This window comes from Peromyscus maniculatus, chromosome 1 (assembly GCF_049852395.1).
Source record: "Peromyscus maniculatus bairdii isolate BWxNUB_F1_BW_parent chromosome 1, HU_Pman_BW_mat_3.1, whole genome shotgun sequence".
NCBI classification, from domain to species: Eukaryota; Metazoa; Chordata; class Mammalia; order Rodentia; family Cricetidae; genus Peromyscus; species Peromyscus maniculatus.
In genome coordinates this window covers 157401765-157638969 of record NC_134852.1, presented here as the reverse complement: position 1 = coordinate 157638969, position 237205 = coordinate 157401765, and the positions used below count along the sequence as shown (strand labels likewise).

Sequence of the window (237205 nt, the reverse complement as noted above, 5' to 3'; positions counted from 1 at the left end):
TTCAGATGCTTTCATGGAATTGGTACCTGCTTTTTTTTTTTTTTCTCCATCCAACCTCAGTTCTTAGGACACCTCCCTCATATCTTGCTTCTGTGTAGACTCCTATAAGAGAGTTCCCTTTTCTCTTATCCAGGGCTAGGCCCCATCTTCCTTTTTTTAAAAAATTTATTTTTATACTTACAGGGGAGAGCATGAATGCAGTCATCCCCCCCCCCAGCCCCGTCCCGCCCCCCCCCACCCATCTTCCTTCTTATTCTGCCCTCATTTGGTAAAGCATAGCCATGGGAAGCTTCTTTTTAAGACCGTTCTAATGTTGCTTGTCTGGACATTGCTGTATTCAGCTCACACATGTAGTATTTGGGCGGTAAATGAAAAAAGCTGGAAATCGTTTTCCTATAGACAAAGCTCCCGTGGCCTCTGGCTTCTGTGCTGTTTCTGCTGGTCCTGATTGTTGCTTTGTGAGGTGGAGATAGATGAGCATTCCGTCCCAGGGCTGTACTGTTCTCTCTGGAGCTCCAGTTAAGCCGAACACCTGATAAAGGGGTCACCCCTGATAGGACTAGATTGACCCTGATTTTGTTCTCTCTTCTTTCATGGTCATTGTGTGCTTTTTTTTCTGAGACTGAGAATTTTGTGGGCTTTTAAGTTTCAAGCTGTTTTTCTTAGTTCTCAACTCCTCTGTTCAGTCTTTATGGTATCCTTTCAAAGATGTATTTAGTCGTTACATTTATTTGTGTGTGTATAGCCTAATAACATCTAATTTAAAAAACTCATACTGAATTTATTTAATTAAACAATCCATCCCCTCTAAAGTCAGAAATGGGCTGGATGGGGGTGCAGTGATTAAGAGCACTTGCTGATCCTGCAAAGAATCTGGGCTCAGTTCCTGGCACCCATATAGTGTGGTTCACAATTCTCTAACTCCAGTGTCAGGAGACCTGACCACCACTTTTGGCACTAGGCACCCACCTGGTGCACATACATACATGTAGGCACTCGTTCACATAAAGTTTAAAATTAAAAAAGCCAGGTGGTGGTGGTGGTGGTGGTGGTGGTGGTGGTGGTGGTGGTGGTGCACGCCTTTAGTCTCAATACTCGGGAGGCAGAGGTAGGTGAATCTCTGTGAGTTCGGGGCCAGCCTGGTCTTCAGAGCGAGTTCCAGGACAGCCAGAGCTGCTACAGAGAAACCCTGTCTCAAAAAACAAACAAAAAATGAAGCCGCATTCTATATTGTATAGTGGTCTCATCCATGCAGAGAAGCAAGAACCATAAAAATGTAAAAGGAAGCCAGATGCGGTCACACCTCTAATCCCAGAATTCAGAAAGCTGAGGCAGGAATATTAAAGTTCACGGCCACCCTGGGCTACATAGTTTCAGGCCGGTCTGGGAACTGCTGTCTCCGCCAAAATAGTTTTTATTTTACTTTCTGACAGAAGCCTCCCCTCCCTCCTCTCTTGCCACTCCCTCCCCCCTGCCCCCCTTAATACACCCCTCCCCAAAGTCATTTTTTAAAGGAAGAACAAAGAAAATATGATTACAAATACAGTGAACATAAGGATCTACAGTGAGGGCCATTGGGACGGCTCAGTAAAGGCACCCCTGCCAGGCCTGCCGGCCTGAATTCAACCCCTGCTGCCATGTGGAAAGAAGATAGATGTCAGTATCCCAAAGAGCCTGGCAATGTTTTGAAACATGACAGAGACTGGGAGCTTGTTTGTCTTAGCAGAGAATTAAAAACTAAAATTACTTGTTCCTAAAGAGAGGGAGGATAAGCAAGACAGAACTTCCCCAGCACTCTGAAAGGTGAGGTGAGGCGGGGCTTTGGGCTAATCTTGGCTGGGGTGTTGACCGTTTACATCAGGAGGTGTGAACTGCTGTTCCTGAGATCTCGACTTCAGAGTTACCCTCTGACCTCCACGCACGTGCGTGGCATAAGTTATTCCTCCCATTCACAAAAAATACAAACAGATCTAGTGATCTTTATGTGTGCTCAACAATCTCTTCATAAGTCATGTATAATTAAGATATAAAATACAAAAGTGAATCCACTCAAAAGACATGTTCATCAGAAAAAAAAAGCTTTATTGAAAATATTTAAAGCTGACATGATGGTACACACCCTTAATCTCAGTGCTTCAGAGACAGAGGCAGGTAGATCTCTGAGTTTGAGGCCAGCCTGATCTACTTAGTAAATTCTAGGCCAGCCAGAGCTACAAAGTGAGACCCTGTCTCAAGAACTAAGAAAATAGTGAGGAGATAAACCAAGTTCATGACCTGGACAGTTAAATTTCACAGAGACGCCAGTTTTCACCAAGCTGTGCCAGTGTTAGGTTCCACTGATTACTTCAGTGGAATTACACTGGAGAATGCATTTTATTGGTCAAATCTGAAGAACTGGTTCTTAGATGGGTATGGAAGAGTAAGGGCTCCTAGTGGGTGATTCCCACTAAGTGGGAGTAGAAAAAAATGACCAGTGGGGGGAAGAAAAAAAGGTTTGGTTGTGGTGTATTCAGAGCTCCATGTGGAAGAGTACCATACCACGACATGCAGTAATTCGAGCACATCTCATATGAGTGAAAAGGCGAGCCACAGAAGGATAAACTTGGTGTGAGTTCATTCATATACAACCAAAGCATACAGAGTCAACACAAGCACATGTAACATGCCACTCATCTCCTACCAGGGAGGGCGCAGCGGGGACTTCAGGTTGTTTTCCCAGACAAGCTGTGGTGAGGGTTCCGAGGAACCTTTCATATCTCAAATAAAAACACATGAAAATTCAATAATCTGCAGGCTGAAGGGGAACACAGAAGAGGATACCAGATCTGCCGAGGCCACACACAGCACCAAGTGTTCCTAATGTCTTTCTAAAGCAACAGAGCATGTTGAGGGACAAAAAAAAATGACTTCTAGGAGTACAGGCCAAGCCTGTCAGGAGGGTAGGCTCCTGAGGACTCGGCATATGACTGTCTGCAGACGACGGCCAACATTTTCTTGCTTAGCTCTATTTCTGATCCAGCCCCCCAGTCCTACCTTGGCTGTTGCCCCTGAGATCCAGAGCTTCCCTGGTCCAGTTTGTCCTCATCACCACATCCCAGATACCACCACATCCCGGAAGGGTGGCTGCAGGGGTGGATGAGATCTCAGGAACAGCAGTTCACACCTCCTGACATAAACTGCCAACACCCCAGCCAAGATTAGCCCAAATCCTCGCCTCGCCTCACCTTTCAGAGTGCTGGGGAAGTTCTGTCTTGCTTATCCTCCCTCTCTTTAGGAACCAGTAATTTTAGTTTTTAATTCTCTGCTAAGACAAACAAGCTCCCAGTCTCTGTCATGTTTCAAAACATTGTCAGGCTCTTTGGGATACTGACATCTATCTTCTTTCCCCTTATAAATTTATGTTACTTTTACTTCTCTATTTTAGAGAGTCTAAAGGCAAACAGAGATAACTGGGGTGCTGAAGCCTGCCATGTTTAGTTTTTTACTATATTTACATCAGATGCTGAAAGCTGGGTGTGTTGATTCCCCACACCTGCATTCCCAGGGATTGGAAGTCGGAGGCAGGCGGTTTGCTGTTGAGTTCCAGGGAAGCCTGGGTTACATAGTAAGTTCCAGGCCAGCCTGGAATACCAAATGAGACCCTGTCTCAATAATAATAATAATAGATTTTTAAAGCAAAAAAGGGGCAGGAGAGATGGCTTAGTGGTTAAGAGTGTATATTACTCTTGCAGAGGACCCAAGTTTAGTTTCCAGTACCCACATCAGGTGGCTCACAACAGCCTATAAGTCTAGCTACAGAGGATTCAATGCCCTCTTATGGTCTCCATGGGCACCCCCATATACATGACCGTGCATGCGTTAAAGCACACTCATGTGCCCAGACAGACATACACAAAAATAAATATTAAAACCATCTTTCACAGGCTCTGGAACACCTGGAAGCTGGTTGGTTTTACCTACTCACTTCAGCCGTGAAAAGTAAAGCAGATTAAAAGACCTGGGTTTAACTCTAACCTCTTGGGCCGGGCATGGTGGTGAATGTTTTAATTGTAGCACTCAGAAAGCAGGAGCAAGGGGCTGGAGAGATGGCTCAACGGTTAAGAGCACAGGTTGCTCTTTCAGAGGTCCTGAGTTCAATTCCCAGCAACCACATGGTGGCTCACAACCATCACTAGGGGGATCTGATGCCCTCTTCTGGCATAAATGCATACAGGCAATTAGAGCACTCATCCATAAAATAAATAAATAAAAGATCTTAAAGAAAGAAAGAAAGAAAGAAAGAAAGAAAGAAAGAAAGAAAGAAAGAAAGAAAGAAAGAAAGAAAGAAAGAAAGAAAGCAGGAGCAAGTCAGTTGTGGTGACGCATGCCTTTAATCCCAGCACTTGGGAGGCAGAGGCAGAGGCAGGATCATCTCTGAGTTTGAAGCCAGCTTAGTCTACAAAGTGAGTTCTAGGACAGCCAAGGCTACAAAGAGAAACCCTGTCTTGAAATTAAAAAAAAAAAAAAAAAAAAAAAAAAAAAAAAAAAAAGGTAAAAGCAGAAGCAGGTGGATTCCCTTGAGCAAGGTCTACATTTCTACCCCACAATCTTGTCACACGGTCTAGCAGGGCTTTATGTTTCTTACAGAACAAAGATCCCAACCCTGGCCCGACATACAGGTGAGCTACAAGAGCTTCCCTGAAATCCCTGCTGCAGAGATGTGTCTACGGAGTGCTATCCTCTAGGGCAGAGATGTGTCTACGGAGTGCTATCCTCGAGGGCACACTTGGCTTCTCCCTGCCTGGATCCCACCACACCCTTCCAAGGCCCGTTAGGATCTCATGCCTTCAGTGGTCTCCAGGCCTGACAACCATGGGAACTGGAAAACAACAAGCAAGACAACGTGAGGGACAGGAACCCAGCAAAGATGGGGGAGGCCAAGAAGCAGCTGGGCACGGTAGAGGGGCAGACAGGCAAGCCAAGTAGACCCCTTGCCAAACCCCACCACCACCACCAAAAGGGGCAGAGTTGCAGTGTCTGAACTCTCCATATGGAAGAGCCCACATTGGGCAGGTCCAAGGAGGGAGCTAGAGCTGCCCACTAGAGGCATGAAAGGCCAACCTGGCCTTCCTCCTGTGGCGGGCATGAAGTTGAAAGCAAGTTCCCAGTGCTCTCCTCTGCTCCCTTCCTCCCTATTCAGTTCTGGCTCTACCTGGACTCAGGAAGCCACAAGACCCATATCAGCTGGTGTCTGGAAAGTGATCCCATCTCCAGGCAAAGGGGAAGCCAGGAAAGGCCAGAACCAGACTAGGGCCCAGCGCGGACCCAGGGCTGCCTGCAGGTTGTGACAGGTGCCCAGGTCATAGGAGTGCTGACCCCGGGCCCACTCCCAGGTGGTCTGGCCCCGCAGCAGGAGCATCCCATGGAAAAGCAGTCCAGCACCACACAGAAGTGCACCTGCCACACATGTGTCCACCACGAAAGCTAAGGCGAACTGGGCCAGAGACACTTTGCCTGTGGAGAGAAAACAGAAAGGGTCTCAGGGCTTTTCGCTGGCCTTCCCAAACCCGAATCCTGCCTTCCTCCCACCCAAGAAGTGGGACTCATTCCTCCATTCTGTAAATTCCGTTACTCAGTTACACCTGGGATCTGTGTTACATGCGAAAGTATAGCATCTTTTACCATCTTGGCCTCAGCAGGCAGCTAGTTCCTGCTGAATTGACCACCAGAGGCCATGAAACATTGTGCTAAGTGAAAGAAGCCAGGCATAAAGGGCTTGTGGGATGTGCTTTCTGTGAGCTGCCTTAAATGGGCAAACACATGCACAGAAAGTAGACTAATGATTGTCAGGGCTTGAGGGGATTTAGGAAGTCACACGAGGGCTGTTTACTGGTCACAGCATTGCTCTATGGAGTGAAAATGTTCTGAAATATGTGGTAATGATTGCACTACACTATATACTAAATACAGATATTTAGTATGTTTAGAATACTAAAATCTACTGAATTGTAGACTTCCAAATGACTTAAGTGATGTGTTTTGTATCAGTAAAAGAGTACTTGGTCTGAGGAAATGGCTCATTCAATGAACTGCTTGCCTTGCAAGCATGAGACCCTGAGTTCAGATCCTCAGGACCCCCATAAAAATCTGGATGTGGTGCCATATGCCTGTAATTCCAGCGATGATAGGATGGCCTTCCTCCTGTGGCTGGCATGAAGTTGAAAGCAAGTTCCCAGCGCTCTCCTCTGCTCCCTTCCTCCCTATTCAGTTCAGCTAAGGCGAACACACACACACACACACACACACACACACACACACACACACACACACACACCAAACCATGGCAGAAGTGCTGTGCAAAAAATACTAAGGGTAGAGGAAATAGACTTAATCTATTTTGATAAAAGGAGAAGAGAACATCTTGTCCAGGAGAGACTCTTAGGAGACAGTGTCAATGGCCTGGCAGTTTAAGAAATCCTGTTGCCCAGCAGATCTGTGTGCAGAAGAAACCTGAAGGGGGCGGACAGTGCAGATGGCGCAGGGAAGATGAACAGAACCGGGGAGAAAGGGCAGAGGGTGGAGGGCACAAAGAGGGACCCCAATGGGGTGACACGTTCTGGGTTCTGACGGGAGGCGGGAGTGAGCACATGCCTGCAGCCTCATCAGTGCTTGTGAAGCTGAGGAAGAGGATTGTGAGTTCGAAGCCAGCCTGGGCTACACAGCAAGATCGTGTAGAAAAGAAAGAAGGGAGGGAGGGAGGGAGGAACAGCAAAGTAAGCCATCTGGGCATGGATAGGGCATGGATTGGTGCTTTTGGTTTCAACAGGTCCCAGGTTTGACAGGCTGGGAGCCCGAGTCAGTGAGAGGGAACTGTGAGGTAGGCTATAATGGCTGCAGAAAGGCACCTAGCCTGGGAAAGCACAGAACCATGGAGAAATGTATAGAAGAGCCTGTAAAGAAAACCAGCATGAGCACCTCAGTGGCTTCCAGAGGCTGGGGGACAGAGGACTTAGGGCCATCTCCCCTAACATAACCTTCTAGCACCCCAACAACCCGTGGACTCTCATACTAGCCTTTCCTCCTCTGTAGCAAGCTCTGGGACCCTTGATTCTGGGGGCTAGAACTCTGTCTTGGAGCCCCATGCAAATCACTTCACACTCAGCTACGCAGGCGGCTTCCCTCTCTCCTTAACTGACAGGGACTCCAGAATATTGCCCAAGAGAACCAGCTGGACACGCCCCCTCCCAGGGGCGAGGGCTTGCTCCCCAGCACAGTGCAAGGTTCAGAAAGCTCCCCACCTGTGAGTAGCATGAGCCAGGGCAACAGGAGCAGAGCCACCGTGTAGAGGGCCGAGTGGGCCCGCAGCAGGGCTGACAGAGCAGGGCTTAGCAGCGCCGAGACGTGGAGCAGGACCCCAGCCGCGTGAAGCAGCAGGCACAGGAAGGGCCGGTAGTTGTGGAAGCCCACACAGCGGCCCAGGAGGCGGCAGTGGTGGTCACGACGCAGGATGCACACGCGGCAGGCTGAGCAGTGCCCACTGCGCGGCGGCACCTGGCTTTGGCACTGGTAACAGTAACTGCAGAGGCAGGGGACGGGGAATAACCGCGTGTTAGTGCCCCCAACAACTCTCAGTGCCCCAGGCCATGCCCAACCTCAGCCCCAGAGACCATCTTGGGGAAGCAGGAACAGCCACTGTCCTTGCCAGGCACCTCCAGCTCTAGCCTTGCAGGTCTGGGTGGCTACCTCCTGTGACATTCCCACTGAAAAACACAGTTTTCAATGGCTTGGAAGTGCTTCCGCCCCTAACACCTCTTTCCCTCTCTCCACTCCAGCCACAGCCACTGGTGGTTCTGGAGTAATCTGGACACACAGTGGCTTCTGCCTTTTTGTGGTCCTGCTTCCTCCTTCCAGAAACCAGTTCAAAAGTTCCCAAGTGGCTAACTTCACTACTTCTCTGTACAAATGTCTCAGTGAGCTCCACCTTGACCACTTATTTATTTTAATGTTTTAGTTTTTATTTGCAAATGGATGTGTTAGTCTTAATATATTTGCAGATGCTGTGGCTTTTTGGTAAAATGTGAATGAATTAAATCAAGCTAATTAGCAAATCCACCACCTAAAATTCTTGTGCTGAAAATTGACCACATGTTTAAAACTGAAACTTTGGGCTGGGGAGATGGTTCAGTGGTTAAGGCATTTGCTACACAGGCCTCACGACCTGTTCAGTTCCCAGAACCCACATGCCAGGAGAGAACTCCTGAAAGTTGTCCTCCGACCTCCACATGCGCGCCTGGACTAGGACACACGTCATAAATACAAACAAAAATAACTGAAACTTATGCTCCTCGCCTTTTTTACACTGACCTATTTTTTTCACGCCATCTTTTATCGTCCATCTTATGCAATTTGCTTATTCATTGAGCTTGTAATTTATTATCTGCCCCTTCGGCCTCTGAAATCAACTCCAGGAGGTCGGACACTGTTTTTACTTGAGTCCCTGGAACAGAGCCTGATCAGTATCTGAATGGGTAAGGAGCTGGCGGATGGCAGGTTCTAAAGGAGTTCTTTGGCTCTAACAACCCGAATACTAACGTCATCTGGTTTCTGACAACTCAAGTCCTGGGGCCTCTCTTGGTCCCAGGCCCCCCACCCCCACCCCGCTTCTGCCCGCAGACCCCGGTGCCCGACACTCACGCCCAACCCTGGCCCAGGCCGCGGCCAGCCAGCATCACGCCCCGAATGCTGGGATCGGAGCGCAGGAAGAGTCCCACGTTGCCCAACAGGTTAAGAAGCTGATAAGCAGCCAGCGCCAGTTGCAAAGCCCGGGCCAGGGGTCCCAGCGGGGGCGGCCCGGGTCCCAGCACCATCACGTAAGCCAGCTCCAATACCACGGCTGCAGCCCACAGCGCGGTGAGCACCAGTGGCAACCGCGCGGGCGCTCCTTCTGCACCCCGAGCCGCCCAGGGCTCCCCCATGGTTCCGACCCACCCGCTGTCGGACCCCTGGGATCCCACCGCTTCCGTATTGGGGAGGGCATAGCAGCGGACGGACGTCTGTCACGACCAATGGGAGCTCTGCGGGGTGCGTTGCGCGTTAGAGTCACAGGGCGGAGCCACAGATACAGAGAAGTGATTGGCTAACAGATCAGATTTCGAAATCCGGTTGGTGCTGCCTCCCAGTGTCGGAGTGAAGTGTACGCCCAGCGTACCGCAGGGACCACGCCCCCTGGTGTGGCTGGTTGCCACGACCAAGGGATTGAGTTGCAACCCCTGTGGCGTCGGGGTTTCCCGGCTCAGCACATTCTCCCCACACTCCTCTACAGCCGCCCCGGTATTAATAGACCTGGCTGGCCCTATCATCTGGCCGCGAGCCTTTCCCCATGCTCGGGTGTCTCCATCACCCTAGAAAATTCCCCAAACAACTTGTTGCCTCAGTGTTACTGACTGTGAAACAGAAATAAGGGTCTGTTTCCTTGCGCGCAGTGCTGGAAGCGGGGCAGACTCGGGTCCAAAGGGCAGCCTTTAGGATGGCCTGTAGCCACCACCTGGACTCCAGTTTACAGATGTGGAAACAGACAAGGTTCATGGCTCTCCCGAGATCACACAGCAAGCTAACCACAGAGCTGAAACGCGAACCCGCTGTCAGGATCAGTAGTCAGTCCAGCATCCCCCCGCGATTCCGCAATCTTTGACTCCAGCGCAATCTCTTCTCTGGTCCAGACCCAAGCTCCCTCGCCCCCTATCTGGCCCCACCCACCTCCCCCATATTTAGTACGAATCTGATCTGGGGCTGGGATGGGCCCTACTTAACCCGGCCTGAGCGTTCAAGAGCTCGCCCAGCAGAGCGGAGCAGAGCCAAGATCCTGAGCAAGATGATGATGGTTATGCAGCCTGAGGGTCTAGGGGCCGGGGAGGGGCCCTTCTCGGGCGGCGGGGGCGGCGAGTACATGGAACAGGAGGAAGACTGGGACCGCGACTTGCTGTTGGACCCGGCCTGGGAGAAACAGCAGCGGAAAGTGAGTGCTCACCCATTTCCCAAAGGCAAAACTGAGGCTGAGAGGCCAGGCAGTTCTTCCTGGGCATCTGGGCAGTTCAAGGGCAGAGCTTTTCTGTAATCTAGACTGCCACTCCCCAATCCAGGTTCTGCCTATCAGTCATCTGCTGTCCCCGAGGGCTAGAAAAAAGGCTGGGAGTCCTCATGCGGGTTTTAGAATTTCAAGGAGTTCCTGGAGTCCTAACGACACCTGCCCCCCAACTCCCTTGAGCCCACTGCCCCATTTCTGCCGGTGAGAGTAGATTTTGGACAAGGTCCAGAAGATCCAATTTGTTGGGGGGGGGGAGGTGAGGAAGTTTCAAGAAGTTATGTCCCTCTATACACCCACCCCACTCTCCAAGTTAAGTATCCCCAGACCCCATTCTGAAAACATGCCAGGCACACAACCAGTGTGTGGTGTCAGGGAGAAGAGCCATCGAGTACTCTTTCCATCCTCTACTATGTATTCTGCTGAGGGTGGTGTCCACAGTGCCTCTATTGGCTTGACAATGGAAGAAACTGAGGCGCAGAAACAGGCAGCCTATTATATACTATGAGAAAAAAAAGGATCCCCCCCAAATCTGAGGGTCTTTGTCCCTTGCCCCACCTCACTTTCTCCCAAGTTACTCCTCCCTGCCTTAGAAGCCCTGAGTCTGCTGAAAAGGCCAGAAGGTCGGGAGGAGGGGAGCCCCGGGTCCCCTTACCAGTAACTTAACCCGGGGGCCCAGATGGACACTTGTGCTGAGGCAGCGCCTTTGGGGGAGGCTCAAGAGGGCCATGTGGGCAGCTGCTGCCCAGGCCCAACCTTGTAGGGCACTGCCCCCTCCCTCCCTGAACTATTTTCACTCCTAGCTCCCCTGCGGAGGGAGCAAGACACCTGGGTTCCCTAAAGAGAAAATGATTCCAGCTGGACTGAGAAAATGTCGGGGAGCTGCAGGCCAGGCACAGGGAAGGCACATGTGGCCATTGGACATGCCTTTGCCAACTACGTGTGATTCCAGGAAAGGGCAAGGCGCTGGTGTGCCCAGTGGGATTTGTAGGACCCTAAGAACCCCAGAATTTCTGCCGGGTTAGATGACAGAAGTTGACTGCAGGGGTGGGGAGATTGAGCTGACTGGGCTGAGGTGCCTGGGGTGATCCACCCTCTACCCTGCCCCCCCCCCCTGCACCTGTCTCCAAGCATGGCTGTGGTCCCTGAGTTCGGCAATCCCCGGGTGATGTCATCCCTGCCCCTGGCTCCAGCTGCCATTTGCTCCTCAACAACTCTTGTCTCTACCCCCAGCCACCCAGCCTTCTCCCAGGTCCAAGTCTATGTGTCCCTACCGGTCTCTTTCTTGCCTTTGTCATTTAAAATATCAGAACCATCCTTTCATTCCAATTTATAGCCACCCATGTCCATCAACAAGGTCCACCAACAACCCCAGTCCACCAGAACAGGGTTGATGCTCTGAAAACCAGGCAGCATTCCCTGTAGATGCACATGTGGCTATTTCTTCCTCATTCCACATTGTTTAATTGATAAATAAATTAATTAGTAAGACTGTAACATCCTTGTGGTCAGACACCGCTCTGCCCCATCCATCCCTGCTCCTACACGCCTCTTAGTGACTGCTTCATTGCTTACTAGTGGCTGCAGTAGCCAGGGTCTCCAGCTTTGGAGCACTCCTGCTCTCCCCTGATACCTGAGTCCTCTTCAGTTGACCACATTAAAAAAACAATCAGCTTGGGCTGGAGAGATGGCTCAGTGGTTAAGAGCACTGACTTCTTTTCCAAAGGTCCTGAGTTCAATTCCCAGCAACCACATGGTGGCTCATAACCATCTGCAATGAGATTTGATGCCTTCTTCTGACATGCAGGCAGAACAATGTATACATAATAAATAAATGTTTTAAAAAAAACCAATCAGCTCATAAATATTTCTTGGCTTTTTTTAAGGTCTCATGTAGCCAAGGATGACCTTGAACTGATGATCCTCTGCCTCCTGTTTCTTTCTTTTTAGACCTTTTATGAGATTTACTCATTCTATTTTATGAGGAGTGTTCTGCCTGTGTATATGTATGGGCATCACATCCATGCTTGGTGCTTGAGGAGGTCAGAATAGCGCATCAGATTCTCTGGCCCTGGAGTTATGGGTGGGAAATGAACCACAAACTGGGTGCTGGGAATCAAACCCTGGTCTTCTGCAAAAGCAACAAAGCAACAAGTGAGCATCTATCCAGCACTTCCTCCATCTCTTCTTCCTTTTCTTTCCCTTCTTTTTCTTTCTTTCTTTCTTTCTTTTTTTTTTTTTTTTTTTTTTTTGAGACAAGGTTTCTCTGTGTAGCCCTGGCTGTCCTGGAACTCGCTCTGTAGACCAGGTTGGCCTCGAACTCAAACTCATAGAGATGGAGTGCCTCTGCCTCCCTAGTGCCGGGCTCCTTCCTCCACTTTCTGATTGGGGGTTGCAGGCACGCACTACCACGCCAGGTCTGAAGGGTGCTAGGAGTCAAACTCAGGGCATCTTAAGCGCAAGGCAATCACTCTACTGAGCGACATCCCACATGTTCCATAAATATATCTTTTCTAAAAATTCTTTTCTTTAAATCTGGGCAATGGTGCTCATGCCTTTCATCCCAGCACTTGGAAGGCTGGTGGATCTCTGTGAGTTCAAGGCCAGCTTGGGCTACAGAGTGAGTTCCTGACAGGGTCCAAAACTACACGGAGAAAACCCATCTCAAAAAAACAAAAAAAAATATTTTTTTCTTTAATGATTTATTTTTATTATGTGTATGTACATGGGTGTCCATGGAGACCAGAAGAGGGTGTCCGATTCCTGGAGTTGGAGTTACAGGCAGTTATAAACCTCCTGACATGGGTGCTGGGAATCCAATCTGGGTCCTTTGGAAGAACAACCAGTGCCCTTAATCATTGGGCCATGATTCCAAACCCATAAATAGGTCATAAGCAGATCCGGATTCAGAATAAAACAAAGCACAGCTACACCCACACCTCCTCATACCCACTCTCATGTCTTTCCGTCCCTTGTCCCATTCTCACCTCCTCATTTTCCCTTCTCTTCTGACAGCCATTGTCCCTGCTCTGCAACCAGAGTGAGCTTTTAAATTTACAGCCCCGGGCTGCCTTTGGGAGACGGAGGCAGGCAGATCTCTCTCAGATGGTCTGTTCCATATAATGAGTGTCAGGATAGCCAGGGCTGCATAGAGAGGCTTGTCTCAAACATAATCAATCAAGTTCTGATGCCTCCTCCCTTTTGCACGAAGCTTCGCCAACTCTCTGCGGCTCTCAGGATCAAGTTCAAACTCCCTGGCTTAGCACCCAGAATCATGCATGACCTGGCCCCTGCCACCCCTCCGGTCTGTCTCTCCCCACCGATACCCCAACACCTCCAGCTTCATTCCAGCAGAGCCCACAATGCTGCAGCCCCACAAACAGAACAAGTGTTTCTCACTACACATTTTCCCTGTGCCTGCCCCTGCCTGGCATGCCCTTGTCTGCCCTTCCTGGGCCTGCACAAGCTCCTGCTCTTCCATCACAGCTCTGATGCAATGTGAGCCTCCATCAAGAAGCCCCTACCTAATTTGGACAGTTCCTCTCCACCCCAGATTCCTCTGCATGTCTCTGCGGGTATACCTCAGAGACCAACATGACTCTGATTGGCTGTGAACTCCTTCAGGGCAGGGCTACAACTTATTAAAACTCATATTTGGGGCTGGGAGTGTAGCTCAGTTGATTAAGTTCTGACTCAGCTTAGCATGAATCCCCAGCTTGGATCCCCAGCATCAAATAAACAGGGTATGGTAGGGCATGCCTATAACCCCAGGACTCAGGAGATGGAGGCAGGAGGCTCAGAAGTTCATTGTCACTATTGGCTACATAGTAAGTTCAAAAATACACGAAACCTTGGAATACATAAGACTTGGTCTCAAAAAAACAAAAAACTCTCGTGTTTGCCTCCCCCCATCCTTCAATTCCTCCCATCCCAACCCTCAGCCAAGTTGTCTGGCCTCCTGCCATTTGTAGACCAAGAGCATCTAGACTCCCATGGTAGAAGCAGCTGTAGAAAATGTGAACGCAATCTCCTGTGCGTGGGTCCCTATTGCCTAAGGACCCACTTATAGACCCCCCTGTAACAGAAGCTCACTCCCTTAGCAATGACAGCTGTCCAGATTTATAGCATTCTCTTTTACTCCAGCTCCTAGCACTCCTGGAAATCTGGCTGAGGAGAGAATTCTAAATGGCTTCCAGGGCCACCTCTCAGGATCATCTGTTTTATGGTGGGAGGAATGATGTTTTTCGGTCAGCTTAGTGGCTGCACATGAATCTACTGATATTTTAATTATTATCTGTGGCCCTACAGCCCCACGGTCAGTGCCCTGCCAGCCACTCAGGCCAAGGCCTGATGGGTCTTCCAGTCCCTTGGCCCTGGTTTTGCCACAGCCATGATACGTAGGTTTAAATTAAGTCCCTCTTGTTCCATTTATCAATAAGACTTGGGAATCAAAGGCTGGAGTGAAAACCTGCTAGCTCAGAGAAGCTGAGTAGCAACTAGCTGACCTTGCTTATTGGCCAAAGACATCGCAAGAGATGCATCTCTTTCCTCATCCCAGGAGCAAAAAGAAGTGCCAAACTCAAGTCCCTGTCCTTACCTCCCTGCATGTCTTCTCTATCCAAATTGCTGACTTCTCTATGGCCAGTTCTGATCAGCTGGTTGCTGGCTTTGCCCTCCGATTCAAGGTATAACTTTATTGGCAAGTCTGGGGAGTGTCAGAATGTGATCAAAATATCCCACAACAGAGGAATGTTCTGAATTCCCGGATCCTGCCAGGTTAAAGGAAGAATGACCAGAGACATAATAGAGTCTGACCACCACCCTTACTTGGACAAATACAGAAAACAAACCACAGAGAGGTCAAGGGCTGGCCCCAGATCACAAAGAGGGATGCCATTTGGGGTTGGAGCTCAGCTGTGGACTCCATCAAGGATCCAGAGGCAGTGGTACCACTCAGGGTCTGAAGGCCTGGTTGGATGGCAAGTATATGCACACTCATAGGTCAACCCCATTCCCAATAGATACAGCCATATCCCAGTCCTCTGATCTCAGGTGGAAGCTGAGACTGGTTGTAGGGAAGGAGGTCATCGGTGCTGGGAAAGAGGTCATGTAGATTGCAGTACCTGGTCAACTGGTCACTTCTATAAGACCCAGTGGGGATAAGTGGGGGGTTAATAAATCATTCTGAATTAACAATAGACTGTTGATCACCTGTGTAATGTTTTTATGTCCAGGGTCTCCCTGGCAGCTGATTCCCACCTCTCATCTAGATATGATTCCCTTGAGGAGCTCTCAGTTTAGAGACCATATCTCTGGGTTATCTGGACCCTCAGGGAACTCCACACTTTGAAGTATGTTAATGTTTTCTAATTCTATCTCTGGTGATGAAGATTAGACAAAGCTGTGTATCGGGTTTTTTCTTTGGGCCACCAGCTCACAAAAAAAAAGATACAAACAAACAAACAAACAAACAATAAATAAATAAATAAATAAATAAATAAATAAAATAAATGATATAGAGACTTATTATTATGAAATCTCAGCCTTAGCTTAGATTTGTTCCTAACTAGTTCTTACAACTTAAATTAACCCATATTTTTAATCTACGTCCTTTTACGTGGCTCGGTTACTTTTTCTCTGTACTGCCCATCCTGCCTCCTTAACATCTGGCTGGCGAATCTGCCTTCTTCCTCCCCGAGTCCTCCCTGTGCCCAGAAGCCCTGCCTAACCTCTTTCTGCCTAGCTATTGGCCATTCAGCTCTTTATTAAACCAATCACATCTTCATACAGTGTAAAGAAATATTTCACAACTAAGCTGGAGTGCTGACCACAGGGAGACCCCAAGTCCAAACTGGCACCTACAGAGGCTCCAGTGCCGTTTCTCGTCTCTCAGTAGAACTAAAACTCCAAGATGGAGAGAGGCTGAAGAAAGATACATAGCAAGACAGCGGCTGAACCAGGACCTACATCCAGGGCCTTAGGTTCTAAGACCTATCTTAATGGAGCTAGGTCTGTGTGCACCAGACTCGGTTCCAGATCTATTCCCTCTGTGCAATCACTGTCTTCTGTCCCTAGACCTTCACTGCATGGTGCAACTCACATCTGCGCAAGGCAGGCACCCAGATCGAGAACATTGAAGAGGACTTCCGCAATGGCCTGAAGCTCATGCTGCTCCTGGAGGTCATTTCCGGTGAGGGCACACATCTGTAGCCAGGGAAATCTGGAGAGCTGTGGGAATGGTGGCGGCAGAGTGCTGGAAGAAGGGGAAGCTTGCGAGCAGCACCTTTAAATTAAAAATTTTCAGTGCTGGGAATCAAATCCAGGGCTTAAGTCAGGCTAGACAACATTCTACTACTGAGGTACATCCCCGCCCCCTCCAATAATTTCTGACCCTTACCCTCTCCTCTTATACTCAGGAGAGAGGCTGCCCAGGCCAGACAAAGGCAAGATGCGCTTCCACAAAATCGCCAACGTCAATAAGGCCCTGGACTTCATTGCTAGCAAAGGAGTGAAGCTTGTGTCCATTGGTGCTGAAGGTGAGAAGGGGCAGGACCCGCATGGCAAGGACCCAGGGGAGTCAACAGGTTTCTTCTGTAAGACCCAGTGGAGATCCTGTCTGTCAGAAGTAACTGCACCCAGCAGGTGTTCAACAAATCATTCTATTTTTTTTTTTTTTTTAATTTTTTTTTTTGGTTTTTCGAGACAGGGTTTCTCTGTGTAGCTTTGCGCCTTTCCTGGGACTCACTTGGTAGTCCAGGCTGGCCTCGAACTCACAGAGATCCACCTGGCTCTGCCTCCCGAGTGCTGGGATTAAAGGCGTGCGCCACCACCGCCCGGCTCAACAAATCATTCTAAAATAACACTAGATGACTATTGAATGCTTGTTAGGTGTTTACTAGGTACCAGGCCTTGGGTGGGACATAGGGCCAGGAGGCCGAGCTGGAGGGCCATGCACTGAGGCCTGGACACAATGGCCTGGAGTCCAACCCTGACCCCTGTCCATGGCAGAAATTGTTGATGGGAACCTGAAGATGACCCTGGGCATGATTTGGACCATCATTCTCCGCTTTGCCATCCAGGACATCTCTGTAGAGGGTGAGCAGAGGAGGAGGCAAGTGGAGAGGACCTGCTCAGACTCTGTCCCAGCTAACACTTCTGTCCCTTTGTCCCCCAGAGACCTCGGCCAAAGAAGGCTTGCTTCTCTGGTGTCAGCGGAAAACAGCACCATACCGCAATGTCAATGTGCAGAACTTCCATACCAGGTCTGTTTGATAGCGTCAAGGTGGCCCAGTGATCAGCTCTGGTCCATGAAGGTGTAGACTGGCCCCATCCCAAACCTCAGCAGTTCTGGAACAGCCTCTGAAAGGAGGACTCAGGCTATAATGAAGCGAACGGGCCAGAACGAGGAGGGCTGCAGAGTGCTCCCGGGCAGGGAGCAGCTGTGACAGCTGTAGAAGCCTGTTTCAGCCAGAGAAGACCTGGATACCCCACACATCTAGAAATTGGTCTGGTCCGAGCCTAGGAATAGGAAGGGATTATGAGGAGCTTTGAGGAGAGATGGTCTGGCAACAGGGGGGCAAAGGAATTTGTACTTGACTGCATTTCACAGAAAAGGTGGTCCTGCTTGGGAGCTTCTAGGCTGAGGGTGGGACATGGCCTCAGCCTGAACCCAAGCCTGACAACCCTTTCTGTCTGTCCAGCTGGAAGGATGGCCTGGCCCTCTGTGCTCTCATCCATCGCCACCGGCCAGACCTCATTGACTATGCCAAGCTGCGCAAGGTGGGCCTCTATAAGTTGCAGACCCAATTCTGCAGTCTCTGCCGTCAGCTGACCTTTCACCTTTCCCCTTCATGCCTCTCTAGGATGACCCAATTGGAAACCTGAACACTGCCTTCGAGGTGGCCGAGAAATACCTGGACATCCCTAAGATGCTGGATGCAGAAGGTGAGATCAGTGGATGAGAACAGTATTAAGTATACACATGACCCCGTCCAACCTCCACATAGTGCCCCGCTATCCCCTCCTCCAGTGATATTTTACTCCTGCCCCATACTCTATCCCTACCCTTCTTCCTTTTCAAAATCTTATGGTTTTTGAGACAGAGACTCATGTAGCCCAGGCTGGCTTCAAACTCAGTATGTATCTGAACTCCTAATTTTCCTGCCTCGACCACTCAAGTGCTGGGATTATTGGCATATGCTACCACTCCCAGCTCTTTTCACAAAGTTTCATACCATCATTTCTCTCTCCAGGAGCTTTCCATTACACACCCCTGCCCTCCAACTCCCGGCTTTCCTCTATGGAATGGCTCTGCCCTCGGTCACATATCCCAGACTCTTGGCTATCCAGGATAATATTGGTCCCCAAGACTGGAAGCTTCTCTGGGGCACATTCTGCCTGTGGTCCCTGAGCCCAAGCAATGTTCAGTCAAGGAAGCAGCAAATATTTTCTGAGCAACTGCTGCTTGGTACCCTGGATGTCTGTGCACCGAGGAGAACTGCTTCTGGCCCCAGAGGGAATCACAGGACTTAGAGAAAAGGCAGACAGACTGACTTACAGACTGCCTGGGGGCACCAGGCAGAGTTCAGAGACCCCTCATGAGGGCCTCAGTAGCTGCACACTCATGCATGGCCTCATACCAGGCCCTGGGGTGATCATAGAGGGCTTCCTGATGGAGGAAAACACTGTACTCGGGGTAGCTGGCTGCCAGTGACTAGAGTCCCGTTTGTCATCCTGAGGGTGTTCTCGGCATGGGGAGGAGAGTCTTGAGTTCATTCTCCACCCTGGCTTTGGTCAACATACACTTTATAAGACAAGAACTGAGTTTGTTGCTGAGTGGTGGAACACTTACCTATTGTGAGAAAAGCCCTGGATTTCATTCCTATACAAAAAACAAAACAACCCCCCCCAAAAAAAACCAAAAAACCGTACCCCTTGCTGTCCTCCCCCAGACATTGTGAACACCCCCAAACCAGACGAGAAAGCCATCATGACCTATGTCTCCTGTTTCTACCATGCGTTTGCTGGGGCTGAGCAGGTAAAGGACAACCTCATTGCTGCCCTACTGAGGGCACTGCCGCCTAGGTAAGGTCCAAGGGCCCAGCTTTGGTGTTAGCCTGGCATTTGGAGGTGCCAAGGCATACAAACGCCGTCTCAGTTGTACACAATGGGTCTCCAGGGAGCTCGGGGACAGAGGCCTCTGTCCTGAAGGCTCCCTCCCACCTTAGGGATGTGGTCACCCCTCCTTCTCGATTGGAACACAGGCCGAGTTTTTGAGGGCTTTACATGGGAGGCTAGGTTGGGGTGTCTGGAGTAGCTTGTCCTAAGCCCTCTTGCTGTCCCCATTCCAGGCAGAGACCGCTGCCAACAGGATCTGCAAAGTGTTAGCTGTGAACCAAGAAAACGAGAAACTGATGGAGGAGTATGAGAAATTAGCCAGTGAGGTACGGCTAGAGCCAGAACCCCTTCCCACCGTGCTCCTTACCCTGTCCCCGCTGACCTCCAACCCCAACCTCTGGCATGGTCTGCAGAGCTCCTTCCAGGGTCTCTCTGCCCTTGCCGCCCCACCATCTCCTGCCCGGCTGCAAACCAAAACTCCTGGTCATTCCCGATGCACTTGTTGTTCATACATTCACTGATCCTGTCCTTTCCTTATATTAGGCAGCCATATGTCCTTTTTATACATGCCAACCTATTTTGGCCCCTGGACTCAGAGACTGTTCTGGAACTGGGATGTGGCTCAGTGGTAGAGTGCTTGTCTAGGCTATGGGAAATCCTAGATTCAAGTGCCCCCCACCACCACCACCACACACACATACATACTTAAGCATCCTATTCCTTCTCTGACCAGTGAGGACAGACTACCCCATTCTGTTCTCCATGGTTTTGAAAATCCCCTCCATGTATTTGAGGCCTGGCCCTCTGGCCGCAGCCTATGGGTGGGTGAGGTATGAAGGTCAGCTCGGAACTCCGCCTTGCTCTGGTCCTGGCAGCTGCTGGAGTGGATCCGCCGCACTGTCCCATGGCTGGAGAACCGCGCAGGTGAACCCAGCATGAGTGCAATGCAGCGCAAGCTGGAAGACTTCCGGGACTACAGACGCCTGCACAAACCTCCCCGTGTGCAGGAGAAGTGCCAGCTGGAGATCAACTTCAACACACTGCAGACCAAGCTGCGCCTGAGCCACCGCCCTGCTTTCATGCCCTCTGAGGGCAAGCTGGTTTCGGTGAGCTAGTGCCCTGGGTGACCCCGGGTTCTCGATCCCCATCTGCACGATGGGTGAGCTGTGATGGAGGCCATCTTTGTTTCCCACGCAGGACATAGCCAATGCGTGGCGGGGACTGGAGCAGGTGGAAAAGGGCTATGAGGACTGGCTGCTCTCAGAGATCAGGCGTCTGCAGCGGCTTCAGCACCTGGCTGAGAAGTTCCAACAGAAGGCTTCCCTGCATGAAGCTTGGACCCGGGGTAGGTATATGTCACGGGGCTGGACTCCTTCCTGCACAGAATAGTGGCAGATGCTCTGCAGGGAGCCAGAGACCAAGGCCACACCCTCCCTCCCTCAAACCCCCCCACCCCTACACACACACACACACACACACACACACACACACACACACACACACACCGCCACTGCCACTGAAATTGTCTTACTATATAGTGCCTATGTAGACCAGGCAGAGATCTACCTACCTTTGCCTCCTACTGGGGGTGCTGGGATTAAAGACATGAGCTACCAAACCTGGCTGGAGACCAGATTTTTCATTCCATCCTGACTTGCCGCAGGGCAATCTGGGCTTCTCTTGGGACTAGTTTTCTTATCTATAAACTTAATCTCCCTCCTCTCAGGCTCTGGCCCTCTGTAGTCATCTCTGATTAAGTTGTCACTTAGCTTTTGTATATGGAACAGGTGTCCAAAGATAAGTCCCTAATCTCAACATCACTATGTCATATTCAAAGTATACTGATGTAGAATACTGCACAAATCAGATATATCACTCTCCATAAATAATGCCATCCATTCAGGATTATATCAGAGATTTCATTCCTACAAAAGAATGAGTCCTTGGAGAGGGAGAGGTGGCTCAGTGGTTAAGAGCATTGACTGCTCTTACAGAGGACCTGGATTCAATTCTCAGTACCCACACTGTGGTTCACAGCCATCTGTAACTCCAATTCCAGGGCATCCAACACACTCCTCTGGCCTCCTTGTGCACCAGGCATGTACATGCTGTACATATATATGTGTATATATATATACACATAAAAATAAATATTAACTAGAATAGCTCCTTAAAAACCAATCTGTTAAACCAGGCGGTGGTGGTGCATACCTTTAATCCCAGCACTAGGGAGGCAGAGGCAGGTGGATCTCTGAATTCAAGGCCAGCCTGGACTACAGGACAGCCAAGTCTGTTACACAGAGAAACCCTATCTCAAAAAAACAAAAAACAAACAAAAACAACCCCAATTTGTTTTGTTAGAAGAAATGAACAAACATTAATGATGGATTATGGCATAGTGAATAACAATAGTTTGGATATTTTTATAAGAATTCCTGAAGTTGCCAGGTAGGGTAGGTAGTACACCCCTTTAATCCCAGCACTCTGGAGGCAGAAGCAGGCAGATCTCTGAGTTTGAGGCTGGTCTACATAGTGAGTTCCAGGACAACCAGGACTACATAGGAAAATCTTGTCTCAAAAACAACAAATTCTTGAAATTTACAGTTTAGGTGACCCTGAAGCAGTCTCTGAACCTTTATACCCATCACCTGCAAATGCAGGGGCCCTCAAATGAAGAGTCCCCACCACTACTGTGATGATGGTGGTGGTCTTTATTTGTAAAATTATAGTAATTATTACCTATAAAACACTTTCACCAAAGACACTTTTACATTTATTATTCATTCATGCAGTAATTATTCACGGAGGCTCTGCCATCCACCAAGTATCAGGCACTGTGCCAGGTGCTGGGAAAGCAGATGAGCAAATGAAGCCAGGTCAAAGGACGGAGGAATTCACAGGAGCATTGACAAGTAGTTCCAAGGCTGGGCGCGGTGGTGCATGCCTTCAATCCCAGCACTTGAGAGGCAGAGGTGGTAGATCTCTGAGTTTGAGGCCAGCCTGGTCAACATACCAGGACTACATAGAGACTTTGTCTTAGAATAAAACAGAGGGACCGGGGTGGGGTTTGATTATCAAGCAATTCCAAAATTGTAGCAAAGGTCATCCTGGACAATGCTGGGTCAGAGGACACTGACTTCATTGGCAAACAATGCTAAAGTTGCGGCTGGCATCTCAAGGTATGTTGGGAAACCTCACACTCCAGCCGTGGCGGCCTCTAGGGTGATAGGACCCTGTTCTCTTTCTGAGCAGGCAAAGAGGAGATGCTGGCATCTCAGGGTATGTTGGGAAACTTCACACTCCAGCCGTGGCGGCCTCTAGGGTGATAGGACCCTGTTCTCTTTCTGAGCAGGCAAAGAGGAGATGCTGAACCAGCACGACTACGACTCAGCTTCGCTGCAGGAGGTCCGTGCGCTGTTGCGGCGCCACGAGGCCTTTGAGAGCGACCTGGCTGCGCACCAAGACCGGGTGGAGCACATTGCCGCACTGGCCCAAGAACTCAAGTAGGCGTGACCAGAGACTCAGCCCCGCCCCTCCTCGTTGAGCCCCGCCCCTCTACTCAGTCACACCGTTGGTAACCAAGCAGTGGCACCCTGCTTCTTCTCACACCATTACACTGTTTCCAACCCCTGCATTTATCACTGGCATTCATCAGTCCCACCGCACGGGGAAATCTGTCCCCCACGACATGGAGACCCCCTTCACCTCAGAATATTAGCCCACCACCCCATCAGCCTTGGCCTTACCCACCACCTCCTCCAGTTCTCCTTCTCCCACAACTCTGCTTCTGAAACCCAGGCTCCACATCAGGACACCTCCAGACACTGAGACCCCTGGAAGAAAAGCTCCTCTCTGCTCCACACCTGCTTTGGCCGCCTAACAGTCACTCCTGCACCCTCACCCTGCCTTGGGTTCCACCAGGGGTCAAGTTAGGCCAGGGTCTGCCTCTACACTCATTCCCCTTTTACTCCATCAGTGAGCTGGACTACCATGAGGCAGCCTCAGTGAATAGCCGCTGCCAAGCCATCTGTGACCAGTGGGATAACTTGGGTACACTGACCCAGAAGAGGAGAGATGCGCTAGAGGTGGGCAGGTGGGCCAGGGAACCAAGGGCAAGGCGGTGAGGCCGGCAAGCTGCAAAGGTCTGACCCATGGTCCCCCTGACCCCTAGAGGATGGAGAAGCTCCTGGAAACCATTGACCAGCTGCAGCTGGAGTTTGCTCGGCGGGCAGCACCCTTCAACAACTGGCTGGATGGGGCTATTGAGGACCTGCAGGATGCGTGGCTAGTGCACTCTGTGGAAGAGACTCAGGTGAGTGCAGGCATTCCGGGAGACGTTCGGGAGGCACTGGATGTAATGAGAGGTAAACTGGTCTCACATCCCATCAGCCATACCTTTGGGTTCCCGGGTAACAGGAATAGGAAGCAGGAAAAACCCCCAGTTATGGAGCGGTAGGCTGGCAGGCAAGGGGCCTAGGTTCTTAAACCAGGCCTGCACCAACCACTAGATGGCCTGGTTCCCTGTTCTGCCTCCTCTGTTGCTTGCTGGTAAGTGGGTGTGCTGTCTGGTCCTTCCCGTTTTTCCCCAGAGCCTGCTCACAGCGCATGAACAATTCAAGGCAACACTGCCAGAGGCTGATCGAGAGCGAGGGGCCATCCTGGGTATCCAAGGAGAGATCCAGAAGATCTGTCAAACGTACGGGCTGCGGCCAAAGTCCACCAACCCCTACATCAACCTCAGCTCGCAGGACATCAACACTAAGTGGGACACGGTCAGTGCCACCGGCGACCCACACGGTCCCCACTTGCTCTTGCACGTCCGAACCAATGAAACCTCTGGTGTCCCAAGGTATGGGGAATAACGCTCACCGCTACCCAGATCTGGGCTCTGCCACAGGTTACTCATGGCCTTGGGTAAGCCTCCAACCCTATCAGGATTGTGTGCATACCATCCACAAGCCCACCTACCTACACTAGTTACGTCACTGGGCCCATTTTACAGAGGAGGAACCTGGAGCCTATAAACATGAAGTCATCGGCTTCATGAGGACAAGAGCTGAGGTCTGAGGGCCTGAAGGGCCACCTCGCCTCAGGACCATCTCCGGGCCCCCAGACTTGGCCATGGTACAACCGCTCTCCTCCCCAGGTCCGAAAGCTGGTGCCCAGCCGTGACCAGACCCTGCAGGAGGAACTGGCACGGCAGCAGGTGAACGAGCGGCTCCGGCGACAGTTTGCAGCCCAGGCCAATGCCATAGGACCCTGGATCCAGGGAAAGGTGGAGGTGAGGCCTTGGAGAGTGGGGCCAATGCGGGGGACGGGACTGAGGGCTGGCCCACAGGGAGTTGAGAGCCCTTGTTCTGCCTGGGTGCCCCTGCAGGAGGTAGGGCGGCTGGCGGCTGGGTTGGCCGGCTCTCTGGAGGAGCAGATGGCTGGTCTGCGGCAGCAGGAGCAGAACATCATCAATTACAAGAGCAACATCGACCGGCTGGAGGGCGACCACCAGCTGCTGCAGGAGAGCCTGGTCTTTGACAACAAGCACACGGTCTACAGCATGGAGGTGAGGGGCTCACCCCTGGGAGGAAGGGAAGGGAAAAGCCTGAGGTGATCACAGCTGGATAGAGCATGTCTGTCCCAGGAGGGTCACCAATTCAGCCTGGCAAGCTTTTCCAATGCCCCATGGTAATATGGCTCTCCAGCTATCCAGCAATGGAAAGTGACTTGTCCAGGCTAGGTGTGATGCAAAAACCTATAATGCCACCACTTGAGAGGGGAGGCATGAGGATCAGGAGTTCAAAGCTATTCTCAGTCATATAGCAAGTTCAAGGTCAGTCTGGGCTTCATGAGGCAAGGGAGGGGTAGGAAAAGAAAGGAAAAGTGACCTGTTCAGAGTCATAAAGCATCCTAAAGCTAGACCCCAGAATTGTCCACGGCTGGTTGATCAAAACTTAATACACAATAAGCCATCAAACTTTAAGATCGAAAGGGCTGCTTAGAGTCACTTAGGGGAACTTCGAGATGGGGACAGAGGCCCAATAAGGGGGAGGGCTTGCCCAATGCTATATAACAGATTAAGAATATAACTAACTAGATAGCCAGGCGTGGTGGTGCATGTCTTTAATCCTAGCACTTGGGAGGCAGAGGCAGGTGGATCTGTAGGTTTGAGGTCAACCTGATCTACAGAGAGAGTTCCAGGACAGCCAGGGCTACATAGAAAAGACCTTGACTCCAAATGAGCACACACATTAAAAAAAAAAAAAAAGAGTAAAACTGGACTAAGGACAAAGAGCTGGCCACCCACTGACTGCCTTGTCTCTTGCTCTCTAGCACATTCGTGTGGGCTGGGAGCAGCTGCTCACCTCCATTGCCCGCACCATCAATGAGGTAGAGAACCAGGTACTGACCCGAGATGCCAAGGGCCTGAGCCAGGAGCAGCTCAACGAGTTCCGGGCATCCTTCAACCACTTTGACCGGGTCAGCAGCGCCCACGTCCTGTAGGCTGAGGGGAGCTGGTGGGATTTGGAGAGCAAGCCTGATACCCTTTTGCCCTCTACAGAAGCGGAATGGGATGATGGAGCCTGATGACTTCCGAGCTTGCCTCATCTCCATGGGTTATGACCTGGTGAGATCCCTAACCACTTCTACAAGTACCATCAGTTCCCCTCCCTCTGCCTGGCTCCCTCTTCACACAGAACATCTCTGCTCATCACACCCACACAGAGGCTATCTAAAACACAAAGGAAAATCCACTGGTTCTATGTGACTCCCTAAAGCCAAGCTGATTAATTAATGTCTGGGGAAGAAGAGAGTATGCTGTCACTGGGGTGATACAAGCCCAGTATGGAAAATCCCCAGGAGGGGACATGAGCCCTCTTGGCTTTAGCACTTATGGACACAGTGCCTGCTCTCTATCTCTGCAGGGCGAAGTGGAGTTTGCTCGAATCATGACTATGGTGGACCCTAATGCAGCCGGGGTTGTGACCTTCCAAGCCTTCATTGACTTCATGACCCGAGAGACTGCAGAGACAGACACGGCTGAACAAGTTGTAGCCTCCTTCAAAATCCTGGCAGGAGACAAGGTGAGCATCGTGTGGAGGAGGGGCTGGCAGGCTAGGGCATGACTCAAGACCTGTGGACCAATGTCTCCTCTTTCCTAGAACTACATTACCCCAGAAGAGCTGCGGCGAGAGCTCCCAGCTGAGCAGGCTGAGTACTGCATCCGGCGGATGGCGCCCTACAAAGGATCTGGGGCTCCGCCCGGGGCCCTGGACTATGTGGCTTTCTCCAGTGCCCTCTATGGAGAGAGTGACCTCTGACATTCTTAGCAGAGAAGGAAAGAGGGCGCTTCCTGTGGCGGATTCCACGGTCCCTCAGAGCAAGGGCCTTAAGATCATCCAGCACTGTGTTCTGAATAAAGACCAGGCCGTGGGCCTCTCCCATCTCCTCTTGGTTCCTGACCCCACCTGACCCACTAGGGATCCCTGGGACACTAAGCACTTACACCACACTGGAGATCAGGAGACCTCTTTATTGCTCTTAGAGAAGGCTGGTTACAAGTTTCCTAGATGTGGGAGGGAACCAGAAAATTGACAGTATGAGACAGAGGGAAACAAAGGCAGGAAGCCAGGGCCTGCTGAAGACAACGCTGGGTTTACGATGAGAACGGTTTCATTCTGCACCTTACCCGAGCCTGGGGTCCTTGCCCCAGCGCTGGCTTCCATGAAAGCCTCCTTCACCTCAGGATCCTCCTAGCTACCACAATTCAATAAAGATGCAGCTAAGAAACTTCAGGTGGACATGAGAGGGAGAGAGGGAGGAAAGAAGGGGCCCAGGGCCCACTGCTCACCCTGAGGTACCAAGTGCCTGTCCCTCAGCCAGCTGTGCCTCCTGAGGAGGGGCCTGGGGGATGAGTCAGGCTAAGGAAGGGGCCACTGTGGTCAGCATCAGGTCCTGTGCCAGCAAGTCCCTCAGTTCACCACTGCTGAGCTGGCCATGGTGTTCACACCACAGGCTCCAGAGCCACGGTACAAGTAGTAGTAACCCTGAGGGACAGTGGGACTTGGTGAGGGTGCTTAGGTAGAGTGAGGCTGGAGGGTCAGGGGCCAACCAGGCAAAACTCACCTCCTCTCCCCAGTTACTGCCCCAGCTGTTCTTGATGGCCCAATAAGGAGTGTTGGAGCCTGGGGAGCAACACAGAATACAAGGAGTCAGAGCCCCAATTCTCCACTCAGAGACCCGTGCACTGCACCCTTCATGTATCTGCAGTGGGACCTACAGTGCAATAGGAACTAAGAAACAGCAAAGAGCCAAGAGGGCCCCTACCGTCCTCATAGAGACCCCGTGCATCTGTAAGACTTGGAGAGAACACTTGTCCAGTTGCCTCTAGAATAACCTCCCACAGCCCCAGCTTTCCTGTCTACAAAAGGCATGGGTGTTTCTCTGAGGCTGGGATCCGGGTTCCCAGGCATTACTCCGAGGTTCCCCTCAGAAGGCCTAAGAAGCTGCTATCTATCCCCCAACTATGGCCTGGGGTGGATGGAAGGATAAGCAGGAGACCGGTGGAACTCACGGTTGCCATAGCCCACCAGCAACACAGCGTGGTCGATGAGCCAGGGGCTGCAGAGGGGCCGGAGAGGGTGGGCAATCCCATGGCGATAGAACTGACAAGAAAACGGGGGGTAGAATGCCAGCCTGAAAGGGCGAGTGTGGGAGGCGGAGACAAGAGAGGGGTAGGAGCTCAGAGACCAGGGCCTCACCTGCATGCCAAAGGCATTGATGGCGACTGAGATCGGTCCTTTCTGGGCCAGCCAAGCTGCCATCTCTGAGAGGGGAAGGCAGCGTCAGTGGTTACTTGGGCCCAGCAGCATCAACCTGGACCCACCCCGGCCCCCACTCACTGTTCTCATTCTTGCTCAGCTCCACTGAATCATTGATGTAGACTTTGGCTCTCTGTGCCGAGAAGCTGCAGGCCTGAACATGGCCCTGGTAGCTGTAGTCATCCTCTGTCTCCAGCCCTCCTGGAAAATGAGGAGACTCCTGCTTACCACTCATTCGTGTTCTCCCAGACAGAGGAGTGCCAAGCATCCCACAGACATGAAGCCACATGTTCCTTACAAACTCCCAGGGCCCCAGGCCTCTGAGGACTCTCCTCAGACTAGAGATGACTAGCTCAAGATGAAAGGATGAGGAAGGAGCTACATTAGCCAGCATGGACAGGACTCCGCTCCCATCTCTGCCTCCTTGCTGAGGCCTCATCCCAGGCTTCCTGGCACCTTGTCCTTTGCTGCTTGTCCTGCGCTGACAGTCTACTGCTAACGTAGCTCAGACCCTTGCTGGGCTCCTGGACCAGTTCCTTTGTAAGCTACCTCAGTTCCTTAGCTCACTGTCCTCTACTACTGCAGCCCATGGCTGAATTGATGCCTCTCCTCGGCAGAGAGATGTGTTACTGTCCAGGTTAGCATCGTAAGAACACAGACTTCCAGGAAGTGAAAACATCAAGATCCACTGGGTCCTTGTCATGCAACAGAATCCTGACATCTATTTTCTCACTTGACACTGGAGACAATCACACAAAGTAGACACTGTATATCCCATTTCACAGTTGAGATAACTAAGGCTCTGACAAAACTGACTTGCTGTAGACCTTCGGCCAAAAAGGGTCAACTTAAGGACCAGGGCCCAATCCTGTGTGACTCCCACGCTCATCTCTCCCTCTTGCAAAGAGGTGGCACCTGCTGCCCCGCCTGACCAAAATAATGCATACCCAAATTCTTTATGGCTGTGTAGGCATTGGAGGGCAATCCACCCAAGCAGGCCTTGTCCGTCTTGTCACAATCCAAGAGCTCTAGGAGACAGAAGGCTGGTTCCAAGGGGCCCTCTGGGGAGGCTGGCCTTAATGTCAGGGGGCTGGAGCAGGATGCTCACCCTGCTCTGACAGGGAGAGCAGAGTCCCCTGGTTCAGGAACCACTGGCCCTCCACATTGCCTGTGACAGAGAAGGCCCAGCAGGAGCCACACATGCCCTGCAAGACAACGGACATGGTCAAGGGTCTCCCTTTCTCCAGGGCCCCATGCACTTTGCCTTCTCATCCCCACTTCCGGGACTCCAACCTGGTCCTTCACTTCAGTGACCGCCCCTTTCTTCCTCCAGTCCCATTCGGGCGGGGCGAGATCATCTACGGGCTTGGCTAGACTCATCTTCCTGCCAGGCTCCTTTTGTAAAAGGGGATTCAAGTAGATGGTGTAGAATTCCTCCTCTGTAGGTAGAGGTGGGCAGGGCAGAGAGGGGGTAAATATTTTATGCTAGCCCAAACGAGGAGCTTCCAGAGCAGGGCCCAGTCTCTTCCAAGTTCTGCGAGGGCTCTGCTCACCATCCCCACCTGTGAGGTCACTGAACTTGGTGATCCCATACTGAGCTGTGCCACGGTCCAGGGCCTGAATCTTCTGTGCTCGTACCATGTTTCTGGTAAAGACAGTCAAGCGCCACTGGGCTTCTGAGGATCAAAGAGAAGGAGAGAGGCTTGAAACCAACCAGATCACAAAAGAACAGAAACGGGGTCAGCAAGCCACGTTTTCCCCAGGTGAGAGAGAGACTCTGGGTTGAGCTTGAAACTTCTGAGTGTGTTAGAGTGAGTGTGGTGAGCATTGTGTGTAGGTCGAAGGACAACTTCTGATATCACTCCTCAGGGTCTTCCACTTTTGTTTCACAAATGGTCTCTTACTGGCTTAGAACTTAATCAAGTAGGCTAGGCTAGCTGGTCGGTCATGAGTCGGTTTCTGCCTCCCATTCACTGCCGCCCAGGCCACCTTGTTGGGCTTCTTTGGTGGGATCTGGGAATTGAACTCATGTCTTCACACTTTCAAGGCAAGGGCTTTATTAACCGAGTCACTGCCTTAGTCCCTGAAACTGTCTGTAAGGACAGATCCCTGGGGCAGGTAGAATACGAGATGGAGAAGCAGACCACAAAGTGACAAGGTGGGAGGTGTGGTCCACTGTGGGAGCCTAAACCGGAGCACTGACCAAAATGAGACCGAAGGGTGTCACCCAGAAGAGGTTATGGGAAAGGCCACGATGACAAAGGAAATCCAACAGAGAAAATCTGGTCTCCGCCTTACCCGACCCTGCCTGGAGGGACGGAAGCCCATGGTTTCTGGCCAGGAAGATAAGATGGAAGGAGGGGACAGTCCACTCTTCCTTGACAGGATGGCTGCCTAGAAAGCTGGATAAGAACTCAGGGATTGGGGGTCCTTGAGAGACACAAGGTCCTTGTGTCCTTTCCTTCCTCAATATCAAAGTGCCATGACAGGAGAAGGCCCAAGTCTGACTGGGACAGGTACAGACAAGGCTGGGTCCTACCTTCCTTTGATTCGTAAGTGCGGTTATAGGTATTCATGAAGTCCTCGAAGACTGTGGCCATCTTTACAGAAAAGTCCTGGGAAGGCAAAAGGGTGTTTGTTTACAAGGCGTTCAGCCTGACCCCGGGGACACGAACTGAGGGTAAAGGGAAGAGAAATAAGGGGGCATTTGGCTCTCCCAGATGCAGGCTCCTCACCTGGGGGAGGGGATCCTTGTTCAGCATCGGAAGGAATGAGCTGAACGTCTCATTTCCATACTCTGGATAGGGTTGGAACAGAGAAGCAATCAAGGCTGAATTCTGAGTCAAGTATGGTCTGGGCTATCCCAGTCTCCTTGAGCTATCCCAGCACCTGTAGCCTTCGTATTCACTGGGCCACAGTCCCTCCTCAGCAGCATGTGTTTTCCTAGCTCATCCAGGACTTCGAAGCTGCAGAGCTGGTGGGAGAGAAGGAACAGTCTGGGGACAGGCTGGAACAAGCTCCTGGCAAGAGCAGCTAGATGCTCCTCAAAGCAGGGCCACATAGAAGGCAATCACGGCTTGGTGGAAGGAGGCCCTGGCCAGCAGCAGACACCAGCACCCAAATACCCACCCTTTCAGAGCATCTTGATCTCTAACCAGTAACTCAGAGCGGGGTAACCTCTGCTTCCTCACAGGACCCATCATTCCAATTGCTTGCCGGCCTAGGGCCAACAATAGCTGGAACCACATCACTCACCATGGTTTTCTTGGTCACGGGGAGCAGGCACACCAGCGGATCATTGCAAGGTGGCTCCTCCATTGTGGCTTCCAGGGAGAACAGAGAGCCCCGACCCACCTGGATGGAGAAGGAGGTGAGGCTGGCACAGCCATCCCCCCACTCTGCTCCTCTTAGGAGCCTGTAGTCCACCTGTGCTTCCCTATCCAGTCTTAGCCTGCACCTGCCCTTTCCTCCACCGTCCAGGACAACAGCCAAAATTTCAGTCAAACTCCACCTTGCATGATTCCTGGGCCCAGGCCCCGCGCCTGCTCCCCACGCATCCTCACCCGGCGGACGCGCCCGCGTACGGCCCCCAGCACGGCTCTCATCCCCGCAGCACGGCCGTAATTGTACATGTCCAGCGCGAAGCGGGCGGGCGCCAGCAGCTCCGGGGGCGACAGATCCCAGGCCTGCTCGTCGTCGGCCCGGGGCTTGGCGGGGACCGGGACCAGGGCCACGGCCCGGAGCAGCGCCAGCAGCCACAGCAGCTGCAGCAGCGGCGCCATGACGAGGGCGAAGCCGCTGGCCCGGACTTAGCGACCCACAGACGCGCGGATCAACCGACCCGGGGCGGAGCCCGCGGTCAGAGGCCACAGAGTGTCTCCCCACGGCCCTGGACAGCGCCGGGGCGGCCAATGGGCACCGATTCCTGGCGCCTGCGCGCTCGCTTATTTACGCGAGGCACGTGGAGCACGTGGGGATGGTGGGGCGGGGTATGGGGTGGGGAGAAGGACACAAGGCTGGGATTAAAACTCGAACCCACCACTTACTCCATCGTTATCTTAAGCAATGAAAGCCAGATCCCTTTAGTCATGGCAGACCTGTGAAGTTAGGTGGTGTCCCGTTTCACAAGTAAGGAGAGAAGTTTACAGAGGGCTCTGTTAGAGAGTTGAACTTGAACCCAGGCAATTGGCTCCAGAGCCTGGTTTGGCGGCTTGATCTCTTCTTTGAGGCTCCTATTGTCATTCGGGAGATGGTCAGTAATGTTACAGGTCCTGGGACCCGAGGATGTAGTTCAGTTGATAGAGTGCTTGTCTAGCATGCACAAAGCTGGGTTCCACCCCCAGCACAGAATAAACCTAGCATGGTTGAGGCTCGGCTGTTATCCCTGCATTCAGGAGGAAGAGACAAGAGCTGAAGTTCAAGGTCATTCTTGGATACATAGTGAATTTGAGCCTAGACTACATGGGTCTGAGTCCCACTCCCAACCCCCATGCATCTGGCTGTTAGGAAGCAATCATACAAGTAATCAACAAAGCAATGTGCACAAGGTGGGATCCTGCCTTAAGCACCGTGTTCCAGGGCTGCCAAGGGACAGCATCAAAACCTAAAACAGGGGAGAAATAAAAAATCCAAAGTGTAGAAAAGCATGTGGGAATAAACAAAAAGACCATAACCCAAGATGCATGCTATGTAAGCCTCAGGTGCACTTGAAGAGGGATTGGAATGGAGGGCTTTTATTACTAGAAGGGAATTTTCCACAAACTGCTTGGATACAAAAATCTACTGGTTTTGGAGCAGGGAAGCAGGCATTACTCTCAGCTCATAGGTGAGGGAGCTGTTGGCCAGAGCATCTTGTCTGAATCCTTGCCGTTAAAGCAGTTAAAAATAAACCTGGGTGGTGGTGGCACACGCCTTTAATCCCAGCACTTGGAAGGCAGAAGCAGGTGGATCTCTGAGTTTGAAGCCAGCCTGGTCTACAGAGCAAGTTTCAGAATAGCCAGGGCTACACAGAAACCCTGTCTCAACCCCACCCACCCCCAAAGAAGAAAGAATAAAAATACAGCCTAATGCTATCGACCTTGGTTGGCCCCCAGAGGCGGAAGGTGAGTTCCTGTTGTTGCTGAAGACACCATACTCTTCAGAAACAGGGCCCAGAGGCCACTGAGCTGGAAATGACCTGAATGCCTCCTTCCTGAGGACCAGCTTTCATGTCATATCAGGAGGATCCACGCAAGGTTCCATGGAAGGAAGGAGGGAAGCAACCAGCAGTCCTAAGACATGGTGCGCCACATCAGCAACCAGCACGGCACGATAACCCCGAAGGTGCGGTGGTGACATGTGTACCTCAGTGGTAACCAGCCGCTCTCTAGTTCCACTTCAGACCACTGAACAAGAGGGGAACAGTGCCTGGTGCTGGGAACATAGTCAGCTAGCTACTCAGGACTAGGGAGGTCAAGGATCTTGGAGGAGAACCTACAACCACTACTTTACTACACCAGCATCATCCCTGACCACAGTCTAAACATTTGTCCTTGTACCCAGACAAGTGTCCTCACCTCTCATCAAGGAAACTTCTCTTTCAAACAGAGAGTAATATAGAAAGTCACAACCAGTTAAAATGTAGAGTTGTGTAGAGATGTGTCCCAAATGGCTACATTTACAAAAACACTCCCCAACCTAAGGCTCAGGGAACATTTTGGAAGAGGGGGTGAAAATATTGCTCTTACAATCTTACAGAGACTCAGAGAGTTTTCTGTGAGGTTGTCTTCTAGTATCCTCAGAAACTATACCCATAAAGTCTTACCAACATGACTCCCTAAACATGAGCTGAACAAGGACAACATTAATAGACAGACATGTTAAAGTGAACGGGGTGGGGGGTCAGGGGGAGCCCACAAGGCCTCAGATCTACAGGCAACCCAGGAATGCTGAGAGTGGGAGAAACAGTCTTCTCCAGGGAGGAGCACACCAATTGATTATCTAATACCAAATTGTCAGCCCTGAAAACATACTCATAAATAATGTTCCTCAGGTGTGGTGTTTAGTCCCAACACTTGGGAGGCAGAGGCAGGTGGTTCTCTGTGAATTTGAGGTCAGCCTGGTTTACACAGCCAGTTCTGGGACAGCCAGAGCTGTATAATAGGGAGACCCTGTCTCAAAAATAAACAACAAAACAATCAAAAAACAAATAACGTAATGTAGACTAAGCAAGTTATATTTAGGAATATATATGTATATGCATATATGCATGTAATAATTAGTGATAAAAGATGCTATGAGTTTGAAAGAAAGCAAGGAGGGGTATATGGGAGGGTGTGGCAGGAGGAAAGGGAAGGGGGAAATGTTGTAATTATAATCTTGAAAATGTAAGAAATAAAAAGTAAGTACAATAAAGGTTTCATTATGACATCCTCAAAAAAGGTAGGAAGCGGGGTGTGATAGTACGCACCTTTGATTCCAGTACTCACGAGGCAGAGGCAGGCTGATCTCTCTAAGTCTGAGGCTAGCCTGGTCTACATAGTGAGTTCTCGGCAAGCCAGGGCAACATTGTGAGACACTGCCAAAAAAAAAAAAAAAAAAGAGGTAAGGAGAAAGATACTGATATTTTACAGAAATGGAAAGCTTTTAAACACATGAAATGTGAAGTTTCAGGGCTGGGGGATGGCTCAGTTGGTAAAGTGTCTCCATGTAAGCATGAAGACCGAAGTTTGATCCCCAGTTCTTGTCTAAAAAGCTAGGCATGGGGGGGGGGGAAGAGGTAGGTGGGTCACTGGCCCTAAGCCTGGCTTACTGGCTGAGCTGCAGGCCAAGGAGAGACCCTGTCCAAAAAAATAAAGTGGAGGACTCCTAAACAGTTACACCTAAAATTGACCTCCAGTCTAAACATACACCCACAACATACCTGCATGTGTGCATACACAAAGGAGTGCGTGCGTGCGTGCGTGCATGTGTGTGTGTGTGCACTGTGCTCATGGAGGCCAGAGAACAATTTGTGGAAGCCGGTTCTCCTCTTCCACTCATGTAGGTCTTGGGGATTCAACTTACGTCGTCAGACTTGACAGCAAATGCCTTAACTTGCTCAGCCATCTTACCAGCCCACAAGGAAGAAATTTCATGTATAGTTTGTTTGTTTGTTTGGCATTTTTTGTTTGTCTTTGTTTTAGACAAGTTCTGGCTTTGCAGTCCAGACTGACCTCAGATTCATTATATAACCCAAACTGGTATTGAACTTGTGGCAACCCTCCTGCCTCATCTTCTTGAGTGCTCTAATTACAGGTGTGTGCCACCATGTTTGGCTGACAAAGTAGCTATTTTTCATCTCCTAGATAATAAAGTTTTAAAAATTAAAATTAAAAAATTATCCTTAGATTGAGCATGGTTCTGTAAGCCTTTCATTCCAGTACTTGGGAAACAGAGGCAGGTGGACCTCTGTGAGTTGGAAGCCAGTCTGATCTATGTAGTAAGTTCTAGGCCATCCAGAACTACATAATGAACCCTGTCTCAAAAATAATTACACATGCCACCTCTGGGAACTAGAGACTTGCACATGTTAAATGCATGTATATGATTTTCAGAGCATTCTTTTTGGCTGAAAATGTACAGTAACAAGGGACTCATTAAATGAAATATATGCACAGAATACTGTATGGTTGTCCAAAGAATGAAACAGTGGGCTATGGATCGAGTTCTAGGCAAGCCTGGGCCCCACAGTAAAAATTAAAATGAAGCAGCTATATTATATATTGCATACATTCTTATTTATATGTCCGTATATATACCTATATATAGGGAGACGAAACTATAAATATAGAACCTGAGGCACTTTATAAAAAAAAGCAAGGGGAAGGGGAGCCAGGGAGAAAATAGTATACCACTCTCCAACTGGTGTAACTGTAAATACTTGAACAAATAATGCGTGTATGTAGGCTTTGAAACAGTGCCTACGATGGCCTATCAGACCTCACGTAGTCTAGCTTGCCTTTTGGTATCTTTGTTTTTTAAAGACTTTGTGTGTGTGTGTGTGTGTGTGTGTGTGTGTGTGTGTGTGTGTGTTTCATGAGTTTATGTGCATCATGTGTATGCCTGGGGCCTGATAAAGTCAGAAGTCATTGGATCCCCAAGTACTGGAATTACAGGTGGTTGTGGGCCACCTGATGTGGGTGCTAGGACCTGAACTTGGGTCCTGTGGAAGAGCAGTGAGCACTCTTAACTGCTGAGTCATCTCCCGGGCCCTGCCTTTTAGTATCTTGCAACAACCTTGTCTGGTCCACCTCTTCCTCTTATTCCCCTCCTCTGGCTCAGGACATCTTGCTGTCCCTGGAGCAGCCTGAGCATTGCTGTTTTGGAGCTAGTTCCTCAATGGCTGTCAGGAATGTTCTCCCAGGTGTCTACAGGCTTTATTTTTCACCTTCTGCCTTTGCTCGGATTTTGTCTTCTCAGTGAGGCTTGCACTGATCACCTTAATTAAAATATTACTCACCCTTAATTTCCCCTTCCCTTACTATTTTTTCTCTTTTTCCCCACAGTACTCACCACCATCGAACATTGTATTATTTCATGTGCTTAGTGCCATGTTTATGGTCTGTTTATTGCCAGTGCATTGTAAGCAAAGAGAAGAGATCTTGTCTACAGAGTGAATTCCAGGACAGCCAGAGCTACACACAGAGAAACCCCATCTCAAAAACCAGAGAGAGAGACAGAGAGAGGAAGAGAGACACAGAGGGAAGAGCTCTTTAATTCACTTACTGATGGCATCATCATTAATACAGTTAACTTTATAGAATCTAAGATCACCAAAGAGACAGGTCTCTGGACATGTCTGATAGATTATATAGATTATCTAGACTGAGTGGGTGGGGGCAATGATAAATGAGGTAGCATCATTCCAAGGACAAGGGTCCTGGGCTGCATAAAAAGAAGAAAGATAGGCGCTGTGGATATGGTTCTGTATGCTGTGAATGTGCTGCTCTGATTAGTTCATAAATAAAGTACTGATTGGCCCGTAGCCAGGCAGGAAGTACAGGCAGGACAAAGAGAGAAGAATTCTGGGAACAGGAAGGCTGAGTCAGGAGTCACCAGCCAGATACAGAGGAAGCAAGATGTGAAGGCAGAACTGGGGAAAGGTACCAAGCCACATGGCTAAATATAAATAAGAATTATAGGTTAATTTAAGATGTAAGAGCTAGCTAGCAAGAAGCCTGAGCCATTAAGCCATACAGTTTTAATTAATATAAGCCTCTGTGTGTTTATTTGGGTCTGAGTGGCTAAGGGCCTGGGCGGGACTGGAGAAAACTCCAGCTATAGATAGATCAGCCATGGTGGTGCACGCCTTTAATCCCAGCACTCAGGAGGCAGGAACAAGTGGATCCCTGTGAATTTAAGTTCAGTCTGAACTATATAATAAGTTCCAGGACAGCCAGGGCTACATAGTGAGACCCTATCTCAAAAAAACCAAAGAAGGAGGAGAAGAAAGAGGAGGAGGGAAAGACTAAAAGAAAAAGAAAAAGAAGGAGGAGGAGGAGACAGAGGAGAAGAGGGAGAGGAAGGAGGAGGAGGAAGAGGAGGAGGAGGAGGAAGAGGAGAAGCAGCAGCAGCAGCAGCTTGTACAGATTTAGCCTTCCTCTTTCTCTGTAGATGTAATGTGACCAACCACACCCTGTGCCTGTCATCATACCTTCCCTCCATGATTATTGTATTCCCTGGAACTTAGTGCAAAACAAACAAAAATCAAAAAGAACAAAGAGGAAAGCAACATACAGATTATGAATTTAACACCTTGTGGATGCTCAACAAATATTTGCTAAATACAGAATATGATAACAATTGTTATCTGCAAGGAAGGAAATTGAGTATTGGAGATAGAAAAGAAACTTACTTTTTGTTTTTTATTGTTGTTGCTATTATTATTGGGTTTTCAAGATAGGGTTTCTCTGTGTAACAGTCTTGGCTGTCTTGAAACTTGCTTTGTAGACCAGGCTGGCCTTGAACTCCCAGAGATTTGACTGCTTCTGCCTCCCAAGTCCTTGAGATTAAAGGCATGCACCACCACCACCTAGCTAATTTTTATTATTTTTAATTGTGTATGTATGAGTGTGTGTGTATGTCTGTGTGCATATGTGCAGGTGTCAGATGATGCCTGGAGTGTCAGATGCTGGAATTAGAGGTGGTTGCAAGCTACCTGATGTAGGTGCTGGGAATCGAACTTCAGTCCTCTGGAAGAGCAGCACATGTTCTTAACCACTAGGCTGTCTCTCCAGCCCCAGAAACTTACTTTTCAGTACACACTTTGATATACCAAGTGCTTTTATTAACAAGTAAAAATCTAATTAAGGATGTTTTAAGCTGGTGGTTGTGCCACATGCCTTTAATCCCAGGACTTGGGAAGTAGAGGCAGGCAGATCTCTGAGTTTGAGCCCAGCCTGGTCTACAGAGTGAATTCCAGCCAGGGATACACACAGAGAAATCCTGTCTCAAAAAAAAAAAAAAAAGAAAGAAAGAAAAGAAAAAAGAAAAAAATGTTTTAGCCCTGCCAACAATGTGTGAGCACTGGAAGTGACAGTGACAACTGGGACCTAACTCCTTATTTGACAAGTACCAAGAAGTTTAGCAACTTGACCTAAGCCATACAGACAGGATTTAAATACATCTGATAATATCAGAGCTGTAGCACTTAAGTATTATGCTATTGAGCCTAAACACGAGTGCCTTGGAGCTCTAATCAGCCAATTTAATATAGTGAGATAGTGACACTAAACTGGATGGTCTTCAAGATCATGACTCGCTCTGTCTGACCTTCTCTGTGATAATGAACTCCAAGGGACCATCTGATAAGGGATTCTGGTTGTATTGTGCAGCACTGTTGACATACATGGAATACCGGGTTTGGGGAATCCTTTTATCTAGAATGCCAAGACAAAGAATCTCAGTCCCTTGTAGAAATATCCGTAGTTGTTCTAAAGCCATTGAGAGTTCTATGTGAGTGTCTGGGTGTTTGGGGGTGAGGAAGGGCTTTGAGGACATTTGGTCTCCTTAGCGGGCAATAGGACTATTCCCAGGAGCTATTAAAGCCCGGCTGCGGGTCCTTGTGAGTATGGACGGTTGTTGGAAGGCTCTCTGGGCCCGGAGCAGATTGCGAACCCGCCGCTGCTGCTGGAGCCAATAGAGCATCTCCACTTTGTCCTGCTTCATCTTCTCTAGATAAGGCCTCCCTTTGAAGGTCACTGGCTCCCCAAACACTAACTCTATCTTTTCCAGCAAGGAAATCAAAGAAGTCTCCATTAGACTGAGCTTCCTTCGGATATGGCTCCGGATCTGATTCTCCTCCAGGAGTCGACTCAGCATCAAATCAGGCTTTTGGAAGAACCGGTTGGGGTCGGAGGCTTGTCGTTCAAACCACTCCAGTCTCCCTAGCAACAACTCCCGTGTCTGAATGGGCTTCAGGACCCGCTCCCAGGCCCTGATCAATGCTGGTAGCTGCTGCAGGCGTGCGTTGGAGCTGTACTTAATGACCATGTCCAGCCGGCTCTGGTCAGGGACTTCCAACACGACCCACAGTCGTTCTAGACGCTGCTGCAGATTTAGGATGTGGGCTTTCGCAGGTCCTGAGCTGTCCTCTATCACTGAGCTCCAATCCCACTTTCCTGGCACAAAGTCTGGCTCTTCATCTTCCAGCAGGGGAGGCGGGTGCTGAATCTCCAGGGACTCTTTGGCAGGGACCGGTATCTCCACAGAAGCCTCTTCTTCATACATTTGGAAGATGACATGGAGGAAATCTGTCTCCTGAGTGAGAAGGTACTTTAAGTAATCTTCCGAAGACACAGCGGTTTTCCACCAGTTCATCCATACAGTCTTGTTTGGCCACTTGTCCCAGCTTCTGCCCTTTTGGAGTAATGTGGGAGAAGGCGTCTTCTCAGGGCACAACAGCTGAATGCTTGATCTCTTGGAATAAAGCCCAACCAGATCATGGTTGATGACAGGGGTATGTTTATCTTGGTATATAAAAGCAGAGGACAGGTAGTTGGACCAATCTTTATCTGCCGAGGGCTCAATCTGGGGTCCTTCATCAAAAGAGAGGTGACTAGTAGAGACTCGGCTCATCAATTCCTTGTACACCTCTTTGGTGCTATTGCCAACAAGACGATCAGAATCCATTTCTTCGATGGCTTTGCAATCCAGTTCCCCTGCCAGATGGTTGTATAGGACTCCAGCCCCCTCCACGTGGAAAGTGTCAGAAAAGTATCTGTCAGAGAGTTGCACAGTAGCTACTTGGACTACTACCTGATTTTGTAGCTTCAAAGTAATAGTCACTGGCTGTGGGTGAAGTGGAGCGATTCTTGGGGGGCGGAGATCCCACTGTCCAGAGGCTTCTTCTTCCTCCAGGCTCTTCAGCATTTGCTGCAGATTCTCTATGTGCTGCTGGGCAGTTAGGCGCCTGGTAAGGACCCCGAGGAGTGGGGGCAGGCCGGATTCCAGTGGTGAGTAGTGGGCCCACTCCATCGCCATGACCTTTGTCTTCTGCTTCAGATCCTCCGCCGCCAGGTCCCCAAATGGCAGTGGTTTACTCTCTGGAGCCAAGATCAGTGGGGTGAGAGGATGAGGGGAGAGAGGAGGGAGGCCCAACTCATCTGCCAGACTCCACCCTTCACGAAGACAGGGCATGGACTGGCCCCTCAGGAGCCTGGGGTAGATTGGGGAAGTGGGGAAGTGGGAAATCTCACTGCTAGGAGGGGAATGGCTAGGCAGTGGTACCATCTGTGCGGAACCCACTTCAACTTCCTTTTCCTTTTTTGCAGAGGGCACCCAGAGGAGCCGCTTTTTACCCTTCAGCTCGGGGATAGATTTCAGCTCCTTCACTGGATCAGGTTCAGGCTCACTGGGGAAATCATATGGGCGGCTGAGTTGGACAAGGTAGTTCAGGTTGAGGCTAGAGCATGGCACTTGGTCCAAGCCGGTGCTGTGGGGCCAGGGGATTGGACAGAGTTTGAAAGTCCCAGGGGGACAGACTGGGGGGCGCAGCTTGGATATGCCTCTCTGGGTCTGCTCTAAATTCAGCAAGGTCTGAAAATCAGCCAGCAGGCAGCGGTAGACATCGGGACTGGTGAGGAAGATTGTGCAATCCCTGGCAAGGTTGGCTGCCAACCGGCTGAGGGTGGCCGATTCAGTGAAGACCCTTCTAGTGGCCGGCAGGGTCACCAGCAGGTGCAGGTAGCGTATGAAGAGCTGCTCACTACAGATCAGCACGTAGGACTCCAACCGCTTCCGCAGCTTCTGGTTGTTCTCGTAGTTCAAAATAGGTTCTGTAGGAGGTTCCTGCCAGCTGCACTTCAGCTCATCTAGGATAACCTGGGTGAGTCGGAGTCGATCCTTAGGAGTCACCCGCGCCGCCCGCCCGCTGCCTGCTAGTCGCTTGGATACCTGGCGGCACAGCGGCCCCACTTTTAGCTTCGCGAGAGGGACAGATTGCAAAGTCGAGCCCTCCTGAGAGAGTTTCTTCGGAGGCTCTGGAGGCGTCGCCTTGCGGGGGAAGAGAGACAGCGGACTCAGCAACCGGTGGTAGACCGGCTTGAGGTCGGGCTCCTGATTCTGTGGCTCCATCTTTACGCAGGTGGCGCCGCTGAGCCGGTAGAGGACGCCAAATGGTTACTAAGGAAACCAGGGCCAATGGCATCAATGCGCCTGCGCAGCCGGTAGGCCTAGGCCTAGCAAGCGCACGCGCCAAGGAGGTGGAGCAAAGGGTGGCTCCTGAGGCTCCGCCCACCCCGCAAGACTGAGTAGTGTTGGTCTCTGGACCCTAGTTGTTTTGCTGCCCAGGCAGTTGACTACATCCCAGATGGCGTCGGATTCCGGGGACGGTGGGACCATGTGCGCGGTGAGTAGAAGCTTCGTGTGAAGCCTCGCATAACTTCAGCCCTTGGGGTGCTCGTTATCTTGGGAAGCCAGGAAAGAGCAGGCTCCTGGGGAGGGATGAAATCCCGGGGTGAGAATAGGTTTGCCTCTCGCATTGTGGGTGTGGGACGGTGAGACCACCATCCTGGAATGCTCATAAGATAATGAAGAAGGAATTTGAACAGAAGTCATGTTTGACGTGTGCCCAGAGTCCTCCTAGGGAAGGTGGTGAATCAGGATAATGCCTGACATGTACTTAGCCCTGCTGCCCTTACAGCTGGAGTTTGCAGTGCAGATGACCTGTCAGAGCTGTGTGGACGCGGTGCACAAGACCCTGCAAGGGGTGACAGGTAAGAGCAGAATAAAAGCTTTCTGGGATCAGCCCAAAGGTTTATGTTTAGCCTTACTCCCGTTATATTCAGAAAGATACTTAGAGAAGGAAAAGAAACTTCTCAGAGTTACACAGAGACCCAGAGGCAGAGCCTAGAGGCCTAGAGTGCAGGCCTCAAACTTGGCTCGCCAGAGTTCTCTACTAACCCTGCCTGTCCCGCCCGCTGAGCCGCAGTTGCTAGCAAGAGTGTATAGCTCCTCCTATCGAGGGCGGGCTGAGGGACACCTGAGGTCTTGCTGTTCTGATAAAGCAAACAGCAGTCTTGGCCCAACTTAGGGAGCTTAAGCCAGGAAGTTTGCAGCCTGGCACAACTAGAAAGATAAAAGGCAGAGTCATCTTCAGGACACTGGAAACTGGCTTTCTTTTTCTTATTGGGTTTTTTTTCCCCCCGAGACAGGGTTTCTCTGTGTAGTTTTGGTGCCTGTCCTGGATCTCACTCACAAGGCAGGCCTCGAACTTACAGAGATCCGCCTGGCTCTGCCTCCCGAGTACTGGCTTTTAATTGCAGCACTCAGGAGGCAGAGGCAGGTGGATCTCTGTGAGTTCGAGACCAGCCTGGGCTACCAAGTGAGTCCCAGGAAAGGCGCAAAGCTACACAGAGAAACCCTGTCTCGAAAAAGCCAAAAACAAACAAACAAACAAAAAAAGGCGTGTGCCACCGCTCCCTGGCTCGTGCTTCCTTCCTATGCCCCTGTTTCTGCAGTGTTTGAATGGTGCTCATAACTCAGGATTGTCATGAAGAATGAATTCGTTGATGCAAGTCTCGAGCATGTAGTGAGCGCCCAGTTACTCTCAGGGAATTGTGAGAGGAAAGGCCTAGAGGCAAAGGTGGTGTGCTAGAAGGAGACTGGGGAGCTGATTCTCTCTCTCTCTCTCTCTTTTTTGAGACAAGGTCTCTATACATAGCCCAGGCTGTCCTGACCAAGTTGGCCTTCAACTCACAGAGATCTGCTTGCCTCTGCCTCCCTAGTGCTGAGATGAAAGGTGTGTGCCACCACGCCCAGCCTGGAACTGATTTTTAAAAATTTATTATTAGTGAATTTGTACATGATGTGTTTGTGGGAGGGGGGCTATGCATGTGGAGGTCACAGGACAACTTTGTGGTGTTGTTTCTCTGCTTCCAGCTGTCAGTCTTGTGCCAAAAATAGTTTACCTGCTGGGGCTAGGGAGCTGGCTGAGCTGGTAAAAGTGCTAGCTGCATCAGTATGAGATTCCCCGCACCTGCATAAATGCCAGACAGGGGTGGCAGCCCATCTGCAGTCCCAGCACTCAGAAGATAGAGACGGGGATCCCAGGACAAGCTTGCTAGCTAGACTAGCTAAATCAGTGTACTCTGGGTTCAAGTGACAGAACCTGCCTCAACAGAAAAGGTAAGAGAGCAATCAAGGAAGACATATGGCCTCCATATGCACCAACCTAGTATATGCCCCCAGACTTTGGAACATGCATACACACATGCGTGCATACTACACATGTATACACACACACACATTGGAACATGCATACACACATGCGTGCATACTACACACACACACACACACACACACAAAGAAAAAGAAAGAAAAAAAGAAAAAACCACCTTGGCAAGATCCTAAAGCAATGGTTCTCAACCTGTGGATTGTGACCCCCTTGGGGGCTGAAGGACTCTTTCACAGGGGTCACATATCAGATATTTACATTACAATTCATAACAGTACCAGAATTACAGTTATGAAGTAGCAACAAAAATAATTTTATAATTATTTTTAATTATTTTAATATTATTAATACTTATTTATAACATGAGGAACTATATTAAAAGGTTGCAGCATTAGGAAGGTTGAGAACCACTGTGCTAAGTAAGGCGTCAACAAAGAAAACAGGGAGCCCATAGATGGGGTTCTTGAGCAGGCTAAGGAGAAGTGACGTGTCTAGGAGAAGTGCTGAGGCCTGAATGTGTTTTTCACAAACAGCAGATAAGATTTTCTGATAGCCTGGCCTGGGCATAGGGTGGATTCCCAGACCCAAGAACTCCCCGGAGGAGCTGACACTGTGCTCTTGATGTAGGAAGGACAGAGCAGAGTGCTTTGTGACTATTCCTCTTAAATTCCCGCCTCGGTCTGCACCAGAAGAAGGTAGTGTTCCCAGCAGAGCGGAGGTTCCGTCTGACGGGTGGCTCTTGGCGTATGGCCAAGCCGTGCTTTGGTAGGGCTCGGTGAGGAGGAAAGAGAGGCCACAGTTACTGTGGGGCAGATGTGAAGTTGGAGCGCCTCCCATTTGCCCCAGGGAGGAGAGTAAGGCTCTCTTTCCCAAGGCCTTGGGCAACTCTCTCGCTCAGTGTATTCTGTATACTGGAACTCGCCTGCCCAGCTGTGAGAAAGCCAAACTGGTTCACTTACTCAGACCAGAAAACATGGTTATCAGAAGTCTCTTTTTGATGCCTAAGAAACCCGCTGAAGCCTTGAAATTGCTCTGTGTCCAGCTCAAGTCCTGCTTGTCTGTTTTTCCAGTAAGAATGCTTTACAGGAAGTAGCAGGCCCTACTGTATCTTGGGAAAGCTTTGGCCAGAATGCGCTATTTTAGTGGAATGGCGCCTCCATTAGATTTTCTCTCACCATTCCAAAACATACAAAGGATTGTAGTCAGTGCAGGTGGACTGCTCAGCGGAGGTGGTAATGACAGTAGAATATGGGGGGGGGGGGGTTGGGGGAGTCCTAGGAAGCCTGGGCTAGGGGCTCTTCTTAGGGTGAGTAGAAGGCTTGGGTTCATTGTTTTTGTCTGTCGCTAGGCTCCCTGGACTGAGTTGCAGTTCTGCAATCTACCTACTTCCAATAAATTGCTTCATTGTTCTGTGCCTTGATATCCTTATCTGTAAAACAGAGATAAATTCCCAGGGTTACTGTGAATATGAAATGAAGCCATGTAGGTAAAACGCATCAAAAAGGGCTTAATGGGCTGGAGGGATGACACAGTGGTAAGAACACGGGCTGCTCTTGCAGAAGACCTGGGTTCCGTTTCTAGCACCCACATGGTGGCTCACAGTGGTCTGTAACTCCACTTCCAGGGGATCCAATGTCCTCTCAGGGCCACCACAGGCACTACATGCAAATGGTGCATATATATACATATAGGCAAAGCACTCATACACATAATAAATAAATCTTAAATAAAAAAGAGACCTAGTTCGTGGTACATGCTCATTGTCAGCTCTCAGGATGGAGCAGTGGTCCCCTCTTTCTTAATGTGTACAACAGCTTTGTTGAGCTAAAATTCACATGCTGCAAAATTCACCCATTTGAAGTATGCAGTCCAGTTAATTCATTCAGTGAGCAATGCAGCCAGCATTTCTTTTTTTTTAATTTATTTATTTTTATTTTCATTGGTGTTTTGCTGCATGTATGACTATGTGAGGATATCAGATCTTGTGTTACAGACAGTTGTGAGCTGCCATGTGGGTGCTGGGACTTGAACCCAGGTCCTCTGGAAGAGCAGTCAGTACTCTTAACCACTGAGCCATCTCTCCAGCCCCGCAGCCAGCATCTCTATTGGTTGTATACTCATTACTTTCTAAAGAAATCCTGTATCCTCTATCACCTTCCTATTACGCACGCACGCACGCACGCATGCACACACGCACACACACACCCCGTCCTCTAATCTAGTTCCTATGATATCACATACTACATGTGGCCATTGGTGACTGCTTTGCATGTAGCAGAATGATACCCTCATCTATGCTGCACCATGCCTTTGTGCTTCATATCCTGTCATGCAGTTGATGGACATTTGGGTAATGTTCAGCTTTCACCCGTTATTAATAATGCTGAAAATGTTAGTCCACTTTTAAGATTTATTTATTTACTTGCTTAGTGGGGGACACCCATGCCACAGCGTGTATATGGAGGGCAAAGGACAACTTTGAGAAGTCAGTTCTCTTCTTCCACCTTTATATATAGGTTCCAGGTTAGTCCATGTTTAATAAAAATTTTTTATAAAGAATTTTTGCCAAGCAGTGGTGGCGTATGCCTTTAATCCCAGCACTCGGGAAGCAGAGCCAGGTGGATCTCTGTGAGTCTGAAGCCAGCCTGGTCTACAGAGCAAGATCCAGGACAGGCTACATAGAGAATCCCTATCTCAAAAAACGAAAAAAAGCCGGGCGTTGGTGGCGCACGCCTTTAATCCCAGCACTCGGGAGGCAGAGCCAGGCGGATCTCTGTGAGTTCGAGGCCAGCCTGGGCTACCAAGTGAGCTCCAGGAAAGGCGCAAAGCTACACAGAGAAACCCTGTCTCGAAAAACCAAAAAAAAAAAAAAAAAAAAAAAAAAAAACGAAAAAAAAAAAAAGAATTTTCTATGTTTCCAAAGTTATAAGCCAGGTATGGTAGGACATGCCTGTAATCCTAGAATTTAGAAAGTTGAGGCAGAGGAATCACCTCACCTCAAGTTCAAAGCCAAGCTGGGCTAAATATTGAATTCCAGACCAGCCTAGGCTACCTAGTGATACCCTGCTTCAATAAACCAAAAAGTAAGATAATATCTGACATGTAATAAGAACTCAAAAAATGGGCTGGAGTGTAGCTCAATGAGTGATAGGGCGCTTGCCTAGTGTGTGAGAGGCCTTTGAATTCCACTCCTCACATTACACACACACACACACACACACATACACACACACACACACACACACACACACACACACACACACACACACACGGGACTAACAAAAATACCACACCTAAGTTCTTAATAATAGAAGGAAGCTCCCAGGCTTACCTCTGGCCATGTGAAGCTTTGTAAAAATGAGGATGGGTAAATGTTGTGCTACCATGTGATGCCAGCCCTCTTCTGACCTCTCCCTCTGTCTCTACCAGGTGTCCAGAGTGTGGAGGTGCAGCTGGAGAACCAAATGGTGTTGGTGCAGACCACTCTTCCCAGCCAGGAGGTGCAAGCACTCCTGGAAAGCACAGGGAGACAGGCTGTACTCAAGGGCATGGGCAGCAGCCAGTTGCGTGAGTGACTGCTTATAGTATTGGCCTTGTCCTCTGGGGCTGGAGGGCTGGAGCAAGAACTGGTATAAATCTAACCCCAGGAGTCTCAGGATGGGGCGGGATTGACTTTGGGGAGTTATGAAAGTCATGTGAGATTCCTTCCCTGCCCGTCCAAGCTGCTGAAAGGACAGGGTGTTAATCCTATGGAACGAGAGTAAAGACCATTACCCAAATTCTTTAGTTGAATTAAGCAAGCTTTATTTTCCATTAGATAGGGCTATCTCCCTAAAGCGAGGTTCTCAAATAGCTTTGAACATAAGAAAAAGTGGGGCTTATATAGCCTCCCCTCAAAAAAAACAAAACAAAACAAAACAACTGCAAGACTAGGAGGGCTCCAAGGCTTTTGGTAACTTGGCAGAACAAATAAAAATTATTTGGCAGAACATTTTATCTTATCAAGGTGAAGGTCAGGGTGGAGGGTGTAGAACATGTCATATTCCAGAAACTGGGTCAATACATGGTCAAACCCAAGTTTTACAGAAAACAGGAATGAACTCATTTTGACCTTGTAACCAGATGACTTTTATTCTTAAAATGGAGTTAGGCTGGTCCATCAGCGGCTGGGTGAGATGGAAAGACAGTGAGCATTTCATACCTTGCAGAGAACCTAGGAGCAGCAGTAGCCATTCTGGAGGGCCGTAATGCCATACAAGGCGTGGTCCGCTTCCTACAGCTCACCTCTGAGCTCTGCCTGATTGAGGGAACCATTGATGGCCTGGAGCCTGGGCTGCATGGATTCCATGTCCATCAGTATGGGGATCTCACAAAGGATTGCAATAGGTAAGTCATCTGTAATATCCCCGTAGCTACACACTTTCACTTTCTATCCTCAAAAGTACTCTACTGGGGGCATATAGACACAGGCCCAGTGAACAGATGAGGAAACTGAGGCTTAAAGAGTGGCATATGAAAAGCCTCAGAGGATTGGAATCAAGATCTGAGGTAGAGGGTGACTCCAAAATACAGGGAAGGAAGAGGCCCTGTGTCTATTGGTGTCTTCTGTAAGATGATTGGTTGTTTACCCTTCTGTGTCTCAAAGAAGGCATAATCCATGTGCTAGTTTCTATGTTCTTTGCCCAAATCCTGGCATATAATAGGTCTGTTTGTTGAATGAATGAATGAGTGACTGAATAAAAGTAGTCAGAGAAGAGGGCCTAGACACTATTATTTGGATACCTATTTGCTAATTTTCATCCTTAGCTGTGGGGACCATTTTAACCCTGATGGAACATCTCATGGGGGCCCTCAGGACGCTGATCGGGTAAGTGTAGGTTTGGGCTGGGTTTGGGCATAGAGAAAATCCAGGACTCAGAGGTAGGCAGGCAGTTCTTGGGTCTTGGACTGTGATTGCTTTGGTGTGTGGGTCTCTCCTTCTCATCTGATTGATTAGCTTAGTAACTTTACTTGCTACTTCTTGTGATCAAGGTCCTAGGGGTACAATACAGTACAGCCCAGTGCCTGCCCGGAGGAAGTTCACAGTCTAGCGGGGAATTCTGTGGTTGCGTAGAAAGATACTCTTGGCAGGAACCTTTGGGGCTTCTTTCTTTTCCTTTCTTCTTCCTTCCTTGCCCCCTTTATCCCCTCTTCTGTCAGCCCTTTCCTTTCTTCTAGTGCTAGGCATGGAGCCTAAGGCCACACACGTGCTAGCTAAGTGCTCTGCCATTGAGCTGCATTCCCAGTAACTCTGGGGGTTCATTTTCCACCGTAGGATTCTCCTTCTGTCTTCAGGGAGTTTCCTGCCACCTTAGTGATCTTTGTCTTAACTGACCGTATCTGTACTGTAATTATTCCATTGTTTGATTGAGCAGGAAGGTCATGGTGGAGAGAACAGTTCACATCATGGTAGCCAGAAAACAGAGAAAAGGCTCACAGGAAGAGGACAGGCAAGATACTGCCCCAAAGGACATTTCCCTAGGGATCTATTTCCTCCAATCAAGCCCCATCTCCTACCCTTCACCATCTCCCAGTAATGCCAACCTATCATGAATGTATCAAGGGATTAATCCATTGATTATGTCAAAGCCTTCATGGTTTGTACATCCAGAAGTGTGCTTTACGTATCTCTTAGGTATTTGTCAATCCAATCAAATTTACAATCAAAATTAGCCAACACAAGAACATTGCTTTTTTTGCTCAGAGATTTCATGTTCCTTAGTGCTCTGTTACATATCTCTTAGAGTCTCCTTTCTCAAGGGGGTGTGTCTCCACCCTGTACTTGGAGATAAAGGCCTAAAGTGAGTTCTGGTTCCAGGAGCTGGAAAACCCCAAGTTCCTTCTTAGATCCTCTCAAGATTCAAGAGTTTGTTTTAATTTTCTATCATTTTATTATTTTGTTTGAGATAGGGTCTCAAGTAGTCCAGGCTGTAACCCAGGATGACCTTGAAGTTTTGATCTTCCTTCCTCTACCTCTTAAGTGCTGAGATGATGGATGGCATGAGTCCCTGTGCCCTGCTTTTTGTCTTGATGTCAATGCACAGCTTCCTGGCACAAAAATCAGTGGCACCATGGTACAAGCTGGGCATCCCAATCCCATGGAACTGTGGTATAAGTTGAGCATCCCTGTTACAGATCCCACATCTAGATGTTACAAATTCTAAGACTGATAAGAGTTTAGGTTATTTTTAATTAGGAGTGTTCAACCAGTCAAGTATGACAATGTTTTAGAATTGTGGGGCTAGAGAGATGGCTCAGTGGTTAAGGGTGCTTGCTTTTCTTTCAGAAGATCCTAGTTCAGTTCCCAGCACCCATGTTGGGTGGCTCACAGTTGCCTGTAATTGAAGCGCCAGGGGATCCAATACCCTCTTCTGGCTCCCACAGGCACCCATACACAATGTGCTACACACACACACACACACACACACACACACACACACACACACACACACACACATATATATAGAGAGAGAGAGACATATATACATATGAGTAAAATAAAAATAAATCTTTAGAGCTGGCCATCATGGTGCACACTTTAATCCTAGCATTTGGGAGGCAAAGGAAGGCAGAGCACTGTGAGTCTGAATCTAGCCTAGTCTACCCAGTGAGGACCGGGCCAATTAGGGATACATAGTGTTTCCGGATATTTGATCTCACTGTGAAACTACGAGACTGTGTTAATAAAATTAACCTTGGGTCAGAGGGCAGAGCCAGTGACTAGAATTGGCCATAGAAAGTACAGAGGACCCAGGGAAATGGACGGAGAAGATGCTCAGGAAGGAGGAGGGAGGGACTTAGAGATTCCTGGTCTTTTTGGTCGGGGGCATGTGGAGAGACAAGCTTGCTGGGTCTCTGGTCAAAACGGAAGATCAGCAGGCTACTCCTCCGTTGTTTCTCTGATCTGGCAGGGTTTTTACCCCAATATCTGACTCCTGAGTCTTTATTGGTAGTAGAACAACTTAGATAAAACCAGAATTTGGCATCCAGTGAGTGGTACAGAATCACACAGCGGCTTCTGAAGCTGCCACTTCTCCCATACTCCTGCAGCAGCCAGTTCTCAGGCAGCTTCCCCTGCCACTGCGCCCCCTCCTCCCAGTGAGCCCTCCCCAGGCTTGAGGGCATCTCCCACTGCAAGCACTGGAAGTTTGAATCTAGCCTGGTCTACACAGTGAGTTCTGGGCCAAACAGGGGTACATAGTAAGACTTGTCTCAAAAAAATTTTTTTTAAAGAAAATATTCTAGAATAAAACAAAATGAAACACCACCACCACTACCAAATCCACAGACATAATAATAAGACATGCTGGTTTAAAGCATTTCACAGCCTCTGTCTGTCTGTCTTGTCTTTCTTCTTCTTTTTTTGGGGGGGGGGGCGTTGAGACAGAGTTTCTCTGTATAACAGCCCTGGCTGTCCTGGAACTCCACTCTGTAGACCAGGCTGGCCTCGAACTCACAGAGATCCACCTGCCTCTACCTCCCCAGTGCTGGGATTAAAGGTGTGCACCACCACCGCCCAGCTTGCCTGTGTGTTTCTTAATGCGTGTAACTCATGGTTGGACTTTGGACAGCTCCATACTTTTCTAATGATCAAAGTTCTTCCTCCATGCTCTGAGGTGGGATAGAACTGTTCTTTTGTCTGGTCCATTTCACAATGCCATGCTTCTGCTCAGTTTGTAAGTTAGGTTGCCTTCAATTCAATGCCATTAATATTGTCATAAAGTGACAAGCATTTATCATCTCCCAGTTTCTCTGGGCTGGGGCAGAAACCTGGGTGCCTCTGGCTCAAAGTCTCTTGGAGCTCAGTCAAGGAGTTCAACATGGGAAAATCCACTTCCCCATGGCTGTTGGCCACTTGCAGTCAGTGTTGCTGTTGGCAGGCCTTGGCTGTTGGCCAGACATCAGTCTTTTGCCACAGGAGCTTCTCTGTGGAGCAGCTCACCACACAGCAGCTGGCGTTTCTCAGGACACATGAGTGAGAGGATGAGAGGGCATCCAACATGGAAGTCAGATTCATGCTGTAATCTAATCCAGGAAATGGTACTTGATCCAGTCCACACCAAAGTGAGTAATTCATAAAGAATGTGAAGGGGCATCTGTAGGGTCTCTGCCTCCTTGGGTTTTGAAGGATGAGGATGAGGAGCTCTCCGTGTGGATGAGGTGAGACTAGAGTGGCAGATCCAGCAGAGGAAACCAGCTAAGTCACGACAGAGCAGACATGTTCCTAAAAGGCAAAGATTGCCATGGTACTTGTGTCCTTGCCCTTCGGCCCCACTTGGGATGGGATCAGAAGGGACCAAGGAAATAAAACTAAAGAGAATTGTCCTAGGTATAGTAGCACATGCCTGTAATCCCAGTATTGGGGAGGTTGAGTTAGGAAGATTGGGAATTTAAGGCCAGCCTTGGCTACATAGCAAGTTCAAGGCTACTCAGGGTTACATGTGACCCCATCTCTAAAACAAAAACAAAATGGCATAAAGACATTTGTTGCTGATCCTGACAACTGAGGTTGACCCAGAAACCCACATGATGGAGAAAACTGTCTCCTGTAAGTTGTCTCACTTCAATATGCATACAGACAGACAGACAGACACACACACACACTCACACGTACATAGAAATAAAGGTAAAAGTAAACCCCCAAAAGTTATGGGCGTAGCCTGTTTGTAGAGCATATACGTAGCATATATAAGACTCTAAAATTATTTGAATTTTAAACTAGTTGAGCCATCTCTCCCGAAAATGGACTAAAATCAGCAGGAATGGAGTGGTGGAGACAGCCCGGTGTTCAGCAAGTTCCTCTGGGTGTCAGCACCTGGCCTGTCCAGATGGAATTAAAATCAGCTGGGAAATGACATCCAAGCCTGGCTGTCCCCTACATACCTAACAGTCTCTCTCTCGGGTTTCTTCCCCTCTCACTCTCTCTAGTCCTTTCTACTATACTATGGGATTCCTCTGACATATAAAGGAGCCTTGCCATGCACCATGTGGAAACCCTTCTTGGTTCTTTAGGACCTAAAAGTACAGGCTGGGCCCAGCATCCTGGGGTGGCATTGAAGGCCTCTCTGACCAGTTCTTAGGGGAGGGATTGAAAAGGCTGTTTTCCCTGACCCCCTTGCAAGGTCATGCCTTCAGTCATTCTGCCCAGCTTATTCTTCAACCCCGGAAGCAGTTGGCAAGGTCCTCCTCATCCTCCCCACCTTGAACTCTCTTTAGCATATGGCAGTGTGACAAAAAAAATGTCAGGTGCCTGCCAACTGTTCCTCTAGATCAGATAAAATAGAAACCAAATTGCTGTGGGATGTTCTGTATGTCCTGTTGGAGCCTTTTCTTGGGTTCCTCGTGGCTTTACCCAGCAGGTCCACATAGAGGATGATTAGGACCACAAGCCTGAGTGCAGGTGTCTGAGATGGTCTGCACTTGGCTGTGCTGTGGGATGGTCTGTATGTCAAGTTGCTCTGATTGGTCAATAAATAAAACACTGATTGGCCCGTGGCTAGGCAGGAAGTATAGGCGGGACTAACAGAGAGGAGAAATAAAAGAACAGGAAGGCAGGAAGGAGTCACTGCCAGCCGCCACCCTGACAAGCAGCATGTATAGATTTGTGGAAATGGATTAATTTAAGCTATAAGAACAGTTAGCAAGAAGCCTGCCACGGCCATACAGTTTGTAAGCAATATAAGTCTCTGTTTACTTGGTTGGGTCTGAGCAGCTGTGGGACTGGTGGGTGACAAAGATTTGTCCTGACTGTGGGCAAGGCAGGAAAACTCTAGCTACACCAAATGTCTTTTTTGTTTTGTTTTTTTTGAGTGTGTGTGGGGGTTTATTTGTTCATTTTTTGTTTGTCTGTTTTTTGTAATTTTTAGATGTAGTTTCTCTATGTAGCCCTGGCTGTCTTGGAACTCTCTGTGTAGACCAGCCTGACTTCAAACTCACAGAGCTCTGTCTGCCTCGGCCTCCTGAGTGCTGGGGTTAAAGGTGTGTGCCACTATGACCAGAGAAGCCACTGACATCCTTCATTGCTCAGCTGTGAGACTATGAGAACCAGCTCACTCTAACCTAGACATTTGTGTCTGCTCATGAATCAGTTTGTAAATGATTTTTTTTTTTCCCCACAGATGTAGGTTTCTGTGGCTCACCACTTGGGTCCTGTCACCTCAAAACTTAGTGTCTGTTGTCCTCACTCTGTTCCATATTGGACACTTTTAAAAGTGGGGAGTGTGTACACTGCTCATTATACCTGGCAGAATGTCTTCACTGGGGAGTACACACACATTGTGTGTGTGTCCTGTGTCTGGGGAGGCCTGTCCCTGTGTGTGTGTGTGTGGAGGCCAGAGGTTGACTTCTGTTTCTTTCTTTATTGCTCTCCATTTTATTCGTTTGAGACAGAGTCTCTTCATAGAAACTGATGCTTGCTGTTTTCACTAGATTGGCTGACTGGTGGGCTCCCAGGACCCACCTATTTCCGCACCCCTAGCACTGGGATTATGGTCATGTGCTAAGCTTTCACGTGGCTGCTGGGAATCTGAGCTCTGGTCCCGTACTTGCATAACAACCATTGAGCCATTTCCCTAGCCTCTGTGACCTTTTTGTTACCTTCAAGGGAGAAGTGGGCAAGGCCATCTCTTTGCCCACTCATATTTCTTCCCTCTTGTTCCTTGAGGCTGGGAGTCAGGAAAGTAATGCTGGTCACTGTGATGGTCAGAAAAGCCAACTTAAGCCTTGGGGAATGGAGGCTTGCTTGGGCTTCCAGAGCAACTGGACATTTGGGCTTAGGAAGGAACAGGAACTTAGCTAATTGGGAATGGAAGCCAGGGAGACAATGGGTTCGTAGGGAAAGAAGTTGAGTCTAACAGAGAATGCTGGTTCTTTTCAGCATGGTGGCTTTCTGCCCAGGATTTCACTCCCAGGGAAGGGAGTGTCCAGGATCTTCTTTGAGTCCTTCCAGATGACACCTGCAGGAGGAAATTAGAAGCTTGGGGAGATGGGATGAGGAATCAGGTGCTGGGAAGGCAGAAGATACCAGCTGTGACTGTGTAACTTTCTTTTCCCTGTGGGGTCTCATTCCAGCACCGGGGAGATCTGGGCAACATCCTGGCTGAGGCTGATGGCCGATCTACCTTCCGGATAGAGGATAAACAGCTGAAGGTAAGATGGGAAGAATGTGGGGACCCTCCTCGAAGAACAGTGGAGTCAAGACTGTTGTTTCCCTTCAAAGGTGTGGGATGTGATTGGCCGCAGCCTGGTTATTGATGAGGGAGAAGATGACCTGGGCCGGGGAAACCATCCCTTATCCAAGATCACAGGGAACTCTGGCAAGAGGTGAGTCTTGCCACCCCCAGCAGGAGGCATTGATGTGCCAGTAGGGCACATGGAACCCTGAGGAGGCCTAGAGAAGGCCCATGCTGACCATACATCCTTCCACAGGTTGGCCTGTGGCATCATCGCACGCTCTGCTGGCCTTTTCCAGAACCCCAAGCAGATCTGTTCTTGTGATGGCCTCACTATCTGGGAGGAGCGAGGCAGGCCCATTGCTGGTGAAGGCCGAAAAGACTCCTCACCCCAGCCCCCTGCTCACCTCTGATCAGGGCCTCATCTCGGGTTATTTTGTCCCCCTGGCTGAACATCTACCTGCAGAGGGAACAGGGTAGAGTTTGCTGTATTCTTAGCAAATTAAATTGTTATTTTCCTATAGCACTTTGTGTTTCTGTGTCTCTGTGTCCTTGAATGGGCGTGGTGAGTAGAGTCTCTCTGCTGTCTGCATCCAGAGCTACCCATTGAATTTGGTACCAAATACCTTTAAGTCCATATATATATCCTGAGTATTCCTTGTACTCCTTGGAGTCATGATAAAGGGCCATAGCAGTTACATGTTTGTGTGTGATCTCCCTAAGTCCCTCACTACTACTGAATTGAACTAAAAGAACTCTAGAGCCAACCTGGGCCTGTGTCTCCAAGAAATCTGGGATCTAGCATTAGGTCTCTTTTCTCTATGGATGGGGACAGTGAAACAGTGGCCCTTTTCTCTTCCTCGTCAACTGAGTATCAGAAAAAAAAAAAAAAAAAAAAAAAAAAAAGCCAGGCCAAAAAGCCAGAGGGATGAGGCAGATGCCTAGAGAAAGCCTGAGAGCTGCTGGAGAGTCTGGCCACCCTGCAGTTCCCAACTCGGGTCATGGTGCGGCCAGCTGCCTCCTGTCCTGGGATTCGAGGTATGCTTGTGTCCTGTGATGCATGTCCCTTCCCCTTTAAACACTTAACCTCTTGCGTTGTTTTCTTTTACTCTTTGTGTATGTATGTGTGTGTGGTATGCATGGCTGTGTGCATGCATGTGGAGAGGAGAAGCTGACATCCTGTTGGTGTTCTGTTTTGCATGGGCCCATGGAAGAATTAGGGTCACTCCAAGATGAAGTTTGGCTTAGCAGAGCAGCAGGGGAGCCAGCTTCCGGTGAACTGACTCCTCATTGCTTCACAAAAACCTTCTTTTCTTGTTACACACTTTACACCTCCTAGCAAGTCAATTTCCACACACCAAAACCTCTTATCTGGAGTTGTTTGAAGGAACCATTTACCCAAGCAGTTTTCAGCTATGAGACATCTGGGTTTTCTAAGTCATCTCATAACTAAGTTTTGCAAAGGCTCTGAATTCTTCAGGAAGAACTCAGACAGTAATCAAACACTTCAAACAAAAGTAACAATCACAAAAGACAATTACAAAAGGCAGTTCAAAGCCTAGGTGCTAACATTCTGGAATTCAAGCCAGGTGCAATGCTCTTTGAGATCTCTTGCTACAACATCCATTGTCTTCCATAGTTATTTTCTACCTTAAATATTGAAACAGTTTGCTTATTTGGTTATGCCAATTTGCTCCACAAACCTCCTATCTCCATCTCCCGAGCATTTATATGGATCCTGGGGATCCGAACCCAGGTCTTTAAGCTTGTGTGGCACAAGATTTACTTATTTTTTTACTTATGTATTTTATGTATATGAGTGCTCTGTATGCATGTATGTCTGCAGAGCAGAAGAGAGCACTGGATTCCATTATAGATGGTTGTGAGCCACCATGTGGTTGTTGGGAATTGAACTCAGGACCTCTGGAAGAGCAGCCAGTGTTCTTAACTGCTGAGCCATCTCTCCAGCCCCCATTTTTACTCTCAGTTAATCTAATATTTTTTTCATGAAACTTACGCCTTTTTTACTTGGTTATAAAGAGGATCATGCATAAATGTCTGGTTATATTTTTATACATAATATATATTGTGTATCATAATTACATATTATAATATACTATGCATTATTGCATGTGGCTATTTTTATTACTGTGTGCATACACTTGTGACAAGGCAGGCATGTGGAGGTCAGAGGACAATTTAGTGGAATTGGTTCTCTCCTGTCTTTATGTAACTCTAACTCAACTTGCCAGATTCTCATGGCAAGTTCCTTTACCCACTGAGCCATATCATTGGCCCTTTTATTACACATTATCTTATATTATAGATCATTATCTGTATTATACATATTGGTTAGATTACTAAAATATATTTCTATTTCTTTCTCCCAGAATATATTGTTTGTTTTGGGACAGAATCTCTCTATATAGCCCTGGATGTCCTGGAGCTCACTATGTAGACCAGGCTAGCCTCAAACTCAGAGGGATTCACCTGCCTTTGCCTCCCAAATGCTAGGATTAAAGAATGTGCCACAATGCCTCGCTCTCTTAAAGTTTTAAATTTTTTCTTGTTTGTTTTTTGAGACAGCCCTAGCTGTCCTTTGTAGACCTGGCTAGCCTCGAACTCTTGTAGTCAAGGCTAGCATCTGACTCCCTCTATAGCTGAGGATGACCTTAAACTCTTGATCCTCCTGCCTTCTCCTCCCAAATGCTAAAATGATCATGCCCTGCTTTCCACCTAATTAAGAAATAATGCATGGCACAGAACCTGAGATGTACAGATTAAGGAAGCTGTGGCTATGAGCCTGAGAGTCCATGGAGTACTTGAGGGAATCCCAACGAAGGTCTCTTCTTGGCAGATGGCTGCTAACTGGGAAATGGCTGTGGGTCCTAGATTCAGGTTCCCTACTATCTATTCCGTGGGCCACATCAGGCTTGCTCATCCTGACAAAGCTGTTTTCATGATTGGGTGAGCTGTCAGACCACAAACTTTGTCCCCTCTGCCACCTGCTTAGAACCAGGCAGTGGTTTTTATAGCTGGCCTTGACTTTGAGCCTCCTGGCTCCACTCCCAATTCCCAGGCCTTACCTCTTTCCTGCTTCAAGGTTACTGCAGCGGCAGGCCCTGGACCCTGTTCCTTCTGGCTGTTCTGCTGGTTTTATTTCTCCCCTTGGGTCCAGGGCACCAGTCTTTTGAAGCTTGGGGCCTAGGACCCCTCTCCCTACTTCCTGGTCATTTGCATGCACTCTTGTGTATGGTACTCTTGGAGGTAAAGTGAGTCACTAAATGTAGCTGAAAAACACATTTCATTTACATTAATGATTAATTTAAAGTATCCACATGGTTTGGATTCTGGGCCCTCATAGATTATCAAAATTCATGAATGCTCAAGTGCCATAAAATGGGAAGGTATTTGTAATGAACCTATGCATGCCCCTCCTCCCAAATACTTTCTTTGACAGGATCTCACTGTGTAGCTCACTGTGTAGCCCTCTACTTGCTCTGTAGACCAGGCTGGACTCGAACTCACAGAGATCTACCTGCCCCTGTCTCCTGAGTGCTGAGATTAAAGACATGTGCCACCAGGCTTGGCTTTCCCATATACTTTAAAAGATTTGAAAAAATGTGTTTGCCTGTGTGCCACATGCATACCTGATGTCTATGGAGGCTAGAAGAGATCGTTTGACCTCTGGAACTGGAGTTACAGATGGTTGTGAACTACCACATGGGTACTAGGAACTGAATATGGATCTCCTGTAAGAGCAACAAGTACTCTTAACCACTAATCTATTTCTCTAGCACCTCTCCAATATGCCTTAATTCATCTTAATTTTTTTTTCATGAGGCCCCTTGTATAAAGGTACATAAAATAAGTATTCAAATCAAACACTACTAATAATGAATTATAATTAAATTTATTTTAAAATAATTTTAGTATGCAAATAATTTGATTGTTTTATGTATGAATGTTGTGTGTGTCTGGTGCTTAAAGAGCTCAGATGAAGTTATCTGATCCCTTGTCAGAACTGGAGTTAGGGATGGTTGTGAGCTACCATGTGGGTGCTAGGAACTGAACCAGGGTCCTCTGGAAGAACAGTGAATGCTCTTAACTTTGAATCATCTCTCCAGTCCCACCTCCTACCCACCCCCAACACACACACACACACACACACACACACACACACACACACACACACACACACACACTTTTTAAAATTGGGTCTCAGTGTATAGCCCAGTTAGCTTGAAACTTGCTATATATACCAGGCTGTCCTCAGATTTACAAGATCCACTTGTTGCTGCTCCTGAGTACCGGGGGTAAAGGTGTGTGCCACCACTCACAACCCGACTCATGATTTTGAGTTGATTTTTTTATCATTGTTGCGTGACACCATATAACGTTTGACACAGTTTAGGAGGCTTTTCTTTAAATCATTATCACACCCAATCAAATGAATGGCTTTGCACATAAACATTAGCAAGCGTGGCTTAGGGAACAATATAAAGGACTGAGGCTATAGGACACATTTTTTCCTCAAGATTTTTTTACATTTATTTTTTAAGAAGTTCATGCTTGCTGGGCATCAGTGGCACACACCTCTAATCCCAGCACTCGGGAGGCAGAGCCAGGTGGATCTCTGTGAGTTCAAGGCCAGCCTGGGCTACCAAATGAGTTCCAGGACAGGCGCAAAGCTACATAGAGAAACCCTGTCTCGAAAACCCAAAAAAAAAAAAAAAAAAGAAAAAGAAAGAAAGAACTACCAGCGGTAAAATGGCAATAATAACCATTTGATTAGCATTTGAGGCTGACCAGAAAACGTATTTCATCAAAAGCACTTCACATGAAGTATGTATTATTAGAAATGCCTTTCATGGACTAGGGGAATGGCTCAGTGGTAGAGCACTTGCTTAGAAATATCTTTGAGCTTAGTTCTCCCATTTAATACTGGTTAGGGTGTTTGTACAGACCAGGATAGGCCCACTGAAGTCATTCTGGACCACAGAAGCCCTAGCTCATTATGTCCACTATTAGCAGAAGGAAGAGTCCTTGGTCAAATACGTCCTGGCTCTTAACATTTATGACTGACAGGACAAACAGCACTTCTAACTTTTCATTGGCCAGAGTGAGTCACATGGCCATGCCTAACGTGGGTGAAATCTTTGATGTACCTTTGATCCCAGCATTCAGGAGGCAAGGGCTTAAACGCTGTATATATATATTTTAACTTTTATTTATAACTGTGTTGGGGAGTAGGATGTGTGTGCAGAAGTCCAAGCACAACATGAGGGAATCAGTCCTCTCCTTCCACCATGCTGTCTTGGGGAGCAAACTCAGATCACTGGACTGGTTGCAAGTACCCTTATCAACTGAGACATTTCACTGACCCTCAAAGGCTATTTAAATCAGGGCTTATTTTTTTTCCATGAGGCTCCTGGTATAAAGATATATAAAATAAGTACTAAACATTTACTAATAGTAATTATAAAATGTATTTTAAAACAATTTGACTATGCAAATAATTTACTTAATTTTTTTTTTTTTGGGGGGGGACAAGGTTTCTCTGTGTAACAGCCCTGGCTGTTCTTGGAACTCTCTTTGTAGACCAGGCTGGCCTCGAACTTACAGATTTGCCTGTCTCTGCCTCCTGAATGCTGAGATTAAAAGTGTGTGCCCACCATGCCCAGCTCTACTTAAATTTTTTGATTGATTATTTCATGTATATGAGCAAAATCAGGTCATCAGATTGGTAGTAAGTACCTTTACCAACTGAGACTTTTTCATTGGCCCTCAAATGTATTTGTACATGCATGTTCTTAGCAACATTATCCATAATAGCCAAAATTCAACACAAAGTGTCCACTGATGGAGCAATGGATAAAGAAAATGTGGTATGCATGCAATAGAATATTATTCAGCCTTAAAGGGGAATTTTGATACACTATAATATGAAGCTTGGATACATTATGCTAAGTACAATAAATCTGTCACAGTAGGATAAATATTTGTATAATTTACTTCTTTGAAGTACTCAAAATATGCAAATTTACAAAGAGAAAATCAAATGGTGGTTTCAAGGATGGAGAGAGGATGAATGGGTTCGTGTTGATAGGACAGAGGTTCAGCCGAGGAAGGTAAGAATGTCCTGGAGGTAGATGGTGGTGGTATCTGTACAACAATGTAAATGTACTTGAGACCACAGAGCTGTGTACTTGAATATGGCTAAAATGGTCTATTTCTGTTATACTTTGTTGTGGAGCTGTTTCCTCTAGATTGAAACATGATTTCCTGGAAGGAAAGGGGAGCTCTCAAGAATAAGAAACCCACAAGGGGCTGGAGAGATGGCTCAGCAATTAGGAGTACAGGGAGAGCTTCCAGAGGACGAGGGTTTGACTTCCAGCATCCACACAGCAGCTCACAAACATCTGTGACTCCAGTTCCAGTGGACATGATGTCTGTCCTGGTTTGGCTTCCACCGGCACGCCATGCAGGTGGTGCATGGACATATACAGGCAAATATCCATACATATAAAAAAGTAAAAGAAATCCACAAGGCTCCAGAGGCCCCCCCCCAAGGTTATTTACTTATTTATTTGACACAGGGTCTCATGTATCCCAGGTTATCTACAACTTGGGATGACCTTCAACTTCTGATCCTCCTGCCTCCTCCCCGAGTGCTGGTATTACAGGGTAGACCACTATGCCCAATTCATATAGTGCTGGGGATGAAACACGGGGCCCTTTGCATGTTAGGTAAGCACGCTACCAACTGAGCTACATGCCCAGCACTTCTCAACCCAAGGCAATTTAAGTGGTAAGCAACTGCTGGGGAGGGGAAACCATTTGTGATACAGCTGCCTGCCAGCTGGGCAAGGGACCACCTTGATGCCAATTTATGAGTCGGCACTCATTTGAGGGAGGGCTTTTCAGGATTACAAACTGCCCAAGGGTCACCTCTGTTCCTGTAACAAATAAACTTATGGGCTCACCAAGCAGGACATGGATGGATTGTTTCTTTGCTCTGTCTGGGGTGAACAGCAGTCTTTCCAGCTGGGAGTAATGAATATTTCTCTAGAAGGAGGTAAAATCCACACTATCAACAGAATGTATGTATGCCTTCTTCCTCCTTTTCAGCAGTAGATAGTATAACTCTTTAAATATATATCCTGGCTATGATGATCTCTTTTCCCTTATCAACTAGTAAAAGAATGTGTTAAATATCATAACACTGGTGATTAGGTTTCAATTTAGGCCAAACATTAGGTGACTGTCCAGGCTGCCAGCTGTCTCAGTCTACTCTTGCAAGATTCCCGAAAGTTGCTTGCAACCATCTACCATTTCTCAGGTACCATTATATTCCTTCTCAGGTCTTTGATGGGATTGAAGACTACCAGTTATAGTTACAACTTAATATATATATATATATATATATATATATATATATATATATATAATCTTAGATAAAAAACATATTAAGTATTAGATTCAGGTTCTTTAGGATAGGACACCCTTTGGAATGATCTTTGTAACATACCATTTACCTACACTCTAGACTTCTCTGGATTTTAGTATGTGTTTCTTGCTTGATATTGTTCGCATTGATTGTAGTTCCATCTTATTTAGGTCATTATCCCTTTACTCCCGGATAATATTTGATAACCATTCCTTTCTATATAATCTTGTATTAAGTTAGAACCTTCTTATTTAGACAAAAAGGGGGAGATGAAGTGGGTAGCCATTCCAGCTTTGGTCTGGAAGTTCCAATCCCCACTGATGCTTCGGGAACTATCACGCCTACAAGGCGGGCCCAAGGGAGGGCCCTGAAGACCCGAGATCTGGACGTGGTGTGTGCTCTTGCGGCTGGGAACCCGGATGCTAGAAGTGGACCTACAGAGCTCTCCAGAGAACACTGCCGCTGGACTATGCTGTGTCTTTGCCAGAACCCTCAACTTACCTATCCCTTCATTTGTAAGTTATGCCATTAAATAAATCTCCTTTTAAATACATGGAGTGGCCTTAATAATTTCACCAATATTGAGTGTGGTAGAGCAAGCCTTTTTTTTTTTTAATGCATAATGCTGTTTATTGAAGGAGGGAGGAGGTCTTAAATACAGGCTTACAGCACAATGGGAGAACCCCAGAGGGCAGAAGTTCCCTACTGATGTTTTACAATCTTGCATCTAAGCTGTTAATGGCCATTATGCAGGAAACACAGACCAGGAACTTCCCTTAAGCATTCAGGAGGATGGAACCCGGCAGGGAATTAGCATAGGGAGGATATCAAGGTCAAGGTCAGCAAGCAAGGCAACACTTACCCAAAACCGGGGCCAGGGTCCTACAGGTCTCCCTTTTACTAAAAAATGAGCTTCTGACTTAAGTTGCTTGGGACATCAGCAGGTCAACTTATCCTTCATGGAGATGCCTGCCCAGGCCACACAGGAGCTCTGTCTTAGGTTGGTGAGCACCCCTAGGCATTACCTGTTTCTCATTATCATACAGGCTCAATCGTGTGTGAGCTGCAGAGTTAACTGCTGCCACAGATCTCAAAGTGGCGCTGGGCTTGCAATCTGTGTGTTCGACACAGAAAAGACCAACAGAAATCCTAATCCACCCACAGCCAGTAGGCTAAAGGCAACTGAGCCATTCCCTTCCTTAATAAGCCTTACTGCAAATTGGAGTCCTTGTAAGATGGTATCCCAAAAGCAAATGGAACTTGAGTTTATAATTTATAATTTTCAAAGCCAATTGAAATGTATATAACTATTGAATTAAATTTATCATGCCCAATAGAATGAAAGATTAACTAACTGTGCTAACTACTTTTGCTGCCAGGGTCTCCACTGTGCTAGCTGTAGTAACCAATTATAAAATGGTAATCCCAGAAACAGTAGCAGCGGTGGCCCCCCACTGCTATAACAGCAACAATGGCAGCAGCAATGTCAAATTCTCTTCTGGAGTGTGTGGGCATCCACTGGCATGGATACAACTCCAGGAACACGAACTGCCAAGGCCCATTTTTCTTGATCCCAGCACGACTTAAGCTGAGCAAGCCTTTTGATCCTAGCACTCAGCAGGCAGAGACAGGTGGATCTCTGAGTTCAAGGCCAGCCTGAGCTACACATAATGAAACCTTGTCTTCGGAAAGACAAACAAACAAAACAATGACAACAACAACAAAGTTTCAACACATGAATTTGGGGGGAATTCAAACATTCAGACCATAATGAGTGAGAATTGACTTTCTGATCATTTATAAAAAACCTGTTTCTCTCACAATGTTCTCTATCTCAGCTAACTCCACGCTTCCATGTGCTCCATGTCACCTTTGACTCCTTTCACAACGGACATCTAATCATGTATGGCAAGGGCTCTAAAGAACCCCAGATCTGACCACTTTTTTTTTTTTTTTTTTTTTTGACAGGGTTTCTCTGTGTAGCCTTGGCTGTCCTGGAACTCTATAGACCAGGTTGGCCTTGAACTCAGAGACCTGACTGCTTCTCCCCTCCCTCCCAGTGCTGAGATTAAAGGGGGGAGCCACCACGGTCTAGCTTCTGATTGCATTTTATTCTGCCACGGCAACATTCATCACATCACCATGTCCTGGACTTTGGCAGTAGGAATTATTATCCTGTGCAAACAATTGTTCTCTATTCGTTTTTGCCCATCTCGAGAGCGGTCAGAACACTTATAACCATGCAGCCTATGCTATCACATCGCTTCTGTCTGATGCCCTCTATAAAGGCCCACTTTCAGGGTAGAAGGTAATCATTCCAATGACCCACAGGGCACCACACAGCTCTTCTCCTTTCTGCTCTGTAGTCACTGTGCCTAACTCCAGGCCCATCGGCTTTTGGCTCTTCCTTGAACCAGCCAGACTTGCTCCCGTTCCCAGGGTTTTTAGGCTTGTGCTTTCTGACTGGTATTATTCCTTGGCTATTTCAAGTCTTTATCACCATCTAACATGCTGTGTTTATTTATTATTTATTGAATTATTGAGACAGGGTCTTACTCTATAGACCATGTTGGCCTCAGACTCCGAAGTGCTCGGCTTACAAGGGTGAGCTACCACCATTGGCACTATTTCCCTTATTGCCTGTCTTTCTCTCACTATAATATATATATAATATATATAATATATAGGCACAAAAGTTTAGGTTGTCATTCTGTTCAGTGATTGTTCTTAGCCTTCTCCATATGGAAGATGTGTAATATGGTGGGCAAGTAGTTAATGAGTTTATGCTATTGGCAATTTGTTTAAATTTGTTTTGTTTTTTTTTTTTTTGAGACGGGGTTTCTCTGTGTAGTTTTGGTGCCTGTCCTGGATCCCCCTCTGTAGACCAGACTGGCCTCGAACTCACAGAGATCTGCCTGGCTCTGGCTCCGGAGTGTGCCACCAGCGCCCGGCAATAAATAGGTAGCTGGAGAGTCGTGGGTGCTGGGACCCGAACTCTTATATTTTTGGTTGTGAGCCTATCCTTTAATGGCTGAGCCATCTCTCCAGCCCTTTGTTAAAATTTTAAAATCTCACTCTGAGGCTTGGCCTGAAATTCGCACTGATCTTTTTTTGCCTCAGCCTCCGGAAAGATTACAGCAGTGAGCCACTTCGTCTAGCTCTGCTTGTTTTTTAAAATTGTTTTAGGTTTTAATTTTTAAAATTTTATTGGTTTATGTGTGTGGGTGTTTTGCCTGCCTGTATGTCTGTGCACCACATACGTGCAGTGGACAGAAGAGGGCATCGGATCCCTTGGAACTGGAGTTAGCTGGAGCCACATTGTGAGTGCTGGGAATTGAACTCAAGTCCTCTGGAAAAGCAGCAAGTGCTAGTAACCAGTGAGCAGCCCCTCTAAGGTTTTGTTGTCTTTTTTTTTTTTTTTTTTGTTTTGTTTTGACACAGGGTTTCTCTGTGTAGCTTTGGAGCCTGTCCTGGAACTCACTCTGTAGACCAGACTGGCCTCGAACTCAGAGAGATCCGCCTGCCTCTGCCTCCCGAGTGCTGGGATTAAAGGCATGAGCCACCACCGCCCGGCCAGGGTTTCTACATAGCTCTGGCTGTCTTGGAACTCACTATGTAGACTAGGCTGGCCTCAAACAGTCCACCAGTCTCCAGAGTGCTGTAGTTAAAGGTGTGCCATCACGCATGGCTCCCTCCGTATTTTTTTAAGCCCCAACTTTTGGCCTCCTTAGGATGACTGCTCTTCTATTTTATGAAACATTATATTGTGAAAAATCTTCATGCAAACAATAAACAGTCACCTCTGTATTTCTCGATTGGAAATCCCATCAGGTTTGTACAGACGCTCAGTTTTCACTGTCTGCAAAATCCTCCAGAGCCTCAGCAACCCCAAGTAATGTGCTAGCAAACAACAAACTACTCAGGGGAGGCGCCTCTCTGGTCCTGATCCTGAAATCGGTTCCCGATCCCAGACCGAAGGCGTTTGTCCTGGTTTCTCCCGCCAGGCCTGGCCTTCCGGCAGACACACTGCCACTACACTCGGGGGTTGGCCGAGGCAGCTGGAATGCAGGAGCCCTGACTTCCCCGAGAGAACAAAGTTTTCCTCGGGCCCTGCCGGTGTGCCACACCCCGGCCAGAGGCCGCTTTGCAGACTAGGCCTCTGCCGACTCAGCCTGAGCGCGCTCCCTCGCCGCGGGCCCTCCTTCCCCCTCCCCCCGGCGGCGGCGGTTGGTCGCGCGCCTCCGTGCCTTTGCCGCCCCCTCCGATAACAAGCGGGCTGCAGGCCCTCTGGGATTGGCTGCGTCAAAGGGCATCTTCTCTCCACCTCTTTGATTGGCTGCCGTAGGCGCGGGATGCAGTCTCCCATTGGCTAGGTTAGAGCGCCTGCGCGGCGGGGTTCTCGGTCGCCAGCCATTCCTGTGGAGGACTGCGGGTCGTTCGGACGTTTTGCCTGTCGCTGTAGGAGAGATCCCGTCTCTCCGGGAAGGCGGCTGCGGCGGCAAAATGAAGATCTTTGTGGGCAATGTCGATGGGGCGGATACGACGCCGGAGGAGCTGGCAGCCCTCTTCGCGCCCTACGGCACGGTCATGAGCTGCGCCGTCATGAAACAGTTTGCCTTCGTGCACATGCGCGAGAGCGCTGGCGCGGTGCGCGCCATCGAGGCCCTGCATGGCCACGAGCTGCGTCCAGGTCGCGCGCTCGTGGTGGAGATGTCGCGCCCAAGGCCCTTGAACACTTGGAAGATTTTCGTGGGCAATGTGTCGGCTGCATGCACAAGCCAGGAATTGCGCAGCCTCTTCGAGCGCCGTGGACGCGTCATCGAGTGTGACGTGGTAAAAGGTAATGCGGGAGCGCGCTCGGGGGAGGGGACGCGCGGTGCACCCAGCCTATTAGCCACGCCCCTTACCCGGGGGTTGGTCCTTGCGGTTGGGAATGGTGGGGACGTGCGCGGGAGCGGGGCCTGAGGTGTTGGGGGCGAGCCGGGTAGAGCCACCCTCCCCTGCGGTCCAGGCAGCATTCATCAAGTGGGAGGAGTCGGCTTGGGCGGGTGCAGTGGCCACTGCAAGCCGAAGCCACGGGGGCCGGGGACGCGCCAGAGATTTGCGAATGTACCGGGTTGGGGCGGGGGTGCATTTTCCTGGTTGCAAGGGCTTGGTACCAAACTGAAATTGGGAAGTGACGGGCACCAACCGGACCATGGAGCGGGGAAGATTTCGCCACTTCCCCACTTACTGTGCACACATCGGTCAGATCAAGGGAAGAGGGAAAAAACGTGGGGGTTAAAGCCCCAGGGCCTTCCTGGGGTTCCCTCCCGACGAATGCTCCTAAGCGGAAGGTAACGGGGCCCTTGGTCGTTTCCGGGGTTGCAGTCTTGATTAGCATTGTCTGTCATGGATCTGCTTGTACCAGAAGGGCCTTTTCCAAACCCATTTGGCCTTTCAGTATTTGGTGGGTTAGCCTTGGCAGTTTGGTGCTTTCCAATTCTCGGGTGTCCCCCCCCGCCCCCCCTCCGCTTTGTGTTCAGTTTTACGTCTTATCTGCTGGAAAGCTCTAATTTTGTTTATTTTTGCATGTGGAAGTGGGCTTGTGTTGTGAAGTCTTCGCCCCAGATAGCCTTTACTTGCCAAGTTGGTGCCTCGGGGCACATCTGTTTTATAAGCTTGGTGAGATTGCAAAGGGGTATGTATACTCTCGCTTTGGGGGACGTCCAGAGGCGTGTGGGGTCTCTTGTTAAACTTGAACTAAATATCATTTACCAAGTAGTCTTGCTTGAATAATACTTAGGATAGCTCCCTAGTTTTCATTTTCTCTGAGGAAATGTGTCTTTTTGAGACACATTTTAGGGTCTTATTACCGCTTATCTCCTAAATGCTATTCTTTTTTGGTTGGCAAGATTTGATGGGACAACCCAGGCCAGTGTCTATTTCACTGATGCGAGTTAACTTTGCCCTGTCGTTTTCAACAGTGCAACCTGGGAGTCATGTCCTGTTCATGCCTTACTTCTGTTGGATTCATATCTGCTCATGCCCTGTGGGAAATTTTGAGGACAGGAAATAAATGCGGGTGTAGATGCTTGCTCATTCTCATCAAATAGTTCATTTGCTATCCAGGAAAGTCACACGTTTTGGGTCATTCCTTGTCTTTTCTGTAATGGGCGCGTGTTTAAAGGGGTGTGCATTACTAGGAACACAATTTTTATTCTGCATTGATACTGCATTCTATTTCTCAACTCAGGTTATATCTGGAATGAGACTTGCTCGCAGACTAAAGACTTAAAAGCGGACTGTGGTGCATGGAGTTTTGCTTCTTTTTAGAGTAAAAGAGTGGAGAAGATCTCGCTTTGGGTACTTGGCCAGCAAAAGGATGGGATATATGAGTTTTTGTGAGTTTTGTGTTTAATTTACCTGTCCAGTTTCTTCTGTGGTTTTTAGGTAGGCTGGCTACTGGAGTGGAAATCTAGAATTCAGTACCTCAAGGGATAGTCTCCATTGGAATTCATATGGATCAGTAAACTTCCTCAGATGGTAGGCCAGCAGTTGGCCTGACTTTGGGGCTGACAGTAAGCAGCAGTGAGGGTGGTGGTTGGTAATAACTTCACACATGATGTGAACTCTAGGTGGATTCCCTGTGAGAGTTAGAAAGTTTTGTGCATTTTTTTCTTTTGGAAACAAATATTTATAGCAGAACTACTCTCTAGGCTGATATAACACAGACTCTATATTTTGATAAAAAAGATTTGGTGAGGAGCTGAACATACTTCCACTGATGCCATTCTCTTTTGGGATAAAAGCTTTTTAAAGTTGGGAATGTACTAGAAGAGACTGGCTCTGTAAATACCTTACTCAGTTTTGGGAGGGGTGGTTGAGAATGGACATGTGATTGAGCTGTCAAGTCTTTGAAAAGTACAAAAGCTTGATCTTACACAGAATGGCCAACTCTGTTTTATTTCACAGGAAAAAAACAGTTGCTTGGTTACTTGAGCTTAGGTATGATTTGTAAAACAAAAATCCCCATAGCAACAATAACTATTCTCCACAGCTATATACTCTTGAATATTCAAAGATGAACAGTTTCAGGAAGCATATAGGTTTCAAGGGAGGTCTGAATATCAGAAATACTTTTTTTTTTTTTGGGTCAGGCATTCTTTCTGTACACACCTTTGTAAATTCAGTTAAAAGTGTTTAGTTTTTGGGGAAAACTCGGTTTCTAGTATTCTCTTAGCTTTGTTGCTAGACAGATTATGGTGCCATCACACCGTAGAAGGGCCTAAAAACATCACTTGCTAGTCACACCCATTCCCCCCGATCCTCTTGCACACCGCCCCAGGGATTCTCTGTGTAGCCCTGGCTGCCCTGAAACTGGCTCTGTAGACCAGACTGGCCTCAAACTCAGAGATCTGCCTGCCTCTGCTTCCAAGTGCTAGGACTAAAGGCATGCGCCACTACTGCCTTGCCCTACTTGCTAATCTTAATGCAGTGGTTTCTTTGAAGTAGTTCACCAGGCAAGTGGCTCTTTGTCGTCCTAGTGGTGGTTGGGTTCTGAGAGTCTTTGACAGATCTGAGTTTGGCTGCGTACTGTGATGATGAAACTTAGCCCTGTGTAGTCTCATAAACTAGGTAACAGACTTCCTGGGCTTCTGCTAACTGAGGCACATCTTTAGCATGCACATAGACACTCTTTTAGGTCTATTTTATGTCTATAAATGCCTGCATGTATGTAAGTGTGCTACATGCTTGCCTGATGCTCACAGAAGTCAGAAGAGGTTATCTGATCCCATGGAATTGGAGTTAGGGATGGTTGTGAGCTACAATGTGAATGCTGGATACGGATTCTGGATTCTCTCCAAGAACTACTGGTCTTGTAGAGAATTCAGAATTCATCTCTCCAGTCCCTGTCCCTTTTTTGAGACAGTGTTTTAATGCAGCCCAAGCTGGTTTTGAATTTGCTGTGTAGCTGAGAATGGCCTTGAAGTCCTGATCTCAATTACCTCTACCTCCTACAAGCTATTATTGTAGGTATGTACTGCGATGCCCACCTCACACTTCCTTCTAAGATTAGACTTAGACATTTCCTGATAAAAGTTGACTGTATTTGTATCAGAGGGCTTCCTTCATTATGGCTCATTTGAAAGATCTGTTCCTTTTTCCTTCCTTTCGCCTCCTTTTCTGTCCTCCTCCCCTTGCCTTCCCTTTTTTGTGGTATTAGGGGGCGGGTCAAGCTAAGGTCCTTATACTTGCTATGCATACACCATTACTCTGCTACATCCCAGTTCTTAAGTCTTTTTTTGTTGTGTTGTTTTCAAGACAGGGTGTCACTCTGTAGCACTGGCTGTCCTGGAATTCACTATGTATACCAGGCTGGCCTTGAACTCACAGAGATCCACCGAAGTGCTGGGACTAAAGGTGTTCACCCCTACCACTCCGCTCCTCCTTGCCAGTTCTTAAACCTCAATTTTCTGATTTGCCACTTAATTTAAGCTTTTTTTGTTTGTTTAAGACAGGGCCTCACTGAGTAATCTAGGTTGGCCTCCAACCTCTGGTCCTCCTTACCCTTCCTCCTAATTGCTAGGATTATAGGGCTGCTGTCACATGCTGGGTGGCACTTTTTTTTTTTTTAAACTCAAAACCATGTGTAAGGTGTAGATGATGGGAGATCTAATTTCCCTTGTAAACCCATTGAAATTTTTGTTACATGTTTTTCCTAGCTCATTTTTGAATAGAATGATAAGAAAATAGGTAGGTGGTCATGGTGGTGCATGCCTTTATTCATTTACTTATTTAACATTTATTTTTTGGGTGCTGGAGAGATGGCTCAGAGGTTAAGAGCCCTGGCAGCTCTTCTAGAAGTTCTGAGTTCAATTCCCAGCAACCACATGGTAGCTCACAACCATCTGTAATGAGATCTGGTGCCCTCTTATGGCCTGCAGGCATATATGCAGGCAGAAAACTATATATATAATAAATAAAAAGATTTATTATTATTTTTTTTAAATTATGTGTATACATGGAGTCTAGAACTAGAGGACATTGGCTCCCCTGGAGCTGAAGTTACAGGGAGTTGTGAACCACTTGCTAGAGATAACAGAACATGCTCTTAACCACTGAGCCATCTCTTTGGCCTCCATTGTGTGCCTTTAATTCCAACAGGCAGGCAGGTCTCTTATGAGTTGGAGGCTAGTCTGGTCTAGCCAGCCAGGGTTTCATAGTGAGGGAACAAAGTTCAAGAAAACAGCAAGGTTCCTTTGTCATTCAGGGTGTTTGATTATCTGTTTCCACCTCACCTTCCTGCTCCATCTCCCTTTAAGCTCCAGCTAATCTTGATGTTTTCATTTGGAGTGGGTGTTTCTGCTTGTCATTGCAATTTCCTGGTACCCTTGTCATTCCTGAGGTGAGTTCAACCCCCCCCCCCTTTGGCAGTGTCTTTGTAGCTTTTGTTGGCCTCTTAATTCATCTGTGTGTCTCACCTCCTGAGTGCTGGGGTTGTAGGCAAGCTTTACCATACCTGATCTCTCTGTTTTTAAAAGATCTCTTAGACCACAACTGCTTTTTTTTTTTGGTTTTTCAAGACAGGGTTTCTCTCTGTAGTTTTGGCGCCTGGCCTGGATCTCGCTCTGTAGACCAGGCTGGCCTGGAAACTCACAGAGATCTACCTGGCTCTGCCTTCCAGTGCTGGGATTAAAGGCGTGTGCTATCACTATCGGTCACAACTGCTATTTTTAGTTGATTCATCCCAAAATGGAGATCAGGAATCAAAGGACAAATCAAATACCCTGTGGCTAGGTGCAAAGGAACATTTAGCGTTTCATAATTGTTAAAAAAGAAGTCGGTTTTTGACTATGGGGTCATTGAAGACTAGCATTTGTTGAACTAGGAGCATCAAGCTTGGTGTTCATGTTGTTCTTAAAAATTAAGCTTGGTGGGGTTGAGGATTTAGCTCAATGGTAGAGCACTTGCCTAGCAAGTCCAAGGCCCTGGGTTTGGTCCTCAGCTCTGACAAAAATTAAGCCTGGCATAATGGTGCACACCTTTAATCTCAGTACTCAGGAGGCAGAGCGGGGGAATCTCTGAGTTAGAGACAGCCTGGTCTGCATAGTGTGTTCCAAGACAGCCAGAGCTACACAGTGAGACCCTATCTTGAACCCCCTCCACAAAAAAGTATTATTTTATGTGTATGAATGTTTTGCCTTCATATATGTGTCTGCGCAGCTCAGAAGAGGGTGTGGGATTCTTTGGAGCTGGAGTTACAGACAGGTGGTTGTGGCCACCCATGTGGGTGCTGGGAACCAAACCTGGATCCTCTAACAAGTGCTCTTTACTGCAGATCCAGCTCTCTAGCCTCATTTTGTTCTTTTATTGTATAAAACAATTTTCAAGTTTATGTGGCATTATGTTTTATTATAGATGAAAAATAATATTTTCTAGGGAAATAAACCCCTGGTTGGTTAGTTTAGGTTTGAAGAATTGTCATAATTCTCCATTATCTACATCCATTTGCACCTCGTAAGGCATTTCTGTCTTCTTACTTGAACCTCTAACTTGAGGTTGGTAGGGTAATTTTTCTAATGGGGAATAAATGGTAAGCTCTCTAGGATCACCTTACAAGTCAGTGATGAATGGATCTAAGGCTGGGCCTTGTAGTACAGTCCAGGATCCTTTACATTGTACTGCACTTGGCTTTTGCCTTTTGTTTCTTGGGAGATGACTTGTTCTATAGGAACAATAGCTTAGATAAGGCATCTCAGAATGAAAGTCCTAAAAGTAGGACACTTGTTTGGAGGCCATTCACAATAATTTGTTTTATAAAAATAGAGCCTTAGTAATTCCATCCAGATAACTCTTCATTTCTTGAACTGCTATGACAGAGATTGGGTCCTGGCTCTTGCGTTAATTAAAAGTAGCCACAGGTCCAAAATGGAGTTAGGGGCAGAACCTTATTTTTCAAGGACAGGTTTCTTTCATTGTTCTTTATATTCTGCTGATGGCATTATTATGGTTTGTGGTATGGTATGTGATACTATTGAGAATTTCTTCCCCTTTCAAGTTTTTCCCTGTGTTGTAGATGATTAGAGTTCTCAGATCAGTATCCTGCCTTAGAATTTCTCCCAACACAGCTTACTCAGTTCTTTAATGAGAGAGCCTAGGTTGGTGATATTGTTCAGTCATGAACTGGCATGGGAGAGGCCCTTCCTATGTTCAGCCCCTGGCCCTGCTGTACTTTCCCCCGACCCCCATAAAAGCAAGTGCCCCTTAAGGGTAAACCTGAAAAATCAGTAAACAGTTTTTTAAGGGGAAGGTATTCTTCTGTCCCTTAAAGAGGAAATAGCAGATGAAGCAACGTGACATTCATAAGGTCTAGCTTTTGTCCAAGTTAATATTTTTAGTCCTACTACATAGTCCTGTCCATGGACTTCTCAGGGATGGAACAAAGGGGCGTGGAAGAGCTAGCTGGGGCTTTGGTCCTGGCATTAATACATTGGCTTACAGCAAGCCACATAGGAACTTTGAGCATGTTTACCTAAAAGGGAAGACGATGGGCCTTTTCCCTGTTGCCTTACAGGTTTGTTGAGAGGTCGTCCTGTATGCGAAAGTGGATGTGAAAACTGGAAAGTAATGTGAAAATGTTTCATAGGAGGAATTTTGTGAGTGTTTGCTTCTTGCAGTCACTCTGTGTTTCCTGATTGGACCTACACTGAGAATTGAGACATGCCCAAGTGTGAGTGGTGGTTTCTAGTGTTTGAAGCTCTCAGCTTCAGATGTGAGTGGTGAGAGGTTATTAGATGTGCTTGAATTGAGAACACTGAGAAATTGAGTGATCTGGAAATGCTTTCTGTGTTTACTTGCTGGTTTATGTTTATAGAGGCTGTGAAGACTTTTATCCTGGACTGGAGTTCATCTTTGCTTTTCCTTTTGTCACAGAAAGTTAGTTGATTGAGGTGGCAGGGGGACAGGGAAGAAGGTCATAGTCAAAGGTGACTGCTTGATACAGTCGAAAGCTTTGTTACACATCAGCCACATTTCATGGCATACTCACGTAGAGGAGGGTTTGGAGGCCTGGTTGTAGCTGGCAACAGCTGGGTGCTGTTGTGTGTCCAGTTTGGGACCCAACAGGTAGCATGCCCTGCCCCCCTAATCGCTAACCCTCTGTCTGCTGCTTTATCAGACTACGCGTTTGTTCACATGGAGAAGGAAGCAGATGCCAAAGCCGCCATCGCGCAGCTCAACGGCAAAGAAGTGAAGGGCAAGCGCATCAACGTGGAACTCTCAACCAAGGGGCAGAAGAAGGGGCCTGCCCTGGCTGTCCAGTCTGGGGACAAGACCAAGAAACCAGGGGCTGGGGATACAGCATTCCCTGGAACTGGTGGCTTCTCTGCCACCTTCGACTACCAACAGGCTTTTGGCAACAGCACTGGTGGCTTTGATGGGCAAGCCCGTCAGCCCACACCGCCATTCTTTGGTCGCGACCGCAGCCCCCTGCGCCGTTCACCTCCTCGAGCCTCTTATGTGGCTCCTCTGACGGCCCAACCAGCCACCTACCGGGCCCAGCCCTCAGTGTCGTTGGGAGCTGCCTATAGGGCCCAGCCTTCTGCCTCTTTGGGTGTTGGTTATCGGACTCAGCCCATGGCAGCCCAGGCAGCCTCTTACCGTGCTCAGCCCTCTGTCTCCCTTGGGGCCCCATACAGGGGTCAGCTGGCTAGCCCTAGTTCCCAGTCTGCTGCAGCTTCCTCACTTGGCCCCTATGCTGGAGCCCAGCCCTCAGCCTCAGCCCTTTCCACTTACGGGGGTCAGGCAGCCGCAGCTTCTTCGCTTAACACCTATGGGGCTCAGGGATCCTCCCTCGCCTCCTATGGTAACCAGCCATCCTCTTATGGCGCCCAGGCTGCCTCTTCCTATGGGGTTCGTGCAGCAGCTTCTTCCTACAACACACAGGGAGCAGCTTCTTCCCTAGGCTCCTATGGGGCTCAGGCAGCCTCCTATGGTGCCCAGTCTGCAGCCACCTCACTAGCTTATGGAGCCCAGGCAGCCTCGTACAGTGCCCAGCCCTCAGCCTCTTACAGTGCCCAGTCTGCCCCATATGCTGCACAACAGGCTGCTTCCTATTCTTCCCAGCCTGCTGCTTATGTGGCACAGCCAGCCACAGCTGCTGCCTATGCTAGCCAGCCAGCTGCCTATGCTGCACAAGCCACTACCCCAATGGCTGGTTCCTACGGGGCTCAACCAGTTGTTCAGACCCAGCTGAATAGTTACGGGGCTCAAGCATCGATGGGCCTGTCAGGCTCATACGGAGCTCAGTCTGCTGCTGCGGCTACTGGTTCCTATGGTGCAGCAGCTGCCTATGGGGCTCAGCCTTCTGCCACCCTGGCAGCTCCTTACCGCACTCAGTCGTCAGCCTCATTGGCTGCTTCCTATGCTGCTCAGCAGCATCCCCAGGCTGCTGCCTCCTACCGTGGCCAGCCGGGCAGTGCCTACGATGGGACAGGCCAGCCGTCAGCAGCCTACCTGTCTATGTCCCAGGGGGCCGTTGCCAACGCCAACAGCACCCCACCGCCCTATGAGCGTACCCGCCTCTCCCCACCCCGGGCCAGCTACGACGATCCCTACAAAAAGGCTGTCGCCATGTCGAAAAGGTACTGTATGCCCCCCCGCCGCAGCCCCCAGCTGGGGCTTAGGGCAAGGGGCTGAGGTTGGCATGGGAGGGAAACAGGAGCCATTGGCCCCTCCCTTGGTCTTACTTCTGTGGGCTGTCCTAAGGTCATGAGGGTGAGTGTCTGAACATTTCTGGCCATCAGGGTTCAGGTGGAGCATAGTGCTCAGTCTGGGTTGATATTAACAACCTAGGGCCAGGAAACGTCACCATTCTAGGATAGCCTGTTGTGCCATATAGCCACTTTCTGCAGGATTGGCTCACAGCTTTTCCCACTGTCTGAAGGATCGTTAAGCCCATTCCCTTGTTGTCCTGGTTTTGGTGGGGTAGATATGAAAGAGTAGTCATTTTGCCACTCACTGGCTGAAGGCAAGCTTATGAGGTGTGTTCACCCTGGGAAGTTGGGGACCCTGCTTTTCGTCCGTCGTTCTGTTGATGAACCAAGGTCTTTTTGTGCAGGGCCTATGAATGGGGATAGTTTGTTTGGGAATGTAGACCAAAATTCACCTTGACCAGTTTGGAAGGGAGAGCTTCAGCAGAGGGCTTGGTTTCCCGCTGACTTGAACCCAGGTTTGATTTCTTGGCCTGGATAGGATGATGAGCCTTCTGACAAGGAAACCAAACGGTTGGAGACAAATCTGATAACACCCTCCCTGTCCCCAGTGGCATCTCCCCTAGGCCCACCTGGAGCCCTCCCTCAACTGTCTCATTCACCAACTGTCTTCTTCTCTCGACTAGGTATGGTTCCGACCGGCGTTTAGCCGAGCTCTCTGATTACCGCCGTTTATCAGAGTCGCAGCTTTCGTTCCGCCGCTCGCCGACAAAGTCCTCGCTGGATTACCGTCGCCTGCCCGATGCCCATTCCGATTACGCACGCTATTCGGGCTCCTATAATGATTACCTGCGGGCAGCTCAGATGCACTCTGGCTACCAGCGCCGCATGTAGGGCCATCCTGGGGATGGGGCGCCACAGGAAGGGAGAGAGAGGAAGAGGTAGGGTAGGGTGCAGACCCAGGTTATCCCCACCCGTCTCATCCCTCTCCCGATGGTGGTTTTTCATCCCCTCCCTCTATCACGTGGGCCTTCCCCAGGAGAGGACCCTTTTGTGTTGGCAGTGACCTGCTTTGTTCCTTTGCCTCAGCAACACATCTTGCTATGGCTTTAGATCTGCGGTTTTCCCTCTACCCTGCCATCTCCCCAGAATGGATATTTCTTTTATATTTTTATTTTTTTCCTGGCTCCCTTTTATTTTTCTGCGCGATACTTAAGGTTGTCTGGAGGGTGATACAACCTGCAGCTGAGGTCAGGTGGTGCGTTTTTCTTTTTAGATGTGAGGGAGGCCAGGAAAGGGTTACTTTAACCATTTCCTATGCGCCAAGCTATGCCAGCAGTCCAGGGGGCTGTGAGTGTCCTCTGTAGAGACTATTGAGACTGAGATCCTGTTGGGACAGTCAGTTGGTATGTGTCCAAATCCCTGCTTATTACCATTGAAGTTTTAGCTGATGGTGACTGGCATAGTCCCAATTCCCTATCTCCCCAAGTAGGTGGTGTTAGAAACCTTAATTTTTTTCTCTTTTGTATGGACTACAAATAAAACTTGGGGCGATTTGTGGTTTGGAAACCTGGTTGTCATTGTCTTGATTGCACTCAGTGTCAGGTGAGCCAGTTTGACATCCAGGAAGACATGGCAGCTAGAAGAAAGGCAGCCTGAAGACCCAGAGTGGGCATGGAAATGTGCTTGAATGGGGGGGATTAGAATGGTTCCCTAGTATCCAGTGGGAGTAAGCTCATTATTGTCTTAAATAGCATGCCATCCATCTTTAGAACTGGAGAGTTCAGACCAAGTGGTTGGACTTTCTAACCATCAGTTTCAGTTGATCACATCAAAATTTAGTAAACCATGCCCATTTTCCTCTGCTTATGTTTGACTAATGTCCATGACTTTTTCCCAGCTCAGGAAAAAACAAAAAGCAAAAACTACGGTCCAGCAGGGTGGTTCTGGTTGAGATCTGACTGGGCTTGGGTAATGGGTTGCTGCAATGTTGACAAAGCTAATGAATCCAGGCAGTAGGCTTGAGTGAGTGTTGAGGCTGGGACCAGGGACAGGAGCCATAGTGGGGTGGGGTGATGTCACTATCCGGTACTGCCCTGTGGTTGGAGAAATGAGGGGCAAGGAATATTTGAAGTATACGGGGCGTTCTGGCCAATCCTGGTACTTCACCTGTTGAACTTCACCACGGAGCATCCTTCCTGTGTCCTGCCAACCTCGGTCATCACAACACCTGAGACTCCTTTTCCCTATCTGCATCTATTATGGTTTTTAGATGTCTTCTTGCTGGGTTTATGTTTGAAGGTGTTATATTCCTGAGAAGGGGCTGGAGTGCAGACAAATCAAGTAGGAATTCTTGGGGGAAGAATGGAAAATTCTTACACTTTTACTCTAAGAGCTTGTCTGGGAAGATCTGAGCAGTTAGAACCAGGGGTGAGGTGGAGGCTTGAACTTGATGGGTAGATGAAAGAAGACTGGTGAAGTGGAGTGATAACAGAAACCTAATACTCCTTGGGAAAGGATGCTTTGGAGATATTGGGGGCCTGCTGGATCAAGATGACTTAGCAGAAGGAGGATGTGTGCGTGCGTGCGTGCGTGAGTGCGTGCATGCATGTGTGTGCATGTGTGTGACTGCAGCTGCCAAATAGATTGGGTGGGTTGTCTCTGCCTCCTTCATTGGCTTCATAGGAACTTGGCTGTGACAGTAGCTTGCCCCAAATGTCTTCTTCCTTCTGCCCATCATGTAAAAATGCCTCAAAAATCACAAGTTCTTATTTGTGCTAACTGAGAACTCTCAGGAAGTATTGGGGTCATAGCTCTTTTATTTGCTTCTCTTTCTGCTCATTGCCTTGCCTTCAGATGCTTTGCTGCTCATTTTCATTCCTCTGCAGAACTGGGATAGAATGGGAAGATGGGTTTCTTAATACTTTTCTCTGTGATGGTAGAATGATCTGAGGGCTAAGTTACAAGCTCGGCGTGACTACTGTGGGGGATAGAGGGTCTGAATATAGGGTTGGGATTGTGGCCTATGTATTTGCAGTATTTCTTTGTCATTTTTCTTTTTCTCCAGTTCTTCTGCCACAGTCACAATTCCATGGTTCCTGCAAAAAACAAAAACAAATCCCAAACCCCTAAAACACCCAGCTTAATGTGTTCCCAGGGCCAGTGTTAATGATCTTTATTGCAGTCCAGACTCGTCAAAGTGATCTGGCGTATTGGATCAGTATAACTGTCAGCTATCTTTAGATCCTGATGCCTTGTTGCCTCAGCCCTCAGGGTTCTCATTCAAGCCAGAAGGAGCTACAGAGCTAAATCATTTGTCATTTTCCTTTCTCTTGCAGATGGTTTAAAAACGTTTTCTTTTTATTTAAAATATTCATTTGTGTTAATTCTATAACCCACTCATACTTTGCTTTTTATATATTTCTGAGTTTTAAGTTCTTATAACTTGGGGAAAAGTTAGGTTTGGTGAATGGGAGGACAGAACTGTAATGAGTGTTTGGGGGAAATGGATTTTCCTTAAATCTTCAGAACATTCACCTTCTACACATATCGATCGCCTCTAGACCTTGGCCATTGGAGAAGTTGCGGCAAGACTACATAGATAGAGGCTTCTAGCCTTGTCAGCCTGTCCTCTTCTGAGGTTTGGCTTTTGATTTCAACTCCGTTGGGTGGCCTGAGACTATTTCTTGAAATAGAGGTAATGAGAGACTGTCAATGAGGAGTGTACTACGTTTCTGATCATATCTCTACACACAACCCTCCTGGCCCTTGCATCCCCAATTAAGCTGTGTCAGAGTCCTTTCACAGTCTGTTGATTTCCCACGCGTTTTGTCTATCAAGCCAAGTCAGTGGAAATAGAGTAGCATGAATGGGTAAAGTCATAATGAAAATACATTTACTAGATTTATGGACTAGTGTTATTTAATAGAAGTTTGGGTAATAGAGAAGATAAGATAGCACACAGAAAGCTAATATTTAAATTCTATTTTGAAAACATGCTAAATTAAGACTTTCTTTTGAAAACCTAAAGTTGATTACAGGTCTACCTCTGAGTCATCTGAAATCTGTATTTAAAGCTTGAGATAGTAGTGCTTGGGAGCTTAGTCTTGGGTTGACTAGAGAGATCTCCACACTGGGAAGTGAACTGGGTACAGTTAATGAGCAAAGGGTAGATGGGAGAGGAGAAGAGGATGTGTCAGTGGCTAGAGAATACTTTTTTTTAGAAATGGGGTTTGATTTGAAAACTTGCTACTGAGAATTCTCCAGTAAGACTTGCCTCAGGTTTGAGTTTGAATCCTAGTTCTACCTCTTTGTGTGATAATTGGACATGTCAGGAAGTACTTATGCCTCAAATTTGTCACCCAGCATTTTTTTTTCCCCTTTTTAATTTTGAGACGGTGTCACTTGTAGCCCTGGCTGGCCAGCAACTCAATGTGTAGATGAGGCTGCCCTCGGTTCAGACTCAGCTGTTGGCCTGCCTCTGTTTCATGAGTGCTGTAATTAAAGCTGTAATGGAAGCACAACCATACTCAGCCTTTTCTTTCCTTTTTTTCTCTTGATTTTTTTTTTTTTTTTTTTTGGTTTTTCGAGACAGGGTTTCTCTGTGTAGCTTTGCGCCTTTCCTGGAGCTCACTTGGTAGCCCAGGCTGGCCTCGAACTCACAGAGATCCGCCTGGCTCTGCCTCCTGAGTGCTGGGATTAAAGGCGTGCGCCACCACCGCCCGGCAATCTCTTGATTTTTTTTGAGACAGGCTTTTACATGCCTGAGGTTGGTCTCCCAACTCCATATGTAGCTGAGGATGGCCTTGAATTCATATCTTTCTGTCTTCACATTCCAAGTGCTACAGTTACTGACATGTACCACTGTGCCCAGTGAATATGGTGCTTGGGATTTGAATGACTCCAGGGACTCATTCATGCTAGGAAGCATTGTACCAACTGAGCTATGTCCTTAGTTCCTCATCTGACAATGATCACAGTTCTAAGTATTGCTTAAAAGTCATTTTTTTTATTAACCAACTCAGAAATATAAATGAAAATTTTAGTACCAAAAAAGTGATTTATATATTAATGTTCATCGAAACAAAATGCATTAGCTCTCGTAATTATTCCCTATTAGTATTAGAAGGGGCGAGTGAACATAGGACAAATGACAAGTGTTATAGTCAGCTACTAAGTTTTATCTCTTAGGGCTACAGAGATGGCTCATTGGTTAAGAGTGCTTTCTGCTCTTGCAAAGGGGACTGACTGGGTTTGGTTCTCAGAACCTACTTGGCAGCTCACAACAACCCTTAACTCTAGTTCTAGAGCATCCAATGCCCTCTGCGGGTCCTGTACATGGTGCACATAAATACTCACACACATACCCATAAAACGAAATTCATTTTAGTAATGAGACATTAGAATTTGGGGTCACTGAAATGACCTAGTGTAGCCCTTAGTTGTGCAAAGGACTTGGATATAGGTGTGAATGCAGCACATACAAGTCATACTGAAATCTGAATTTTTGCTGAGTGGTAAATAATAGTGACTTAAGTGGTAGACCACACCAATTTTGGTTACCTTTCCCCAGCCTCTGATGACACTATTTTGTGCCCTAGGATCACGTTCTTTTGTTTGTGGAAAACGAAGTTTGTGGACAAGGAGAGAAGTCTGAATGTCAGGGGTAGTATAGTCTAACTAGCAGAGGGCCTGGAGCAGGCCCGCTTGGGGGGGGAGGGTTTGCCTGTTGGCTCCCTGTGAACATCCTGGAAGGAGTTAATTTGAACTTCGGTTAAACTTGTAACTCATTTTTGCGTTAGAGGCCAGTTACTTATTAAAAGTGTAAATTATTAGATGGATGAGTTGGCTTATGGCTATATTTCTAGCACTAGAAAGGCTGAGGCAGGAGGATCATGACTTTGAGTTCAGACAAAAGGCATCTAAGAATTTTTTGTTATGTTGCTGCAGAATGAACCCAGGTCCTTGCTAGGCAGGCATTTTGTGACTGGGTAACATCCCTAGCCCTGACAGACAAGATGATTTAAAAACAGTATTCCAGGACAGTGAGATGGCTCAGGCAGCAAAAGCGCTTCTGTAGGTGGGGTTATAGATAAGGTAGAGAGGGATTGAATTAGGTGCCTGATTTTTTTTATTTAGGGAAAATTATACACCAAGTTCCTATAGCAGTGAGTAACCTGTGAGTAAGCTGTGGGTAAATAGACATCAATATGAAGACACTTGATCTATAGTTAACCTCTTTACCCAAGGCTTCAATCTGCTTTTATCAAAGTTATGATGAAAAGCCACCTCGGACTTGATTACCAGATTTTGTTTCGGAAGAAATTGGAGTGTTGTTCTGGGTGATGGTAAGAGTAAGGGTGTATGCTTACAGTACTGGTGACTTGTTCCTTGAAGTTCCTCACGTGTTAGGCTCTTATCATTGAGCATATACCTCTCCAGCCAGCATACCTATGTCCCAAGATCTTTTTTTTTTTTTTTTTTTTCTAGACAGGGTTTCTCTGTGTAGCTTTGAACCTTTCCTGGAACTCACTTGGTAGTCCAGGCTGGCCTCAAACTCACAGAGATCCTCCTGGCTCTGTCTCCCGAGTGCTGGGATTAAAGGAGTGCGCCACCACCCCCCGGCTGTCTCAAGGTCTTACATGATACTGAAAATTCAGTCACTTACTTCCTCATGGTTATCAAAAAGTTTTCTCATGCATTAGTTTCTTAGCAAATATTTGAGTGTCTTTCAATGTTACCAGAGTAGTTCTAATATTGAGGGCATATAATATGGAAAATGAACAAGATAGAATTTCAAGTGATAGTAATTATTTGCAAAAGTAGCATGAAATCATGAGTTACAAGTCAGGGTCCATGCCTTTAGATGGGGTTGCCAGTAAAAGATCTGAAGAAAGAATTTTCTATTTTGAGTAGGTAGGGACGATAAAAACCAGTCTTTATCTGGAGGGCTGGTAGTGGTCAAGCAGACTGAGAATGTAGCAAGAAATTGGTTGGGTAGAGATTGTTAGTCCATGAAGAAGTTTGAACACCCCACCCCCACCCCCATTTTTCTTTTAGACAGAGTAAAACTATGTAGGCTTGGCTAGCTTGGAACTTGCTATGTAGACCAGGCTGGCATTGAACTCTCAGAGACTCAACTGTCCCTGCCTCTCATGTGCCTCTCATGGTATTGCCTGGTCAACTGTAATAAATTTTAAAAACGGAGATGATTTCGATTTGGGGGTTGGTCATAGGGTGAGGTCTGGTGGTCTTGATGTCTGCACAGTGGTGTGAATTGTGATCCCTTGAATTGTTGCCAGTTTCTACCTTTGAATCTGTCGAGATTCTAGTTTAGGGAATGAATTGGTCCTGTATGCTATTGCAGGTTTTTTTTTTTTTGTTTTTTTGTTTTTATTTTTCAGGGATTTCAGCTTAAGAAAACTTTGAAGATTAAACTGAGAGAAAAGGATTTCTATACCATATGCATTTCTGGATGCATATTGAGTTGTGGTAATGTAGTGTTAGACATCCTCAGAAAGATCCTGTGCAGGACAGTAGAACTGGTTGTTTTGATTACTGATATCAGGTGGCCTTTAATCAGTCTCAGGTGCATCAGAGTGAAATGAACCATGGCCATATTTAGTGTTATATTTTGAATTTTTTCCTTTTCTTTTTTTTTTTTTCTTTTCAAGACAGAGTTTTCTGTGTAGCCCTAGTTGTCATGGAACTTGCCATGTAGACTAGGCTGTCCTAGAACTCAGATCCGACTGCTTCTGCCTCCCAAGTGCTGGGGGTAAAGGCCTGTGCCACCACCGCCTGGCTCGTTCTCTCTCTCTCTCTCTGTCTCTGTCTTTCTCTCTCTGTCTCTGTCTCTGTCTCTCTGTCTCTGTCTGTCTGTATGTATATATGTATATGTATGTGTTTGTTGTTTTTCGTTTGTTTTGTTTTGTTTTTTTGAGTTTTTTTGATGACAGAGTTTCTCTGTGTAGCTTTGGTGCCTGGTGCCTGTCCTGGATCTCGCTCTGTAGACTACACTGACCTTGATTGAACTCACAGAGATCGCCTGGCTCTGCCTCCCGAGTGCTGGGATTAAAGGTGTGCACCACCACCGCCCAGCTATATTTTAACTTTTTTTTTTTTTTTTTTTTTTTGGTTTTTCGAGACAGGGTTTCTCTGCGTAGTTTTGAGCCTTTCCTGGAGCTCACTTGGTAGCCCAGGCTGGCCTTGAACTCACAGAGATCCGCCTGGCTCTGCCTCCCGAGTGCTGGGATTAAAGGCGTGCACCACCACCGCCCGGCAATATATTTTAACTTTTTAAAGATACCTTTTCTCATACTTAAATTGACTAATTTTCTGCTACTGAGTTAGGCTTGTTTTCTGTCTTGTACTTTTTGTTTTAAGCTCTCTTTCTCCCTCTCCCTCCCCCTCCCTCCTCTCCTCTCCTCTCCCTCACTCTCTCCCTCTCCCCCCTTCCCCCCCTCGCCCTCACTCTCACTCTCGGTGTGTGTGTCAGTTTTGGATGGAAGTATGCTATTTGTGTTATTTCACTCCTGATCATCCTGTTCTCATGAAGTTCCCCTGCTTTCTGCTTGTTCATGTTTAAGTTACCATTCAGCACATTTCCTTTTATCCCCATCCTCAAAAGCTGCTTTGCAAAGGGTCATGACTAAAGTTGCTTGCTCCCTGAGTATGGGATTATATGAAGCAGCCAATGGGTGAGAAAAATGTGAGGGAATTGGACCCTGTGAAGAATGTTCGTTTGTATTTGTTTACAGCTGAATTGTGACAAAGCCTTTTCTTCTAAGGTCAGTTCTAGGGAGTTTAAACTTTTGCAGCTCTGGTTAATGGCACCCAATAAAATCAAACAAAATCAAACTTTTGCTGTTCCCGTTTTTTGCTTTTGCTTTTTGTTTTTTGTTTTTTTCTCTTGGCGGGGTGAGGTTGGGTTGGGGGTCAGTTTCATGTTTACACACCATTTGGGGCGGTGGGAGGCGTTGCCTAGAGGGTTCTTTAACCCCAGTGCCTTCTAGGTCTCTGGCTGGCTCATTTCGGCCATTACACCGTAATTGAAGCTGGATCCATGGACTGTTGTAGAATTTCTCAACTACCTAGTTTTAATTTCTGGGTAGCTATGGGGCTCCCGGAGGGCCAAAGTGGAAATTGCCCAGGGTGGAGATTGATTTTAAGTAGGGGCGGGCGCTTGGCTCTTTATTGCCGGAGGTCTGTGTGGGCTGCACGGAGGTCTGTGTAAACTGCTCGGATGCAGTATCCATGCTGCGGGGTGTAGTGGCGTTCAGTTGAACGGGGATGTGAAATCTTGGATTAGAGGACTGAGTACTCTCAGGGTGTGCAAGTGGAAGTGATGGAATGTGAAAGCTTAACAAAGTTGGGGCCATGAAGCTACTAACTGCCACACTCAGGGTCTTGCTTGTTCTGCCTAATGGCGGGCCGCACTTCGAAGAAATCCACGTTTGTAGCTCCTCCCGCACATGGACCTCTTGCCCAATCAGTGGCTTCGGTTTCACTAGGCTGGGTACTCATTGGCTTTCGTATAAAAGCTCCGTATTACTGACGTTTCCACCTCTTCCTGGCCTCTCAGGTAATTGGCGTTCGCGGTAACCAATCAGGAAGAGGATCTCCGAGAACGCCCGCCTATTACTTTACCGAACGTCCAATCCGGTGGTAGGTTCACGCCCCCTTTCTACCCAGAGTCACTGCTGTGGCCGCCGCCATTTTAGCATTTTATCAGAACCACCCGCGCTGCGAGGAGGACGACCTGCAGATTTCCATGTGGTGAGAGACTCCAAGTCCTGCTGTGTTCTTCGCTCTGTTAAAACTTACCTGACTCCCTTGGGCGTCAGGGTTGTCCTAGTGGGCTCGCGGCCCGCGCACCCGCCACTGAGAGCCGACCTCGGTCCTCGACTTCGTGCGGTAAGCCTGAAGCAGCCCTCCCCCAAGTCTCCACCCCCCACCCCTTGGTCCCTGGAATACCTTCCTTTTGTCCACTTCATCCTCTCCTTTGTTCGCTTTCCTATTTTGGGGTTTCTCCCCAGATAACGCTTAGATTTAGACAGAATTTCTCATGCCCCAGGGCATTGTCATTAACCAGTCTGTAACTCCAATCTTTCACCAGGCAGTTTTTCTTTCTGTAGAAACTACTTTGTAATGTGTGTTCCCCCAAAAGGTTTCCCCTACTCGGGTGCTTTCTGTTTTTCCCATGCTTTTTATCTGGTTGAGCCCAGTGTTCACTATTCAAAGGAAACTTCTGAACGAAGCTACTGCAAGGCCCACGTTTCCGGAAACGGTTGCTAAGAGAGGAAGAGCTAATTAATTATCAAGTCTAGTAGTTCGAATCTTGTTGGTCATCACAGTGGGCTGAAATGCTCAGTATATGTAGTTTTTCATTTATACTCAAAACTCCTCTTTGTCTAAGGGCAGGAGATGTACACTCAGTGGCAGAGCACTTGCCTATAATGTATTGCGCTGTAGGTTTGATGTCCAGAACCACAAAATCCCTTTGTCTACAAAAGACTGCCCTGTTAGAGACCTACCAATAGAAGTTCTTGTGGGGAATATAGCAGGTTCTCTTGTTGAACTAACTCCCCGTGGGTTATTGTTTGGAGATGTGTGGGCATACCGGGAAGAGAAGTTGTTTTATATATATATTTTAAATGTGTTTATTATGTATACAGAAGAGGGTGCCAGATCTCATTGCAGATGGTTGTGAGCCACCGTGTGGGTGCTGGGAATTGAACCTCTGGACCTCTGGAAGAACAGTTGGGCTCTTAACCTCTGAGCCATCTCTCCAGCCCCCCCCCCTTTTTTTTAACTGTATGCTAGAGTGAAAGGAGGTGATAGTAATTTAATTAATTTTTTGAATAGTTGCTGTGAACTTAGGTCTCCCCTTAAAAATTTTGTCTTTTTACTTGCAGGCTGTGTGGAGATGGTGAAGCTATTCATTGGAAATCTGCCCCGGGAGGCCACAGAGCAAGAGATCCGCTCACTCTTTGAGCAGTACGGGAAGGTGCTGGAATGTGACATCATTAAGAACTATGGTTTTGTGCACATAGAGGACAAGACGGCCGCTGAGGATGCCATACGCAACCTGCACCACTACAAGCTGCACGGAGTGAACATCAATGTGGAAGCCAGCAAGAATAAGAGCAAAGCTTCAACCAAGTTACATGTGGGCAACATCAGCCCCACTTGTACCAACCAAGAGCTTCGGGCCAAGTTTGAGGAGTATGGCCCAGTCATCGAATGTGACATCGTGAAAGATTATGCCTTTGTACACATGGAGCGGGCAGAGGATGCAGTGGAGGCCATCAGGGGCCTTGACAACACAGAGTTTCAAGGTGAATCACTCTCTTTTGGTGGGAGAGAGCTCAACACAAGGCTATTAGGAAGAAATTGGATGAGTAAAGGGTTTGGGATATCCATTTCTTCAGCAAAATTTTTTGTTTATTCATTTATTTTGTGTGCGTGTGCGCACGCTGCAACGTGCGAATGGAGATCAGAGGACAACTTGGGGGAGTCTTTTCTCTCCTAGCATGTGGGTCCCAGGTATGGAACTTAGGTGGTCAGGCCTGACAAGTCAGGTGACAAGGGCTTCTTTCCATTACTCCCTGAGTCAGGTCGGGTCCACTGAGCCTCAACCTCTTTCTTATGAAGCCTTCAGAAACAAGGAAGGAAGTAGGTGATGAATTTCTTAAAATGGAGACTGGTGGTTTGGATTGGGGGCGAAAAGTTGGTTTTCATTTGTAGCCTTTAAGGCTTTTGAGCCTGTTGTGAAATCCTTTCTCTCTGCCTGGCAGTGGTGATGTATGCCTTTAATCCCAGCACTCTGGAGGCAGAGGCAGGCACATCTCTTTAAGTTTGAGGCCAGCCTGGTCTACAGAGTGAGTTCCAGGATAGCCAGGGCTGTTACACAGAGAAAAACAAAAACGGAAAAAAAAGGGGGGAGGGGAACAAGTCATTTCTCTGAAGACTTTTTCTTTTACCCCCCCGTTTTTGTAGAACAAAAAGCTTCACTCGATGGTTTATTGGCTCAACACAGCATCACCATTGTGTTGCACTTGATAGAGGAAAATCCAGAGAAAGCAACATGTCAGGGACAATTTGGGTTAAGCTTCCCCTCTGGTCCCAGTTCTTTTCAGTAAAGATAATGAGCTTTAAAAGGTTCTGGCTCTAACTAATTTTGCTTTACATCTGTGCCAAGGAGTTACATTTTCAAAACCACTTAGCATTAAGAAGACTGATTTTAAGGGTCTAGGGAGGAAGCATTGGGATTTGGAGCAATAATGGCATGTCTTCTAGTTGATTTCAGGTGCATGTATGAGTACATTAGTTTAGACATTTGGGGGATAGTTTGGGTGTTACCATGAAGCCCTGGTTAGGTGAATTGTTTTGTGCCCAAAGGGCATCTTGGGTATTGATGTGGATTATCAATTGATTTGGAAGGTATTTAGTTTTATTTTAAGATCAAAACTTTCTTGTCAAGAGTGGCATTTAAATGGCTGTCGAACATTTAAATTGCCAGCTGAACTTTGAACTCCTCCCATGCTTCCAGGTTCCAAGAGTCAGAAAAAGTTTTTCCTAAGGTTCTGATGAATTTCCAAACTCCCCCCGGATCTATGTTTCAGATCTGGGTTCTGGCTATATTAACACAAAGTAGTGGCTGGTTCTTTTCTTCAGTGCTCCTTTTGTTGAACAGTGCTTTACTGTCATCTTTGTTCATTTCCCTTCAATTGAACCTTTCTGAGAGTCTGATGACACCCCCCCCCCCCATGTGACAAGTGCCCAGTGTCATGGGCATTGCTGTGCATTATTAAAAATGTCACACATTTCTCAGGAGGTCTAGTTTGCTTCCCTTTTTTAATTGGAAAGCTGAGAGTTATTTTGTCAACAACTTAATTGGAAGCAAAGACTGCTTTTGTGGAGGGTTCTGGCATGATACCTGATTTTTGGAGACTTTCCAGCACTTTAATCACAAAAGAGGTGGTGTCGACTAGTGGCAGTTACGTGTGTAAGGGGAGGACGGTGTGGTTCATTTGAGGGCAAGATGCTAACCTGTTGAGTTAATTTTACAGTATTTACTGTAATGCCATCTTTCTTAAAAATACGGTGCTTTCCACATGCTAATAAGTGTTCTGCTCCTGAGCAACAACTGGAGGCCATCTCTTCCCTCCTTTCTTCATTACCAGCCTCCTCTAGGTGTTCCCCAAGCCCCCAGTGTGTGTGTGTGTGTGTGGTATTTTGAGACAGGGTGTCTCTCTGTAACAACTGCCTTGGCTGTCCTGGAACTTGCTCTGCAGAGCAGGCTGTCCTCAAACTCAGAGGTCTGCCTGCTTCTGCCTCCTGAGTGGATTAAAGGCGTGCTCTACCATGCCTGCCTCTGTTTAAATTCTTAATTGATTAAAGGTTTTTTGTGTGTGTTGAGTAATGATAATTTACCTGACTGATCCTTTCCCTTTCAGTTTATCACAATTGGGTATATTCTCTTTTTTGCTTGCCTACTTGAAGAAAACTGATTTTAAATTTAAAAGGTTTAGTTCCTTTTTTGGACACCAGAATCAACAAAATCATACATCAGGGCATTTATCAATGAATGACTGTCTTAAATGTGTTTGTTTCTTTCTTGATTTTTTTTTTTTTTTTTTTTTTTTTTTTTTGTAATTTGTTATGTCCTAAAGTCCTGTGACGTCGTAGTCTTCCCCCACCCCCAAATGTCATGGTAGTCTGTTACAACCTGTAAATACCTAATTGCCTGTCTTTGTTCTTTTGATGATTTGCAGCATAGTAGATTTATTAAGCTTTACCTCTTTTTGTATTTTGTCTCTCCACTCCTTTTCTATTTTCTGGGATCTAATTTTGATTTTTCAGGTGAGATTATTTACCACTTTCGCTGGTGCTAGAGAACCTATCCTTCTAGTCACTTTTTAAAAAGTTATTTTTTTTAGTCTTATTTTTATTATTTTATGTATATGTGTTTTGCCTGCATGTATTTCTGTGTACCTCATGTGTGCCTAGTACTGCAGGAGGCCAGAAGAGGGCTTCAGTTCCCCTGGAACTGGATTTGTAGTAGATGGTTGTGAGATGCCCTGTGGGTACTGGGAATCGAACCCAGGTCATCTGGAAGAGCAGACAGTGCCCTTAACCTCTGAGCCATCTCTCCTCACATTTTTTTTTTTTTAAATGATTTTGTCTGCATGTATGTGTGTGTGTGTACCACATGTGTACCTGGCACCTTGGAGGCCAGAAGAGGGGATCAGATCCCCTGGAAACTGGAGTTACAGGTAATTATGATGTCATGTGAATGTTGGGAATAGAACCTGACTTCTCTGGAAAAGCAGCCAGTGATCTTAACCACTGTGCCATCCTTCCAGCCCCCTTCTCTGTTACCTCTTTAACATATGTGTTTGGGTGCATTGGAGTCATTGCATTGTGAAGATTTTGCTGGGTTTAGATCACTTTTGAATTCATTTGCCAGTAAACTTGTTGACATTGTTAGTAGAAATTTCTTAGGTGAAAGATTGAGATTTTAATTTTAACCTTTATTCTAAAAGTTGGTGCTTTTCTTTTATTAGGGCTTTTAGAGCTATTTTGTATTTTCAAAATACCAATTGGGATTTTCAAAGAAAGGTGTTTGGAGCATGTTCTTAGAATTACACATTCTTACTTGATATTTGAGACAGGCTGTATGTAACTCATTGAGCTCCAGTTTAACTATTCTCTAGCCTCACTCTTCAGAGTGCTAGGATTAAGGACAGTGCCACCATGCTCAGCTTTTTTCATCTTCTCTCTTAAAGAAGAAAGCATTATAATTCTTCTCTGAGCAGTTTGTTTCACTGACATTGTTGGTTATTCTTGTAACTTTCTTGTTCTTTTTTATTAAAATGTATTTCCTCTGTGTGTATGTTTGTTGACAGCTTGCCCAATTTTCTTTTGACTTTTACTGGAGAGTCAAATTGTGGCTAATCCCTATTAGGATGATTATTAAATGAGAAAGAACAGTTAGAGAAGACCTTCATCTTGTGTCCCCAGACTTCCTTAATTCATGACTAGTCGGGAGATCTAGCTTGAAACTTGGCTGCCAGGCTCAGCTTTGGAACAAATCCTGATCATTCTTAAGTGTTGGTAACTTTAGAATCTCTTTGATTTGGGGTATCTATGCATAAAATTGGCTCAACATTTTTTTCCTACTTAATGCAATCTTGATAGAAAAGATGGGAATGCTAGGTTTTTGGAGCACTCTCAGTTTGAGTTTCTTTTGTATTGGGCCATTGGGGTAGCTATTTTTCCAGTTACTTGGCAGTGGATGAAATCTCTCCTTTTTTGAGTAAGAGTAGAATTCTTAAACAGAAAGCTGGTGTTGATAGCTATAATATTTCTTATTCATCTGGTTATCCTTTGCTTGAAATCAGGCCATTTTTACTAAATCTATATGTTGAGTTTCCCCCTCCCCCAAAAAAAGTCTTTTTGACACACACACATCAAGAGTTGTTTAGGAAAAGCCATTGCTGTGACCAGTGGCTGGGGTAGGGGCTTGGGCTATTACTTTGTGATAGCAACCCTTCTTGCGTCTGTTTCTTCAAGGCAAACGAATGCACGTGCAGTTGTCCACCAGCCGGCTTAGGACTGCGCCCGGGATGGGAGACCAGAGCGGCTGCTATCGGTGCGGGAAAGAGGGGCACTGGTCCAAAGAGTGTCCAGTAGATCGTTCGGGCCGCGTGGCAGACTTGACTGAGCAGTATAATGAGCAGTATGGAGCAGTGCGCACGCCTTACACCATGAGTTATGGGGATTCATTGTATTACAACAACGCATACGGAGCGCTAGATGCCTACTACAAGCGCTGCCGTGCTGCCCGGTCCTATGAGGCAGTGGCAGCTGCAGCTGCCTCTGCATATAACTATGCAGAGCAGACTCTGTCCCAGCTGCCACAAGTCCAGAACACAGCCATGGCCAGTCACCTCACCTCCACCTCTCTCGATCCCTACAATAGACATCTGTTGCCGCCTTCAGGAGCTGCTGCTGCAGCAGCTGCTGCAGCCTCTTGTACTGCAGCTTCTGCTTCATATTACGGGCGGGATCGGAGCCCCCTGCGTCGCGCTACAGGCCCAGTCCCCACTGTTGGAGAGGGCTACGGTTACGGGCATGGCAGTGAGTTGTCCCAAGCTTCAGCAGTCATGCGGAATTCCCTGTACGACATGGCCCGGTATGAGCGGGAGCAGTATGCGGATCGGGCGCGGTACTCAGCCTTTTAAAGTTTGAGGTGAGAGTGGGGGGTGTCCCCTGTTGGTTTTGTCATCCCTCTGTGGCCTCCAATTAGGCTGCCCTCCTTGCTTTGCCTTCTGCAGGGCTAGTGTGAGGTTACTAGCATGGTTCAGTTTACAGACAAATCCTTAAATGCTGAATTTGAAGTAAATATCCTTTGCTCTTGTGCCTATTTTTCCAGGGCTTCTAATAGTAGGCATTCTCATTGTATTTGTGTCTGGAGCACAATGGTGCACTGGTGAATTTTGGGTCAAGTCTGTGTGCTTCTGTAATTGACCTGAGATCCAGACATTCAGACTTAGGTGTGCAGCTTCTCAGAGTCTGCTGAATTTCTTAGCTGTGCGACACTAGTTTTTGTTTTTTTTTTTTCCTTTCTTGAGTTTGCTGTATTGCATTATGTTGTGAAAGGGTCTGATAGGACCACTAATGATAAAGTTCGTAACTAGTTAGCTGATTATTATTGTTCAAATCCTATGAAGACCTACAAAATGGCATCATCTTAATCTTGAAGAATATTTCTCACACTCTCAAAGGTCTGTCTTAGGCACTTTTAAAGAATTTAACTAGTGATTTGAGGCAGAGAATGGTAGCAAACATTTCTCAGAGTAAGGAAGTCTGACATGAACTTCAAAGTCCAACTTAGCTGCTCATGTCCGTAAGAGTCCAGTTTTGTTATCCTTTATTCTGTTGTGTTGTAGCCTTTGATTTTATTCAGTTTTCATTTTTGACCCTGGGTTTGACATCTTTCACTTAGGTAACATAGCAGTATAAGTTTACATGCATACTTGTGTTTATTCCTGGGTAATATTGAAATCTAGGCTTAGGAACTTCATCATGACCACATCACTTCCTCATCTTTCCATTAGTTAAGGACCTTTACTACCAACTTGACCTGAGTCCATTTGACAATGACAGAGTTTCACTTTGTAGCCTAATGCTGGCCTTACCTGTGGCAATTGTGCTTCAACCCTGAGTGCTGAAATAGGTGCTTATCACCATGGTGGTGCTTCTGTTTGGAATACATTCTCTTTTGATGCTTCTTGTCAGCTTTGGGCTCTAGGCTTTTAGAATTGCTGTTGTACTTGGGGTACTTTTCAGTTCTTTTAGTTTTGAGGAGCCCTACTGTGTCCCTGACATTGTCACAGATTCTTAATCTTGTAGTACAGGTACTTTGTCATCTTTCATAATTAAGGCCGAAGGTATGTGGCTTGCCCGGGTCCATTGACTGGTCCAAATGACTGACTGGGTTCATTGACTAGAATTGTGCTGGAAGAGAAACTTGAGTGACTTGATGTAGCTTACACATTCTCCAGTGCCTTCTTTTAAAAATTATATATATAAACCTTCAAACTTGTTCAGTTGATACAACTTTTTTGTAGTTCTTGATTGATACTGTGTCCTTGGCAGTAATTTTTAGGTTGAAACATACTGTTGACTTTTAATCTCAGAGGCTAATTGGATCTTTCCCTTTTTTTTTTTTTTTTTTTTTCTGTTCTGAGTTTGTGGAATTACCTTCTCTTGAGAATGCTAATAATGTTAGCATTGGAAGTAATAGAATGTCTTTTCCTGTTAGGAAAAATTTGCTGTTTAATTTAGAGAAAGGCCTTTCTTTATTTACTAGGGGACTGTTTAGCTTTCCCAACAATTCTCTGACCTTCAAGCTGTTCTCATTTTTAGAAATTATGTTGATACTAAGGAAGGGTACAAGTAAACTTAAAAGTGAGTATTAAGGTATGACTTTGTAAGATGTTCTTTGAAGTTTCTCAGTGGGAAAGCCCTTTTGAGCTTTGCTGTAAAGCCCCTGTACTGTGCTCTCTTTCAGGTGGGATGTGTGTGGGCTGAAGTCCCGAGCTGCGGTTGTGCATGAGAATACACCCTTCGTGGTGCCCATCTCCGGGACGTTCTCGGCCCTGTGCATTCAGTCCCTCAGGAACCACGGACCTTATTTTACCTTGTTAAGTTCAGACTTGCTCTCCTATTCTCTCTCCTGCTCAATTTCCCGTTCTCCTGTTTATTCTTCTGTAGCTTCCCATTCATGTTCTGTTCTGTTCTGTTCTCCCAGCATGCCTCCTGTGCAGAAACTGGTGGGGGCTCTGCTGTCTGTTCCCTGCCTCCTGACTGTAGCAGGTATTTGATTTGGGAATGACCTTGCTGAGAATCACTGCTCTGGGTTTTCATTTTTGGCCCAAAGGCTAGTCCTAGAGATTGGGATCACTTTCCAGTGAAATAAATGGTTTTTCAAATTAGGGAATGTGTGCTTTGAGAAAGTTCTTGTTTGGACTTGTTTCTGGGTTGTTTATTTGTACCCTGAACAGAAGGTGGGGAATGTTTAAGCTATTTAGCTTTGGGTGAATAACACTGTAGAGGTTTTTAATTTTTTATTATTATTTTTTTAAAGACCTTTAGGTACTAAAGGGAAAAGAGGTTATACAGAAGAATTGAACTAGGCATCCTTGTTTCAATGAAGACATTTCCTACTGGTCCACTTTTTGTTATAAAGCCAACTAACTAGTGGTCTAGAGCTGTAGATCTTTACTTGCCTTGAAAATAATCATTATGTATACTTACAACTGCTGTTAACACTCAGTCAACATATCTCCCTTGACTTATGTCCAGGAAAGAGGTGAAGGTTTCAGGGAAAAGATGTAGCTTTCATCTTTGGGAAAAATGAAGGTATGGCTCCCACCAGAGTGCATTTTGCTACCCATTGACCAGTACTACTTTATGGTGCATTTCACCGTTCATATATATGATTCTGCCAAAATCAAGACTCTACATGAGTTCCACAAGCATCTCATAGCTTATACTTAATGACTTTAGATGAGAGGTATAAAGGGTCCGGCAGCTCCTTTATAAGTCATTAAACTTAGTTAATCAACAGTTAGGACAGTGTTTGAATGCAGTGAGGAACCACTGCTTTAGTATCATGTTTTTATTAAAAGTTTGTCTTCCATGTTTCAGCATATATAGAGCTTTGTCTCAGAATCATTTACTTGGTACTGAGTACCTACTGTTATGCCGGGCATGCTTTTAATAAATAATAAATAAAAGGGTCATAATGATGAGGAAATAAAGATGATAAAGGAGCCACTTTTGACTTGGGTGACTTCAAAATTGTCTACTAACTGCTTCTATTCCATTGATTCATTTTAATTTATAGATGACTGGGATTGTGACAGCACTCTGTGGACAAAGGTAATTTTTTTGTGATGTGAGACCCTGTGCTAGGTGATGTATGTGTTGCTCCTCAGTCTTTCCTGGAAAAAGTTTTTCTTAGCAAGTTTTTCCTTCCGGGCTGAATTGTTTTCTTTGCCACTGCTGCCTGTCTTAGAAAGGTTCATACCTATTTTGGTCCCTTTTTCTTAGATCCAATTACTCTTGTGCACATACGAGTTTTAGCACAATTTCTTGATGTGAGTTGAAAGTTGGGAATGGCAAGTCTCAAGATGGAGACTTATATTTGTTGATTCAAAAGATTTGAGGATACTTTGACAGATGATGACCCAAGTGTTAGGAATTTTAGAGCTTTTTTTGTAGGATGGGGTGGGAGGCAGAAATAAAAGATACATCAAATCTGGCTTTGGCATGTTCCTTTGATGTTAGCTCTTAGCACTTGGAGCTGGCCATGGTGGCACACACCTTTTATCCCAGCACTTGGGAGGCAGAGTCAGGCGGATCTTGGAGTTCAAGGCCAGCCTGGTCTATATAGTGAGTTCCAGGAGAATGAGACCCTGCCTCAAATGAGTAAAATTGAGTATCAAGTGAAGGTTCTTGCCTAAATAGTTTCTTTGTTTTTATTGACTTGTCAAAGTATACCTGGGTGATTTTTTTTTTTTTTTTTAACCATGTTGCTCAAGTGGTTCACCTGCCTTACCTTCGGAGTAGTTGGGGCTAAAGGTATACATACTACACTGTAATATACTTTTACATTATTAGAACATAAAACATGCAGAACGATTAAGATTTACCTGACTCATCTTTTTGTTTTAAGAGACTGGATCCTGTAACAGCCTAGCAATGTTTTCATCAGTCTATGCTGGCTCAGAGCTTTTTTTTTTTTAAATAAAAGATGTGCTTTTGCTATGTATACAACCAGACTGGCATCTATGTATACAACCAGACAGGTATCTATTGCCAAGTCTAATGACCTGGAACCCACATGATGGAGAACTAACTCATCCATGTTTTCCTCTGACATCCACGTGTATTGTGGTACACATGCATGTACACACACGGGAAGAAAGTACTAGCTGAGTGTGATGGCATACTGTGTAATCTTAGTAGCATGTAATCTCTTGAAAGCTGAAGGGATTCAGAGTTCCAGGACTAACCACACTACATAATGTGATTCAGACAAAAAAATCTATTCATTAACTTGTTGGAAAACTTTTATGAAGTGTAATGGGAAAATAGTGAGTTGAAAATTACGATGATGTAGCTCTGTTGATAACATGCTCTCTTAGTATGCTTGAAGCCCTGGGCCTGAGCTCTAGCACTGCAGAACACTATGTGATGTGCATTTATGTAGTCTAGCACTGGGGAGGTGGAGGCAGGAGGACCAGGAGTTGCAGGTCATTGTAGCTACATAACCAGTTAGAGCAGTGGTTCTCAAACCTTCTAATGCCATACAGTTCTTGCTGTGGTGACCCCAACCATAAAAATATTTTTGTTGCTACTTCATAACTAATGTTTCTACTGTTATGAATTGTAGTACAAATATCTGATATGCAACCCCCGTGAAAGGGCCATTCTAACCCCAGGGGTTGCAACCTACAGGTTGAGAACCACTGAGTTAGAGGTTAACACAAACTGTCTCAACAGTTTGCAGACACTGAATATAACTGGTTTCCAATATTAGAGTGGTTTGAAATTATTTTGTTCTGAAGTTTCCAGTCAAGTGAGTGAGTATTATTCCATGAGGCTATGTTGTTGTATAAGTAGACAAGATAGTACTGGCATCACTTACCTCCTCTGTTTCAAGGAAAATGCTTCAATTTAAGTTAAACACATTTTCCTCAGCACTCTGCCCATTCATTTGTTCACTGACATGACTAGCGTCTGTGAGCTGGCCTTGACCTCACTGATGACTCATTGTTTACCAGGTGTGGGGTATATGGAGAATGCATCTCAGTAGGGTGTCAAGCCTACTCACTTGGCCTCCTTTAGCTGTTGTGCACCCCTCCACCCCACGTTTCCAATCTTGGGTATGCAGATACTTGGCCTATCCTTGGGGGGAGGGAAAAGGGTGATTGGAGTGATTAAACTTATTTTGTATTGAAGGATGATCCCTTCTGGTTCTTAGTGGATCATAGGTCCTACAGGTGTGGTCAGGGAGTTCTCAAGTAGTAATAGACATTTTGTTTTTGGCACTAAGGCCTCTTCATGGGGCCTCATGAAAACTCAAGAATGTGCTCTTTCTTTGAGCTATATCTTGTACATTAGACCAAAAGATTGATGCTGAAAATTTTCAGGACTCTTCAGAAGCCAGGTTGACTTGGGTAATGCCAAGTTCAGTCCTCTTTACCTTAGTGCATTAATACTAATGTAGACTTTAGGAGGAAGGAATAGTGAGAGGTGTAGATCATGTGTGCTGTGGGAATTAAGTGCTGTTTCCAATTGTTGGAATCATTTTTTTCTCTTAATATATGAGGTCATGATGAGATAAAGATTGATTTCCCAGAATGATGGCAGTGCAGTCCCAGGACTATTCTCTGGTTTGTTTAGAGAATAAGTAGGCAGGATTGGAGCAGGAGGAAATTTCTCACAGACAGAGTATTTAAACATTTTGAAAATGGGAGGTTCCTTTGGAGATTTAGAAACTGAATTACCAGCTTTTTTAATTAGAGAAAAAATTTGCAAGGAAGTTCTATGTAAAAGTATAATCTTGGCATTTAGGGTGCTGAAGGAGGATGACTGTGTGAATTCTAGCCAGTTTGGACTTTGTAGTACATACAAATTAAGTTTGAGGCCAGTGTAGACTATATAGAGTGACAGCTGTAATAGTGGTTTGTCTTAGTTTGAAGTAATATAGCAAAGTACCATAAATAGACTGGTACACACACAATAGAAATTAGTTATAGTTTTCGAAACTGAAAAGTCAAAAGTTTCTAAGTCCAGCAGATAGCAAGCTGGGTGGTAGTGGTGTACACCTTTAATCCCAGTGCTTGGGAGGCAGAGGCAGGAGGATATTGTTATATAGAAAAACCCTATCTCGGAAAACAAACAAAAAAACCAAGAAACAAAGCCAGCAGATAGCTAACTTAACTAGCTTCTATTCTGTTGGTTTCAATGTGGCTGAAAGATCCCTGTTTTTTTTTTTTTTTTTTAATTTGTTTGGTTTTTTTTTTTTTTTTTCTTCTTCAAGACAAGATTTCTCTGTGTAGCTCTGCCTGCCCTGGAATACCTTCTGTAGACCAGGCTGGCCTTGAACTCAGATCTGCCTCCTGAGTGCTGGGATTAAAGGCGTGCACCACCAGCTATCTCTGGTTTCTTTCTTTCCTTTTTTTTTTTTTTTTTTTTAATTTTTTAAATTACACTTATGATATTCATTACTTACACTCATGATATTAATCACATTTGTGGTATTTATAGATTACATTCGAAGTATTCAATTTTTATATATATATATATTTTTTTAAATTTCAAATGTTGAATGTCATTTCTTGAAAGGGGTAGGAGGTCTTAAATACAGGCTTACAGCACAATGGGAGGACCCCGAAGGGCAGAAGTTCGCTACTGATGTTTTACAATCTTGCATTTAAGCTGTTAACGCCCATTATTCAGGATACACAGACAAGGAACTTCCCATAAGCATTCAGGAGGGTGGAACCTGGCAGGGAATTAGCATAGGGATGATATCAAGGTCAAGGTCTGCAAGCAAGGCAACAGTTACCCAAAACGGGGGCCAGGGCCCTACAGGTCCCCCTTTTATTAAAAAATGAGCTTCTGACTTGGGTTGCATGGGATGTCAGCAGGTCACCTTACCTGTCATGGAGACGCCTGCCCAGGCCCCACAAGTCCTCTGTCTTAGGTTGGTGAATGTCCCCCAGGCATTACCCGTCTCTGAATACTCATTATCATACAGGCTCAATCATCATACAGGCTCAATCGTGTGTGAGCTGCATAGTTAATTGCTGCCAAAGATCTCATAGTGGCACTGGGCTTGCAATCTGTGTGTTCGATACAGAAAAGACCAACAGAGGTCATATCTCACCCATAGCCAGTAGGCTAAAGGCAACTGAGCTTTAATGAGCCATACTGTACATTGGAGTCCTTATAAGATAGTATCTCAAAAGCAACTGGAACTTGAGTTTATAAATTTATAATTTTCAAAGCCAATGGAGATATATATAACTACTGAATTAAATTTATCATGCCCAATAGAATGAAAGATTAACTAACTCTGTGGTAGCTACTTTTGTTGCCAGGGTCTCCACTGTGCTAGCTGTAGTAAGCAATTATAAAATGGTAATCCCAGAAACAGTAGCAGTTGTGTGTGCCATTGCTATAACAGCAACAGCGGCAGCAGCATTGTCAAAGTCTCTTCTGGATTGTGTGGACATCCACTGGCATGGATACAATTCCAGTAATATGAACAGCCAAGGTCCATTTTTCTTGATCCCAGCATGACTTTAGCTGGCAGCTCTTCTGGAGAATCCAATCTCATGGCTACAGTTCTAATCTTACATTAATGCTTGCCAAAGCTGGCCATATTGGGCACTCAGTCTCCATTGGCATCAGAAGGGTAGGTTTTTTTTCATGAAGACCCATTAGGTCTCTGTCGTGTTGGGCTTCAGCAGCAGCCACAGGGCGCATTCAGTGCTCAGGAATCCAAAGAGGAACCTCATTGTCCTGAGGAAAGACATAAACCAAACACAGGGGCCACCCCAACACTAGATCGGGTCTCCTCCACATGCTAGTAAAAAGATTCTTCCATCGCTCCAGAGGGTGATTTACAACAGGAGCCCTCCAGTGCTTATCTGCATCGCATCCTCCAGCAGAATCCACTGATAAACTCCAGCAGAATCTACCAATAAAATTTAAAATATATAAAACAAGGGAAAGAATAGAATGTGGAGAGGAATGATGAGTCCCTAGTTCTCCCTTTTTTTAACTTTAGTAAACTGTTTGTTTAATATTTCAAATTTTTCTTTTACTTTTATTTGTTGTTTAAAATTAATTTATTTTTCTATTGTCAGCTTGATAGAATATGTATTCTTAATAGTGAGATGTTTCATTGAGGCTTGCTCAGTAATTGAGTAAAACCGAAATTTACTATAAGCCACAGTCATCCTAGGGGCCTCCATGCTATATATATATATATAGCCTCCATGGTCCTGTGGATTGTAGTCTGATTGTTCTTTAGTTTATATCTAGAATCCACTTATGAGTGAGTACATACCATGATTGTCTTTTTGGGTTTGGGTTACCTCACTCGGGATGATTTTTTTCTAGTTCCATCCATTTGCCTGCAAATTTCATGCTTTCATTGTTTTTCTCTGCTGAGGAGTACTCCATTGTGTATATGTACCACATTTTTTTCATCCATTCTTCAGTTGACGGGCATCTAGGTTGTTTCCAGGTTCTGGCTATTACTGGTTTCTTATAGATGGTAGTTCATTTGTGAAGGCTTTGCCCTCATGATCAACTTCTACTAAGGTTTCTACTTTGATTGGCATTTCAATGTATATAGATGATAGAACACATTGAATCCATAGCAGTGTCCTGCTGTTTATCATGGTGGCAGCAAATGAAGCATGGATTGGGTAGTGTGTATAAGAGCAATATTTGCTGGGCGGTGGTTGCTCACGCCTTTAATCCCAGTGCTCGGGAGGCAGAGGCAGGCGGATCTCTGTGAGTTCAAGGCCAGCCTGGTCTCCAAAGCGAGTTCCAGGAAAGGCACCAAAGCTACACAGAGAAACCCTGTCTCAAAAAACCAAAAAAAGAAAAAAAAAGAAAAGAAAAAAAAAGAAAAGAAAAAAAAAGAGCAATACTCTGTTCATTTTACATACTAGAAATTGAGAGGTAAACTGGGTAAGACTGTGCATGACTTTGATCCCAGCACTTGGGAGGCAAAGGCAGGTGGATTTCGTTGAGTTTAGATAGTCTAAATAGTGAGTTCCAGGACAGCCAGCTATGGAGACAGACCATAAAGAAATTGGAAGGTGATTTTAAAAGTGCCAAATGGTAAATTAGGAACATCTTATTCAGAAACAAGAAAGGAACAGCTAAAAATACAGAAGCAGTTGGTTCTGGAGAGGGAAGAGAGGGATTTTCAGTATCTCAGATACATGTTTGTCAAACCATGTTTTGCTAATTGATAAGAATAAAAGGTTTAGTTAAGCTTATACCATATCCTTAGGGTGGCTGATCATGCCTTTAAGAACATGAACATCTTGTGTCAAGAATGACTTACAGCAGGAAAATAGCATGCCCAAGAAGTAAAGTAGTGATGAGCTAAGACAATTCTTTGGAATAAGTATACTCACTTGGGTTCTTCTGTATAGGACTTAGTGGTAAGTGAACTTCAAAAGCTGAATTGAGCATTTTACTACTGTTCTAGTTTTGTCTAAGTTGTCAAGTCAAATAAGTGCTAAGAGTGTGTCTGAATTTTCCTTTAGTTCTTCTACATCTTACATGCTTAATATTAAGCCTTTGGGTATACAACAAAGCGGGACCACACAATTTTACAGTGTAAGGACCATTGACACCAAAGCAATAGTACAGAATTTAGTACAGAGCTGTGGTATAGAACTTCTAGTCTAAACTCTTCTCCATGGTGTGGAAAAGGGAAGGAAGATGGCTTTTACTTATTGACTTCAACTAAACCAGAGCATTGTGAGGTACTTACGTAAAAGTTTAAAGAAACAGACATAGTGTACAACAAGAAGTTTTTGCTGGAGGCTAGAGGCACGGCGATGGCTGCAAGTTTGAAACTAGCCTGGTTCTCCACAGCAAGCTTAAGGGCTATCAGGGCTACATATCAAGAAACAAAATCACCAAAGGTTTTTAACTTGAAAGCCAGAGGGGCAGTGTGAGAGCTAGAATTCCAGCATGGCACATCTCTGGAGTATGCGTGGCCCAGAGGGAAAAGGAGAAATCAGCTGGACATGGTACATACACAGCTGTAATCTTAGCTAGTCAGAAGGATGAAGTAGGAGAATTATATTTGATGACAGGCTGTACAACTTTGTAAAACCCTTTCTCACAGAGCCTAGGATTTTTAACACCATAGTGAAGGGTTCTCACAATATGTGAAAGGTTCTGTGTTCAAGCCCCAATACTGCCAAAACAAAAACTGACATTTGCCTGTTAGCTACTTAGAAGGATGAAACTTGGAGTCCGTCAATTCAAGGATAGCCTGGGTAACATAATGAGAGCTTGTCTCAGAGGGAAAAAAGATTTATGGAATTAAGTGAATTACTGGATGTATTTTCAGTCCTTAGAATATGATTTTGACAGTGTGTCTAGAATTTGAATATACATATATATATCATAGTTTTGACAGTTTTATATTCTAGTAGCATGAGATGGTGTGCCTTAAAATTAATGTTGTTTGCCAGGTATAGTGGACATATGCTTATAATCCAGCATTGCAGCATGAAGGCTGGAGGATCAAGTTTTCAAGATTATTCTCAAGGAATAATGAATTCCAGGACAGCCCAAGATCCTGTCTCCAAGGGAGAATAAAAAAAGGCAAAGTGGTATTTTGTATTAAAAAGGATGACAGGGAGACAGGCAGTGGCACACACCTTTAATACCAGCACTTGGGAGTTAGAGGCAGGCTCTGAGTTCAAGGTCAGCCTGGTCTACAGAGCAGTTCCAGCCAGGCTATGCACAGAAACCCTATCTTGAAAAACCAAAAAGAGGAGTCAGGGGGTGCGCTGACAGGAATGCAGATTTACAGTATGTTTTGTTTTTGTTGTTGAAATTCTGGCCATCAGCAGATCACAGTAAACTATTCCAAGATCTGAGTTTGCATGTTATGGTTTTCTGTAGGTCTTGCTTTTCCCTTGAAGTCAATCCAGTTTATAGGCTCATCTGCTGGGTTAGTAAGTGTTCTGTTATGAAAACCCCCACCCCCACATTTAAATCTTTTTTGACCTGATAGATTATAAATGGGGTTTGGGATAGCTCAGTAGTAGAGTATTCAGGAGGCCCTTGGCTCAATTTCCAGTGCTAGAGCTGGGTGTTAGGGAAAGTGGGCATGTGGTTTAAGATAGGGCCCTCTGTAGTCCTGACTCGCCTGAAACTTGCCAAGTAGACCAGGCCTCAAACTAAGATCCACCTGCCTTTGCATCTGCTTTTATAACAGGTGAAGTGAATCACTTTTCAAGAGCCTGTTGAATTTCAAGTTTTGCTTCTTGCTATGTAGCCCAGTCAGGCCTGAAACTGGAGTCCTGCTTCTGCCAGTGAAGTGCTGGGATTGTAGGAATATGTCACCCACTTTTTCCCCCTTTTCAATTTTTTGAGATATGATCTCCCTCTGTAGCCCTGCCTAACCTTGAACTTGTAATCCTGCTTCTTCAGCCTGTCAAGTGCTGGGGACCACAGACCTGTGTGGTCATGCTTAGCTTTTTTTTTTAATCTTTTTATGTCTAACTTCCACCTTGTTTTTAAATTGGTATATATGAATTGGGTATCAATGATAGCTTTTTGATATTTCACTTAATGATTTTGTCAGGTAAGAAAGTTTAATTACATATCCATAGTATCTGAGCTTTGAGCGTTTTCAGATAACTAGTGTTTTGTCTTAGACTGGGAGTTTTTTTGTACTTGACCATAAGAATATTGTTCCTTTTTACAAAAAAGATTTATTTTTGTTTCATGTATGTGTTTTGCCTACGTGAATGTCTGTGTGCTATGTTCATGCCTAGTGCCTTCAGAGGTCAGAAGAAGAGCATGAGATTCCTTAGATCTGGGAGTTATAGATGGTTGTAAGTCACTATGTCCCCTGCAAGAGCAGTAAGTGCTTCTAATCACTAAGTAATCTCACTAACTCCACTTTTTACACTTTTGTACCATTTACATTTTAAATTTTTGCTTATTTTGTGTACACACACACACACACACACACACACACACACACACACACACACACACACACACACACAATGCACCATGTGCATGCTGTTATCCTCGAGGCCTGAAGAGAGGCATCATATCTCCTTAAACTGTAGTTACCAGCCATTGTAAACTGCCATAGGGATGTTGGGAATGAAACCCAGGTCCTTGGCTAGAGCAGCAATTGTTTAACTCCTGAGCTTTCATTCTAGTCCCATATTTTAAATTTATTTGATAAACAGTGTGAAGTGAGTGACTGACTTTGCTATTTTAATGACCACTTAGTTAAAAAGGGCTAGTGAGCTGTTTCAGTGAGTTAAAGATGATTAACTTAAGTTCAATCCCCAGACCCTTTGGAAAGAGAGACCCAACTGGTGAAAGTTGTCCTCTGGCTTTCACATGTGTACATTTTGATATAAGTATCATAATAATAAAGTTTCAGCTACAGCAAGGCTAGGGAATTGTGGCTTTTTATTTTGGGTGGTGTTGAGGTAGGGTCTCTATATAGTTCTGTCCTGAAGCTTGCTCTATAGACTATGCTGACCTTGTACTCTCACATCTTCCTGTCTCTGCCTCCTAAATGCTGGGACTAAAGGCCTGCACTACTGTGCCTGTGTTTTTTAGTTTTGTTTTGTTTGGAATGAAGGATGCCTCCTACCCTGTAATTAACACCTTCATCTCCAGGGAAGCTATTGCTCTAGACCAATTTAACGTACAACCTCTGGGGGACAGAATCAGGCATGGAATAAATTGGGCTGCAGTGTTTTGATTGTTAATAGACTTGCTGTAATTCAGGATGCTTTATCTTTTTGGAGGAACTTGGTTAAGGATTTTACTGTCAGAACCTGTAGTTTTTCCTAGGTCAGTTATCATATAATGCCCAGAGTCTGCTCTTCAGAATTGAATCCATAGAGCCTGTTAGTCGTAATGGGTAACAATTCCTCTCCTCACCTGTTCCTTCTTAGTCTAGTAATAGTTTACATTTTGGGTGGGCAACATGTAAAACTAGTTTGTATCAGGAACACAGTTTTTACATTTAGTTTTGTACTAGGGACTGAACCTAGGGTTTCATGAATGCTAGCAAATGCTTCAAGCCACATTTCTGTTGTGTGTGTTGAGGAAGGGGTTCATGCAAAAGCTTGTATGTGTGTGAGGTCAGAGTTTGAAACAGATCCACTTTTTTTTTTTTTTTTTTGGGAGAGGGTCTCTGTAGCCTTAGCTGTCCTGGAAATTGGTATGTAGACCACACTGTTCTGCAACTCATGAGAGATTCGTCTGCCTCGGCCCCTCTCTACCCTGCTGGTATTAAAACTGTATACCACCATGTTTGGCCTCTTTATCCTTTAAAAAAAAAAAAAGTTTTAAGTTTTGTGGTGGTGGTGCACACCTTAAATCCCAGCACTTGGGCGGCAGAGGCAGGCCGATCTCTGTGAGTTCGAGGTCAGTCTGGATTACAGAGTGAGTTCCAGGATGGCCAGGGCTGTTAAACAGAGAAACCCTGACTTTGCTACTTTTTCACTCCTGTTTGTAGCAAAACCTTTTCTGTTGTTTGCTTTCCAGTTACTACTTCAGTTGTTTTGTTCTTTTTTCACATTAGTTTTTGTATGTGTGGGGTGCTTGTATGCTGTGGCATGTATGTGGCGGCCAGCAGACAGCTTGTACGAGTTGGTTCTTCAGTGTGGGTCCTAGGGATGGAACTCAGGTTGTCAGGATAAATGGCAGAGCCCCTTCATTTGTTTTTCTCTTAAACCTATTTTAACCCAGCTTTTCTCTCTACCACTCCAGAGTTAGTTCTGCACTAAGCCATGCCATTTTTCATTTTAAAAGACTGTTCTGTTTGTCCTACATGATGTCTTCGCCACTGAGGCTTAATGGAAGCTCCGTCATCCAAATAAGCTTTATATTAAGGACAGTAAATGCAGAGAATTAGGATGTATAGCATTGTAGTGCAGAGTAGTGTGAGAGGATGTGGAGAACTTAAGCAGTGAATATATGTCTATGATTTTATAGTAAGTGAGGTCTAACTTTTTTAAGAGAGAAATATAGCTAAAATTTAATTTAAAATGAGAGGCAAACAGATACCTGGGGAGAGTTGTAGGTAAGAGCTTTAGCAGAGACTCAATATACCTGGCCCGTTATAACAACAGTAAGGAGGGAGGTAACAAGAATGGTCAAGAAGGCAGAGATGGGACTGATCATTTCAGGTCTCTTTTAAAAATGGGATGAATTTGTGTTGCAGGGTTTTGAGTAGAGTAGTAATGTGATGTAAATTTAAAGAAAAATTAGGATCTTCCTGCCTCAGCTTTCTGGATTGCTGAGGCTAATGCCACTAAACCCAGTCCTGCTTTTTTTTTTTTTTTTGTATTAAATTTTTTATTCATCAGGTAGTGGTAGAACACACCTTTAATTCTAGCACAGAGGCAGGCATGTCTCTTGAGTTTGAAGCCAGCCTGGTCTACAGAGTGAGTTCTAGGACAGCCAAGGCTACACTAAGAAACTGTCTCAAAAAAAATTTTTTTTTTCCAATGATTTTCTAAGATACAGAATCTTAAAAGTTTTCCTCAAGGGGTTGGAGAGATGGTTTGACATACCCACATTAGGCAGCTCACAACTGCCCATAATTCCAGTTCCAGGACCTCTGCCTCCTAAGGCACACACATACACATACACACAAATTAAAAGTGTTTATTTGTCCTCCCTTCAGGATTCCAATACTACTACATCTACATGTTTTACATTGTTCCATCACTTCCTGATACTTGTTCATTTAAAAGCAAGGGTTGTCAAGATGGCTCAGTGATTAAAGGCGCAAAGCTTATTAGTCTATACTAACTGTACAATTTTGGATTTCTGTGTCTGTATGGGTGTGTGTTATGTGCACATGAATGCAGTCTCATCAGAGGCCAGCAGAGGGTATCAGATCCCTTGGAGCTGGACTTAAAAGGTTGTGAGCTGCCCAGTGTAAGTGTGGAAAACCTAACTCTGGAAGAGCAGTAAGCAGCTCTTCATTTCTGAGTCTACTCTTCAGCCCCTTATTTATCTTCTCTTGTTTTACTCTTCAACTTTCATTGATCCTTTTCTTCCCATCTAATTCACTACCCTTCTACTTGGTTTTCTTTTTGGTCCCAGGAAGTTTATTTAGGACTGCTTACAGCAGCATGGGTAACTTAGCAGTGGCTCTACTACTGAAGAAAGTGTCTCCCTCCCCTAGCAATCTTACTGATGAGGATCTATAATATAATGGAATTTTGTGCAGGCTTTAATGAAGTAATCAGTGCTGTTGTGAGTTCATTAGTTTAACAACCAAGTCAGGAAGACAGCATTTTCCAATGCCATCTCCCTCATTCTTACATTCTTTTTTTTGTTTGTTTTGAGACAAAGTTTCTCTGTATGACTGCTCTGGCTATCTTGGAACTCTTTGTAGACTAGGCTGGCCTCAAATTCACAGAGATCCTCCTACCTCTGACTCCTGAGAGTACTGGGATTAAGGCATGCACCACCACCACCCAGCTCTTACATTCTTTTATGTGCCCTCTTCATTGATATTTCCTTAATTCTGGATGGTAAGTGTAACAGATGTCCCATTTAGGGCTGAATATTCAACACAGTTAATTCTTCATACTTGACTAGTTAACAAGTCTCAACCACAATTGCTGTCATCTGCAAAAAGAAGTTTCTTTGACCAAAGCTGACAGTAGCACTATTGGGCACAAACATGAGTGCTTCTTTATAAGGGCACAAAATGTTTGTTTAAAACAACAGTAGTAGCTTTCTCTCTAGGGCCTATGACTTCCCTAGTCATAGGGCTCTTTAGTAGGTGAGAATTCTCTTCTGTGTAGTGGGGCTCTGATCCAATTAGAAAATGGTTGGTTGTCCTCATCAGGGCAGTCATGCTGTTATTGTATCAGTAGGCATATTTTGGCTGGCAAATAAGTGTAACACACTGCTGAATAAGCCTGCTGATTACTTTTCTCCCCAAATTGGTTTTGAACTTCTAATCCTCTTGCCTGTACCTTTTCAGTGCTGAGATTACAGGTGTATTGTCTTAAACTTGGTTTAATTCACTTAATTTCATACAATGCACTGGTTTTGAGTGCAGGTCAATACATTTTGACAAACACATTAACAAGTGGTGGTGATAATCACCACAATCAAAATGAAGGTCATTTTTTCTACAAAAACTCTTGTGCTTTGCAGTTAATCTCAACCCCTGATCAGTTCTTAGCTTTAACATAGTTGTATAGTCTTCCAGGGCCTTCCAGCCTCTTCTGAGTTTTCTCTTTCTCTCTCTGACATCTTGATATAGGAGACTCAAGAGAGCTCTTAGATTTTGTTCCTTGTCATCTTCCTGTCTCCAGTACACTTAAGTGAGCCAGTGAATTCAAGGGCTTCCTATATTCAGAAATTCCCCATTTTGTATCTTCAGCTCAGATTCTGCTGGAAAAGTTTCATATTTATGTCTTATTGCTCATTTCACCTTGTGTGATGTTTCAAATTAACTAATTTCTACAACTCGTCATGTAACTCAATTTCTAGGCTCCCTCCACTATACATCCTTCTGTAGCCTTCCATCTCAGTCTGTTGTGTTCTACTGTTTCAGGCACACTACACTGATGTTTTGAAACATGTTAGATCCCCTTTTCCCTTTGCATTTGGATCTGTCAGTGCCCTTTGCAATGTTATACCACTCCATGTCACAACCCCACAGTTCAAGGGACTAATCTGCATTCTCAAGTATGTATTTCCTGGGGCTGGTGAGCTGGTAAAAGCCCTGCCTGGTACTTGAGTTAGTGCCAAGACATCCTGAATATGTTTGTAATTTCTCTTTGCAGACAGTAGTCCTTAGTAAATCTTACTGGTTGTTGGGAAGGAAGAATAATATGTACTTACTGTTACATATCTGTAATCTTTAATTACTCATGAGACTAAGGTAGGAGGATCAGAAGTTCAAGGGTTGTCTGAGCTATATGGAGTTCAAGGCCAGCTTAGGAACTTAGAAGTTTCAAGCAGAAGATTCTCTCTCAACATGTAGAAGAGTACTTGGCATATGGCATACTAAAACACTAGATTTAGTACCTATATTTTACTAAGGGGGTGGGGGTGGTGAGCTATGGCTATATTTGCCTGTTCTTCAGTCTTCCTTGGCTATTTTACAATCTCCCTCTAAATCAGTATTTTTCTGTATAGCTCCATCTCTGCTGTGACATTTGGCAATGGCTAAAGGCTACGTGTGCCTAGAGTGTGTATTTTGTGGTACTTGTCCAATTTCTTTGCTTATTCATTGACCATTTATATAAAACTGTGAGACAAATAGGAAATTTTCTGCCCCAGTATAAATATATATAATGTATAAATATATAAAAATAAAAATATATGCCCCAGTTTCTACTGCTGAGCTCCAACCACTACAAGCCCAATTTACTTCCTGCAACACATAAAATGGGCAGTTGGTAGTAAACGTTTTATGGAAACTATCTCTTGAATATACCACCTCTGCCTTCTCTACCTCAACTGGTTTATTTCTTTTTTAAACTATGTTTTGCAGGCATGTACATGTGTGCTGTGTGTGTGTGTGTGTGTGTGTGTGTGTGTGTGTGTGTGTGTATGTGTGTGAGAGAGAGAGAGACAGACAGACAGACAGACAGACAGACACACACTAAGGTCCTCTGCAAAAGCAGCCAATGTTCTTTTAATTTATTTTTGTTGTTGGTGGTGGTGACAGCATCTCTTTGTAGGTCCTGGCTGTCGTTATGCTCACTATGTAGATCAGGCTTGCCTTGAACTCACAGAGATTCTCCTACCTCTGCCTCCAGCATATGGGATTAAAGGTATGTACCATTTCCCCTGGCTAAAAAGCAGCCAGTGCTTTTAACTGCCTTAGCATCCATTTGTATGCAAAAAACAAAAAACAAAACAAACAAACAAAACCTGAGTGACATTCAAGGACCAGATTCTAACTACAGGACTGGATTCTAACTACAGGACTCAAGAATGGTCACTTGTAGGCTAGAATTATCCCAGCCAATGAGTTTAAGAGTTTAGCAATCTAAAGCCCCGTGTAATGGCTTGCCCCTTGAATTTAGTACTTGGGAGATTGGAGGATTGCTAGAAATTTGATCGCATCTAAGTTTACATACTAAGTTCCTGAGATAGAATAATAAATACCCTGTCCCAAAAAACCAAACAGCACTGTAGAAAGGTAGAAAGGCAAATATATGGATGTATCTTAGGCCCCAGGAGTGCCCTGTCTCTTGGAGAGCAAATAGGGGAAGTATGGTATGTCCCAGGAGTGCCCTGTTACTTGGAGATGTAAGCCCTAAGGGCAGAGCTGCTTCTCTCAGCCTGACCTAGGCCCTGCTTGCAGCTTCATTTCCTATTTTATTTTTTTCAAGACCTTTTTTTTTTTTTTTTTTTGGTGCCTGTTCTGGATCTCGCTCTGTAGACCAGGCTGGCCTTGAACTCAGAGATCTACCTGGCTCGGCCTCCCAAGTGCTGGGATTAAAGGCATGCGCCACCATCGCCCGGCAAGACTATGTAGCTCTGGCTGTCCTGGAACTCACTATGTAAACCAGGATGGGTTCATACTCACAGATATCCACTTGCTCCTGCTTCCCAAGTTCTGGAATTAAAGGCATGTGCTGCTACACCTGGTTCATGTCTCCATCTTGATAGTTCCATCCTGGCCAGTTTGGGCCACTGCCAGCTGCCCAGTTGGCCTTGCTATATGAAGAACGAGAACTTCTCTTTCTGATGTGTGTATGGGGGCAGGACTCTGGCTTTTCAGGACCTTTGCCAGTTGTTGATTTGTGTTTCAGTTTTTTGTCCTTCAGTTTCCTAAGGTAAACAAGCATCAAGAATTGGGGTGGGGCTTTTTCTTTACTGGAGATATAGTAAATCATTTAGCATTTCTAAACTTTAGTTCCTTTAATTACTGGGAGAGCCAAATATAATCATTTGGTCTTATGGATTAGCAGAGATGATGATGGATATGTGAATTCTATTTGGTCTGGATCCCTAAAGGTCCATTAAACTGAAGCACTCTTTAGAATTCACCTTGCCAGTCTTTTGTTCATCCTGTGAGTTCTTGGAGCGTATTCTATTTCCTGCACTTGAGTTCCCTTGACATAGGCCTACTCTAACGAAAGCATCCCAGGCACAGATTCTTTTGACAAATAAGTGATTCTTCCCTGGGATATGTATTTTTTCCCCCTTTTTTCTCTCAAATTTACAAGGACAAAAACTCCCTAAGGTCCTACTGAGTGAAATTCTGAAAAGCCACAAACCTAGGCAGACTGGTTCCCTTTGGGGGTGGTGGTGGTGGTGGCATTTTGCAGACAACCAACCTCTTTCTGTCCTTGGGAAAAGCTCCTTGCAGTACATTGCATTCTTCTGTGCCTGTCTTCACTGTGTGGCTGGAAGTCAGAGGAAAGGAGTAGGTCAAAGGCTGTCTCAGGCAGACCTAAAAGGTGAAGCAAGGCTTTGTTATAAGAGCTGTGCCAAGCAGAGCAGAGCCTTAGTACTTCGTAGTTGTGTGCCTCTCTCCCAACCCCACAAAGGCACTGCACTAACACCAGGAAGTTTTCAAGGAACCTGGCTGCTTTTCTCCCAGGCAGTGAAAATATTTAAGTCAGCATTTACTTTCCCTTGCATGAGTGTTTCCCAGAATGCTGTGCTATGGCTGAGCCTTGCTTGGGTCAGTACCGGGGGCTCTGCCTCACCTAGCCAGCTGCACAGGAAGAAAACCATGGAAACAAAAGGCCTCTCTCTCACTCCCTCTCCCCCCAAACTGGGCCAGCAACTTCCCTCAGTTCTCATCATCCCTCACATTCACACTCTGTAGCAACTGATGTGTAGTTTTTTTTTTTTTTTTTTTTTTTTGAGAGAGAGAGAGAGAGTATCTCATTGTGTATCTAGTTAGCCTGGAACTCATCTTGTAGACCAAGCTGGCCTTGAACTCTCATGGATTCACCTGCCACCACTGATATTAAAGGTATGTGCTACCATACCTGGCTAGTGTAGTTCTGCTTAAAAAAAAAAAAAAAAAAAAAAAAATATTTTTTTTGTATTAGTGTTTTGCCTATGTGTATGTGGACCACATTTGTGCCTGGTACCTAGGGTATTGGATCCCTTGGGACATGAGCCACAATGTGGGTGCTGGCAATGGAACTTGGGTCCTCAGTCCTTTGAGGGGTACTCATGTAACTCAGACTATTCTTGAGTTCTCTGTGTAGTAGAGGATAACTTGAAATTCTGATCCTGCTACCTTTACCTCTCAAGTCCTAGGATTGCAAGTGTGTTTCATATCATCAGGATTTCCATTCTTAATCTTTAAGTGCAAGTAAGTGGCGGCGGCAATGCAGTATTAACCCCAGAACTTTGATTTCAGACCTGTTCCTAACCTACCTTTCATATTCATCTCAGTAGTCTCTTTAAGATCTCCAAGTGACTCTGTCATCCCGTGTTCTGTACTATTTCATTCAGACATGGCCTGGCCCACCGCAGGTGCTCAGCCACTGTTGAATAGAAAAGTCAGCTTGATCGATTTCAGAGATTGAAGCCCTCCCTCCAGACTGCCACTTGATAATCTTTATCTGTGAACCATTTCCTATCTACAGGGTATTGTTTTAGACCTCATCTACGATCTGTTCTTTCTTTTCTTTTCCATCAGTGATCTCTAAAGAGAAATTAATGAGCTTATGATAAGTCTGTGTCTTCTAAAAAATTCCTTCACAGTCTTCTACAAGGCTCAGCATGAGTGGCTACCATCACTTACTCTTTTGGTTTCCTCCACAACTTTGCTCAATCCTCAGAGCTGCCTTTTTGGCTAATGGGTGTGTCTCCCTTTCCCTCCATTTGGGATAGCCATCCTCTCTCTATAGTATTCTGATGTTTGTACATTATACATTTGGCCTTTCATAGTGCTTAGCACAACTGAATTAAGGTTCACTTCTTCAGTAGGAACACATTGATCACCACCATATCCTGGTACAGCGCAGGAGTTCAAATAGCAGATAAAGTTCAGGAGCATTTAGAGTGACTTGGGAAGTCTGTGTTGAGAAACTTCATCTTGGTGAATGAAAGGAATTTTGTACCTACAGTATGCAGCTTCTCATGGAAGAACTGAAGTTTAGAAATAAAAAACATCTGTTTACTTCTTGGCAGTTCTAAATTTCACTATCACGTTGTAGTAGTCATTAGCCACTTAGATTATATAAAGTTTCATGGAGCTGGAAAGATGGCTTAGCATGCTGCCCTTCCAGAGGACTTGAGTTTGGTTCACATCTCCTCCCTGCCCCCGTGGTGGCTCACAACCTGTAACTCCAGCTCCAGGGTATCCAATGCTGTCTTTTGGCATTCATGGGCACCTGCCTAGACATGGCATATAGTCACACAGATACACATATACACATAAAGAATGTAATTTTCAAGGCAGGGTTTCTCTGTGTAGTTTTGGTGCCTGTCCTGGATCTTACTCTAGACCAGGCTGGCTTCGAACTCAGAGAGATCCGCCTGGCTCTGCCTCCCGAGTGCTGGGATTAAAGGCATGCACAAATGGAAATTTTTTAAAAATTGAATTTCTGAGTACTACTAGGTGTAGTTTAAATACTTAAGATTTACATGTGGCTGCAGACTGAACAATTCAATACAAGTTTTGCCAAGTTTTATCTGGCCATGACTCTAGAGAACTATTTGTATAGGTTTTTTTCCTTGCATGTTTTGCGAATGATTTGAGGGTGTTCAGGATCAAGATACATTAAACTATCATGTTAAGTTTGTCAAAACCTAACGCAGAATACCACTTGATTCTGGTGAGGTCAATACCTGCCCATTTTTTTGTTGTTTTCTGTTTTGCTTTTTGAGACAGTTCTGGAGCTTTGTATTTAGACCAGGCTGGCCTCAAACTTAGAGAGATCCTCCTGCCTCTGCCTCCCGAGTCCTGGGACTAACAGTGTGCACCACCATGACTGGCTTGATAGCTACACATCTTTATTGTTTTGCCTGGTAGTGTGCATATCAATCACAAAGAAGTCCCAGTGGCTTTGTCTTAATTTCTTTAGTGTGATAACAAGGATAGTCTTACCTTTCTGTGAAATGTTAGAATTAACACGAGCTTTTTGTACTTCATTTGCTAATTGGAGTGTGGGCATGGACTTTTAAACATTGTCATTCTGGCCTCTACTCAAAAAGTCAGAAAATTGTTAAGCATCAGATATGTGGAGTCAGAAGTGGTATACTCTGTAATCAAAGCATGAGAGAGGATGGTGAAGGGTGATAGTTTGAGGACAGCCTGGATAACAAAGCAAGCAAGACCCTATCTCAAAAGAGTAAAAGGGGCTGGAGAGATGGCTCAGCTGTTAGGAGCACTGGCTGCTCTTGCAGACGATTTGGGGTTTGTTTGATTCCCAGCACCCATGTGGTAGAATTGTCTGTAATGCCTTTATAGGTGATCCAGTGCCCTCTTCTGGCCTCCACAGATACTAGGCACATGCATGCAAAAGAACCATTCATGTAAAACAAAAACCTTTTAAAAAGTAGAATGTGTGGGGTGGGGTGGGGTTAACTTAGGGGCAAGTACATTAGGCACACACAAGGTTCTGTATTTGATCTCTGACACCCTCACCTAAAAGAGGAAAATTTCACATGTAATCAGAATGTTCATGCTACCATTTCTGTATAGGTGACAGTAAAGCTTAAGCAAGGTTTGTTCATCATTCAGTTTTAATATATAGGAGCTAAAGACCTTCAAAGGATTGATTAGAAAATTTTCTTGGGCCAAGTGGTGGTGGTGTACACATTTCATCCCAGCACTGGAGAGGCAGAGGCAGGAGAATCTCTGAGTTCCAGGCCAGCCTGGTCTACAGAGCGAGTTCAGGACAGCCAGGGCTACACAGAGAAACCCTGTATCACGGAAGAAGAAAAAACCAAAAAAACAACTCGGGATTGGTTTTAGAGGCTTATGCCTTTACTTCTACCACTTGGGAGATTAGAAGCAGGAGAATCAGGAGTTCAAGGCCAGCCTTAGCCATATTGCAAGTTAAGTGGCCACTCTGGGGTAAATTGGGGATGTAGCTCAGTTGGTAGGGTACTTGCACACTACACATGAAGCCCTTGGTTTGATCCCCAGGACTGCATAGAACTAGGTGCAGTGGTACATGCATATAATTGCAGCACTGAGGAGGCAGGATGATCAGGAGATGAAGGTCCTCTAAAGCTAAATAGTGAAGCTAGTCTACCCTGTCTCAAAAATTAAAGTGCTTATTGCTCAGCCGTAAGACCAGAGGTCAGATCCCTAGGACTCTTGGAAAAACTGGGGGCTGAGGTGAACACCAGAGTTGGGAGATATAGAAAGGGGAGACAAGAGGATCCCAGGACTGGATGGCCAGCTAATTTAGCTAAATAACCTGTATTGACCTCTTATTTCAGCCTGTGTGTATACATATACAGACACCCCCCCCCCCAAAAAAAAAAAGCATTATTTATTTTTGCTTTTTTGAGACAGTTTGTGTGTGACGCTCTGGCTATCTTGTAACTCAAGTTTGTGGACCAGGCTGGCCTCAAATTCAGATGCACCTGCCTTCGCCCAACTTTGCTTTTTTCAATTTAAAAATTTTTAGAAGGGCCATTGAGATAGGCATTTGCTGCAAAAGCCTGATCCCTAGAACCTGTGGTGGAAGGGACAGAACAACCCCTAAAAGTTTTCTTCTGACCTGAGTGCTCCTGCACTGGCACTCAGGTACCCACACTCATTCTCTCTTCTCTCTCTCTCCCCTTCCCCCCCCCCCCCAATAAATAGATAAAACTTAAAAAATTACGAGAGACTGGAGAAATGGTTGAGTTTTTCTGAGATTGGTCTCAAAAGCTCAGGCTAGCTTTTGCTACCAATTTACTATGTAACTAAAGCTGACCTCCAGCTTCTGATAATCTTAACTCTTACATTGAGTGCTGGAATTACAGGTGTATGTCCTGGACTCAGCCTGTTTCTTTCTCTGTTCAAAGTATATTTTCTGATCCAGCAAAACTGCCTTACTGACCCAGGTGTAGTGGGGCATACCTGTAATCCTAGCACATTAGAGGTTAAAGGGGTAGGATTAGGAGTTCAGAATGTCAGCTACATGTGATTTCAAGACCAGTGTGAACTACAGATCCTGTCTTAAAAACTAATCCTCCCATGCCCATCCCCCACCAAAATCAATCTTATACTCATTTTAGCTAAAGCATGATCCCAGCAGAAATATTAATACTTTGAGAAGAAGTCATTTTTAAGAGCTCTTAAGTCAATTTACATGAATAACCCTCTCCCTCCGCTTTTGTTGGTGGGGAGAAACGGAAACTGACCCTGGGCTTTGTGCTTTACCACGGAGGTATATGCCTAGCTTTTTTTTTTTTTTTTTTTAAATAAGTTTTTGAGATTTTTAAGTGTATGGACGTTTTGCCACATGCATGCAGTACCCTTGGAGGTCAGAAGAGGACATCAGATTCCCTGGAACTGAAGTTACAGACAGTTGTGAGCCACCAATGTGGGTGCCGGGAATCAAACCCAGATCCTCTAGGAGAGCACCCAGTGCTCATGCTGCTGAGCCATCTTTCCAGCCCCCCTCCTTCCCCCAGTAAACATAGGATAAAACATCCAGGAATGATGACTTACGTCTAATCCCAAGACTGCAGAGGCAGAGGCATGAGGATCACCACAAGTATGAGACTGGTCTGTTCTATATGGCACATGCCAGGGCCACATAGGGACAATTTGTCTCAAAACACAGGAGTGGTGAAAGGGAGAGGGACCATGTGTGGGGGTAGGGCAAGGAGAGTGTTTATCAAGCCTACCGGGGAGGGTGTTCATCCAAGCCTAAAATGTTCTCTAAAAAATATTAAAAAAAATTTTTTTTTTTGTGAGTGTGTAAGTGGCTGTATGTATATATGTAGGATGCCTCATGTATATATGCCTGATGAGGTCAGAAGAGGGCATCACAGATCCCCTGGAACTGGAGGTATATAGAGATGATTGTAAGCCACTATGTGGGTGCTGGGAACTGAATTGCTTGCTTCTAAACTGAGCTACCTGTCCAGCACACTATGATGTTAAATTAAGTCCACTTGATAGGATTTACTAGATACTTTAGCTTAGCCGCCTTATGATACAGGATTTCCTGTGGGGCTTCTATCACTAGTGCGCTGGGTCCTCTGTAGAATAGCTGTAGTTATTTGGAGAAAGGAGCCTGACCACCAGCTATATGAAAGTGACCAGTGTCTCAAGACACAAGCTAACTTTGCTCAGCTGTCTATTTCTGAAACCATATTGTTCCACTCAACTTCCTTCTACATTTTAGGCATTCACTTATTTGAATTCTATAGCTCAAGCACAACTGGGAAAGAATCAGAAGACACTAGTGGTAAATAACAGTCACTCAATTAGGAAAAGATTAAGTGTTAGAAACATTTATTTGTCAAAAAAAAAAAATGGGAGGAGTGGAATAAAACAAGGCTAAATTTCAGCTAATGCTATACCACGATCACAGGTCAGACAAAACCGGTAAAACAAAATAAACAAAACAAACAAAAAATCAAACCAAAACAACAACAAAACCCCAATGGTCCTAGCAACTTCAGAAGTTTAGCTTCAGTGTTAGAGTCCAGAGCTAACAGAAGAGTTAAAGGCTGCTTGCCACTACATGGTCATTTTAAAGGGAACGGAGATGCTGCAGGAAGGCAGGGACAAAGGGCTCAACTCTTAGGGGCTCCACTGTACAGGAAAAAGGGGGATGCCAGCAGAATCCTTACCTAGGGCTGTTCAGAGGCTGAGAATATAAGGAACAGTGAAAGGCTACAGACAACTAGCATCGAGGAAAGAAGTTAACTTAGAATTAAATTAAGAAAAAAAAACATAGTTGGTCACAAATTCCTTTGTTTACTGAAACATGAAGCAATGGAAACATCCCGGCAAAGGGGACCGCGAGGACCAAGTTCTCATATATGACCGCAGCCCGAGGGTTCAGTCCGCAATTATCCTACCTGAAAGAAAGCACAACACAAGAGGCTTACACAATGCCTGGAGAGCAGCCTGGTTCCGAGTACAAGGGCCCTGGTCCCGTCCTGTATTCCAGGGGGGGAGAGGGAGAAACAAAGAACAAAACAAAATCAAGTCAGACTGGGTTGGATGTGTATCCCACAAAATCACCCAGGAGTCTAATAGCTACATCTAGGAACCTGCTTATAGCTGTATGCTGCACAAGATGCAAACTCATCTTTCTCCTGTCTTAACTTATGTAACCCATGTAGTGGAAGGCTACCACTGCTTCAAAAAAGGTATAAATTTTCAATAACTACAGGTTAATTTTGTAGGAATTTTGTTCAGGAAAGAAAGCAAAAGATGGTAAGATATCAGATATAGTCAGTTTCTCTCTTTTCCTTTTTAAGAGATGGGATTTAATTATGTTGCCCACGATGACCATGAACTTCTGTTCTAAAGCTATCCTAAGTAGGTGGGACTACAGGCATCCACCACCCATGCCCAGCCCAATTTTACTATTACAAATGTTCCAAAGAAAACATTCAAGAAAACTTAGTAACAAAGACTAGATAGAGTCTCAAAGAACAGTTGGTCATTCACCCTTTAAGTTGTCTACATGTCACACTGTCAGTTGAGAACCATAGTTGCAGTAGTTTTCTAATTGACCAAATATCCCTTGACAAATCAAAAGAAGAAACCACTGCTAGGACTGTCTAATTCTTCCATTGATGATGGGAACTCCAGACACCAATGGCTGGGGGAAAAAAAAAGTTAACTCACACCAAGCTCCTCTACTTAATACAGACACAGGGCCAAATCTTGGTCTTGATCTGTGCCAATCGACTTCAAAAGCTGTGATGTTCTTGGATCAGTTCTGTTAGGGTGAGACCCGAATTTGGATCCCCAACAGTTGTAGAGTATTTCATCCTGGCAGCCTCATTAACATCAGGCTCCTGGGACTGCAACCAACTCAGGGTTATTCAGTCCATTTGAGGTTCACACCTGGAAGGTAAGTTTCTTTAAAAGTCATCACTAAAAAGAGGTTAGTTGAACAGCTACTGACTGAAGTTAAAATTCACTTTTAAGATGTCCTAACAATACCCTTAAAGGCTATATTATACTAATTTAATATTTAACTTTTAAACATACTTTAGAAACAAAGTTATCTTAACAGATTAATTACTAACTCTATCAGAGGTATCTCAGAGTAGATCCAGCTGTAGAAATTAATAGCAAACTCCATTCACATGCTGAACATGACTGAATGATCTTAAGAAATCCCAAGTCTTACTGACACAACTGTACAGCATATAACTTAACAAACATACATGCCATTGTTTTCTTAACATACAAAATCGGGATAAGTTGGGAACACTGGTGTCTCAGTGGTAATTTGTTTAACCGCACTGAAGGGGCTCTAACTCAAGTGATGCTCAACTTCAAAGGACAAGGAAAATCATGAGAAAATTGTATGTTGTTAATGCCATTTCCATTCTAATGAAGTTTACTTGTCTCTGAATATCCCCAATTCTTGCCATTCCAACACTCTTTGTACACACTTCCTGAAATAGGGAAACATTAAATTTCTAATGTCACCACTTACAAGATTTTATGTATATCAGAAATTATCAATTTATCTAATTACTTGAGTGTTCCCTTAAAAAAAAAAAAACTTGCTGAAAGAAACAGGAATTCTATCATAGGCTACAAAGAAATAGGGCTTAAGTGCCCACAAAAACATGCTGTGGGCTAGAATAAGGACTTGGAACAACACATCATGAAAACTTTGAGAACTGAAGTGTCTTAAAACATTAAGGCTTTATCTGATTTAAACAGTAACACGCCTAAGAACTTCATTTGATAAATGCTAATGACCCAAGAAATAGTTGGGTTTTGTTTTTTGTGACAGGAGTCTTCTGTGTTTCCTAGACTTTGCTAGAACTTGCCATTAAGTAACCTAGTCTATCCTCTTACAATCCTTTTGCCTCATCCTCTCTGGCACTGGGATTACAGGTATGAACCACCATGTGCTACTCCAAGCAGTGTTTTACTAGGTAGGAAACTGGAAACCCTTGAAGTTAAGAGTTAAAATTCTCACTGTGCTGTCCATTACTAGCTCCCTAATGTACCCTTTACCACCACCATAGCAGTTTAGTAGTGGGAAGAGTATTGATTTTATTATTTATTTTGGTTTTTCAAGATAGGGTTTCTCTGCAGCCCTGGCTGTCCTATAACTCACTCTTTAGACCTGGCTGGCTTCAAACTTAGATCTACCAGCCTCTGTCTCCCAAGTGCTGGGATTAAAGGTGTGTGCCAAAATTGCCTGGCTGGAAAAAGCATGAATTTAAGAGGTCTGAGTCTGAATTTTGGCTCTACCTCTCATTTACCAGATGATCATATGCAAAGTACTGATGCTCTCTTACTAAAGAACTAAAGACTTAGTTCTTTCCTAAATGAGGAAATAACTGTTTATACAACAAAGGGCCAATGTATGTTAGCTTCCTCACACCTCACTCCAACCCCCTACCCCATACCATTTTTCTGTTCACAACTTTTTTTTTCCTTTTTGTTTTTTTTTTCTCGAGACAGGGTTTCTCTTTGTAACTCTGGCTGTCCTGGAACTCACTATGTAGACCAGGCTGGACTCAAACTCTGAGATCCACCTGCCTGTCTCTCCAGTACCAGGATTAAAGGCATGTGCCACCACTGCCTGGCTTGCTTACAACTTTAAAATAATATTCTCATTAACTGAGCTTGTTACTATTTGAGAAGTAACACACTGGAATCATACTAACTCCTCAACAGGCTAATTTAAATAAACCTGTGGTTGAAACTACAGAAAATACTGAAACATGTAATTTGTGCATTTTGGGTAGGGTCTTGTTTGGTGTTCTGGCTCCTCAGTGAAGCAAAGGTCTCTTGTAGGTAACTAAATGCGAATTTCAACCACATCCACCCAACTCTCACCTCCAGTTTTTAAAAGGCTGAGTACCGTGCTCGGTCCACATACTGCTCCCGCTCATACCGGGCCATGTCATACAGAGAATTCCGTGTCGCTGCTGAAGCCTGAGACATCTCACTCTCTGGCCCATAACCGTAGCCCTCTCCAACTGCAGGGAGCACAGCTGCATTCCGACGTAGTGGGCTCCTGTCCCTGCCATAATAGGAGGAAGAGGCGGCGGCGGCGGCCATGGCTGCTGAGGTGGCCGCTGAGCCGGAGTTCTGCAATAGGTGTCTGTCATAGGGATCAACAGAAGTGGAGTTGAGGTGACTGGGTACAGCTGAGCTCTGGACTTGCGGAAGATGAGACATGGTCTGCTCTGCATAATTGTACGCAGAAGCTGCAGCGGCTGCTGCCACAGCTTCATAAGATCGGACCCGGTAGCGCTTATAGTAGTCAAGTGCTCCGTAGGCATCGTTGTAATACATGGATTCCCCATAACCCATGGGGTAGGGCGTGCGCACCGCTCCATACTGCTCATTGTACTGCTCAGTCAAGTCTGCCACACGCCCTGTACGGTCTACTGGGCACTCTTTGGACCAGTGTCCTTCTTTCCCACACCGATAGCAACCACTCTGGTCTCCCATCCCAGGGGCAGTCCGAAGTCGACTAGTTGACAACTGCACATGCATTCGTTTGCCTTGAGGAAACAGATTAAAATTATTATTACTCATTAACATGCTTTTTCCTCACTCAGATAAAAGTAAACATAAAATACATATCCATACACACTCCTGTGAACCTACTTCATTCAGCAACCCCTTCCAAAAGTAAGTTTCAACAGAGGTGAGAGCTAGAATATCAGAGTTCTTCGAGACCAGTCATATACTGTTTAATGCCAGTAGCATATCAGACTCTCCCCTACTTCCATCTCCACAATCTGTTTCCTTCCCCCATGCAAAGATTGTTTTTTTCACTAAGACTGCTAGGTTACTACTTCCAAATCAAACTAGATAGATACCTAACAAAACCTCACTTAACAGTGGTGTTAGAAGTCATCTTTTCCACCTCTAAACAATTCATGTTAGGTCTAAGCTCAATGGAAAAAGCACGTGCCTTTTAGCATGTATGACACCCTGGGCTCAACCTCCAGCACTGCATCACCCCAAACCCTACAACAATCCCAGTTCAACAGCAATCTTCCATCCACTATGTTTCCTCCAGGAATGTGTGCAGGTGCTATGTTGGGTACCCAAGTCTTACTTGGCTTCATCTGTACCTGTGCGAATTAAAAGGACCTCTGTATATTTCAACCCCACCCCTAGTTTTTTCCTCAGGATCAGAACTATTTGAGCAAAGCCTCTTACAAGAGTTAGGTATTAAAACTTTAAAGCTTTTGGGGCTGGACATGTATCTCAATGGTTGAGCACTTGGCTCCTGTGTGCAAAGCCAAATTCCATCCCCAGAACCACACAAAAATAAAGTAAAAATAGTACTAATTTTTTTATTTTTCAAGACAGGGTTTCTCTGTAGTTTTGGTGCCTACCCAGGATCTCACTCTGTAGCCCAGGCTGGCCTCCAACTCACAGAGATCCGCCTGGCTCGCTGGGATTAAAGGCATGCGCCACCACCGCCAGGTCCAGTAAGTACTAGCTTTTTAGCTTTTTAGAGACTCTTCCCATGTAAAAAAAGATCAGCGTTTTTTGGACTTGGTATAGTGATCCACACCTTTAATCACAGCCCTCAGGAGGCAGAGGCAGGTGGATCTCCGAGTTTGAGGCCACCCTGGTCTATAGTGAGTTCCAAGACAGCCAGGACTACACAGAGAAACCTGTCTTGGGTGGAAGGGGAGTACTTCTGACCCCAGCTGCTAGTAGATAGTCTTCACAAGACCACTGATGATGATGCAGTAGACAGATAGCAAGCAGATGGCATTAATTCTCTGAAAGCATGTGGCCATCTGAGATTTTAAGTATTCCCAATAATATAGTTATTAAGGGCTACAGTGCTATATACTTATCAGAAACATTTGTGTCCCCATTAATACTTCATATGTAGAGTTCTCTATAATTTAAAGGATTAAAAGCCATTTGGCTTTCAACAGACACAGTGACAAATACAGTGATTTTTCCTTAAGTCTCAGCCCTGTTCCTACTTTTAACTTAAAAGAGGATGAGAGTGCTTTACTTCATCAACATTTGTGGCAAAATCTATTTGTAGTTGTGGAAAGGATGCCAGTAAGTTGTTTTTTCTGACCTAGAGCTTAAAAACACCTATAATATAAATGATAGGTGGCTCCATTGTCTTACACCTATTCTTTCCAAAGGTTACAGGGGCTTTCAATTTAAAACCTCAAATTCTTAAGATTTATTTATTTATTATGTACACAGAAGAGGGCACCAGATCTCATTACAGAAGGTTGTGAGCCACCATGTGGGTGCTGGGAATTGAACTCAGGACCTCTGGAAGGGCAGTGGGTGCTCTTAACCTCTGAGCCATCTCTCCAGCCCCAAAACCTCAAATTCTTAAACAGTACTATATTTCTCTGTTATCTTTAGAAACAGAAGTTTTGCAGCTCTACTAAACAGATGAAACTCGTAAAATTTCTCAAACCTCCAAGTTACTGAAATTTGCCAATATCTTCCAGAAAAACAGCCCACTAAAAGTATTTTCCCTTGAAAGCTGGAACAAAAGAGAGTATTAAAATGCTAAAAGGTGGGAAACTTAATTATAAATTCTAATTCTATCTTGGGTCAGAGTCCAAAGAAGACTGGAGATGTAGCTGACATAATAATGATCAACCGATGCTGAAATGACACCCCTAAATTCTTACATATCCTTCCCAATTCAGCTGCCCGGATGGTTACTTGGGAACAGCATCGTTATGGTTTCCAATTCAAACTGCATTCACTGCTGCCTGTGGAGAGGAAACATCTTGAAAGACCCAGGTAAACTCACATTCTGTCTTTAGAAGTTATACAATGCAAGATATAAATTATAGACAACCATTAATACATAGAAATAAAGGTTCAAAAGATGCTCAAAGTGGCACTTTTTAGACCAAAAAGACTTTAAATTGAACAAAATGTCAAATTGGCATCTAGATTGTATTTTCTGTAAGATATGTGACAGAATTATACATAAAACCCCAGCACTCAGAAGTCTGAAGTAGGAGGATTTTGAGTTTGAGAGCCAGCCTAGGCCATGTCAAGACCCTGTCTCAACAAACAATTCATATCCAATACTAAACTTGCTGTTGCCACCTGGAAAAAAAAATAGCCAATTACAAAAATATCTGCATGTATAACTTGAACTTCATAAGTGTATAAACCACTCTTCATAAGAGCCAGAAAGAGAACGTGAAACCAAATAAATGATTCTTCTTTTTCAACTCAGTTTATTGTCTGTACTTTCTATGGAAGTGATTATATATGTACATATATAATAAAATACCTTCATTGCATTATTCAGATCCCCATTTCTTATGTAATTATATTTGTTACTAAACAAATATAATGGTCAAGGAGCATAGTTCAGGGGTACTGTGTATATAACATACTCAAGACCCTGGGTTCAATATTTAGCACCCCACAACCAAACAAGAAAACCACATGACTCATCCTTCTAAGTTAACTCCTATTTCCCCATTTCCTTTAGAACTTAAAAGGGCATACTATGAGAATTTATCTGCAAAGTTAGTACTTGGTTTTAAGTTTTTCCCATTTATTTTGTTACCTGATAAGTGAACCCTTCTTCAGAGATGGGAATATACAGGCCATTGGTAGAGCACTTGCCCAGCATTTGTGGGGCCCTCAGATTATACCAGAACCAAGGGGGTGGGGCAAGAAAACGCCTTCCTTCCATTCCCCTGTCCATCCATGACCACCTTCCATAGCAAGTGAGAATAATTAGGAATTTTTCAGTTGAAGTGTAGTAGCATTGTTCCAAAGTAAAAATATAAATTAAAAAAAGTTTAAGCCAAGTGGTGGTGGCCTGGTCTACAAAGTGAGTTCCAGGACATCCAGGACTTACGCAGAGAAACCCTGTCTAGGAGTGGGGTGGGGGTGGGAGAGTTTAACTATCACATTTTGAATATTTTTCTAACCAGAGTAGGAAAAAATTCACGGTTGCCAATTGCGCTCACCTTTCATTATATATTGCCTTTATTGGCAAAATGCACTTATCACCTCATTCTAATCTCACTGTCATTTTTCTTTGAGTTCTAAAACTTTCCCTTTTCCCCATAATTTCATTGTTTTCTAGGTTTAGCTTTGTATATTGAACTTTTTTAGTGGTATTTATGTCAAAAAAAAAAAAGGGTGTTGACTTAGGAACTAGATGACACTCAATAAAAGCCTTGTAGACTGTGCTAACCAGTGAACTTCCTGCAATGTGGGTCTGTTAATATGTTCCCAATACAGGAGCCATTTCCCTCATATGACTCTGGTATTCTTGAAATATGCCCACACTGGAGACTTCAATTAATTTAAATTTACTAGCTATATGTAGATTGTGGCTACTATAGTAACACAATTCCAGGGTTTTCAGACAACATTCTGTGTTATTAATGATAACACATAGTTACTTATTGTCAATGTAAGCAATACAGTAAGCTCTATGATGCCCTCACTAGAATTTCCCCAGAAGCAAGACTATCATTCCCATTCAACCTTGAATTTCTACGGAAAGATTTTTTAACCTACTAGAGGTAAGTAATGATAAGTGGATCACAAGAACCTATGGCATCTTTCCTGGCTTTGCTTGTAGCACACAGACTCAACATTTGTGGACACCCCAAAGATACCCCCGCCAACTGAACACATCACAGACTTTTCACACAGGGCTTCCTCTAGATAGTCTTTTTTCTCTGTGCTACCATCATCCATCATTCAAAGCATCAGAATATAAAAATCTAAGGCTTCTGGGTCACAACAAGAGCAGCAACTAAGTCTCTAGGCCTTTCCTCACTCCCTGCCTAGGCAGCTCAAAGAAAGTAAGCCACAGTTTGTGACCCCACAGTTATGGAGAAATATCTTTGTAAACTTAATGGGAAATGTTTACTTCCCTAAGAGTAAGTTATACTTAAGAATAGTAAACATCTATTCATTTCAATTAAAAGAGAATGGAAGAAGCCGCTCTCACAGCCCCATGGTCTTATGTTGCTGCCCCTGCCTTGAGCTAGCTCCACGAAGCTCTGCCACCCAAGCCCCAGAACAGTTCACCTTGAAACTCTGTGTTGTCAAGGCCCCTGATGGCCTCCACTGCATCCTCTGCCCGCTCCATGTGTACAAAGGCATAATCTTTCACGATGTCACATTCGATGACTGGGCCATACTCCTCAAACTTGGCCCGAAGCTCTTGGTTGGTACAAGTGGGGCTGATGTTGCCCACATGTAACTTGGTTGAAGCTTTGCTCTTATTCTTGCTGGCTTCCACATTGATGTTCACTCCGTGCAGCTTGTAGTGGTGCAGGTTGCGTATGGCATCCTCAGCGGCCGTCTTGTCCTCTATGTGCACAAAACCATAGTTCTTAATGATGTCACATTCCAGCACCTTCCCGTACTGCTCGAAGAGTGAGCGGATCTCTTGCTCTGTGGCCTCCCGGGGCAGATTTCCAATGAACAGCTTCACCATCCTGACAAGAGCCTGGCAGATTACAAACAAGATTTCAAAAGTCAGGCGTGAAGTGAGACATGGCATAGCGCTGCAGCATTTCTGTTTAATGGCCCAACGATTAATACCTTCCCGACCCTCACATAGTTCATTATTCCTTTTGAGAGAGGAACAGCAGTTTGTTCCTCAGTAGTGTGCAAGCCGTGTGACAATGCCAACAGAAGGTCGGGGGTCAGGATGCACAAGGTCCAACATCTCCGTGGGGTCAGGCACCCCTAATCTACAGGGTTGGCTGCTGCAAGGCTTAGCACAGGGAAGAAAACACCAAGCAGAAAGCAAGAAACACCGAATGTCCCTGGTTACAAGGTTTTGGAGGGAAATCCGTGTGCCTGTCCACAGCGCAGCATCACCTCCTCCTGTACTCAGAACGAAAAGCCCTCTTCGCCCACACCTGAACCCCTCTCCTCGGCTGCCCAACCTTCAGCTCCTTCATCCCAACAAAGACTCTGCCGACCCCTGCCCCGCCCCCTCCGGAGACCGGGCCCCGCCTCCTTTCCTTGTCTCCCCGGGACCTTCCTCAGAAGACGAGCAGCCCCGACCCGGGGCGTTCCCGGCCCTCCCGAGGCCCGGCCCGGCCGGCTCCCGGCTCCCCACACACCCACAGCGTCTCTCCTACCTCCGGGTGGTGCCGGCGGTGGCGGCGGGTCCCGCGTCAGAGAGAACCCTACAAAATGGCGACGGCCGCTCGAGCCTCGGCGCGACCGAGCGCTTTCTCGCGCGCCAGCTCACGCACGCGCGAGTGCGCGCTGCCCGCCTCCCCTCCCCCTCGTAGGCGCGGGGCGACCAATCCTGCTGCCGCACACAAATGGCCGCCCCCGTGCGGGGGCGGGGTCACGTGGTGACGGCACTGCGGAGCGGAGGTCAGCCCCGGCTGGCCAATCACCACCCTGGGAGAGGGTCGCGGCTTGCGCGTCAAAAGGGCTCAGGAAGCAACCACTGCCTCGGCGAAACCGTAAGCCCGGGGGAGTCTCTAACCATCACAATGGAGCGTGCTATCAGGTCCACTGGCGAGGGAGGCTGATGACAAAGGGTTGTCTCACTGGTCCCGCTAGAAGGGGGTTTTCTCAACCTCTGTGGCGTCTGAGAGCGATGCCTCAGAAGTCTAGGCACCCCATCTTTACCTAATCTCTCCCTTAATTGGGGGGAGGGAGCGAGAACTCCCTTAAGACAACTTAATTTCCACTGCAATTGTGTTGTTCTTTGGCGAGGAAATTGAGACCGAGAGTCGAGGGGCGGAAAGATGATCTGTGCAGGTTCGGTCTGAGGGAGGCATTTCTCTATCCAAACTATACTTTGTCATGTTTATTCATGAATATACGTGGACTGGGCTTTCCCTCTCTCGTCTGTCTGTCTGTCTGTCTGTCTATCTATCTATCTATCTATCTCTATCATGATTCCTGAAATGTGGTGAGCACTCCCGAAAAATACGTGGTGCAGAAGTCCAGAGAGATCCCCAGTTTGGGAATGAGTGGGACGAGGGGCTCCACGTCCAGTCCAAGCTGCCAGAGGTGCAGGCAATTGTCAGGTTCCTGACTTTCAGATGCGGTGCAAGGGCACCTCCTGGCGGCAGCAGGTGCTGACGAGGTGGATGACTCACTATCTCATTCAACAAAGCGTAGCCATTTAGAGATTGGTGAGTTGTGTTTATCTCCTCGTAGAGGCACTAGGATGGTTGTTAGACACCATTCCCCATTGTGGTAGTTTCAACACTAGCTCCTCCAATACAAAAAGACCAGTTCCCCAAGCTACTTGGAAACATTTCTTGCACCAAATCCATGTTTCCCAGTCATTTCAGAAGCCATTGTCTTTCCAATTGTAATAAGAGACACACATTTTTAAAATTAAATTTTTTTTATTTTGTTTTTCAAAACAGTTTCCCTGTGTACCCTTGGCTGTCCTGAAATTCACTTTGCGATCACACAACTTTGCATTCTGTCCTTCTCAAATTTCCTGCGGTCTCCACAACTAATGTTCTGTTAACAGTTACCATCTTTCTCTAAAATTTTCATTTCACTCCCTTTTTTAATTTTTGAGATGGCTTTACTGTTTAGCCAAAGCCTGGCCAGGAACTGGCTGTGTAACCCAGACCAGGCTTGAACTCACAGCCCTCCTACCTCAGACTCCCGAGTGCTGGGAATTACAGGTTTGTACCATCATTTCCAGTCTCTGGTTTTCTTGTCTTTCTTTTTTTTAATATTGAAAAAAATCATGTGAGCTGGGTGGTGGCGGTGCATGCCTTTAATTCCAGCACTCAGGAGGTGGAGGCAGGTAGAGCTCTGGGTTTGAGGCCAGCCTAGTCTACAGAATTCCAGGACAGCCAGGGCTACACAGAGAAATCCTGTTGAGAAAAAGAAAGTTATATATATATATATATATGTTTGTGTCTGTGTAAATGTATGCTTTGTGTGTGCAGGTGCCCACAGAGACCAGAAGAGGGTGGCAGATCCCCTGGAGCTTGAGTTACTGGCAACTGTGAGCTTCACAATGTGAGTGTTGAGAACCATTTTTGGGTCCTCTACAATTGTTTGAACTGCTGAGCCATCTCTCCAGCCTCTGAGACATGCCTTTTTCCTGACTTTTTTTTTTTTTTTTGGTTTTTCGAGACAGGGTTTCTCTGTGTAGCTTTGCGCCTTTCTTGGAACTCTTTGTAGCCCAAGCTGGCCTTAAACTCACAGAGATTTGCCTGGCTCTGCCTCCCAAGTGCTGGGATTAAAGGTGTGCACCACCACCACCACCACCACCACCACCACCACCACCACCACCACCACCACCACCCGGCAGAGACATGCCTTTTAATGCGTGTATTTTTTCCAATTCATTTAAAACTCTTCATTGTGGAAATTTCAAAACAAAAGAAAAACTCACAAATGTAGACTTGTGATTAATTCCTCTGGACCTCTTGTCTAGCTTCAACATTTCCCCCAGACTTTTATACACACAATGTAATTTTGTCTCTCAGTACCTCACAATCTGTTATTATTATTCATAGTACTGGGGACCAAGCCCTGGGACCTTCTCTAAACTATACTGCCACCCTATGTGTTATGTCAGTATCATCTACTATTTATGTTCAAACTTTCCCTACATTGTCACAAATCCATTTTATAGGTGGCTTCTTGGCTGGTCCTAAACAAGGTTCACCCATTGTACATTTGTATAAATAATGTAAATGGTATGTTGTGTAGCTAATTATTTCTTGTTTTTCCCCTCTAAGTGTGATGTGTTAAGTCTAATTTCTGTGATATTCTTTGCTTCAGCCATGCATTTCACCTTCCCTTTGTTGTAGATAAGCTGCCAAAATTGCCTCAGTTCCTCAGCATCATAAACTAGGTTGTGAATAGCAGTCTGTGTGTGCTCTAGTTATGTGGAGGAATATAAATCCAGGGGTAAAACTGCTGAGCCTTTGGGTCATAGGGGTACATAAAACTAGCGTGTCTAAGTGTACCGAGTCTCCAGAAAAGCTCTGCTAGCACATCCTACTTGCAACACAGAAGGGCACTGTTTTATCCTCTTTATCATGGTTTAACATCCAGTTCCCTAATTTCTGTCAAAGAGGTGTAGGGTATCATTCCCAACTTGCTTTGATTTGTTTTTGTCTCATGACTAATGATTTTGGAAATACCTTCTTGTTCTTAAAGTCTTGGAATTTGTGCTCATATAAATTTCCTGCTCCTCTCTTCTGCCTGTATTTCAGGTTGAAATGTAGGACTTTGCTGCATATTGTAAATATTTTTTTTAAGATTTATTTTATTATGTATACAGTATTTTGCCTGCATGTGTCCTTGCAGGCCAGAAGAGGGCACCAGATCTTATTACAGATGGTTGTGAGCCACCATGTGGTTGCTGGGAATTGAACTCAGGACCTCTGGCAGAGCAGTCAGTGCTCTTAACCTGAGCCATCTCTCCAGCCTGTAAATATTTCTTATTGGCTTCAAATATCTTGTATTTCCACCAATATCTTTGTCTCTGGAAGTAAATTTTTTTTTTGAGACAGGGTGTGAATCTTTTTTTTTTTTTACATGTAACCAAATTAATTTTTGTTTCATAAAAATTGCTCTTTTTTTTTTTTTTTTTTTTTTTTTTCTTTTTTCGAGACAGGGTTTCTCTGTGTAGCTTTGCACCTTTCCTGGAGCTCACTTGGTAGCCCAGGCTGGCCTCGAACTCACGGAGATCCACCTGGCTCTGCCTCCCGAGTGCTGGGATTAAAGGCGTGCGCCACCACCGCCCGGCAAAAATTGCTCTTTTATGTTCCCTTTAAGATACCCCCTCCTACCACAAGTCATGTAGATAGTATGTGTTCTCTTCCATTCCCATTATCTTTCATGTTTAGGGCTGTGGTCCATTTTGAACAGTGCTAGCCAATAGAGATATAATGAACTATATTAATAATTCAAAATGAACTGGGGAAATGGTCTATGGGTGAAACTCAATGGTAAAGCATTTATCTAACATGCACAAGGCCCTGGGTTTCATACCTAGCACCACAATAAATGAATACAAATTTTCAGTAAACATCCAAATATAAAAATTTGAAATCTATTTTAATAATTTTGACATTTCAACATGTATTCAATATAAAAATTGAGATATTAGAACTCCTCCTAAAGCCCTGGAAATCTGTTATTTCATACCTTCAGCACATCAAAGTTTAGATTTGCCACATTTTGGGTACTCTGTAGTCCCATGTGGCCAGTGGCTACCATGTGGGTCAACATAAGTTAAATCCACCCTTGTCAGTGGTATTCAGTAAAAATGCAAACAAGTTCACTCCTATATAGCTTATCCATTTCTGTTTGTTTCTGTTTCCCACCAGTATGCAGGGCCAACACTAACACTGTTTTTGTGCCCTAACCTTTTTTGTATCCCTCGGGCCCCATTCCATCTACCATCTTTTCCTCTCTTCCACCAACATTCAAAAGTTTCTCTTCTGAAGACTGGCTTCCTAGCCCTTTGCTTACCCTCTTCTCCATTCTGCCTATATGGAATCATACCATGAAGTAGCTTCAGTAGCTGCCACATGTGTAGATGATTCTCACCTAATTCTTGTCTTTCCTTTTCACTCACATGACTGTTCTGCAGGAACACATCAGTTGGTGGCGCTACTTATTATCCTTTAGATAGAGGTCATCATTTCTCCATTAATCTCTCTCTCCCACACATACCACATTTGCTTCTAAACTTGTCAATTATTGTTTTTCCCCAAGCCACATAATCTGAGCCCTCCATAAGGACTCTCCCGTGTCTAACAGGGCGGTTTCACAGCTGTCCTTGAATTATGAAAACAGGTGTCTGAGTTCTCTTGATGACTGTTTTTTTTTTTTTTTTTGTGGAGGGGCTATTACTGTTATACTGATGCATGTTTACTGTGGGGTATTGAATCCACTTATCGTAAGAGAAAGGATAATTACCCTGTGAATGATCAGCTGTACCAGATCTGATACATGGAGCCCACTCTGGGCTATGTGATGCTAGTCCCTAGCCTGCATACACCTGACTCTGCTTGTCATTGTTTTGACTGATAGTAGTCAGTCCGGGCTGCTTAGGGCCCTTGGGCAGTTATGCTGAAGACAGGCTAGTTTTTCTGAGTCAAAGAGACCCAAAACTTCCAACTTTAATACCTCCTTTTTAAATACTGCAAACTTTAAGAAAAAATACTTCTCTCCATTTCTAGAATATACTGTGTATTTATTTACATGCTCAGGATGTACCTTATGTATTCCTAGGGTGACATTGTTCTAGAGTTCAGGAAGTGGGGACCTGCCACTCTTGTGATTCTGTGTGAGCTCCCTTGATGCTATGGGAAAGACAGAAAGTAGGGTGCTCATCTTCCACTGCTGCCTCAGCAGCAGCTAAGACTAGGTTGTGGTAACATTCCTCACCACCCGTTAGTGAAAACAACTGAGAGACTTGAGAGTGAAGAACTGTGTCCGGGCTCTTCAGTGGTAGAGTGTTTGCCTAGCATGCATGAGGCCCAGGGTTCCATCCCCAGCACTGCAAGAAATTAAACAGCTTTTTTAAAGGAAAAAGAAAAGTGCACCAAGGAGAGGAATTTCCTGCCTTTTAACATAAATACTATTAATTAACAACAACCCAAACCATAGTGAATGTCTTTGGTCTAAACAGAGGCTTAGCATAGGCCAATCCAGTGAAACAGATCACTATCATGGGGGGACTGAGATAGGGAGGCTCTCAGGATCACATGATTCTTTGAGGCTCAGAAGGTGGGGGTAGAGTGGATATCTGACACACAGGAGACCAGAACCAGAGAGGCTATGGTCAGAAAAGTAACAACACCAAGAGGCAGTGAGAGAAGCTGAGCTGTTTAATCACCTCCTTGGATAGACTCAAGGATGTGGCTACTCCTGAACAACTCACACTTGGGAGCCACCTCGAGTGGCTGGAGGAGCAGCCACCCGAGTCAGAGGGTGAGGCAGGACAGGCAGGGAAGGCTTCCACGCCTCCGACTCCAGCCTCTGGTGCTCCTGCCCTCGGGTCCTGCTTCAGCTCTGAGAGGGTCCTGGCTGACCCCAGAGGCAAAGAACTGGATGGTGGATGGCACACCCTAGCTATGGTGGCACAATGACCCTGAGGCAGGGACAATGGTTTCCACATAGCCCACACTGAGGGTGACACGATCTGCACCATGGTGGGGGTGGAGGCATAAGGCTTGGGAAGAGGTGACAAGGTGGGGAAGAGTGATATTGGGGGTTGCCTGGGTCCCACCACCAGTTGAATTAAATAGCAGAAGAGAAGGTTGTTTGTGGGAACACTCGTTTATCCCCAGTGACAGTTCCTGGTGATGGGCTGACCTTAGCAGCAGACCCTAGCAGCAGGCCCTTGTCCTGACAAGAGGGCGGTCTCTGTCGATAGTCCCTGGCGGTTTCCTTAATGGAAGGAGGGAGCTGGCCTGGGAGTCTCGCCCCCGACTACTTGTTCTTCTTAAAGAAGCTGAACCGTTTTTCTCGCTCTCTTTCTCTGCTGTCCTTGCTGCGAAGCACGATGGAGCCCTCGGGCTGGGACACCGGGGGCATGGTCATGGCCCGGGTCAGGCCTCGGCTGGCGCTGGGCACCACTGGCTCTTCTGGCTCTCCAGAGGCAGAGGATGCAGTGGCAATGGCCGCATTCACCACCCTCAGCCACGAGCTCATCTCTGCCTGTAAGGGACAGGGAGACATCAGCTCATGCTCAAGGACTCTGACCTGGGGCCGCATGGAGCAGACAGAAGGAAAGCATGATAGAAGGAAGTAGGAAAAAGATCGATGTTTTCGTTTTAGAAGGAGAAAAAAGATCCCTTTAGGATAGGGAGCCTCAGCTGGTCATGGTGGCAATACACCTGCGAACACAGACTCAGGAGGCTGAGCTAGGACTGTTGCTATGAGTTCGAGGCCATTCTGGAATAGGAACCAAGCCTTCAGATGAGACCCTGTCTCATAAAACAAAATGTTGGCAGAGAGAGAGAACAGGACAGGGGAAGGCTCACCTCATCCTTGGCCTGGAATAAGTATTCTTTGCCATCCTGTAAGCTGTTGGGAGAGAAGGCACAGGGCAGAGCTAAGAACCTGTATTTGGCATGTCAGTGCTTCTGTGAGCTCAGTATTCTCCCATGACTGGATTGACTGGGAGGGCGCAGCCCTCAAGGCCAGATCATGTTTACACATTCTTCATAGTTTTAGGGTTTTGCAGACGTGCCAAAACAGACTCTTTCTGGTAGAGCGCAGAGGGCAATGTTAAGGCAGGCTCTTGCTGGCAGTGGGCAGGCCCCTGGAAGCCAGGGTGAGCTAGCATCCTGCCACCACAGTTTCCATCCAAGGTAACTTTTCAGCCTGTGTTTTATAGCTCCTCCATTCTAGTGTGAGTCGGGACCCAGAGTTTCTACTCTTTCCACCTACAAATGTACCCAAGCACCTAGCATAGCAGCTCCATTCATGTGCTCTCTTCAGGTAACTTCCTTCCCTCTGGGCCTTGTTCATGGTTCATCTACCTTGCCTTATTTCTGACTCTCCATCCCAACCTGAGAGCAGCCCTGGTTCCTACCCCAGCTTGAAGACATGCTTGCGTTTCCGGTAGTCAAAGGCCACACTGCCCTGGGCCCTGGCCAGACTGACAGGCACTTCTCCATGGTATGGCACCCCTGCACCAGCTGCCCTGGCATCCTTGTAAAAGCCGAGGCTCCCACGCCGGAGGACACAGTACACGTTCTGCCAGGACCTGGGGAGAGATGGCAGGGTCAGAAACCCGGTAGATAGGTAGACTGGTGGCCTTTGTGGGACCTGTAACATGTAAGTTCCACAACACAGTCTTTAGGTCACTTGTGGCCCTCCTCTGAGCCTATGAGAGTCCTGAGTTCCAGCCCTTTCCCAAAGGACAAACTCCTATAAAGTGTTCCCCTGTCTGTCTAGGAAGTTTCCAGGAAACTCTCCTCAGAAGCAGAAACCTGAGAGGCTACCAGCTCTGCACAGCTAGGCCTGGTACCTGTTGGCGGCTTTCTTATTGAAGGCCTCCATCTCCTGTTTGCGGCACAGCATCCCTTCCATCTGTTCCTGAGCAGAGAGCTCAGGGCCTCGTGTGGGCAAGGTGGCAACGTGGGTTGATTCAGATGATCTGCTCTGGGGCATTGGAGATGGGGCAGGGCCCCGGGGCCGGGTCTGCCTCTCTCCCCGGGGCCCACTGGACTCGTCCCCTGTGCCAGATCCCTGTGGGGGGAAAACAATTTCATTGCTAATAGGTGATATGGATGGTACCTTGCCTTGGAATCAGGAAGCTTACGGCTAAGAGCTGGTCTCCCAGCCCAAGCTTCTGTTGAGCTTCATACCCAGGATCCCTACCCACTTCTTTTGTCCCTTCATCCCCCAGGTACCAAAATCCACCCCTCCAGAGAGACTCACAGGCCCTTCTGGGACACTGCTCTGTTCAAGTCTTTGCTGTTCGAACAGGGGCTGCAAAGAGAAGAAGCTGTGAGGATGTGGGAGCTGGAAAGGCCAAAAGGAATGTTCACGGACATGAAATTACCTGTGAAGACTCTGTGTCTGTGCAGACCCCGTTAATACTGGGTGCTTGTGTGGATGGTGGCAGTTGTGACTGGGTTCTAGAATGATCAAATGTGACACCGAATGGTTATCTGTGGCTTGCTTAGGCTGAGCCTCAACCTCCTGGCCCAGGTGTCTAGTTCTTACCCATCCCAGGCAGTGTCAGGAGCTGTCTGGCCATCTACCAGACTCCCTTCAGGCCGACTAGCCATGGGCTCTGGAGTAGAGGGCTGTTTCCTCCGTTCCTCCTCCTCCCTTTTTCTCTTCCGCTCCTTCTCCCGCTCTTCCAGCTGTCAAGAAATGCTGAGGTCAGCAAGTCTCATGGTGAGGAGAAAAGCTGAAATGTCTCAGCTCTAGCCCAATAAAACAGGAAAGACGGAGATGAGAATCTAAAAGAGGATAGGGCAAGAAGCAGAGTGATCTCAGTAGCACCCAGGCTAACTGACATCTGTGGTCATGTGACAGAAGAGCACTCTCAGTTCACACACAGAGAAGCAGTGCATGGGGAAGAGAAGAAATTCTGGACAGTAACAAGAACAGGCCGGGCTGCAGTGGGGTCGGGGACCTCTGAGGTCCCACAGTCCTCACCGCAGTCAGCTTCTCCAGTGCACTAAAACGTTCCTCCCAGGCCACTGCTGACTTCTGGAAGGCTTCATGTCGCTTGATGAGGCTCTCTACTTCATCCACGGTGCAACCCAGCTCTGCACTTCGAACTAATGGCTCCTGGCTGCATAGCCAGGCCTCTGCCATCCCTGCATCTCTCCCAAACACAAGCACCTCCAAAACTGCCATGGTTGGGGCGGGACATAGAGAGATAGAAAATTAGAGTTTGTAGTGGCAGGAAATGGTAGCAGTGGCAACTTCAAGTACAGGGACAGAGAAAGCATTGTCCCAGAGCACTGTCAGTACCAAGTATAGGATCCTGGAATTCCACACCCAAGTTCCTGATATCATGCACTGTGGCCACTACAGATAGGCAATGCCCAGGCCTTTCTCACAAGCCCCCTTCCTCCAGCTGACACTCCCACAGTGGCTCACCAAGCTGCAGCCAGTCCATCTTCTCCTGCCACTTGTCAGCTGTCTCCTGGCGCCTGGACTGTAGCTGGGAGAGCTTCTCTGAGATCTGGGGGGTAGGGGAAGGAGGCATGGCTTAGGAACTAATGGGGCCTTTCCAAGGTCTCTGGAAGCCACTCAAGTACAGCAATGATTTCTAATGTCAAGAGGAGAGGAAAGTAGTTCTGGGAGGAGAAGTGGGATTTTAGAAATCCCTGGACAGCATTGAGAGGACAGTGAAAATTCTTGCTAAGAAAGAACGACAAGAAGCAGAAGACAGGAAAAATCAAAGCTGGGTGTGGTGGTGCACACCTGTAGCCCAGCACTTGGGAGGGTGCAGCAAGAGAACTGTGGCCAGCCTGAGCTACATGGTGATACCCTGTCTCCAAACAAAACAAAACAAAACACCCCAAAGAACAACAACCAAAAAAAAAAAAAAACCACAAAATGAACAGAAAGAGAAATTTCAGGAATGATCCATTTTCGGTGTGGCTGGCCAGGTTCTTTCCGGGTCTCACCCACCTCCTCAGCAGCATAGTGGCTCCGGGCCAGCAGCTCCTGCCCCATGTCAATGCAGGAGGAGAACCGGTCTGCTCTGGCCTCTATCTCTGCTTTGATGCCTTGTTGGTTCTTGATGACTAAATCTGCAGAGGACACATCCCTAGGCCAATACAAAGATGGCATTACCAGCTGCTCCAGTCCCACCACAGCCACCAGTAGTATCACATAACCTGTGGAGGATGCCAGGCACTGTGGGTCTTACCGGGGCCGCTCCTGGGCATCCATCTGCAGGTTAATCCCATCCATCCAAAGCATCAACTCCCGGACAGCCTTGAAGAATCGGAACTTATCCGTAGTGTCCAGTAAGAGCTGACGACGGGCAGCGGAACTTCCCTGGAGCTGGGCCCAGGCCTCAGCCACTGCCTGCATGTGACGGCCAATCTCCTCGGCCTTGTCTCCAGCATAGGCCTTCTGTAGCCTTTGGCCATCGTCCTGAACCTGCTGGACCTGTGGGAACCCAGCTCTGAGTCAGGCAGAGCTGGGAGACAGGAGCTGAAGCCGCTCTCATTCCCACACTGCTTTCTGCCTCCTGTTTGGTCCACCAGCCAAAGACGTGGTAGAAGAACCAAGGTTTGGAGCTCTACCCACCACCCTCTGTCCTACTGGACCTCCCCTGGGGCCCAGGCTACCCCAGGGGAGAGGGCTCTGAAATCAAGTTGAGATATCCTATCCAGGGTGTAAGGAACATTGAAGTCACTAGAAGAAGAGGTGCAGCCTGCAGAGTAGACTTAGGCTGAGGGCTGACTGGTCATATGGGCTTGAAGGAATGATCTGTGTTAATTTCGTAAATCCAGAAGTCTGGCCTGAGTGGCATCAACAGGTGGGTTTGGGCATAGCATGAAGGATTTTGCAGCCATTGGAACCACTGGAAAAAGTCATGGGTCTTTACTACAACTGTGAACTTAGCCAGCGAGATGCCTCAATGACTTTAAGCGCTTGCCCAAGCCTGATTATTGGAACCTAAAGTGCAAGGATAGAACCAAAGCTGTCCCCTGACCTCCATACATACATTAAAGTATGTGTGCTGATGCATGTGCATGCACATACATGTCATAAAACAAGCCTGAATATGGTAGCTGATATCCATTCCTCGAGTGATTTTAACCTTATCTTCAAATGCCCCTCCATGGTTGCCAGCCTCCCAGCCTCTCCAAAGCACACGAACCTCCCTCCCTCCCATTTCCCACCAGTTTCCTCTCAGCCTTCCCTTCCCCACCTGTCCAGCTAGGGTCAGACCTGGGTGCTGAGGGCTTGGATGTCATGCTCATAGGCACAGTGCCGGCGCTGCAGGGCCTCGGCAGCATTGAGGTCACGGCCAGTCCCATCTGGGAGCTGCTGTTGCTTGTGCTGTACCCGTGCCAGGGCTTGACGGGCCCCATGCAGGAAGCGCTGCAGCTCATAAGCAGCAGCCAGCACCTGACCTCTTGTGTCCAGCAGCTCCAGCAAGTCAGCCCAGGCCTCGTTGAGACTGTCCTTCCACTCAGCCACAGTGGCCCGTGCAGCATGGCCCCCAGAAATGAGCCCGTTGGCCAGTGCATTGGCACTGTCTACGCGCTCCTGGCCAATGGTGCTGGTGTCCCGGGAGAACTCTCGGAATTTGTCCCGGAGCATCTGATGGAGGAAGCATTTGTAGAGACAGGGATGAGACCTAGTGTGTGAGGTCACTGCCTCATGGAGCAATCACTTCTCTCCCCCAAGCTGAGAACCCATTGTTCCTAAAGGCACCTAGAGGCACTTCAAACTTTTAGCCCCTAACAAGGATGCCCTAACTATGGTCTAGATTTCTGTACCAGAGGGCCCAAACCTCTAACCACAGCAAAGAATCTGAAGTTCACCCTGTTTTGCTGAGGTCTGTTGGAAAGAGTAGCAATTTCATTTTTGTCCTCACCTATGGTCACCCCCATAACCCTCTTTCTGCACAATAGTTCAAGTTTTATAACTCAAAACCCTTAAGAACAGTGCCTTCTCTGTCTGGCTCAATGTCCCCACCCTCAGCACTCTGCCTGGACCAAGGCTTTGGTCTCCCTGTGGGCCCTGATGCCGATCTGTGTGGCACTCACAGTCACATGCTCATAGTCCTGGCCCAGCTCATGGGAGGCTGCCACAACTTCACGCTCCTGTATCCACTGTTCCAGGTCATCCAGCTCTCTGCGGAGCTGGCACAGCCGGAGGTGCTCCTGCAGGCGCTCACGCCGCTCTCCTGCCAGCTCCTTCAGGCTGGCATACAACTTGTCCACCTGGGCTTGGCGGATTGTTAGCCTTGTGCTGCAGGGGTGGAGAGAATGGCTTGTTCCATGGAGCTTTGTCTCATGTCCCTAACTGCTTGCCAAGCCCTTTGCTTTCTAGTCTGTTCTGTATGCACATGGTTCAAAGATGCCACAATTCCTGTGCTTTTCCAGAACCAGCTCTCTTCCTCTCCTCCAGAGTCTAGGCCCTTTGATACTCACACACTCACCTCTCTGGGTGTTCATGGTCAATCATATCTTGGCTGCTAGCTGCTAGTTGTTTGATGGTCTGAGCATAGTCGGCAAGGGCTTGTTCCAATACCTGATGCTTCTTCACTTCTGCCTGGGCACTCAGTTCGTCCTGGGAGAAGGAAAAGGAGACATCAGACAGCAGGGTCCTGGGCAGGAAGAACTGGCCAAACAAACCACCCATTGCTCTGGTTCTCACCTTGGCTTTCTCCTGGCCCATCATGTGTAACTCCTGCTCACCCATCCAAGCCTCGGCCTCTGCAGCATCACGATAGAATTGCTGGGCTCGAAGGGCTTCTTCTAGTCGCTTACCCCGAAGCTCTAGCTCATGGCTCAGGCGTTTCCACATTTCCTGGAGCTCAGCCAGCTCTGGACCTGCTGCTGCTGCTCCCAAAGCACGCTGCCTCTCTTTGAGGTCTGCAATCCGGGGCTCATGGCCCTGGATCTCCTTCTGCAGGGTCTGTCCCAGCCAGAAAATATACTGAAAAGCTTGCAGAAAGAACCCCAAGCCTCTATCCCTTTAGACCTCCTCTACCTGGAGCCCTTCCTATATTCTTTTCCTTCCTGAATCCTCTTGCAGACTCTTTCCAGGTCAGGGTCAGAATGTGATATCCCTTCAAACCTCATGCTTTCCTACCAACAGAGGCCACACTCCTGAGCTAGGAGAAGTTAAATCGCCAGGTCTAGGACTACATAGCAACAAGAAAATGCCATAGAAACCCTGTCATATGAGAAAACAAAGGAGATGGACATGGCAGCATACATACATCTTTAATCTCAGCAGACAAAAGGGGATCTCTGTGAGTTCAAGGCCAGCCAAGGATACATAGTAAGACCTTGTCTTAAAACAATAGCACCCATCCTCCACCTCCCATCCTCACCCCCAAAAAAGGACAAAACAACGCTCTGAAGGGGCTCTTGGGAACTTTGTTTTCACCCTTGCCCTCTGCCTCACCTGGTTTTTCTTCATGAGAAGCTGGACGCTGGGCAAGTCCTTGCCATGTTCCATAGAGCTGGCCATGGGTAGCCGCTCAGTCACCCACAACTGGAGAGAAAGGAAGAGTTAATAGAGGTGCAAAGAGGAGCCACCTACAGTTACAGCTGTGTATGCAGGAGCAGCCATCTCAGTCTAGTGTAGAGGGCCTTGCAGAACATCCATGAACATCCTTAGGGGGAACACTCTCAACACAGAAGAGGGAACAGAGCACTGTGGGCATCTCCCCGGTGCCCAGAAAGAGGCTAGAGAGCTATATGGTACCAGGGAACTCCTATAGCTGATAGACTCCTTCGGTAAAGTGGCAGGATACAAGATCAACTCAAAAAAATCAGTAGCCCTCCTATACACAAATGATAAAAGGGATGAGAAAGAAGTCAGAGAAACATCACCCTTTACAATAGCCACAAATAACATAAAATACCTTGGGATAACACTAACTAAACAAGTGAAAGACCTTTTTGACAAGAACTTTAAATCTCTGAAGAAAGAAATTGAAGAAGATATCAGAAAATGGAAGGATATCCCATGCTCATGGATAGGTAAGATTAACATAGTAAAAATGGCAATCTTACCAAAAGCAATCTACAGATTCAATGCAATCCCCATCAAAATCCCAACACTTCTTCACAGACTTGGAAAGAAAAATACTCAACTTCATATGGAAAAAGACCCAGGATAGCTAAAAGAATTCTATATGATAAAGCAACCTCTGGAGGCATCACCATCCCTGACCTCAAGCTCTACTATAGAGCTATAGTAATAAAAACAGCTTGGTACTGGTATTAAAAACCGAAATATGGACCAATGGAATCAAATTGAAGACCCTGACATTAATCCATGCACATATGAACACCTGATTTTTTTTTTTTTTAACAAAGAAGCCAAAACTATACAATGGAAAAAAAGAAAGTATCTTCAACAAATGGTGCTGGCATAACTGGATGTCAATATGTAAAAGATTACAAATAGATCCATATCTGTCACCATGCACAAAACTCAAGTCCAAGTGGATCAAAGACCTCAACATAAATCCAGTTACACTAAACTTAGTAGAAGAGAAAGTAGGAAGTACTCTTGAATGCATTGGCACCGGAGATCACTTCCTAAATATAACACCAACAGCACAGACACTGAGCACAATTAATAAATGGGACCTCTTGAAACTGAGAAGCTTTTGCAGGGCAAAAGACACGGTCAATAAGACAAAAAGACAGCCTAAAGAATGGGAAAAGATCTTCACCAACCCCACATCTGACAGAGCTACATGGCTGGGAGTAGCTTGCTGTTCCATGCCCAGCCTGGTTACTCACTATCTCATCCTCCACATCCCGGTGGAACTGATGCTGCTCTCGGGAGGCTTGCAAGCGCCGGCAGCGTTCCTTCATGGGTTGGCACAGGGCCCTGAACTTCTCCTCCACAGCCCTTGAGGTCCTTTCTACCTCCCCTGCACTCTGGTCTTCCTGGGCCAGGGCCTTTGCCTGGGCTTGGATCGCCTCCACCTCCTTCTCTCTCACAGCCATCTCTCGTTCCAGCATCTGCAAACACAGCGGAGAAAAGATGTCAGTGCCACATTTCCACATTCACATTCAGAAGACCTAGCCTCTATCAAGCCAGTCATGATTCCTGATCACCTGGGGAGAACAACCTCTTTCGGTCTGGATAGGTCAGTCCCAAACTTTAATACACACACACACACACACACACACACACACACACACACACACACACACACACACACACACACGAATTACGAATTCCAGGACTGTGTGACAACTATGCATATTATGAATTCATTGTCAAATCCACTTCTGCCTTACTTTCAGATGCTGAAACTAGACCAAGTGCATTTTTTTTTTTGCCAACTGGTACAATGCCAGCCTTGTCAGAAGAGGGCGCTAAAGGCATAGCACAATGCACTGGAGGAGGCATGCTTTGCTTTTTCCTTGGGCTTCAAAACTGCCCACAGAGAAAACAAGGGGTCTCTTTCCCCTCCAGAGCCAGGGCTCTACACTCGCTGTTTTGGGATTCTTAGGGTCAGGCAATCAGCAAATATAGTCTACTTAGTAAATAAAGTGTATTGGAGCTGAGCTCCATTCCTCTTATGTATTGTGTGTATGGCTTTTAATTTTCTCTTACATGATAAAGACAAAGTTGAATTGCTATGATAGAGATCGTATGACCTACAAAATGCAAAGTATTTATCATTTGGCTCCATTGAAAATACTTGTTTTTTGTTGTGGTGGTGGTGGTGGTTTTTACATTTGATATATTTGTGGGTGTTTAGGGGCAGTTTCTCTCCTACCATTTAGGTTCTAGGGAGGGAATTCAAATAGTCAGGCTTGGTGATAAGCATTTTTATCCACACAGCCATTGCTGGCCCTACCGTCTCTTTACAGAGAAAAGGTCTTCCGACACTTGCTGCAGAAGTCTGTTTAAGACTTGCTACAACTTAGATGTGGTTTGTTTCCTCCAAGACTGAGGCTGAAATCTGCTCCTCAAGATAAAGTGTTGACAGACAGTAGAGGGGCCTTTAAGAGGTGAGTAGGCTGTTAAAGGGATTTATGTAGTTCCCATGGGACTGGATTAGTTAAAGGGCAGGTTGTAAAGTGAGGCTGCCTCTTGTGTTTCGTCTCTTTCACACGACCTAATTTCCATCATGTTCACCTGTCATCTTACGACACAGTACGAGACTCTCCAGAAACTGAGCAGATACTGGTGCTGTGCCCTTGAACCTCTAGAACTGCAAGCCAGAATCAACTTCAAAAAATAAATGACCCAGGCTCATGTATTTTATTGTAGCAACAGAAAACAGATTGAGATAACACCTTTAGTACTAACACCTTTTACTAACGAATACCTTTGTTAAACTCAAGTTTCTCTGTCCAAGGCATTGATGTGACCTGTCTCCTGACTTTGCCCTGACTGACACACAGCCCTGTACACTGTAATGCAATCTTTAGTTGAAATCACTGTTAGAAATGCTAAAAGATGTCATCTACCAGGCCTCCCTCTTGAATTGCAAGAGCTAGGCACCCTCTTCCATTCTCCTCGGTTCCCTCTCCCCAAAGGCCCCCTGCATACCTGTTGCTTCTTTAGTAGGATGTTGACGCTGGTGAGGTCCTTGCCATAGTCATCTGAGTGCAGCTGGGCCTGCAGACTCTCCAGCCAGCTTTCCAGAGCAGAACAGCTTTGGGCAAATAGCTCTGCCCGGTTGGCATCAAAAAGGCTTCGGGCCTTGGCTTGGGTGGTGGTCTCCAGTTCATCCCAGCGCCTGTGCAGGTCTCCCAGCTTCTCTGACACTAGGATTTTGAGTTCTGGCTTTTCAAGAGTCAGCTCCCGCCCTTCCTGAGTGACAAGACAAAGGAGTCTAAGTGCCAGGGTTAGGACACCACTGAAGGTTGCAGGTTGATCACAGGACAGGGATCTCAACAGTAGAGAACTGAGTGTATCAAGTAGTTCTAATTTCTCGTGTGAGGCGGGCTTATTAGTAGACTCTTCCTAGAGGTTTCTAAAGCCTTCTGGACTTCCCTTCTTTGTTGATCATACTCCACTCCTTTTTCAAGATCCAACTTGACTCTCACTTAGGAAGCCATTGTGAGCTGGGCCTGGAATTTTGGCACTTGGGAGGCTGAGACAGGAAGGTTGCTGTGAATTTAATGCCAGCCTGGTCTACATAGCAAGATCCTGTCTAAAAAAAATTCTTAAAAGCCACTTGCAATCTTTTCTTATTTTGGGTTCCCTACTGCTCATAGCTTCTAGCATTCCACTGTACATGGACTTCAGTTATCTGTTGTCATTTCATGTTTCTTAGCTCATGTCTTCTCACTTGCACTACACCAAACAAATCTCACATGGTCTCCCCATGTTTAGTCCTTCAGCTTGAAGACTTTTGTTCCTGTGGAAGTACAGGAAGCATGTGTGGTGAATGAAGTGCCCTCACGCAATGGCAGACTGGGAGGTGACTAATCAGCAACCTCATGCTGTGGTGGGATAATGCTGCTTCAGGGTCTGTCTTGTCTCCCAGGGTGCCCCAGTAGCTCTGAGCCCCAACAACCTGGTGGCAAGCCTGCCATGGTGATACTCTCCTCTCCTTCTCTCCCTCCCTTCCTCTGTGGTACAGGGGATAGAACCCGGGCCTCACACATGCCATGTACATGTTCTACTGCCGAGGTACACGTCTACCCCAACATATCCTGTCTGGACTGCTCTCTTCTGTCTCCTCTTTCCACTCCCTCCTGGGTTTTGTGGCACCACCTCTCCTGAACTTGGGCTGCTCCACAACTCTGGTTTCAGGGTCGGCTTCTGAGGCCATAAAGTCAGATGCTTTCAGGTGTTTTATGTGGCTGTCGGGATGAAGAGGGTCAAAGGGCAGCTTGGCTTATGTGGCTTCACAGCTTTGGCACACGCCTTGCATAGTAATCCAGGCTTGTTCTGACCTTGCCCAGGACACTTGTCCACCTTTGCTTCCAGGAGCCTTGTCATACATTCCGTGCTCCTGACAGACTGACTTCCTCCTCGTTCCTCCTCACACTTCTGGGTTTCAGCTCATCACTCACTCTACCTAGAACCTAATACTGCTGCTTGCTCACGATTCTCCTTACCTTCCACAGACGGCCTGATGTGTTCCTACTCGTCTCTACTCAGCTTAGTGTCAGGGCTTTAATGGACTCTACCTTTTGGCACCCACTGTATTCTACTCTGGATCTTTTCACTTATTTTTGCAATCCTGGGCATTGAACAAAGGACCTTGTACATGCTAGGCAAAGCTCCAGCTCCAGGCCTTTTTACTTTTCATTTTGAGAGAGAGAGAGTCTTACTAAGTTGTCCAGGATGGCTTTGAACTTGGGATCCTTCCATCTCAGCTTCCCAAGTAGCTAGTAGTTAGTATTACAGGCCTGTGTCAGCAGACTGGCCTTCTGCTCTGGATCTGATTAGTTGTCTACATATGTCTCGCATCCTGGCTGCAGTGCTTTCCCTTGAAGTCTGAACTAGTGGTAGCATCACCTCCTTTCCCTCTCAGTGCTTGCATATGGTGCTAAGTGTGTGTCTGCTGAACAAATGCAAACATTGCTTTCCTCTCCCCAGTTACTATGCTCTTGAGGGAGGAAAAATGTCTTTTGATATGCCATGTACCACCTAGCAACATGCTAGCTCACATTATCATCTCTAGGAATATTTGCTGAGTAGAAGCAAATATTCACTTATCCTCAGCAGTTGAGGCAGAGCTGTATGGGAGACAAAGTCCTAGGAATGATAAGATTCAAAAACAAGGATCGTCAAACTATGGCAGATGGACAAAATCTGCCCCCTTGCCTGTTTTTATAAAGTTTTATTGGAGGACAGCCATGCCCATTAGCTTCTATGACTGCTTTTGTGCCGTGACAGCAGATAGAAGGAGCTGTACACAAGCTGTATGGCCTACAAAGCCTGAAGTATTTCCTGTCAGCCCTTTGTAGATGTTTGCAGACCACACAGCAGAAGAGGCTGTGATGCAGATCCAGAAGCAGTTATGACACTCAACCCAAGCCACAACTTGGCTAATACACTGTATTTTCTTGAGGTTCCGTCTGACAGAACTTCATCCCCAAGCCCTAACTTCCCATTTTATCAACGTTGGCCTCTGGAAAGAACTATGTTCTGGGGTTAGGCCCACTCAGGCTAGAATGTGTCCAGGATATGTCCAGAAGCAGCTTCAGAGGCTCATCATCTTGCGGCTCTGGCCACACTAGTTACCTTGTCCACTTTGTCCAGCCAGTCCTTGTTGGCTGCCAGCTCAGCCATGAATGCCTGGTGCTTTTGCCACTTGGTGTGCAGGTTGCGGGCCTCATCATAGGACACATCCTGAGCCGTCAGCATCTTCTCATCAATCCAGAGTTTCAGCTGGTGCAAACATAAAGCAGGAATGAAGGAGATCTTTTAGAGGGAAGGAGTGGTGGGGACAGATGAGCCAGGAGATGCAGAAGACTCCACAGGAAGCCATGAAGGGTGTGTGTGTGTGTGTGTGTGTGTGTGTGTGTGTGATGTATAGCTAGGAAATGCTACAGGATACCAGGGGACTGAGAGTCTCACCTCTTGACAGTCTTGCAAGAAGTGCTGCTGCTCTCGGTTGTCCCGAAGGCGGCCCAAAAGCTGCTGCACTGCCTCCTGATTCTTTCTGTGTCTGCAATGACAACCCAGGATGAAACCATGACCCTTAACTCACCTGGGAGACCCAGTCTTCCTCTTATGTGAATAATGTCCCCCAAGGGTCCCGAAAGACACCCAAGGAATTTGATTTCTAGGCCTGCCATCCTAGTAGGCTCGAATTTGGCTCAATGTGGCAAGACCCTCGTGGATCCTGGTCCAGCCTGTCCAACCACTCTGATCTTCTCTTATTTGGTCATCTGCCTCCAACTCCCTTCTGTCTGCCAGTTCACTTGGACACAGATGAACTCAGTTCTCTGGTGTATCAAGCTTTAGACCACCCTCTTTTCCACTATTTTCCCCCAAGTTCCTCATTTGTCCATCATCCTCATCATACCTCTTCTCGATGGAGTCTGCCTTCTCTTGAATCTTCTCAGCATGGATGTTGCCTTTGGACACCAGCTGGCGTCCAGCCTCCAGGAGTCCACGGATGCGCTCTCCATTGGCGTCCATGGTGCTCATGAAGTCTTCCAGCTTTTTAATGGCCACATCTGCAGCCTGGAGTGTCCCTGGCATCTCCGTGTGAGACAAAACATATTCCTGTGTGGAAGAGACAGTAGCAAGCTCACTTCCCATAGCATGTAGATTCTACTCCTCTGAGAAGACTCGCCCAGAGGGGCCAGCCTGGTGAGGAACAAAGTGGCCCAGATGGCTCTGTAGACAGGGCAGAGGCCACTAATGTGGGCACCTTACAATGTTACAAGGCAACTAACTGGGCTGGAAGACTTTTACCAGTCCAAATCCGTTCCATCTTATTTGTAACTATTGATTTATTTAATCAGGACTAGCCAGGCTTTTCATTTCCTTTAAAGTCAGTTTGGTTATGTTTACATTTAAATTTTGTTAGAATTATTATATTCTAGTAACACAGCATTTCTCAACCTGTGTGTTGTGACCCTTTGTGGGTCACATATAGATATCTTGCGTATCAGATATTTACATTATGATTCCTAACAGTAGCAAAATTACAGCTATGAAGTAACAATGAAATAATTTTATGGTGGTGGGGGGTCACGACAATATGAGGAACTGTATCAAAGGGTTCCAGAATTAGGAAGGTTAAGAACCACTGTAATAACATATAAAATATGTTATTAGAACATATTTCTAGGGGCTGGAGAGAAGGCTCAGTGGTTAAGAGCACTGACTGCTCTTCCAGAGGTCCTGAGTTCAAGTCCCAGCAACCACATGGTGGCTCACAACCACCTGTAATGAGATCTGGTGCCCTCTTCTAGCTGACAGGGACACATGCAGGCAGAATGCTGTATATATATTAAATAAATCTTTTAAAAAACGTATTTCTAATATGTACTTCCTGCCTGTATTGCTTGCTCAACCGTTCCAACCACTAGTACTGCCTACCCCTTCTGCTGCCACTTTCTTTGTCCTTCCCCTGACCCTATCTTCCTCTTCCTCCTAACTGGGACTGTGCTCCCTGGGCTCTTACCTGGCTGCTGAGCACGCCCTCCGCCTGGCGAGCATCTCTCAAAAACCCTTGGAAGCCATGGGCCTGAGCCAAGCGGCCTTGCCGACTCTCCCACATGCGGCCCAGCTCCTCCCAGCCGGTTCCAAGGGCTTCCAGCCTCTGCCTGAGGAAGAGGCATTGGGGATCAGCCTGGTCTCTGGTCACCTCCTCGCCCAAGGTCCTGAGGCGGCTGTACTCGCTCTGGGCTCGCTCCACCTCTCCCCGCAGGGCTGCGTGCTGGGCTAAGAGGGCTTCTGCCTCGGGCAGGGTAGCTGGCCCTTCTTCAGAGGCTACGGCAGTCTGAGTGCGGCCTAGCCAGGCCTGGAAGTCATCCAAGCTGCGCAGGAAGTCCTGCAGCCTCCGAGCCTCACCCAGGGACTCTTCTCTGCGCCGCATGGTGGCCCGAAGATCCTCCCAGCCAGCTTGTACCTCTCCAAGCCGGGTGTTGATGGCAGGGGCTTGGGCCGGGTGACCCGCAGCCAAGGCATTTGCCTCTTGGGTTAGCTCACCCACCCGAGCAGAGATGGCTTCCAGATCTCTCTCAGTGCCTGCCAGTTTCCGCTGCAGGGCTAGCACACCAGCCAGGTCATTGCCCAGGCCTTGGGTGGACTCGATGACCTTGGTCTTCTCTCTCATCCAGGCCTGGGTCTCTGTGCACTCTAGGTGGTAATTCTGGATGCTCAGGGCTGATGTCAGAGCTGCCTTCTTGCCATCCGCCAGCGACCGAAACTGTTGCCACCTGTGAGTAGGGAAAGGTCTACATGTGGAAGGGGCTTAGTGTCCTTGCCCTGGCCAGGTACCTGGAGACCTCTTCCTACTGCTCTGTGCACACACCTCCTATTTCCACTGTCAGAAGGGTTACTCACCCCTGCTCTTTGCTTCCTTTTCTGGTAGTTCCCAGCTTCTCCGGACTGCCTTGACCTCTTCTATTTCTCTTTCCTTCCTTCCTTCCTTCCTTCCTTCCTTCCTTCCTTCCTTCCTTCCTTCCTTCCTTCCTTCCTTCCTTCCTTCCTCCTTTCTTTTTTTTAAAGATTTATTTATTTATTACACATACAGTGTTCTGTCTACATGCCAGAAGAGGGCACCAGATCTCATTATAGATGGTTGTGAGCCACCACATGGTTGCTGGGGATTGAACTCGGGACCTCTGCAAGAACAGCCAGTGCTCTTAACCTCTGAGCCACCTCTCCAGCCCCCTCTTCTATTTCTTTTATGATTTCTCTTCTCTCCACATATTCCAATTAGCTTTCTTTCCTCATTTTCAGCCACCCTTCCAGGCCCTACCACATTCTTCTTCCAACTGCCATCTGCACTGCCTAGTAAGTAAATTTGCTTTGTTTTCCCCCTTTTTTCTTTTTAGTATTATTCCTTGGGGCTGCCTCCCCACCTCAAGCCCACCTGTGGTTGAGCTGCTGCTGGGTGCCGATGATGCGGTCCTTGCCTGGTGGATTGGCCTTCAGCAACTGCTCAGCAATGTCATTTACAGCAGTAACCCGTGCAGCCAGGGCATTCATTTCAGGCTCCAAAGTCTCAAACCTGAGGCCAGGAAAGAGTAGGTCCTGAATGATATGAGGCAGCAAGGTACCCAGGTAGTTTCCCTTAGATGCCCACAGAAACACTGTCCCTTAAATGTTGTGGAATAAACTTTCTTGTACACTGTGAAGATGTGTCACTCTGGTTGGTTTAATGAAAAGCTGAACAGCCAATAGCGAGGCAGGATTTCCAGGCCAGAGGACCCAGGGAAGAAGGGTGGAGACTCCCCGAGATGGATGGAGAAGAAGCAGGATGGGAGTACAGAGTAAAGGTGACCGAGCCACATAAAGAAGTTCTAAGAACTAGTTAGGGACCAGCCTCAGCCAAGGCCGAGCTTTCACAATTAATAACAAGTCCGTGTCGTGATTTGGGAGCTGGCTGTGGGACAGAGAAAGACTGGCTACACTTAAACGTGAGGCTCCTGTCCCAGCACTGCTGTGCCTCTTAGCCTACAAGGTCCACAGTACCTGCAGGTCAGAGCCCCCAGCTCCCTCAAAACAAGGAGAAAAACTAACCACTGTAGGGCTGCTCAAAAACACAGTGAAGATCCAAAGTCAGGAATACCTGTACAGCAAGTCAAACTCAACAGCCTTAGTGTTCCTCTTGGGGCTCTTACCCCCAAACACCTACCCATGCCACATCCTGCTACTATGAGCTAAAAAGATCCAAAAACAAATGTCTAAGCATAACGATGTGAACTCCAGTGTCTTTGGGGGCAGGGAACACCTGACGTTTCTGTAAAAGGCCAGGTGAGTAAATACCTTTGCTCTGTGAGTCACAGTCTGAGCCACAGTCCTCAACTCTACTAGGTGGGATGACATAGCCACGAAGATCCATAAATGAGAGGGCAGGCTCTGCTCCAATAAAACTTTTATTTACAAAACAAAACAACTCAGGCAGCAGGCTGGATTTAGCCCAAGGGTTATAGTTTGTCAAGCCCACACTGTAATAGGAGATCTTAAAAACTTAAAAACATTTACTTACATTTCAAAACAGCCAGGAAATTTGATTATAGATTGACAGTGGGTGATATCTAAGAGTTTCTAATTTTGTTTTATGTGATAATGGTATTGAAGTTCAATAAAAATGTTCTTTCGGCTGTTCATGGTAGCATATGCCTTTAATCCCAGCACTAAGGAGATAGAGGAAGGCAAATCTCTGTGATTCAAGGGCAGCCTGGCTTATATTGCAAATTTCAGGATAGTCAGGGCTACATAGTGAGAATCTTTCTCAAAAAAAAGAAAGATAGAAAAAAGAGGGGGGGGAAGATGCCCTTTCTAAATGACTGTAAGGTTTACTGCTCTTTGGATACAACTCAGGTTGTGTGTGTATGCACCAGCAGAAACAAGATAAGGTGGTGTCAGATCCCCTGGAACTGGATTCACAGGCAGTTGTGAAACACCTGATGTGAGTGCAGGGAAGCAAACTCAGAAAAAGCATTGCTCCCAACCACTGAGCCACCACTCCAGCCCAGCTATTTTGTGTTTTAACTTGTTCTTTTAAGTCAGGGTCTTACAATGTAGCCCAGGCTGCCCTGGAACTTGCTACACAGCTCACATTAGTCTCAGACTTATAGAGGCTGTCATAATTTCTTGGATGCTGGCATCACAGGCATACTCCATAGCTAGCTTCCAATTGCACTATTTTAAGTCCACACATAATTTAAAATTATTATTATTATATATAAGGATACTTCCTCATCTTTTTTTTTTTTAAAGATTTATTTATTTATCATGTTTACAGTGTTCTGCCTGCATGCCAGAAGAGGGCATTAGATCCCATTACAGATGGTTGTGAGCCACCATGTGGTTGCTGGGAATTGAACTCAGGACCTTTAGAAGAGCAGCCAGTGTTCTTAATCGCTGAGCCATCTCTCCAGCGCCCCCCATCTTTCTTAAAGGGGCTATCTTGAGGAATCATATTAGAGACTTGCTTTTTAAAAGGGAAATCAATCAAAAAGAGCAACAGATTGACAATAATGAAATCTGGGAGACGGACACACAAGGGTTTGTTGTGACATGTTCTCTACTTTTGAGTATGGTTGGGCGTGGTGGCACATGTTGGTAATCACAGCACTCAGGAAGCTAAGACAGGAGGATTGTTACATGCTCACCGAGCCTGGGCTCTAGAGCAAGACCTTGTCTCAATATATTAAACACGAGGACGGGAGAGATGGCTCACTGCTTGAGAGCAATGGCTGCGCTTGCAGAGGACATAGGTTTGGTCCCCGGTATGCACACGGTGGCTCATGTAACCATCAGTAACTCCAGTTTCAGAGGACACACTGAGAGAAGTCATAAAAGGAGTAGAAGAGGCTGGGGCAGTCCAGAGAGGCTGGGGACTATCAGAAAGGAAGCAAAGAGCAGGGGTGAGGAACTCTCAGTACTTCTGACCTCTGCAGGCACCAGGCACACAGGTGGTGCACAGACAGACAGACCGACAGGCAAAACACTCAAGCACAAAGGACACATCTTTAAAAATACACATACTAAAACTAGAAAAGAAACAACAGAACCCTATAAAAAGATGGTAGTTAAGACTCAAAGACTACAGTTAAGGCTCAGAGGGGTGTTGCTGGCAGTTTATAGGGGTACTTACACCCCTGTCCCCGGCCCCCAGCTCACAGGTGATGCCTCTCGCGGGGAATGGCAGGCCTTACCTCTGCTGTACCACCTCCAGGTCCTCCAGGCGCTCAGGCAGGGCCAGCCCGTTGAGCCACTGCTCCTTCTCCTCTATCCAGAGCCCACAGGCCCCCGCCTCGCTGAGCATGGTATAGAATGCCAGGGCTGCCTCCAAGGCTCGCGCACGCTCACCCGCCCGGGCCTGCAGCTCCTCATAGTGCCGCTCCAGAGCGGGCACCCTGCCCTGAACTTCAGGTGTATGGCTCAGCGCAGGCGGCAGGGCTGCAGCCTGCTCCCTCAAGGCATCCAGCGTGGGCCGGTGGGCTCGGATCTCCTCCTCAAGGGCCCGGTGCTGCCTGGCCAGGGCCTGTGTGGAGAACTCGTCATGCCCTACCTCAGGGCTGGATACCAGGCGTAGTGCATCCACCAACCAGGCATCCATGTCGTTCGCATCTGCCTGGAACTGGCAGAGGCTGGCAGCCTGCGCTAGCCGCTGGGCTCGCTCCTCGGCCAGAGCCTCCAGCCGCTCCCACTGGGCCTGGAGCTCGGCGGCACGGGTCGAGGCCTGGTTGGCTCCAGGGTGGCCCTCAGCAACCAGCTGCTGGCCTTGTTCCAGGGTGAGCTTCAGGGGCCCCAGACGGCCACTCATCTCACCCCGGAGGGCTGTGTGCTTGTTGAGCAGGCGGAGGACACCGGTCAGGTCCCGGCCTGTCTCAGCTGAGGCCAGGAGGTGCTGCTGCTCCCGCACCCAGGCCTCGGCCTCACCCACTTCCCAGAGGAACCTCCAGAGACGACGCGACTCTTCCAGACGGGCCCTTCGAGTTGCTGCCAACTCACACAGGGCCTCATAGCTCTGCTCCAGAGTGGTCACCCTCTCTGACACCAGCTGTGGGTCACACGGTCTATACTCTGAAAAGAAAAAAAGCAAGCCAGAGGTCCAGCGCTTCCGTTGCTCCCTAGCCACCCTCGTCATGAATCACCAGAGCTTACTCTGGTAGGTCTCCCTTTGGGAGCCAGCTACCACCATTACCCGCCCATCAGTGACCCTGCCCCCACGTTTTTCCCAAGTGACAAGCCTCTTCCTTGTTTCCCAGCCCTTCCACACCCAGCTCCCCCTCCCCAGTTTTCACCTTTCTCTGGGTCACAGAAGCGCAGGGCGGAGGCGCTGACTGCTCGCACCCTCTCAGCCTGCACTGCAATGTCTGCTTCCACCAGCTCGTGTAGCTGCAGCAAGTCCTCCACTCCAGCCAGGTGCTTGCCCAGGTCCTGAGACTGCAGCCGGCCCTGCCAGACACACACGGCATGCCAGTGCCCGGCTGAGAACTGTCTAGCACCCTACCATGGCATGCCAAGCTCACTGCATCTCCCTTCCACCCTCTTTAGATAGCTCCATGTTACACCCGGGCGAGCATACCTGCTCACTCTCACACACAGGGACACCCGAGTTCGGTCCCCACACTTGGTTCTTTATCCTCAGTTGCCCTCTCATGGAACAGTTTTCTTATTAAATTCTGCTCTGGAATTTTTATTGTGAGTCATCTCAGCTCCAGAATCGTAAATACCCACTAGTGTCACGGTTCTGTGCCAGCAGCCTTCGGTATCTTCCCCAGACCCACCCTCAAGCACACCTCTCGCCTAGAAGATGGCAGCCTGTTTCTCCGCTCCCACTCTTGCAGCCCACAGACCTTCTGCACATAGTCGCCCAAAGGACCTTTTTAAAATACGAGGTGGAATCACACCTCTTCCTTTCTTTGAAATCCTTTAAACATTCTGTCTGAATAAAATCCGAATTCCTTGACCAAGCCTGTGGGGCTCTAGAGGAGTCAGCCATAGCCCCCCTTTATAGCCACTGGTCTACCTTTGCGACCCCCATGTGCCCCACTTGCACAGCCCAGAGCTGGAGCCTCGTCACCCCTTCTGACCAGAACCTGCTCTCCTCAAGAGTGCTCTGGGCTTGCTCTTTGCCTCAGTTCAAATGTCCTTCTCTTAGGAAGGTGTTTGCTCCAGTGGCCCCAGGCCTTAGAACCACCTGCCATGGTGTCTATGGTTTTTATCAGCCTCTTTGCCCCTAGGCTGGGAGCCCCACACGGGCCATCTGTCAGTTTTGCTCATCAGAACTGGGAGGGGCCGGCTCTGCATTAGTACATGCTATAGAGAGATGGGCTGGGTGGGTGAGTGAGGTCGACAGCCACACCTCAGCCCCGCCCCTCCCCAGTCATGCACAAGTGGCTACTACCTTCATCTCTGCCATCCAGTCCATGAGGTAGAGCAGGTCCTGAAAGACTTTCTGCAGCTCCAGGTTTAGGAGCAGTCGCTCCCGGCGGGCCGCCACCATCTGCCGTAGGAAGTCCCAGAGCCTGGCTACGTTGTGCTGCCGGGCTGCGATGCGTTTGATGTCATGGTAGTGCTCAGCAGCCAGTTCCGCAGCCACGGCATCCACTGCCTGGACCCGGCCACTGTAGGCCACGATGTCTGTCTCGATGGCTTCGTGCTTCCGCACGGCGGCCTCCACTGCGGCCAGCTCCAGCCCAAAGTTGTCCTGTGGCAGAGGCCAGGAGGGCAGGGTTGGGAACCCAGGGGCAGTACCTCTGCTTGCTCTGTCTGTTCCGCAGAGCATGCTGGCTGCCAGATGCCAACTTTAGGTAGTGGCTCTCTGTTCCCTCTGGATCACCTCATCTGCCTCACTGTCTCTTCTCCTGGGCAAGCCTTGGGCCCCCAGATCCTGAGTCTCTTTCATGACAGATACTGTGTTTTATCCTCTTCCTGCCCTGTAGGAACCCCTACTGGTACTGTCTCTCTCCCATTTCTCCCCACCAGCCTGGATGCGCCTGGAACATGAGTCCTACCTGGGACACGAGGCGCTGGTTCTCGCTGAGCCAGGTTTCCCGCATGGCAGCCTTGCGGTCGAAGCGAGCGGCCAGTTGCTCCAGCTTCTCCTGGCGGATCAGCTCTGTGCGCAGGGCCAGCTCTCGCTCATGTTCGGCTTTCTCCAGCCGCTCCCAGGCCTGCGAGGTAGAGACTGGATTAGGACAATGGGTCACGGTAGAGGTCAGCAGGGCCGGGGCCCAAGTGAGTGCCACAGAAACTTGCTCCAGTGGATTCATGGATTGGGATCAGTGAGGCACCTGTGCCTGAAAATTCGAGAAAAAGGGAGAGGTGCCAGGCACACCGTGAACCCACATAATAACTGTTTGCTTCTGGACAAGATATGAGGTCATCTGTGGAAAATGCCTGCTTTGTCTGCTGTGGTGGGACTGTGGGTAAGTTTACCTGAGTTAGTCTAACTCGTTTGTGAAAACACAAAGCAGGAGTAGAGATGGGGACATGCGGACATGTTGAAGAAGACAAAGGACTTGAGGTCTGACTTATTGACAGAGACCACGATCATGAGAGGCTCCCAGAGTCAGGTCTGAGAGTGTGGGTAGTGGGTGTCAGGGCCTGGTGGAGTCAAGAAGGCCCTGGGTAACGAGAAGCATGAAGTGCCCAGGCCAGGGATGACCAAGGATGGCCATCTGTGGATGTTAAGGGGGAAGCATGGACCTTGTTGATGTCAGAGATGAGCCGGCCTTCACGGGGCGTGTAGACCTTCTGGTTGTTGGCCCGCAGCTTGCTCTGGATGGTGAAGAGCAACACCTCCAAGTTCCCTTTCTCTGTGAACCTGAAGCAGAAACCAAGGCAAGATTAGAGGCAAAGACCAAAGGGGACCCAAAACCTTGACTCTACACCACAGAATACTCATGCTGCTTTTCTTCTTGCAAAAAGTTACAGTGTTTTGTGTGAAAGCCAAAAAATACTAGCAAGTAAACCAAAAGAACATACTTTGGTTTTCTCCTTTTTTTCTAGGGAACTCAGTGTGTATGTATGTATATTATATATATACTATATATATAATATTTTAATAAATAAATTTTAAAGATTTATTTATTATGCATATAAGTGTTCTACCTGCATGTATGCAGGCCAGAAGATGGCACCAGATCTAACTACAGATGGTTGTGAGCCACCATGTGGTTACTGGGAATTGAATTCAGGACCTCTGGAAGAACAGCCACTGCTCTTAACCTCTGAGCTATTTCTCCAGTCCCCAGGAACTCAGTATATTGACTGGGTTAGCCTTGAACTCACAGATCCGCTTGCCTCTGCCTCCTGGGGGCTGGGATTAAAGGTGTATGCCACCATGCCAAACCCTCATCTTGTTTTTCCTTTTCCTTTCCTTTTTTTTTTTTTTGAGACTGGGTCTTGCTATGTAGCTCAGGCTAGCCTTGAGCTCATAATCTTCCTGCCTTAGCTTTTAGAGACCTGGGGTTACAGGTGTGCATCACTATGCTTGGCCCAAGAACATTTTTTATTTTTCTTACTATCTATTTATTTATTTACTGACTGCAGCACTGGGGGTGGGACCCAGGGCCTCACACATGCTAAGCAAATTCTCTACCACTGAACTACATCTTCACCTCTTCAAGAAAACTTTCTGCCAGCACCCGGGAGGCAGAAGCAGGTGGATCTCTGTGAGTTCCAGGCCAGCTTGGTCTACAGAGTGAATTCTAGGACAGCCAGGGCTACAGAGAAACCCTCTCTCAAAAGAAAAAAGAAAGAAAGAAAGAAAGAAAGAAAGAAAGAAAGAAAGAAAGAAAGAAAGAAAGAAAGAAAGAAAAGAAAAGAAAAGAAAAGAAAAGAAAAGAAAAGAAAAGAAAAGAAAAGAAAAAAGAAAAGAAAAGAAAAGAAAAGAAAAAACCTTTCTGTTTTATCACAGGTCTCATCGAGTTACCTAGGCTAGCTTTGAACTTGAGCTTGTGATTATCCATCCTGTCTCAGCTTCCTAAATTGCCTGGATTATAAACCTGCAACTCCAAGACCAGCAGAAACATCATTTTAAAGTAACCAAAAGCTCCACAGAAGGGGTGACTGTTGTTACCCATGGAAGTGCTGGTTTCTTCCTTGCACCATGGGGAGCTAGTGTAAACAGAGCTCAGTGATCAACTCAGCAGTTGTAATCAAGACCTTGGCTCTCAGGACTTCCCAGCATTAGCACATGGTAACTTCTCATTGTCTACATTCTCTCATCCCTGTTTTCCAGATAAGAATACTTAACACAAATAAGCTATATAAGTTGTCCAACACAGCTGCTGAGTGGAAGAGCCAGGATTTGAACCAGGCACCTTAAACTTGGGTGCTTACCACTTTGTTTGCTGTGGCTTACAATGAACTCTTGTAGTCATCTTCTTCAACTATGACAATCTTTTCATGTCAAACTCATTTGGAGGGATACTATTTTCAGTGGTTGCTTCATGACTTACTATTATTATTTTACAAAGGTCATGTTGAGGAGTGTCCTTGAGATTACATCTTTGTTGAATGCCCAGAAAAGGATTTTCCAGGTAAAGGGTACCTCACACCATTCCCTGGGCTGTACAGAATAGTTGCTTTTTAGATAAATATTAGTTTTGGAGTTAACATATTAACTCCAAAAGAGTTTGATGATGATTCTCTCCCCCTCCCCCCACCAGTATGTGCCACAGAGAATTGTTAACAGCAATCCTATACGGGAAGAAATGAATGCTAATTACCTCTGTGATGCTCATTCTACATCAGCCACGTCATACCGCCAGCTGCTGACTTGTCTGTCAGGTCCAGTCCTGTCTGTTCCTACACTGAGACTACAGTGCTGCATGACTGACCCCAACCAGTATTTTTCCTTTTTTCAGGCAGGGTCTTACTCTGATACTCAGGTTGGAACTCAATATGGCTGCCCTTAGAACTCATGGCATTCTTCCTGCCTCAGATGCCCAAAAGCTGGGATTTGCAGGTGCGAGCCACCACAGCTGGCTTGCAACCAGTAATTTTATCTGATGGACTGCACTGACTTGACATGCCATGGCAATCATTCTTCCATGGCATGCGTTTTAAAAATGGCTAGTCATTAGAAAATGTGTTTTGGAACAACTGCACTGTTTGGATGCTTCCAGCACGTTGAGCTGAGGGAAATGAGCCTTGGCAAATGTCCCTCCCAAAAGGCCGCCCTCATTTAGGCTTTCTCTCAAGTGAGCACAGCTCTGGGCAGGCATGCTCTGGCAGGGTGGGGCCCAGGGGACACCTACTTGGGTGGCTTCTCCACAGTGCGGTAGGAGTTGAAAGACTGCAGCTGGTTCTGGACTCCGTTCAGGGAGTTGGCCAGCTGCCTGTCATTGAGGGTCACAATCGTTTGTTCAATCCACTGCAGCAGCTCAGAGGCCAGGGACTCATATTTCTCTACCAGGTGTTCCGCCTCCATGGCATGGTCCAGGACCTGTGGGACAGGAGATAGGTAAGTGGGTGTCCTACCCAGTGCTATAGCTCCACCCTGCCCCGTTTTAGGGGAGTGAAACCGACGCAGGCCTCCTCCCGCCCGCCCCCCTCTGGCCCTTAAGCCTGCTGCCTCTCAGGAAGGGTACCTTGCCAATCCTTTTGCCTTCCACAGCCAGGGCCTTCATCTTGGAGAAGTAGTGGTAGTAAGTGGCCACGTAGGTGATGATTGACTTCTCATCGGGTTGATCCACATTCACATCTGAGGAAAAGGACCATCTTAGGTGAGGCAGACATAGAACCTGCCTCCCTTCCAGAAGTAGGCCTAAAACCTAACCGATTCACCTCATGCTAGGGGTCCCCAGCCCTCCAATGCTAACACATCTTTTCCAGATCCTTTTAGAGCAGCGGTTCTCAGCTGGTGTGGTGACCCCCAGCCATTCAGTTATGCTTATATATACGTTACAGTTATACGGTAGCAGTTATGATTTTGCTGTTATGAATCATTATGTGGATATGTGATGTGCAACCCCTCTGAAGGGATTGTTCAACCCCCCTCCCCAAAGGAGTCGTGACCCACAGGTTGAGAACCACGGCTTTAGAGCCAAGTAACAACTCAATTATGCCAACTTCCTCTTAGATATGGGAAGGGCCTGCCAAGCAGAGGGCGAGAAATCCAGAAGCCCAGGAAACTTTTTACTTAGTATATGTGATACACATTAAAGCAAGCAAATAAATAGCATTCCCATCTGGTGGCTCATGGTCCCCAGAGGCTAGAAAAATGTCTAAAGTGTCAATGGACTGAGGGCAGAGACTAGAAGCTAAGCCTCTCGAAGCTGGGTGCACCATAACGAGGACAGACACCAGCTCTAGTGTCATCTGGGGCACGGTCACTGCTGTTGTCTCCAGTCTGCTTTCCAAAGTTCAGCCGTGGGTAGACCCAAGGAGGTAAGTACCCCTCAGACAAGCAAGCATTCTCCACACAACCATAGCTGACAATGACTTGTGGGTCCCTGGGCCGTCTGACTTAGGCCACACCACTCCTCTCAAAGGCTAGACCAGGAGACGGGAAGCCCCTCAGAACCTTCAGAAGACACCAAGGCAGGCTGGAACTCCTGAGGTCGTCTCAGTCAAGCCCACAGGAGCCTTCACTTTACTCCCGTGCCCTGCAGAATTGTCATGCTTTGCAAATGTTCTCCAAGGAACTTTGCACTTAGCCTGCTTCTGTCTCTAAGAAGCCCAGATACTCTGAATGACAGCTGAATGACATGCTTGTCATTCTCAACTAAGAGGGCTACCAGCGGGATGAAAGTCAGGGAGAAAGAATCAAACCAGCCAGGCAGGCTAAGAAGGAATGCTTCCAATGGGGGCTCTTGGTCTGGCTCTCCTCCCTTTTCTGGCTGCACCCAGATTACTCTGCCCTGCAGAGGCACAGGAGGAAACGAGCTCTAGAGCTGGGCTGAACCTGACTCACAGCTGTACCAGGTCTATGACCTCCAGCAGGTCACCTGATCTTTAAAGGTCCCATCTCTTCCGTAAACTGAGGATAATAATGGCAAAGGGATGTTGTTAGGACAAGTAAGGTATGTCGAGTGTAGTGCAGCACCAGGTACAAAGAGCCCAGTGGCCCTAACTGACCATAGCACCATGGGAGGCGGTCAGCAGGGACAACTGACCATGGGCTAGTTCTTGGTGAGAACCAAAGGTCGTACAGCTTAACTAAAACCCTAGAATTTTAGAACAAATCAGAGCTCATGTGAACCAGAGTTCTCTCATTTTATTTTTAAATGTTTATTTTTGTGGTGCTAGAATGTGCACAATTGAGTTTCATTCCCAGCTCTGGTCTTCCCATTTTGGAGATGAGGAAACTAAGCCAGGCTAAGTGATCGGCTCTAAATCATACAGGTGCTCTGGGCTGAGAAAGAACCTACAGCCTGGAGCTCTCTCTGAGGCAGGGCTCCCCTTATTCATACAAACTTGGTTTGTTCTGAGGTAGTCTGTGTAGCACAGGTTATCCTCAAACTTGCCATATAGGAAGGCTGGCCTTAAATTCCTAACCCTAGCCGAGCGGTGGTGGCACACGCCTTTAATCCCAGCACTTGGGAGGAAGAGGCAGGTGGATCTCTGTAAATTCGAGGCCAGCCTGGTCTACAGAGCGAGATCCAGGACAGGCTCCAAAACTACACAGTGAAAGCCTGTCTTGAAAAAAAAAAAAACAAAAAACAAAAAACAAAAAAACCTTAACCCTTCTACCTTTGGCTGCCGAGTATTGGGATTGTAGGCATAAGCCAACTCACAGGCACCTTCTTTCTTCTTCCGAGACACAACTTTTCTTACCATAAAAGTTATCCTTTAAAAGTATACAGTTCAGCAGCTTGGAGTGTATTCACAAGGTTGTGGAAATCATTGCTACCACCTAATTCCAGAACATTTGCATCCCTCCACTGCTGCTGGTTCTCCCTGGCAACCACCAATTTGCCTCTGTCTTCCCTACACCTGTTTTGCAGAGCTCTGGCCCACCTTCAGGATCCAGGAGCTTGGTCAGGCCGAGTTCCTTTTCAGCCAGATTGAAAGCATTCTGCAGATTGTAGTGTGCATTACACTTCTTCAGGGACTCAAAATCCAGCAGGTCTGGCCTGGGGGTGGGGGAGGGAGGGACACAGAACACATCAAAAGCATGTCAGAGCCTAAAGAAAAAAATGTAAATTCATTCCTGGTTGGAAATATTCCAAGCCCACTCCCAGTATACCACCCTACTTCCTGGCTCCTCTCCCACAGTCTTTTTTCCTTCCCTCTTTTTGAGACAGGGTCTCTTCTTATGTAGCCTTGACTGGCTTGGAACTCACTTTGAGACCAGACTGGCCTTGAATTTGCTATTCTGCTTCTGCCTCCCAAGCCTGGGATCCCCTTCATTTCCCCTCTATAGCTACGCTCTAGCTCAGCCACTCTCCTGGGTCATCCACTCCTGTGTCCATCCAACCGTCTTCTCACCGGTGTTTGTGAACAATGGCGTTAAAGGCCAGCCCATCTCTCCAACTGGTGGTAAAGTTGTGCACGTTGACATTGGGATACCTGTACAGAAAGACCAGGAAAACCGGTGAGCACTTCAGAGCCCTGGTCTGCGGTACAAGGACAATGGGCAGGTTGTAGACCCGAGAGTCCATCCCAGTGCGGCCGACCCCGACAGCCATGCTCCCGGCCTCCTCACCCTGCGGTCTTCATCTGGCACCACAGCAGCAGAGCGTCCTTGGCTGACTTCTTCTCCTTGTTGTCCTCTGTCTCCACACTGATGTCTTGGATCTGAGAAAGGAGCAAACAGAGTGCAACTCCCCAGTGGTGTCTTGGTGATACCAGAGACACTCAGAGAAAATCACAGAAAATTGATTTTTAGGAATGTTGTGTGATGGGACAGAACCTGAGTGAGCTCTTCTTTCCTAGGCTAGTGACACACATTATCAGGTTCGGGGGATTGGACAAAGGACGTCAGTGGAGGGGAAGTGCCTACGAGGGACGGGGCTGGTTCTTCCGTGTGGAGAGTACGAGCAGGGGAATGAATGTTTTCTGAGAGCTGGCTTTCAAAGATAGAGCTGAAAGAGGGAGAGGTGAACTGGAGAATGACAGGCACAATTAGAGGAGCTGAGATGACACCGAGATAGAGTACAACAGGGAAAGTGACAAGACACCCCCGTCACCTGCACGGATACGCTTCAATGGCAAGCTGCTCTAGAAAGTTCTATATGCTCTGTTTGTAAACTTACTTATTATTTTGTTATGTGTGTGGGTGTTTTGCCTGTGTGTCTGTCTGTGCACCATGTGTGTGCCTGGTGCTCTCAGAGGCCAAAAGAGGGCATCAAATCCCCTAGAACTCGAGTCATAAGTGATTGGGAGCTGCATGTGGGTGCTGGGAATTGAACCCAGGTCCTCTGGAAAAACATCCATTACAGTGCTTTTAACTCCTGGACCATCTCTCCAACCCCTCAATTTTTTGTATTTATCTTGTCACAGACCATCAGTAACAGTGTGAGGGTCTAGTCTGGTTGGTGTACAGCTAACACCTGGAGGATACCTGGAATCGAAGGATGATGGTCCACACCAGCCCAAGGGTCAGACGGTGGTTTCCATCCACAATGTCATGGGAGCCCATGTTTTCCAGGTGTACTTTCTGCTCCTTCAGGAACTGCAGGGCTTTATCCACATTCTCCAGGCAGTGGATCCGCATCCGGCCCTTTGTGGGCTTTGGCTATGGGTGGATGAAGGGTACAGTGACATGGGACCACAGCTTGCTTTCTTCCTAGCTTTCTTAGCAACCTGCCCCATAACCTCCCATGATCTCCTTTGGGAACACAGGGACAGCCCTAGGGCCAGGCCAGAGGTCATGGAGCCCAAGCAAGGTTACAGATGCGGCTTGTGCAGATTAAGATTCCCAAGGGAATTAACTGCACCCAGAGTGGATGGGAGAAGAAACGTTTTCAATGGGGCCACTGTTCCTGTCTCTGCAAAGCATGGCTCCCATGTAATCCATGTAGCAAAGCCCCTGGGAATGAGACCATCCTCCAGGCAGAGGAGCCATGGTATTTTGCTCAGCTCTTTATGGCACCCCCTGTGGTTTGTCCCCTTGGCCAGTCTCTGAGGCTCCCTCCTCTGCCCACTGTCCCAACTCACCAGGGTCTCTCCCGAGAGCACCTCCAGGAGCCTCAGGAGGTTGCGCCCGTCCCGCAGGTCGCTATACAGGTCTCCCACCCGGCATGTCACCCGGGCCAGGTGGGAGTTCACCCACTTGGTGAAGGTTTTCTTCTGCACGGCTTCTCGCTCATCTGCAGTGGTGACAAGGAGTCATTCCTGTCCCGCAAGGACAGTGTGCTTGCTTCTAAGCACTAACAGGCATGTGTGGGATGGGATGCCTGAGAGAGTCTAAGTGACAGCTGGGATCGGGCAGGGTTAGGGATGACCAACAGAACAAACAATAATCTAAACAGCTAAGAAATGAAGAGGCTGGGATGAGCTCGTGAGCCAAGGAAAGGATAAGAAGAGCAAGATAAAGCCGGGCACAGTGGCTCACACCTTTAATCTCAGGTTCGAGACCAGCCTGGTCTACAGAGAGTTCCAGGACAGCCAGGCTACACAAAGAAACCCTGTGTGTGTGTGTGTGGGGGGGGGGGGGAACCAAACAAACAAAAAAAAAAGAAAAGCAAGACAGACAAAAAAGGTCTCAAGAAGAAAGGAGAGAAGAAGCTGCCCAGAGAGGGGCTGGGGTTAGGCTTCATGCTCTAACAGTGATGAAATACCGGACAACTTACTCAATGCCTCAGTTTCTCCACTTGTAGGACGAGCATATTCCTATTTTATTGGGTCACTATAGCAATTAAATGAGATACTGGGTATGATACATCTAGTGGTTGTCCAGTAGGATGTGGCTCCCTGTTGGGGAGCTTTGATAAAGGCAGGCCCTCCTTCTCCTTCAGATGTGGACAAGGGAGAAGGTGTGGCCTCTAAATAGGGCAGACCTCCCAGATGGTCAGCACCTGGACTCCCAGTGGAGAGGCTGTGTGGGCTTTTAAGGCAGCTCCCTGCTCCGGGTCATGTACGGAAAAGGTAGGCTACTCTACTCTGAGGCAGGCCTGCACAGTTGGCTGTAGAGGGTCCAGACCTAGGACACTATTGCCTCAAGACTCAGAAATAATTTATAAGAAATTAATTATAAGAATAAATCGGGCATGGTGGTGCAGGCCTTTAATCTTGGGAGGCAGAGGCAGGCCAATCTCTGTGAATTCCAGACCAGCCAGGGTGGATCTCACCAGACAGTGAGACCCTGTCTCAAACACAAACAAACAAAACTAAGAACTTGCAAGTTCAAGGGAGCAATGCAGGTGGAGTTGAGCGCCGACCTTTCAAGTGAGGCAGGCAAGGCCTGGCAGCCCAGTCCCCAGGGGGAGCTCCTGACAAGGGATGCTGTCAGGCTGCACAGGAAGCTGATGATTACAGACTTTGTAAATGGAAAGGGACGGAGTAAGCTCTGTCCTGTCAACTACTTTGGAGGTCAGGGTTCCTGCCAGTTGCCCTTAGAAAGCCCCTGTGGGGACCCAGCCCAAGTGGTAAGTGTGCAGTGTCATATTTACCTCCATCTCAGCACCAGCACCTCAGAAATTTAGACTCATCCCTTAATTTCACATTCCTATGCCCCTCCCCGATAAAACAGCCACACACCCAAGGCTATTCCCGACTTTCTCACCTCCAATTCCTGTGCCTATGCCAAACCCGGGGTCCTAATCACCAAACCGGGGGTCCTAATCACCATGTGGGATACCCCTTAGCACTTGTGCTGCCTATGGCGACTCTGGGCCTCTTTTAGGGTTCCAGGCCCTATGTGAGTTGAGGACAGATTAAGTCATCTGGCAATTACTGAATCCAGGGAGACCTCCCTGATACCAGGCATGCTGGCGTGGGGCACACAGGCCGACTAAAAGTGGAAACAGTACCTAGAAAGATCTGGTAAAGCCAGGCACCAAAGTGTAGCATCACAAGACACCCACAACATCCCTAAACACACATGCCATGAAATAAACTTATTTGTGCCAAGACGAACATTCCAGTTCAGAGGTCTGAGACCTGTGTGTACAAACCCCCTTTGACACATGCTCTCCACTTTCTACATAGCCTCCCTTCACAGCCACTCAGGAAAACACATAAAAGCTCTAGGTCCCTAGGCCTCTAGCCCACGCTTCTCTCCTTCCTTAACAAGGCCAGCATGGCCAAACCACGGGGGTGAGCCATGGGCCACCAGGGGAGACTGCTATGGCCTCTCTAGCTGATGACAAGAACCCAAAAGCTCCTCCATCCTCAGCGCCTTTGCACCCATCAGGGCACCTCAAGGTCACACCCCTCGTGCCACCCCCCACCTCCCACCCACTTCATTCCCTACCCCCAAACCCCCACCCCCTCCACCCCCGTCTCATTCAGTGGGATTCCAGTTGTCCTCATGCCTGGATTCTCTGGCTATTTGCAATGATTTCCCCTAAGTTTCACCACGTTGTCCCTCAACATAAACACTGAGTCACAGGAAGTGTTAGGCATGGGGCATGCCAGCTCTTCCTATCCCAGGTCCCCTTTGGCACAGCAGGCTCCCCTGTGCCCAGGGAAACTCACCTTGAAGCTGTTTGAAGCGTCCTTCCAGCACACTGGCATACTGAGCAGGATTGATGAAGGCAGCTGGTGAGAGCAGGACGCCCCCAGGGTTCTGGGACCCCTCCAGAGCCTCATAGTAAAACTCACCAGCCCCGTTCAGGCCATTTCCATGTACCCTGCCCACTCCGTTCGCACTCATGGTGCCTGCTGCCTCCTACTCAGCCTGGGGCCCAGAGTCCATGCTCCCTGCCAGGGCAGGGCCAAGAGTGTGTGTCCCCCGAGCCTGTGCTGGGGGAGTCCAAAAAAAGGCTTCTGTACCTGGTTGGGTGGAGTTGTTTCCAGGATGCTGGGAGTTTCAAGGAGTGGGGAGAAAGTTGTGGGATGCCTGAGCTTGAGACAGTGACTAGGGCACACCTGGTTGTGGGAGAGGAGGCAGAGGCAACTCCAGACAAACAGGTCGGACAGTGGCGGGGGAGGGGCAGGCTGCTCAGGAGGCGGAGCCAGTTGGGGCTTGGCCAGGCCCTGCAGGGGCGGAGGAGGGTGTTGCCAGCACCCAGAGACTTGCTCGGCAGGCCACTAGTTGCCCAAGACTAGGGAAAGCCTGCCAGAGGGGCCCCAAAGCAAACCCCGGCTTTCAGAAGGTCTGCGGGGAGCAGACCTCTCTGGGCGTCCCTGGGTGGGCTTGTTTCAGGACATCTGAACTTTGATCTCAGCCCTGAGAGCAGAGAAGCACTGGAGATCCTGGAAGAGAAGCCAGGTGTGCTGACTTCTGTGGCCTCCTCTGGGGAGTAAGTATTGTGACTGCCCTCCAGTACCAGCCCGTTTCCTTTGCCCACCAGGCTCCTCAGTCACCTCGCCAGCCCCCAACCCCAGGACTGGGCACAGCTATCGACGCCCCTCCTACCTCTTCCTGGCCCTCGGCTTTTGTCACTGGCGCCTACACTTGTTCCTCCTCATCTCTAATCATTCAGGATTTCTTTGGCACCTACTGAGTGAGTGGCACTGTCAAAGCAAAGCCCATTCAGAGATGCCGCCTCAGGGGAGCCCAGCCTCGAGCGGGGGGGGGGGACAAACACTCCAGGAGAGCACTGGGTGCTGTGTGCGTGCGTGCACACGGTGACTGTCCTGATCGGCACAGGTCTTGTGTGCAGAGTTTGATATTGGGAGTATATGTCAAATGCTCAGACATGGTAGCAGTACTATGTATCATGCTTACAGACACGATGAGAACTCTGAGTAGCACCTGTCATGTGAGCTAGGCCTGGAAAATGGACTGGGTAGCATGTAGCATGTGTACATAGATAGAATGATCAGTCACATTGGTTGGCATGTGACCTGTACAGACACAGTGGCAGTTCTGGGAGGTATGTATAATTGCAGGTATCAGGAGAGTTTTGGGTAGCATGTGCACAAAAGACATCAATGATAGTACCAGAGGATTCACAAATCTAAAACCAGGGAACCAGGCCTGCTTCCCCAAAGAGGTGACGTTTTCCATACCCCACATTTCCTGTCTTCCCTGAACTACTGAAGTATCAATATGAGTATTTCATCAGCCAATTCTTCAGTCCCAGCCAGTAAGATGCCAGGAGAAAGTGACCCATGGACCCCACGAGCTGTAGCCCTTATCTGGTGCTGGACTGGCCGAGTCTAATTTCCTGGGCAAGCTTTTAAAGGTCCTGAGTTCTGAACTATATGTGTAAAGGTTCTGAACTTCATCTTTCTTGAGAACCTGTGTTTGTAAAACTCAGGAAGGCCTCCAGATCTCTTCCAGCCCACCGGGCGGGTGATCACTCCTTAAGTGGAAGTAATCTCTCATACTGGAACTGGCTAGGCCATGGGCAGGTCAGTAGCTATGAAGAGGGTGGGATGAACGTGGAAGGCAGATTGGGTGGGCGGCCTTAGGGTGTGTGGGTGACTCAATCCCCAAACAGCCACTGGCTGGTGGTGTCAGGTGGCAGCTGCCCTCCTGTTGCCATGACCACCACCACCCCACAAACGCAGGAGGCCTGTCAGACTGGTTTGTTTGTGCCCAGCACAGCCAAGGGGAGAGCCCTGGCCATAGGGGAAGGCAGGGGCGGAGGTGGGGTGGGTGGAGAGCAAACCCCGGGAGCATGGGAGGGCTGCTGAGAGAACTGCTTCGGGGAACAGGTAACTAAAATAATAGGAGTAACAGGCAGCAGGAAGGACAGGTGGAGAGAGTGCCGGGAAGATAATAGGGCTGGACGGAACGGAACGGGTGTGGGAAATGACAGTAGAAAAGGGATGGCACTTTGGAGGGAAGGTGGGGAGAGGCGGGTGGGGACAGAATGTAAAGTAGAAAGGCAAAGTACGGTAGGGACGGACACCTGACTCGGTCAGTCGGGGCTTAGGTCATGAAAGTAAGCTCATCCACGCAGCTGGGCACGTTCAGGGTAATGTGGGTGGCATCTCTAGGCCAGGGGAGAAGGAAGCTGAGGGATGCTCTACAGTGCAGGGAGTTTGACCTTGAAGTTGGATTTGGGGACCAGGGGGTCTGTATCAGAGCAGCAGCTTAGAAAATGAAGTCAGTCTTCCCATGAAGACAGAAGATTCTCCCTTCGAAGCTCATAGACCCACTCCACCAATCTCATCACCTCCCTGCCCCTCCCCCCTCCTTACCTGCCAGGGCCTTAATTCTGGACCTCTCAAAGAGGCGGGCTGAGCTGCTGTCATTGTCCCAATCTGAGTCGGGCAGGTCCCAGCGGTTGTTGATGTCACTATACTGGCCCTGGATCTCCAAGCTGTCGAAGTCTGTGGGTGACAGAGTGCTGCTCATGGTGGTGGGTGGCTTCCTGTTCCTACAAGAAGACGTGGCTTGTGAAAGGCGCCTTGAGGATGCTGAGCCTGTCACTCATCATACCTTTCTTCTTTTAGTTTGTGTTTTTCTTTCCCTTTTTCTTTTTCTTTTTTCTTTTTTTTTTTTCCAGGCAAGGTTTCTCTGTGTAACAGTCCTGGCTGTCCTGGAACTCACTTGGTAGCCCAGGCTGGCCTCGAACTCACAGAGATCCACCTGGCTCTGCCTCCCGAGTGCTGGGATCAAAGGTGTGCGCCACCACTGCCAGGCAAGTACTAGCTTTTGAAGCAAGGTTCTTTCTTACTTTTTAAAAAGAGGATCTTAGTCGGGCAGTGGTGGTGCACACCTTTGATCCCAGTACTCGGGAGGCAGAGCCAGGCGGATCTCTGTGAGTTCAAAACCAGCCTGGTCTACAGAGCAAGATCCAGGACAGGCACCAAAACTACACAGAGTAACTCTCTCTTGAAAAACAAAAACAAAAACAAAAAAAAGAGGATCTTGCCCCCTACTCAAAAAACAACAACAAAAATGCCAGGCCCAGCACTTAGGAGGCAGAGGCAGGAGGATCTCTGTGAGTTAAAGGCCAGCCTGGTCTACAGAGCAAGTTCCAGGACAGCCAAGGCTACTCGGAGAAACTCTGTCTTGAAAAAGGCTTTTAAAATTTTGTTTTATGGCTATGGATGTTTTGATGCCTGTATATATGGGCACCATATGTTTGCCTGGTACGCAGAGAGGGCAGAAAAGGATTCTGAATTCCCTGGAATTGGAGTTACAGATAGTTGTAAGCCGTGTGGTTGCTGGGAATTGAACCTGGGTCCTCTGAAAGAAATACCACTGCTTTTTAACCACTGAGCCATTTTTCCAGCCCCCTATCTCTTCATCACAGCTTCTGGTACAGCGAACATTAACATCTCCTGACCATCCTGGGGCCCTTCAGCAGTGCCCTGAGGGATCATCACTCATCCCAGCCTTCCATGGCCTAGACTATGGTATCTGGACCATGTACACTTGCCAATACTATTTATGACCTTAACTTAAGCAAACACACTCTGTCCTCAAATGAGCTTCAGATTAGCTGCTGGGAATTTTTTTTTGAAAGTCTGTAAGGTCCAAAGTTCTGATGGAAAACAACATTTACTAGCCACTCAAGGGAATAGGTGGTAGAGAATTATAACTTTAACAGAACACTAAATTCCAGTTTTTCATTTTCCTGATATCTCTTCAACACAAGACAGTTTAAAGTCATGAACTACTCCATCTGGGTGGTGGTAGCACAAGCCTTTAATCCCAATACTCAGAAGGCTAAAACAGGTGGATCTCTGTGAGTTCGAGGCCAGCCTGGTCTACAAAGTGAGTTCCAGGACAGCCAAGGCTGTTACACAGAGAAACCTTGTCTCAGAAAAAAAAAAAAAAAAAAAAACCTGATCTGGGAAGGAAGGAGGTAAGGTTTGGGGAAGGCTAGGTGGTGAAAGGTGGGAAGGATCGTGTGTTCACATGGGCACACAAAGGCAGAATGTAGCTACTATCTTTAGCTGGTTCCAAAGAGCTGAACATGGCCCTCTTCAAGGGCAGGGCGGCACCAGTATTTTCCTGGGAGTAACATGAAGAAGGTGTGTTCTACTTTCCTTTAAGTTACTGTTATAGAACGCTCTGAGGATTTATTTGGCTTATACTTTCAAGTCGCACACAGTCCATCACTGAGGGAAGTCAGGGCAGCAACCCAAGCAGAAGAAGCAGAAATACAGAAGAACGCCCTGCTCGCTGGCTTCCTTTCAGGAACATGCTTAGTCGGCTTTTTTTTTTTTTTTTTAATAAATACATCCCAGGACCACCTGCTCAGGGAATGGTGCCGCCCTTAGTGGACTGGAGCCTCTTACATCAATGAACAATCCAGACAGTCCCCCACAGACATGCCCACAGGCCAATCTCCTCTAGACAATTCATTAGAGGAGACTTGGCGCTCAGACGGCTCTAGGCTTTATCACATTGACAGTTAAAGCTAACTAGGCCAAGTTGTGAAGAATAGAGGTCTCCAGTTCCTAGATTTGGCCCTTCATTACCCTATAGATGGGCAAGGAGTTTTGCTTTCCACTAGGCCTAGGACTTCTTTCCCATCATTTCCCACCAACAGAGTCTCTGGATTTGCTCTGTAAATATTTATATAAAACTAAATTGTAGGGCAGAGTTGAATCACCCTGAGCAAAGGACACAGTAAACCAGGCACGACCTGATCCAGTCCCCTAACACTTTTGGTTCTGAACAAGAAAACAGAGTCTGACTCAGAAGCATTGGCCTTGGCCCTACTCTGTGTTTGGAATTAAAATCTCCTAACCAGCAGCTGCTCTCAGTTCAGCTGAAGGAAGGGTGTTAGAACCCAAACAATCTCTCCACAGGCCATCCAGCAAAAGCACCCCCGTATGACTCCCAGTTTCCCCCTCATGAGTTTGTTATAATAAAAGGAACACCATTTCCTTTTACCGGAACAAACCCCACTAGAGTCCCATCTCTGTGCCTTGACAGTCATTTCCAAGCATTCTAGCTCTGGACCCCCCATCGTCTTGTACAATATGTTTTCTGTGTTCCAACAGCTGCCAGCTCCAGAGCCTTACGGTTTCTGCTTGAGATTCCCCTACCCAGGTCATCCCTTACATATGACCCGGGTCTCCATGCTCAGACCTTCTAGCAAACCCCCAGCCATGCGACTGTCTTTCTCCTTCAATGGAGAATTCTCAATTTTATTCTCCTCCAAGGATTCCCGAACTCTGGCAGAAGGGAGGTGCCCCCATCCATCCAGATTACAGTCCTGCACTCCCTCAGCCTTAGCCACTGGCCTCAGCCAGGCCCAAGAGGCTTCCGTGGTGGTTAGCGTCAGAACAGTGTTACCTCCCACTAGCTTCAGGCTAGAGGTCTTGCTAGAACCCCTGCCCACCCAAGTACTGCAGGACAGACTCTGCTTAGCCATGGTTGGTCCTGCAGGCAGCTGGGCCCTCCCTCACTTTCCTCCACTGGCACTGGTTGGAAAAACTAGAAACCCTATTTCCTGCCTTGCCTTGTCCTCTAGTTCCCCCCTCATGACATCCTGCTCCAGATTAATTCTTTACCTCCCTTAGAGCGTGATCCTTCCTCCTCCTGCTTCATTCAGCACTCTGAATGCAGCTTTAGTGTGCTTATCACATTTATGACTGTTAGTTGTTATGTTCTCTGCTTGTTCCACTTTTAACTCCTTGAGAAAAGGGGTCTCTCTCTCTCTCTCTCTCTCTCTCTCTCTCTCTCTCTCTCTCTCTCTCCTTTCTTTCTGGGCCCAGCAGAATAGGTAGTTAATAAAGAGATACCACATCGATTCACTGTCGTTCTTATTTTGGTCATTGGATCAAAGTCTTGGGGATGAAGAAAACGCTCGTGGGAAGAGTGGCAATGGGAGGAGAGCCCTGTTCTCTGCCGGGGGGGGGGGGGGAGGCGGGGGGGGGGGACTTTCAGGGCTAAGCATCGGACAGAGGAGTCGCAAACACAAGTCACATGACCTGAGTGCTGGGCCACGGAAACAGATCACTGCTTCCCTCCACACCCCATTTCTGGTTTGGCAGATCTGGAATGAGCCTGGGATTTTGCATATTTAACTCATTCCCAGGTGGCTCAAAAGATGCTCATGAAAGGCGCATACTCAGAGGGCCACTGTCCAAGCAAGCAGCTGGAACTACTTAGGGAAGCTCTGAGGACTGAGAAGGCAGAAAGTTCCAGGGGTGAGTGTGACTGCAGATGACTTCTAACCATGTGCAGGCCTTTTCCGAGGCTAAACTAAATACCTCCTCCCTCTCAGAACAGGAGCCAGAGCCCCAGGCCATGACAGCAAAAATGGAGATGAAGTGGGTTCTAGAGCTAATCAAACCGAATTGATACTGAGAGGAAGGAGGGCAGGGCTGAAGAGCCATGACCAGAGGGTGAATAACACATTAGGACAGACAGGGAGGGACTGAGCGAAGTAAAAATCCCATCGACTCAAAGTATGAAGGGATTGATTGGCAGGGAGAGAAAAGGGAAAGAGTCACGGTGAAATTCAGGTGCTCAAGAAAGCCAGAGAAAGATGCTCCAGGGCAGAGACGAGGAGAAGGAAAAATAAGGCCCAACCTGTCTCCTAGGCCGTGTTCCTGATAAAGCTCGGGACTCTGCTGTGACAGATTTAGGGAAGATGCATGGATTTTTCATTTTCTCCTTCAGAATCTGCTGTTTATGCTGAGCATGGTGCTGCACACCTGTGACCCCTGTACCCAAGAAACTGCCAGGAAGATCACCTGGTCTAAAACCTAAATAAACAAAAAATCCTCCACCCGGGGCACAATTATTCAGCCTCATTTCCCCTCCCTTACCACCCCGCCCCTAAGCTTGAGCTTACATCAGTTTCTTTACCAGAAAAGCCTAAGCTCCGTCTTAGCTCCTCCTTAACCATTGATCCTGGGCTCTTCTCAACATGCCAAGAGGTTGGCTGCCCCAGGCTCAAGCTGAGATACACACGTCCACATATGGAACTCACTCTGCTCTCTTCACCCTCAAGAGAAACCGGGCTGTGGATACTGACTGACAATGCCTACAAACCCAGGCTCTCAAAACTGGAATTGTAATGGGGGGCGGCAGCTGAGAAACAGCCCACGGAGAAATCTTGTTAGGACAGGGCAACCCTGCATCTCAGACAAGCATGCAGTGTCATGGGGATACTGGGGTGCAGTAGGCTGGAGCCAGAGTGGATGGGTGGAAATGGATGGTGGAACTGGAGCCCCAGCCAGGCAGCCTTGCTGGGTAGTTGTATGATAGGCAGACTCCACAGCCCTGTAAATGTACAGAGCCCCAGAAACACCTTACACAAGGCTTCCTCGCAAACTGAAGAGGTTTCATCCTCTCTAGCAGCTACAGTCATCTCCACCAAACCGTGTCCACCTCTCATACCAATGCGAGACCTAAAGGGCAGCATGGAGCTAGCTATCACAGAGGTGAGGAGAAGCCCCATAACCAGCTGCCAACAAGCTGCGGAGCTGGAGAAAGCTGTGTATTCACAGGCCCCGGACAGACCCTAGCGCGTCCCCAGTCCCACGACCGGCGCCGGCCGGTCCACCGCAGGAACCGCCGCACCACGAAACGCCTGCGCTGCCAGACGCGCTCCGAGCCCAGGCGACCCCGATCCATCAGCGCGTCTGTCAGCCCAACTCTTCCAGACTCTTCTCTGCGCTCCATAGAGGTCTGCGTACCCCAAGCCTCGTCCCCCACGGTCTTCAGTGATACCTGGCTGGCCCGCACAGAACCCGGGTACTCGGCGTCGCATCCTCCCTCCTGGGGTCCCCAGGACCGACCCCACCGCCTGCATGCGGCCGCACAAAGCGCGCCTCCTTGCCGGCCGGGACAAAGCGGGCCGGGGCGCCGGCTGCACCTACCTGGGTGCAGAGCGCTTGCCGGGTAGCGGGAGCTCGGCTGGCCGGGGCGCACTGGTCGTCGCCGCGCCTACAGCCGGGTCGCGGGGGGTGGTTGCGGGCGGTCACAGGCGGCGGCGGCAGGGCGGCCGCGGGGCGCACGGCAGGCGGGCGCTGTCACAGGGCGCGAGCGGCGCGGGGGGCGCGCGGGGCCGGCGGCCGCCGGGCGCGTGGCGGCTGCGCGCGGGCGCGAGCGGCGGGACTGCGGCGCGGCGGAAGGAGGACAATAGCCTCCCCCTGCCGCAGGCCGCCGGCTCCCGCGGGAGGCCCGGGACCATCTGGAGCTCGCGGACCCCGCGGGGCTAGGGGCGGGGCACGAGGCACCCCCTCCCCGCCCGGCGTCATGGCAACCGCGGCCCCTCTCGGTTCTTACAGTGGTTGCCCGGCCGGGGGTCGCTGACCTTCCCCGGGGCAAATTCAGAACGGCCGCTCCTCCGCCGGCTCCCGACCCCCCACGGTCTTCCGCGTGGATGCCCTGCTTGACCCCCACCTTCCGGTCCTCGGGTACCACCCACAGTTAACGGGGCTCATTCTTCCCAGTTTGGACACTCCACCTTTGTCTCTGATGCGCCTTTGCCGGGATGCGCAGGGCAGCCCTTTTTAATGTCACTCACCTCCGAGGTTTCCCCGAGATGCGGCCTCCGTTTCCTTTTCAGATGTCCCTTTTTGAGCACCTCCAGGCCATCTCGCTTAAGCGTTTCTTTCTGCCTTGCCCCCTTTCTCTCGTCCTCCTTCCGGCAGGTAGGCTGGCCCGCTTTCCAAAAGCATCTCCATGGTGCTCCTGGAGGTTCGCCTTCTCACAAATCAGATTCTCGGAACCGTCATCACAGCGGCTCCTCAGCTCCTCTCATTTATCAACCAGGAGCATTCTGGCCTAGTCACTGTCTTAAGGGGGTTGGGGGCAGGGATGGACATTTCTAGGCCTGGCACGGCTGGGTTTCTTCTTGGTTTATTAGCAGCTGAGTGGTCTACGGTTTAATGGCATTAACCAAGGTGAGCTGCTATCTGCTTAGGAGAGGAAGGAAATATGCCCAAATCAGAGCAAATGCACAGAGTGGGTGCTCGCAGTGGGTGCTAAAAGTGCGTTCTGTCATGTGACACTCCCACCCCCACTCCAGCTCTGAAATTACTGTTCTTCCAGATTGGAGAGCTAAGCTCAGGGAGGAACCAGAAGGAAAAAAAAAAACTGAAAAACAGGATGGATTTTGTAGAGACGTTGGGTTACATACTCCAGAAAAGAGGTAGCCCCCTTCAAACCTGGGGAATGTCTGAAATGGACAAGCAAGGCCAACAAAACGGATGCTCTTTCTGTGAATTATTGGGCTTAAGGTTTTATAATGGTTTTATTGGTAGCCAAATGTTAGCATTTTGCTTTTTTTTTTTTCTGGAAAGGTATGCATAACCAAGACAGCTACATGTATGATTTTCACAAAGTGAAATCATTGTGCTAAATGTACTTTTAAAAATCTGCAAGGTAAAACACAATCTTGCTACCACCACTCAACAATTTTTGCTTCATCTACCTGGCCTTGATTTTCCTCATACATAAAGTGAGTTGGGGGAGGGGTTGGGAGTTTTGTTAAAGACTGCTAATCTGACCTGAGATTCTACCATTACCCCGGAACTTAGCCAACTCTGGTACCGCTCACTGTAAACTGTAATTCAGGGTATTTATGATTTTTTTTAAAGTCACTTGTGTTGGATGTGCTACTCCTTTAATCCCAGCACTTCAGGAGGCAGAGGCAGGCAAAACCTGTGTGAGTTCAAAGCCAGCCTCGCCCGTTCAGCAAGGGAGTTCCAGGCCAGCCAGGACTGCAAAGAAAACAAAACAAAAACCACATCGCTCTTCTTCAGGCAATGGAATCAGGAGAGGACGTAAGCGTCTGCTGTCCCCAGAGGCCAGAGTATTCTGGATGTTCAGGAAGAAAGAGGCCACGGTGCACACAATGGTCACTGTGGAAACTTGGCCAGGGACATTAAAATTGATCATGGGATGGGAATTAGCTGACCACCAAACAAACTGAAAGCCATTTATTGTTGCTACTCATGATTTTGGGAATGGAGGGTCTCAGTGACAGCCTGTTAGATTGTAGCCATTAGGAGGCAAGGGTGGTTGACATAAATAGTAGCTTTTGTAGATTAATCTCCCACTTTCAGCATTGCACATCTTTCAAAAGCCTTGTAATAATAAGCATTCTAATTTTCATCCTTAATTTATTGATGAACAAAATGCTATTTAGACACCTAAGTGGAAGTCCACGTTAATAGAATTAACTCATGGTAGAGACTCCTTGTCTTCTAATTCCTGGTCTGTTCGGAGGAAGAGTATGGCAGAATAATCAAAAGTATAAATTTGGGGTCCGGGTAGCTCAGTGATAGTTCAGCTCCCTACAGCACAAAGCCTTGAATTTAATCCCTAGCACCAGAGGGGTGAGGGAAGGAAGGAAGCAGGGTTTGGAGTTGGACTCCCCGAGATGAAGATCTAGCCAGGAGCTGTGCGTGGTGCCTCACACAGGTCATCCAGGTGCTCAGGAGGCTGCAGTGTGAAGGTCACCAGAATAACTTGCACTACAGAGTGGGAGACTGTCTCAGACAGATAAATAAAATCGCGTTTTGTTGTACGACCTTAGATATGTACTTACCTGGACCTGTAAGATGTGAGGGTCGAGTGAATTATTGCAGGTAAAGTAATGGAATAGCATTCTGCCCATAGTAAGCACTCAATCCATGGCAGCCATTATTTTATCACAGTCCTACTTCACTGTACTGTTTCCCAATTTGGAAAGGAAGCATGCTCAGTGAAGGGAATGCTGAGATCACTCGCCTCAGCTCTGCGACTGGGTTGCTCTGGAAACTTGTTATTTTGCACTGTAGTGAATCAGTACAGTCAATGACAAGGAGAACCTCTGCTTCCTTTTCCTGTGAGGTGCAAAAGTGAATGGAATGATATCCACCAAGCATGCTGAGCTGCTCAGAGGATTCAAGTTTCCTGCTTAGGTTAAGCACGATCATTCACGGGAAGGTCTGGGCTGTACTGTCACACCTAGATCTGGAGCTGAATTTTCTGCACTTTCTGTACCGCGGAAGAGGTGTCTCTCTCTTCTTCCATCCAAGACTGATTCTTCTGGTTCCTGTTCTAAGTCTCAACCCTCCCAACTGTCAGGGCCCTCACCCCTCCTGGTGACCATTTAAACACGCTTAATTACCTGCCAGCTTAGAAAGCAGGGAATCTTGATGCCCTCTACTGTTCCCATCCCCAGTCCTTCCTTTTGTTGCCACTGAACCCACGGCCTTGTGCTGGCTTGGCTAGTGTCATACCCCGAGACAGAGCTGCCCTGAGTCACCTGCACCCATCGGCTCCACTTCCTCAGCCCTATCAAGCATTCATAAAAAGATGTTATGACTTCGTATGTACCAGGTACTGTGCCAGGATCTTGGAAGACCCCCTGGTGGGTGGGGATCACAGACAGTAATAAAATGATCGCTTAGTTACAGCCACAAAGTACAGTCTGTTATGAATGAAGACTTCAGATGTTATAGGAGAGTTGAAGAGAGAGCCGTAACCTGGGTAAAGAGGATGGAAGGAGACCCGCTCAGAAGATGCCACCTGAGATTGGAAGTGAGAAGGGCTGACAAGTCGGGGAATGGGGAGCAGTCACAACGGTCACTGACACTAACTGGAGACTGTTTCTTGCAGTTTACACCTTACTTCTCTCCCTTCTTTCTTTCTTCCCCTTTCTCTCAGAGTCTCACTACGTAGCCATGGCCAGCCTGGAACTAACTAGTTCACTATGTAGACCAAGCCGCCCTCCCCCACTCCCAACTTGCTATGATTCTCCTGCCTCTGCCTCCCGAATACCAGCCTATCTCATTTAATTTTTTAAAAAGGTATTTTTTTTTTATTTTACATGTATGAGTGTTTTGCCTGCATGTATGTATATTTGTACCTGGTGCTCACAGAGGCCAGAAGGTATTGGATTCCCCTGGAACTGGAGATATGGATAGTTCTGCGTTACCAGGTGGGGGCTGGGAACCAAATCTTTATCCTCTGCAGGAGTAACAAGTGCTCTTAAGCTCTGAGCCATCCACTCTAGCCCCCTTATTTAACTCCTTTAGGAACATGAAGAGATAAACATTAAGCCCATTTCACAGATAAGACAGTAGAGACATTGATAGAACATCTTACCTAAGATCACTGAAATGGGAAGGCATAGAGCTGGGGTTTTAACAGAGATTATCTATAGTGTTTAAAGAATTTTGATTTTTTTTTTTTACCTTTAGTGTCCTGGAGGCTACTGAAGGATTGAAAAAAGGAAGTCAAATGGGTGCCTTTGTTTTTCAAAAAGGCTAGCTGGTGTGTGGGGAGGTGGTGGAAAGGAGGTCTGTTTGGAAGAGAAGCCAGTCGGGACATGACACTGGTGTTGGACAGAGAGAGGATGGTAGATAGAACTCAGGGGGTGGTAGTTAGGAAAAACTGGTAAGATGTGGGTAGAAATGGATTTCACACAGCTCTGTGGGAGAGGGAGAGGGTTGTGAAGGATATAATGAGCAAACAGAAGGAGAGAGGGATGACCAGGTTTAAAAGTGGGAGACTATTGGTTTTGGAACCTCGGGTTTAAAGTATCTTTGAGTCAAGTGGTTAGGCAGTTAGTTATACATGGGTTTGGAGTCATCTGCATTTAGGAAATCCATTTGAAAGACATCAGTGTAGAGATTGAAGGTGAAAGATGTTTTGATGTGATTGATTTAATGTACACATGGGCACATACATATACCACAGTCTCCTCCACACAAACCTGGTCATACTGCGTATCAGAAAATGGCACCCCCCTCCTTCCACTTGCTCAATCCATCTTCAACAGGCCCCCTTTCCTCTCTAACATACCCACATCAAAATCAATCTACGTATGTGTGGGGGCCACAAGTTAACATTGCGTTTCCTCCTCCATCTCTCTCCACCTTACTTTTTGAGAAAATCTATTCTTGAACCTGGAGTTCTCAGTTTTGGTTGAGTGGGGCAGTGTGGGGGGATCTGCCTGTCTCTGCAGTACCCCAGTTCTGGGGTTACAGGCACTTTGCCACCAGGCCTGGCATTCACACAGTTGCTGGGGATCTGAACTCAGGTCCTCATGCGTGTACATGAGCCATCACCCACTGAGCGATCTCCCCACTCCCTGAGACTGATTTCATGCAACCCAGACATATCTTTTACTCCTCTTGGCTGCTTACAAAATGGTCATCAATGATTCTATTCTTCTTCTAGTTGCTAGTTATTGTCCCTCTTGGCATGATAACAACTCTTCTCCTTGCTTATGGTGTCCATGCTCTCTTGTATGTTGTTGGTTATTTTTTACTCTTTTGGGGGAACCCACCACCCTGCTCCCAAAATAAATAACATACAGAGGCTTTTTCTTAATTATAAATGCCTGGCCTTAGCTTGGCTTATTTCTTGACAGCTTTTCTTAGCTTAAATTATCCCATCTACCTTTTGCCTCTGGGCTGTTTCCTTTTCTTACTCCTGCATATCTTACTTTCACTCTTACTCCATGGCTGGCTGTGTGGCTGGCCCCTAGCATCCTCCTCTCCTTGTTCTCTTTCTCTTTCTTCTTTTCCTCCCAGATTTCTCCTTTTGTTTATCTCTCTGCCTGTCAGCCCCTCCTATCCTTTCTCCTGCCTCGCTATTGACCATTCAACTCTTTATTAGACCATCAGGTGTTTTAGACAGGCAAAGAAACACAGCTTCATAGAGTTAAACAAATACAACATAAAAGAATGCAACACATCATTGTATCATTAAACAAATGTTCCACAGCATAAACAAATGTAACAGATCTTAAAAGAATATTCCATAACCCTTGTGAGTATTGTTGTAGTTGGTTTTGTTTTGTTTTGTTTTGTTTTTCAATTTCTGTGGTCCTTTCTTCTCTGTTTCTTTTCTGCTCATCACTTGTTTCTGATGGTGGTGATGTTTTGTCTAGGCTTGTCCTTATTCTGTGTCTCTTTCCTGGACCACCTTACTCACTGGGTAGCTTGAATGGCATTGTTAATCCATCAGTTTGACAGAGAACATTCACCCACTGAACTCCTTAGGGGCTTCATAGCAGAGTTTGGATGCCTCGTGTACTTCCCCGGCCTTACCTCATCTCTCCTTAATTTATATCAGAACCATAGGAAACTCTAGATATTTTCCCAACGTGTGTGAGATTTTTCAGGCCTGTGATCTCACCACTCAATGGCAGAGGCAGGAGGAGGTACAGCAAGTAATTTGAGGCCAACTAGACTACACAAGGAGTTCGAAGCTGGTCTGGGTTACAGATTCTGTCAAAAACATGGGGAAAAAAAACATTTGGACATGGTATTTCTTTTTTTTTTTTTTTCCTTTTTTCTTTTTGGAGGCAGGGTTTCTCTGTATAGCCCTGGCTGTCCTGGAACTAGCTCTGTAGATCAGGTTAGCTTTGAACTCACAGAAATTTGCCTGCCTCTGCCTCCCAAGTGCTGGGATTAAAGGTGTGTGCTACCACCACCCAGCTTGGACATGCTCTTCCTTCTAGATCATTCTTCATTCTTTCAATGTTTACTCATTCTTTAGGTTTCAAATAATATATCACATTTTGTTTTGTTTGAGACGAGATGTGCCGCAAGCCACAGGATTAGTACAGACTGGCCTGAAACTCAATGTGTAGACTATGGTGGGATTTGAAGTTATGATCCTCATGCCTCTGCCTCAATTCTGGAATTACAGTGTTGTATCATCCAAAACTCCATACTGGATCATCATTGCCCAATGGTCATGTTCCCTTTCAAGCTGTGAGCATCACAAGAGAAGATAACACACTCATTTCATAGGCCTGTAGATATCTGTGTAACAAACTGATGCTTGACAGAGAAGACATTGGAAGGGAAGATAATTCTGTATTGGAACTAAATTGAACTGAATGTTTTCATATTAAATAGTATGGCCTTGTTAGTGTACAGGGGATGGAACTCATGCATGCTAGGCAGATGTTCTACCACTGAGCCATATCCCCAGTGTCTTTCCCAATTATTTTATCTCCAATCTGTGTTCCATCATTTAAACAGCAGAAAGAACTTTATACATGGACTGCTCTCTGCATAGGTTCACTGCCAAGATACCTGAATATCTGAGTTAAATTCCTAGTTTTTGTGATCTCTTTCTCTCCTTCCCTCCCTCCCTCCTTCCTCCTAACCCCTCTTCTTCCTCCTCCTTCTCTCCCCAGCTTCCTGTGTGAACACCTGTGCAAACACAGGTATTTGTGTGTGTATGTGTACAGAGGCCAGAGGACAAATTTTGGGGTCATTCATCAAGTGCCATCCGCCTTTGGTTGGTTTGTTTGTGTTTACCACTCTAGCAGCTGGGGGGACCTACTGATAAATGAGGCGGACTGAAGTCTCATGCAATAGCCAACTTTATTCAGAGCACCAGACAGTTGATACTCTGAAGGTTATGAGGAGTCACATGAGTAAAGTGTGCAAACCTAAGGGCAAGCTGCACAGAGCCATGCTTTTGTCTGTTTGTTTTTGTTTGTTTGTTTTTTTTGTTGTTGTTGTTGGTTTTTTGGGGGGAGGGTTGAGACAGGGTGTAGCCCTGGCTGTCTGGGAACTCCCTCTGTAGAACAGGCTAGCCTCAAACTCAGAAATCTGCCCGCCCCTCCCTCCCAAGTTCTGGGTTTAAAGGTGTGCACCAATGTAAACCAATTCTGTGCTTTGAAGAAATGAGGTCACAAAACTCTTGTCTTGTTTTCTTGGAGTTTTCTCATAAGCACTCAGAATTCTTCCCACGTGACTCCATTCTTGGATCGTGCTCGACAGTTTTTTTTAAGACAGAGTCTCTCACTGGCCTAGACAGAACTCACCAAGTAGGCTAGGCTAGGCAGTCAGAGAGCCCCCCCCCCCATCCTCCCAGGGATCTGTCTGTCTCCACCTTCCCCAGTGCTGGGATTGTAAGAAGATACCACCATGATGAGCTTTATTTGTCTATCTATTTTTAAGATATGTTCTGGGGATTGAACTCAGAACTCAGGTCATTCTGCTTGCAAGGCAAGCACTTTCCTGGCTGAGATATCTCCTCATCTTTGCCTTTTAAACTCCAAGAGTCATGCTAGTGGTGCATTTCTATAGTTCCAGCTACTCAGGAGGCCGAGACAGAAATATTGCTGAAGCATAGAGTTTCTCTCAAAATCAGATCTACAGCAGGATACTATTCTTAAGACTTTTGCTCTTCAGCTGTAAGAGCCAGGTGCTTGAGAGGGATTTCAAGTTTTTCTCCAGAAGCTTCTTCTAAATACCAAGAGACAGACAGATCCGGTAAGCCTAAAGTTCAGAGATTATGCCATCATCTGTTGGATTGAAAAGACATGTGGATTTTCACATAGGAAATACAATTTCTGGGATTGGAGCAGCATGGAAAAGGCTGAGGGCATGACAGCAAGAGCGTCTGGTTCCCTTGGCCCAGCCTAGCAGTAGTGGACAGAAGAGGCCAGGACTCTATTTCATTCTTGGAACTCTAAGAAGAAACAGTCTCTCAAAATACCCGATGCCAGTAGCAGGCAAGTGCCTCCGAGTGTTAGTCAAACTGTCCGTGTAGACCAGCACTGTCCGTGTAGACCTGTGCAGGCAAAGGAAGTCCTGTGTAACCCTCCCTCCTCACTCCGCCCTGCGCTTCCATCTCATCCCCTCACCCTGGATTTCCCTGGCTCCTCCATATTTGGAGGAAAATCTGAGAAGTTCCTTGATACCCATCCCCTTAGACATATATATGGGTGTGTGGTAGGTGTGGGGGGCATGATGGGACCTAAAAGCCAGGATGCTTGTGGGGTTGGTGTGGAGTAAGGGCCAGAACCCCAGAGAGATAGTGTGTGAATGGCCCAGGCCAGGCTCCAGATGGAAGTTCAGCAGCAGCAGGAAGAGCCATGGTGGTGCTAAAAATCATTACTGTGCTTCTGCTGGACCAAGACTACAGAAGCCTCCTGGGAGGGATCGCTGCTGCAGAGTCAGTGGTCTCAGGACCCGATGGCCATGATCAAATGAAGGCAGACACACTTTGATCAGGCAAGAAAGACAGAAAAGTGATAGTCAGCCTTGATGCTCCTTCCTTGGCGTACAGTGATATATGACCCCTCAAGTAGCAAACCACAAGAATGGGCAGGTAGGAGAATTCTCAGAGACAGAGCTTAAAGCTTAGGACTGATTGAGTTGTCTTGACTTGGTCAGGTTCATTCTTCTTCTGTCATTCATAGAAATAAAGAAAATTGCATTCTTTCCCACATGAGTCCTTGCTTTGTGATTGTAAGTAAGCCTGCTGCCCAAGGAAAGGTTAGAAAGGTGAGCTCCGAGGAGAGCACGCACCTTCAGAGCACAGGCTTAATTAACTAACTAGCATAGACCAGGACACCAGCTTGACAGCTTTGGGCATGATGTGCAAAGGATCGACATGCGTTCGAAAGCAAGTCTGCACATGAGGCTGCAGGTAATGTTTGAGTCCAGTGGGCCCTTTTGATGGGCAGGGGCAGCTGCTGTAGGGCATAGAGGCCTGAAAAAGAGCCCCACCTTAAGCTTCCTTATACAATGTAGGCAAGTCTGGGGTCCTAGGAACCCCAAGGGCTGTGTTCTGCTCTAAGTGATGCTCTGACTGCAGGCTGGTATTGACTAAATGGAGGACACTGAGATATCACATCCATTTATCTCTGCCCAGTCTGGATTCGAAACAGCACTTACTTATGTTCCATCCCTGCCAAACTATTTTTAACTCAAAAACCTAATGCCATTAAAAACTGGGCTCATCTGAATGATCTTGACCCATCTAGGAGTGAGCTGGGATCAACCATGATATCCAGTAACTTTTTACCAGTCAATAGTGAGCCATTTCTTCCTTCGAAAAAGCTCATGCCATTAACCCCTGGAAAAAAGTGTCTGCTCTCAACCATATCCCAGAAATAAAATTCGGCAGCATCTCTTTAATACTAATAGCGGAAGGGAAGTTGTTGAGGGCTCATCAGTTAAGCTGTATTGGAATATGTGAGTTGTTCTGAGAAACCCACAGTGCCCATATCCAAGAAGAGTCAGTTTTATGTATATCTTTGAAGTTGTAGACATTTAGGTCAGTTTTCAGTATCTTTGCCCAGTCTACTCATATTGTGGTTTACCTAGTTGTTCCAACTGTTACTGGCATCTGAAGCCTCCTGATGGTAAAGACAATAGACTCTGGACTCTGTGGCCTTGTTTGAACTCTGGTCTGTCACTTTCTAACTGAGTGACCTTAGAAAAGGCATGCAACTTCTCTAAGCCCGAATTTCCTCATGTATAAATAATTAATATAATTTTACAGAAGGAAGTTGTGGTGAGAAATTAAATAATGCATGTCAGGTGTGAGGCACCAGGTGCCAGATAAGCGCTCGGCAGTGTTTGCTACGCCTATGATCATTATTTTGTATGTTTTGCATGTAGGCAAATTTCCCATAAGGAAAACGTAATGCATGAAAATTTAGATTTGTATGAAAGTCGAATAGGGGAGATTTCTGCATTAGATAATGATTGTCCAGGTCTGGCCTGGTGGACCTCAAGACTGTACTACCAGCTGCTTGGGAGGCTGAGGTGAAGATGGCAAGTTCATGGCCTGCCTGGCTTAGAAAGTGACCTCAAGGCCAACCTGGACAACTCAGACTGCACTTGTTTCAAAACTAAAAAGTGAAATGAGGAGGAGTTCGATGTAGCCCAGTGGCAGAGTGCTCGCCCAGCACGTCTAAAGCCCCAGGTTCAGTGCCCCGCCCCCACTTCCGTGTGTGAAAGAACTGATAACAGGATTTTAAAGCCGTCAACTTCCCCGTGTGTCCAAAATGATTTGATTCACACAAAACTGGTTTATACAATGTTTTGGGGATACAACATGTGTGCCACGCTCAGGTCATCTATAATACAATCATTCAGGCCAGGTCTGAGCCACTATGACAGGTTAACAATAGCCATCCCGACTATTCCCCAGGGCCCTTTGTAAGGGGATTATATGGATTCTCTGTGGTTTCAAAGGACAGACTTGTGACTAATGAGTGGAAGACACAGGGCTGGGGAAATGGGGGGAGATGGTGGCCCCTGTGATGGAAAACTCTTCCAAACCACTGCTTTCCAAAGTGCAGTGGTTTGTGGTGGCAAACTTCCTAACACAAGACATTCAAGTAAACGCTAGATATCAGCTTAAGTGAGGGATGGTTTAACCACTGAACAAAACCAGGAGGGGAAGTAGGTCAACTGTTTCCCACTGTCAGTACACCATGCCAACTGGCTTGACTCTCTACCTTGGACACCAGGAGAAGACAAAGGGAAGAGAGCGCTCTTCAGAGGTGGGGTGGGGTGAAGGGAAGGAATTGGAACAAATATTGCTTCTCTGGCTGGGAAATACTGGATTAAATGACCTCTAAAATTTCTTGTAATTTAAAGATCCTAACTCAAATTATTTCATAGATGTTATTTTAACTATATTCCTTGGAGAATTTTCCTATTTTAGTTGTGGAAAATTAGAACATAACACCTAGTAAGTGGTAAAATGGGAAGGCATTAGACACGTGGACCCTTTTAGACGTTTGATCCCACAGCCTCTTTTCAACCCGTGAAAATGGAAGCTGGAGAAGAAGCAGGCAGCCGTTCAAGCCTGAATGCATAAAATCAAGTCCCCTTCAGCGAGGAGGGAAAGCCCAGATGAGTTCCAGCGGTGGCTTTAAGATGTGTCGGCCTGCATTCCTGGTACAGTGCTGAAAGACTGGCCCAAGACTGAGCTTTTGGCACCAATGTCTTCTGAACGGGGCTCCTACAAGATGAAGCTTCCTCCCAATTAGCCTCCTTGTCTTCAAATCCAGTTGTTGTCCGACCTTCCTATCAATAGGCTTCCTTGGCCACATGTGACCAGGTTACTCCGTTGCTTCCAGACTCTCGGCCACAAAGCCAACTTCTCTTCTAGTGTGTATCAGCTGGCGGGACAAATCCAGCCCTGTTTACAGAGAGGGAAAAAGGCAACTATGGAGGGATGAGCCAGTGTGTGATACAGATTTTGTAGGTTTTTTTTTCCCTCCAGCACAGGAGAATTGATACAAAAAGGGAAGGAATGAAATCTCCTGCTGGCCCAGCACCTGATACTGGTGGATGAGAAATCAGCCTGTGTGAAGGGTGACTCAGCTGGGAAAAACAGGAAGCCACTTTGTACCAGAGCCAGTCATTTTAAGAAGGAGAGGAAGAAAAGCACAGGGAAGGGGGCGAAGAGGAAAGTAGTTATGTAAACCTTGGTGCTGCCCTTTGCCTGCGAGTCTTCGTACAGATGCCATAACCATGACCTGGTATGGACGTCAGCACCACTGTGACCTCTGGTGCTCCCTAACTTCCCTCTGTGAGAGCATGTCTATCTGACCCCTGATGGGAAGTCAGTGGTGAGGCTGCCCCAGATTCTGTGCTCCAGGTGGAGAAGGCCTCAAGAAGGTGAAGGGATGAGCTAATCTGAGCTCATGGCCCCATTTGCAAGGATGTGATTAGTGGAGAGGCACCTGGGACCTGCTCCATTTCAGGAAACCCGGTTATGGGAGCTGGTGGGGGACAGACTTCTCTCAGGACTTGAGAGAAGCAGTTAACCCTTTCTCATTGTCTATGTGGGAAATGGCCTCTTGTAATAGTTGCTTGTTTCCTAGGGGAGAAAGTCCTCAAATGAACCTTTTTTCACAATAGTTTAGCAAGGGGGCCCCAGGGATATTTTCCATCTAAATTCCTAAGGTTGACTTCTTTCAGGACACGTGATCTGGAAGAACTTGAGAATAAGGTACAACCTAAGAAGTGTCTGTAATATGTTTAGAGAACACATTGAAAAGGGAAAGGCAGCTTACCAGTCCCTAAAATGTCACTGTTTGTCTGGCAGCATTGCTTATGATGTTCTAGTTCCATTCAAGCCCCCCTTTTTGTCTTTGGGGGGCTTCAGAGTCAATCTGGGGCTCTCAAGGTAGTGTTTTACTGGCCAGGCAGGGTTTTTGTCTCAGAACAATCACTATCCAAAGAAGACATGAAACCTGAGTCTAATCTCTGAGTGGGTAGAGGGATCACAACACAACCATCAGGCCATACCAACCAACTAGGAATCAGTGAGGACACTTCAGGTAAGGTTCCAAATAGCCAAGTTCAGGCTGGAAATACTACAAAGGCTTCTTGGTTGACCCCATGGACTAAGTGGCCTTACCTTAGTCAGGCCATTTAATTTCCTGGGCCTCACACCTCTTAATCTATTGAAGACAAGTGGTCACCTCAGCAGTCCCTTCTGACTGTAGCATTTACTGGCCTGAGGAAAGAATTTGAGTAAACACGGTTTCATAAAGTGGTATCCAACAGCATATTACTTACTAGATCCAAACAGGGTAGAGATACAGGCTGACGAGTAAGAAAAGTGAGTGGAAGCTGTGGCTGAGTCAAGTCCTGGTTTGTGGGAGAAGAGGGTATCACGGCCTTGGTTCGTTGGATCTTGCGGGGGGGGGGGGGGGGGGGGGTCCTCATTTTATGGTAACATCAATAATGTCACACTGCAGAACTTCCAGACAGCTCGGCAGGCTGCATCCAGGCGGGAGAAACACTGAGTAGATGTAGAGAAGTCCAAAGAGAACTTACGAGGTGTTTCTGTTTTAAGCGTCTGGTTCTGACATTCACAAACTGAGTGTTAGACAACCTCTCCTTGGAGCCTCCTTTTCGTCGTTTATACCTGTTACACAGAAGGATTACTTTTAACAAGTGGAGCTAAACAGAAGTAGAGTGGATAGCACAGAGTCTGGGCTCAGCAAGTGTCAAGTCTGTATCAAACCTTGCCTGGTTATGAGAATAAACACTATGGGAGTCCTAAAGGTAGAGCTTCATATCAAAGGCCCGCCCCCTCACTTTGGTCTAGAGTCACTGGGAGGGCACTCTCCCAGGATCCTTTGTTAGGTGTATGCCTACACATAGGATAGTGTTGGGTGTTCCCCTGCACCTTTATCCCTGAGGCTCATTCCAAGGAGGAGGGCTGCTAGCCAAGACGACCAGCTCACCTCAAGTACTTTGCCATTAGCTCTTGTTCCTCCACCCTTCCTCTCCAGTGGTATTTTCAAGGCGGAGCTTTTCTGCTGAGCTGACATTTTCAATGGGAAACATTTTTAAAGGGACGTGGAAAGGAGGGAAAGACTCCAGTGACTCCCCAAATGTCAGTTTTTTATTAATTCTGATGATTAAAATGAATATTCCAGAAATAAAAGCCACCTCTCCAGTATGTCTAGGTGTGAACACCCGAGATGGGGAATCGGGCAAGAGCGCTGAGCACTGGAAAGGGGTATGATTCAGGTCACCAAGGTTGTGTGCTGGGCAGACACTGCCAGCTCCACAGCTTGCTCTGTCCAATCCCAGCTTCTAGAGTGGAAGAATTTCCTCCAAAGGAAAGCAGCCAACACCCCGTCCCACCCTTTTCCTTGGGTAACTCGTTGCCAGGCAAGAATCTCTCATACCAGTGTCTTCTCTTGGCAGCCCAAGGAACAATCTGTCAGATTCTCGGTGGTTGTGAGCCTAAGTCCATCTCACGAAGCCCGTTCTGCAGCCTCTAGGACTTCCAGCTGGGGACACTCAGAGCTGCTCGTCAGCCATACAAAACTTGTCAGTTTTGTGAAGTCAAAGGAGGGGGAGGAAGGGTCTGGTGGAGAGTGGGAAGCTCCCAGATTCCTCCTGGAATAGACTGGGGAGAGATTTGGGGACAGATTGCCAGATACAATACAGAGCCCCCAGCTCCCAGCTTTGAATTTCAAAATAATTTTCTTATTTATCCCAAATCTTATTGCATGACATACATAATACGGGGTAAAAAGATCGTTTACCTAAAAATTCAGATTTAATTAGCCACCCCATATTTCCCTCTGTTAGATGTGGGAAGCAGAGTCTGGTCCCGGGCACCGCCCTCAGAACAGAAGGCGAAGCCGTCTGGGGTCTAGAGCCAGCTTGGGAATCCTGCACTGCGCAGCCGCCGCTTTCCAGGGACCGGCCCTGGAAGACGCCGAGGGCGGTCAAAGCGCTTTGAAAAGGGCCGAGGGCCGCGTCTGGTCGAGACCGTGGGAAAGTCTCCCCAGGAGGAGTCACCGCCCGGCCTCTTCCCGGCTCGCCTCCAACCTTGGCAGCTCTGCCACCACCTGTCCTCCCACCCATCCGCCCACGGGTGCGGGCGGCCCCGGGCGGCTCCCGCAGTGCGCAGGCGCGCGGGCTGGGGGCGTGGCGGCCGCGCTGTCGGGCGGGAAGGGACCGGGCTGGCGGCGGTCGGTGGCGGAGCGCTAGCCCCGCTTGACGCCAGAGCTGAGGAAGAGGTTGTGGCCAGTTAGCTCTCCCTCCAGAATGGAGAGGACGGCTTTGGCTGTCTGCGAGGTGATGCTGGGAAGGGAGAGAAGGATACTTTTCTGAGGACAGGGCGTTGCGAGGAGACCCCAACGTTGGGGCGGAGGGATCTGGCATTGCCTGAGGTGGAGGAGAAAATGCCGTGAAAATTGTGGCTAGAAAAATTGAAGTCCCTCCTTCTTTGGGATTGTGGGGAGGGCGTGAGGCCCGAGGTATGGAGGTGCTGGACTGTCCGTCACCCTCGTGGGGCCTTTGCGAAGAGCCAGTGTATTCCGGGCTTGCCTTGGCGCGAGCTAACACCACCGCCGAAAGCTGAGAAGGCGAAGGCTCGCCAAGCCTGAGACGATTCTGAGAGGGAAGTCGGCGGCCGACTCGATTCCCAGCGTTTTCTGTGTAGAGAGGGGGCTTGGGAGGGCGGGAAGGAAATGTGCAGCCATGAAAGGGTGGACAAGGGAGTCAGATGGTAGGCAAGGAGGCACCAGTCCGTGTAAAATGGGAACACGAGGACAAGGTGTGATGTGACTTCCGGGGCAGCCACCGTGAGGTGCAGAGTCCTGGGCTGAATGACGAAAGGTTGAATCCAAGGGCTCATCCTAGATTCCTCTTACCTGTGGACTGAGAACTGTTTCGTTCTGGAAGATGGCACTGAATGAACACCTGGTGCCCGCTAGCAACGTGTGTTCACTTCATGGCTGAACTTTGCAACCATTACCTAATGGGGCACTTAGCCCAGATCTAAAGACACTGCACAGGTGACAATAGACAGAGTCACAGGCTCTGAGATAACTTAGAATATTCGTGGTCCTCCTGTCTTCTTTGTCATCGTCAAAGGAAGTTGGGGGATTAGATTTTACTGATGACAGAACCTGGGATGGAACCCAGGGCTCTGACTCACCAGCCAGCATTCTTTTCCCAACTGCTATCATTATACATAAAGACGCTGGAAAAATCTGAACAGAGGGCGCACAGGAAATCAGAAGATAATGTGAAGGAAGCTGTTACATTGTAGAAGTGCCTGGAAACTGTCTTCACGAACTCTGGTACAAATCAGGATCTTAGTTCCCTAATTTATTTACTCCAACTCCCTGTCTTAAAAAAAAGAAAAAAGGGGTGGCGAGTGCTTGTTGCCCTTGCAGCGGCCTGGATTTCGATTGGGAGCACCCTTGTGGTAATGCTGCTGCCTTCTGGCCTCTGTGGGCAGCGAGCATGTGGTACACTTACGTGTATACAGACAAAACACTCATGCACATAAAAATAAATCTTTTCAGCCTGGTGTGGTGGTGCACACCTTTAATCCCAGTCTTTAGGAGGCAGAGGCAGGTGGATCTGTGAGTTCAAGCCATCCTTGTCTGCAAAGCAAACAGAAGTTGTGAGGTGCCTTGTGGGTGCTGGGAACCGAACCCTGGTCTTTTGTAAGAACAGCAAGTGATCTTAACCTTAGAACTATTTCTCCAGCCCTTCTCCGGTATTTTTTGTTTGTTTGCTTGCTTGTTTGTTTTTGTTTTGTGTTTTGAGACAGGGTTTCTCTTTGTAGCCCTGGCTGTCCTGGAACTCATTCTGGACCAGGCTGGCCTCAAACTCATAGAGATCCACCTGCCTCTGCCTCCAAAGTGCTGGTGTCAAAGGTGTGCACCACCACCTCCCTCCCGGCTCTCTCCAGCATGGCTAAGTAGTTCTCTCATTCTGGCAGTCAAAAATGTTCATTAGAATGGCAAAGATGATTCATAATTAGATGCCACTCTTCTTCATAGTTGGCTTCTGTTTGGGGAGAAAATAAAAACAAAAACTGTTGTTTAATTTTTCTTTAGTTCATTTCCAGATGAACTTACCCACAAGCTAACCTTAATTTCTGTCTTGGTGTGCATTATGTTGAATTAGACCGTCTACTCATGTCACTTCCCAGCTATTTTTTTTGTGTGTTTAGATACAATGCTGTGCTCTGAACAAATGTAAATCTGACATTTCATAAGCAGGAATACAGTATTTTATATTAGAGTTTTAACTGTGTCATACAAATTCGTTAGGACCATGATTTTAAAGATGGTGTTTTATTTGAATTGTGTTCTTTCTTTTCAGATTTTGAGATACTTACTAATTCGCTGGAAGTCTGAAACAGGACTGTCAAAGGATGCATTGCTAGAAGGGCAGCTAACAATTTCCATAGAAGCACTGAGCTCTAGGCACTTGCCGAATTCTCTTCATTGTGCAATAACTAGTAAGTAGAGGAAGACAGTCACCGGCTCTCGGTTGCTTTGTCCTGATGCATGCCGTAGTTTATGTAAAGTTTCCAATTTGTCACAGTCTTTTCTAGTGTAGCTATAAAGCCAAAGTGATTTGTAGCAAGTATTTGGTAGTGGACTTGTAAATGTTCGATATAGGGAAGATAAAAAGAATTATTCTTATTATGAGACTCGATAGCCGGCTTAAATTAAAATTGCTCAAAATTTGCTTTTGCTCTTTCAGTTACTCTTTCACAAAATTATAGAGCTTTACAGTTTTCCGTGTATGGACTTTGGCAATTGCAAAGGAGGCAAAAATAAAGGGAAGGGGAAAGAAAAGAAATGATGAATGGTGTGAGCTCTTATCACGAAACCCAGTTCTATAGGCGTGTTGAACATAATGGACTTCCTCAGCGTGTCTGGCACAGATAGTTCTACTTCGTTATCTCTGATCTTCATGCAGTTTATAGGCTGTCAAGAAAAATAGTGCGTCATTACAGAAACATATTATGGAGTGTGAGACTTTCTAGTTATCTGACTCCCTGAAATAATTATTAACATCCAGTATATATTCTAGATTTTTCTGTGTATGTGTGCAGTTACTGATTTTTTTTTTTCCAAGACAGGATTTCTCTGTGTAACAGTCCTGGCTGTCCTGGAACTCTCTTTGTAGACCAGGCTGCCCTTGAATTCTCAGAGATCCGCCTGCCTCTGCCTCCTAAGTGCTGGGATCAAAGGCAAGCGCCACCCCCCCACCCCACCCTCGGCTACTAAATTTTTTTAATGAATTTAGTATATTATAGTCTCATGTGCTTTTTAGTAAAAGTGGGCAGTGTTTTGTGTTAACATATAGAGATCTACCTCATTAATTTTTGGAAATGCTCTTTGTTTTAGGTTTTATAGGTTATAGAGGCACACAATTTTAGTAGTGAGATAGTTCAGGCCAGGCATGGTGAGTCACAACACTTGCAAGGCTGAGGCAGGAGGGTTGCTGTGAATTTGAGTTCAGCCTGGCATATATATAATGAGTTCCAGGTCAGCTTAGGCTGAGAGTGCAGATATCCAGAACTTATGTAGATGTGGTGTGGTGAACTGCTTATAATTTGAGCCTTGGAAGGCAGAGAGACTAGGGATGCCAGGAGCAAACTGGTTAGTGAGACTAGCCATGTATGGTGAGCTCAGGGTTCTAAAGACAGCACCTCATAGAATATGGAAGAGCAATTGAAGATTCCCATCAGTCTTGGTCCTTCAAATGCCTGCACACACACATACTCAAATACCACATACACATGAAAAGAAGGAGAAAAATAAGGTAAAGAAATAATTAAGGAAGAAACACAATATCAACTTCTCGCCTTCACAGGAATGCGCGCACACAATTTCTTGCACATACACCCAGATGGTACACACACACACACACACACACACACACACACACACACACACACACACACACCAAGAGAGCTATGAGATAGCCCAGCCCTCTGACTTTTTCCCTCCTAAAGACTAATACTTTTAACTATATTTATTGTTTTAATATTACCTGTTTCTAAACATATTTGTATTGTAATATCTTTTTCATTAGAAAAGGTTTATTTTTAATTGTATGTGTGTTTCTGTGTGTAGGTATGTGCATGTGAATGCCAGTGCCCAAGGAGGCTAGAGGTGTGAATCCCTCTGAGCTGGAATTATAGAAGTTGTGAGCTGTCCAATTGGGAACTGACCTCTGGTTCTCTGTAAGAGAACTAAGCTCTGTTAGTTGCTGAGCCATTTCTCTAGGCCCTTAAAATTTTTTAAAGGCATTGTTATTACTGACTTTCAACGGAATCTCATGTGGCCCAGGTTGGCCTATGACTCAACATGTAGCTAAGGGTGACCCTAAGCTTGGGCTTCTCCTTCCTCTACTTCCAGAGTGCTAGAATTACAGGTGTATGCTGGCACACCTGGGTTATGTGCTGCTGGGGACCCACAACACGAGGCAGGCACTCTACGGAGCTACAGCTCCAATCTCTTGTTTTGATTTTCTGAGAAAGGGTCTCACTCGGTAGCCCAGGCTGGCCTTGAACTCATAGCAGTCCTCTTGTCTTCGCCTTCTGAGTGGTAGGATTGCAGGTATAAGCCTCCATGATGGCCTCCAACCTGCTCTAGTTTTGATACCTTCTGTTTCTGGTGTATAGAGCTATTTATTTTGGGGGTTTCTCTAGGTGGCTCTTGCTTTACTTCCTCTTGTGTTGGATTTTGTTTTCTGAATTCCAGCCTCTCTATTTCTTGGCTTACTCACTGTTTTGATGGCTCTTAGGCTGTAGTGGCTTCCTGACAAAGAGTGTTGGGTAGGTAAATTTCTCGAGACCTTGTATTTCTAAAAATGTCTTCACTCCATACCTGATTGATAGTTGTCAGAGAATAGGATTCTAAGTCAGAATTAATATCTCTTCAGAATTTTGATGATGTTGCAGTGTTTGTTTAGTAACTCTACTGTAGCTATTAAAAATTCTGGTCTTTACGATTATTCTGTATATGGCTTATTTTTCTTTTTCTCCCTGTAAGCTTATGTAATACTTTATTTTTGCATTATTAGATATAATAGATAAAATTTTGAAATTTCAGTTATTTAGCACATGAGATGTTTGTTTTTCCTTTATTTTACCACCAGGTGATGTATATGTACAGGAATGTATTTGTTTTAAGGTAGAATCCAAGATATTTCAGTCTTGTGGCTTCATGCTCCCCTAGGCCATCTATATTTATCCATTCAGCTAAGGATGGAGAATGAGAACAAGGCTTATAATATTTTTAAGACTAGGCTTGGAAATTACATGAATTACTTCTGTTCCCATTCTTTTGGCCTGGACTTAGTCTTATTGTCATAATTGTTCTGCACTTGCAAAGGAACCTATAAAATGTAGTCTAATTGTGCTTAGGAAGAGAAGAGTAAGCAGCAATTGCTGATCTTCATGCTTCTGAAAATTCACAGTCCTGTGGCTTGCTGGGGTCAGTTTTCTTTCAATGTGCCTGATGCTCAGCCTTTATTTTTATTTTATGTGCATTAGTGTTTTGTCTGCTTGTATGTCTAGTGAGGGTGTTGGGTCCCCTGGAACTGGAGTTACAGACAGTTGTGAGCTGCCATGTGGGTGCTGGGAATTTGAACCCAGGTCCTCTTAGAGAGCAGTCAGTGCACTTAACCACTTAACCATCTCTCCAGCCCCTGGGTGTAGGAAATTTTGTTTGTGGTTCTTCTACAGCAGTTTCTATTATTTAGATAGTGGCTTTTAAAGTTTTCTCCCTTATTTTCATGGTAAATTCCTCATTTTTGTTTTTTGTTTTTTTATTGAAGGAGGGAAGAGGTCTTAAAGATTTATTTATTTATTATGTATACAGTGTTCTGTTTGTATGTATGTCTGCACACCAGAAGAGGGCACCAGATCTCATTACATATTAATGGCTGTGAGCCACCATGTGATTGCTGGGACTTGAACTCAGGACCTCTGGAAGAGCAGTCAGTGCTCTTAACCTCTGAGCCATCTCTCCAGAGAGGAAGAGGTCTTAAATACAGGCTTACAGCACAATAGGAGAACCCCGGAGGGCAGAAGTTTGCTACCAATGTTTTACAATCTTGCATCTCCCTTAAGCATTCAGGAGGGTGGAACCCAGCAGAAACTTCATTTTTGTTCAATATCAACATCATTATGTCTTTGCTCTTAGAGTGGTCAAATCTTGCACCTTAAAGGGTAAAGGCCTAACAGCTAGCATGTCTGACGCAAGGGAAAGAGGAGTGTTAGTTGTCTCATTGCTCTGTGTTTAGATTCACTACACCCATTTTTTAAAAGACAGTTTTGGTTTTTGTCACAGAGGCTCATACTTCAGCATATTCAGAGACCAGCTTCTCCTGCATCAGGGTTAGGGAGGGCCAGCCTCTAGGATGCTGAAAAGAGGAGGTAAAGTTCTAATTAAATTCAGTTTAAAAAGAGGACAAAAAACCTTAGCTCTTTGAAATCTAGTTATCTAGGTACAAATAATTCTTAACCCAATTGACTGGCAAAATATCTTCTATTTCAGAGTAAAATTGGTTCAAAAGGGCCAATGTTTTAATTGTGTCTTACACTCAAATGTTAGTTACTGGCATCATGTACGCTGATCAATAGTTGCAGTTTAGAGTTTTTCATAATCCTGTTCTTTCAAGAATAACAGCATCTAAACGGAACAGTCCTGGTATTGGTTATAGGTGCTAAATATAGGTGAAAAGAATTGCCATTGGTTATCATCAACCCCCACGTGTTCATTGTACCTTAGAGTACTTCTTCTGCCCTCTGTTTATAGTGAACTCATTAATAAGGTCCTTGTAATATTCCAGCCTAGAAGCAGCATTTTCAGAGTTCCATTGATATATATATATATATATATATATATATATATATATATATATATATATATTTTTTTTTTTTTTTTCCCGAGACAGGGTTTCTCTGTGTAGCTTTGCGCCTTTCCTGGAACTCGCTTTGGAGACCAGGCTGGCCTTGAACTCATAGAGATCTGTCTGCCTTTGCCTCCCCAGTGCTGGGATTAAAGGTGTGCGCCCATTGATATTTTAAAGTCAAATCTACTTACTTGTAGATTTTTACTTTTTTTTTTTTGTATTTTTTTTCTTACAGTTGCTTCTACAGGAAGTATTCATGGTGGCTTGGTCTTCAAGAAGTTTCTACAAGGTAAACAATTACCTAATTTCCAAGAGACTAAATCTCTTTCTGTCAATGAGTTTGGTGTTTTCTGAAATATATTTATTCTGAAAGATAGAATTCCTTGGTTTAGTAAATAAAAATATAGGCTACCCACTTAAATTCGACTTTCAGATAAATATTAGGATTTTTTTAAAGATACACTTTATTTTTCAATTATGTGTATGTTTCTGTAAGTGTACCTCATGTGTGTGGGTGCCTGCAGGGTTCAGAGAGGAAGTCAGATCTCCTGATGCTAGTGGTGGTGAGGTGCCCAACAGGGGTGCCAAGAACGGAACTCAGGTCCTCTGGCAGAACAGTGCATGTTCTTAACCCCTGAGCCATCTCTTCAGCCCAGGCACTCATTTTCAGTGTAAGTATGTCTCATGTAAAACTTTATCCTACTCTTTATCTGACCATTCCACTGGAACAATAAAACTGAATAGTTGCAGAAATGGACATGATATCCAGGTAATTGTAGCTTTTCTGACTACTCTCTGGACAACTTAGGCAGAAGTTTCCCAGACATAAAAGAGGATTTGTTCCTGTATAATTCAAATAAGAAATGTACCATAAAACGTTTTTCCTGGTAGTAATATAGTAATATTATTCTTTATATGTAGAAAATATATGTCAACATTGGTATGGTTTAGGAACAAAATTTATTTATTTATTTTGTGTTTGTTTGTTTTCCAAGATAGGGTTTCTCTGTGTAGCTCTGGCTTTCCTGGAACTCGATCACAACTGTCTATTACTTCTGTTCTAGGGACCCAACTCCCTCTTCTATCCTCTGTGAGCACTAGGCATGCTTATGATGCACATAACACTCATTAAAATTAAACAAAACACTCATTAAAATTAATTTTTTTAAATTTAAAAATTAAGAATTTTACTTTTAATACTCTATGTGCATGCTACAGGTTCTTATACCTAGACACATACATCTTATTCTGCTAGTTATATTTTCATAATTTGAACAGGGGGTTAGAGTGACATTAATCATCAATGTTTTTTTTTTTTTTTTTTTTTTTTGGTTTTTTGAGACAGGGTTTCTCTGTGTAGCTTTGCGCCTTTCCTGGAACTCACTTGGTAGCCCAGGCTGGCCTCGAACTCACAGAGATCCGCCTGGCTCTGCCTCCTGAGTGCTGGGATTAAAGGCATGCGCCACCACCGCCCGGCAATCAATGTTTATTTAAATTACAAATTAAATTAAAATGAGTTTTTATTTAAAGTTTTCATAGGAACTGATCTGAAACTTTATGAAGAAAATATCCAGATCTTTTTGCGGTTTCTAGTAGTTATTTACTAGTTTGTTATCAAGCATCTAATTTTTGCCTTTCTTCTTCTCCTTCATACCAACATTATTGAGATTTGAGTTTCTTAGTACCTGTAGTGAATAGGCTTTGGGACAACTGACCACACCCACGGAGGCAGACCATGTTTGGGGAAGCAGCAGATCCCACTTTTCCGAGAGAGCAGCGTGCCTACCTATCACTCAAGGTTGCATAGTAGCTAAACTTGGGTATAAACTGCTCTTAGAACTGGAGTGTTTTCCCTGGAAAGGAAACCTTCTGTTTACACAACCCAAGTTCTAATTTTTAAAGAGACAATGAGGATAAAACCATTCTTGTTATGTTAATGTGTTATAACTTTTTTTTTTTTTTTTTTTTTTTGTTTTTTGAGACAGGGTTTCTCTGTGCAGTTTTGCGCCATTCCTGGAACTCGCTTTGGAGACCAGGCTGGCCTCGAACTCACAGAGATCCGCCTGGCTCTGCCTCCCGAGTGCTGGGATTAAAGGCGTGCACCACCACCGCCAGGCTGTGTTATAACATTTTTATGGAGACACAGTCTCAGGTAGAAGTTGGCCTTAAAGGACTTTTTTTTTCTTTTAGCTCCTGAACAGATATTCTGTGAAAATTTGAATAGAATGTTCTTCCCTTAGTGATAATCACAGTGATTATTCTAGTGAAAATTTATTACATTTTAGGCCTGTGCTCATACAGAAGAGTTTTGTCTGTTTGTTTTTGGTTTCTTGAGGTAGTCTCTCTATTATGTAGCCTTGACTGTCCTGGGAACTCGCTTTGTAGACCAAGCTGTCATCCAACTCACAGAGATCCACCTGCCTCTGCTTCCTGAATTCTGGGATTAAAGGCATGTGCCATTATGCCCAGCCCATATACTTATATTTTTTCATTGTTGTTTTTGAGAAACCATGCCCAGTTTATGAGGTGCTAGGATGGGACCCATGGCCTCTTTCATGCTAAGCAAGTCACTACCAACTGAGCTGTATTCCCAGCTCAATTCATACTTATATTTTAATCTCTCTGCCCTACTGCCTCCTAAGCAATCCTGGAAGAAAGGAGGCATCAACTTACTGTCTTGAAGAGTTGCTCTGATTCCAAAACTTTTGGGGAGATCTGAATCCAAGTTCAAGAGTCATGGGTTATGACTGGACATGGTGGTAAATGCCTATGATCACAGCACTTGAGAAGTGGAGACAGGAGAATCAGAAGTTTAAAGACATCCTTGTTTACCTAGTGAATTTGACACTAACCTGGGCTACACGAAACCCTGTCTCAAAAAACCCAATCTCCTCTCCTCCTAAAAAAGAATCATGGATCAGTTGCCGCAAAATCATTTCTCTTACTTATTGTTAGCTGCTCTTCCTTTTGGGATTGTTTCCATGGGATGATACAAAGAGTGGAAAGGTCATTTCTAATGCCACTGCTCCAGTTGATATGTGTGAAAATGCTTTGAAAGAAGTAGAGATTCCATGCAGACAGAGGGACTATGTTATGAGCAGTGGCAAAGTAATAATAGGATTTTCTGTTACATCAACTCATGCTTAATGTGCTTGTGCAAGGAGTGGACAGATTATAGGTAAGGCTGCTTCATCTAATATTTGTGAAAGTGCTTTGAAAAATGAAAACCCCATAACAACAAAGGAGTCAGTTTATTGCCATTGTAACTAGTAGGGAGGAGGCATCAAGTATCATTTATTGAACAATCACATTTTTTAAACTAATACAAAATTTAGATAGTGTCATAGTGGCTTATATTTAACTATCAATTTTTAAAGCTCAAACAATTTTGATAAAGAGTGAGTGGCTCTTTGTACAAATATGAAATATTATAGATCAAGTACACTACAAAAATTGAATCATTTGTTCATTGTCAGTCATATTTGGTAGCCAACTCCAGCTTAATTCTTCAGTTGTTAGGGCTTATAATACTAACCTCCACTCCATAATGCTATTTATTCATACTAATTAGTAGCAAAAATTGCTCAGTGAAGCTCACAAAGGAAATTGGCCAAGACTAAGACTCAAATCCCTTAGCTCCTTGGCTTATGCATCATTAATTATGCCTTTATTACTATTATTATTTATTTAACGTTCCTGTAACACTGTTAGCAAACTGCTTTAAATTGGTCCACTGTCTTTACACTGTTTAATTAGCTTCATCAGGGAGTTTCTGGCAGCTGATTCATTAATCATTTGGGTCCAAATGCTAAAGGGTTGTATATCTTTCAGAATTGGTGGTATACTTCTGAATTCAGTGTGACCACACTGTCCTCTGCATCCCTTCCTTGATTTCTGTCAGTGCTTGAATAAGGTTCCTCTCTTCTCTAAGGAAGCTGAACTGCTGGAACAGCCCAGCTTCTGTGTCTTCACCCCCTCGCCTTCTTCTCTCCAGGCATTCCAGATCACTTTCTACAGCTAGGCTCGTACTTCACACTGAGGTCATAAACAGTGGACCAAGGCAACTCCCAAGTGTCGTACCTCTGTAGGCTTGTTTTCTTTTATCCTTCTCCAGTTTCTGACGATTCATGCTTTTATTCTGTAAACTTGCCATGAAGTGATAGAAAGGAGAGACAGCCCCAAAAATAAAATATTGTGTGACAGGATTCTGGAGCTTCGTTCACAGAGCTCTTGTGGTAACCCAGAAGATAGTCCTCGAAGTTCCATCACAAGTATGCCTTTCTTCCTCTAGTTATGTTCATTTCAGACAGCTTTCCTGCTTTTTTTCTTTTTTTCTTTTTTTTTTTTTTCGAGACAGGGTTTCTCTGTGTAGCTTTGCGCCTTTCCTGGAACTCACTTGGTAGCCCAGGCTGGCCTTGAACTCACAGAGATCCGCCTGGCTCTGCCTCCCGAGTGCTGGGATTAAAGGCGTGCGCCGCCGCCGCCGCCGCCGCCGCCGCCGCCGCCGCCGCCGCCGCCGCCGCCGCCGCCGCCGCCGCCGCCGCCGCCGCCGCCACCACCACCACCACCGCCCGGCCTCCTGCTTTTTTTTCTTAAGAGAGAGAGAGAGAGAGAGAGAGAGAGGAGGGGAGGGTGTAGGACAGGGAAGAGATGCACATGCCATGGCATACATGTGGAAGTTAGAAGATAACTTACAGGAGTTCTTTCCTTCCAGCATGTAGGCCCCAGGAATTAATCTCAGGGCTTCAGACTTAACAGCAGACACCTACCCATTGAGCTGACTCACCAGTTTTTTCCTCTTTTAAACTTTATTGTTTTTATACTGAAAACACTTTTTTTTCTTTTTCCATCACTGTCATGTCTGCTAACCACCAATGGAATAGCTTGTCAAATAAACTATTTGGGAGTTACTCTGAAATGTGTGTAACATATGTTCCTAAATTGCTATTTGATGTAGTCATTCCTTTTTATTTATTTGGTTTTTCGAGATTCTTTTTGTTGTTGTTGTTTTTTATTTGGTTTTTTGTTTGTTTGTTTTTTTGTTTTGTTTTGTGTTTTCAAGACAGGGTTTCTCAGTGTAACAGCCCTGGCTGTCCTGGAACTCAATTTGTGCACCAGGCTTGCCTCAAACTCACAAAGATCCACCTGCTTCTACCTCCTGAGTGCTGGATTAAAGGCATGGGCCACCACTGCCCTGCTTTAAGATTCCATTTTAATAATGTCAACATTCTTATAATTCTCCAGGATTAGAAATCTTGCCTTCTTAAAAGAGGCATGAATTTCTCAGTTTTTTCTTCATTATTTAACAAACTCATTTTTTGTTAATTATGCCTTTGTAATATATAACTTTATTAAGTTAATTTAAAAGTGCTTTTAGGGGTTGGGGACTTAGCTCAGTGGTAGAGCACTTGCCTAGCAAGCACAAGGCACTGGGTTCGGTCTTCAGCTCAGGGAAAAAAAAATGTAAAAAGTGCTTTTAGGCCGGGTGGTGGTGGTGCATGCCTTTAATCCCAGCAGTCAGGAGGCAGAGGCAGGCGGATCTCTGAGTTCGAGGCCAGCCTGGTCTACAAAGTGAGTTCCAGGACAGCCAGGGATACACAGAGAAACCCTATCTTGAAAAACAAACAAACAAAAAGTACTTTTAGGGCTAGAGAGATGGCTCAGTGGTTAAGAGCACTGGCTGCTCTTTCAGAGGATCCGGGTTCATGGCAGCTCACAACTGTCTATAACCCCCATTACAGGGGATCCGACATCCTCACACAGACATATATGCAGGCAAAACACTAATGCACATAAAGTAAAAATAAATAAATTTTAAAAATATTTTAAGTGCTTTTAGGTTCTTCCCTGAATGATTTCCCATTTGCTTATTAAAAACAAAACAAACTGAGCATGGTGGCACACTCCTTTAATCCCAGCATTCAGGAGGCAGAGGCAGGCAGATCTCTGTGAGTTTGAAGCCAGCCTAGTCTACAGAGTGAGTTCCAGGACAGCCAGGGCTGTTACACAGATAAACTCTGTCTCAACAAACAACAACAACAAAACCCACAAAGATTTAATGCCACCTATCAATTAGAATAATCCTCTTGACTTTCAGGAGCAATGGCCACTGTACTGGCTAGTTTTATGTTACCTTGCTACAAGCTAGAGTCATCAGAGAGACAGGTGTTTCTATTGAGAAAATGCCTCCATAAGATCAGGCTGTAGGCAAGCCTGTAGGGCATTTTCTTAATTACTGACTGATGTGGGAGAGCCAAGCCCATTGTGGGTAGGGTCACCCCTGGGTTGGTGGTACTGGGTTCTATAAGAAAGCAGACCGGGCGGTGGTGGCGCACACCTTTAATCCCAACACTCGGGAGGCAGAGCCAGGTGGATCTCTGTGAGTTCGAGGCCAGCCTGGACTACCAAGTGAGTTCCAGGAAAGGCGCAAAGCTACACAGAGAAACCCTGTCTCAAAAAACCAAAAACCAAAAAAAAAAAAAAAAAAAGCAGACTGAGCATGCCAGAAGGAGCAGCAAGCCAGTAAGCAGCAACCCTCCTCCTCCCAGGCAAACAATTTGGTTAAGCTGCCTTGACTTTCTTCAATAAATGGTGACTCGAGTTATCTAAGCCAAATAAACCCTTTCCTGCTCAAGTTGCTTTTGTCATGGTGTTTCATCATAGCAATAGGAACCCTAAGACAGTCACTAAGATAGATAATTAGATGTTTAGAGTTTTTTATAACTACATTTAAATGTGTAAATTCTGTTCAACATTTATGCTTATTCATTTGTGTGTAATTCTATTTATCATTTACTTTATATATACATTATCTGCTGAATTGCTTCCATAATGTATGTCTATTTAATAAAATATGATATTTTTCACTTTGTCGAAATTGCTTGGCTCTAGAAAGAAACTGCTTCCTATCATGTCTTTACTTGGGTAGAAAAAAAGGAGTGGTGAACTGAATAAGAGAAGAAAACCACATTCATAGGCCTGTACTTACTGTCTGTCTCTTCATATTATATTTGCTTCTCTATTTACCTCTTTGTAAGGGCTTGTTTGAGGTTCTAGCAGGAAAGAGCAGCTATTCAAATAACGTTGGCGGAAGAACAGTCCTGCTATATTAGGGACACCCATGCAGTGGGTGATGGACAGCTGCCTAGCCAGCCAGACCAGCCAAATGAATCCTGCTGGTTAACAGGGTGACAGATAGCAAAGACGTTCTTACCTATATTTTGAAAATACCTTCTCCTGTTCCCATGTTTATAATTAGCTTCATTTAAATTATTTATTGCAGTTCTGGGGATAGATGGCAAGACCTTGAACACACCAGGTTAAGAGCAACACTCCTGGGCTACATCACCAGTCCTCCATTTTTTATTGACATAATTTAACTCTATCCAGTTTGCCTGGGCATTTTAAAAATAGTTACTTCTTTCTAAGTCAGAAAAGTTTATCTTTTAAATTTTTTTCAAGAAAACAAATAAGAATACTAGCCTTTGTAAGTAAAGACTGCTTTGCTGCACCATCAGTGAAACCTTTTCTTCTATTTTTGGGATGCTCAGGGTTAAATCCAGGGCCTCTCATGAATGCTAACGAAGAGCTCTTCTAATGAGCTACTACAGTCCCAGATTTCTTTCTCCCCATTAAATGTTTCATTTTGCCCTCTTCATTAGCTTATTTGGAAAGTCAACGAGAAATGATTGGAAGAGCTAAGCATGTTCAACATTGAGAGATCATCTCATAATGGCCAACCTTTGAATTTTTAAATCTGGAATTCTTATATCCAGAGAATAAAATTCTATTACAATTTAACACTTTAGAGGGTCAACAACTCTAAGGCTGAGAAATTACCTAACACCTGCCCCCAGGCTCTGTCTTACAGCCTTAATCTCTCTTTGTAACAGAAGCTCATAACTTAGAGTCTTTGATAGAATTTTAAATTTTTGCAGTTTTGTGGATGTCTTCATTTTTCTCATGGAAAGATGCATAATTCAATTCAATCAGATTTTAACCAGGTCTGTTATGGAAATGATTAACTTTCTCCTGTTCCTTTTTTGTTGTTGTTGAGGATCTCACTGTGAAGCCTTGCCTGACATGGAACATACTATGTACTATGTAGACCAGGCTGGCCTCAAATTTACAGAACTCTGCGTTCTTTTCTGCCTCCCTAGTGCTGGGGTTAAAGGCATGAGCCACCATGCCCAGCTCTCCTATTCTTTAAACAAGACATGACATCATTCATTTTTTAAGAGGTAGGTCAGACGTGTTATCTGTTTCAGAGATGAGGAAATCCAGACTTACATCAGCTTGTTATCCTAAGTTTAAAGAGAAGAATTTTGTGGTTTCATAAATCACTAGTTATCCATTAAACCAGATGAGACCAAGTTTTTGATACCTTCTAAAGAGTTTCTGGCTGCCAAATTTGCCTTACACTAGAGAAGATTTTATAAAGGTTGACTGAAGACCAAAGAAACTAAAATAAGTGAGGTTTCTGTCCTTTTTTTTTTTTTTTTTTTTTTTTTTTTTTTGGGTTTATCTCTTGAGACAAGGTTTCTCTGAATAGCTTTGGCTGCCCTGGAACTTGCTCTGTAGACCAGGCTGGCCTTGAACTCAGAGATCTGGCTGCCTCTGCCATGCTTGGATTAAAGGTGTGCACCACCACTTCCTGGCAATATTTCTTTTTTTTTTAATCTAAATTTTTATGTGTATGGATATTTTGCCTGCATACATGTCTGTGTACCATGTGTGTGCTTAGTACCCAGGGAGGCTAGAAAAGGGTATTAGATTCATTGAGAGTTACAGACAGTTATGAGCCTCCATATGGTTGCTGAGAATTGAACTCAGGGCCTCTGGAAGAGCAGCCGGTGCTCTTAATTGCTGAGCTATCTCTCCGCACCCTCCTTAATATTTCTTACTATGTTTTAATTTATTTTTACAAGTATGTTTGTGCACCTCATGCCTAGTGCATGTGTGGATTGCAGAGGATAGCTTGCAGGAGTCTGTTTTCTCTTTTGAACCAGGTAGGGCTTAAGATTGAACACAGGTCCTCAGGCTTGGCTCCCAGTTGCTAGCAAAGTATAATGGAACTTTCATCTAAATTACAAATGCTGCTATTACATGACACACCTTTTTAAAAAGCAATTTCAAGAACCATAAAAATATATATGGAGTTTGATAAACTTAACTCTACTTTAGTTAGTCCCAAAACTTTCAATGGAATAAAAAGCTGTATGCATTAAGATATTAATTCCAGAGTCGTTAATGTTAATTAGCATGTATTGAGAACCATATGCTCAGAATAACCACTGTGCCGCATGCATTATGTGTTATGTATTTCACCTATTCCCAAAACGACTTTATGAGGTACGTGTCTTTAAAAGATCAAACAACTTGCTCAAGGACACAGTATGAAGTGTTCTACTGTTCATGCTAACAGAAGTGGTGGGGCAAGTATGAACAGAGCTAAATGCCTGTTAATAGAACATGGCCAATTTATGTACTATCTTCTTTCTTAGTGCTAGGGATTAAATACTGAGCATGATGTTCTATTATTGAACTAGGCCATGCGATACATCTGGATAAACAGTTTAGCCATTAAAAATAATGACTAGATGACTATGCCATAACATGAAAAATGCATATAACATTAAATAAAAAAGCAATAGGATATATTGTAAATGTTATTGTTGTTCAAATCTGGATGGTCTTTTAATAAAAAACCCATAGCCAGATATCAGGGTGAAAGCTGAAAGATCAGAGAAGCAGAGCAGCCAGCCACTAACTAGTTCTTACTTTTATGAAATCCTCAGTCTAAAGAGAGTATGTTCCTGTTTCCTCACACCTTATATACCTTTCTCTGCCCAGACATCACTTCCTGGGATTAAAGGTGTGTGTGTGTGTGTGTGTGTGTGTGTGTGTGTGTGTGTGTGTGTGTGTGTGTGTGTGTTTCCCAGTACTAGGATTAAAGGTGTGTGCCACCACTGCCTGGCTCTGTTTCCAGTGTGGCCTTGAACTCACAGAGATCCAGATGGATCTCTGCCTCCTGAGTGATAGAATTAAGGGTGTGTGCTACCACTGCCTGATTTCTATGTCTAATCTGGTGGCTGACTCTGTTCTCTGATCCTCAGACAAGTTTATTAGGGTGGACAGTATATCACCACATGTTATAAATACAACTGTATCAAAATACATATGGGGATTCTAAAAAATATAGTAAAGGCTCACACCTTTAATCCCAGCACTTGGGAGGCAGGGGCAGGTGGATCTCAGTGAGTTTGAGGCCAGCCTGGTCTACAAAGTGAGTTCCAGGACTGTTACAAAGGAGTTTCAGGACTGTTACACAGAGAAACCCTGTCTCAGAAAAAGAAATACAGTAAGATGCTAACATTTATTATTGTGTACATTTTTAAATTATTTTTGTTAATGTCTGTATATGTTTGTAAGTATGAGCACATGCATATCACAGCCCACATCCTGGACACCTTCCAGGAGTTGACTTTATCTTTTTCACCATAGATCCTGGAGATTGAATGCAGGTCTGAATTCGAGACTGTGGCGATTAAGTTTACCCAATGGGCAATTTTGCTAGTCCCAAGAAGCTTTATTGTTGTTTTCCCCTTTTCTCTATTTTCACCGTTTCCTTCAGTTTTGTGCTGAGACAGAGTCTTGCTATGTAGTCTAGGCAAGCCCTGAACACACAATCCTACCTCAGCCTCCTGACTGGGATTGCAGGTGTGAGCCACCATACCTAGCATCCTTTTCTTAATTTTCTAAAATGAGCAATATTACTTTTTTAATAAAAGGATTTAAAGCTGGGTCTGGTGGTGCATACCTTTAATCCCAACACTTGGAAGGCAGAGGCTGGTGGATCTCTATGAGTTCAAGGCCAACCTGGCCTACTTAGGAAGTCTCAGGCTAGCTAGGGCTACATAGTGAATGAAACCTGTGATGGTAGCAAAAATTGTAATCCATTTGCTATTTTGTTTTCCTTCAAGAGACTCAACAAACTCATGGTTCGCTGGGCCTGACTCCTGTACTTTAGCATACCATAATAATGCTTGCAAAGAATGCACCAGTAAATAAAGTGGCGGCAGTACTACTGCATTTCTAGAAAGAGGCTAATTAAGACAACACAGGTACACTCTTTAGGGGACTGTGGTTTGATGTCATTATTTATACTGGCTATTATTCTATGTTATAAAACAACCCTAGACATACTTTAGAGAAGGAAAATCAGCAAGATAACCTATCTTTCAGAAATGTTGCATCAAATCTTCATTCACTACTTTAAAATTCAGAGGGATCAGTGATCATGACTGTATGTTCACAGAGCTCACCCACCCAAGAAGCTCATCAACCATGATGTAGTCACTCACTGAGGTCTTGGACAAAAAAAAAAAAAAAAGGACCTGAACTACTTACTACCACACAAAAGGAATATGGAGTGAGAATGGGATGGGTACAAATTCAATTATCTTTTTAAGCTTACATCTGCCTCTATCCAACCTCAACAGTCAGATTAACCAAATGTGACTTTTATGATACAATTGAGCAGAGAGGCAAGGTTATTGCATGCAGATGAGTAAGGAGGCAGGGTTATTTTATATACAGGTGAACAAGGAGGCAGGTTTAACTAAGCTCAGGAATAGTCTTCAGGGGAGCAGTCTTCAAGCTGAAAGTATGGTGGGGGAGAGCTATGGTGGACATTTTCTACACCCACTATCAATATTTGCACTTAGACTAGAAAGGAAGGCTTGCCATTTCTTTATCTTTACCTCACCCTGGGGAAAAGCTTTGACATTTTCCCATGGGTCTGAGGATGTGTCATGTCAACAACACACATTCACTCAGGGCCTCCTCTGCCTCCTGTAGCACTTTACACTTAAATAATTTTTTGTGTTTTTAAACACTGAGCACTCACTCTTACTGGTAGATTGTGAAGGCCAGAGGTCAAAGTCTGGTGTCTTCTTCAGTCCCTCCACTGAACTTGGAGCTCACCAACAATTGGCTGCATGAGCTGGCTAGCAGGTCCAGGGATCCCCTGTCTCAGCCTCCCGAGCCATCTCAACAGCCTGCCTGCCTGTAGCCCTGACAGTGCTCACCTGAATGTGAATTCCTTTGCTTTTATCCTGGTTAGGGTTTGCTGAGATTTTCACATTTTAAGTTTTAGGAAATTTTGTCTATGCTCTTAAAGTATTTTTCCTGTTTGGTTCTAATTTTCTTCTCCTTCTGAGACTTCTATTATATATATTTTAGATATTTTCCTACAGATCCTTAAGACTATTTTTTTTCTTCAAAAATTTTAGACCTCTGTTCTCTATGTGAGATAATATTGCTTTAGGGAAAGGGAAATGGTGTCTTACTGTGTTGCTCAGGCTGGCCTCCAACTCTTGGATTCAAATACTCTTCCTACCTCAACCTTCTGGGTAGCTGGGTTTACAGATGCATTACACTGTGCCCTGTTTGGGATATTTTTTTTTTACTGGTCCTTAATGATTTCAGTGATTCATTTTTCTTGTCTACATTGCTGATAAATCTACCCAGTGAATTGTGTAGTAGTATCCAACTTTTCAGTTACAGAATTTCCATGTGATTTTTCTTTGTTTTTTTTCCCTGTGAATGATACTTAGTTATCACTAAATTTTTATTACATTTATTTATTTATTTATTTGCATATGCATCCATGTGTATGTTTGGTGTGAGAGCAAGTGTATGGGTATGTGTGTACTATAGTGTGCATGGAGACCAGAGGACAACTTGAAGGAGTCAGGTCTCTTCCTACTGTGTGAGTTCTGGGGATCTAAGACAAGTTGTCAGGCTTAGCAGTCAGCACCTTTATCTACTGAGCCATCTTGTCAGCTTTCACATTATAATCAAAGCTCTGGGGAATTCTTAAAGACACACACACACCAAAACTAAACAAGTTTTAGCCTTGTGTTCTATGTTGCTCTTCTGTCCTTTGTCTCAGTGAACCTTTATGAGCTGGCAGTCTTCAGTCACACCAGGAATCCACAAGTAGCTCAAACCAGCAGCTGCCGCTCATTTGAGAGAGACAATTAGGAAGCTGTTTTTAGCTCCATTTTAGAATTTTTTCTCAGGTTTTAGGTGGAAACTCTTGCCCCACGTTGGGCGCAGTTGTAGCTAGAGTTTTCCTGCCTTGCCCACAGTCAAGACAAATCTTTGTCACCCGCCAGTCCCACAGCCGCTCAGACCCAAACAAGTAAACACAGAGACTTATATTGCTTACAAATTGTATGGCTGTGGCAGGCTTTTTGCTAACTGTTGTTACATCTTATATCGTGGCTTACCGACATCTTTACATGCTGCTTGTCCTGGCGGTGGCTAGCAGTGTCTCCTGCCTTCCTGTTCTTTCTTTTCTCCTCTCTGTTAGTCCCGCCTATACTTCCTGCCTAGCCACTGGCCAATCAGTATTTTATTTATTGACCAATCAGAGCAACACATTTGCCATACAGAACATCCCACAGCACCTTCCTGCCCCTAGTTTCACTTGGGAAGGCAACACCTTGAGTATTGACTCATGCACAGTAGTCAGGATGCAGCTTCGTGGCACTTTTTGTTTATTTTTCATACAACTTTTTAAGCTGACTTAGGCAGAATTCTCTGAGCAGAAAGACTACATGCTTCCCACTGAATGTTCCCTCTGATTCATGCACTAGTTTGACTTAGGTTTTCTGGGAAGATTTCTGCTGAGGAACTGTCACAAAAATTATGATAGCTTTCTGACCACTCCCAGCTGCGATATCCTTGACTGCTGTGATGTTGAGCTCCTTCAGTGGGACCTTGAGGTCCAAATCTGTCTGTGGTTTGATTGTCATCTGGGGAATACCCATCTCAAACTTGTCTATTTTCTCACTTGGTAGGGCTCATGGTCTTGGCACTTGGAACCGAACATGACCTCATGAGTGCTGGCTTAGGAAAAGGCCCATTTGATTTTCTATAATGTTCATTTCTCTGCTGACATTCCCTATCAGTTTATTCCTCACTTTGAGCATTTGAACATGTTTATGCTTCTTTATGCTGATGTAATGTGACGAAGGAACCAAAAGAAAAAGTGGGAAATCATGACTTGGTATCTTTTTGGTGGAAGTTTCTCCACTGCCAGAATAAACCAGGATCACCATGCAGTGGTGGTGCATATCTTTAATCCCAGCACTCTGGAGCAGGGTAGCTGGATCTCTGGGTTTGAGGCCAGCCTGGTCTACAGAGCGAGTTCCAGTTCCAAGGCTGCACAGAGAAACCCTGTCTGGAAAAAACAAAAAGAATGGTGCCAGAAACTGCCATCCTTTGCTCTTGTTCCTGAGTCCATGCATTAGTTTCAGCTAATATTTCACTGGAACTATCTTCTTATAAATGAACACATTCATAATGTAAGCTTTAAAGTCACCCCTCAATTTCGCATCTGCTGTGCATGACTATCTTCTGAGCCAAGAACTGCCATCTTGGAGAGTTCACCTGTGCCCCCTGCAAAAGGATTATCTATCACAGATGGGCTTGTTGACTGTTTGCACCTCCTCGTAGAGGGGCCAAGAGGGTCACTAGCCCCTCACCTGAGTACTCAGCTGCTCCCTCCCACTCACTATACACAACTTGGCTTTAATTGCAGGAGGCCATAGGGAGGGGCTAGAGTACTTAGGCTAGGGAAGACTGGAGTGGAGGAACCTCCATTTATGTGGCTATAGGGAAGCCTTCATTCCTGCTGGATAAAGGCTTTCCAGGAACACCCACACGCCTGTAACTCCTCATCTGTGCTCTGTAAAGAAACCCATGGTTCCCCAGAATGAAGTTTGGTAGAATCATGCTTCTGTTTGTTGTTGGGACCTTAGGAGAAAGGGTAAATGCTATGTATGTTTGTACCCCCTGGGAAGGAATTTTAGTAACACTTGGGGCATAGCTGGCAGGATAAGACAAAACTGAGGATGGGTTTGGAAAGAACAGTGGTGTTGTCTCTGATATGGAGAATGAGATAAATACCTGAAGTGAATTGTGTGTGTGTGTGTGTGTGTGTGTGTGTGTGTGTGTGTGTGTGTACTGGGAGTTGAAGAAATTAATTTTTTTATTTTTTGGTGTTTTGAAACAGGGTTTCTCTGTGTAGCCATGGCTATCCTGGAACTCACTCTGTAGACCAGGCTGGCCTAGAATTCAGAGATTCAACTGCCATCACCTACAAGTGCAGGGATTAAAGGCATGCGCCAACCTGCAGAGAAAATTTCAACATGGTTTGTCCCTATAAAGCTTGTGGCAGGGGCATGGACAGTGCAGAGATTAGTGAGACGTGTAACCAGGATAAGGCCACCAAAGAAAGGATTTGGGGTGAGAGGAATCCCAGGATGGCAGTCTTCTTACAGGTGGGATAGGTTGGAGTGCTTGCTTGATATTTGGGTCCTCCATGGGATCGTGGAGATGGTTTGAGAACTGCCAAAGGTCTAGAGCAAGCATTGGATGCCCTGGGCGTAGCACATCAGGAGCAGAGGCAGCTTGGCCACTGATAGAGGTACTAGACCTATCTGAGGCTGAGGGGGCAGCGTGGAGGAAGATTGCAGAGATAAGGAGGGACTGCAGCAAGAAAGGGATTGAGTGGTAGCTGCAATGGTGGCCTTAGATTTGTTGGGTAAATTGGTTCAAAGAAATGAACATGTTGGTCTGCATTTTTTTTTTAAGGCTAGAAGGCCCAGATTAGACTAGTAACACAAAGCCCCTCCTGGGACCCTAGAACCTAGACCATGCCATGGCAAGGAGTCAGATAGTGATGAGGAAGTGAGTGAGTTAGAAGTGACCACAGACTCCCCTTGGGTCTGACCTTTCACACAGAATTAATACAGAAAAAGAGGAGGTCTGTGATTCAGCATGCTAATGGATTCTTAACAATGGGCTGGTGCAGGCTGTGATAATCAGAGGATATTCAGCCCCAGAGCTGTTGAAGCTGGAGAAGACTTTCAGACAAGCAGTGGAGGAGCTCCTCACCTGACGTGAGGCTGTAGGACCTGGGGGCAGATCAGATCAGTTCAAGTTCTGCAGAGCAGAAAAGCTGAGCAACATAATTACCCATCCCTCCTTGTGACAAAGGTTTCACAATCTAAGGCAATATGAGGGGAATCAGTCCCTGGCAATGGCTCATCCCTGCTTATCTCCAGCTGAGGTCCCTATGAATATTAGGGACTGGAAAACAATAGATAGAGGGCAGACCCCACTAAGGAAACTGGGGATGAGGGAATGATGCTCAGTTCTAAGGCTCAGCTGGACTGTGTTTATGGAATTAAGAAGGAAACTGATTCAGCAAGGATCATGTGACTGGTGTCCAGCATTGGTAGCAATGCTGCGCCCTTGGTAGGTATAAAGCAGGAGAGGCTTTGGCTGATCTGTACCATTTTTTACAATTATTTATTTTTCTTAGATAGGGTCCCACTCTATAGTCCCGGATGACTGGTATTCACCAAGTATGCCAGAATGGCCTCAAACTTAAGAAATCCTCTGACCTCACCCTCTTAAGTGCTAGGATTACATCAGTGGTTCTCAACCTTATTAATGCTGTGACCCTTCAATATAGTTCCTCATGTTGTGATGACCCTAAGCCATAAAATTATTTGTGTTGCTACTTCATAATTATAATTTTGCTACTGTTATGACTCCTAATGTAAATATCTGATATGCAACCTGAAGTTGTTGTGACCCACAGATTGATAACCACTGAATTACAGGCATATGCCACCACATCTGGCTTGTACAATTTTATAGCAGGCAATGTATAGTCGTAGTCTATATCCTATTACCTTCCTCTGATACTAATTTTATTTATTTTTTATATTATTTATTATTTTATTGATGTTGATTTTTATTTTATCAGACCAGTCACCTTCACCTTGTTAAGTCTTGCTTTTATACATTTTAAGTGGTAGGTTCAAGGAAAACCAAGACATTTTTCAAATTCCTCTGACTTAATGTCATTCAGTCTCCAAATTTTGTACCTTCATTGCTGGAGAGGTTCCAATAAATGGTCTTGGTAGGTGTTTACACTGTCACACAATTAAAAATTTCCATCAACTTTAATCATTAGAGGGCTGTAGGAAGAGGTAGTTTGATAGTGATAATGTCTCATTTTCTCCCTTTGTAGTACCTGCCAAAATGTCAATTCTTTTTAAAATGGTTGTGCTGGTTGGTTTAGTGGTACCTGACATCAGGGCTTGTTAATAGTAAACATTGTTTTTGCACTTATTTTGTGTGTGATGCACATGCGGAGGTCAGAAGATAAGTTACCAGAGTGTATTCTCTCCATCTACCCATGGGTTCCAGGGGTGGAGCTTGAGTCACCAGGCTTGGCCACAAGACCCTTTTCCAGCTGAGCCACCTCTTTGACCCCAATAAATGTTTAAAATCAATCAACCTCTCTTCTTCCCTCTCTTCCTCCCTGCCTTTCCTTTTCTCTGCATGGGGTATGAATTTAACCAAAGGCCTCATACATGGTAAGCAAGTGTTCTACTGAGCTCTTGTTGCCAGAAGAGGTTTTTGTTGTTTGTTTGTTTATTGTATTTTTGGTTGTGAGCCTAGCCTTTGATGGCTGACCCATATCTCTAGCCCACAGTTTCTTGATTTTTAATGGTAGTTTACTTGTTTTAAAAGTCCATATGCAGCTGGGTGGTGGTGGCTTTGATCTCAGCACTCCAGAGAAGGAACCAGGCAGATCTCTGAATTCAAGGCCAGCCTGGTCTACAGAGGGAGTTCTAAGACAGCCAGGGCTACACAAAGAAACCCTGTCTTAAAAACAAACAAACAAACAAAAAAAAAAAACAAGAGGGAGAGGGGGGGAGAAAGTCTGTATGAAGCTGTCGAGGTGACTCAATGAGAACCTGAGGTCAAATCTCCAGCACCCATGTAAAAAGTTATTCTTCATAACCATCGGGGCTTGCTGGCTGCTGAGCTAGCTCCAGATTCAGAGTAAGAACCTGCTGCATTAGAGTAAGTTGGAAAGTAACAGAGCAGGACACCTGTCACCCTAATCTGGCCTATGGGCACACTAATAAAAAATTTTAAAGTTCATATAAAGAAGTTGAAGGTGTTGTCCAGTGTCCATTTGCACAGCATCTGTGAGATCCTGAGTTCCAACCCCAACACTTTAAAAAAAGAAGTGGGGGAGGGAAGAAGGTCCAGAATCAAAGGGAGTTTTCTTATCTTTGAAGGTGTAAGTACCAGATCATCTTTTCGCACTAAGTTTTGCTGATGAGAAGTCCAACTTCCCTCTCTGTCTCCTCTTCTGTCTGTCATATTCCTGTGACAGTTGCCAGAGTGGGGTGAGGCGGCAGAGGTAGTGCACGCAGTGGCATACAGAGGTCCAAGGATGCCCTGAAGTTGGCTCTCTCCTTCCACCTTTAAGTAGTGCTGGGGCTCAAACTCAGGTCACCTGGCTTGCACAGCAAGTGCCTTATCCTCTGAGCCATCCTCCTGGACCTAGCTTGTGTTTCTTTTGACTCATTGATTCCCTTAGCTTCTAGGGTTCTTTATCTTTTAGAGTTTCATTGGGATATGTTTATGTGGCTTTTATAGTCATTTTACTGTATTATTATTGTATTTTTTGTATGTGTATATTGTAACTGTCCTCCAAGTCAACCAACTCCCTTGGAGATTTCAGCTGTGTCCCTTGCAAAAGGATTATCCCAGCTGGGCTTGTTGACTATTTACACCCCCCACAGAGTGGCAGCTAGGGCTCGCCTGAGTATTCAGCTGCTCCTGCCACCTGTTGTAAGGAACTCTACTTTAATTGCACTCAGCCTAGGGAGGGGCTCGAGTATGTAGCTTGGGGAAGACTAGGGGGAAAGGGACTCCATCTATGTGGATGCAAGAAAACCATCATCCCTCCTGGGTAAAGGCTTTCGCCTGTTGGTGGGGGAGCACTCACACCCTCCACTTATGCTCTGTAAGGAAGCCCAATAAACTTGTTGGGTCCCCAGAGTGAACTTGAGAGGAATCATGCCTCTGTTTGTTGTTGGGACCTTACGAGAAGGGATAGATGTTGCATACTTTGCCCCTGGAAAGGAATTTTAGCTGCCGCGTCTATTGTGTGATGTTGGGAAATATTATTTTAAGGTGTGTTACTTTTGTTTATGTTGCATTTGTTTAACTGTGAAGCTGTGTTATGGTGGCTGTCTAAAACACCTGATGGTCTGATAAAGAGCCGAATGGCAGGAGAAAGGATAGGTAAATAGAAGGAGAACTCTGGGAGAAAAAAGGGAAGAATGAGCGAGAGAAGTAGTAGGACTCCAGGGGCCAGCCACCCAGCCACCCAGCCACCCAGCCACCCAGCCAGCCATGGAGTAAGAGTAAGATTTACAGAAGTAAGAGAACAGAAAAAGCCCAGAAGCAAAAGATAGATGGGATAAGCAAAGTTAAGGAAAGTTGGCTAGAAATTAAGCCAAGCTAAGGCCAGGCATTCATAAGTAATAATAAGCCTCTGTGTGTGATTTATTTGGGACCTGGGTGGTGGGCCCCCCAAAAGAGCAAAGAGAGTAAAATAAAAATAACAACAGTGTGAGAATGTGAGAGCATATGTGCTACGGTATGCATGAGGTCAGAGGACAACTTTCTGAAGTCAGTATCTCCTTCCAGTGTGGAATCCAGGATATAACTCATGTGGTCAGGCTTGCAAGACAAGCATCTTTAGCTTGTGGAGCCACCGGCCAGCCCTGTTTTGTTTCTTAGAAAACTAGACTTCTTTGTACCTGACTTGCTTATTCAAATAGTTCTTATATCTGTCTTTGTTTTATTATAATTCTATTAGTATTTTTCTTGGATCTATCTTAATGTCCTTTATCTTTTTTTTCTCTTAATTGATGTTATACCATTTTGATGCTTATAATTTACCTGTTTTTCATATATTCTCAATAATTATCTAATCATAAGTATTATCTAATTACAGTATTTACATCACTTAAAAAAAAACAAACAACAAAAATCCCTGACTCACAGTAACCACTCTACTTGCCCTCAATCCCTGTGCCTTGGCAACATTAATCTGTTTTTCTTTTTTCTCTATTGATTTGCCTATTTTGAACATTATGGAATTGTATGATACATAGCCTTTTATGTCTGATACTTTGCCTAAGCTTGGTTTTTCAGGATTTCCCCATGTTACAGTGTGTCTTTGCTAGGATTTCTATTGCTTTGACGAAACATCATGACCAAAAAGCAAGCTGGGGAGGAAAGGTTGGCTTGCACTTTCATGTCACTGTTCATCAACAAAAGAAGTTAGGACAGGAACTCAAACAGGGCAGGAACCTGGAGGCAGGAGCTGATTCAGAGGCCATGGAGGTGTGGTCTTATTGTTTTGCTCCCTGTGGCTTACTCAGCCTGCTTTCTTATAGAACCCAGGGCCACCAGCCCAGAGATGGCACCACCCACAGTGGGCTGGGTCCCCCCCCCCATCAATCACTAATTAAGAAAATGCCTTAGATGCAAGATTGTAAAACATCCGTAGCGAACTTCTGCCCTCCGAGGTTCTCTCATTGTGCTGTAAGCCTGTATTTAAGACCTCCTCCCTCCTTTAATAAACGGCATTCGGCATTTAAAAAAAAAAAAAAGAAAGAAAGAAAGAAAGAAAGAAAATGCCTTACAGCTAGATTTTATGGAGGCCTTTTCTCAATTAAGGTTCTCTCCTTTCAGATAACTATAGTTTGTGTGTCAAGCTGATGTAAGACTAGCCAGGACACAGTGTAATTTTATTTCTTTTTACAGTTGAAGTGATATATTACATTGTGTTAAGCCAGCATTCATCATTTGGTAAATATTTGAGTTGTTTCCATTTTCGGCTATTGTGAATAATATTGCTAAAAACATATCCTAACTTGTTTTTGGTTTATTCTCATCCAGTTGAACCACTTATAAGGTTTTTTAAAAAGGATTTATTTTTATTTTTTTATTTATTCATTTTATATGTGAGTGTTTTGTCTGCATGTATGTATGTATATCTCATAAGTGCTTGATGCCTGTGGAGGTCAGAAGAGAATATTTAGATCCCCTGGAACTGGAGTTACAGATAGTTGTGAATCACCATGTGGGTGCTGGGAATCAAACCTGGGTCCTCTGCAAGAGCAGTGAGTGCTCTTAACCACTTATATATCTCTCCAGACCCCCATTTATAAGGTTTTGATTTCAAACATCATATCTTTAAATTCTAAGCTTTCTAATAAGGTTTCTCCCATTACTTTTGGTTTATTTATTACAGTGAGTTCTTGTTTCATGGCTTCTTTTTCTTTGTTGAAGGTATAGATACTTATTTTAAAATGTCTCATTACTAACTCCTCAGGTACAAGTGTTGTTGTTTGCTATGTTGTAGTTTGATGGTATCAAGCTTCGTTGCTTGGTAATTTAGAATTAATCGTCTATGATCTTTTTAGCTTGAATACATCCCATGTTGACAACTGGTAGGCCAAAAGTTCTCAGGGTTGCTGAGCCCTAGCCTTGCACGTTGTATGTCTTAGATTGTAATGACAAATTATAGACATGGGTAATGACATGCAAAGCTCCTGATGGTAATAAATTGTATAGTTCTGAGTCCTGTGACTGTTTATATCACATGGTTAAGGCCTTTGTCACACATCAGTGATGTGGCTATCAGCTTTCCTTTGCTCTAGCCATCCCTCAAGTGAGTAGGCAGTGTTTATTCATGCCTGGTACAGGTGTGGAGGTCAGAGGACACCTTGTAGGAGTCAGTTTTCTTTCCATCACGTGGGACCTGGGAATTGAACACAGGTTGTCAGGCTTAGTAGCAAGTAGCTCTCTTGCTTTTTGCTTTCCATTTCTGGTCTATTACATTTTCCTTTTCCTTTTTTCCCCATCATGACTGTGTCTTTATTAAATTTAAAAATATTTGTTCTATAATATATGTTTGAACAGGAACATGAGATTTCAACATAGGCTCAATTTATCTTGAAATAATATTCTTTGGATTCTTTCACCTTTTTCTATTTAATTCATAACTTGTTTGCTTGCTCATTTCTTTTTTGGTATGCAGGATAAGATGGTTGGAATAGACATTTTTAAAGTATACAACTTATTTTTATTTATTTTTTAAACACAATTTCTTTTAAATGTATAAGATTATTCTAAAGAATTCAGAGATACTTAACAACACTTTTTCTTCTACATTGACATTTCCCTCATCTCTATACTATCTTACTAATTTAAAGAGACACAGAATTCAGGAACAGTTGATCCTTATTTCACAGAAAAGTAATTGAATCAGAAAGGGAGGTTTCTCTAAGTCAGGCAATTAGTCAATGGTAAACTGAAGACTGACGCAGAGTATCCGGGTTCAATAGCAAGGTCACTGAGCTTCAGTGTAGCATAACCTTGTTGTCATTTTATCCAGGGCTTTGTAATTGTATTAGATTTTAAGAACACAATGACAAGAAAAATGTTACCCATGAAGATGGGTGTCTAGATTTTTATCTTGGGAAAACCTATACTTTTTTTTAATAGTTAAAGCACTGTTCTTATGAATATGAATACTTGTACTATTATTTCAAGGTGTTTTCATTGCTATTATGCTTTTAAAGTTGAATTAACTTGTTACAGTGGCTTAATTCTTTACTGTTCCTGCACTAAGCAGTAGGGGTGTTTTATAAAATGGGAGGGATTTTTGTTCGTGTTTTTTTTTTTTTTTGTAATTCAAGTTCAGGAAATAGAGAAGAAAGATGGTACTACGTTGGTGTTCTCTTTGTTGTGGATAATCCATGGCTCACAGATGCTTTGTGGAAAGCTAGCTCTGAGTCAACACATACAAAACATCAAGTAGTTAATTCTTAAAATTGGTGAGAATTTGAGTTTGTTAAGTACTGCAATCTTTTAAAAAGCACATGCCTGAAACAGTCATTCTCGAATTTTTCAGTTTTCATCTCTAAATTAGTTCCTTTAATGGACTTGTATTTATAAAGTAATGAACTGATTTGTTGAAAAAATGCAGGACTATCAGCCAGAATGTCTGTCACTGGACATGACTTTGTGGAAACTGAAATTTCAGATTGGTTTAACAAATCTAAAATATTAAAAATATGAGATTAGGTATCTTTCCTCTAGAAAGTAATTCTAAATATTGAAACAATTTGCTGATATGTGACCAGTTCCCATACTTTACATTTTGCAGGTAATCTTTCATCAGGGGAAGGCCTTCTTGGCTCATCAGTTTAATAAATATACCACAGATTCTGTTGCTTACCCAAACTTCTATTCTGATTTGTTGACATTTCTTCTCATATAGAAATACAACCTGTGCTGCCCCGATTCTCTGCACAGCTGACTTGGGCTTCAGAGGAGGGTGACCATTCTCAAGATACATCAGACAGAACATCATTCCAGATGATTTTTAAGGCAAGTTTTGTTGTGGTTCTATACACTCTGATAATTTGACTTATTTTTTTTTTTTTACACAATTACAATTACAGGAAAGAAAGCCTGGTTCCATCATAGTTTGAAGGTAAAGTAAAATAAAGATGATGTGCAGACATTAGATGACCTAAGAGCTTCCAAAATGCTGATGTCTGTGTCCTTCTGAGAGGCTGATAGTTAATTGACTTTGGGAGCTGCATTAGTCTGAGCTTCCATACAAAATACCACAGACTAGGTGGCTTAAGCAACAAAGATCTATTTTCTCACAGTTCCGGAGGCTGAAAATTCCAAGACCAAGATGCCATCTGGGTCAGGTATGATGTTTGCATCTGTAATCCCTGTACACTGGAGACTAAGGCACCAGGATCAACTGAGCTCTGGAGACAGGGTGATGGGAGGGGGTAGGGTACCTTCAGGATTGCTTTCTGGTGAGGCCTCTTCCTGGCTTGCAGACTGGTATCTTGTCACTCAGTCCTTACATGGCCTTTCCTTAGTGTGTGTAAAAGAGAGATCTCTCTATTTGCATGTGAAAAAATACCTTCACTAACTCTTTAAGGTGCTATGTCTGAAAAGAGTCACCTTGGCAATTAGGGCCTTGAAAGGTGGAGGCAGGAAGAAATCAGTTCAAAGGCATCCTCAGCAGCATAGGAAATTCTAGGCTGGCTTGATCTATATAAGAACTGGTTTCAAAAGCCAACTAAAAGCGAGGTCTTCCAGGAAGCACTGGGAAGCATCTCTTCATGATTGAATAACTGCATATTCCTTCTGGAAGGAACAGGCACAACATCGGCATACCCTGACCGTGCCTTATCTTCTTTAGGGGAATGAAAAGTAAACAATCTGGAGCAATTAATGGTTAGTCAGCTCTGAAACTGCTGATGTCAAGAAGCAATAAAAAGGTGATTCCAGTGAACCAAGGAAAGCAATGCTAAGAAATGAGAGCATGTGATTCAGTCAATTTGAACAAATAAGAACTCACATGACTAACATTTACAAATATTTAAACCTCTGACACCTCTATGAAATGGATAGGATAAGGATTATCACCCCACTTTACAGATGAAAAAAATTGAGATTTGAAGAATTGGGATGACTTTCCTAGTGTCATATGAAAGTGGAAGAATTAGAACTTAAACTATCTGATTCATGTAGGTCAATGCTAGTTCAGTATTTATTCGTTTTGAAGCCCGTGTCTGTTCAAATTAGTCACACTGAGCTAGATCTTATTGGTACACATTCTCTGGATGTGTTATTTGATCTTAAGGAACTTGGAATATAAAGGAAGTCCCACATGTCAACAAACATTACCAAACATTGTGATATATGCCATAATGAGGTAAGCACTGAGTGCTGTCCTAACACAGAGGAAGGACACCTAACCCAATCAAAAGAGGTTCAGGTCTAGAGGTCTTAATGATATTGAAAAGTAGATTTGAATTTAGATCAGATAAACTCTACACATAAGAGGTTATAACACGGGGTTGGAGAGATGACTCAGAGGTTAAGAGCACTGGCTGTTCTTCCAGAGGTACTGAGTTCAATTCCCAGCAACCACATGGTGGCTCACAACCATCTATAATAAGATCTAGTGCCCTCTTCTGGCATGCAGGTATACACGGAGGCAGAACACTGTATACATAAAAAATAAATATTTTTAAAAAAAGAGGTTATAACACTTGAAAGAATTAGTTAATAAAGTTTCTCTTTTATTCCTATTGCAAAACCGTTTCCCTAAGAAAATATAAGTATGATTAAGTCAAATATTTAGAGTACATACATAATATTTAGATTATATGTAATTTGCCTTATCAAGGAAGCCACTGGTAATACATTGGTGTATATCTTTTCCAGTTAGAGTGAGGCATTTCGGTTTAAAGCAGTGGTTCTCAACCTGTGGGTCATGATCCCTTCGCGTCAAATGACCCTTTCACAGGGGTTGCATACCAGATATTTACAATTCATAACAGTAGAAAAATTATAGTTATAAAGTAGCAACAAAATAATTTTATGGTTTGTGGTCACTATAACATGAGGAAATATATTGCACTAATAGGAAGTTTTAGAACTGGTTTAAAGTTCATAGAATAAGTTCTAAGATATAACTATGGAAATAGCTAAAAGTGAGTGGAAATCAAGGCCATGGTCATTGAAGAGGTCAGGGAATTAAGAAAGAATTGTTGTTTAGTGTGATCATCGGGACAGGCAAATAAAACCTTTTTGCTATGCTGGGGATAGAACACAGGGCCTCAAGCATGTTGGATGAGCAGTCTGTCACTACACTCGTAACTCTTGGCCATGTACTTGTATGTGAAAGTTGGATTTCGAAGTACAAAGGGGATCTGTGAGCTTATTGACCAGGAAAAAGATGGTGCTGGAGATGAGAGGTAAAAGAATAGTGTAGCCAGGTAGTATTAGATTCCAAGGAGTAAGGATTTCCTTAAAGCATCATTTCCATTGCATCTCTGTCTCTACTATCATATAGCTATTTAAAAGGTATTTAAATTAAGAGAGTGATAAGAGAGTGCCTAAGATTTCAATGAGAATTTTAGGTGGTGTGTGTGTGTGTGTGTGTAGGGTCGAGTAACAAGATTTACAGCAAACACTAGTTGAGACATCCGTGAAAAGACTATACTAAATTATCTATTTAACTTGGTCATATGAGGAAAATTAATCTCTGGGAAATGTCTTATGTAAAGAGATAGCGACTTTGGTGTTTATATGACTCCCTGCATGAGTCTGGGTAATGTGGGAGGCCTGCTCCCACCTTTTAAAGTGTTCCTATGAGGAGGAGAGAGGAATAAGAAACTTTTAGATAGAAAGATAGCAGAGAGGACAGACAGAAACACAGGATAGCTTCAGGAGGGCCTGGATCAAAATCCACTGGCCCCTTCTGTCTCTTCAAAAGGGCTTTTTATAACAATGCCAAGGGGTGGGGCAAAAGACCTCCTCCTTGCTAGATCAAAGCATACTGCACAGCCAACTATAGACCCTTCCAAACACCTGTAATGTGGGGATTTATCAAGGCAACTCCATGTAGTTAAAAAAAGGAGGTTTATTTTGGGGTAACTTACAGCTAGTAAAGGGGTTGGTTATAGGATCTGGGAGAGGTGAGGTACAGTTCAACAGGGTTCTCTGGAGAACTCTGACTCAGTCTGCCTTCCAGCATCCTGGATTTCAAGGAACCAAGAGGCCTGGCACTACTGGATCTCGGGGCTTAAGGGCTCCCAACTCAGCCCTGCCCCCAGAGGAAGGTCATAGGTAGGCGTGGCAGTTACCAGAAGCCTCACTGGGGGTAGTACTTCCAGGTCAAAGCTGGAACGGCTACCTACTACACACCTGGTAACCACTCCCATGGTCAAATCATCCCCTTATGCACTCCTGCTGTGTTAAAGCAAGCTCAGATTCTTGGATCCTGAGTAAGTTCTCACTAGGAAACCTCTGTGGGTCTCTACAGCTCCCCTTTCTTAATATAATAAAGATCCCCTCAGACCCCTCAGATAGACTGTGCCTGCTTTAGGTCATTCTTCCCTAGTCAACCCTACCTATCCTTGAGATACACTTTCCATCAAGTGTACTCTGTCTTAGGTTGGAAGCTAACAAGAAGAACGTTGCCTGTGCCTGACTACCAGCCTCTGGCAGGGGGAAGTACAGCGCTTAACTCGGCTCTGACTGAGGTCCCTACTAAGAGCTTGCAAGTAGTTGGAACAACCACAGCAATACCTATGCTGCCACACCTCCCATTAAAGGAGTAGAAGATGACCAAGATGGAATGTCCTTTTTGGATGGGTCTAAGATGTCTATAACAGCCTTAGATGTGCCAAGCCCTTTTTTAATTCAATAAACTCTTGATGAAAATGCATCAAATAAATCAATAAACTCCTGATGCAACTGCATCAAACTTAGATTCCCTTAGCTTCACCAAACCATGGTTAATAAATATCAACAGATTAACATAATTCTAGTATGAATATTACTAGACATATTTATAACTAGCATGAATATTACTAGACATATTTATAATTCTTACATTAAAAAGCAAACTCTCTATAGGACTACTTTACAAACTTTAGCAAACATCTAAAAGAGATCTCTTAACAGAAAATTTACATTTTCTTCAAACAAGACAGAGAGTACATGAATCATGAGTCACCACAGTTAAAATTGTAGGCAAACTCAAAACTGTTTCATTTCTGAGATTTGCAAAAGCTCAGAAAAGTCAGTTCTAATAACAGTCTTATAGTTCCCCTGAAAGTTTGAAATCAGAGCCTAATTCATCAGTGGCTCTAGAGTCTTTGTATCCAGCTCCCTTGATTCCAGGATTTGGTAAGTGCTGCAGCCAGGGGGTTGTAACACTTGGGATGATGTTGTACCCCACCAAGCCACCTTCCCCACCAGGTCTTTCTAGCCATTCTGGAGCTGGTGGAAGTGTGCCCAGTGGAAGATGGTCACCAGCCGGGGGGCAGTCCCTTTACCCAAATTCATTGCAGTTCCCCTGAATCAACTAAGTTCAAACAAACGTTACTGAAACTTCACTCTCAATTACAGCAGCACTTTCAGTTAGCTTTCCCTAGGAGAGCTTCCCTAGGGCGAAGGTGGTTGTCATAGTAACTAAGGTGCTACAGAGCTACTTTCAGAAAGCTTTCTGCACAGCCAGCAAACAGAAACTGCTTGAGTTGGGCTGTTAGCTTGGTCTGTTGGGCTGTTAGTTGGTCAGGTGTTTACAATCCCAGTCCTGAGGCCCAAGCACTCTCAACTGCCTCTCACCCCAGGGGCTCAAGGTTCCTCCTGCTTCTATGAGCCACAGCTCTCAAGCAGCCCTGGCTCCAGGAGGAAACCCAGCTGCAATGAGCTGTGGTTTCTCTCACACTATATTACCCTGGGTGTCAGGCTGTTCAATTACGGGGAATATTTGAAGGCTTTGTACCGCTTTCTCTCTGCTAGCTGCCTCCTGAATACTGGCTTGAAGAGAGACGCAGCGCTGGCAGCCAGGGTTTATCATGTTATGGGAGGTTTTTAAACTAGGGAAATTATGTGAGGCTTTCCTATTCTGATAGATGACTCGTCAGGTGAGTCTAATTCCGCCCCTACAGAAGGAAGAGAGACCTGGGCAGGAGAGACCTGAAGGGCTTCCAGTTGTTGAGAAAGAGAAGTTATTAAGTTTTTCAAGCCCTTTAGTTCCTCTCTTGCCTCATCCCAAGACTTCTGTTCCTTAAACTCTGCCTCATGGCCCAAAGGGAGCTGACCCTGATTGAATGATGTAAAAGTATTCTCATCTAGCAGCACTGTCAGTGGAATGGAGGGTTTTGTTTTACCTGTGTCTGCCTCAGGGAAAAATTCCCACCACCACTCAAGGCTTAGATCTAAGCTGTCCTGAATTAATGCCCACAGGCCAAAAGCTTCCATGGGAATCTTTTCTGGCCCATATTCCTAATCATATTTTTGCAATTCAACTCTGATTCTCCCCAAGGAGTCTGTGTCCAGAGTCCCATAGTTGGAAAACCAAGGACACAGTTCCTCTACAAACTCCCAAGAACCTCTGTACTTGTTGCAATTCTACCTTAACTCCCCCAGTTTTCAGGCTTTCTACAAGTGAATATACAAACATCTGCTTACTATTTCCCTGCCCCATTTCGGCTTTTCTTTCTCAGACTGCTAACTCCATAGTAGCTGCTTGTTCCTGGATGCTGTTTTCAGGTCCAGCACTAGGGAAATTCTACTCTTACCCTAAATTTCTTCCTACACAATATTACTATGCCTAAGCCCTATATTTTTCCTAATTTAATAGATAGAAATTGAGAGACAGAGAGACAGAGAGAGAAACCTAGATGGATACTTGCTACAGCCTTATTTTTCTATGTGCAGTTTTTGCTCCTGAAGAATAAAATACCACCACCTTAACCTTTTCATACAAAACCGGACATGTCCAACTGCTTCCGTAGGGTTTTCCTACTCTCACTTACTTCCTCTGCACCCAAGTAAGTCCCTAGTTCTGGTGCCATCTGTGGGAGGCCAGCTCCCACCTTTTAAAGGGTTTCTATGAGGAGGAGAGAGGAATAAGAAACTTTTAGATAGAAATATAGCAGAGAGGAGACAGACAGAAACACAGGATAGCTTCAGGAGGGCCTGGATCAAAATCCACTTGTTCCTTCTGTCTCTTCAAAAGGGCTTCTTATAACAATGCCAAGGGGTGGGGCAAAAGACCTCCTCCTTGCTAGATCAAAGCATACTGCACAGCAAGTGAAGATCCTTCCAGAGAAACCCTGTTTCAAAAACAGCAAAACAAACAAAAGCCAAATAAATAAATAAATAAATAAACTTCTAAACAGGGCACACAAGGTCCTACTCCTCCCTGAGGATCTATAAGTAGTTAATGGTGGCTGGGTAAGGGAGAGAGACATTTTCTTTGGTAGTATAGGCAGTGTGGTTCGTTGTGATACTTCTGTGTATAACTGTTAGTAAATTCATTGGTTTACTTTTTTAAAAGACATGAACATTGAAGGGGGATTAGGGGATAGAAGAGGGATGGGAAAGGGAAGGGGCCCGAAAGGGGATAAGCAATGGTAACAGGGATGACTATGATCAAAATACACCATATACCTAGATGAAGATGTCATAGTGAAACACATCATTATGTATAATTACTAAATACCAGTAAAAAAAAAAAAGCTTTTAAAAAGGAACATCTAGTACATAATCAGACATACCTTTTTTTTTTTTTTTTTTTTTTTTTTTAATGTCTCAGGTAGCACAAACTGGCCTCAATTTTGAGGATAATCTTGAACTTCTGATCCTCTTGACCCTACCTTCCCAGTGCTGGTATTACAGAAGTGTGCCACCACACTCCGCTAAACAGTGGTTTCTGTTCCCCAGGGCTGGAATTATCTGTTTTTCATAAAAGCCCTTAAGTAAGGCCAGACCTGGGGTATTGAGGTTCTGACAAACATGTGTAAAAGGCTTTACTGTCTGTCTATTCCTGTCTCCTGCTGGTAAGGCCAATAGGGATATTTCTTGTCTAACTTGATTTCTGAGAAGACTTATGACCATCCAATTAGAAGAATTATATTTTCACTTTTTCAAGCTACTTCTCATATTCCTGGATCATGACCTTCAATTCACACATGAACTCGGCACAGCTCTGCACATCCTCTTTTCCTTCAATGTCCACCAGGATATTATATTTATCTCTGGGCACAGGAATCTTCAGGGCATTAAACATCTTTTCAAAACCATTTACCAACCTGGCCTTGGCCACATTGGCTTGTAGTAAGCCCAGTCAATCCCTGGTGATTTCTCAGAGTAGTCAACCTAGAGTGGAGGGTCTCATTCCAGATATTCAGGGAGTTTACAATTGTCTTTTGGTTTCAGGGTATGATCTCTCCCAAAGCTACCCAGTGTATGGCTTTTGGGCAAGTTTACATCCTACACATCTTAGGATCCTTTACCAACCACAGTAGAGTGCAGCCTCCAGCCTGTGACCAGCTCTTTTTTTTTTTTTTTTTTTTTTTTTGGTTTTTCGAGACAGGGTTTCTCTGTGTAGCTTTGCGCCTTTCCTGGAACTCACTTGGTAGCCCAGGCTGGCCTCGAACTCACAGAGATCCGCCTGGCTCTGCCTCCCGAGTGCTGGGATTAAAGGCGTGCGCCACCACCGCCCGGCCTGTGACCAGCTCTTAAAGGGAACAATATACTATTCTCTGCAGACCTGATGTCACTTGCTTGGTGTTCTCATCTGATTTAGACATAGTACCTGTTTTGTGTTTCTTTAGAATCTCATATGTCTAAATTACAAAACTTTTTACATTGTCATATGAATTACTTATTTCTCCTAGAACTATGGACCTTTTTACTTGGTAGGTTGTTTTATTTCTATAGGCCCATATATGCAAATAATTTATGTTAGTGTTTTGTGAGTGAATAAATAAATATAATATTGAGTAGTCACATGTAGGCATTACTTGTCATTTTCCATGAAAAAATAGTGGAGTATATATTGCTATATTCACAAAAAAATGGACATTCTTAGAGAGATAGCACCATGTAGTAGAGTGTGGGCTCTGGAGGGAGACAGATACAGGTTTGAATCCCAGTGATGCCATTTATCTACCTGTGTGTGAACTTGAACAAATATTTTAACTTAGAGTTTCATGATCCTCTTTATAAAATGTGAATATTCCTGCTTCCTCTTAACTCTTGGCCTGTAGCATGTGCTGAGTAAATGGTAGCCATCATCATTAATTGTAGCCTCTTTTTTAGATCTGTTTGGTGAACTTTACTTATTTAGTTGCCTTACTGTTAGATGTAATCAGCCTGCTTTGTGATACACCCTGTAATTACCAAGGTTCAAAGATTTGAAATTGTTTCAAGAACTTGTTTTGCAAGTATCAAGTACAGAAAATGATTTTAAAATACCATTGCTTGTCTACCATTTAAACATTCTATACTAAACATTTTTTTTTGAGACAGAGTTTCTCTGTGTAGCTCTGACTATCCTGGAGCTCGCTCTATAGACCAGGCTGGCTCCAAACTCAGAGATCCTCCTGCCTGTGTCTCTTATGTGCTGGGATTAAAGGCATGTGCTACTGCTGCCCAACTCTAGTAATCATTTTTAAATGAAGGATGTGACTATGATATGTAAACTGCAGAACTGTGTTTTCTATTTAATCAACTCTGCTTATAAGCACAAGAAATCCTAGACGTCTTAGTAGTGGGTAAGGGGTTACTTACAGGAACAGAAATTACCCCAAAACAGCTGCATCACCAAGGCCCATCACAGCACGGGGACACCTCACAAAAGCTGGAATCCTGGAGCTCACTGCACAGCCTGCAGGTAGCTCACCTGGTTGGAGAGCGTCCTTACGAGGGGTGTTATCCTAAACCTCTCCCAGGCAACTCAGCTGGTTTCTGTTTCAGGTTGCTCATCTTGTCTAAGAGTGACTTTCAACAGCTTTATTCTTTATGGAGTGTTTCAGTCTCGAATGGAACTGCCACGCAACACTCCACCCTTAAGTCCAATCAGAAAGTTGGTTGTGTCCATTTCCATTTGTTCCACGCTTGCTCTAGCTGGCACAGCTCACCTGGCACTTCAATAATGAAGCATGCAGGATCCACATTTAAGGAGGGTGTTTGGCCTTAATCCTCCCCAGTATCCCTAGTAGCAACTTCTGGCACTATAAGGGCTAGCTCACGGGGAAAGGGACATTTTGGGCCTAGTCCTAGCTTTATTTCTCCAAATTCTGCAACTGACATGTACAATGTCTTCAGCAATAGGTTCTTCCATTCAGTTCTGGATGCAACCAGCAACCATGGCTCCTCGGCCAACAACCCCTAGGGAGGTAACCAACCCATGGCACTGGGAGTTTCAATCATCCTTATGGCTTTTGGGAGCATCTGTTGCCCCTCTTGGCAAGATATCCTTGTTTACTCTTTGTGAACTAATGCCTCATGCTTGCTTCTTTAGGTACACTCACATGTCTCTTCAATGGCTTTCCAATTAGCAAAGCACTGAGAGGTTAGCACTATGTCATATGTATAGCAGAACTTTTCCAGAAGACAGACAGGACAAGGCAACATCTTGAACTACTAACCCATAGTAAATAGTGGGGTTACAAAGATAACCTTGGTGAATCACTCTGAAAGTCTGTTGTCATCTGCTTGAGCATCCCCAAAGTTCACAACTAAGAAGATACTAAAGTCGAAAACAACAAGGTCTAATACAGCATGGAAAGGTTCCATCCATTTGTATAAATAGCTTCCTCCACAGATCAAGGTTGGATAGAATAGCAGGGAGAGGAGGCGGTGACTTAATTAGCTCTCTTTACTCCTCAGTCATTCCTGTGAGCCATTACATTTCCATATCCTAGAGTTCTTCCACAGAGCTTCCCTGTATTTTTCCTCCCTTGATGAACTCAGTGGACCTGACTCAGGCTTCTCAGCTCTATCCAAGGCCAAGAAGGAACTTGGCCCTGTTCACCTCTGCTGTACCTGATGGTTCTCTGTATTCAAGATTTAGCCCTTGGTTGGCACTGTAGCCATAGCTGTTGTCATTCAGGCTGGGCAAACCATCTCCACCCCTAGCATAACCTTTGCTTTCAGGAAGTGTACCCTACAAAATGTACAAGGGTGGGGGATAATTATCTGCAGGCAACAGAAAGTGAATGGTCACACTGGGTGTGGCTTGAGCATGTATGAGAACTCAAAGCCCACTTCCATAGTGACATACTTCCTCCAACAAGGCCATACCTACTCCAATAAGGCCATACCTCCTAATAGTGCTATTTCCCTATAGGCCAAGCGTTCAAACACATGAGTCTATGGGGGCCATATCTATTCAAACCACCACACTTATGTATACTATCATATCATCTGCAAATAACAATACTTTGATTTCTTCCTTTCCAATTTGTATTCTCTTGATCTCCTTCAGTTGTCTTATTGCTTCAGCTAGAACTTCAGGTACTATATTAAATAGATAGGAGAGAGTGGACAGCCTTGTCTGGTCCTTGATTTTAGTGGAATTGCTTTGAGTTTCTCTCCGTTTTTTTTTTGTTTGTTTGTTTGTTTTTTTAATGTTGGTTGTCGACTTGCTGTAATTGCCTTCATTATGTTAGGTATGTCCTTGTATCCCTGATCTCCCCAAGACATTTATCGTGAAGAGGTTTTGGATTTTGTTAAAGGCTTTTTCAGCATCTAATGAGATGATCATGTGTTTTTTTTTTCTTTAAATTTGTTTATATGGTGGATTACAGTGATTGATTTTCATATGTTGAACCATCCCTGGATCTCTGGGATGAAGCCTACTTGATCATTGTGGATGATCTTTTTGATATGTTCTTGGATTTTATTTGCAAGTATTTTATTGAGCGTTGAGGTGTTTTTTGTTTTGTTTTGTTTTGTTTTTTACATCTATGTTCATGAGGGAAATTGGTCTATAATTCTCATTCTTTGTTGAATCTTTGTGTGGTTTGGGTATCAGGGTGACTGCGGCCTGATAAAATGAATTTGACAATGTTCCTTCTGTTACTATTTTGTGTAATAATTTGAGAAGTATTGGCATTTGCTCTGCTTTGAAAGTTTGGTAGAATTGTGCACTAAAATTGTGCACTGGGTTTTTTGTTGTTGTTGAGACTTTTAATGACTGCTTCTATTTCTTTAGGGGTTATAGGTCTGTTTAAATTGTTTATATGATCTTGATTTAACTTTGGTAAGTAATATCTATTGAGAAAATTATCCATTTCTTTTAGATTTTCCAATTTTGTGGAATACAGGTTTTCAGTTTTGTTTTTCCATTTTTTTAAAAAAAATTATTCTTCTCACATACATTGCATCCCAACTGCAGGTTTCCCCTCCCTCAACCCCTCCCAGTGCCTTCCCCTACCTCCCAGAGAACATGTTTTTAAATATGACGTAATGATTCTTTGGATTTCCTCAGTGTCTGTTGTTATATCCCCCTTTAGTTTTTGATTTTGTTAATTTGGATATCCTCTCTGTGTCTTTTAGTTAGTTTGAATAAGGGTTTGTTAAATTGCTAGTATGTAGGCACTTAGTGCTATGAACTTTCCTCTTAGCACTGCTTTCATTGTGTCCCATAAATTTGAGTGTGTTGTGCATTCATTTTTATTGATTTCTAGGAAGACTTTAATTTCTTCCCTTTCTTCCTGCTTTGACCCAGTGTTCATTCAGTAGAGATTTGTTAAGTTTCCATGAGTTTGTAGACTTTCTGTTGTTTCTGTTGTTGATGAAATCCAGCTTTAATCCATGGTGGTCTGATAGGATGCAGGGGTTATTTCAATTTTCTTGTATCTGTTGAGACTTGCTTTGTTACCAAGTATGTGATCAATTTTGGAGAATGTTTCATGAGGTGCTGAGCAGAAGGTGTATTCTTTTGTGTTTGGGTGGAGTGTTCTGTAGATTCTGATAGGCCCATTTGGTTCATAATGTCTGTTAGCTCCATTATTTCTCTGTTCAGTTTTTGTCTGGATGACCTGTCCAAAATTGGTGAGAATGAGATATTGAAGTCTCTCACTATCCATGTCTGAGGGTCTAAGTGTGATTTAAACTTTAATAGTGTTTCCTTTACAAATGTAGGTGCCCTTGCATTTGGGGCATGGATATTAAGAATTGAAAGATCATTTTGGTAGATTTTTCCTTTCCCGTCTATTTTTATTATTTTTGGTTTGAAGTCTATTTTGTTAGATATTAGAATGGCTATACCAACTTGCTTCCATTTGCTTTGAAAATATTTTTCCAACCCTTTACTCTGAGGTAATGTCCATCTTTGATGTTGAAGTGTGTTTCTTGTATGTAGGATGGATCCTGTTTTCACATTTTCTATTCTGTTAGTCTGTGTCTTTTTATTGGAGAATTGAGTCCATTGATACTGAGAGATATCAATAACCAATGATGATTGTTAATTTGTTATTTTGTTGTTGTTGTTGGTAGTGTGTGTGTGTGTGTGTGTGTGTGTGTGTGTGTGCGCCTTTGAGCTGGGATTCTTCTCCTTCTATTCCTACTAATCTTAGGTTTAGTCTTTTCATAGTGTCCCTGATTTCCTGGATGTTTTAGGTCAGGAATTTTTTAGATTTAACATTTTCTTTGACCGATGTATCTATTTTTTCTAATGTATCTTCAATGCCTGAGATTCTCTCTTCCATCTCTTGTATTCTGTTGGTGATGTTTGCTGTAGTGATTGATGATGTCTGTAGTTCCTATTCACTTACCTAGATTTTCCATTTCCAGAATTCCCTGTTTGTATTTTCTTTATTGCTTCTATTTCCAGTTTCAGGTCTTAAACAGTTTTATTCATTTCCTTCAACTGTTTGGTTTTTTCTTGACTTTCTTGAAGGAATTTATTCCTTTTTATCTAAATTTTTATCTTTTCCTCGATGTTTAAAGGGATTTATTAATTTCCTCTTTAAGGACCTTTATCATCTTCATAAAGTTGGTTTTAAGGTTGTTTTCTTATGTTTAAGCTGTGTTGGAATATTCAGGCCTGCTGTGGTAGGATAGCTGGGCTCTGGTGGTGACATATTGCCCTGGCTGTTGTCAATAGTATTCTTACACTGGCATCTAGGCATCTTGATTTGGGGTGATTATAGGTCCAGGTGCCAATTTCCTAGTTTGCCTTTGTTGGATGGCTGTTTTCTTCCCTTGGTTTCTGTTTCCTTTCTGGTCTTCTGGCTGGAGTGTCCTGGGGTTGAGTAGGTCAGTCTCCACCCAAGCTGGAGGCTGGACTTCAGATGACTGGGGTGGTCTCTGGTCAAGCAGGGAGTTTCCACCTAAATTGGGGGCTAAAGTTCTGGCAGCCAGTGTGTCCTTTAGTCCAGACGAGGGTCCTCTGGGAGTCAGGATGTGGTAACAAGGAGGGGAGGGCTGATTGGGGGTGGGCTGGGCAGGCACTGAGAGAGTTGAGGGAGGGCATTTACATGGTTCTGGCTGCCGGCTTAGCCTCTGGTAGAGCAAGGGCTTCCATTGGAGTTGTGGACTGCAATATCCTGAATATTTACTTTTATAGGAAGAAATGCCTATTTAACTTATTTGTGCTGTTGGGTTTATATATATGGAGTTACAGACTGTGTTTACTTGTTACAGGTTGATGAAAGTCCTCGAAGTTTGATGACAGACTGTCTGGTTATAAAGCATTTTTTACGAAAAATCATCATAGTTCATCACAAGGTGAAGTTGTTCATTCTTTAAATAGAATCAATTTATCTATAGTTTCTTTAAAACAAAAACAAAACAAAAACCTCACTGAGGAGCCCTGACTGGTCTAGATCTTGTTATATAGACCAGGCTTGCCTAGAACTCAAAAGTCTGCCTGCCTCTGCCTCCTGAATATGGAATCAAAGGTATGCACCCCGACGCCAGGTTCACCTTGGTTTAATTTTGGTAGATCATGAGCTTTAGGTTTTCTAGTTTAGAAGAACATACAGTTTTTTTAAAGATAAGACCTAATGATTCTCTAAATTGCATAGGCATTTGTTGTAATAGTTCCCTTTTTAATCTCTAGTTTTATTCATTTGAGTCTTCTCTGTAGCCAGAAGTTTTCCTGTGTCCTGTAGCCACTCAGTCCCAAATAAACACACAGAGGCTTATATTAATTACAAACTGGTCTATGGCTCAGGCTATTGCTAACTAGCTCTTTTATCTTAAATTAACCCATTTCTATTTATATATTTCCATGTGTCTCATGGCTTTACCTGTGTTCCATTATATCTTGCTCTCCCAGCGGCCCACAGTGTCTTCCCTTACTCGGCCTTTCTTCTCCCTATATCTTTGCTTGGATTTCCTGCCTGGCTGTAACATGTCTTGCCATAGGCCAGACTAGCTTCTTTATTAACCAGTGGTAGCAACACATATTCACAGCATACAGAAAGACCATCCCACAGCACTTCCCCCTTTTCTGTCTAATTAAAAAGGAAGGTTTTCATTTTAACATAGTAAAACTACATATAACAAAACATTATTAAGCAAGAATTATAGTTACAATATCTATTCTATTTGTGTTTGGCAAATTTAAATAAAATATTCTATCATCATCCCATTTTTGCGAGTCTAAAGTTTTATATCTAATTTATCTTTTATCATGACTAAGGAAAACTATAATTATAACTATCTAGTCTTCAACTCCATCAAAGACTCCAGAAGGATACAATATTATCTGAGTAAATAGAAGTTCATTGCAAGCAACTTCCATCATTCTAGAAATGACAGAGACATCTGGCTGTCTGGACAGTCATCCAAAGTTCTTTTGTAACATTGGGGCATCTATCTTCAATCTACTTTTCCATCTACACTTGTCTGTTGGTTCGTTTGGCTAGGGCTTTATGTCTTGTTTATCTTCTCAAAGACCCAACTGTAAGGATTTTTTTGTTTTCATGTGGCTAGTGTCTACCCTGATCATAAGTGACTTCTTTCCTTCTGTTGACATGGAGCTTGTTCTTTCTCTGGATGTGTAAGGCATTTGTTAAGTCACTTGAGATTCTTCCTGATTTCTTTATGGAGTCACTTGGAGCTTTGAACTTCTCTCTTAGGACTACAGTCCCACATATCTCAGTATGTTGTGTTCATTTCCATTTGTCTCTAGGAATGTCTTGATTTCCTTCTTGATTGGGCCTTCAAGGGCCATTCATCATTCAGTAATGTGTTGTCTGCTCTCCATGAGTCTGTATTTCTAGGTTTTTCTTCTAGGTGTGTAGTGTTAGTCCATTGTGATCAGATAGAACATAAGGAATTATTTCAGTTTTCCTGTATTTGTTAAGACTTTGTGTCCTAACCTATATTGTATTTCAGAGAAAGGGCCATAGACTGCTCTGTATCTTGCAATTTTGAGTATGGAATATCTATAGATTTCTGATAAGTTCATTATCTATGATGTCATTTGTACCCACCACTATTGTGCTGGAGTTAATCTGTGACTTTACGTCTAGTTACGTTTGTTTCATGAAATCTTGTGCATCTGTATTTGGAGCACACAAGTTTAAGTTGTTATATTCTCCTGACATATTTTTTCCTTAATCAGTGGCCTCGTGTGTCTTTTCTCACTAGTTGTTTGTTTGTTTTTTGTTTTTTCGAGACAGGGTTTCTCTGTGTAGCTTTTGTGCCTTCCCTGGAACTCACTCTGTAGCCCAGGCTGGCTTTGAACTCACAGATATCTGCCTGCCTCTGCCTCCTGAGTGCTGGGATTAAAGGCGTGAGCCACCACCACCCGACTTTTTCACTAGTTTTTGTTTGAAGTCTGTTTCGTAAGATATTAGAGCAGCAACACCTGTTTGTTTCTAAGTCCATTTACTTGGAACACCTTTTTCTGTCCTTCAACTTAAGGGTGTACTATCTGTCTTTTGAGATGAAGTTTTTGGAGCCAACAAGTAAATCTTTCCTAGTTTTTGGCCCAATCTACTAGTCTTTTCCTTTTGGGGGGAAATTGAAGCCATTAATATTCAGAGTTATTCATGAGAGATTCCTGCCATTTCATTGATTTTGTAGTATTTGTTTTTCCTTTTCTTCTCTTGCTTAACTGTTATTCTGGTGTGGTTTATGCACGTGTGTGTGTGTGTGTGTGTGTGTGTGTGTGTGTGTCTGGCTGGCTGGCTGGCTGGCTGGCTGGCTATTTGATGGTATTTTCTTCTTCTTTTACCTCTGTCCTTGTTGAATTGTTACAGTTCCTCCACTTTGTCTTCAAGTGCAGATATTTTGTTCTTTCCACAACACATTATGCTAAAGAGACTTTCCAGAGTTCTTTTATTTGACTTACTATGGTTTTTTTCTATCCAGTGTTTCGGCTTGTTTTCCTTCAGTGTTTCTTTTTGTGGAATCCCTCTTTTATGTCATCCATTGCCGTCCTTATTTCATTCCTCTGCTTGTGTCTTTGAGCACTTATAATCATTCTGTCTGGGATTTCATCTACCTCACTTTCCTTAGACAAAATTTTATAGGATTAGAAATTTTGGAAGCATTATAGTGTCTTAGTTGTTTCTGTTTCTTACGTCACTGCATTGAGGTTTATCATCTGGTGTTATTTCATTGCTGCTTTTTTTTTAAATCAGCTATATTGCTTCAGTTGAAGAATTTTCAATTTTCAAGTAGGGTTTGGATATGATAGAGTTCAATACGTACTTCAGGGAATAATACCTAGTCCAGCAGCTCAGGGGTGCCTGGCATGAGTTCTGTATTCTTAGGATATTAACTGGAAGAGCAACCGCAGCTCCGCTGCTCTACACTGCTGTGCAAATGCCATTCTAGCCAGTTAACAACAGTGGCCCCTTACTCCATAAAAGTAGAGATAAACAACCAAGAATAGTAGGGATTCTGCTCAGATTTTAGTCAATAAAATGCGCTGGGAGCAAGAGAGATTGCTCCATGGTTAAGCACACATTGTTTTCCCTCCCACTTCTAATCTTTTGTGAATCAGTGAGCAGTACAAGCTTTTGCAAGAGGACCTGAGTTCAGTTCCCAGCACTCACATCAGGTGGCTCCTGACTACCTGTAGCCAGCCCCAGGGGATCTGACACCCTCTCTGGCCTCTGGTATTGTATGAACACATACAAATCATTAAACATGTTAAAGTCAGTTTTCAAAAGATTAGAAGTAGGAGAGGAGGAGAGTGGGAAAGGATCAGAATTAAGGATGAGACTTGGAAATAATTGATGTAGGTAAAGAAGCTGGGAGGGGGAAGTCAGGGTTGTAGATCTGGGAGATTACAGTTAAGATGTGCAATGAGAAGATAAGGGTGAGAGGAAAAGAAATAGGGGC

The 237205-nt window shown here is 45.7% G+C and overlaps 10 protein-coding genes and 1 long non-coding RNA gene across 34 annotated transcripts in view; 6 read left to right on the top strand and 5 right to left on the bottom strand.

Moving 5' to 3' along the window:
- Positions 1 to 2059: 2059 nt before the first annotated feature.
- On the bottom strand, positions 2060 to 9025 carry Zdhhc24 (zDHHC palmitoyltransferase 24). The gene is made up of 3 exons (XM_006980573.4): positions 8674 to 9025; positions 7278 to 7555; positions 2060 to 5493 (listed from the first exon to the last, which is right to left on the bottom strand). The coding sequence occupies exons 1-3, from the start codon at positions 8952 to 8954 to the stop codon at positions 5198 to 5200; spliced, it is 855 nt and encodes a 284-aa protein (XP_006980635.2). The 5' UTR covers positions 8955 to 9025; the 3' UTR covers positions 2060 to 5197.
- A 92-nt stretch (positions 9026 to 9117) lies between these two features.
- Actn3 (actinin alpha 3) lies at positions 9118 to 26618 on the top strand. Its single transcript, XM_076556877.1, has 21 exons — positions 9118 to 9994; positions 16136 to 16250; positions 16477 to 16596; positions 17069 to 17155; positions 17235 to 17322; positions 17761 to 17839; positions 17923 to 18004; positions 19012 to 19097; positions 19411 to 19503; positions 20053 to 20283; positions 20375 to 20522; positions 22530 to 22680; positions 23154 to 23262; positions 23349 to 23489; positions 23767 to 23949; positions 24324 to 24458; positions 24555 to 24734; positions 25502 to 25648; positions 25731 to 25796; positions 26095 to 26253; positions 26332 to 26618. The coding sequence occupies exons 1-21, from the start codon at positions 9851 to 9853 to the stop codon at positions 26488 to 26490; spliced, it is 2703 nt and encodes a 900-aa protein (XP_076412992.1). The 5' UTR covers positions 9118 to 9850; the 3' UTR covers positions 26491 to 26618.
- Positions 26619 to 26682: 64 nt separating this feature from the next.
- On the bottom strand, positions 26683 to 33219 carry Ctsf (cathepsin F). 2 transcript variants are annotated; one of them, XM_076556883.1, is made up of 16 exons: positions 33068 to 33219; positions 32550 to 32593; positions 31554 to 32374; positions 31246 to 31344; positions 30880 to 30964; positions 30726 to 30787; positions 30530 to 30605; positions 29553 to 29666; positions 29284 to 29429; positions 29099 to 29195; positions 28938 to 29018; positions 28072 to 28191; positions 27931 to 27995; positions 27744 to 27834; positions 27296 to 27354; positions 26683 to 27216 (listed from the first exon to the last, which is right to left on the bottom strand). In XM_076556883.1, exons 3-16 carry the CDS (start codon positions 31770 to 31772, stop codon positions 27142 to 27144), a joined length of 1389 nt encoding a protein of 462 aa, XP_076412998.1. In that variant the 5' UTR covers positions 31773 to 32374; positions 32550 to 32593; positions 33068 to 33219; the 3' UTR covers positions 26683 to 27141. The 2 variants fall into 2 exon arrangements, with proteins under 2 accessions (XP_076412998.1, XP_015854552.2); XM_015999066.3 differs by lacking the exon at positions 32550 to 32593.
- A 5598-nt stretch (positions 33220 to 38817) lies between these two features.
- On the bottom strand, positions 38818 to 41765 carry Ccdc87 (coiled-coil domain containing 87). Its single transcript, XM_006980762.4, has one exon. It carries the CDS (start codon positions 41581 to 41583, stop codon positions 39019 to 39021), a length of 2565 nt encoding a protein of 854 aa, XP_006980824.1. The 5' UTR covers positions 41584 to 41765; the 3' UTR covers positions 38818 to 39018.
- Positions 41701 to 55420, top strand: Ccs (copper chaperone for superoxide dismutase). The gene is made up of 8 exons (XM_006980570.4): positions 41701 to 41857; positions 42152 to 42224; positions 47114 to 47251; positions 47893 to 48070; positions 48491 to 48551; positions 54794 to 54871; positions 54942 to 55045; positions 55151 to 55420. Exons 1-8 carry the CDS (start codon positions 41819 to 41821, stop codon positions 55305 to 55307), a joined length of 828 nt encoding a protein of 275 aa, XP_006980632.1. The 5' UTR covers positions 41701 to 41818; the 3' UTR covers positions 55308 to 55420.
- Positions 55421 to 66725: 11305 nt separating this feature from the next.
- Positions 66726 to 85758, top strand: Rbm14 (RNA binding motif protein 14). 4 transcript variants are annotated; one of them, XM_006980567.4, is made up of 3 exons: positions 66726 to 67184; positions 74505 to 75969; positions 76725 to 77607. In XM_006980567.4, the coding sequence occupies exons 1-3, from the start codon at positions 66848 to 66850 to the stop codon at positions 76930 to 76932; spliced, it is 2010 nt and encodes a 669-aa protein (XP_006980629.1). In that variant the 5' UTR covers positions 66726 to 66847; the 3' UTR covers positions 76933 to 77607. The 4 variants fall into 4 exon arrangements, with proteins under 4 accessions (XP_006980629.1, XP_015854545.1, XP_042114841.1 ...); XM_042258907.2 differs by lacking the exon at positions 66726 to 67184 and adding an exon at positions 67198 to 67680; XM_076564019.1 differs by lacking the exon at positions 66726 to 67184 and adding an exon at positions 68574 to 68727.
- LOC102917956 (RNA-binding protein 4B) lies at positions 78838 to 127923 on the bottom strand. 11 transcript variants are annotated; one of them, XR_013049064.1, is made up of 8 exons: positions 127597 to 127805; positions 126530 to 126953; positions 121334 to 122007; positions 118369 to 118449; positions 112762 to 112871; positions 111702 to 111817; positions 110948 to 111192; positions 78838 to 79136 (listed from the first exon to the last, which is right to left on the bottom strand). XR_013049064.1 is itself a non-coding variant. In XM_006980566.4 (4 exons), the coding sequence occupies exons 2-3, from the start codon at positions 126939 to 126941 to the stop codon at positions 121343 to 121345; spliced, it is 1077 nt and encodes a 358-aa protein (XP_006980628.1). In that variant the 5' UTR covers positions 126942 to 126953; positions 127597 to 127923; the 3' UTR covers positions 118245 to 118368; positions 121334 to 121342. The 11 variants fall into 11 exon arrangements, 3 of the variants coding, with proteins under 3 accessions (XP_006980628.1, XP_076420177.1, XP_076420166.1); XR_013049059.1 differs by lacking the exon at positions 78838 to 79136 and adding an exon at positions 119147 to 119368 and having other exon boundaries at positions 111010 to 111192; XR_013049061.1 differs by lacking the exon at positions 78838 to 79136 and adding an exon at positions 119147 to 119368 and having other exon boundaries at positions 111010 to 111192; positions 111642 to 111817; positions 118399 to 118449; positions 127597 to 127801.
- Rbm4 (RNA binding motif protein 4) lies at positions 86963 to 150237 on the top strand. Of its 7 annotated transcripts, none has more exons than XR_013049052.1 (4): positions 86963 to 87374; positions 129394 to 129466; positions 143488 to 143628; positions 150100 to 150237. XR_013049052.1 is itself a non-coding variant. In XM_042258912.2 (4 exons), the coding sequence occupies exons 1-3, from the start codon at positions 86963 to 86965 to the stop codon at positions 129437 to 129439; spliced, it is 555 nt and encodes a 184-aa protein (XP_042114846.1). In that variant the 3' UTR covers positions 129440 to 129466; positions 135834 to 136792. The 7 variants fall into 7 exon arrangements, 5 of the variants coding, with proteins under 5 accessions (XP_042114846.1, XP_076420156.1, XP_076420148.1 ...); XR_013049055.1 differs by having other exon boundaries at positions 150005 to 150140; XM_042258912.2 differs by lacking the exons at positions 143488 to 143628; positions 150100 to 150237 and adding exons at positions 124159 to 124255; positions 135834 to 136792.
- On the bottom strand, positions 133288 to 175673 carry Sptbn2 (spectrin beta, non-erythrocytic 2). 3 transcript variants are annotated; one of them, XM_015999054.3, is made up of 37 exons: positions 175183 to 175673; positions 168938 to 169116; positions 163838 to 163989; positions 163242 to 163415; positions 162384 to 162475; positions 162167 to 162247; positions 161696 to 161811; positions 159325 to 159437; positions 158992 to 159179; positions 156434 to 156551; positions 155740 to 155898; positions 155130 to 155432; positions 154024 to 154177; positions 152932 to 153802; positions 150138 to 150275; positions 148722 to 149478; positions 147612 to 147814; positions 147161 to 147251; positions 146825 to 146971; positions 144173 to 144436; positions 142402 to 142626; positions 141050 to 141139; positions 140294 to 140554; positions 140076 to 140206; positions 139681 to 139885; positions 138857 to 139231; positions 137823 to 138067; positions 137582 to 137720; positions 137045 to 137129; positions 136595 to 136791; positions 136154 to 136296; positions 135990 to 136065; positions 135866 to 135916; positions 135453 to 135673; positions 135015 to 135188; positions 134461 to 134503; positions 133288 to 134134 (listed from the first exon to the last, which is right to left on the bottom strand). In XM_015999054.3, exons 2-37 carry the CDS (start codon positions 169092 to 169094, stop codon positions 133907 to 133909), a joined length of 7167 nt encoding a protein of 2388 aa, XP_015854540.2. In that variant the 5' UTR covers positions 169095 to 169116; positions 175183 to 175673; the 3' UTR covers positions 133288 to 133906. The 3 variants fall into 3 exon arrangements, with proteins under 3 accessions (XP_015854540.2, XP_006980627.2, XP_015854539.2); XM_006980565.4 differs by lacking the exon at positions 175183 to 175673 and adding an exon at positions 174533 to 174664; XM_015999053.3 differs by lacking the exons at positions 168938 to 169116; positions 175183 to 175673 and adding an exon at positions 166319 to 166645.
- On the top strand, positions 166953 to 173441 carry LOC121821578 (uncharacterized). The gene is made up of 3 exons (XR_006062353.2): positions 166953 to 167085; positions 172741 to 172852; positions 173328 to 173441. It is a non-coding gene; the product is annotated as an uncharacterized LOC121821578 (long non-coding RNA).
- Positions 175674 to 189823: 14150 nt separating the features above from the next.
- The window catches only part of Top6bl (TOP6B like initiator of meiotic double strand breaks), an 80252-nt gene continuing 32870 nt past the window's right edge, over positions 189824 to 237205 (top strand). Inside the window, exons 1-5 of one of the 2 annotated variants that reach the window (XM_076563984.1) lie at positions 189824 to 189979; positions 192026 to 192164; positions 196818 to 196871; positions 219834 to 219943; positions 233546 to 233629. In XM_076563984.1, coding sequence (XP_076420099.1) covers positions 189950 to 189979; positions 192026 to 192164; positions 196818 to 196871; positions 219834 to 219943; positions 233546 to 233629 — 417 coding nt within the window. In that variant the 5' untranslated portion in view covers positions 189824 to 189949. Of the gene's footprint in view, positions 190990 to 192025; positions 192165 to 196817; positions 196872 to 219833; positions 219944 to 233545; positions 233630 to 237205 lie in introns of both variants that reach the window. The other variant, XM_076563990.1, reaches the window with a different exon arrangement.

What these genes read in the sequence shown, in the direction of transcription:
- LOC102917956 (XM_006980566.4), bottom strand. Translation starts at nt 126,941, where the DNA reads ATGGTGAAGCTGTTCATTGGAAATCTGCCCCGGGAGGCCACAGAGCAA. An exon ending in TGACAACACAGAGTTTCAAG is followed by an intron (nt 122,008 to 126,529) that starts GTGAACTGTTCT and finishes TGTTTCCTCAAG; the next exon opens with GCAAACGAATGCATGTGCAG.
- Actn3 (XM_076556877.1), top strand. Translation starts at nt 9,851, where the DNA reads ATGATGATGGTTATGCAGCCTGAGGGTCTAGGGGCCGGGGAGGGGCCC. An exon ending in TAAGATGCTGGATGCAGAAG is followed by an intron (nt 18,005 to 19,011) that starts GTGAGATCAGTG and finishes GTCCTCCCCCAG; the next exon opens with ACATTGTGAACACCCCCAAA. An exon ending in CTGAGGGCAAGCTGGTTTCG is followed by an intron (nt 20,284 to 20,374) that starts GTGAGCTAGTGC and finishes TTTCCCACGCAG; the next exon opens with GACATAGCCAATGCGTGGCG.
- Ccs (XM_006980570.4), top strand. Translation starts at nt 41,819, where the DNA reads ATGGCGTCGGATTCCGGGGACGGTGGGACCATGTGCGCG. An exon ending in GCCCTCAGGACGCTGATCGG is followed by an intron (nt 48,552 to 54,793) that starts GTAAGTGTAGGT and finishes GTCTCATTCCAG; the next exon opens with CACCGGGGAGATCTGGGCAA. An exon ending in ACAGGGAACTCTGGCAAGAG is followed by an intron (nt 55,046 to 55,150) that starts GTGAGTCTTGCC and finishes ATCCTTCCACAG; the next exon opens with GTTGGCCTGTGGCATCATCG.
- Zdhhc24 (XM_006980573.4), bottom strand. Translation starts at nt 8,954, where the DNA reads ATGGGGGAGCCCTGGGCGGCTCGGGGTGCAGAAGGAGCGCCCGCGCGG. An exon ending in GGCCTGGGCCAGGGTTGGGC is followed by an intron (nt 7,556 to 8,673) that starts GTGAGTGTCGGG and finishes CTGCCTCTGCAG; the next exon opens with TTACTGTTACCAGTGCCAAA. An exon ending in CTGGCTCATGCTACTCACAG is followed by an intron (nt 5,494 to 7,277) that starts GTGGGGAGCTTT and finishes TTCTCTCCACAG; the next exon opens with GCAAAGTGTCTCTGGCCCAG.
- Ccdc87 (XM_006980762.4), bottom strand. Translation starts at nt 41,583, where the DNA reads ATGGAGCCACAGAATCAGGAGCCCGACCTCAAGCCGGTCTACCACCGG.
- Rbm4 (XM_076564031.1), top strand. Translation starts at nt 86,963, where the DNA reads ATGGTGAAGCTATTCATTGGAAATCTGCCCCGGGAGGCCACAGAGCAA. An exon ending in TGACAACACAGAGTTTCAAG is followed by an intron (nt 87,375 to 91,614) that starts GTGAATCACTCT and finishes TGTTTCTTCAAG; the next exon opens with GCAAACGAATGCACGTGCAG.
- Ctsf (XM_076556883.1), bottom strand. Translation starts at nt 31,772, where the DNA reads ATGGCGCCGCTGCTGCAGCTGCTGTGGCTGCTGGCGCTGCTCCGGGCC. An exon ending in ACAAGGATCCCCTCCCCCAG is followed by an intron (nt 30,606 to 30,725) that starts GTGAGGAGCCTG and finishes TTGCCTTCCCAG; the next exon opens with GACTTTTCTGTAAAGATGGC. An exon ending in CACAGCCATAAAGAATTTGG is followed by an intron (nt 28,192 to 28,937) that starts GTATGCATTATT and finishes CTCATTTTCCAG; the next exon opens with GAGGGCTGGAGACAGAGGAT.
- Rbm14 (XM_006980567.4), top strand. Translation starts at nt 66,848, where the DNA reads ATGAAGATCTTTGTGGGCAATGTCGATGGGGCGGATACGACGCCGGAG. An exon ending in CGAGTGTGACGTGGTAAAAG is followed by an intron (nt 67,185 to 74,504) that starts GTAATGCGGGAG and finishes CTGCTTTATCAG; the next exon opens with ACTACGCGTTTGTTCACATG. An exon ending in GCTGTCGCCATGTCGAAAAG is followed by an intron (nt 75,970 to 76,724) that starts GTACTGTATGCC and finishes TCTCTCGACTAG; the next exon opens with GTATGGTTCCGACCGGCGTT.
- Sptbn2 (XM_015999053.3), bottom strand. Translation starts at nt 166,496, where the DNA reads ATGAGTGCGAACGGAGTGGGCAGGGTACATGGAAATGGCCTGAACGGG. An exon ending in TGCTCTCGGGAGAGACCCTG is followed by an intron (nt 163,416 to 163,837) that starts GTGAGTTGGGAC and finishes ATCCACCCATAG; the next exon opens with CCAAAGCCCACAAAGGGCCG. An exon ending in GGCTGGACAAAGTGGACAAG is followed by an intron (nt 144,437 to 146,824) that starts GTAACTAGTGTG and finishes CTTGTCACTCAG; the next exon opens with GAAGGGCGGGAGCTGACTCT.